This window comes from Cetorhinus maximus, chromosome 18 (assembly GCF_964194155.1).
Source record: "Cetorhinus maximus chromosome 18, sCetMax3.hap1.1, whole genome shotgun sequence".
NCBI lineage: Eukaryota > Metazoa > Chordata > Chondrichthyes > Lamniformes > Cetorhinidae > Cetorhinus > Cetorhinus maximus.
The window spans coordinates 101,417,452-101,705,809 of record NC_135896.1 but is presented as its reverse complement, the minus strand read 5'-3'; the positions used below and the strand labels follow the sequence as shown (position 1 = coordinate 101,705,809).

At 43.9% G+C, this 288,358-nt stretch overlaps 1 protein-coding gene and 1 pseudogene across 1 annotated transcript; both read left to right on the top strand.

Annotated features, from left to right (window-relative positions):
- Window positions 1-55,982: 55,982 nt before the first annotated feature.
- On the top strand, window positions 55,983-249,272 carry LOC144693400 (serine/threonine-protein kinase D1). The gene is made up of 17 exons (XM_078563280.1): window positions 55,983-56,117; window positions 114,092-114,223; window positions 157,743-157,903; window positions 183,792-184,002; window positions 190,848-190,925; window positions 197,514-197,703; window positions 206,858-206,981; window positions 213,283-213,360; window positions 214,979-215,258; window positions 224,028-224,080; window positions 229,600-229,672; window positions 232,607-232,713; window positions 233,269-233,430; window positions 234,950-235,048; window positions 235,193-235,460; window positions 246,501-246,586; window positions 248,121-249,272. The coding sequence occupies exons 1-17, from the start codon at window positions 56,003-56,005 to the stop codon at window positions 248,337-248,339; spliced, it is 2,436 nt and encodes an 811-aa protein (XP_078419406.1). The 5' UTR covers window positions 55,983-56,002; the 3' UTR covers window positions 248,340-249,272.
- A 27,290-nt stretch (window positions 249,273-276,562) lies between these two features.
- On the top strand, window positions 276,563-276,780 carry LOC144693428 (large ribosomal subunit protein eL38 pseudogene; annotated as a pseudogene).
- Window positions 276,781-288,358: the final 11,578 nt, after the last annotated feature.

The following is a 288,358-nucleotide window of genomic DNA, read 5'->3' as shown; positions in this document are numbered from 1 at the left end:
CCAACCGGGAAATCCTGCCCAGTAACACAAAGACACACACACACAATCATACACACACACACACACACACACACACACACACACTCACACAATCATACACACACACACACACACACACAATCATACACACACACACACACACAATCATACACACACACACAATCATACACACACACACACACACAATCATACACACACACACAATCATACACACACACACACACACAATCATACACACACACACACAATCATACACACACACACAATCATACACACACACACACACACAATCATACATACACACACACACAATCATACACACACACACAATCATACACACACACACACTCACACACACACAATCATACACACACACACAATCATACACACACACACACAATCATACACACACACACAATCATACACACACACACAATCATACACACACAATCACACACACATACACACACACACAATCATACACACACACACAATCATACACTCACACACACAATCATACACACACACACACAATCATACACACACAATCATACACACACACACAATCATACACACACACACAATCATACACACACACACACACACAATCATACACACACACACAATCATACACACACAATCATACACACACACACACACACACACATACACACACACACAATCATACACACAATCATACACACACACACAATCATACACACACACACACACACACACACAATCATACACACACACAATCATACACTCACACACACAATCATACACACACACACACACAATCATACACACACACAATCATACACACACACACACACACACACAATCATACACACAAACACAATCATACACACACACACACACAATCATACACACACACACACACACACACACATACACACACACAATCATACACACACACACATACACACACACACAATCATACACACACACACACAATCATACACACACACAACCATACACACACACACACACATACAAACACGCACACAATCATACACACACACACAATCATACACACACACAATCATACACACACACAATCATACACACACACACACATACAAACACACACACAATCATACACACACACAATCATACACACACACAATCATACACACACATACACACACAATCATACACATACACACACACAATCATACACACACACAATCATACACACACACGCACAATCATACACACACACAATCATACACACACACGCACAATCATACACACACACAATCATACACACACACAATCACACACACACACACACACATACACATACAAACACACACACATACAAACACACACACAATCATACACACACACACACAATCATACACACACACAATCATACACACATACACACGCACAATCATACACACACAATCATACATACACACACACATACACACACACACACACACATATACACACATACAATCATACACACACACATACACACACACAATCATACACACACACAATCATACACACACATACACACACACAATCATACACACACATACACACACACACAATCATACACACACACACACACACACAATCATACACACACACACACACAATCATACACACACACACACACACACAATCATACACACACACACACACACAATCATACACACACAATCATACTGTCTGGATACACACCTCAAGTACCCTAACCTGCAGAGCTACGGACCCAATGCTGGTAAGTGGGATTAGTCTGGGGTGGGGGCTCAGTATTTTGGCCAGCACTGACACGATGGGCCAAGTGGCCTCTTTCTGTGCCATAAACTCTCCATGATTCTATGATTTTTAAATAAATAATTACCGATTGATTGAGCTTCTTACCATGCCAACTGACTAGAACATCACGCTGCCCACGCTACAATACGGCTGGGGTGGACAGGATGTTTTATAAACACAAGTGGTTAAAAAGGTGGGAAGGAAGGTGGGGGATGTTCTTTGGGGAGTGCCCAGTGCACATCAGGGGCACCCATCCCCAAGATATTACCCCCCATCCCCTAAATATTACCTCCTCCTTTTGTTCCTTCCTACCCGCCCTCCAAAACCCATGCCCCACCCCCCTCGTCTTCCCCTCTCTTGGCTGCCCAATCCCTCTTCACCCTAAAAGCTTGGGACTTATCAGGCTTTGGGATCCGTCGACATTCTCTGTGGGTCTCCTTGCAATTGTAAACGTGCCCACTACTCAGTTCTGGTGCTGCTGGTCTTCTAGAACTGCCGGCCAATCAGATTGAGCGCAGGACATTCTCCCACTGAGGGGTGGATGTCGGACCCTCTGCCTGTCTAGTTATCCTGCACAGCTTTATAGCTGTGGGACAGCTTTCTTTTAGGTGCGTTGGCTGCTGGTGGACCCTTGCAATGGGGGAGGGTGGTGAGCAATAACTCCCACCCCATGTGAAATCCAGCTCCAAGAGTAAAAGTGTTAAATTGGGGAAAGGCCAGTTTTACTAAGCTGATATGTGATTTGGTAAGAGTGGGATTGGAAATAGCTGCTTGAAGGTAAATCAGTGTCAGAGCAGTGGGAGGTACTCAACAAGAAGACTGAAATGATCCTGAAGAAGTATGTTCCCACAAAGAAAAAGGGTGGGAATCCCAAATCTAGATCTCCCTGGATGTCAAAGAACATCCAGAGCAGAATAAGGTAACTTTAGGGAGCTTCTAACAGATATTGAGCACTCAGTACTGTATAAAGCCTTGAGGAGAATAGAGAATACGGGATAAAATTAAAAAGGAAATTAGGAAAGCAAGGAAAGGGCGTGAATGATGTTGGCAAATAAAATCGAGGAAAACCCAAAGATATTTTATAAACATATAAAGAGCAGGATGACAACAAAGCAAAGAATAGTACCTATTAAAGACCAAAAAAAGAACCTGTGTGTGCAGCTGGAAGATGTTGGCTTAGTTCTGAATGAAAACTTTACATCTGTCTTCATTGAAGAGGAGGACATTGAAGACATTGTCACCTTGGAGGAGTGTGAAGTATTGGATGGTATAAATATTGTGAGAGAGGAAATACCAAGGGTCCTAACATCTCTGAGAGTGGATAAATCCCCAGGCCCAGATGAGATGTATCCCAGGCTGCTAAGAGCAGCCAGGGAGGGAATAGCAGAGGCCCTGAGCATCATTTTCCAATCCTCTCTGATTCCAGGTGTGGTACTTCTGGACTAAAGGACTGATAACACTGTACCATTGTTTAAAAACAGAGAAAGGGAAAGACTGAGTGATTATATGCCAGCCAGCCTAACCTTGGTGGTGGGCATATCATTGAAAAAAGTTCTGAGGGACAGTATATATTGTCATTTAGAATGGCATGGATGAATCAAAGACAGTCAACATGGATTTGTCATGGGATGTGGGGGCCGCTGACAAGGGCAACATTTCTTGCCCATCCCTAATTGGCATCAAGAAGGAGGTGGTAATCATCCATGCCATCAAGGTATTCGAATGCTATTCGATAGGGAGTTCCAGGACTTTGATCAAACAACAATGAAGGAATGACTATATATTTCCAAGTCCAGACAATAAAATTGTTGGTAGGTGAGTGGTAGGGTTGTGGTTCATTGAGGTATGTTCGAAACCAGTGGCAGAATGTGGCATTTGACCTTGGCCACGTGAGTGAGATCATTGAACTTGTCGTGTGATGGTATTAAGGCCCTTGTGGCCTGACGCCTGGAATTGATCACCATGGCTCTCAGGCTCCATTGCCTTCTGAGAGTTTGTCTGGGCCTCCTGACCTCCTACAGACAGAAGATATCTCTCCCCCTCTCTGCCCCCTCAACCAAGGGTTCCATTGCAAAGTCAGAAAATCTTGGTGCCTGTTCTGTTCCACATTGTGCCATCTTTATGTCTTTTTCCATGTTTCCTCCCAGGCTGAGTTCCACAATACCTTCCAGCAGCTGCTGCAGCCTCAATTCACCTCTTTCAGAGAAGTAGGCTGACTGTAACTGTCGTTAGCCTGTTTCAATTTTGGTCCCCTCGCTGTTGCTTGTAGTCTCTTCACAGCGCAGTTAGCACCAGGTGCACACTGAACTCATGTCACTTAACAAGCAGCAAGAAGTTGGTAAGTTACCTCCATCAGAAGCAACGCTGTGAATTAATCCCACCTTGCAATCCCCAAACTCATTTTCGGGTCTATAAAATTAGCCCTCTTCTTTTCTATTCTTCTTTCTATTTATGAGAGTAGAGTGTATGTCTAATTTCAGATCCAAATTGTGAACCATGGAAATGTCACAGAACAATATGTTCAAAGTCCAGTTGTCAGGGTCACCTGGTACTTTGGGTGTAACTCCATTTGATGTACCTGTGGTTATCCATGAGTTAGAAGTACTTTCAGGTTGGTTACTGTCACATTTCTGAATATTTTTGTCCATTTTTCCACGTCTAGATGGAAAATAGTTTTAAAAATTCCTTTAAACTAAGGCTTGATTTAAAGGGGTTAAATTAACAGGAGAGAAGCTGTGCAGATGCCTTTTAATACATAAGACCATAAGATGTAGGAGAAGTAGGCCATTCGGCCCACTGAGTCTGCTCTGCCATTCAATAAAATCACGACTGATCTGATAATCCTCAACTCCACTTTCCTGCCTTTTCCCCATAACCCTTGATCCCATACTGATTAAAAATCTGTCTATCTCAGCCTTGAATATACTTAATGACCCAGCCTCTCCAGCCCTCTGCGGTAAAGAATTCCACAGATTAACTACCCTCAGAGAAGAAACTCCTCTTCATCTCTGTTTTAAATTGGTGACCCCTTACTCTAAGCTTATGCCCTCTGGTCCTAGACTCTCCCACAAGGGAAAACAGCCTCTCAACAGCTACCCTGTCAAGTCCCCTGAGAATCTAATATGTTTCAATAAGGTCGCCTCTCATTCTTCTAAACTCCAAAATGTACTTGCCCAACCTACTCAACCTCTCCTCATAACAAAACCCCTCCATCCCCTGGATCAAACTAGTGAATCTTCTCTGGACTGCCTCCAAGGCCAGTATATCTTTAAGTTTCGGACAGATTGTTTGAACTGTATGTCCTGCACACAATGAAAGATCATTTTTAAAGATCGCTACACTCAGTGTTCCTGCAACAACCCTGTCCATTTGAACTCAGCGGGGTAATTTTAAGCTGGTGGGCTCTGCTGTGAGTGGGGACAGTGGGGATGGGGTGGGGTCAGGGCTTGAGAGTTAGTCAGTTATGATTAAAAGCTGAGACTGCACAGAAAGATTATCCTGTTTACAATAGGTTTGATGACCTGTCAAAGTGGCATAATGTTGTGAATTCATTATATTTTTCATATCATTATGTGAAGTCAAGCTGCATTTATTGAACAAAATAACTCCAATTATAGCTATTGGTTTGTACATTTCACCTCACTATGGAGTAACATGGCTAATGATTCAGAGCAAATTTCTCCTCCTGTGAACTTTCTCTCTCTTTTGAGAGGTTGAAGAATAACAACTGCAAAATATCCAGTCGGGTTTACAGACATCCCTGGGTCATTAGTCATATCAGTAAACATGTCAGTTAATTCCCATCAAAGTAAAACATTTCGACTGCTTGAGGGAGAAACTGATACCACTGTATCTGTGAAAGTATCTCCAACAGACACTAAATCATAACAGTTATGTATAATTATCATGCTCAACTATTTTATATCTGGTTTGAACATGCACCAGAAAGCAAACACTTAAATATGGGCCATTTATTCCCTCATACTTAAGTCATCAAATAACACTATGAAATTGAACAGCATGTCACTGTCAAACAATCTGGTACAATGCATATCAGCTCTGAATCTAAAGTTTCAATGAACTATTGGTGTTCACTCCCATTACAGAGAGCCCTCACCCAAACTGGGCTTTCTTATGTGGCTATATGAGGCATCAAGGGAAAGATATGTTGCATAAATTTCTTGTAACTATTTCTAGACTTTGATATTCTAGTTTTGCAAAATGTTGAATTATAACACGGGACACATTTCATAGTGATGCTTTTTGTTCTGTTTTTTTTAATATAACGTGTTTATATTGCTTCTGTGGATTGGACATGCCAAAAGTCAAAAGAATCTGAATGATTCAAATGGAGATTTTTTTCTGACAGTTTAGTGCTCTGATTCAGGATATACTGACACCAAATCCTATATTAATGTACTCAGCTAAATGAAATACACCTTAGATATCATTAACCAAAGTTCCTCTTTGTGCAGCAAATCAACAGAAATGCCTTATTATACATGACATTCACTGGAATGTTTTGGAAAGTTGGATCATCTGAGTTCTCTTATATTAATAAACGAGTAAAGCCTAGCGTCATGGATCACAACATAATCAGAATTACTCAGATGGTATAAATGCCTTTTAGCTAGCTGACTCACCATCAGTTAGCAATTATTATTGACCAGAACCAGTGGAAGTGGTCAGTGACTGCTACAAAACATTTTTAAAACTCAGTGTGTCCTACTGATAAAACTTGTAAGATGTTATCACCCAGTTCACTGAGCAGTGTGTAAACAGAGTTTGCTTGCCAGACTCCAGTGGTGGAAATTGAAAGATGCTAATGTTAAGGCACATTGAGTTCAAATGTATAAACCATGTCCCAGTGGTGATGGTGAGATACATGAGTGATAATGTGTGGTCAGTGGTGAATCAGTGAGTTTCCAAATAACTCAACTGAGTGGTTCTGTCTCCGCACAAGTGATTAATGTCACAGAATATGTTTCTTTAGGATATATCCCATGGACATATGTTGGCCAAAGTTTCCTGAGGTATCGTGAATTCCATCCTGTTGGGCAGTAATCTTGCCATCGATAACTTATTCCTTCACACCGATTTTGCTGCCAAAATTACAGCAAGTTTAATCGCTCATGCTGATTCTAATGTATAAATTATCCAGTAACATTCCGGAGGAATGGACAGTCATCTCAAAATGATCAATGTACTAAAAATCATCGTAAGTTGCGGACAAGTTAAGCTGTTCTGTCACTTCCTCGTGAAAGGGGCAGCTCACCTTCAACCTCCCTGTGAAGTTTAAGGTATTGTTATATTGGACAATTATTGCCAATTCAGTTCACTGTAAAAAGTTAGGGCTGGAAATTTACTATGTAAACACTTTGCTAATGACAAGATTCATGTTCCCACAATGCTACCCAACCCCGAGAAAGGAAACTATTTAAACAAGAGAGTTTCATTGCTACGCTATGTCGTAAATAAATAGTTGTTGGAGATTTTAAAAAAACAAATTACGTTTTTTTTCTTACTTTTCCTTTCTGTCCCTTTGTGCAAAGTTTCCCCATCCACCTGCCCGTGAGTTTTGTGGTGGGCGGGAGCGGAAAATCTGGCGGGAGCCACAAAATCAGAAACCCGCTGGTGTAAAAACAGTTTGCAGTTCTGATAGAGTGGGTTAATGGTGGTTTGGGTATCCTGCTGTGCAGTGGGTATCCTGCTGTGCAGTGGGTATCCTGCTGAGCTGTGGGTATCCTGCTGTGCAGTGGGTATCCTGCTGAGCAGTGGGTATCCTGCTGTGCAGTGGGTATCCTGCTGAGCAGTGGGTATCCTGCTGTGCAGTGGGTATCCTGCTGAGCAGTGGGTATCTTGCTGTGCAGTGGGTATCCTGCTGAGCAGTGGGTATCCTGCTGTGCAGTGGGTATCCTGCTGAGCAGTGTGTATCTTGCTGTGCAGTGGGTATCCTGCTGAGCAGTGGGTATCCTGCTGAGCAGTGGGTATCCTGCTGTGCAGTGGTGTGAGCGCCATTGGCATTCACGACCATCTCATGAAAGCTCATTAAACTAGCTTCTTGCTGGAATCACGTGCAGCTTTCTAACCTTGTGTCACACCAGCCGAAAATCGTGCTTGTCTGAGTCTCTTTTGGAAAAGAGTGACGTGCACAGGCTGGACCACACTTCACTCAAGAGTTCAAGGTGAATGCAACATTCACAGCCGATCTGCCCAAGCGCTGCGCCAGCCTGGGTGCATTGCCAGCGCAATGCCATACTGCTGGGGTGTAGGGCTGGTCTGCTCTGGATGGGTGCATCTGTAGGGCGTTCAGACAGAGACCAGTATTGCGCCGAGTTGGGGGACTATAGGGGTGGTCTGCTCCAGGTAGGTGCCACCATTGTCCAGAAGGACACCACTGTATAGCGGTGCACGGGCAAGGCTGAGCATTCAGACACTAGCATTTCAACCAGGGTGAGGGTGGGGGTGGTGGGGATGGTGAGGGGGGAGGGGGGTGGGTGGTGGAGTGGGGAGGGGGCTAAGGATAACAAGCAAATGGGTGGGCAAAAGGACAGGAAGGCTATGCAAGTGGTTTGGGGAAGGGGGAACGATGGAAGGCAGAGGGGAGACTGAGGGGTCAGAAGCTGCAGTCCAACAAGGAAAACTGAAACACTGACAAACAAGGGGGTGAATGGGATACCACATGTATGAATGGGAGGGAATACACACAGACTCTGAAATAGGAAATAGGGGGTGTGTTTGTGTGGCTCAAAAGTGATGGGTTGCACGGAGACTCATAAAGGGGGGTGATTGAGAAGGAAGACAGTGTAGTCTTCAGTCATGAGGGCAATGGGGAACTCTGTGCAAGGCAAAGTCCTTGGTCTGGGGCTTGCAGTCAGGAGTCAGAGAGTAGGGACGTTCCTGGGGCTTAGTGGACAGGAGTCAGAGAGACAGTCCTGGGGCCCTGTGGACAGGAGTCAGAGAGACAGTCCTGGGACCCTGTGGACAGGAGTCAGAGAGACAGTCCTGGGGCCCTGTGGACAGGAGTCAGAGAGACAGTCCTGAGGCCCTGTGGACAGGAGTCAGAGAGACAGTCCTGGGACCCTGTGGACAGGAGTCAGAGAGACAGTCCTGAGGCCCTGTGGACAGGAGTCAGAGAGACAGTCCTGGGGCTTTGTGGACAGGAGTCAGAGAGACAGTCCTGGGGCTTTGTGGACAGGAGTCAGAGAGACAGTCCTGGGGCTCTGTGGACAGGAGTCAGAGAGACAGTCCTGGGGCCCTGTGGACAGGAGTCAGAGAGACAGTCCTGGGGCTCTGTGGACAGGAGTCAGAGAGACAGTCCTGGGGCCCTGTGGACAGGAGTCAGAGAGACAGTCCTGAGGCCCTGTGGACAGGAGTCAGAGAGACAGTCCTGGGGCTTTGTGGACAGGAGTCAGAGAGACAGTCCTGGGGCTTTGTGGACAGGAGTCAGAGAGACAGTCCTGGGGCTCTGTGGACTGGAGTCAGAGAGACAGTCCTGGGGCTCTGTGGACAGGAGTCAGAGAGACAGTCTTGGGGCTCTGTGGACAGGAGTCAGAGAGACAGTCCTGGGGCCCTGTGGACTGGAGTCAGAGAGACAGTCCTGAGGCTCTGTGGACAGGAGTCAGAGAGTAAGGACAGTCCTGGGGGCCCTGTGGACTGGAGTCAGAGAGACAGTCCTGGGGCCCTGTGGACAGGAGTCAGAGAGACAGTCCTGGGGCCCTGTGGACTGGAGTCAGAGAGACAGTCCTGGGGCTTTGTGGACAGGAGTCAGAGAGACAGTCCTGGGGCTCTGTGGACTGGAGTCAGAGAGACAGTCCTGGGGCTCTGTGGACAGGAGTCAGAGAGACAGTCCTGGGGCTCTGTGGACAGGAGTCAGAGAGACAGTCCTGGGGCCCTGTGGACTGGAGTCAGAGAGACAGTCCTGAGGCTCTGTGGACAGGAGTCAGAGAGTAAGGACAGTCCTGGGGGCCCTGTGGACTGGAGTCAGAGAGACAGTCCTGGGGCCCTGTGGACAGGAGTCAGAGAGACAGTCCTGGGGCCCTGTGGACTGGAGTCAGAGAGACAGTCCTGGGGCTTTGTGGACAGGAGTCAGAGAGACAGTCCTGGGGCTTTGTGGACAGGAGTCAGAGAGACAGTCCTGGGGCTCTGTGGACAGGAGTCAGAGAGACAGTCCTGGGGCCCTGTGGACAGGAGTCAGAGAGACAGTCCTGGGGCTCTGTGGACAGGAGTCAGAGAGACAGTCCTGAGGCCCTGTGGACAGGAGTCAGAGAGACAGTCCTGGGGCTTTGTGGACAGGAGTCAGAGAGACAGTCCTGGGGCTTTGTGGACAGGAGTCAGAGAGACAGTCCTGGGGCTCTGTGGACTGGAGTCAGAGAGACAGTCCTGGGGCTCTGTGGACAGGAGTCAGAGAGACAGTCCTGGGGCCCTGTGGACTGGAGTCAGAGAGACAGTCCTGAGGCTCTGTGGACAGGAGTCAGAGAGTAAGGACAGTCCTGGGGGCCCTGTGGACTGGAGTCAGAGAGACAGTCCTGGGGCCCTGTGGACAGGAGTCAGAGAGACAGTCCTGGGGCCCTGTGGACTGGAGTCAGAGAGACAGTCCTGGGGCCCTGTGGACAGGAGTCAGAGAGACAGTCCTGGGGCCCTGTGGACAGGATTCAGAGAGACAGTCCTGGGGCCCTGTGGACTGGAGTCAGAGAGACAGTCCTGGGGCTTTGTGGACAGGAGTCAGAGAGACAGTCCTGGGGCCCTGTGGACAGGAGTCAGAGAGTAAGGACAGTCCTGGGGCTCTGTGGGCCTCACAGTCAATAGGCAATAGAGTGGAGACAGTGATGGGGTGTAGTGGGCTATGCTGGAGTATTCATGGCGAGGATGGTGTACTCCAGCTCCAGGGAGGGGCAATGGCTGTGTGCTCAATAGGAATAATGCACAGCTTGGTGTGCAGGGTGTTCTAACAGTCACTGTCCATGGGCTTGTCTGTGTCTGTACTGGGCTGCAGATGGGATGGCCATGTTTAAGGGAGGCATGGGAGCCTGTATTTGGGGAACAGATAATAAAGTTGGATAGGGTGGTATGTGTGGCTTCCTTTGGGCGTTGGGGGGTTTGTACTTTATAGGTGACCATGCACACCGCCTCTAGATAGGGAGGGTAGAGGTTCACATGTCCAATGGGCATGTCAGTAGTGATGGGTTCAGTGGGGAGGGTGGGAATGTCGACCACAACAACAATGAGATCCAGTATTACTGGGGGAGGCTGGAGAACAACAGGAGGGAGCTCTACCTGCACAGCGTGAGGTTCCAGGTAGGTTTCTGGGATGTGGACGGTGAGAGAGGGAGCATTGAAGTTGGTCTTGAAGTAATAGCGGGAACCACCATCTTGCTGTATTGGAGTTATTACAAATTGAAAGTAGAAACAATTCTGCATGGGAGGATTCTGGGGCAATGTGGGAGGGGTGCATTGCTGGACCAAGGGGCCCTTTCTGGGTGCGTCCTCTAACTTGTTGGTACCACAAGGGTAAACTGGAGTTTGATTGAAGAGATAGGAGGAAGACATCCTTGTGAAGACAGCCATTGGAAGCCGATGTCTTTAACAAGGCAGTAGCAGGTATATTCAGGAGTCCCTGGCTTAACATCACAGTCACTGCATCTCAACACACAGGAATGTGAAATTTGGGAATGCAGGCAATGTTAAGGAGGCACAGGTGCTGCGTATACCGAATCCCATCAATGGAGGCCTGTCATGTGCTTTCCAGAATTGGTCTTCATAATGGGCCAAAGGGGATCCAGTCATTAATGGTGAGCTACTTACAGTTAATTAGAATGTCAGATCAGAGATTGGAGCTCTCAGCTAGGTTAGGCCATGCATGTCATTTAAATCTTCTCCAACCTCTGTGCAATTCAGATGTTAAGTCTCAGGAGTGGCAGCTTGGTCACCTTGATGTGTGCACTAGTGCTTCAGATACAAGGCTGCATCAGCAAGGAAGCCAGAAATCACTAGAGATCATTCCAGTTGCAATTGGCAGTAGATTGCATGCTTCAGTGTGTTGACCTGTTAATCACTTATCTGTTCAATCTCTCATTTCCGAGAGAAGAATAAAACAATTATGGATCCAGGGCTCAATGCAGTCTTTTTGTGGTTCTAATACAATGGAGGAGGAGATGCCAAGTGCAGCTTCAGGAGGAGGCCCCGCCTGAGGTCCAGGGTCGAGGGGAGCCACAGCAAGAACAAGAGGGTCAGGAGGATAGACCCAAACCGTGGAGGCAAATTGCCAGACCTAGGGTACATCGAAGAAGACTCTCCTATCTGTAGGTGAGTGAGAAACAATGCCATACATGTCTGCGTTTGTCCCAAGCTCTGGTACATCACAGCTGCCACATTCTTTGTGAGGACTTAATGACCCCTGGAATGAGAGGCTATCCCCTGCCAGTGGCTTTAAAGGGAACCATTGCGCTCAATTTCTTTGCCTGTGAGTCGTTCCAGGGACTCACAGGGGATCTGTGCAGCATCTCACAGTCCACCACACATAGATGCACCTAGGAAGTTACAGACATCTTCTACAGTAAGGCTCATCACTATGTGAGGTTTTCTGTTCATGAAGATAGCCAGGCTGCGAGATTCAATGGGTCTGCAACTATCTCAGGCTTCTGAAGAGTGCAGGGTGCAATCGACTGTGCCCATGTGGCTTTAAGGGCTACATTGCAGCAGTCCCGAATATTTATCAACTGTAAAGGATTTCATTCCATCAACGTTCACCTGGTCTGTGATCATCAGAAGGACATCATGCCCTTTTCTTACAGGTACCCTGGGAGTTTTTTTCATTTGTTCATGGGATGTGGGCGTCACTGGCTGGGGGCCCCATCCGGACCCCTTGAGGAGAAGGGGCACCTGGAGAGAGGTCAAGTTGCCCCTCAGGCCCTCTTGCCTCGCCACTGATGGATCCCAGCAATGTGTGTGGTCATGGAGTCCAGGGCTGAGCACAAATCTGGCAAAACCTGCTGGACCAAGGTGTCCATAGCAGTCACCAGCTTTCTCATGGTGACCCTGAGGCGCTCGCATGTCGGAGCCGCAACATCAGACAGAACGTGGACAGACTCCTCCACCGTTCGCTCGAGTCCTCGGAGTGACTGTCAAATCGCTGCCTGATGTTCCGCGCCTGTTGTTGCATCTCCAGCATTGTGTCGGCGGCTGCTCACGGAGGCTCAGCACCTGACTCAGACCGAGTGGTTGGCTGGTCTCCAGCAGCCCTCTGAGTGCCGGAGAGCTGGGCTCTCCCTGCCTCCGACTGCTGCTGCAATGGGTCAGTGAGGTGTTCTCTACTGGGTGAGCCCGAGCCTAATCGAGAGCTATGTCCCACCGAGGTGTGTGTCTTTGCGCTGGTGGAGGGTGTGGGTGAGGACTGTGATGGTTCGTCCTCAGCCGATGTGGTCTGGGGGCTAGGACTCTGATCTGCTGGTGCCTATAAGAGAGAGAAGAGTTTTAGTTGATGTGCAGACTGATTACGAGATTGCACTCACTGTGAGTGTCAGGATTTGATGAATGGAGGAGTGATCGGCACTGGGTCACTGAGACAATCTGATCTCCCCTTGCCCACAGGACCCATCCCTGTCCCTTCCAGCCAGCTCAGCAGCATCCTCCTCCTTGAATTCCATGAAGGCAATGATGTTGGCTGTTCCTCCCCCAAACTGCAATCTTTCCTGTCTGTTGTGGGAAAACTTGCCCTGGATGAAGACAAAGGAATGTGATGAGAAGGGGTGGAGCAGAGGTTGGGGAAAGATGCATGTCCCCTGTGTGTGTTCCCCTCCCTGAAAGGGGCTGAGGGTGGAGTGTGAACAACATGATAGGTGAGATGGTGGTGATGTGAAAGTGTCCGTGATTCAATCAGTGGTGATATGTGTCCCCTTTTAATGGTTGTGTGGGATCCCTGAAGAGAGTACACCTGGAATATTGCGTGCAGTTCTGGTCTCCTTATCTGAGGAAGGATGTACTTGCTATAGAGGGAGTGCAGCGAAGGTTTACCTGACTGATTCCTGGGATGATGGTACTGACATATGAGGAGAGATTGGGTCGGTTAGGATTATATTCGCTGGAGTTAAGAAGAATGAGGGGGGATCTCATAGAAACCTATAAAATTCTAACCGGACTAGACAGGGTAGATGCAGGAAGGATGTTCCCGATCATAAACAAAAACAAAAACACCTGGAAAAACTCAGCAACTCTGACCGCATCTGCGGAGACGGACATAGTTAACGTTCGAGTCCGTATGACTCTTCAACAGAATTGAGGAAAAATGGAAAAGAGGTGAAATATAAGCTGGTTTAAGGGTGGGGTGGGACAAGTAGATGTTCCCGATGGTGGGGGAGTCCAGAACCAGGGGTCACAGTCTGAGGATATGGGTTAGACCATTTAGGACTGAGATGAGGAGAAATTTCTTCACCCAGAGAGTGGTGAACCTGTGGAATTCGTTACCACAGAAAGTAGTTGAGACCAAAACATTGTACGTTTTCAAGAAGGAGTTAGATATAGCTCTTGGGGCAAAAGGGATCAAAGGGTATTGGGAGAAAGCGGGAGCAGGCTATTGAGTTGGATGATCAGCCATGATCATAATGAATGGCGGAGCAGGCTCGAAGGGCCGAATGGCCTACTCCTCCTAGTTTCTATGTTTCTAGAGTAGCCGTTTGAGTGCGTGATGCCATGATGAGGGCTTGATATTGGGGGGAGTTGAAGGATGACTTACCCTGGCGGAGTGGATGAGATCAGTCATCCTCTTCCTGCACTAGATGGCATTTTGGCAGTGGTTACGAACTGCTCTGACATCCTCTGCGATAGCCTTGCAAGCCAGAGAGGTGAGGCTGGTTTGTTTTCTGGAGCTGTCTCTGGGATACAGGACCTCCCTGTGCGTTCACACTGCCCATAGCAAGGCTGGAGGACGGCGTGGCTGAAGCAGGTGCAGCCGGCTTCTTTTGGGTCACAGATATCCTGTGTCCTGAGACAGGTGGGCTACAGAGAGTGTGCATGTTAAATTTGGCGCCTGGTCCGTTGACCCTGTTATAGGTAACGGTGGGGCAGACGAATCAGCTCTCGAGCACCAGGTGATTCAGAGGGATACTCGCCTGTGTGTAACTAATGAGTTTCCAAGTGTGGAATCAGGGCAATTTCCCGCCACTCTGACAGTGGGAAACGCGCTGCAGAACCTCCCTGTCACCACACTTCTTCCGCCCTTTATTTCTCTCTTTCTCTTAACCCAATCTTTCTTTTCCTCTTTTCACTTCTTTCTGTACCTGATTTAACTCTAAATTACTCTATTCCATTCTCTGCCATTCCTGCTTCTTGCTCGAATCTTAAACCCCATCAGTTAAGGTGATAACTTGTTGGTCCCATTGTTCACCAAGGTTCAGGGTGCTCTGTTGTGTTCATCGTGCTGTTTACCAGCTTGCACCTGCATCAAATGCCAGGGAAACCAATTTTGGGTTGAAGGTTGTGGGTAAAAGTATGATGGATGGAGCACATTGTGAGATGCTGCTGAAACAAAACCTGTGCCTTTATTTCGCAGGTACTTAATTATAATTCACCACTGTGAGCATCGCAGTGAATGAAAAGGGAATCAGAAGGGATACAGCCAATTGCCATTTAACCGTAGTCGTGTTTACTGGCTAGCAAGGCTGCTTTGCTCACTTTCCTGTCAATTTCAAATATAATTCTAAAGTAACTAAAAAAGAAAAAGAGCATGTGAACAAAGCGCTGGCTCAAAAGGACTGCAGTAAACAAGCAAACCTCCTCCTGGCTGAAAGAAGTAAACATTTTTACTCATTTAGTTTTACTGGTTTCCGTCATTTTAAGAAAATACACGGTGGAATTTAGTTAATAGGCTATCCTTCAAATCCAACTGATAATGGGAAGCCAGAGGTAGAGCAGAGTGAGCAGAGCTGTCTGTTTTGACACGGAAATATTTTAGTTTTGGGACATTAACCTTCTTTCCAAGAATAACAGAAATAAAATCAGTTTCAGACTCGGCAGTGACTTTTGGCTAAGAAACTACATGAAATGGAACAGGTGCCATTTCAGGTTCAAACTCTGCAATTTTCAGGTTTGTTTCTTTCCACAATTGTTTGACCTTGTTTCCAAAAAAATAATACAGGAAATGAATTTTGGACAGCAGTTTGCACATTTTACTGCTACTTGACAATGATGTTTGCTGATTACGATGTATTTTAAGCTGTCCCTTCCTGAGTTCAGATTTTTTCAGTTTCGCTGCTGATACTTCACCTCAAAAAAATTGCTCAGTCTAAGTGACAATGCAAAAAGCTGCATAAATGCGGGAAAATTGCGATCAACAGGGATTCTAATGCAGGTGGAGTGACCATAGTTACCTTCTAACTGTTTTCAGTGGAGGTAACAGCAGAGTGGCACAGAAGTGTCAGGAAAATAGGAATTAGCATAATTAATAGCATAAATCACTGATCCCATAATTTCCGCTTGCTGAAGGGTCCCTGTGTTATAATGGCACAAATCCCCAAATAATCTGGGCCAATAGGTTCAAAGAATGATTTGCTCTTGCATTTTTAACATGATATGAAAAGTGGTTGTCATACAGCAGATATTGCACAAATGCAAACGAACGTTTAGTTAAGGAGAAAAATATCCCAATACTTCAGAACCAGAGCAAGAAATTATAAAGAACGTTGCAGAATTTCCAAAGTTCCTCAACTAAGCAACAGTTAAACTCTGAGTTTGTGTTTTTTTTAAAAATTCATTCACGGGATGTGGGCTTCGCTGGCTGGGCCAGCATTTATGGCCCATCTCTAGTTGCCCTTGAGAAGGTGGCGGTGAGCTGCCTTCTTGAGCCGCTGCAGTCCTTGTGATGTAGGTACACCCACAGTGCTGTTAGGGAGAGAGTTCCAGGATTTTGACCCAGTGACAGTGAAGGAACGGCGATATATTTCCAAGTCAGGATGGTGAGTGACTTGGAGGGGAACTTCCAGGTGGCAGTGTTCCCATGTGTCTGCTGTCCTTGTCCTTTTAGATGGTAGTGGTCGTGGGTTTGGATAATGTTGATAATGGGGGATTCAGTGATGGTAATGCCATTGAACATCAAGGGGTGATGGTTGGATTCTCTCTTGTTGGAGGTGGTCATTGCCTGACACTTGTGTGGCGCGAATGTTACTTGCCACTTGTCAGCCCAAGCCTGGATATTGTCCAGGTCTTGCTGCTTTTGGACATGGACTGCTTCAGTATCTGAGGAGTCGCGAATGGTGCTGAACATTGTGCAATCATCAGCAAACATCCCCACTTCTGACCTTATGATGGAAGGAAGGTCATTGATGAAGCAGCTGAAGATGGTTGGGCTGAGGACACTAACCTGAGTGATGTCCTGGAGCTGAGACGATTGACTTCTAAGAATGACAACCATCTTCCTTTGTGCTAGGTATGACTCCAACCATCAGAGAGTTTTCTCCCTGAGTCCCATTGACTCCAGTCTTGTTAGGGTTCCTTGATGCCACACTCTGTCAAATGCTGCCTTGATGTCAAGGGCAGTGACTCTCACCTCACCTCAGGAGTTCAGCTCTTTTGTCCATGTTTGAACCAAGGCTGTAATGAGGTCAGGAGCTGAGTTTACTTTGCATAATTTAAATTTTTGTTGCCTTAAATGGATATAGCAGCATCTTAGCGGAATAATATATTATGCATTACATGTTATAGAATTGCTGTTCTCAAAAGTGCATATTCTACTTACTATGATTAATGCCATGGCAGATACATTGAAATATGAAAATGGTACCTTGGCATTAGAGATATCACACACTTTTACAGGAATGAAATCATCTTAAAATGGTAGGTGTCTTTGACTTAAAACAAACTCTAACCTCCAGCCTGAAGCTGGCAATGAAATTTACAAAGTTCACTGACCAAAAACTCTGCATGACTTGATCCTCTATTGACTGAGCAGCAATTAAACTTTATGGTGGTGAATCTCAACTTGTGTTGATATAGTGCCTATAACATGGTAAAATGTCCCGGTCTGCTTCACAGGAGTGTTATCAAAATAAATTTGACATTTGGCCAAATAAAGAGATACCAAGGCAGATGCTTGGTCAAAGAGGTAGGCTTAGAGAAGGATAGAAAGCAGAGGATTAGAAAAGGAGCTCCTGAGGTCTTTGCAGTTAAAGGCATGGATGCCAGTGGTGAAGTGATTAAAATCTGGGATGTAGAATTGGTGATGTGCAGGTATCTCGAAAGCTTGCAGGTTCTTTGTGCTGTTTTTCCAGGTTACCCACCATATTGCTTCAAATTTATGGTGGTGCTATTAATACGAGGTTTTATAAGATGGTTATGCTTTGGGATTGTATCTTTATTTTAGGGTAAAAAGGAAGTATGAAGGGGGTCATGTGACCTGTTCTGAATTCTGCTGACAGCAAGCTTGGGTAATATGGTCATTAAAAAATTAAACTGGGGCCCAGGCTGTTTTACTGGGAAGAAGGTGCAAGGTGTTCATGCTCTGTAGAAAATGGCAAAAGCATCTGTACTGACAGCAGATAGACTGTTAACCCCCAATGTCTGAGGAAGGCATTTGGAATGTCATATTTCCACCTGGATACATGGCCTATGTGACTCATGTTGTCATGGAGATGGGCTTTGAGAAGGGAAGAGTGCATAGGAAGCCATTATAGGATCGAATTACAAGGTTCTCCTAAAAATATCAATGAACATCACAGACAGGTAATAGGCTGTAAGAATGTGAGAGGGGGAAATAGAGAGCAGAGGAATAGAGGCAGCAAGTTTCTATGCTTCACCATGCAAGAATGTGGTGGGAGCTCATGATCAGGTGGAAGATACCAAGAGCATGAGGTTTCAAATGAAACTGGAAGATTTGCCTAGCTTTGGTGAGAGGAAGGGATCTCCAGGGTAGACCACACCATGAAATGCAGTTCGGGGAGCAGAAGTTATCCAGCTGGAAAAAGGAAAATGGGCTGAGAATCACTTTGGACTGGTTCCTGGAGAATAAAGTGTCTACCTAAGGAATCCTCTACCACGGAAGACTGTGGAGGCTGGGTCACTGAGCATATTCAAGAAAGAAATTGATAAATTTTTGGATATTAGGGGCATCAATGGGTATGGAGAGAAAGCAGGAATATGGCGTTGAGATAGAGGATCAGCCATGATCGTATTGATGGCGGAGCAGGCTCGAAGGGCCGAATGGCCTACTCCTGCTCCTAATTTCTTTGTTTCTATGTTACTTTCAGGGACAGAGTAAGGAATAACCATTTCAATAATTTTACATGTTACATGGGGGATCTTTTCTGTAGTTTAGAGTATTTTTTGCCAACTGAAGTATATGTTTATAGTTCTGTTGAAGAGTCATATGGACTCGAAATCTTAACTGTGCTCCTCTCCGCAGATGCTGCCAGACCTGCTGAGTTTTTCTAGGTGCTTTTGTTTTTGTTTTATATGTTTACTCAACGTTTTTTAGTTTGTTTGTTACAGAAGAAGTCTTAAAACTTGAAATTTTGTTGTGCAATTCCTTTAAGTTGGCTGCTGGGAATATGAATTTGTTTCTAAAAGTTATCAGTCTCTACAGGGACTGTAACAGTGGACAACAGGGAGGTAATGCTGGAACATGATTGAGGTGTATAAAATGATGAGGGGCATAGATAGGGTAGACAGGAAGGAACTTTTCCCCTTGGTGGAGGGATCAATAACCAGGGGGCATAGATTTAAGGTAAGGGGCAGGAGGTTTAGAGGGGATGTGAGGAAGAATTTTTTCACCCAGAAGGTGGTGAGAATCTGGAACTCACTGCCTGAAAGGGTGGTAGAGGCAGAAACCCTCATAACATTTAAGAAGTATTTGGGTGTGCACTTGTGATGCCATGGCACACAAGGCTATGGGCCAAATGGAATTAGAATTGTTAGGTACTTGTTTGACTGGCACAGACTTGATGGGCCGAAGGGCCTTTTTCTGTGTTGTAGGCCTCTATGACTCTAAATTGGTGGAGCCCTGTAGAAGTTAATCCTCAGTGGCCTTAAAAAGGTAGAATTTCACCTCATTAGAGTAATGTATTGTATACCTTGTTTTACCACATTCTCAACCTTGTCATTTATATAGGGCTGAATGTTATATTCACGAGGCAGGAGTGCCATAGCCTCGCCGATGTGACCTCATAACGTCAGGTCACGAACCCAAAGTCATCCCACCGGTCTGCCGAAATACAGTAGGCGGGCGGGTGCCATAATGGACTGCCCACCCACCCTGTATAACTAGTGATTAAGCTTGTTTGGAAGTCAGTTGACTGCAGTAAAACATTTCCCAGGCCGGAAGGCATGAGAAGCACAGCTGGTGCGAGTTGCGTTTTTTTTCCGGGAATGGAGAAAGGGGATATAAAGGGGGGCGATTGCTGACTATAGCAGCAGAATCTTAGGCTGAGACTTAGGCACTGTGACAAATTTTGCCTTTCACACCATTTACATCTGCCTCAGGGAATTTCCTCAGTGAAGGGGTTAGAAAGGAAGCTCTCTCATCAACATTGACCACAACACCATTTGTGCTGTATATCTGATATGGGTACAATTTCCCATGGGTACAAGGGGCAATTGATTGCACCCATGTAGCCATAAAAACACAAACTGGACGGGCAGGGGTATTAATAAACAGAAATAAATAAATAAATGTTCAGATGCCCATTAGAAAGATGGCTGATGATCCCTGTAAGGAATCCATGGATGGTACACGAGTGGCTGTGCAATGATGTCCACGCTATGACCAGGGCCATCACTGAGCAGACCATTGGGACACTCAAGATGTGATTTCAGATGCCTGGATCAATCAGATGGTGCTCTCCTATATACACCAGCCAGAGCGTCCCTTATGGTAGTCATTTCCTGTGCATTGCACAAACTGGCCCTCCAGAGAGGGAAAGCCCTGTTAGAGGAGGAACTGATGGAGGCAGGTTGATCCTCTGGTGATGAGGCTGGTGAGGAGGGTGAGCAGCAGCAGGAGGGTCTGGAGACAAGGCGATAGAATGCGGGTCAGGACACATACCTACTATCACATCTGTGATCTGCTGCATATTCGTAACCAGCCTGTCAATGGAGGAAGCCAGATGTGCTGTAGAGTGGGTGATCGCAGTGCTCATGGCCTGGATAGACTCTTCCACTGTCTGTTCCAGAACGTGCAACCCCTCTGCCACATCCCCATGCACCTCACGCTGGATGTTCAGCATCTGCTGCCTGATGGTTGACTCCAGGGGCTTGTTATCAGACTGGGACTCAGCATCTCGGTCACCTCCAGCACTATCCTGACTGTCAGAGGCCTTCTCCATCTCAGTCTCTGACAGATGTTTGTGCGGTTGTGATGTGTCTCACCAGTGTTTCTATCCATTACAGCTGAGTTACACATACACTCACCTCATGGGGTATCAGTGCTGGTGCTGGGTATGGAGCAAGGAGGTGATGCTGCACCTTTTGATGCTTCCTCTACCTCCTCACAGGTTAAAGTCAGCCCCTTGGGGCTTTTCACACCAGCTGCTGATGTTATACCTGTAGGGAAAACAAAAAGGAGAGTTAGTGGCATTTCATCCTTTGAAGTTTGTTTGCTGAGACAATCTTCTTTATAGCAAAAACTGGAGCTACTGGGAGATGTGAATCAGTGCCTGAGCCTTAGTTCCTTCAACATAAAGGCATCTTCCTGCCTGAATTTGATAAGCCTCCAAAGACACAACCCGTGAATGGGTTCCTGCCAGTGTCTATAGCTTCAAGCACCCTCCCTTCCCCAGCCCCTTCTGAAGTGTTTGCTGGAATGTTAGATATACCCCCTTGAAATCTCACCACCCTGGGGCCTTCCTCCTGTCTTGGCTTGATCTATGGCCTGGCTCCATTGGTTGCTAGCCAACTCCAGGACCACCCCCTCAGGACTGCCAAGTTCAGTAGATTAGTCCTCTCCCTGGCATTGTGCACCCTCTTCTTCTGCAATGAAAGAGGGGAGTTGTTATGATGACGCTGTGCTACAATCAGGCCTCAAATGTGTGGCCATTTGTGCATTCTGTCGATAGCATACTTTTCCCAATACTCTTTGCCAGTAAACAGGTGTAGGAGTCCCCCTCCCACAATAATTCCCATTGCCATGCTGAGTGACATGTCTGCATCACGTTGCCTTCCAAACTTGGGCAACACACAAGATAATCCCATAATTGACCCACATCAAACCCTTCCATGTACGTCCACCACCAGAATGGTGAAACATTCACCCTTGCAGATCTCAGACATCATTGAGTCTTTCTCAGCACTGCAGCCAGGTTCACTGGACAAGCCCAAGGCTGCTTACCTCCAATGCAACTCTGTCCAGGCTGCTATTGCCTGGTTGGGAGGCCTCCCATCCCATCAACAGCGTGACGACCTCTTGCCTATCACTTACAGCCTGGAGGAGGACTCGCAGGGGGTCATCCTCAGTCTTGGGTCCTTCCCAGTTCCTGGCTCTATTCTCTTGGCCGTCTGAGAGACAAAGAGAGTTAAAGGCCTGGTTTCAAATATCTCCCTAAACACTTGCTATTCATCAGTGGAGTGCATCAGCTGCATTCAAATGTTCGTTCTTCCCTGGCAAAGGTCCTGAATGCTTCCAAACCAGCAGAATAGCCCTTCACATTTAGAAACAAGCTCTTAGCTGCTGCAATAGTTTACAGGAATTTAAATTCTGCTCCCCCTGACCCCGGACATAGCACCTTTCATGGCCAATTGGATGTACTGCCCACCATTTCTCAATGTTCTTAGCCGGCTCCCCACCAGGTGGCTGTTAATTAGCTGCTACACCTATTAACCAACATATTTCAGAGAGGGGGATGGGAGCATCCATGTGCTCCAGGTCAGACTCCGTTCCACCACTGAGGTACATAAAATTCAGCCCATGGTATTCTTATCATCTTCATAGAGACCAAAAACATTTAAAAAAAGAATGGAACTTCCAGTTGATAGCTGAAAGAATGGCACAATGAGATTTCACATTTTAAAACTTTTACTGCAATGAATGACCAAATACACTCTGGGCTAAATACTATTTTCTTTTTATAGACAACTTGTGCTTATACAGAGAGGAGCATTCCCCTTTTATACTTATCACACTCCCCATAGAATTACAGTCCTTTTAGTGAACAATCACAGCTGCTCCCAGCTTCCAATGGGTTTCCCTAACCCGTTGCACCAAATAGTAACTTTAAGTGACTGTATTCAGGTATTTTCCTCAGTTTTCAGAAAGTTTCTTAAGTAATGACCGTTCTGATGATTCTTCTCCTGGCCATGCCTGGATGAATCTTCCGGAACCCTTAGATGGCTGCGGAATGCATCTCTTCGACTAGACACTGTCTCCCTCTGGCATCTGGCAGTGGTAGTCTGCAAAGCCAAAACAGCCGCTTCTCTTTACTGACCACACAGAACCTCCTGTTTGTTGCCCTCTCTCTTTGCTCTTCTGCCCAAAAGCCTGAAGCTGACTTTGTTAGCATAGCCCCATTGCTAACATGTGTGAGAATTTCATATCTTCAGCAAGTTCGGCCTCTTATTCACACAGCAACTAAACCAGGCTGGTTATCAAGCAGCATTTTGGAACAGGTGACATGACCTGCTTCTTTACTTTATTTTACCTAAAAATTAAACATACAGATTAAAAGTGGACAATCCTATAACCTCAATATTATAACTGTATTTGGTTGACAGTTTGTATACAGATTGCATTCTGTCCATGTGACTGAGTCCTTGGCTACTCTAAAAGCTAAATTTCCTGCCTGCAATCAAGTGAGAGGTGTTATTTAGTTTTGCGCTTTTGAAAAAACACCAAGAAAATAAAAGAAAACAGAATTCAACAACGACTCAGTGAATAACAAGTAATTAGTCAACTTACAAGCTCCCATACAGCTTGTGTCAAAAATACAAATTTATAAATGTGTTACATAGCATCCATTAACTTCCTGTGAACTATAGTAAAATCTATTTGCTAAATAAAGGTTGTAGAAATACATTTGTGTGTCTCTGAAGGTATGTTCTGAGAATAACTGTGAATATTTTGTTCTACATATTGGCCGGAATTTTCTGTCCCCATTGGCGTTGGGCACCATGGCGGGTACGAGTGGACAATATGGTGGGAAGGCTAAAAATCAGTTTCGCGACATTGTAAACCAGTTTGTAATTGTCTGATCCACCTGTCAATGGTGGGTCAGATGGCCCACCGCTGGACATTGGGAACTTCATTTTAATATATCCGCATATCATTATAATCCTTACCTGCCAGAAACATGCCCCCACACTGGATCATCCGGGCATGATTCTACATCGACCTGTTTCACAACTGTACATACGCAACATGCACCTGGCCAGCTGCACTTCACTCGGGACTTCGAGGTTTGTTTGCCTCCCTTGCTTCGGGCAGCACTCGCAGTCACCAGCGCCAGGCTCCACAGGCAGCACCACATCACTTTTAGGGGGGGTAAAGGGCAGGTCTCTACCTACCAGACCAGCCGTAAGGCAGGGGGGGGCTTTTCAATGGCTGCAGGGCTAGAGCTTGGGGAAGGGGGAGAAGTGGCCTCAGGCAAGGGAAGAGGCTGTAGGGTGAGGGCTGTACTGGGGAAGGGGGGTAACCCAGAGTGTGTGTAGGGTCCCATATGGCCTCAAGGTGGTGAGGGCTGAGAAATCAATCTCCCAGAGGAGATGAGGCCAGATGGAGATGTGAGAGCGTGTGTGAGGGAGTGAATGGTGATGTCCCTTGAGCTGGCAGTGAGTGAGATGCCAGTGAATGTGTGATGGGCTTGTGAGTGTGAGTTCAGAGTGATGAGATGGTTGCCTTACCCTGGCTGCACGGATGAAATTATTCATCCTCTTTCTGCAGTGGATGGCCAACCTCTCCTGTGTAGCGTTGGCACTGACCACCACTGCCATCGCCTCCCAAGCCGGAGTGCTTTGATTATTGGACCTCCTGTGGCCAGAGCAGGGGTGGAGGACATCACAGCGAGCCCCCAATTGGCATTCCAGGGATGGGCCACTGAACTCTTCCTGGCTTTCAGGGCCATGGTCTTCACTGGTGCAGTCCTGGGCTGCCAGCATTGAGAACTGTGTGCGTGGCTGCAGATTAGACATGGTACCTGGAGTGTGGTAACGGTGTGGTAATGGTGTGGTAACGGTGTGGCGGGCGATTCAGAGTCCGCCCACCAGCGAGATGGCGTGTTTCCTGTGGCTGCATAATTAATGAGGCAAAAAGCCAGCATTGCAGCCAATGGGTAAAACGTCCTTTTTCCCGCCCGCTACTGCAGTCAGTGCAATTCTGGGACGTTTCCGCCCAGTGTATTTTAATGAATTCGGAGCTGGAAATGTACATTTCTGTAAGTGTTTCAAGGGAAACTGTTAACATTACTCTATTATCGAAAAGCTTTATGCGAAACTTCGAAAATTGAATTGATCTGTAAAATAACCACCCTTAGATAATAAAGGTGAAGATGGAACAATTATTTTCCTAGCACATTTATACAGCGAATACAACTTGAACAATGTGAGTTTTGACACTATTTGCAGGAATTATCTGATGGTGAATGAGTTGCATCCGGCACGATGCTGAATTATTACATCAGCTGCGACCCTAAGCTGTGGTGGGACACAGGATCACAACTGCAATTCCTCACTTGGTGACTTCCTCATTTCATTTGACCAATCAAAAGGGTCTGCTAGGCACAAGGGTGACATCATCAGAAAGGGGTTAGGGAAGAAGCAAAGGTGATCACTAACAGTGACCTCGGAGGTGCTCTCTCCTCCGACAATGGCATGTGGCATGGTGCAAACATACACGGGGCAGGTATTATTTTAAAAGAGAGGATTCGAGAAACAAAACATAGGAGAAGTTTTCCCAGGCTGCTGGAGGTGGGCTAGGAAGTAGGGAGGCTGGGAAAATGGGCTGGTATTCTGATGTTTTTCCACCTCGTTCTGTCTTCCCCAGGGGTGAGTTGGGAGCCTTGTTGGCAGGATGCACATAGTGGCGGGAAGACAATTAAAATATTTAAGGAGGCAGCGGAGAGACATTTTGCTCCTGCAATGGCTATTTGCCAACAGTGGACAGGTCACACACAGCCTCTGGAAGACATTCTCAAGAGCTTCGGGCCCAGGCCTAGCAGCTCAGCAGCTTCAGCAGCATCACGGCGAAAGGCGACGTTTTCTGGGGCTGCACCCAGAGAATGAGGGTGCATCGATGGCTGGGTGCCCTCAAAGTCTGGTATGTGGCAAATGGGGGGGTGCCAAGGCCGGTCAGGCAGACCCTGGCCTAAAGGGATGGGGGTTCGTGGGGTGGTGAGGACAGACAGCGCCATTGTTGTTGGGGTAGCCATTGCCAGCATGGGGGGCGGCATCTGTTGGCCAAAGATTGCCTGAAAAGGAGATTCCCCCCCCCTCAACTTCTTGACCTGCTGGGAGGCCACCAGGTTTTATCTCGTGGTCTCACCACATGATGGAGGGCTCCAAAGTGCCAGTAAAATGGTAGTGGAGGTGAGAAGAGGCCATTAATTACCCACATAAGTGGCTCAGCTGGGCTATGGGCAGGCCACCTCCCACCTTTCCCGCCACTGGCAAAATGACATGGCAGCAGGAAGACAACTGGCACATCACCCACTGCCTTCCCTGCCATTTTCCCAGTCTTCCCACCTTACTGCCTCCCAGTGCATCCCAAAAGACTGGTAAAATTCAGCCCATAGCATCATTTTGGATGGAGCTGAGAAACATGATGTGGCAGAAAACATTGGTGGGAGTTGTTTATTACCCAACACCCTTACCAGTAATTGTACTGTTGTACAGAGTATAAATCAGGAAATTAAAGGTGAATGGAGCAAGGGTAATTCAGTATCCCTCAGAGACTGGGCAAACTACTGTGGAGGACAAGTTCATGGATGCATTCAATATAGTTTTTAGATCAGAATGTCAAGGAACCATCAAGGAGAAAGACAATGTCAAATCTAGTATTGTGCAGGAATACAAGGTTACTTAACAGCCTTATAGTAAAGGAACTTCTGTGGAAGAGTGATCACAATATGATGGGATTTTACACTGAGTTTGAAAATTACTTTCTTAAGTCAGAAACTTGGGTCTTAAATCTGAACAAAGCAAACTGGGTAGATGTGAGGGCGGGTTGGCTAACGTAGATTGGGAAACTAAATTAAAATATATGGCATTAGATAAGCAACAGTAAACTTTTAAAGCATTTAAAACATAAGAAATAGGAGCAGGAGTAGGCCATTCGGCCCCTCAAGTCTGCTCTGCCATTGCTAACCTGATTATGGCCTCAATTCAGCTTTTCTGTCTGCCCCCCTTAACCCTTGACTCCCTTGTAGATCAAAAACCTGTCTAACTCAGCCTTAAATATATTCAATGACCCAGCCCCCACTGCTCTCCGGAGGAGAGAATTCCAGAGATTAATAACTTTCTGAGATAACAAATTCCTCCTCATTTCCATCTTAAATGAAAAACCTCTTATTCTGAAACTGTACGCCCTAGATCTAGATTCCTGACGAGAGGAAACATCCTCCCAACATCCAGCCTGTCAAGATCCCTCGGAATCCTATATACCTCAATAAAATCGCCTCTCATTCTTTAAAACTCCAATGAGTATAGGCCCATCCTGCTAAACCTTTTCTCACAAGACAACCCTTCAACACATGATTCAACCAAGTGAATCTTCTCTGAACTGCCTCCAATGCCAGTATATCACCCCTTAAATAAGGAGATCTAAACTGTACACAGTACTCTAGGTGTGGTCTCACCAATGCCCCCTATAGTTGTAACAAAACTTCCATACTTTAATACTCCGCTCCCCTTGCAATAAAAAACAGAATTCCAGTTGCCTTCCTAATTAATTGCTGTATCTGCATATTTTTTTCTGATTCATACGAAGGTATCCAGATCCCTCTGTACACAGCATTCTGCAGTTTCTCTCTAGTTAAATACTATGTCACTTTTCTACTTGTCCTGCCAAAGTGGACAAGATCACATTTCCCCACTTTACACTGGTTAAAGAGTTGACCTTCAGACAACTTTTCTTAGTGGAAACATTTAATTTTATTTACAAGGCAGCAACAGCAGCTACACGTGTGCATCAAACTCCATGGCCAGAATTTTCCCGTTGGCGATTTGGGGGCGGGGCCCGCTCGCTGATGGGAAAATGACCCGGGATGACATTGGGAGGAACCCCGGACATCATCCCGCCCCATTTAAATATTCAGGAAGGCGGGGGCTCAGCGAAATCAGCTGTCCGCCCGCCGCCCTGTCAATGGCCAACTGAGGCCATTGACAGGATCATTAAGGTAATTAAAGACCTGCCTGTCCAACCTTAAGGCTGGCGGACAGGCCAGGAGCCCCAGCGGGCTCCTGATAATACATCAAACCTCATCCACTGGCGGGATGAGGTTTCATGTCTGTTTTTAAAAGCTTTAATAAACTTTATGTAATATTTATTAACATGGCCCATCTCGTGTGACATTGTCACATGAGGGGGACATGTTAATACATTTTTTATTTTGCTATTTTTTTAGGTTTATTAAACTTTCAGCGATCTCCCTGAGGCAGCACTTAGTCTCAGGGAGATGTGTGCTCTGTCGTGTGCATGTGTGAAAGAGCGCACTCTGACAGCTGGGGAATCCCTCCCCCCGCCCCACCCCCCGGCACAGGGAGCGCATAGCACATAGCGCTTCCCGTCGTGCAGGCCGCTGGGCGGGGCCTTAATTGGCCCGCCCACTCAAAATAGCGACGGGCCCGTTTCGGTGGTGGAGTTAGGCTGCCCACCCGTGTGATCTTACAACACAGGATTATTCTTAAAGCTACAGTCCTACATTTCCCAAAACCACAATTACTCCAATACCCAATCTTCCAACTTTTTGCCCACGTACTTAATCTTTCTATATCCCTTCCTAACAGCACTGTGGGTGTACCCACCCCACATGGACTGCAGCGGTTCAAGAAGGCAGCTCACCACCACCTTCTCAAGGGCAGTTAGGGATGGGCAATAAATGCTGCTTTAGCCAACGATGCCCACATCTCTTGAATGAATAAAATTAACTCTTTGGGCTGAGTTTAATTGATTGACAGGGGCTGTGCCCACTGGCCGGGCAACCAGCAGGGAACCCCCTTCAGTTCTATGGGGGCGGTCTGACTGTATTGGGTCCTCTCAAGTAGCCACTGTCAGGCCCTCCCCAGTGTTCAGGATCCTGGTAACGGGGGTCTCGCCTGTTGAGATTTGCCAGCCAATCAGAAGCTGGCACTTTCTCACTGCCTTCAGTGCCACCAGGAGGGCACAATAAGCATGTGCATTCACAGACCAACCTCAGATTGTCTGGCGATCTCCATGGTGAAACGTAACCCCTGTTCTGGTGTGCACTTCATTTGGACATTGGGCCTCTCACACTTAATACCAGAGGAATGGACCATGGTTTCAAACTGTATCTGTTACCTGTCAATTGGTGGCATTACATAAATTTAACACAGATAACAAATAATAGGATCTCCACCTGCAGATTAGTCAGTTATACAGCAGTCTAATCAGTCCAGTTTCTCCTTTCTTCAGAATAATACTAAATGTCAGTTTGTGGAATTAGCATATCCATGTTACATTCCAGTTGTGCAGTTAAATCACTCTGAATTAACGGACAATATAAACTGAGATAGTGTAGCTCACTTTGGGGTATACAAACATAATTATTTAGATTAAGTGGTTTGTCTGAATCCAAACTCCGTTAGGCCAATAATGAATTCTTGGGCATGACTCAGATGTCATCTTGTGCTAAGATGTGGAACAGGAGCCTTGTTATCAAGGCAAATAGTTCCTCAGAGCCTGTGAGTCTGCACGTACATACACTGTCCATGCACAAACAATTTGATTTGGAGAAAGATGCTGTTGAAGACTGGGTCAAGTGGCTAATAAGTCATAAGAAATACATTTGTCAGTATGGGAAGATTATGGATCTGCGTGTTAGACTGATATGCATCCAAATTAGTGCCAGTGTGAGATTGTACTGATATGGAATTGGAAAACAAAAGTTGAGTGATAGAGATCAGGGATTTGACCAGTTTTGGACTGATTCCAACCCCACATGTGACACAATAGAGGACTATCTGTAAACCTCAACAGGGAAAATAATTCTGATCATATGTAAACAGTAATACAAATAATTTTGCCTGAGTAAAGCAGAATTTTTTTTAACATCTTAAAAGCGATGTAAAAAAAATCATGTACAGCAGCACTAAGCATGAATCAATTTCTTATTGAGTGAATTAGTAATACAGTAAATTAATCTAAAAGTTAGGGAGGCAGTTCTAAGCTATTTTCATCTCAGCTGCCCTAAGAATTATACATAAGAGCCGGAAATTTCTGTGGCTGGACTTTTTTTTAGTTAAATTCCCCTGATATTGATTGTAACTGGTGTAAAAAGTCACGGAATTTTAAGCACAAATTGAGAACAGCGCTAGAGTTTCAGTGATTTTTTTCATTTTAAAATAAGGAGTTAAAACCAGGCCCCACCAACAAAACTGGTCACACCCCCAGGATGAATTAGTCACCATAGGGAGCCTCTCTCAGTAGCACTTGTTCACTGGCCATCGAGGAAACTTTAATAATCAAGCTGGATCTTTAGGGTACTGGGTATGTTTTGAAAGGTCTCCAATGAAACCTCTCAAAATGTACGGAGAAATTTACTGATGTCCCCTAATCTAACGAGAAAATAGTTATGTATATTTTGAAAAGTCACTTTCAGTCATTTAAAATTGAGTGATGCACAGGAGATGGATTGACAGGTTGCAAATGCCGTTTCTGTAATATTTTTGTATTAATCAAATCACACCAAGCTGCCACTCTTAAACATGTTAAGGGATATTTTAAAGCAGTTTCTTTTAAAATTACTTTTTAAAATGCTGCGCAATTCTGCTGGTTTTGCTGCCGTTCATACATTGGTCAATATGCAAATGAGTTCGAGTGGAAACTCAGAAAAGAAAACACTTGTCAAAATGGGTGCAATTTAAGAAGAGAAGAAATTGCAGCATAAATGGCTATACCCCCTTGAGCCTACTCTACCATCCAGTAGGATCGTGGCTGAATAACATCAGCCTCGCTTTCCTACTCTATCCTCGCATCCCATGATTCCCTTCATGCCCAAAAATCTCTTGGTCTCTGTCTTGAATAAACTCATTAACTGATCATCCACAGCTCCCCTCCCCGGGGTAGACAGTTCCAAAGATGATCCTCTGAGCCAAGCAGTTTCTTCTTTACAGTCCAAAATGGCCAAACTCTTATCCTGCAGCTATGAACCCTAGTTCCAGAATTCGCAGCCAAGGTAATCAGCCTCTCAGCATCGAGCTTCTCAAACCCTCTGAGAATTGCATATGTTTCAATGTGGTCACTTCTCATTCTGCTAAACTCCAGTTGGAATTGGAACATTCTACTCAACCTCTCCTCATCGGCCAGCCCTCTCATCCCAGCCCTCTCATCCCAGCCCTCTCATCCCGCTCTCTCATCCCGCTCTCTCATCCCAGCCTCTCATCCCAGCCTCTCTCATCCCAGCCTCTCTCATCCCAGCCTCTCTCATCCCAGCCTCTCATCTCAGCCTCTCATCCCAGCCTCTCATCCCAGCCTGTCATCCCAGCCTCTCATCCCAGCCTCTCATCCCAGCCTCCCATCCCAGCCTCTCATCCCACCCTCTCTCATCCCACCCTCTCTCATCCCACCCTCTCTCATCCCACCCTCTCTCATCCCACCCTCTCATCCCACCCTCTCATCCCACCCTCTCATCCCACCCTCTCATCCCACCCTCTCATCCCACCCTCTCATCCCAGCCTCTCATCCCAGCCTCTCATCCCAGCCTCTCATCCCAGCCTCTCATCCCAGCCTCTCATCCCAGCCTCTCATCCCAGCCTCTCATCCCAGCCCTCTCATCCCAGCCTCTCATCCCAGCCTCTCATCCCAGCCCTCTCATCCCAGCCTCTCATCCCAGCCTCTCATCCCAGCCTCTCATCCCAGCCTCTCATCCCGCCCTCTCATCCCGCCCTCTCATCCCAGCCTCTCATCCCAGCCTCTCATCCCAGCCTCTCATCCCGCCCTCTCATCCCGGCCTCTCTCATCCCAGCCTCTCATCCCAGCCTCTCATCCCAGCCTCTCATCCCAGCCTCTCATCCCGCCCTCTCATCCCGGCCTCTCTCATCCAGCCTCTCATCCCGGCCTCTCTCATCCAGCCTCTCATCCCGCCCTCTCATCCCAGCCTCTCATCCCAGCCTCTCATCCCAGCCTCTCATCCCAGCCTCTCATCCCAGCCTCTCATCCCAGCCTCTCATCCCAGCCCTCTCATCCCAGCCTCTCATCCCAGCCTCTCATCCCAGCCTCTCATCCCAGCCTCTCATCACAGCCTCTCATCCCAGCCTCTCATCCCAGCCTCTCATCCCAGCCTCTCATCCCAGCCTCTCATCCCAGCCTCTCATCCCAGCCTCTCATCCCAGCCTCTCATCCCAGCCTCTCATCCCAGCCTCTCATCCCACCCTCTCTCATCCCAGCCTCTCTCATCCCGCCCTCTCATCCCGCCCTCTCATCCCGCCCTCTCATCCCGCCCTCTCATTCCAGCCCTCTCATCCCACCCTCTCTCATCCCACCCTCTCTCATCCCAGCCTCTCTCATCCCACCCTCTCTCATCCCACCCTCTCATCCCACCCTCCTCATCCCACCCTCCTCATCCCAGCCTCTCTCATCCCAGCCTCTCTCATCCCAGCCTCTCTCATCCCAGCCTCTCTCATCCCAGCCTCTCTCATCCCAGCCTCTCTCATCCCAGCCTCTCTCATCCCAGCCTCTCTCATCCCAGCCTCTCTCATCCCAGCCTCTCTCATCCCAGCCTCTCTCATCCCAGCCTCTCTCATCCCAGCCTCTCTCATCCCAGCCTCTCTCATCCCAGCCTCTCTCATCCCAGCCTCTCTCATCCCAGCCTCTCTCATCCCAGCCTCTCTCATCCCAGCCTCTCTCATCCCAGCCTCTCTCATCCCAGCCTCTCTCATCCCAGCCTCTCTCATCCCAGCCTCTCTCATCCCAGCCTCTCTCATCCCAGCCTCTCTCATCCCAGCCTCTCTCATCCCAGCCTCTCTCATCCCAGCCTCTCTCATCCCAGCCTCTCTCATCCCAGCCTCTCTCATCCCAGCCTCTCTCATCCCAGCCTCTCTCATCCCAGCCTCTCTCATCCCAGCCTCTCTCATCCCAGCCTCTCTCATCCCAGCCTCTCTCATCCCAGCCTCTCTCATCCCAGCCTCTCTCATCCCAGCCTCTCTCATCCCAGCCTCTCTCATCCCAGCCTCTCTCATCCCAGCCTCTCTCATCCCAGCCTCTCTCATCCCAGCCTCTCTCATCCCAGCCTCTCTCATCCCAGCCTCTCTCATCCCAGCCTCTCTCATCCCAGCCTCTCTCATCCCAGCCTCTCTCATCCCAGCCTCTCTCATCCCAGCCTCTCTCATCCCAGCCTCTCTCATCCCAGCCTCTCTCATCCCAGCCTCTCTCATCCCAGCCTCTCTCATCCCAGCCTCTCTCATCCCAGCCTCTCTCATCCCAGCCTCTCTCATCCCGGAAATCAATCTGGTGAACATTTAATGTACCCTCTCTAAGACAAATATACCCTTCCTTAGATAAGAAGATGAAACTGTGCACAGCACTCCAAACGCAGTCTCACGAAAGCTCTATATAAAAACTGGCTTCAGAATTACCTCCAAAGTGAAACTTTAATCCAAGGTAATTTGATGAGTATTTAAATGTGTAACAATGATTGATTAATCATTATACAAAGGGATTTAGGAACATTGAATATTCAACCAGATTAAAATAACTGGATGCATATTGAAATTGAGAACTATATTACAAATCTTTTAGAAGATAACTCAATTTTTAATTGACTCTTTGTACTTTTTCATACATTAATAGTTTCCTATTTACTGAACTGCCAACAGATCTCTTTTGTAGCAATAGCAATTATTACTATTTTTTTCCCATTCCCCCCACCCTTTCCCCCACACCTTCCTTTCCTGGAGATCTGCTTGTGCAACTCTCAGTGTTGCCTTTATAGAAAGCCCCTAGACGATGCACAGGGTTGTCTGATGGGACTCAATCTCCTGATGTTTCCTTTCCTCCTTGGTTTAAAACTGGCATCTCCATAAAGGTATAACTGACATTTCGGGGAATGATGATGCTGTTAGTGGGCTGATGAAGTAAGTCTCCCCTTCTCCAGCAAGATCTGGAATGGTGGGGCACGGAAGGACTAGAATCTGCCTGATGGGACTTATATTACCCTTATTCTGTTGTGGAGCTGGCTTCTAGAAGGACACTAGCTATCTGTCGATGGGCCTCTCATTAAATCCGGAGGATGTGGTGGAGGCATTGCTGATGGAATTTCTCCAGCGCTCTGATGTGTCGCTGATACATAATCCAGGTCTCACTGCGGCACAGGAGTGTGGTGATGACAACTGATCTGTACATGTGGACTTTGTTGACTTTCAGTGGTCTTTGATGTCAGATACTCGCTGCACTAAGTTGTAGAAGATCGAGCTGGTGCAGCTGATATGGGAGGTGGAATATTTGGCTGACCAGGTGTGGGTTGATATGAGATTTGCTTTGGCAACACTCAAGGACAGGCTGAATTTCACGTATGCAAAATTGAAGAGATCGAGAGTCGCTTGAAAGTCTGGTGCAGAGTTGGCAATGACACTGCTGTCATCCACAAAGTGTACATTGTATATCTACGGTGGTCAGTTTAATTTTAGCATGGAGGCACCTGAGGTTAAAGTTTTCCATCAAGATGGTATTTAATACTGACACCAGAGGGCAGTTGATCTTTGATGAGGTGAATAGCCAGTGTCAGGTAGATTGTAAATAGGATGGGGGCTATCCAAGGCTATCCAAGCCTTGCTTGGCTCCACTCGGGATTTTGAAGGTTCTGTTTCAGATTCCCCTACTCAATTTCTCAGGACTGTCCTGGGTGGGTCAGGTACCTTGTTCCTTCTTGTTGGAGTGAGAGATTTAAATGATGCCAATTCATTTCTGTTTGAGTTGGTTAATTTACAGGTGGCAGCAAATTAAGCTGCTGCTGATGAAAATTTTCAACATTCCTACATAAGAATATGAGAAGTAGGAGTAGGAGCAGGCCATTTGGCCCATCCAGACTGTTCCGTCTTTGAGTAAGATCGTGGCTGATCTGAGTGTGGCCAGGGGAGACGGTGAGGTAGTGGTATTGTCACTGGACTAGTAATCCAACGACCCAGTCAATGCTCTGGGAACCCAGGTTCAAATCCTGCCACAGCAGATGGTGAATTGTAGTTGTAAGTGTAATGATGGCAATAAAACCAGTGATGTAAAAACCCTCCTGGTTCCTTCAATGCCCTTTAGGGAAGGAAATCTCACCTGGTCTGGCCTGTGTGTGACTCCAGACCCACGGCAACATGGTTGACTCTTAAATGCCCTCTGCAATGGCCTAGCAAGCCATTCAGTTGTATGAAACTGCTAAAAATACTAAAAGGAATTAAACTGGATGGATCACCTGGCATTGAGCTAGGCACCAGAGCCAGTGGATGTGGTTTATTTGGACTTTCAGAAGGCTTTTGACAAAGTCCCACATAAGAGATTGGTGTGTAAAATTAAACTGCATAGGATTGTGGGTAGTGTATTGAGATGGATAGAAAACTGGTTGGCAGACAGGAAACAAAGAGTAGGAATAAATGGGTCTTTTTCCGAACGGCAGGCAGTGATTAGTGGGGTACCGCAGGGAACAGTGCTGGGACCCCAGCTATTCACAATATATATTAACAATATATATATTAATGGCCTGCTCCTACTCCTACTTCTCATATTCTTATGTAGGAATGTTGCAAATTTTCATCAGCAGCAGCTTAATTTGCCACCACCTGTAAATTAACCAACTCAAACAGAAATGAATTGGCATCATTTAAATCTCTCACTCCAACAAGAAGGAACAAGGTACCTGACCCACCCAGGACAGTCCTGAGAAATTGAGCAGGGGATCTGAAACAGACACCTTCAAAATCCAGAGTGGAGCCAAAATATATACATATATATATTAATAATATAGAATTAGATGAGGGAACTGAATGTAATATCTCCAGAGTTGCAGATGACACAAAGCTGGGTGGGAGGGTGAGCTGTGAGGAGGATGCAGAGATGCTTCAGTGTGATTTGGACAAGCTGAGTGAGTGGGCAAATGCATGGCAGATGCAGTATAATGTGGATAAATGTGAGGTTATCCATTTTGGTAGGTAGCAAAAACAGGAAGGCAGATTATTATCTGAATGGCTATAAATTGAGAGAGGAGAATGTGCAACGAGACCTGGGTGTCCTCGTACACCAGTCGCTGAAGGTAAGCATGCAGGTGCAGCAGGCGGTAAAGAAGGCAAATGGTATGTTGGCCTTCATAGCCAGAGGATTCGAGTACAGGAGCAGGGATGTCTTGCTGCAATTATACAGGGCCTTGGTGAGACCACACCTGGAATATTGTGTGCAGTTTTGGTCTCCTTATCTGAGAAAGGATGTATTTGCTACAGAGAGAGTGCAGCGAAGGTTTACCAGACTGATTCCTGAGATGGCGGGACTGACATATGAGGAGAAATTGAGTCGATTAGGATTATATTCGCTGGAGTTCAGAAGAATGAGGGGGGAATCTCATAGAAACCTATAAAATTCTAACAGGACTAGACAGGGAAGATGCATGAAGGATGTTCCCGATGGTGGGGGAGTCCAGAACCAGGGGTCACAGTCTGAGGATATGGGGTAGGCCATTTAGGGCTGAGATGAGAAATTTCTTCACCCAGAGAGTGGTGAGTCTGTGGAATTCACTACCACAGAAAGTAGTTGAGACCAAAACATTGTATGTTTTCAAGAAGGAGTTAGATATAGCTTTTGGGGCGAAAGGGATCAAAGGATATGGGGAGAAAGTGGGAGCAGGATATTGAGTTGGATGATCAGCCATGATCATAATGAATGGTGGAGCAGGCTCGAAGGGCCGAATGGCCTACTCCTGCTCCTATTTTCAATGTTTCTATGGTTTTCATATCAACAGCAAACTCAGCCCTGTCAACCCTGCAACGTCCTCCTTACTAACATCTGGGGGCTGGTGTCAAAATTGGGAGACCTGTCTCACAGACTAGTCAAGCAACAGCCTGACATAGTCATCCTCACAGAATCATACCTTACGGATAATGTCCCAGACACCCCCATCACCATCCCTGGTTATGTCCTGTCCCACCAGCAGGACAGACCCAGCAGAGGTGGTGGTACAGTGGTATACAGTCGGGAGGGAGTTGCCCTGGGAGTCCTCAACATCGACTCCAGACCCCATGAAGTCTCACAGCATCAGGTCAAACACGGGCAAGCAAACCTCCTGCTGATTATCATGTACCACCCCCCACATCTGCCAATGAATCAGTGCTGCTCCATGTTGAACCATGTTGGAGAAAGCAGTGAGGGTGGTAAGGGCACAGAATGTACTCTGGATGGGGGACTTCAATGTCCATCACCAAGACTGGCTTGGTAGCACCACTACAGACCAAGCTGGCTGGGTCCTGAAGGACATAGCTGCCCAAGTACAGAAAAAGCAGGACAAATCCAACCTGGCCAATTACCACCCATCAGCCTACTCCCAATCATCAGTAAAGTGATGGAAGAGGTCATCAAGAGTGCTATCAAGCAGCACTATGTGGTGGCATAGTGGTATTATCACAGACTAGTATTGCAGAGTAATACTCTAGGGACCTGGGTTCGAATCCCAACATGGCACATGTTGAAATTTGAGTTTAAAAAAAAATCTCAAGTTGAAAGTCTGATAATGACCACATAATGATTGTTGTAAAATCCTACCTGGTTCACTAATTTCCTACCTGGTCTGGCTGACAGCAATGTGGTTGACTCCCATGAAGGAAAGAATAAAACAAAAATAACCTGCTCACTGATGCCCAGTTTCGGCCAGGGCCACTCAGCTCCTTGATTCAAACATGGCTAAAGAGCTGAACTCCCGAGGTGAGGTGAGAGTGACTGCCCTTGACAGCAATGCAGCGTTTAACTAAGTGTGACATCAAGGAGCCCTAGCAAAACAGGAATCAGGGGAAAACTCTCTGCTGGTTGGAGTCATACCCAGCATAAAGGAAGATGGTTGTGGTTGCTGGAGGTCAGTCACCTCAGTCCCGGGACATCACTGAAGAGTTCCTCAGGGTAGTGTCCTTGGCACAACCATCTTCAGCTGCTTCATCAATGACCTTCCTTCCATCATAAGGTCAGAAGTGGGGATGTTCGCTGATGATTGCACAATGTTCAGCATCATTCGTGACTCCTCAGATACTGAAGCAGTCCATGTCCAAATGCAGTAAGACCTGGACAATATCCAGGCTTGGGCTGACAAGTGGCAAGTAACATTCGCACCACACAAGTGTCAGGCAATGACCACCTCCAACAAGAGAGAATCCAACCATCACTCCTTGATGTTCAATGGCATTACCATCAATGAATCCCCCACTATCAACATCCTGGGGGTTACCATTGACCAGAAACTGAACTGGACTAGCCATATAAATACTGTGGCTACAAGAGTAGGTCTGAGGCTAAGAATCCTGTGGTGAGTAACTCACCACTTTACTCCCCAAAGCCTGTCCACCATCTACCAAGCACAAGTCAGGAGTGTGAAGGAATACTCCCCACTTGCCTGGATGAGTGCAGCTCCCACAACACTCAAGAAGCTGGACACTGTCCAGGACAAAGCAGCCCCCTTGATTGGCACCACATCCACAAACATTCACTCCCTGCACCACCAACGCACAGTAACAGCAGTGTGTACCATCTACGAGATGCACTGCAGGAATTCACCAAGGGTCCTGAGACAGCACCTTCCAAACCCACAACCACTACCATCTAGAAGGACAAAGGCAGCAGACACATGGGAACACCACCACCTGGAAGTTCCCCTCCAAGGCACTCACCATCCTGATTTAGAAATGTATCGCCGTTCCTCCAAGAGGGCAGCTCATCACCACCTTTCAAGGGGAATTAGGGATGGGCAATAAATGCTGGCCCAGCCAGTGATGCCCACATCCCATAAAATGAATAAAAAGCATATTTTCCTGCCTGCCCCTCACATAACCCCTGACTCCCGTGTAGATCAAAAATCTGTCCAACTCAGCCTGGAATGACACAAAGATTGGCCGGGTGGTTAACAGTGAGTTTGAGTGTCTCGGGCTACAGGAAGATATAGACGGGATGGTCAAATAGGCAGATAAGTGGCAGATGGAATTTAACCCTGAAAAGTGTGAGGTGATACACTTTGGAAGGAGTAATTTGACAAGGAAGTATTCAATGAATGGACTGATGCTAGGAAGTTCTGAGGAACAAAGGGACCTTGGCGTGTGTGTCCATAGATCTCTGAAGGCGGAGGGGCATGTTAGTGGGGTGGTGAAAAGGCATATGGGACACTCGCCTTTATCAATCGAGGCATAGATTACAAAAGTAGGGAGGTCATGTTGGAGTTGTATAGAACCTTGGTGAGGCCACAGCTGGAGTACTGTGTGCAGTTCTGGTCACCACATTATAGGAAGGATGTGATTTCACTGGAGAAGGTGCAGAGGAGATTCACCAGGATGTTGCCTGGGATGAAACATTTAAGTTATGAAGAGAGGTTGGATAGACATGGGTTGTTTTCATTGGAGCAGAGAAGACTGAGGGGCGACCTGATCGAGGTGTACAAGATTATGAGGGGCATGGACAGGGTGGATAGGGAGCAGCTGTTCCCCTTAGTTGAAGGGTCAGTCATGAGGGGACATAAGTTCAAGGTGAGGGGCAGGTGGGATGTGAGGAAAAACCTTTTTACCCAGAGGGTGGTGACGGTCTGGAATGCACTGCCTGGGAGGGTGGTGGAGGCGGGTTGCCTCACATCCTTTAAAAAGTGCCTGGATGAGCACTTGGCACATCATAACATTCAAGGCTATGGGCCAAGTGCTAGTAAATGGGATTAGGTAGGTAGGCCAGGTGTTTCTCACGTGTCAGTGCAGACTCGATGGGCCGAAGGGCCTCTTCTGCACTGTGTGATTCTGTGATTCTATATTCAATGACCCAGCCTTCACTGCCCTTTGGAGAAGGGAATCCCAAGTCTAATGACCCTCAGAGAGAAGAAATTTCTCCTCACCTCCAACTTAAATGGAAGATTCCTTAGTTGAAACCTGTTTCCCTGAATTCTAGATTCCCCTATGATGGGAAACATCCTCCCAGCATCTACCCTGCCAAGCCCCCTCAGGGGGCTGTATCAGCAGGAAGTTTGCACACTTACCACTGCATAACTGTCTACTAATTAATATGTTCAGTTTAGGATATTACTCTTGTGGGTTTGTTTTCAAACTTCGAAGTGTTAATGACTTAAACTAATAAGCTTTAGAAAGCTTTCAGTACAACATCAATTTTCCACAGCAGTGAAGTTTGCTGTTGTCACAAATGTGCCGTTTCTGTGTGAATAGTTAATAAGTTGGTTTTTTCCTGGCTCTCTGAGTTTCATCTGGGAATGTTGACAAGATCCCCATGCCCTGGTCACTGTGTGAGCCTTTCAAATATGATTTAAGTGTAGAACAGGAAACAACTGTGAGCATCAGAAATTACTAGCAGTCAGCTTCAAAAATAGTTGAGTTTATTTTAACTGCCACAAACATTTGCAATCAAGTAATGTTTTAGGTTCTTTTTTTGCTGAACTTGAATAAACGGGCAAATCTTTTTGAACCGCTGGTTGAATTGCTGCCCCCAACCCCATATTCCAAAAAAACAACTTTCTTTTCAAATATTGGCTTAAAGTGAATGTCTATTTGAGGGTATGGTGAACATTTTCATATTTTACATTGTTTCCAACAAAGGCTGGCTTGTACGCATTTATTCTGCCAAGTCGGAAAACAGTGTTCAATCAGGAAAGAGCCATAGGTACAGCTGCCATGGCAACTGCACCATAACACTTGAAGCTGTCATGGTGACCTTGATGCTCTGTTCATTATTCCTACATACAGTGACTAGTCCTTATTACAAGTGCAAAGCAAAATCTATGTCATGTACAGGAAGGGATTCTTTGTTCTGAAACCACATGAAGACCCAACTGTTATATCTCTGAAACATTCATTCAATAAATTAGCCACCAATAGTGTGTTGAATCTGCCACTTTTCTCTTATTTGCTACTTCGTCATAATACAAAAAAGTGACTAAAAAAATTTTACGTTATTAAAATTTCCACCAATTAAAGTCTGAAAGATTGAAACTGCACACTTGAAATAGTTAATTTTTAGTGCCAGAGTGATTCATTGATAGTATTTAACACTTATCATGCTGTTATAAGAGTACTTAGACTGGAATAGACAAGACGTAACTTTCTGTAACAAGTTTAATTTGCGTCTACAGCACAAACACAGCAACTTTACACAATTCAGTCCATTACAGTGATGAGCCAGACAGCAAGATGCTGTTGTTGCAAAGACAGTAACTTGGATATTTGAATCTGCATTAGGGGACTAAGACCTCACACTGTATATTTTTATAAAATATATATAGATATACTCATGGCTATTTCTAAAATTTTAAAAACTGGACAAAAACCTTTTAAAATGGCTGAAGCTATGTCTGTCTGTGACCCTCGAACAAAAGGAGACACCTGGCAGTATCAAATAAACTTGCCCCTCGTTATCTCTGAAGGAACACTTAACAACCTCCTGTGGGCTGCACAGTCCGAATTCAAAGAGAGCCATAGAAAGGCCATCTGCATTTCGTAACCCAGTCTGGCCAAGTGGAGTCTACTCGCCTGCTAGGACAAAGGGCCCCATAACCTTCCGTTCAATTCTTAATGGCTGGGACATTTAACAATCTCAGGGACCCAGACAAGGGATACACATCCCTCGTCAAAGACAACGTGGAGAACTGGGAGTCATGTGTTGTGAACCTTTGGCTGGTGGAATCAGTTATATTGCCTTTCTGTACTGCAAACTCAGTCTTCCATTTTACCATCTAACTAGCAGCATCACAGGAAATGAGCTCTGCTCAGGTTGAACGCCTGGCCCCATCAACACTTTCTGCTGGGATTTCTGTACCATCACCTACAAGACTGATTCATCCCTGTGAGTCTATCTCATCTTGTGAAATCAGCACTACCAGAAAAGTGAATTATACAGCATTGGTTTTCAACCTGCTGACCTCTGTGAAGCAATACCTTATTGGACTTTGATTCAGGACTCTGGACCTACGTGAAACAATATTCCTTTTCTCTGTGGTCCCCACACTGTAAATCTTTATTTTCTATATCCCCCTTTTACTGTATGAATGCAAAGGGGGCAACATTGCTACCTTCCTCCCATGGTTTGAGTGTGTGCAAATAAACTAACCCTTTGAGTTGACCCTATCTCGAATTTGCTGTGAGGTCATTAATAGAAAATTGGATCATACCAAAACTGAGGGGTTGGAAAACACACCACCACTTATAAAGGGGGAAGCAAATCAAAACACCTTTCTGTTTATGGGCGGGTGGTGAGAGGAGAAATTAGTATTATTTAAATTAACCCCTCTCCTGTCCCTAACACTGTCCTTGCCTGAAATTGCTGTAGCATTTGCATGTAAATAACATAAAACACTATTAGCCTCTCCATTATTTTGACAGTAAATTCTGGCACATTAATTAGCATTTATATTGGTAAATATGAAAAATCATTATCAGATAACTAATGATAATGCTATTAGTTTGCCTTAAGCCAATGATTCAGAATTTCTTGGAAAGTGTAACTATGATGTAACAACATAAGTTTTTTCCCCCCAAAAATTGTAACCAATTCATGACATTTTCGGGCTATGATGCCACGACATGGGAATTTCCTTGTTTGTTTGTGCAACTTGTGTGCAGTGTGTGGCGAAACCCCACTTAGCTCATTGACATGGCCCCGCCCCCATATAATTACACCAGTGAATGGTACTTTCCAACAATTACACAGCATCTGCACTCATTCTGAATAACCAGATATTTAAATTCAGAACCTTATGCTCAGCAGGACTGAGGTCACTATTTCTGGTTTATACAATTTTTTTAAAAAAAATTCTTTCTGAGATCAACATTGTATTTTCTGTATTTTGAATGTTTTTACATAACATCAGATACTGTTAAATTAAAAAAAAAGCTTTCACATTTGCATTTTCTTAATTATGCTGGATTTATTGTGCATAAATGAGCTTTAGATGGGTTAAAACCTTAAATTTTATAAGTTTATCAATAAGTTAAAGAAGAATAAGAAGGAAGTAGTTTATTTTCCTCAGCCCTGTTTGTTTATATTGACTTGCACTTTTTTTATGCTGATATTTACATTCTGATAGAAGCAAAAAACTGCGGATGTTGGAAATCCAAAACAAAAACAAAAATACCTGGAAAAGCTCAGCAGGTCTGACAGCATCTGCGGAGCAGAACACAGTTAATGTTTCCAGTCTGTATGACTCTCTGTTGATGTGCAGATGCTGTCAGACCTGCTGAGGTTTTCCAGGTATTTTTGTTTCTGTTTTACATTCTGATGTAGCTAATGGGAATTGACAGGAAAATACAGTGTAAGTTGCTGTCAGTAAGATCAGTGTGATTTCGGTACAACATCCTCAAGTTGGATTGAGGAAATTCCAGGTCAATAATTCCGTCACTTTCAAAATAGTTCAAACCCTGAGACCAAGTTGCAAGTAGCCACGGAAGCAGTTTTTCTCACTGTCACCTAATTTGAAGTCTAAATATGCATCAGGTTATTTGAAATAAAGCTGCTAAGATGAGATGTGACTGTCTGACAAAAGGCTTGACTTGTGCAAATACCACAATTATATCAAATTCTCAAAAGAAAATATTGGAGCAAACTGTTTTGCTATTAGTTTGAAATGTTTTAATGCTGCACAGCTTTACATTTTAAATATTTTTACATTCCCAGTACTCTGCAAAGTACTTAACAAATAGTGCTTGAAATATGTTTAAATGTAAGTAAAGTGAATTATAATAGAGCAAGACCTGCCAATCATTCTTTGCCCTTCAGACATAGACATTCTCCATTATCAATGTGGAATTTATAATGAAAATCTAAAAGCAAGAAGACAAATTTCAAATGGGACTGAATTCTATCTGTGTGTCCTGGTCCAATTATTCTTTGCTCACTAATCCCACTTCATCTGAGGACTGCACTTGGTCATCACTACCTCTTTGCAACGTCTTGGGAGATCAACAAGTAAGAACATAACTGTCATATATACTTAATGAAGACTTTGTGTGGCACACTATATGTTCGCACTTTTCTTGCTGAATAAACCTGCTCCATATCTTGACGCCATTATTTCTTCTCTTCAATCCCCATCCTTCAACACTTTTCCATTATTGGTAATTTCTCTGGAGGCTGGTAAGCAGACCTCCACACATGTGTTTAAATTATTATACACAGAGCTCAATTTCACCCCAGTCAACAGCAGTCTGAGTGGTGTGCAGAATTACAACTGCCTCTACCCATTGCTGTTGAATATGCTCGAACATTACATTACTTGGCTACGGTATAATTGAGGCAGAAGGGAAGCAGATCATCAGTAATAGGCCAGTGTTAGTTTTTTCTTCCCCCTGCGTGAGACTAAAATGTTTCAGCAGGTCATGGCTGTTGGCAAGTAAGTGTCAGATGCTTAGTAAAAATAAACCCATGTTTCAAGCAGTACAATTTATTTTTGTACCATGCTGCACATTGATTATAAATGGATGAATGAATACTTAATATTATCTGTTTATATCAAGCCTCAGAGCTGCAATTTCACACCAGCTCTGTGACTTGCTAGTGGAGCAGATTTTGTACAATGGCTGTAATCTCAAAAACAGTGTGATACCAAGTTTTTAAGGAACCACTTTTGACAGTAACAAATGGCACCAAGTGGCCTGGTTTTACACTGCTGCTGTCATAGTTCTTGGGTGGCCAATTTCAACCATGAGGACAAAAAAAAACAAACACTAACAAAGAATTTTAACAATGTTCTGCACATGGAATTGTCATGAAAGTAAAGTAATTCTCATAATATTATTGTGATTTATTGTAAAAGTCGGTTAATAGTGGGGTTTCGATAGTTTCTCTCTATGTGCGTGTGTGAGATTTAATTGAATTGCAGGCAGATGGTCTGGAGGCTTTGACTCACCAAAGATAAGCTCGGTTTGAAATGCTAAATATGTAAACATCACTGAAGTTTTAGAAGGTGAAGTGAGGAGAATTTGCATTTTTAGAGAAATCAGGATAATTTGAACTTCAAAGAGATGGTAGGATGTTACACCTCGCCAGAGAAACTAGGCCAAGCATTGTGTTAATTTTTCGCAAAGGTTACTGGTAATATAAGCACCATGAATAGGTTCATATTATGAGAAAGGTAAAGTTCCAATGACATATTGGAACAATGGAATTTGCATTAAAAGAGAGAAACATGTGTAGTGGGAAATGAGGTTTTGTGTCAGAGAAGGCTTTATGAGATCTACCAGAAGTGTGAAAAGCCTCCTGTATTTGTGCATTAAGCTGCTCCCTGCAGACACAGAAGCTGTGAAAAGCCACTTTGAATTCTACTGTCCAGGGTATTGTGGTGATTTGCCTGGATCTGTTTAAAACCTATTTTTTTATCATTGCCTTAATGGGGGTGTAACTGGAAGCCAGATTAATTAGGGGTTTTATGAGTTATTCAAGTAATAATTTGTAGATCGATGCATGTGCTTGAAATCTTTTCTTCTGTTATTAAATGTTTAATTCAGGTTTGTGAAAATCCTCTAGAGTCTTGGTGGACTTGTTACTACTGAATTCAGGGCACGCATCTCGAATAAAATACAAATTGCAAAATCATTGATCACGTGATCAAGTTTCCCTTGTGGATTTGATCAGCCTGGCTCACAACATCTACCGCATCAAAACAAATTGGGGGCTCTTTGTGGGATATTTGAAATCCTTGATTGGTTTGGAGTTGGTGAATCTTAAGGTTATGAGTATGAGAAGCACTTTGAATTCAGGAGTGGGTGTGAAGGATTTTTAAAATGTTAAGACTGCAGAAATGGCTGCATCCATGACTAAAACTTTTTTAGATGTAGAAGATATTACTCCAACTGGGTTACAAAAAGTATCCAAGAGTAAGCTAACAGAGTTGGAGGATAAGTTGCAGTTGAGGTTACCTGTAGGGGCAAAGAAAGCAGATGTAACTCTTTCGAGTACATTCACAGTTCTTGGTTTTCCGGGAGTGGGACATGAACCCACAACCTTATGGTTCAAAGGAGAGGGTGCTATGAACTGAGCAAGAAAGCAGACGTAGTTGAAGTGATAGCACAACATTTAAAACTGGAATTGATACCTGAGTCTAATGAGTCACAGCTGGAGGCAGTGAGACTTCAGTTAACAATGAAGAGGCTTGAATTTGAACAAGCGAAGGAAATGAAAAAAAATTGAATTGAAGGCAAAAGAAAAAGAAAAAGAATTGGAAATGAAAAAAAAATCTGGAACTAGAGGCAGCCGAAAAAGAAAGGAAAGGGAGATTATTTCAAAAAAGATTGGCAATACGAAAATTTGATCTCCAGAGGGAGAAGTTAGCGATGGAAGAGAGAGAGAAGAAAAGAGACAGAGAGTATCAGCTTAAAAAGCTGCGCTTTAAAAAACAGACATTAGATGTTGAGGAAAGTTCTGATGATGAAAACACTGTTCACCTAAAAGCCAGTGGGGAGATGTTTAAATTTGTGCCAACTCTTCCATAGTTTGAGGAAAGAGATGTGGAGGCATTCCTAATTTAATTTGAGAAGAAGAGCTAAACAGATGAAATGGCCACAAGAAAACTGGACATTGTTGTTACAATCTATGTTAGTGGGTAGAGCACATAATGTTTATGCTTCACTGTCAGAAGAAATGTCAGTGGATTATGATGTGGTAAAAAAACACTATTTTGAGTGCACATGAGTTGGTTCCTGAGGTATACGGACAGAAATTTAAGAATATAAGAAAATAGCCTGGGCAAACTTATATTGAGTTTGAGAGAATAAAACAAAGTAATTTGGACCAGTGGATATGGGCATTAAAGATAGAGACAACATAGACAGTTCTTAGAGAAGTAATTTTAAAGATTCAATTCCTTCGGTAGTAAGAACCCATGTGGAGGAACAGAGAGTTCAAACGATAAGACAAGCAGCAGAGATAGTTGATGATTATGAATTAGTTCATAGAGCTAAACCCTTTTTTGTCACTGTTTTAAACCTGAGGGAAGGTGAAAGGAAGGTGGGTAGTCAGGAAAGAGAAAGAGTGGGTGGAAATTCCTAGGAAGTTTTTTCTCAGATTAAAAAGGAAGGTGCCGAAGGTCGAAGTGACTCTCGAAAATTGAGGTGTTTTCATTGTAATAAAGTTGGGCACACAAAGTCAGAGTGTTGAAAATTACAGGGAAAATCTGTTGGAATTATTGGGGTGCAGAAAAGTTCTGGAAGTAAAAGCACTGTGTATTCTGAAGTTCAGGCACAGGAAAAACCAGTGGTTTGTGTACAGGCAAAACAGGAAGAAGCAGCGATAGGAAAGGAATTGGGAATGTGTTCACAATTTACTCAAGAGAGTTCTGAGGAGCAGGTTGAGGAAATGTTTTTGTATGTGAAAGATTTAGTATGTGAAGGGAAATCTTTCAATGTGTACAGGATGGAGTAGGTAAAGATATTAGAATTTTAAGAGACACAAGGGCTAGTCAATCCTTAATGTTGTGGGATAGTGATATTTGTTGTTCAGAGGGAGTATTGCAGGAACAGCTGATAATAAGTGGGTTTCATGGAGATGCTGGACCTACTCCATTGTGGAAGGTAAAATTAAAGAGTAAGTATAAAACAGGTGAGGTGATTGTTGGAGTAGTGGAAAAATTGCCCATTGCAGGGGTTCAATTTATTTTAGGTAATGATATAGCTGGGTCACAGATGTGGGTGATGCCTATTGTAGTTGAGCAGCCTGTAGAGGTGTTTTCAACAGAAGTTTTGAAGAAAGAGTATCCTGGATTGTTTCCAGATAGTGTGGTCACAAGATCACCAGCTCACCGGTTGAAACAGGAAGAAGAGGAAGTTAAAAGGCAGGGAGAAGGTGTTGAAATTCAATTGGCTGACACTGTCTCTAATAAGGTTGTTCAGAAGAAAGAATGAAGGAGAATGCAGCTGAGGTATTTAACTCAAGGCAGTTGGTAGAATTACAGAAAAAAGGATCCACAAATAAAACAGTTAAGTCAACAGCTTACCATCCTGAATCACAAGGTGCTTTGGAAAGATGGCATCAAACTAAAAACTATGATGAGGGTGTATGGTCGGGATTATCCACAGGATTGGGGATAGGGGAATTACATTCTTGTCATTTGCTATTACGGATGCTCATAATGCATTGACTGGATTCAGTCCTTTTGAATTAGTCTATATGGGGACCACTGAAATTGATTCATGAGAAATTGGTGGGTCAAAATTCAGGAAATACTCTCCTGGATTATGTATCAAACTTCAGAGAAAGATTGTGATTTAGCTAGGGAACATTTAAAGATATCGCAGCAAGTGATGAAAGTGAAAGCAGATAGGAAAGCTACAGCTCTTAGTTTTGTTGCTGGAGAAAAAGTGTTATGTCTGTTACCAATACTGGGTGACTTGTTAAAGGCAAGGTTTAGTGGGCCTTACAGGATTGAAAAGAAACTGAGTGAAGTAAATTATTTAATAAATACTCCAGATAGAAGAAGGAAGCAGAGGTTGTGTCATGTAAATATGCTTAAATGTACTTTAACAGGGAAAAGGAACAAATGGAGGTATTAATGGTGGTAGATAAGGAGAAAGAGGTAGAAATGAAGGATTCTGAAATTGATCTTCCTCTAATCAAATTGCATAATGAGGGGGTACTTGAAAATTTAAATGTAATATTGAGTTACCTTCCAGACAAGTGTCAAAGTGATTTGGAGAAGTTATTGCAGTCATGCAAATCTATTGGTGGGAATAAGCTGGGAATTTAGCTACACATGGGCCAGGATTTTCCCATCGGTGATTTGGGAGCGGAGCCCACTCACCGACAGGAAAATGATGCGGGATGATGTCAGGAGGAACCCCCGACGTCACCCCGGTCTCTTTAAATTTTTAGGAAGGCGGGTGGACAGTGAAATCAGCTGTCCACCCACCGACCTGTCAATGGCCAATTGAGGCCATTGACAGGCTAATTAAGATTGTTAAAGACCTGCCCGTCCAACCTTAAGGCTGGTGGGCAGGCCAGGAGCCCCAGCGGGTTCCTGATAATACATGAAATCTCATCCACTGGCGGGATGAGGTTTCATGACCGTTTTTAAAAAGTTTAATAAAGTTTATGTTGTTTTTATTAACATGTCCCATCTCGTGTGACATTGTCACATGAGGGGGACATGTTAATAATATTTTTATTTTTCTATTTTTAAAATTTTTTACACTGTCACTAATCTCCCTGAGACAGCACTTAGTCTCAGGAAGCAGTGTGCTCTTAATTGGCCCACCCACTCAAAATGGCGGCGGGCCCTGTTTTGGTGGCAGGGGTCGGCTGTCCGCCCGCTGCCAAGCTGGTGGGGCCCGCCCATCCACCAAGGGCAAAATTCTGCCCTGTGTGTGGACTATTGAAAGGTGAATGCGGTGACAAAAGTGGATTCATATCCTATACCACGGTTGGAAGATTGCATTGAGAAAGTGGAACAATCAAAGTTTATCACAATCATTGACTTACTGAGATGATATTGGCAAGTATGGTTATCAGAGACAGCAAAGGAAATATTGGCTTTAGTGATGCCAGATGCACTGTGTCAGTTTAAAGATATGCTACTTGGCATGAAAAATGCATCTGCAACATTTAAAAAACTGACAAAGTAATTGCAGGGCTGATCAATTGTGCTGTTTATATTGATAACTTGATAGTTTTCAGTTGAACGTGGAAGGAGCATTTACAACATCTGGAAGAATTATTTAGTCGACTACAAGGAACTTTATTTGGTAATGAACTTGGCAAAAAGTGAATTTGCAAAAGCACAAGTTACATATATAGGCCATTCCATTGGACACGGCAAGGTGGCTTTGAGAGATGTGAAATCAAATTCAACTTTGCTGGATTTAACCTATAAGGATGCTGCCTTATCGAAGATGGAACTTCTACACTAACAACATGTCAATGCTATTGTGGATTTCCCCGTGTCTACAACAAAACGAGAAGTTTTGAGATTTCTGGGCCTGAGTTGGTTTTACCGGAAATTTGTACCAAATTTTAGCAGAGTGGTTCCTCCATTGACTGAACTATTGAAAAAGAACAAGAAGTTTCAATGGACACAGGGGTGTCAGAAGTCATTTGACAGTTTAAAAATTGTACTGAATACGACAGCAGTTTAGGCTGTACCTAATTATGCCAAACATTGGGCATTGGGGCTGTTCTGTTGCAAGAAGATGAAACTGGAATTGAGAAACTGATTGGGTATTTCTCATAGAAGTTAAATGTACAACAGAGAAGATATTCAATGATCGAAAAAGAAACTGAGTGCTGTGTTAGCATTGCAACATTTTGAGATTTACTTTGCACACAATTCGTTAGAAGCAATTGTTTATCCAGACCACAATCCTTTAAAGTTTCTGGACAAATTTCGAGACCGAAGTGCAAGGTTGTTCAAATGGAGTTTTTATTACTGTAACCATTTAATCTACAGATTATACATGTGGCTGGATGGGAAAATCTGATTGCAGATACATTGTCAAGAGTTAGAAGCTCAAAGGAAAATTGGACATTTAAAACCTAGACACTGAACTGGAATGATTTCTGTTGATACCAAGGATTTGTATATCTATTATGTTAATGCATGTATCTGGTATTGTAATAGTGTGAGTATATAGATAAGTATAGGAGTTAATGTAAGATGGGTTAAGAAAATGAAGCTGTCTTTTAAAATTATGATGGTTCATTTTCTCGTTAAGGAGTTGGGTGTCACGAAAGTATAATAATTCTCATAACATTATTGTGATTTATTGTAAAGGTGAGGTTTGGATAGTTTGTCTATGGGTAAATATTTTAGCTCAGCAGGCCCATGCCTGACCTGACCAAATGTAAAATGATGCGCGATGACATCGGGCGAGCATCCCAATGTCATTGTGCACTCGCGCGATATTTCAGTTGGTGGGCGTGTGACAATTAAAAGGCCTATTAAGGCAATTAAATGGTTAATTAAAATAAATTTTTCACTGCCCGTCCAATGGTTGGCGGGCAGGCGCAAAGGCCTTTGTTTGGAAACCTCATCCATGGGCGGGATGAGGTTTCCAGAAGCAAACTAAAATAAAACCTTTAATTTTTCATTAATAACATGTCCCTGCTCATGTGACAGTCACATGAGTGGGGACATGTTTTATAACATTTATAAAATCTTTTTTTTAAAATCAGTCCGTCCCCCTGAGGCAGCTCTGTGCCTCAGGGAGATTTGCCAGTGGGCACTCGCGTACATGCATGAAGTTCGGGCTTGCCCTGCTCGCAGTCCCCCCTCCCTCTCCTGCACAGGCAGGGCTGAAGCTTGTGTTTCATGCTGGGTGGGCCTTAATTGACCTGCCAGTGTGAAATTGCCTTTCGGCCCCAATCGCGCGCGGCGGCCGGCTTCCCAACCGCCCCTGTCGAGCCCGCCCGACATGGGTGAAATTCTGCCCTATGTGTGTGTGTCTGTGGGACTTTGTTGAATTGGAGACAGCTGGTCTGGAGGCTTTGACTCATCAAAAAGAAGTGAGGTTTGAAATGCTAATTACGTAAACATGGCTGAAGTTTTAGAAGGTGAAGGGAGGAGAATTTGTATTTTTCGATAAATCAGAGTAGTTTGAATTTGAAAGGGATGGTAGGATGTTACGCCTAGCCAGAGAAGCTAGGCCAAGCAGTGTGTTTATTTTTCCCAAAGGTTACTAACAATATTAGTACCGTGAATAGATTTATATTATGAGGAAGATAGAGTTCCAAAGACACATGGGAACAATGGAGTTTGGAGATGAGCCTATCTGTCAGAGAAAGGGCATTGCAAGACTAGCTGAAGTGTGAAAAGCCTCCAGTATGTGTGCATTAAGCTGCTGTCTGCAGGAAGCGGAGTTGGGAAAAGCCACTTTGAATTCTACTGTCCAGGGAATTGTAGTGATTTGCCTGGGACTGTTTAAAATCTATTTGTTTTTTACCGTTGCCTTAATGGGGTGTAACTGGGAGGCAGATTAATTAGGGGTTTAAGGAGTTATTATAGTAGTAATTCGTAAACCTATGTATGTGCTTGAAATCTTTTCTTCTGTTAGTAAATGTTTAATTTAGTTTTGTAAAATACCTCTAGAATCTTGGTGGACTTGTTACAACTGAATTCAGGGCATGCATCTCGAAATAAAATACAAGTTGCAAAACCATTGTGACCACGTGATCAAGTTTCCCTCGTGGATTTGATCCACCTGGCTCACATCATCTGCCACGTCATAACAGAATTGTTATCTACAAATTACTCTGAAAATGGTCTAAATCTTCCGATCAGGTTCAGAACACCAGTTTCCGACTGATCAGACAGAAAACTACCCAATAACCTTCCTCCAATTTTTCTGGCCAATCTTCCGATGGAGGATCCTGCAGAACTCATCCAATGCAGGATACCTCGGATGGAGCAGTGGTCAGAATCTGCGCAGACGCCATGCTCCCTTTTTATGGCACTAGCTGCCATGAAACTAAAAGTTTAAATGTCCCAAAGCTTCTTAGTGTGTCAGTGAATGTGCGTATTAGTGAATAGATTAATGCGTAGGTATGCAAGTGGGTAGGGTGGGTGAGTTAAGTTGGTAAGGGGGTAGGGTGGCAAATGGATAGGGTGGTGAGGATGGGTCAGGTTGGGTTAGGAGAGTCAACAGGGAGGTCGGGGGATGGTTGTGAGGTCATTTCAGTGGAGAGTCTAGTGTTGGAGGCTAGTCAGGTTGGGTTGGTGGGGGAAATCAGCTGGTGCAGTTAGTCAGGTCAGGCCGGGAGTTTGAGGAGGGATTCAAGGGCAGTGGGATTGTTGTTGGTGGTGGGGAGTGGCATCAGTTGCGTAGTTACCCAGGAGTTAGACTAGGATTTTTGTGTTTAGCAGTTCCTCAGTAACTATGCAGGTAAGTAAATCGGAACTGTCCGAAGTCCCCGATTCTAACACAGAGAGTTGGAGACTTTCCTGGAGGGCCCCAAGGAGCAGGGGAATTGACCACGAGAAGTGTAAACTTCCCAGGCAATTACCACGGAGTCAGTGCATTAAGACTTTTGCCGAGTCCTATCGTGCATCTTGGGGGGTATGTCCAGTTTCCGATGATCCAGAGGCCGGAAGATCTGGCCCATTATTGCAGCCTTTAACATGATCATACACTCTCTCTTCAGGTGCCATGCCTTAAGTTGGTGCTGGTGACCATGGGTTTCCATGTATTGGTCCATGGTTATGCTTGGCAAGATACTGCAATGGTTTATCATTGTCTTCTGCAGGTTCTGGCTGACTAGGAGACTCTCCTGCGCTGATCACCTACCATAGGTGGTGTATTGGAAGGATGTGCAGGTTGTTTTGGTTGAGTGATGAACACACATTCCTAGGACATCAAGCCCTTGGCCAGAACATTCGGGTCAGCAAGCTGGGGCGGGGCCCACTTGCCAACACGTAAAATGATGTGCGGTGATGTCGGGCGTGCGTCCCGATGTCACAGCGCGTCATTCAGATCTTCAGTTCAGTGGACACGCACCAGACTCAACTGCGCGCCTGCTGAACTGTCAAAGGCCTATTAAGGCCATTTAAGTATCAATTAAAGGAATTAACTGAGTTGCCCGTCCAATCTTAAGCTTGGCGGGCAGGCGAAGAGGCCATTTGCATTTTTCATGAAACCTCATCCACGGGCAGGATGAGGTTTCATGAAGTGTTTATAAGTTGAATGAAAGTTTTTATTAAAGTCCCATGATGCTGTCACATGAGGGGACATGTCTTAAAAATTCTTTTTTTTTTCTTTATTAAAATTTTTGAAAATCAAACTAATCTCCCCGAGGCAGCTCTGTGCCTCAGGGAGATTTCTGCGCTCTTTTGTGCGCATTTGCGAAAGAGCACAGGCCCCAACTCTCCCTCCTCCCCCCCCCACCCCCCCCGCCCGCACAGGGAGTGCTCAGTGCTTCCGGGTGTGCGTCATGCTGTGCGGGGCCTTAATTGTCCTGCGCGTGTAAAATGGCAACACAAAGCCAATCGTGGGTGGCAATCGGCTGCGCGCCCGCCCACGCCCGCTCCCAGTCCAACCTCCCCTGACAGGGAGAAAATTCTCCCCTTGGAATTGGACTCCGACCCAGAGCTTCTGGCTCAGAAGCAGGAGCACTACCCACTGCCCCACAAACTTCCTCCTGTTCATATACTGCCAGATCCAAATTGTATTGACCACTAAACCGTCTGAACCATTATCATCTACAATGGCCATTTCCTCTATTATGCCACATGCAGATATAAGTTTGGCCATCCATTTATTTTGTTTGTCTTTGTTTAAGCCAATGCTTTCTGCTTCTGCTTTTGACAATTGTTTGACATAAATAGAATGTTGCTCTAGTCCTAAACACTTAAGCAATATCTGCATCCAGCTGATTCAGTTTCATTTATTACGGAATATTTAAGAACATCAGAAACTTTTGGCATCCTCTCTACATCTGTGGTCAAAGTTGCCTCCTCCAGTGAACTTTCACCATCTTCACCAATTCCAAAAGTTAAAGTGGTTTTCTAAGACGGAAAGAGGTGATGCATGTGATAAAAATGGATCTTTGCTTCACTTTCAAACAAATACTTTAAAGTGTATAATAAGTTTGTTCTGTATAGCGTATGTCACACTTTAAATGTACTTATAGAACAAAAAAAAACTACAGACAAATCTGATTAGTTGAAATTTCTGTGAACCAATCATCAGTCAGTTGAAAACTCACCTTGTGCTGATCTGTCACAAATTATTTTCAAACCTCAGGGTGGAATGTTCCGGCCCCTCCCACAGTCGGGATCCTCCGGGACCACCGGAGTCAATGGAGATTTGAATGACTTGCCGTGTCATTCCCACTGCGATGGAGTGGTAGAATTCCGGCCGGAGATTTGTTCACTGTCCCAGGTCTCCCCTCCCCAACATTCTTATACACTCAGTGTGTGCTGTACCCTGTAGTTTACTTGGTGAAATTCTACATGTGATCTATTAAACATGGTCTGAAAAGAATGGGATCAATTTTGCTGTGATTTGTATCCAGTCAACATATTTCCTGAGTGACAAGTACAACAAATAGTCCAGGGAATTAATCAGTTCTCTAGCCTTGTTGCTTTGGGATTTCTGAGGCTTTGTCTAAGTTGGCCAGCTGACTGTAATATCAGTCAAATGGGACATGAGAGGGCATTCCGGACATTCCCACCAAATTAGGAGGGACATTTCAAACAAACAGCCCTTATGGCCTTTTGGCCTGGCAAATAAGTCAATTTTCTGCTTTCTCAGGTAAGTTGGACCAGGGGTTGGCTGGAGGTCTTTCAGCTCCTGTTTTGGGAAAGCAACCAGAAGCCCCTGGGAGCAGGTGGGGTGTGGGAGGGGGTGGAGGGTTGGGGTATGAGGGGATGAGGGGGTGGGGGGGAGAGGGGGTGGCGGGAGGGTGGGTAGTGAGGGGGGCTGACGGGGGCGTGGGGGCTAGGGTGTGGGAGCTGGTGGGGGGGGGGTGGGGGGTTAGGGGAGAGTAGGGTGGTGGGGGGGTGGGGGGTGGGTGGGGGGGGTGGAGGGTGGGTGGGGGGAGAGGGGGGTATCGGGGGGTTAGAGGGGTGGAGGGTGGGTGGGGGGGAGAGCGGGTGGCGGCGGGGTGGGGGTGGGGCTGCTGTGGGCAGGGTTTGTTCCAGGAAAATTGCCCCCAATATGTCAGAGTGCATTATCATGGCTTTCCAGGTAGCTCTATTTCCTGTATTACATCTTGGAAACTTACCGGGTAACTGACCAATGAAGAGTTCAGTAAAGCTGTAATTAGACTGTTCCTAAATTACTGTTTAAAAAAATACTGATATAGTAAGTAGCTCTTTGAAATTTTTAGCCTTACTGGGTTTTTAATGCCAATTTAATGTTCTTTCACACAATTCCATATCACTCATTATTCATATTTTAATCTCGTTATTTTCAGTTTCCTGAATGTGGATTCTATGGGATGTACGATAAAATCCTCTTGTTTCGTCATGAATCCAACTCCGAAAACATCCTACAGTTGGTGAAGGCTGCAACTGATATTCAAGAGGGGGATCTGATTGAAGTTGTCCTGTCAGGTAATATTTCACATCAATGTACCTGTCCTCGCCCAATAATGCAATGATATAACTCAGCTTGATTTCAATTTAATAACTCTGGCACTGATTGAGGAAAGAATTCCACTGGTAACTTTTATTCTGAGTTAACTGCCAAGAGAGTTACTAATCACCCTCCCTCTTCAAATGTGTCAAGCATCATGGAAAGATTCTGCAGGAACTATTAAATAGATTCATGTTCTTTGAGAAGCTACAATGAAAAGCTGCCTAACAGTTCACAAGATAATTATGAGAAGGACATTTGACCATCTGAATTCATCCATCTAAGAAGTTCCCAACATCCCTCAACTGTAGCATCCATTGTTTCTTAAATGGTTCTGAGTTTTTTGCCTCCAATGTTAAACCTGATCTTTTATTAGTTTAAATCTGTGCCCCTTAGTTTGCAGTAAGATAGATGAATTAATGGCACATAGAGATAAATGTTTTAGCTCTAATCACCATCATGTAGACATGGGGCAGAAATTTCCCTCTGTGGGGTGGGGTTAGTGAGGGGGCAGGCTGGAACCCGATCAGGTCCGCGCTGCCATTTTACGAGGGCGGGCCAGTTAAGGCCCACCCAGCGTGACGCTCGCTTGGAAGCGCTGAGCATTCCCTGTGCAACTGGTGGGGGGAGATTCCCTCAGTCAGGGCATGTGGGTGAAAGAGTGCAGGAGTCTCCCTGGGGCACAGAGGTGCCACAGGGAGATTTGTTTAAGTTTTAACCATCTAAATAAGAAATAAAAAAACTTCTAAAACATGTCCCTTCATGTCACATGAGCTGGGACATGTCAATGAATGTTTTGAACATTTTAATTGAATTTTAAAACACGTAATGAAACCTCACCCCGCCCGTGGATGAGGTTTCCTGATAAATGCGAAGGCCGCCTGGGCTCTTCACCTGCCACCAGCCTTAACGTTGGACGGGCAGCTCATTGAATTATTTCAATTAGTTTTTAACAGGCCTTAATGGTCGGCTATCCGCCCACCAAACTGAAAATCTAAACAACGCGCGGTGATGTCAGGACGCTCGCCCGACATCACCACCTGTCATTTTACACGTCAGCGAGTAGGCCCCGCCCCCACTCGCTGACCCAAAAATTCAACCCATGGTTACAAAAGCAACCAAAGTTATCAACATCCTGGGGGGTGACCATTGAGCATAAACTGGTCTCAGTTTCTCCCCTATTCCCTGCTGTACCACTCCCAGTTTATTTCCTCTTCATTAACACCCATTAGCTCTCTTCTCAATAAAATCTATTTCTGCCTCCCTCACTTCTTCACTGCAACACTCTTTTATTGTCACCTATTCCTCTGCCCACCATCTATCTGCATCTACCTGAGTCAGGATATTAATGCAGTAAAATAGCCACCTGTCCCATGTCCGGTCAATCACCTGGAATTGCAGCTCCATTGGCATCATGACATTTGCCTGTCCCTGGGGGCTAACTGACCCATCCTTAACTGGTGTCCACATAGCGTTCTTCACAAAGGAGGTTACCAGCAGTGGCAGGATGAGGCCAATAACTGTATTCTTAAAGGATAAACAGATGGAGGGTACTGATTGATTAAGTATATTGAGCACATATAAAAAAGAAAAAAGACTGCCCGGACACTGGGTTGGTAGGAGGCAGAGATTTGTAATGTTGTGTTTTGTAAAAATCCCCACTATCAAGAAAAGGTCTATATTCATGCTTCACCTTCTGGCTTGGGATCCATTTAGCACCCTCCTCCCCTTTACCCAAAATCCTACCATGGTTCCAATGTCTGTCAATAAGGGATTGGAGCCTTGTTCTAATGGAGTGCATCTTGAAATGCGATTCGGATTTTATCTCATTGCTGGGTAACAGAGCCTGTGATTACAATTCTTACAGCATGATGTGCTGTATTGCAGACTGGCAACATATGGTTTACATATGCAGAAGATTTCTGCATGGCAGGGATTATTGCTGTTGCATTAAATTGGAGATTTAAAGGTGATAACTTCTTCCAAACAGTGAGATGGAATTACAGCAGAATCCACAGATCTGAAGGGATCATGAAGCACATAAAAAGAAACGGAATCTGAGTGTGTATGACTTTTTTCAACATTGTTGTCATGACACTTGAGTAGCTGTTAACCTCAGCTGTGCAAAAGACATAGTCATTTAGACATGAGACAGGAACTGTTCTGACTTACACCTGCATCTTTTAATTTGTTAAGCCAATGAACTGTGAATATAATGGAAATTTATTTGTTACTTTTTAGATGGTGAATAAATTTGAGAACCATGCCCACTTGACCTTTTACACGTACAGTAGAAATGTTTTAATTAATTAGGTTGTTTTTTCTGCTGTTGAGTTTAGATAAAATGTTTATTGGAATTGTTGTGGTAAGAATGCTGTACCTTCCAAATTTCAGTATATCCAAATCACTGGTGCTTTACACCATGTGATCTAAACAAAACGTACACCGCTATTCATTTTTTGCAACAAGGTAATTAAATGTTGAACATTCTGTTGTTAATGATAATTAAATATTTTTAGCACATAAATCACATTCAAAATAATTCTACGGCCTGAATTTTGCGTTCATCGGGCGCACGCGATCATTGGGCCCAGGAGCGGACGGGAACCTGTCCCCCCCGCCATCGCGATCGGCACTTAGCCTATGTTCCACGCTGGCTGACTGTTGAGGAAGGCTCAGCGCTGCCGGGGTGGGGGTGGGAAGAGGGTGAGTGCCGACGCCACTGCGAACGCTGGTAAGCGCTTCCACTGAGCTCCCTGAAGACAGACAGAGGGAGCTCTGGGAGCTGCAGAACCTCCAAATAATAAAAGAAAGCACAAAAATGCTGCAAAAAAATGTCCTTGCAGCTCAATCAAGCACCTGAAGGCATAGCTCCAAAAAACCCACAGATATTTCTTTTTATTTTAAATCCTAATGGAGATTTCATCCCGCCCTTGGATGAGGTTTCATCAAAAATGTGAAGCCCGATTGGCTCATCTCCCAACCATAAGGTTGGACGGGCCACAAAAAAGTCGCTTACCAATGGGCCGTTAATGAGCTTAATTGTCGGCGGGCACTCCTCCGACTTTTACATGCGCCCACAAAGTGAAATATCGCACAAGTGCGCAATGATGTCGGGCCGCTCACCCGACGACATCTTCCATGATTTTACACCCATTCGGGTCGGACACGCGCCTGCCCACGGGAGGTAAAATTCTGGCCAACCTCTTGTTTGGGTGTTTAATAACTTGAATGAATATCATTTATACCATGATTGGATCACTGGTCATTTAAATTACATTTTACAGCAAATATATATGTCAGTTGTTCTGATAATAAACTGAAGAATGGAATTTCATCAGGATTCACTAAAGGGAAAAATATAAAAGGGGCAGCTTTTCCTCTTATGCACAGGGTGGAGTGTGCATAGAGGAAAGTACATAGAGGAAAGTCAGGCAGAGATCACTACACTCAAACCATAACCTCCCAATTTTCCATCCATTTTAATCAGTGAATTCAGCATACACCAGGAATTGAATTTGGGATCCTCCTGGTTGATGCTGTTCAGTTACATAGTGGTGAGAGCATGTCGGCTCAGCGATTGAGTCGGGCGTTAAAGACATGTAGGCAAATACACTCCATGTAGTCTTTTCACCTGCTTCTCTTTTGTTCTATGTTTGCCTCTGTTTTCTCATTATCAGTAGATCTTACAATATTAAGGAAACGAATGTTTAACATGATGTATGAGCTATGCATGGATTTTATTTACTTTCACAGTAACATTATTAAAAGAAAACATTCAGTGGAATGTCAACCTCTCACCTACATACATTTTTTCATCTGTATGAGAAAGCTCCTATTTTCTGTTACTCATCAAAATATAATGTATTATATAATGTATTATAGTGTCTATCAGATACATTCAGTACTTCAAACAATTGTGTTTTTGTTAACCATAAGGTTAATACTGCTTGCTAATTGCACACGAGAGTTTTTACCAAGTACGCACTTTGTTCTGCCTGCAATTCTTAGTCTAATGAACAGCTTCTGTACTATTATTACAATACTTTTCATTTATCAGGGCTAGTGCCAAATGCTTATATTTGTTGACAGTTTGATTTTGCCTGATTTTTCTGATAAATCCTGGATCATGAATTATTTCCCATTCAATTTTTACTGAACTGCAGCTGGAATCGGATTTGTGAACTTGCCCATTTCCCAATGTCTTGCCATTTTTGCGTGTCATATAATTCAGTTTTCAGTCTAACTGAGAGATATGTTAAAACGATGAATACCAGTCTATTCCTCCCTGACTATGCTTGACTGTGCCAACTTGTTTGAAATGTTGAATGCATCTGAAAGGCATTATAATAGTAATCTTATACTTCCAGTTTGACCCTTGTCAGTCCTCTTTCACTGCAATGCTGTCCTGCATGGGGGGGAGGTCAGGCAAGTACCTGATTTTCTTGACCAGTCAATAGGATGAGATTCTCTTTCCAACTTCCCCTCAGTCTTTAGAGGAAAGATGCCCGAGTTCCATTTGTCCCCATCTTGTATCAGCCAGGCTGAGGCTGGGAATTCAGTGGCATTGAACCTCCAGCATTTTGTACCGTGGCTTTAAATGTTTATGCTTCAACCTGCTGATTCACTGAGACACCTGAGATATTCAGGGAGAATTCTGAATGGTCAAATTCAAACATAAGCATCTTTCAGGCTTTGAAACTTGTTCAATGTTTCCCAGCTGGCCGTTTAGTTTATGTCAATTTTTGTTTAAAACAACACTGGAGCGGCAGCAGTGAGCAAACCTGACCTTCCTTATTCATTATAATGGATTCCACTCTCGGGAATAGCCGCTGGCAGGTCAGCCTGGTAATCTGCAACTGCTCGCGAGGAAACATAGGAAATAGCAAAACTGACAACCTCCATGTCAAATTAATCTACATAGCGAGCAGAATACAATTAGATATCGACGCCTCCCCCACAACAGTTACAAGTTCTCAATGCAACTTAAGGATAGAAAGGGAGTTTTATGAAAGCAATCAAAGCACTGGCTTAGCAATTTGCCCATTATATATGGGCGCTGGAGATGCTGGGGGCAGAGCTCATCCAACAGTTGTGAATTTTGGGGCAGGAGATCATTAACATAATTTTTCCTTTGTAAAATGGCTGGCGCTGGCCTGGTACCACCTGCCCAGCCCCACGCCGATTGTCCCATTTCCTGTTTACTGTGGCGTGGTGACAAGGTGAAGCAAGCAGTCACTCCAGAACTTTTCCAAATTCCTAACCCGTGCTCGTACACAGCAAAACGCATTATTCTCTGTGGAGATTGACAAATTCAGGGCTTCAGCCCAGGGTACTGTAAAGGGATTTGGTTGGTCTGTTAGCAACCTTGGCCAGCATCTTCCGGTTGGTGACCAGGGGCGGGACCCACTCCCCGACGTGTAAAATGATGCGTAGTGATGTCAGGCATGCGTTCCGACGTCACCCCGCGTTCAGGTTGGCGGGTGCGCATCTGAGTCGACTGCGCGCCCGTCGACCTGTCAACGGCCTATTAAGGCCATTAAAAATACCAATTAAAGCCATTAATGGACCTGCCCGTCCAACCTTAAGGTCGGCGGGCAGGCCGGGAGCCCTGGCGGGCTTCAGAAAAAACATGAAACCTCATCCACCAGTGGGATGAGGTTTCATGAGTGATTTTAAAAACGCAGAATATTTTACAATAAAAGTTTGGACATGTCTCAGCTAATGTGACAATGAGGGGACATGGCAGGGAATTTTTTTTCTAATCTTTATTCAAGGTTTTAAATCGGAGCCGATCTCCGAGGCAGCATTTTGCCTCAGGGAGACCTGTGCGCTCTTTTGTGTGCAAGCGCGAAAGAGCACGCTCCCAGCTGAGGGAATCCCCCCCCTGCCCGCACAGGGAGCGCTTAGCGCTTCCTGGTGGACGTCAAGCTGGGCGGGCCTTAATTGGCCTGCCCACTTAAAATGGCGACACGCCCCCGTTTTGGGGGGCATTGATTGGAAGCGCACCTGCCTGCGCCCGCTCCCGCACTTCCCCTCCGACAGGGGGAGAATGTTGTCCCTAGCATTTTAAAATGGTCTATTGTTAGTAGAATTTTTCAGTGCAACTTCTCCTTAGGTTTCCTTAACTTCTCCGAGGTTGGGACGCCTTCCTCTCCCTCCCAGAAACATGATAGGGTTCCCCATTGTCCTCACTTATCACCCCACCAGCCTCCGCATTCAAACGATCATCCTCCGCCATTTTCGCCAACTCCAGCATGATGCCACCACCAAACACATCTTCCCTTCACCCCTCCCGGCAGCATTCTGCAGGGATCGTTCCCTTCGGGACACCCTGGTCCACTCCTCCATCACCCCCTACTCCTCAACCCCCTCCCAAGGCACCTTCCCATGCAACCGCAGAAGGTGTAACACCTGCCCCTTTACTTCCCCTCTCCTCACCGTCCAAGGGCCCAAACACTCCTTTTAAGTGAAGCAGCATTTCACTTGCACTTTCCTCAATTTAATCTACTGCATTCGCTGCTCCCAATGCGGTTTCCTCTACATTGGAGATACCAAACGCAGACTGGGTGACCGCTTTGCAGAACACCTTCAGTCTGTCTGCAAGCATTACCCAGACCTCCCTGTCGCTTGCCATTTCAACACTCCACCCTGCTGTCATGCCCACATGTCCGTCCTTGGCCTGCTGCATTGTTCCAGTGAAGCTCAACGCAAACTGGAGGAACAGCACCTCATCTTCCGACTAGGCACTTTACAGCCTTCTGGACTTAATATTGAGTTCAGCAATTTTAGATCACGAACTCTCTCCTCCATCCTCACCCCCTTTCCGATCCCCCTTTTTTCCAATAATTTATATAGATTTTTTTTTTCCCACCTATATCCATTATTTTTAAATGTATTTCCATCCATTGTTTTATCTTTTAGCCTATTTCGATCCCTTCACCCCACCCCCACTAGGGCTATCTGTACCTTGCTTGTCCTGCTTTCTACCCTTAATTAGCACATTCCTTAGATAATATCATCACCTTTAACACCTCTATGTCCTTTTGTCTATGACATATTTTGGTTATCTCCACCTATCACTGGCCCTCTATCCAGCTCTACCTGTCCACCCCCGCCCCCCCCTTAAACCAGCTTATATTTCACCTCGTTTCTATTTTTCCTTAGTTCTGTTGAAGGGTCATACGGACTCGAAACGTTAACTGTGTTCCTCTCCGCAGATGCTGCCTGACCTGCTGGGTTTTTCCAGGTATTTTTATTTTTGTTCTCCTTAAAATTATCTGTTAGTTGCATTTTTTGCCATTGCTGCTTTGTTAGCAGTTAAAATCGAAGCCTATTCTTTGAAAAATCTAATAAAGCATTTCATGTCTTCAAACAAAAGATGTAATAACAGCTAGAGCTCGTGCTTAAAGTAAATGACATGCAGATAATGACAGGAACTGCACTTCAGTTCACATATTAGGGAGCAGCTGTTCTAAATCAGATTTTCAGAGTTTCTAGCCATAATGCAAATAAAGATCATGAATATGGATCCCAGTCTACATATTTTGCCATGGAGCATCTGCTCTTACACACTAGAGACAGCAACCGCCAGAACAATGTCATTTCCTAAAGCTTAAACAAGCATTCTCCCTACTCCTTCCATCATTCTGGGACAATTATCTGCTGGGACTTTACTTGAATGTGTGATGTTCAATTGTTCAGTGTTTGATTATGTCCATCTGTTGGCTGTTGACTATATATGTTTATTTAAGCTTGGGTGTAATGACTGAGAGAGAGGAACTAAACTGGAGGCAAGTAGTTGGAAGCAAGAGAGCAGACATTATAAAGCATTGAATAAAACTCCTGTTCAGACATATAACTCTGGAGTAAAATAAAAGCAAAAAACTGCGGACGCTGGAAATACAGAACAAAAATAAAAATACCTGGCAAAACTCAACAGGTCTGACAGCATCTGCGGAGAGGAACTCAGTTAACGTTTCGAGTCCGTATGATTCTTCAACAGAACTAAGAAGAAATAGAAAAGGGGACGAACTCTGGAGTACATCGTCTCTGCATATCTCTGAGGCATAAAACATAACAGAATAGTTATCAATTGACCTGATTAATGTCATGACTCACTGGGGATAGTGCGCTGCAATATCAGCCCCACTGCTCCCCGAGTTACGATGAATGTGAAAAAGTTTGATCAACTCACCTAATTGTTTAATTTAGGTTAACAGAATACGAGCACCAGGTTTGTAAACTTAATAGGTAAATATCTGTTTATTGAACAAATAGTCTTTAACCAGTGGCAAAGGAAAGAAATATGAACTGCTAATTTCTAACTCATAACCTAAACTCGACCCCTTCTTAAATCCCTATACACAAATACAAGACACATAAGACACACAAAAAATATGGATTTTAAGGGTGGGATAAAACAGTTCAATAGCACCACTTCTGGAGCACAGGATTCGATGGATTGATTTTGATCAATGTCTTCCAAATTCCTTTCAGTTCTTTGTTGATGACACAAGGTGGCCTTCCAGCACTTTCAGTCTTTACATCACTGGTTGTGCACTTGCCTTTTAATGTCTCTAACAGTGATTTTCCCCTTTGCCTCTTGACAGAAGTTTTCAGAGTGAGAGAGCAGGTTATAGGGATTAAGGAGAAAAATCCAGCTAGCTATTATTGTGGAGTTATTTGAATCTTACACAAACAGGAGCAAGAGGTTTTAGGTCTTCTCCCTTTCAGGCTAGGAGTTATTCTGCTGCACTGCTCTCATACAAACCCTGGTCACCTGGTCAGGAGCCAATTAAAACCTTGTTGCCAGGCTGTTCCCCATTAGACCAGACTCCTCCTCAGCACCATCCTGTCTTTCATGGCACACTCTGTTCCAGGACAGCAACAGTGTATATATCCCTCACACTGTTCCAGTAAACATGTCCTTCAAACTGCAGCCATTGTAATTTTAATCTACAGTCCAACAGAAATAAAAAGATTTGTTCCTTACACTATTTTGCATAGTTTATCGAAAATGCAGACCTTGTTATGATAAACTATGATGAACAAAAGTAGTACACAAGTTTTTAGAAGTTTCATAGTTGGTATTATTCAAGCACAAGTGCCTGTAAGACTATTTTTTATTTTCAAGATACATCATTTATGTATTATGATTAATATGAGAAAATATTTGACTTTTACTGTAACAGTGGGAATACATAAAATTATGAAGAACCTACTTCTGGCCAGGTTTGAATGGCCTGATAATGACTGAAAGATAAACATTGATCAATACCAAGCTCCTTTAGATGCTGAGTAAACTGCTGCATATTTCTAACATTTTCTGTTTCTCTTCTAGATTTCTAGTATATAGAGCTTTTCTTTTCATCTTAATACTGCGAATTAACATTCTTTGAGCCTAGATTTTGTGGAGATTTTTGAATTCAGTTATAACCAGACTGGCTGTAGTAATTTCTGCTAATAGAAAACTAAAACCCAAATACAGAGGTTTCTTTATCTTTATTTAACATAAAACTCAGAATTTAAAACTGTTTTCGCAGTTTAATTTTTATAATTCATCAGATCTATTCACTTTTAAATAATTCTATAGTTTATACTGACCTTATTTTTTTGGCAGAATTATATATGGAACATTTTTAAATATGATATTGTAACATCTTTTTAAAAATTCAAATAGATTAAAGCATCATTGAAATAAAGGGGACAATGAGTGTTTTTTTAAGATGTCAAATCAACAAAAAATACTCACATAAAAGTGGTTTGGGCTGTTTTTGTGAACCACCTTATCTAATAGCAATGCCACAGTTTAAATAAACCAAAAAAAAAGATGAGGGCTGTAAAAATAGGACATTGCAAATGGAACATATTAACTTTCTTCATGAATGTAATTTTGTTCCCTCTCTTTCGTGTCTTATGACTTTATGTATCCTGGGAATTGAAGATGCAGTCCCATTTATCAATTATAAACTCTTTCAGAGAATGAAATATTACAGTTGCTTCAAACATTAATAAGGAATACGCTATAGCAGGTAGGAGTAACTAAACATTTGACTGATTAACATTTGAATAAGGCTGTAAGAAGAAAGTGGGCAGGGGAATTAGTTCTGGATTTCTCCAGCAAATACACAATGGGCCCCCTGTGTTGTAAACTTTTCTGGTCCTTTAGGTGTACTATCCAGTACTTACCCAACAGGTAAAGGAGATTTTAGTAATGTCCGTATTGGACTTTAAAGCTACTTGTATTGTCACAAGCTAACTCCAAGGTGGAAATGTTGTCTATTGTCAGGCAGGGAAGCTGGGTAGTATTACATAACATCTGAAGGGAGAGAAACAAGAAGCTGTTCTTACTCATTTATTACAAAAAGCTATGTGATATCCTGAGGCCATTTTATGTCATTATTAAGATGCAAGTTGTTCCTTTGTTTCATAGTGTAGTGCAGATTGCTTTCCATCAGCATCAACCCTCTCATAATACCTGTGATGTAATATCACAGACTACATCCTTCCGTGGTGAAAAATATTGGGCTTGGCAAAATCTTCCAACCAATTCTTTCGATGAAGGGAAGTGGTAAGTGTCTCAAAATGTATTTAGAATCAGGAAGGGCATTTTTTACTTTTGGTCAAAAGCAAATTATCTAAAAGAAGAAAAGACCTGTATATGGGGGTAAATGTTCTACTTCACTATCTGGGCAGTAAGCCAGCAGAGTGGATTGCTCATCCATTGTAGAACTACCCAATCTTTATTCCATTGAAATCAATGGGGTTAAAATTGAGGGGGTTCTACAAAGTGAGGGAATATTGGGCCAGCTGCCTCACCTGGGCCAGGATTTTCCGGTGTTTGGGCGGGCAGGCCCCAAGAGTGGTCAGGAAGTCGACCCCACCCGCGATTGGGCTCCGACCACAATGTCACGCTGGCTGGCCAATTAGCGGCCAGTGTGAAATGCGCGCTGCAGTGCTGCTGGGGTGGGGCAGGAGAAGAGCAAGTGCTGAAGTTGGCGCATGCGCAGGAGTGAGGCATGGCGCTGCCTCAGGGAGCTGAAGATTTTTGAAATAAAAAACTTTAAAAACATGTCCTCCTCATGTGACTCTATAGAATTTTAAGAATTTTTATTTAATTTTTATTTGTTGTTGGAAACCTCGTCCCACCCGTGGATTTTTGCTTAAACATCACTGAATTAAAACATCCACAGGGAAATGTTATCCTTCTTGCCTTGAATTGAAGATGTGTGGGTCAGCACAGTGAGGCAGAGGAAGGAGAAAGGATATAGTAGACAATATATTTGGAGCTTAAAAGGAACATGAGGAAAGTTTGGCACATCATTTACCATCTCTTATACTTTGTCCACTAATGGAGTGGATCACCCAACTGTTGTAGAACCTGCCTGATCCTCAATTCATTAAAAACAATCTGCTCTGTCAAATTACCATCCTGGCAGTGAAGATGAAAATTTCATCTAATTGTTGCTTGACAGCTCATTGTTGCTGGACTCAAAAGGCATGATGGTCTACCTTCTTAGTGCACAATCAGACCCTACAAATGGACTCCGCAGAGATGAATATGTCTGTCCTGATGGGAAGTACTCACTTAGTCCATTTGTGTTCTATGATTTGGCACCTCAGTGTTTGAGCAGTTAAAGGTCTCCTGGCTGCCAAGGAGTATTTCTTGCAGCCTGTTCATCAGAATCATGGAGGGCAGCATTTTCAATTCATCTTTGTAGTTCCGTGCAGGCAAAGGAAACCCTTATTTCCTGTTGGCTGCTGTGGAAGATCATCCTTTCTATGTGCCAGAGGCTATCCCATAAATGAGTGGAATTGTGGTTAACAATCTGAGATGAATGATGCTGATGACATGGTCATTAAGCACATTAAACTTATTTGATTCTGATTTCCTTCAATTTATGTAACGTTTGTAGTTATATAAGCAAAAGAAACTTGATGTCAAGAACACAGTGAACAGCTAATTTGAAAGAGTGTAAATGTTTTCCTGTTTGCAGCACTTTCTCAATGAGAAGCTAGATCCTAACTTAGAGTTCAACTGATAAGCATCACCGATTTACAAATACTGAAGATGGGAACTGCTTAGGAGGAGAACTATTATTCTGAGCAAGCAGTTTAGCAAATCTAAGTACCAATCAAATCTATTGCATTGTTGTGGGATACCTGGCGATGTTTTGAATTGAGAAGCCAACTTGAAGGGCTAAAACCCACAATGCAAGACCGAAAGAGAAGATGAAGTAAGTGAGTCAGGTATGATCCACGATTCTAAATGTTGGCTTTAAAGCCTTCAAAATTTAATATGCAGAAAAGATTGAGGGAGATGAGGAGTTCTTCATTTTTGATATTCTGGGAAAGAATAGATTAGAATTGAAGATGTGTGGGTCAGCACAGTGGGGCAGAGGAAGGAGAAAGGGTATAGTAGACAAAATATATTTGGAGCTTAAAAGGAACATGAGGAAAGTTTGGCACATCATTTACCATCTCTTATACTTTGTCCACGAATGCTGGGGAGACGTTAGAAGATATCACAGAGGGTAATGCATTCAATGTAATCTATATGGATTTTAGCAAGACTTTTGGTAAGGTTGCACATAGCAGACTGTTCACAAAAGTAAAGCAATGGGATCTAAGAGAATGTGGAAAGATCCAAAATTGGCTTAGTGGCAGGAAGCAAGGATAATGGTCAATAGGTGTTTTTGAGGCTGGAAGACTGTTTGCAGTGGTGTTTATTAGGGCTCAGTACTGGGGCAGGATCCTTCCCCCATCGGGGGCGTTGTGCGGTAGCAGGCGGGTTCCCGAGGCAGGGGTGTGGCACCATTTTACGTGGGCAGGCCAATTAAGGCCCGGTCAGCGTGACACCCGCCAGGAAGCGCTAGGCACTCCCTGTGCAGGCTGAGGGTGAAAGATTCCCTGAGCAGGGAGTGCGCTCTTTCACACATGCGTATGAAAGAGAGCACAGATCTTCCTGAGGCAAAGTGCTGCAAATAACAGGTAGATAAGATGGTCAAGAATATATAAGGGATACTTGAGGCATAATCTAAGAGCTGGGAGATTATGATACTGTTGGAATCTTGTGTGCAGTTTTGCTCACTGTGCAACAGGAAAAATATGATTGTACTAGAGAGGGTACAGAGTAAGTTTACAAGGATGTTGCCTGGACTGGGAATTTTAGTTATGAACAAAGATTGAATATACTGTGGTTGTTTCTCTTGGGAACAGAGGAGGCTGAGGAGAGACCTAACTGAAGTGTATACATTATGGAGGGCCGAGATAGAGTGAAGAGGAAGGCCTTATTCCTCTTGCTTGAGGGTACTGTAAACAGGGTCATCGATTAAGGGGTAGCAGGTTTAGAAGTGATTCAAGGGAAAAAGTTTTCACCCAGACAGTGATGAGGATCTGGAACTCACTGCCTGAAAGGGTGGTAGAGGCAGAAACCTTCATTACGTTTTACAAATACTTGGATATGAACCTGAAGTACAGTAACCTACAGAGCCACAGGCCAAGAAAGTGGAATTAGGCTCGATGGCTACTTCTCAACAGGTGTGGACATGATGGGCTGAATGGCTCCTCCCATGCTGTAAATTTCTATGAGGAATACAGAGCAACACTAAAAGTTTCTGTTGGAAGATGCAGTGCACTTCCCCAAGCTAGCATCTCAAAAAAGCTGAGTAGAAATAGAGATCCTTCTGTGCTCTGTAGAGTCAATGGGCAAGGTCTTTGTCCCCTCAGTCACACCGCTCTGTATGCAGCCTTTATTTTTCAGACCTCAATCAGAAAAACACTGTTGAAAATGTTTCAATCCAAGGATATAACAAAATAAAAACCTCACCTGTGCTGGCTCTTTGAAAGACCTTGCCAATTAATTCAATTTCTTTGTCTTTTCTCCATAGCCCTGCTAAGATTTTCCCTTAAAGTATTTATTCAATTCCCTTTGGAAAGTTATTATTTAATCTACTTCCATCACCCTTCCAGGCAATTCATGCCATAAATGCTCACTGCATAAAAAAATATTCTCCTCATACTGCCCATGGTTCATTAACTAATTACCTTAAACCTGTGCCCTCTGGTTACCAGTATTTCAGCCATTGGAAACAGTTTCTCCTCTTATTCTTCTCTGTGTTACGACTGCAGCTGATGTTAATGCTGAGCAAGCCAGATCACAGATTGAAATCGGTCTCAGCTGATCGTAATTTTTTTCTGTACTGTAGAAATGAGGAGGGAAAGCTACTGAATACAAAAGTACAGGGCTCCAGTGATAACATTTAAAGTTTGAAGAATTACAATGTTTTTTTAAAAGAATAGGAAAATAAAACTTAGACAGACAAGATAAAAGATATACTTACAAAATAACCCCCAAAGTGCTTTACCAAAGATACACAATAAAACTATCTTTTTGGCAACAGCCCTTATAGATTCTTAACCATAAAATCCAAGAAATATCACCCAAACCAAGAAATGGCTTTCACTTTAAACAGAAGTACAATCCACGACTTCCCAGAACAAACCCACGCTGATGTGGGTTTTCCAAAGGAAGTTTTAAAACAAACTGTTTCTCAGGACAAATATTCTCCTGGCCCAAAACTGAGCTGCTTTCTTCAATTGAAAGGTTTTCTCAGCTTTACAACACACTCCAAAACACCGGAGCTGGCCTACACCAGGAGTACTCCCACAGCAACTTCTACAGCTGAAAACCCGTTCTCATAAGTACCTTCTCACCCCTTTTATCTAAGTTCTCCATTGTCTTTAAATGTCTCTTTGAAAACCAAGGTTTCCAAATATTAAAATCTTTCATGTTCCTATTTTACCTCTATTTCGGGTCAATAAAATGTAAAACGTCTGCCCCCTGTTGACTCACAAATCTCCTTTGAAATGTAACAGCAACAAATCAATTTCAAAACTTATCCCCAAATGCTAATTTCAGATCTACTCTGTTTCCTTGTAAGTCAACACCCACCATAAGGCCTCATTACAGAATACAAGATGATAACACCTTTAGTCTTTCATCCCTTAGAATCTACAATCTGACTCCAACAACCTCACCTTTCATTAACCCTGGATACACACAGACACAGCTTACCCTTATCTACACAGAATATATATAAATAAACACAGAAATATAAAAATATACACATAAGAACATACGAAATAGGAACAGATGTAGACCATTCGGCCCCTCGAGCCTGCTCCGCCATTCAATAAGATCATGGCTGCTCTGTTTGTGTTTCGATTTCCACATTCCCATCTACTCCGATAACCTTTGATTCCCTTGTCTAACAAAAATCTATCTACCTCTGCCTTAAAAATATTCAATGACTGCACCCCCACCGCCTTCTGAGGCAGAGAGTTCCAGAGTTGCACAACCCTCTGAGAGAAAAAAATTCTCCTCATCTCTGTCCTAAAAAGGCGACCCCTAATTTTAAAACAGTGCCCCCTAGTTCTGGACTTACCCACGAGTGGAAACATCCTTTCCACGTCCACCTTGTCAAGGTCGTTCAGGGTCTTGTATACTTCAATCAAATCACCCCTCACTCTTCTAAACTCCAGTGGAAACAAGACCAGTTTGTCCAACCTTTCCTCAACCCACTCATTCCAGGTATCAATCTAGTAAACCTCCTCCAATGTATTTACATCCTTTCGTAAATAAGGGGACCAAAGCTGCACACAGTATTCGAGATGTGGTCTCACCGATACCCTGTATAACTGAAGCATAACATCCTTACTTTTATATTCAATCCCTCTTGCAATAAAGGATAGCATTCCATTAGCCTTCTTAATTACTTGCTGCACCTGCACACTAACTTTTTGTGACTCATGTACTAGAACACCTATGTCCCTCTGCACCTCAGAATTATGCAGCCTTTCTCCATTTAAGTAATACTCTGCTTTTTTGTTCTTCTTGCTAAAGTGAACAACTTCACATTTCCCCACATTAAACTCCATTTGCCAGATCTTTGCCCACTCACTCAACCTACCTATATCTGTCTGAAACCTCCTCATGTCCTCTTCACAACATACTTCCCTACCTATCTTTGTGTCATCTGCAAACTTAGCTCCCATGTCTTCACTCCCTTTATCTAAGTCATTGATGTAAATTGTAAAAAGTTGAGGCCCCAGTGCAGACCCCTGTGGGATTTTACTCATCACATCCTGCCAATCAGAAAAAGACCCATTTATGCATACTCTCTGCTTTCTGCCAGCCAGCCAATCTTCTATCCATGCTCATACATTACCCCCTACGCCATGAGCTTCTATTTTCAGCAATAATCTTTGCTGTGGCACATTATCAAATGCCTTCGGGAAATCCAAGTACAGCAATCTACAGGCTCCCCTTTATCCACAGTGCATGTTACTCCTTCAAAAAACTCCAGTAAATTGGTTAAACATGATTTTCCTTTCACAAAACCATGCTGACTCTTCCTGATTGCCTTTAGCTCTTCTAAGTGCCCAGCTATAACCTGCTTAATGATCAATTCTAACAACTTCCCCACGACAGCCATCAAGCTAACTGGCCGATAGTTTCCTGTTTTCTGCCTCCCTCCCTTCTTGAATAAATTCTAGTGAATTTTGGAAAATTAACACCAAAACATCAACCACCTCATTAGCCACCTCTTTTAAGACCCTAGGATGAAGTCCATCAGGACCCAGAGACTTGCCAGCCTGCAGCTCCATCAATTTGCTTAGTGCCTTTTCCCTAGTGATTTCAATTTCACCAAGTTCCCCTCTCCCTTCCACCTCCTGATTTGCAGGTATTACTAGAATGTTTATATCCTCTATAGTGAGCACAGAAGCAAAATATTTGTTCATTTCTTCTGCCATTCCCTTGTTATCTACTATTAACTCCCCACTGTCACTCTCTCGAGGACTAACACTCACTTTACCTACTCTTTTCATTTTTAAATAGCTGTAGGAACTCTTCTTATCCATTTTTACATTTCTAGCTATCTTCCTCTCATACTCTTTCTTTCTCCTGGTTAACCATTTAGTCATTCTCTGCTGTTCTCTATACTCTGACCAAGCATTGGTCCTGCCACTCATCTTTGCGGAGTTGTATGCTTTTTCCTTTAGTTTGATGCTTTCCTTAACTTCTTTCAGTGAATATGGATTGTGCCATTAAAATTTTTCTTTATAATAGGAATGTACTTATTTGAATACTCTGAAATATCCCATTAAATGTCTGCCACTGCTTCTCTATTGATCTGTCCTCTAGCCTAGTTTCCAAGTTCACTTCAGCTAGCACAGCTTACATGCCCACATAGTTGCCCTTGTTTAAGTTTAAGATATTAGTCTTAGGCCCACTCTTCTCCCCTTCAAACTGGATGTAAAATTCAATCACATTGTGGTCAGTGCTGCTTCGGGTGCCTTCACTCTGAGGTCATTGTTTAATCCTGTCACATTACACAATACCAAGTCTAATATAACCTGCTCTCTGATTGGTTCCAGAACGTGCTACTCTAAGAAACTATCTCAAAAGCATTCTATGAACTCCTCATCCAGGGGCTACTACTGCCAATCTGATTCTTCCAGTTTACATGTAGATTAAAATCACCCATGATTATTGTCGTCCCTTTATCACAACCATACAGTATTTTCTCTTGAATTATTTGTCCTACACTCTTGCTACTGTGTTAGGAAATAGAGACAGTTTAAGTAAATTATATTGGTATTTATGGGTGTTAGGAATGAGTTTTAGCTTTAATGTTTAAGTTTGATTTGTATTTCTGTATCTGAGTGTTAAGAAAGGTCAAACTGTGTTTTAGTTTCACTTTAAAAGGTGTTTGCATTTCTAATGAGAGTTTTATGACTGTAAGCTAAGGTTAAACAAACAAGCATAGAAAAATTGGGCTGTTGCCTATCAACAGGGGGCCAGAGAAACAGGTCCCTCCCACAGACACACATAGAAGAAGAGAAACAACAGTTTTTATTTGGAAGCTGTTTGAGTTCAGTTGGTTTGAAGACAGCTGTGAAGCAGAACCAAGTACCAAGCTAAAGAAAGACCCCAAAATCCAGGCGAGTGGAAGAAGAGGGAGTCCTAAGGAGATCTTCTAGTCAAAGGAAGGACAGGAACCTGGAAAAGGTCCTATTAAGTGTAGTTAAGAGTGAGGGGCAGAGAGAAAGGCCCCCAGCTTCAGGTTTAAAGAAACAAAAGCTGCAGAAAGCAGATTTAAAGAGAGAACAGATTGCAAGAGGCAAGAAGGTCCAAAGAGATGGCTAAAGGTCTGTAATTCTTTGCTATGGGCATGGGAAGCAGTGGAACTGTTAAGGCTGAGTTGGTGAGAGAGAGTGCATGGAAGACAGCTTGAATGCATGTGGTAACCTGGGGAGAGGAACATCAGAAGGAGAGTTCAAAATGCTTGCAGGTGAACCTTGTGGAAGGCATCTGAGTGAAAACATTGGTTTGGGAGAAGTTTCCAAAGCGAGTTCTTGGAGAGTGGAGATTGGAAATCCTCCTGTGAAAGACAGAGTTCAGTGAGACTGGTTGGCTCCCGGTGTGACAAGTATCTAGGGGGAGTTGAGGAGAGATCCATAGCATCTGGTTGAGGTGGCATCTGTCACTTGGTTTCAGAGTGTGGTGTGTCTGACCACAGGTCGCCTATTGGTACATGGACCCCGTGAGCATTCGAGTATAAGATAGCTTTTGTAACTTATGTTATCCTTACAAGTCTGCATATATGGGCAGAATATTGCTGTTGGTGTGCAGGGTGGACCCGACATGCCGACACGTAAAATGACACGCGATCATGTCAGGCATGTGCCCCGATGTCATCGAGCGTCATTTCGATATTTCATTCGGTGGGCGTGTGCCAAACTGTCAATGGCCTATTAAGGCCATTAAAGAAGTAATTAAACTGGTTTAGAACACTGCCCGTTCAACCTTAAGGTTGGCAGTAGACGAAGAGCCCAGGCGGGTTTCCTGTTTTTCAGAAAACCTCATCCACGGGCGGGATGACGTTTCCTGAAGGTTTCATAAAATAAATAAATACATTTTCCATACTTCACAAACATGTCCCAGCTCATGTGACACTGTCACATGAGGGGACAGGTTTAAATATATTCTTACTTTATTTATTGAAAAGTTTTATATCCATTCAATCCCCCTGAGGCAGCTCTTTGCATCAGGGAGATTGTTGCGCTTTTTCACACTCATATGAGAAAGAGCGCAGGCCCCAACTCTCCCTCCTCCCCCCGCCCACTCAGGTAGCGCTGAGCGCTTCCAGCTTCGAGTTACACTGGGCGGGCCTTAGCTGGGCACCCAATTGCGGGTGGCGGTTGGTTCCGCACCCGCTCCTGCCCAGCCCACTCGAGGAAAATTTCTTCCCTATCTGTAAAGGTATAGTTGTGGGTGAAGGAGTATTTTAATATAATTCATCTTCCCTTGTTCAATAAATGTTTTATTCTTTTGTTAAAAGTTCATCAGCTGACTCCTGTGATTCTGTCCAGTAACCACTCTCCACATGTCTAAACAAACAAAATGAAAGTTAGGATCTATCAAGCTGGGATCAAGCTTGTCCTGGGGTAATCTCATGGGATCATAACAACTGTTAGGGAACCTGTAGACCATTCCCGCTAGTGAATCTTTTCCCTACTATTCATCATCTCCACCCAAACAGATTCTACATCCTGATCTCCTGAACCAAGGTCATCTCTAACTATTGCACCAATGCCCTCTTTGATTAACAGCACTACCCCTCCGCCTTTACCTCGCTTCCTATTCTCCTTGAATGTCATGTAACCCTCAATACTCAGCCTTTGTTGTCCTGCAGCCATGTCTCTGTAATTCCTATCAGATCATATTTATTTCAATATGTGCTATCAATTCATTTATTTTGTTATGAATGCTTTGTGCATTCAGATATAGAGCTTTCAGTTTTGTCACCTTTGGAACATCTAGTCTTGACTGTTGATGTATTCTTAGGTTTTTTCTCTCTGTCCCTTCCTGCTATTCTCTGACCCTCATTTCTCATATTACTGTGTTGCTCTCCTGTCTTGACTCTACACCTTGAATTGCTACCTCTACCCAAACTTGATCCCTCACCCCTCTTGTTTAGTTTAAAGCCCTGATATCATATCTGTTCAAAGGAGAAATGTAATTTTGTTTGAATGTCATGTTCTGTATGTATCTCTGTGTAGCGTAGTGTGAATAAGCAGAAAAAGAAAAAAAAACATGTGAACCATAGAATACAATGGAAAACCATGATTAGTAGGTAACATAAAAGGGAATGTAAAAATCTTGTATAAACATATAAAAAGCAAAAGGATATGGGTTGATGCAGAAGATGTGGGCAGGGTTCTCAATGAGTACTTTGCCTCTGTCTTCACTAAGCAGAGGGATGATGCAGACATTCTAGTTAAAGAGGAGGAGCGTGAGATATTAGATATATTAAGCATAGTGAGAGAGGATGTACTGGGGGGACTGGCATCCTTGAAGGTGGGTAAATCACCAGGGCTGGATGGATTGTATCCCAGGCTGTTGAAGGAAGCCAGGGAGGAAGTGGCAGACGCTCTGAGGATCATTTTCCAATCCTCGCTAGATACAGGCGAGGTCCCAGAGGATTGGAGGCCTGTGAATGTTGTGCCATTATTTCAAGAGGCAAAAAAATTATAGGCCGGTCAGCCTGACTTCGGCGGTGGGCAGATTATTGGAAACAATTCTGAGACACAAGATAAACTGTCACTAAGAAAGGCACGGATTGATCAGAGATAGGCAGCATGGGTTTGTTAGGGGAAAATCAAGGAGGATTGATGAGGGTAGTGTAGTGGATGTTGTCTACATGGATTTCAGTAAGGCACTTGACAAGGTTCCATGTGGCAGACTGGTCAGAAAAGTGAGATCCCATGGGATACAGGGGAAGGTGACGAGTTGGATCCAAAATTGGGTCAGTGACAGGAAACAAAGGGTCATGACCAATGGATATTTTTGCGAATGGAAAATGATTTCCAGTGGTGTTGTTCCACAGGGCTTAAAGTTGCCCCCCCCATCCCCCCTTCCAAGTTCACACCTTGAACCACCCTCCCCTTCCCCACCTTTCCCTCCTGAACCCTGACTACCCCCTGACCCCTCGACACCGCCCCCAGCCCAACTGCACCCCATGACCTGACTACGCCTGACTGCTCGATTTCCCCCAACCCAACTACCCCTCCTGACCCCATCCAAATCTGTCCCCAACCCCAACTCCACCCTTACCCAACCCAACCCTCTCTCCCCGATCCAACCTACCTAGCCCTCACCTGAAACCCCCAACCCCCCACCTGATCTGACTTGACTGGTTCCTGACCTGACAACCCCTCGTGGTCAAACCTGACTACCCGCCTGACCCACCTGCCACCCCAGCAAACTGCTACCCAACCCACCTGCCACCCTACCCACTTTACACACCAAACTAGTACCCAGCCCGTTCACTCATCCTCCATCCACTAACACAGGGTTGGTGTCTTGTCTTCCCCATGATGCTGGGATGAAGTTCTTTGTGGACTGTACGCTCCGCATTTCTGAAGAATCCAGGATGGGAAGACCAGCCCAGAATTGCGGAGAAGTACCAGTGGGGGGGCACAAAGAAGTAGGAACGGAACAGTAATCCGATGGTTCTTTGTGGAAAATCTGGGCCATGGTATTAAAGTAACGGTGGTAACTTGGTGGCATAATTGGCTAAGGGTTAGGAAGCAGAGTAGTGATGAATGGATGTTTTTCACACTCACATCTCCATCTGGCCTCATCTCCTCTGGAGACTGCCTCCTCAGCCCTCACCATCTTGAGGCCACTTGCACAGATCAACATGTGGCCCCTACACACCCTGGGATACCCCCCTTCCCCAGTACAGCCCTCGCCCTGCAGCCTCTTCCCTTGCCTGAGGCCACTTCTCCCCCTTCCCCAAACAAGCCCTAGCCCTGCAGCTGTTGAAATGCTTTCCATGGCCTGATGGCTGGGCTGGTGGGTAGAGACCTGCCTGTGACCCCCCCCATAAAAGTGATGTGGTGCTGCCTGTGAAGCCTGGAGCTGGTGACTGCGAGTGCTGCCCGAAACAAGGGAGGCAAACAAACCTCAGAGTCCCGAGTGAAGTGCAGCTGGCCTCGCTTATGTACAATTGTGGAACAGGTCAGCGTGATTTGCTGAGATGATCCTGTGTGGGGAGTGGGAGGGTTTATCCTGGTGAGCAGGGATTATAATTAGATGAAAATGTATTAAAATGCCATTCCCAATGTGTGGTGGTGGGAAACGCAGCCCCCTATTGACGGGTGGAGTGGACGATTACAAACTGGTTTCATGACATTGTGAAACTGATTTTTGGCCTTCCCTCCATGTCATCCCCTCACGTCGCCATGACTCCCAACGCTATCGTGGATGGAAAATTCCGGCCTTTCAATCAAGTTCTCTGAGGGCCAAGTTCGCCACCTCATTTGTCGCTGTGTTTAGTGAATACTGCAGCCAACTGGTTCCTTCCAGTTCTCCCCTCGGTGACATTCATCTCCAAGTGGGGTGCCCATTTCCCAGTGTAAACAGCCTGCGTAACACGAGAGCCAATTCACCAACCAGTCCCAACATCTCAGGAGAAAATCTTCCGCCATTTGGGCAAGAATGTATCAATAAACACTAATTGTCTGGATAAACGCTAACTGAGCAAAGCAGAAGACAGTCAGTGACATCCTAATGAGGACCCGCGGCAAAAAGATCTTCCAATGCTGATTCCCTGATGTTCTGAGGGGTCTGTAAGTACAGGAACAGCGAAAAGAATTCTCCCAGGATCACAATACAGTCATTGTCTCAATGACTGAGAACTTCATGCATTAACATGCACCCCCACGTACCCCACCCCTGCCCCCAATACCATATGCACATGTGCACACTGTTACTTCCATTGTGAACACCTGAAGGTTGTCTTTTGTTGATGCCATCGATGAGGAAAGATGAATGCTTGGCCCGGCATGTTACAAAGTCAGGAATTCGTGAGACATTTTAAAAATAAGGATGTCACACTAAACTTTTAAACATCTCTGGTTAGGCCTCAGCTGGAATATTGAGAATATTTCTGGGCAGCACACCCACAACAGAACGGCAAGGTTTCAGGGAAGGTACAGGAGAGATCTAGCAGGATGTTACCAGGCAGTGGGCGTTCAGTTATGTGGTGACATTGGAGAAGGTGAGTTTGTTCTCCTGAAGACAGAGGGGAATACTAACAGAGATATTCAAAATGATGAAGGGTTTTGACAGAGCAAGTTTTCCTCTGGCATGTGGGTCGTTCACAGAGATTGTCCATTTAAAATAATTGGCAAAGGACCTAGAAGGAAAATCGAGAGAAATGTCTTCACACAGAGGGTCATTCAGACCCGCACCACTGCAACACATTAGCGAAAAGCCAGTGGATTCAGATTCCATAGGAACTTTTAAAAGGAAGTGTGATGCACCTGAATTGGACATATTTGCAGGATTATGGGGAGAAGGGGGAGTGTGGGATGTAACTAGGCAGCTCTTCCAAAGGAATGATGGGCCAAATGGTCTCCTTCTGTGCTATAAAATTCCAAGGCCAAGAGACCTTGTCCATTTAAATACTGGGGCCTACATCACTGACACTCTGATTGTGGCTCATTGCTGCGGTCACACAGGCTGCCTGACTATTGCAGCATCATATGCTGGTGGGGGGGCTCCTGGGAGTGGCCATCCTGAAGGAGACCTTGGTTTTCAACATCCAAATTTTTTCATGGGGCCAGGATGTATCCAGGAGGACCTGGAGTCCTCATCGAAAAAAACATTTCCTGGGCCGTTTTGTGAGCAAGTACCAGCAATTCATGGCACTGGCTCCACCCATTAGTACTTGAATCGGGTTCTCTGTACACCATGGGCTGCGTCTTACCTATGTCGGACGGGCTGGGCGGGAGCGAGCGCAGAGCCGATTGCTGCCCGTGATCGGCTGCATGCCGCCATTTTACATGGGCGAGCCAATTGAGGCCTGCCCAGCGTGACCCAGAAGCGCTGAGCGCTACCTGTGTGGGTGGGGGGGGGAGGAGGGAGAGTCAGGGCCTGGGCACTTTCACTGTGCATCCCCCTGAGGCACGGAGCTGCCTTGGGGAGATTAAGGTGAGAGTAAAACTTTTTAAGAAAGGAGGAAAAATATTACTGAAACATGTCCCACCATGTGAGTGTCACAGGAGCTGGGACATGTTTGTGAATTGTGCAAAATTTAATTAATAATTTTATAAAACCTTCGGGAAACCTGATCCTGCCCGTGGATGAGGTTTCCTGGAAAATGCGAAGGCCGCTTGGGCTCTTCACCTGCCATCAAGCTTAAGGTTGGACGCGCAGCGTTGCTGACAACTTTAATTGGTTTTTTAATGGCCTTAATAAGCCACTGACAGGTCGGCGGGTGCACAGCCACCTCCGCCACACGCCCGCCAAACGAAATATCTAAATGACAGGAGATAAATTTGGGACGCGCGCCCGATGTCATCGCGTGTTGGCGTGTGGGGCCCGCCCACACTCACCAACCGCAATATTCTGGTCCATGAGATGCAAGTTAATGAGAGGATCCCACCTGATTCTGGTGGGAGTTTGGGACCCCTTTGTAGAGGCCCTGAGCCAAATGGTGGTGGGAGGAATAGAGTGTTAAATGCAGCATTACGGTTTTAGGCCAATAGCGACGTATTCCCTCTTGACGCACCAAGTTAAAATTATAGCTAGAGTGTTAGCACAAACAAGCTGCCAGCAGTAATTGATAAATTACTGGGGAGAAGGGGGAGTTTAAAAGCATAAAGAGCATATTCGGAAGAACTGAAGATTTTGAACTTCTGACATTACTCAAGTCTGCGTTTAGTTTAGACCCTGAAATCACTTTCTTTTTAATTGTTGAAAGAATAAGTATTTATCTTGGCCAGTAATTATGTTTTCCAAAATAAACCCACAGAACCCAGACTAAAATATTGCTGTAATTGTTTGCTTTAAATTGATTGGTTATTCTAAACTTTTTCAATATTAGATTGGGTTTACCGTCATTTTCAAGTTAATGTTTAGACAAACGTAAAATACATTAACAGTGAAAACTCCCACAGGAGCTGAGAAATTCAGCAAATAGATGCTTTACAAAGCATTTAAATCCTGAAAAATAGGTCTTTAGCTGTTAGTGATTTTTCTAAATGCAGAGGTGACTCTTAAATAAGCAATTAAGCTACAGCCTTCACAGAAGAAGAATTTTGCTTGTCAGTATTGTTAAAGTAATTGCTAACACTCGCACTGTAGCTCCTGGGGATGAGAAATGTCCTGATTAATCAACATATTGTAGTCTGTCATTTTGTGTAATTGAGGCATTCAAGGTTTGGGAATGCAACAGATTATTCTGTTGAATAATAAGTCTGTGTTTACATCAGAAATGCAGTAAGTAAAGTGGAATACAACCACAACAACATCTCAGAATGGGCTAGTTCACCTTGGGCGTAACAACAAACATTTTACCCATTAAAATTTTTGAAAACGGAAAGGAGTAAAATAAGGAAAAAAGAGAAGTTCACCAACTATTAGGCACTGAGAAGTCTCTACCTGATGCATAGGAACAGGAGGAGGCCCTTCAGCTCCTCGAGCCTGTGCAACCATCATATTAGATCATTACTCACCTGCACCTCAATTCTACTTGCCTATTTTTGTTTCACGTGCCTTGTTACTGTTACCTAATATCTCAGTCGAGAATTTCAATGAACCCAACACACACAGCTTTTTGAGGGAGCAAGTCCTGGTTTTCCATTGTGTGAAAAATGCTCCCTGGTCACACTCTGAGACGGCCTAGATCTGATTTTAAGGTCATGCCCTCTTGTTCTGAATTCCCCTACCCTATCAAATCTTAATTTTAAACACCTTTAGTTAAATCTCTCTTCAATTTTCTAAACTTAACGGAATATGAGCCAAGTTTATGCAACCTGCCCTCATAATATCTGCTGAATCTGTGCCCCTTCTCAGGCCAAGATACCTTTCCTGAGGTGCAGTGCTGAAAACAGAGGGCCACCCTCCGGATGGAATCTGACCAAGAGTCTTTTCGAGTGAAGTAGTCTGTTTTCACTACCTAATTTTACTAATGAAATTCCATAAAATTCTGAGAAACAAACTTGGGATCTTCTTAGAATTGCAATGCAGCCATACTCTACTACAGTAACCTTAATATAATAATACTACCAGGAGTGCTTAACTGCTGTGTAATAGGATCAAGTGAGTATGGCCCACCGTCTCAATCACTTCCACCTCTGTCTCGGACTAACCCCAAATAATTAACTTGACAATAGAAGTGGGAGCTGCAGTGAGCATCCCTGAGGCAGATACAGCCTGGGAGCCGTGTTGTGTAAGTATTATGAAGGTTCTTATTGCTGTGCCTATCTAAGGATCTCTTGGGAGGTTAAGTCAGGATTTTTGCTGCTAACTCTGCTGATGTCTGCCCAAAGAAAGATGACAAGAACATACAAGGGTAGTGGTTAATGGCTGATTGTAACTCAGAGAATTGGAGGGGCTGGATGGGTAGGTGCGGGTGGATTGGTGGTGCAGGAGCAGAAGCAGATAATGAACCATCTGAATCATGAGCACTCCTGGTAGTCTATTTTAATGATATTGATTACATCAAGATTACTGCATGGAGCATGTCTCCATTGCTATTGAAGGCCTGGGAGCAATCAACTTTAGGGCGTTATTTTCACTCCCCATCACTGACTCCAATCAGACAAGTGCAGATTTGCAGAGGACTGGAGAGGTGGGTCGGGGGGGAATGTGTGGGAGGAGTGGGTCAGGGGTCAGCCTATCCACAATCAAGGGAGGGGGAGCAAGTCCGGCGTTGGAAAGATGGCACAGTCTCTCTTTTTCCTTTCCAATAGAAGCAAAGAGAGGAAGAGCTGTCCAGTTTTATAGCTGGCTTCACACAGGTGCAGAGAGGAACTTATGGAACCTGTGTGCTATGCCTAGTCCCCAATGGTTAGTATTTTATGAACAGCAATGACTTGTATTCCATCACTGTGCAGCTAATGTGGGACACTGATCATCTGATCTAACCAATGGCAGATATCCAGGGAGCTGCTCTGACTCTTTCATCATGTGATCATCAACATTGCAGCTTTCATGACTCAAAGCTATGTATCAGACTGGCTAACTGGTGGCCAGGACTATCACCTACACTCAGCTGAAGACTTCAGTGAGACTTTCACAGACAGATGGAAGAACAGATCTAACGAGACCCGTGCAACCTGAGGAGTTTTATAGAGCATGCACAAGTTTCAGTATAAATGCCTAGATAAAGCAGCCTCCAGGATTATTGCTGGTGTTGTGCAGTTAGGAATGGCTTGCTGCATGCTGTTACTGGAACCTGAAGCCGATGACGACAAGGGAAGGAAGCACCTGCAGCCCCACACAAGGGGAGCGTGTGCAGGAAGGAGAGGAAATCAAACAGGAGATTGAATGGCCAGCTGTGAAAGCAAGGGCAGAAGAACTGATAGCCTAAAGTTTTCAAAAACGAAAACTTGAGTCAACAAATTAAAATTACTTCCCACTTGCCTGTTCTCCTCCCACTGCCCAAGACTTCTGCCAAACTCCTTTGTAAGGATGAACTCTCCATTTCCCTGCCATCAAACTCCCAGTAAGAGAAAGAATGTACAGAAGCGAACTGACAATCCTGTATGATCAAGTCCTGTAACTTTAAACAACATTCACCAGGAAGTGCTCAAAAATCCATTCTCTTAATTTACAAATTGTTCCAGGTGCAGTCATTGTTTCCTTGTTAACTCGAGCATTGACTGGTTCAACGTTTCTCACTTTGTCCTGAATTTCTCTTCTGAATGAGGTATAGTTCTAAACTTTTCATGGAACTGGATCTGATGGAAAAAGAGAACAAGAAACTGATTATGGAAATCTTGTATTTAAATTGTCTTTTAAAACATTTTGGGAAAATTTCTGTATCCTTTTTCCAATCTCCGGCACTGGCTTTAGTGCGATATTGGCAGAAAACTTGGAAAAATAGCAAGGACAACCACTTCTGGCCATCTACTTGAGTGTTCAGCTTGTTTTCTGCAGCAGATCAGGAGAACTATCTACCACCCACCACCTCCCCCCACCCCAAATATCCCCCCTGCCCCCCGCCCCAAATATCCCCCTCGCCCCCCCCGCCCCAAATATCCCCCCCGCCCCAAATATCCCCCCCACTATGGAAATTCTAGGTGGCTGTTTTGCTGATATTCTGACATGTGATGATTTTTTAATTAGAAAAACGAAATGCAGAGAGTAAGTAAGGCTCAAAAATCAAGTGATAGTGCTCAGAAGAAGAATGGATTGATGTGAAAAGTGAAATGATAGAAGCAACACTGAATCTGAAATTAATTATCGTAAATACCAACATTAAGGTATGACTTAGACAACTATTTGTCAATAAGTTGTGAAAGGTGTCATTGAAATGATTTCCAAATCAGACTGTACGGAACAGCAGAATAATTCTCTATTCACATGCATGAAATAGTTTGTACTCAGGAGCTGGAGTAAAGCCAAAACTTGGAACAAAGAGTAGAACTAAGGAAATAAGACACTATATACAAACGTGCCATATATGGGAAGGACTGTAGCAAAAACCTACCATGTATAAACATGATTTGTGGCTGATTTTGTAAGTGTACATTTTTCAGTCGTATTTGGTTATATGTCCAGAAAGCGGCAAATGTAACACTGGGCAGCTTTTAATGCTGCATTAAAAATAACACTTATTGTCAGAAGCAGGAGACACATTAGATATTTGGAATGATCTTTGCCCTCAAACCTCAAGTTTCCTTTCAGTATGGTTTCCTCATTTCAAATCTCACTTACTGTAGTAAATGAACACTGAGCTCGATCTATCCCCTTAGAAAATTGGCCAATTTATCATCTACTGGCTGGTATGACATTTACAAGAGGGCACAGAATTAAGATAACCTTCGAGAGAGCTGTGATTACGGAGCATTGGTTTCATGGGGAGGCAGTGGTGACTGTTTCCATGCCAAAATTTTGATAATCACAAGAAAAATTAAAGGGGAATTAGAAAGAAAAATCTCCGACACGGAGCATGGAATTCCCTAAGACAAACTGTTAATGAAGGCCATCCATTCTTTTAGAAGAGAATTAGAAAGAATTGAAAAATAAGTCTATTAAAGGTTATTAGAGGTAAATAGGAGAATGGGATTGGACTTTGTCCTGACCCAGGGCTTTCCTATAAAATATTCTTCCTTTAAACTTAGTAATAACTTGAATTTATGTATCTAAAGAACTCATTAATTTTGACACTAGTGGCAACCACAAGGCAAGTGAGTTGGACGCCTTGGTCACTAAACTAGCTTGGGACATGAGGACAAAGCAGTTTCTGTTCACAGCCAAAATTTCTGGTCAAGGTTATACATAGTTTCATTTAACTCAAGTGATCCCAGCGTGACTTTTGCAATTTACTTCACATAAGTTTGGGGAGGTATATTAACTTCATCAGCTGTGTGGACACTCCTTGCACATTTGCTAAAGGCAGATTCAGCATCTAAAGTTTTCTATGGAAGGCTCTTAATAGGCTGTCTCTTACGGAGCAATAATAACCAGTTGGCCAACATTTAAAACTTATACTCACATGACAATAGAACGAAGTCTCCTCCCTTGCAATCCCTTTGCAACTTCCTTCTTGTCACTGAGTGACTTCCAGGTTGTCCCTTTGTACTGGGCCTGAGTTGTGCAAAGCCCACCTCTTGAATCATTCCCGCCTCTGCCTCCAAAGTGTTTCTGGGCTCAGCTGGCTTGACTTCAGCCTGCAGCTGTCCCCCACCAGTGAAGATCATGCCTCCGGAGCCACTTTCCCCTTGGGTGGGCGAAACTGGGAATTTTCCCGACTCCTGCCACCTGCCTTGAGGATCAAAATTCAGCCCAATGAGATTTAATGTGAGTGCTGTGTCCTTAGGCTAGATCCAGTGTGTTAAGGCTTTGTGCAGGGAGTTCCTACACTGCCCAGTTAGCTCAACTACAAGATAATGGGACTCTTATTGCCAGGGTCATCATTTTGAGTCCCTCATTGGGAATTTAATTTTTTCTGAAATATTTTAGTCAACATTTTTTTTATTACCAAAAATTGCCCTTAAACTAAATATTACAATCAATTCTCTATATTGGAACATGAGAATCTCATTTACTGAAATGTCCTGATTATATAGCTTTATCATTTATTGAATTACCAGAAGCATGTTTTACAGCGGGAATATTTGCTAAATGATAAGTGGATTAAAAACAAAAACCTACAATTGGTTAAGGACTGCACAGACGTAAAAATGGATAACTTGAATTTTACTTTTAGTCTGTGTCAAGTCAGCTTGTTTAATGCTGCCAGCTGACACTCTGAAACTGACAGTCAGACTGCAACTGAGCATGTGCAGGACATGCTCCCCCCAGGGTTGTGACGCAAACAACCACAAACTAAAATAAATTCTCTTTATCAGCCCCTGCCTTATTTTGCCAATTATCTTAATCTGTCCTCTGGTTACTGATCCCCCTGCCAGTTGGAATAGTTTTTTCCCAATCTACTGCATCAAAACTCTTCATAATTTTGAGCTCCATTCTTAAATCTCCCTGTAGCCTTCTATAAGGAGAACATTCCCAGCTTCTCAAACCTTTCCACATAACTCTCATCCTCTCTCATCCAGGGTACCATTCTACTAAATCTCCTTTGCACCTTTTCCAAAGCCTTGACATTCTTCCCAGTGTATGGTGCCCAGAATTGACCATAGTACATCCCCCTGAAGGTTAACCTTTGATTTAGAAAGCTTTAGCAATAACTTCCTTTTGTACTCTATACCTCTATTTTAAAGCCAAGGTTTTTGTACGTTTTTTTAAATAGTTTTATCAGCTTGTCCTGCCACCTTCAATGAAATGTCTATGTGAAGCCAAATGTTCTTCTGGTCATTTAACATTGTTACCGTTTAGTTTATGTTGCCATTCCTCATTTTTCCTTTCCAAAATGCGTCATTTTGCACTTCTCTGTGTTAAATTTATCTTCCCATTTCACCAGCCAGTGTCCTTCTCAAGCCTGAAGCTATCCTCCTCATCGTTTACTATATTTCCAAACTTTGTGATATCTGCAGACTTTGAACTTATGCCCTCTGTTCTCGCGTCCAGGTTATTAATATATCTGCAGTTTTCCTCACCCACCATTACATGCTCTCTGGTCTCAATCAATTTCACATCCAATGCTGAGAATAATTATTCCAATGAGTTTACTCCACAAAATTCAGTGACATTAAAACTTGGACCTTTCTGGCAGCATTTAACCATTCTATTAAAACAGCACTCTGGCAGACCTGTGCTCTGTCTGCCTTGGTTCTTGGACAGCTAACACAGTTAGAAAGCTGCCATGGTGACTTGTGTTTGACCAATGAAAAAATATGAAACAGTTTAAAAATTGTTTTGTTTTAATTAAGAGTTTTCAATATATTCCTCTCTTCCCCTAGAAGTGTTTGATTGGGTACTGTTTTAATCCTCTGTTACTAATTTTATAATGGTGTGCTTCAGAACATAGTCTGTAAAAACAAATCACCTTTTATCATTGTTACTTGATTTAACAAATAATTTTGAATGAAAATGAATAATATGAGTTTTAACACCCCACTTCATGATAGCCCTGTGCTGGTAAAGACATTATGTGAATTCCAGGCAATGTCCTTTTGTTTGTGCAGTGCACCATAAACTGTGTGAGAAATCAGGAATGTATTTTTTATCTGCCCGGCTTTTGTCTGGAGGATGCATTAGAAACTTGCCATAGTGACATCTAGTGTCAGAAGTAGATGCTACAAGAACATTCTTCATAATAAAAGATAGGTGTGAATTAAATGTACTGTCACATTTTAACATAAAATACAGCACTTCCATGGTAGCTACAACTTGTTAATAGCAGCTCTGATAACAGTTTTAATTTGTTTAATGCGTGTTCATCGACGAACAGTCCTACATTTTGATTACATTTCTCAGCCTACAGCCTTAGAAATTAAAACAAATCCTTAATAACATTCTAGAATGAAAAATTCAGTACTGCAAATTCAAGGGCCTTCTATCCAATTTACCTGTTTCAGGGTTTTCTGCAGTCACAAAAATTTTCAACTAAATGTCAAAACTCAGAGAATGATGTTGGGACCATTATCCAATTCAATTGCTTAATAGAATTGAATTATTGTGTGAAAAAAAATAATGGCTGCGGTTATATTCAGTACACTTCTACAATTTAATCTGATGTTTCAGAGCGCCTTGTGGAAGTCTTGGTTCACTGTTCCAGTTAACGTGATGATGTCTGTTGGATCTGAACGTACATAAGTAACCATGAAACAATTGTATTTACTCAGTCATTCAGATACAACACGAAGACCCTTTTGTGCTTTTCCAGTATATCTGATTCCCTTGTACATCAACACATCTGTTTTCACTGGTACTGACTGTCTGCGTCAACAAACAGCTTACTCCATTTACACTAAACATACAAGATAAAAGTCTTTGTAAGTGCTGAGCATTTTACTTGAGGTGTTACATTTTAACTGGCATACACACAAACAGTTGCTGTCTCCCCACATCATTAAGCAGACTCAATATCAATCCAAAGAAGTGAATACTGTGGAAAACATTTTGAGTATGTTTTCTGTCTTTTATTTTCCATCACACAGATGATGGTGACATTTTTTTGTCACAAAAAACTAAAACTGTACATGATAATCGGAGTGTATAACAGTCAGCCCTATCCAAGTATCCATTCAAAGTATCATTAAAGAGCATAACTTGCTAGATTTAACATTTGAGTAAAAGAAAATGCCTCAAAGCATTCAAGGTGGGAAAAGTGGAGGTAGAGCAGAAATAACGGGAAACAATTGGTGGGAGAGGCTGCAGCAAGGTTATAGAGAAAAGGTTTTAACTTAACAAGTAGAGGTGGAAGGCCAAATAGTTTTCCAAGGGCAGCGATATGGTGACTGAAAAAAATACCCCCAAAAGATGGAATACGATGAGCTAGTACAATCAGTATTCTAGTGTAAAAATCGATGTTCTGGAGGTGAAAGAATCCACTTTGTCAGTGGATTGGATTTGAGGTGGGACAGACAGCTCAAGTTCACACAAGTTAAGGTGATGCTCCTTTGAATTTAGCCTGAAGGGACAATGGAAGAGATGGATGACGTTGAGGCCAGAGGAAGATTTGTGTGAAGGGGAATCCAGAAGATGATGTCTTTGGTCTGTTTCTGACACTAAGCTGGATGAATTTGTCCAGTGCCTTGTCAGTCAGGCAATCAGAAAATCAAAAATGGAGAAGGAGAAGCATAACTGGGTCTCATCTTTCTATGCAGTGAGCTGGGAGGTGAGGGATGCCATATACTGGGGGGGGGAAGGCTTGGGGTGGAGAGCCCATCGCCTTCCTGATACCCACACCCCCAATTAAGCCCGAGAAATGGTCAAGGAAGGCCTTCCTATTCAGAGGCCAATTGGAGCCCTTAAGTGCCCAGCTTCATCCCTCCACCTTTGGTATTGAACCAGGTGGGGTGGGGTCCATGCCAAAACAGAATTACCTGGAAAAACTCAGCAGGTCTGGCAGCATCAGTGGAGAAGAAAAGAGTCGACGTTTTGGGTCCACACGACCCTTCAACAGAACTCAGGGTAACTCACCAGGCAAACACCAGCGAGTATGCCTGCGGCCTGTTGAGGGCTTCCTCTTTCTCGGTGTTACATTCTTCTGTGTGTAAACATACCAATCATATGAAAAGGATTGGTAAAACAATGATGTTAGTTCTTTATTTGAACATAAGATTATTTACAAATGATGTTGACTAGGAGGCTAAGTATACATGCCTGACTTTTACCATTTGCTACTGTAAACTGGATACAGGTCATGGGAACAATACATCACATCCTGTCGAGGTAATATGATATAACTCTTTAAAGGTACATGCTCTTTTTAAGAAGAATAAACAAGAACACATGATTGGGAAAACAAAATAATCAACGAATGGGTGACAGCCCCTGGTGGGCACTGTAACTAAAACAAAAAGATGAAAGGAAACTTACAAAATCAAATCAAAATGTCATTCCGGGGTGATGATGCCCCCCAGCCCCCGCGGTGCCCACCAATCGCGGAAAGCCTAGAGTGTACCCGGACACCTCATGCCCCCTCTCCAGGGCCACCCGGCCACGAACATAGCCATGGAAGAGCCTTAAAAATATTTGTACATCATATGAATTGTATCACAACACTCCCCCTTTTTTCTAGCTAAAGGTTTACCCTTAAAGAATCAAACTATTTATGTGACAGCAAAAGAAAATGACATTGTGTCCGAATAAACCATTATGAAAAGGCAATAAATGTACAAGTCTCTGAAACGTATTGGTGGTTTGCTTAGCTGTCCAGATGTAGCTATGGTGATTTTTACTGGAGGCTGCTATGCATTTTCAGAATGCTGGTTAAGGTGCAGTTATTGTTTTGTGTCTTAGACTGTGTTCTGTTCACTATAGGACTGCTCGGTGTTATGGTATTGTTCTGTTTTGGCATCTGTTTCATCACACTGACATGCCATTTGGTGTTCATACTTGATACACTGTTGGTTCTGGGCCTATGCTGATGATTTCTACTGGATCCCAGGTGCCATCAGTTAGGTTTTTGTACTGGAACTTTCTGTCTGATGTTCAGGTTTCAGGCTGGTCCTGGGTATCTTTCACCTTCCCCTGTTTTTAAGTAGTGGATCATGTACTCCTGGAACTATCAACGAGTGATAACTGAGGAGGTTTATCCACGTTTCTCTGTCAAATAGTAATTCTGCGTTGGTTCCGCAGTATGATGAACTTTGCAAGCTCAGGATGGGTTTACATATTCGGTACAAATTGTGCCACACAGCCTGTTGGTTGCTGAACTGCATTGTAGAGTTAGGTGGTCATCTCCCCGTGTAAGTACAGGCTTTCCAAAGGCACCCCTTGTAGCCTGTGCTCTTCATCATTGTCTTGACGATACCATGGATGGTGACCAAGGACAGGCCTCTGATCAATGAACCCGTGGTACCCACAACATTAATTATCTGGGGTGACCAGGGTGAGATTTTTTAGTAACATTTGAATGTAATGGATCCCAGGATGGAATCTCTGAGCCATTGTACGTGGTGAATTTGGCAGTGGTTGTTCGAACCATCACTTGCCACTTTCAGTGGGTACGCACATTTCCATGTATGAAGTGGAGGATATTTGCACCTGCACTGGTATCCAGTTTTGCATACAGGTTATGCTGACTCTTCATCTGTGGGCATATAATCTGGATGGTGGTAAAGGCTTCTGTTGGTACCACTGTGCCAGTACATTCTTTGATGTCCACCATGTTGAATGTCTGCTCAGTTTCTGTGTCAATGGTCCGGTCATCCTCATCATCTGACCATGTAGCTTGGCTAGATATTTTGTGGGTCTTGTCTTGACGATGCCTGGTACACACTCTTGGTTGTTTATAATGTTGTACCTGGCTGGCTTTGGATTGTGGCTTCTCATGATGTTGAACCACTTGTTCAGGCCTTTGCTTTCTGCACTGGCACCTCCAGTACCCTCTGGTACCACATGCCTTGCAAACACTGTTAAAAGGTGATCAATTTCTGGGTGCATGAGACTGCAAAGCCCACTTTGCTCACCAGGCTTGTCTGCATTGGCTATCGTGCCAGTGGTGGATGAATTACGTAGAGCCTGTAGACTCTGACTACCCATCATTACTGGGCTTTGTACTTGTGTCCACTTTGCAGTAGTAATTCCAGGCTGTAACCTTTGGGTTGGTCCAAGAGGTCCTTTTGGAACGCTTCCTTTGGGGTAGATACCATCAATTATTCTGTTGGCCAGCTCTGCTGCCATGAAGTCACAATCATGCCCCTTATTTATGAGTTGGTCAATGGTCTCTGTTGCTTGTTGCCTAAAAGACATAGACTTCAGACAGTGTATTCAGAAGTAGAGCTTCACTTGTAATTGATCTTAATGTGTTGGCCATATTTTATCTGGATTTTTAAGATGGTCATTGGACAGACCTGATGTGTTCAGTCTGTGGAGGCCTTTATTGTCTATTACAATTTCAATTTTAATGGCTTGCTAATCTGGTTTCAAAATATTAGGGTCCAGAAAACAGAACTCGACGTGTTGTCAGAACAATGTTAACCCAGATAGGAGGCCTGCTGCCCTCAAACTGAGTGTTGGAAACTTTGTGGTCATCTTTTATCATGGTTTTTAATGTTACCTGAAACTTTTGACAGCTATTCAGATGTTTTGGCTCTGAGATGCAGTGCCTTTAGTGGCCACTGCCTTAGCAGGTCATAGGTTATTGCTTGGCTTGCAGTGGTGGTGCTGTTGAGCCATTTCAGCTCTTCTGTCTATCAAATAATAATTAAGTGTTGCTGAAGGAAGAGACATGTCAAAGCTTTTCATCTTGCACTCATCAGGACACTTCACAAAAGAATACCAATATAAGGGGAAAACACAAGTTATACTCTGTAGGAAGAGAGTCCTGATTGGTTGGCAAGTGGACTCTGATTTGTAGAGGCATTGCCATGGAGAATGCACCAGTGATGGTAACTGACAGTTAACTGCCAAGCATTGTTGGAAATTTAAACCAGGTAGCTTGACCCTGATTGGTCAATGTATTGCCTTGAGGAATGAGTCACCAAATGGGTGTCACTTGTTTTGTTTAGCTGAAACAGGCACAATGTGTGTACATGTTCTGTCTGTAAAGAACTGGGCCCCGTGTGTTAATATATGTAGTTTCCAGTACACACAAATACGTCACAATGCGAGCCCAAGTGACAATCTTCAATTGGTTGTCAGTGTAACTGTTAGCACACTGAGGATTATTTAGCAAGTGTTGTCCAATCGCAGAATCACATCTAATGTTGGACAGGGTGTTTTGAGTTTTGCAAGCACGGGCTGGTTGGATACGGTCTGTATCCTGCCCATTGTGAACAGCGGCTGGGACAGGCTGTTTGATACAATCCGCCAGTCTTTGGGATGCATGGTCTACATACCCAGCATCACACTGGCACTGAAATTCATCTACCACATTACTCATTTGCGTGATAGGCAGAATGTATTTTGGCTTGACAGCAGCTTCCTGTTAGTGGTGAATACCACTCACCTTGTTACTGCATAGTAGCAGCGTGAAACAGCTAGCTTCACCTGTTGCTGAAATATTTGAGATACTTTACCCTTCCAGGGTAATCTGAGGTAGACTGGGCACTTTCAGGGCTGAATGTGATGGCCTTTGGCCTGTTCATGAGTTTGTGTGATATACAGTGTGAAATGATCTGATCAGGGCAGCCATTATCCTGCAGGATGTCTTTGACGTGCCCCTAATTCAGCATCAAGCTTACATGGTGAGAAAATGGCTTGGGCCCTATTTACAAGGTTGTCAATAAGACCAATATTATAGCATGTAGAACTGGCAGGATCCCAACGCGTGTACTGACCATTGAAGGGGGGCTTGTGGTAGATTGTGATAGGGCAGATTTCTTCAGGGGTTACTTTACCCCTTGTAATGCTGAAATAGTAATTACTAAAATAGTAATTTTAGGCAAGAATTTGTACTGCAGGCTTCAGAAGTAAAATTAAGCAGTGAAAAAAGCTTTTTGTACAAGCTTCTTCAGGCTGTTAGGAGCTGTTATTGGATGGATTCTTCTTCCCAGCCTAGTCTGCAGTATTTTAGCTTCCCCTGACCTCCTGAAGAGACAGTAAGCAGCAATAGAACCATAGAAAAGGTGCAGCACAGAAGGAGGCCATTCGGTCCATCTTGTCCATGCCAGCCTGAGGACACCCAGGTGCCCTTTCTAATAATGGAGGCTCTCCTGTCTGTGAAATTCTGTTTAAAGGAAGACCCTCCAGAGTCTGCTGTTTAATCTGCGTTCCTACACAAACTTTGCAGCAGGTAGACTTATAATATTTAATATTTCCCAAATTACCAGAGCCTGGTGCCTGCTGACTAGGGCGAGGTATGATCCCAGAACAAAGGTACGGTATTTTTAAAAAAAAATATTCATTCAGTCCCCTGCCCTTCACACTGACCCTCTCCCCCCACAACTCACTTGCTGCAGCCAGTCAAGGAGGCCCCACTGAGCCCGCCCAACTTACCTACATTCTGGGGCTCCAGCAATGATCCTCAGCCTCGGGCCTCCTGCAGTACCAGCAGTGGCCACCATCCCCGGTGGCACTGCCATTACTGGAGAGCTGCCAGATCTCTGACTGTCTGACAGCTCTCGTAGGCAGCACATCCAGACTTCAGAACCCGGGAACCCTGGCAACAGGCTGCAGGCTGCCTGATTGGGATTTAATGGGATTGGGGACCCCGTAAATGGCTGTGGTTGGGGTTCACCACCACAACCATTAAAATCTACCCATTGTTCTGATTTTACCCAAACGCTTTCCTCAGGGTCGGCACCTCAAACCATTCCCATACATGAGCTGTTGTTTGCTATGAAGCCATTGCGTTTTCACTGACCTTAACCTAGCTAGTTACCAAAAGACCAAAAAGGTAAACTCCTGTCACTGTATCTCCATCGACTGATCATCTGGTGGCCTGGCCTGATTTTCCTTGACTTTGTAAGCATTTCATAGACCTTGGCTAAAACTTATAAAAATCCTGTTAAACAAATTATTAAACAGTAAATGGTCAATAAAGAATAACAATACATAAAAGGATTAACATGCTTCACAGCCTCTCCTGCAAAGGCATAATGTAGTAAGCAGTTGTACCTGTTGCATTAAATTTCAGTGTGAACTTGACCTGGCATCAGGTGATTACAAAACAACCTTACGCAGCTTCATTCTGCTTATAAAGTGCCAGGAAGGGGGATTCGTTTTGAATTAATCCTAGCAAAGAGCCAGCATAAACACAATGGGCCAGATGGTCACCTTCAGTATCCTAATCTTCGACAGTGTCACCTTTCTGGATGTAGATGGCTTTGACATCCATCTGCACTGTCTCTCCGTGAAACTGCTGCTGCATTTTTCCATTCCATCGTATCCGTCTGCAGGCAGGACCTCGTGAGCGATGACCTCTCAGTCACCTCCAGGGTGCCAAAAGGTCTTTCTTTCTTTTTTGATTTCTCAGGAAATGGATGACACCAGCGAGACTGCACTTATTGTCCATTACCACTTTCTGTGAAAAGGCAATAATAGGTCAATCAATTCGAACGGTGTACTTCTTGTGATAATAATATTTCCACAATGGTAACATGGACATCCCACAAAATAATTTACATTATCAAAAATATTTTTGTAGCGGTTCTGTCTGCTCAGCAACTCCTTGCCAGCTGATTGCAATCGTTATACTAAATTAGGATTTACTGGAAAATTTACTTACAATGCAAAATTTTTTAATGCTAATGAATAGATACAGAAAAATTACATGGTCTCTAATGAAAGATTTAGGTAGCAGTTAACCACGATAATTATCAAAACAAACTACACTCAAAGCATAAACCTTTATAAGGATCTAATTCTATTTGAGGGATAGAATTTCCCTCTCATTCTGTATTCTGCTGGTTTTCTGCTGTATTCTGTACCTGACATTTGATATAAACCACCCTTTTCTGTTTATTTTAACCTTTATTTCTTTTGTCATCCAGGGAACTTGAGCTTTTGATGTTATTTACCCAAAACATTCCCATCTTGAAGGCCAGTCATTATTGACAAACTGCTTTCCCGTTCACGCCCGTGAGAATACAAACAGAAAGTGCTGGAAAAACTCGGCAGGTCTGGCAGCGTCTGTAGAGAGAGAAACAGAGTTAACGTTTCAAGTCCAATATGACTCTTCTTTGGAACTGAAGGGAGGTAGAAATGTGATGGGTTTTATGCTGTTGAAAAAGCGGGAAGAGGCAGGTGGAGCAAAGAGAAGGTCAGGCATAGGTTAGAGGGCAGGGGAGATTGAATACCAAAGATGTCAAGGAACAAAAGGCAAAGGGAGGGTTAGTGGTTGTAATAAAGAAACAAAGCATTGGTTGAGAGCAGGTGGTAATAGCAGAATAAAGGTCAGCTCTGTCTGAAAGCAAAAAACATGACAGCAAGATACAGCCTGGCATTTGGGGAGAAAAATTCAAAATGAAGGAGAGAGCTCATGGCCTAAAGTTGTTGAACTCAATCTTGAAATCAGTAAAGTGCCTAGTCAGAACATGAGGTGCTGTTCCTCCAGCTTGCGTTGGACTTCACTGGAACATTGCAGCAGGCCAAGGACAGACATGTGACCATGAGACCAAGGTGGTGAATTAAAATGGCAAGCGACTGGAAGGTCAGGATCATGCTTGTGGACTGATTGGAGATGTTCCACAAAGTGGTCACACAGTCTGCATTTGATCTGCCCAGTGTAGAGGACTGGCATTGAGAGCAGGGAATACAGTAGACTAAATTGATAAAAAGTACAAGTAAATTAATACTTCACCTGGAAGGAGGTGTGTTTGGAACTTTGGATGGTGAGGAGAGAGGAGGTAAAGGGGCAGATGGTACTCTTCCTGCGATTGTATGGAAAAGTGCCATGGGAAGAGGATGAGGTGTTGGGGTAATAGAGGAGAGAACCAGGGTGTCGGGGAGGGAACAGTCCCTTCGGAATGTTGATAGGGGAGGGAAAGTTGTGTTTGGTTGTGGCATCATGCTGGAGTTGGTGGAATAGGTGGAGGATGATCCTTTGAATGCGGAGGCTGGTGGGGTGGAAAATGAGGACAAGGGGGACTCTATCATGGTTCTGTGAGGGAGGGGAAGTGGTGAGGGCAAAAATGTGGGAAATGGGTCAGACACAGTTGAGGGCCCTGTCAACCACAGTGGAGGGAGGTGGGGTTGTAGTCCTTGGCTGAAGAAAAAGGAAGGCATGTCAGAAGTGTCATTGTGGAAGGTAGCATCATCGGAGCAGATGTGATGGAGACAGAGAAGCTGGGAGAATGGGATGGAGCCCTTACAGGAAGCGGGGTGTGAGGAGCTGTATTGAGGTAGCTGTGGGAGTCGGTGGGCTTGTAATGAATATTGGTAGACAGTCTATCGCCAGAAATGGAGACAGAGAAGTTAAGGGCAGAGAAGGGAAGTTTCAGAGATGGACCATATGAAGGTGAGAGAAGAGTGGAAATTGGAAGCAAAATTGATGAATTTTTCCAGGTCCAGATGGGAGCATGAAGTGGCACTGATACAGTCATCGGGTAGTGAAAAAAGACTTGTGGGAGGGGCCCTGAGCAGAACTGGAACAAGGAATGCTCCACATACCCCACAAAAAGACAGGCATAAATACGTGGGTACCCACCTTTTATTTGGAGGAAATGAGACAAGTTAAAGGAGAAATTGGTCAATGAGAGAACATGTTCAGCCTGGTGGAGAAAGGTGGTGATGGGTAGGGATTACTCAGGCTTTGGAAGAAGCGGAGAGTCTTTAGACTGTCCTGGTGGATGATGGAGGTGTAGAGGGATTGGACGTCCATGGTGAAGAGGAGGCGGTTAGGGCCAAGGAACTGGAAATCGTTGAAATAACATAGGGCATCAGAAGAATCATGAATGTAGATGGGAAGAGCCTGGACAAAGGGAGAAAAAAATAGAGTGAAGATAGGAAGAAATAATTTCAATGGGGCAGGAACAGACTGAAATGATGCGTCTACCAGGACAGTCCTGTTTGTGGATTTTGGGGAAAGAGTTAGAAGTAGGCTGTCCTGGGTTGGGTGACCCTGAGTTGGGAAGCAATGGAGGGAAAATCTCCAGAGGAGATGAGGTCAGTGACAATCATGGAAACAATGTCTTGATGTTCGGTGGTGGGGGGTCATGGTCCAGGGGGAGTTAGGAAGAAGTGTCTGAGAGTTGGCGCTCAGCCACTGTGAGGTAGAGGTCAGTACACCAGACAACAAAAGCATTGCTCTTGTCAGCAGGTTTGATAAGAAAGTCAGAGTTAGACCTGAGAGAACGGAGTGCAGCAAGTTCAGAGGGAGACAGATTAGAGTGAGTGAGGTGAGCAGAGAAATTAAGGCAGCTGATGTCACACCAACAGCTGTCAATGAAAAGATCAAGAGGAGGTAAGAGGCCAGAGGGAGGGGTCCAAGTGGAGAAAGAGTATTGGGGATGGCTGAAAGGGCCTGTGGAGCAGGGGTTGGACTCCTGCCCAAAGAAATGAGCATGGAGGTGAAGGTGATGGAGGAAAAGTTCAAAGTCATGCTGAACACAAAATTCATTAAGGTGGGGGAAGTAAGGGCTAGAGTCGCTGCTAAATCCTTTCTCCCAAAAATCACTGAAATAGGCTCTCTTCTAGTTGGAAGTTTTCACCATTTATTTTGCCCTGCCTCTTTCCATAACTACTTTAAACCCAGTTATATTGTGATCACTATTACCCAGATGCCTCTCACATTCTACCCCCTGTAAATCTAAAGTTTTCCAAAACTCTGCTACCTGTGTCCTAACCTATACCAATCCTGTTCATTGGACCTTGGCTAAGTGACACCTCGGTGTTAAAATTCTCACCCTTGTTTTCAGATCCCTCCATGGCCCCACCCCTCCCTATCTCTAATCTCCTCCAGCTCTGAACCCTCTGATATATTTGCACTCCTCCAAGCCTCAAGCATCCTAACTTTAATTACTCCACCAGGCCCTAAGCTCTGGAACTCCCTCCCCAAACCTCTCCCTTTCCTCCTTTCAGATTTTTCTTAAAACTTACCTCTTTTTCCAAGTTTTTGATCATCTGCCTTAAGATCTCCTCATGTGGCTCGATGTCAAACTTTGTTTTGATGATGCTCATGTGAAGCACTTTGAGATTTTTTACTGCATTGAAAACGACGTGTAAGTGTAAGTTGTTGTTGAGACACACTCAACTTTTCCTACTTTGCTCGCATCCAGCACTCCTTCCTTCATTATTGGGCTGGGAACATTCTGATTAAGGAGGTTTCCCTGTACGTATTTTAGGGATTCTTCATCCTTTGTCTTGAACCCTGTTTTCTTTCCCCCGAGTCGACATTAGGATAATTGAAGGCTCTCACTGTTACTACTCTGTTACTTTTACATTCCTCTGAAATTTGTCCACAGATTAGCTCCTTAATCTCCTTCTCTCTATTTGGGGCTGAGAGTAAACACCCAGCAATGTTACAGCTCCTTTTCTACTCCTTAGCTCTAACCAAATCAATTCAGATTTTGAACCATCTAGTATTTTGTCCCTGTGTAGAAATGTAATATTATCTTTGACCAGTGCCCACCACCCTTCCATGCAACCACCCCCTCATCCTTTTTCTATTCCTATCCGCCGTATACATTGTAGCCAGGCATGTTTATCACTCATTACTACTCTTGTTTAAGACAGACCTTTGTTATAGCTACAAGAAGGAGGCATATGGGATACTTGCTTTTATTAGCCAAGGTGTAGAATACAAGAACAGGGAGGTTATGCTGGAACTGTATAAAATGCTGGTTAGGCCACAGCTGGAGTATTGTGTGCAGTTCTAGTCACCACATTATAGGAAGGATGTGATTGCACTGGAGAGGGTGCAGAGGAGATTTACCAGGATGCTGCCTGGGCTGGAGGGTCTGAGCTATGAGGAAGATTAGATAGGCTGGGGTTGTTTTCCTTGGAGGAACGAAGGTTGAGCGGGGACCTGATAGAGGTGTATAAGATTATGAGAGGCATAGATAGGGTGGATAGGAAGACACTTTTTTCCATTAGTAGATGGGTCAATAACCACGGGGCATAGATTTAAGGTAAGAGGTAGAAGGATAAGAGGGGAGTTGAGGAGAATTTTTTTCAGCCAGAGGGTGATGGGAGTCTGGAACTCACTGCCCGAAAGGGTGGTTGAGTCAGAAACTCTCGTAACATTTAAGAAGTATTCAAATATTCACTTGCGTTGCCATAGCCTCCAGGGCTATGGGCCAAGCGCTGGAAAATGGGATTAGTGTAGTCAGATCTTTGTTGACTGGTGTGGACACAATGGGCCGAATGGCCTCCTTCTGTGCTGTATATGAGTCTATATCATAACCCTAGATGGCAACTTAAGCCTGTAATTCATTAACCATATTTGTAACACTCCTTGCTTTAGCACACACGTATTCAAACACCATGCTAGTCAATTTTGATTTTTGTCTTTATCCAGTTCCTGCTCTTTCTATACTATTCTTTGTTCTGTTGCTGTTTGTCCCTCCTAGTCTTTTATGCACCTAGTCTCTCCACTCTGCTGCTATGTTTAAACCCTCCCCCACAGCATTAGTTAACCTCCCCATGAGAACAGTGGCCCCAGTCAAGTTCGTATGCAAGCTGTCTGCTAGTACAGATCCCCCTGGCTCCTCATCCATGCGTTCAAACAATCTGATGTCCTCGATTCTGTCTCATCTTCCTGTGTTACCTTCCTGTTTCTATACTCACTAACACATGGCACTGGAACTAGTCCAGAGATTATCACCTTTAAGATCCTGTTCTTTACCTTTTTCCTAGACAGGAACCGAGTTTCTGGAGCTATATCTAACATGGATTAACTACAACTCCTGGCTGTTCCCATTTACCTTGCAGGGTGTCCTGTATCATTTAATATCTTTACATCAATAATTTCTAAAACAGGCATGGAGGAAAGGTAAATAAAACTTATAGACTGTGAAATATGAATTGATGAACAGTTCTCTTAGGGAAGAATCATGACCTGCAGAAAATTAGCAATGTCGATACAATGGCCGTGATTTTCTGGTCCTGCCTGGTGTGGGTATAAAGCCAATGGGAGGGGAAAATATTGCGGGAGGGAAAAAGTCATTTTCCTGTTGGCAAAAAACAGGTTACGACTGCCCACTCCTGCCCTCGATGGAGGGGCACTTTTCCTGCCCCACCATATTGGGAAGGTCATTTGAATACATTAGAATGTCATGAATGCTCATTATCCAGGCAGCTCCCAGAATCCCTCCCCCACCCCCACGCTGGATCAGAAGGCCACACCAGTGTCCAGTTAGACCAGTGTGATTCACAACCGCATTGACGCCCACCTGGCGATCTGCACGTCACTGGTGACTTCAAGGCTGTTTGCTCACCTTGCCGTGTGCAGCGCCCACCTTGCCGTGTGCAGCGCCCACCTTGCCGTGTGCAGCGCCCATGGCTCCTTGGACTTCGGTCAACACACTTCGCTTTCAAGGGGGGTTAGAGACGCAAGGCTCTATGTATCAGAGCAGTGGTAAGGCAGGGGTGGGTTGTAATGTGTTGCAGGGCAAGGGCTCGACTGAGAGGGGTGAAGGTAAGAATAGGCAAGGGAAGGGGCTGGAGGGCCAGGGCAAAAACTGGGAATGGTTGCATTCAGACACATGACTGGCATTTGGCTGAATGGGGAGGTTGGGTTGGGGGGGCCTGGGCAGGGAGGTGTGACGCGTCCTCTGGGTGAGAATTGGGAGAAAGTCTCTTACAGAAGGACAGGAGCGAGTTGGGGCCAGAGAGGGAGGATTGTGGAGTGAAGAAGTGCTGCAGGTTACACTGCTAAGCTTCCAAAGACAGTCCTTGTCCCAGTCCAGGGGTGGGGGAGGGCATGTCAGTCCATGTCAGCATAGTGTGTGCCGGGCATGGTCAGCACCTCACACATTCCGGGGGTTTCCGGCATAGTACTTGGCCGCTGATGTCAGGGGAGGCGTCTGCAGCCTGTGGATAGGGAACAGGTAGTGTAGGAGTGGACACTCGACAGTCTCATGAGGGGGGTCCCTATATGTGACTGTACAGTAGGCCTCAAGATGGGGAGGGGCAAAGTCTACATGGGGCATGGGCACAGCCACCTCAAACGTCTCAGGGGGTAATACAGGGATATCAACCACAATTACAATAGGATCAAGGATTACAGGGCGAGGACTGAGAGTAATAGGAGGGAGGGAAACCTGAATATGATGCTCCTCCAGGGCGATGGAGGAGATTTCCATGGTAACACAGGGAGGTTCGAACCAGGTCTGGTAATAAAACCTGAGGACCACCATCTTAGAACCTCAAGCAATGGCGTAGCAGGAAGTGAAAGTAGGAAAAACACTGTTGGGGAGGGCTGCCAGGGCCTCTGGGAGGGGTGGATCACTGAGGGGCCGATTAAAGGTGCACCCACCTATTACCACATGAGGAAGGCGGCACAGCTGAGACATGTTAGGAGCATCTCAATTACTATAAAGGAAATCTGGAGCCTTCAATGTAATAGCGCATTCATGGGAGATTAATCCCGCTGTGTTCCATCATCAATCTCTCTGCAATAACCCTTTGGAACAATCGTGGTATTTCCCCAGTGTGATAATGGCTCCAAAAACAAGTGGGAACCTGGAAAAATAGGATAAGCCTCTTGGAAAGCTATAACCTTGCAGCTGCCAGCTTCAGAGATGGGAACTTCCAGACCTCTCTAAAATCATGGCAGTATACCTCCAGTCTGACAAAGCGCATCAAGGAGATCCATTTCCAGCAACGGAAAGATGCCTAATGTGTCACTTCAATGGTGATATTGCGAGACTAGACTTGGGCCAGGCGAGGACATTCAACAGGTGATAATGCCTAGTCAAAGCACTCAGTTCTCAGCATCACCTTAATCCCCATTACACTGAGACCCTTCACTCTCAGTTAGGGATGCGGGGCTCCATTTAGCCTGACCTTTCAATGGGCATAGATCATCACACAATGGCCATTGAGATATGAAAACACCTCCTTTTTGACACCATCATTTCCCATAATGGTCAGCCCTGGCCCTTGGGACCCCGAAAATGTAGACACACCCTGAAGCCCCCAAGATTCCACTTTGTTGATAATAATGAGCACATACCAGCTACATTACATCCTCGCTCCCAGCCCATTTCTGCCCTGAGAATTGTCTTCCCATCAAGCTAACATATCAGCATCGAGACCATGCTCAACAGTTCCATTGACCACAACACATCTCCATATGGATGTAGCATTGCTGAGCTTGGCAAGTGTTTAGGGGAGGGGAGGCTAAGCAGAATGCATGAGCTGGTGGTGCATCCCTTTTTGACGATAGCCCTGTGGGTGCTCTGCCTACAATTCCAAGGTGCAAAATGATTAAATCTATAGCTTTGAATGCCAGGACAAAATTGTGCCCGTGAGAATCAGAGCACTGGCACGTTGAGGTAGGAAGGTGCACACACTCATTGGTCAGCTTGGCAGATGGACCCTCGTAGAGTTGACAACGCCCAAGGCTGGCAGGAGCGTGCACAACCTCCGAGTGTGGGTTTATAGATTGCAAACCCTCACGGATGACAGAGAGTGTGGAGTTCAAGGACAGATTACCCTTCTCCATGCGCATCTACATCTCTCTTCTACACTACACCTTCACCGTTCCATAATGCAGATGAGATGGGGAAATACATGAGCCTCAAACGTAGACAGCCAGGAATGAACATCACTTGAATCTGCAAAGCATGTCGATGAGATGCTTTGCACCAGCGCACGTTACATTGAGAGTGAGGCATCACTGATGTCGGGAATGACCTGAGAAGGGACACACACTGTTGTGTGCAGCCAACTCATCACATCGACCAAAGGCACATGATGTGAAATCAGAGATAAGTGGGAGGAGGGAACATGGTGTGACACCTGATCGAGCACAACACAACCCAGCATACAGAGAAGCCCTGTTACCTGCAATGACCTTGGCGAGCATCCTCTGGTGGTCTGAGGCCTGGAGGGCACCAGCTCTGCTGTGAGGCAGATGCACTTTCCTCGGCCTGTGGAGCTGTAGGTGATGGAGTCACAGGAAGTGGGGATTGGGATCGTTCTGGACACTCCCAGAGTCACCTGGTGGAGGACCCAGGGGTGTCCAGCTACTCCCCCTCCCTGTGGGGAGGGCTCCTGGCTGACCCCTTGAGGAGAAGGGGCAACTGGACTAAGATCGACCCTAACCCTAACCCTCTCATGTAGACACTGACGGATGCCACCAATGCTTACAGCAATGGAGTGCAACTCCCACAGCAGCACAGGTGCTATGTCCTGGACCAAGGTCTCCATGGTGGCCGCCATCCTACCAGTGTTGATCTTGGTACACTGGGTATGCCAGCTCTATCATCTCAGACTGAAATTGGACAGACTTCTCCATCCTATGTTGGAATGCAGCTGACAGCCCTGCCTGATATTCCAGTTGCTGCTGCTCCAACATCTGTGTTAAGACCGAGTCCATAGACTCATCATCTGACCAGAACTCAGCAGAGTTCCGACCTCTAGCAGCCCCTCAAGTGTTGGTGACCTCGGGTGTGACTACCTCCCCCTGCTATGAACCAGAATCTGTACTGTGCTCACCAGACTGTGACACTCAGCCTGCTCTAGATCTAGGTCCCACTGTAGTGTGTGTCTCTGCGCTGGAGGAGACTGTGGGTAAGCACTGTGACAGGTTTTCCACAAGATCCTCATCCGAGGGGTCTTCGGGGCTGGAGATGAGGGGCTGGCTCCCAGTGTCTCTGGGGCACTTGGCTGAGCTGCCTATGAAAGAGGACAGAGATAATTAGTGCATGGCAACAGATTCCAAGACATAACATTGCACTCACAGTCTCGCTGTCTGAAGGATCAGCTGGTGCAGGGTCCTCACTTGGGTGTGCACTGCTGACCTCTCCGTCACCACAGTGACGGTCCTGGTCCTCTCCAGCCAGCTGCACGCTCCTCATGCTGGGTGAGCGCCCTGATCTCTGACATCCCACCACCGGTCTGGGACCTCTCCCTCTTATTATGGGTGAGCTTGGCCTGCATGAAGACAGATGGAGAGAGTGTGAGCAGGAAGCATGTCAAGGCAGGTGATAAGGTCGCCTGCCGTGTGTGGGTGCTGAACGGAGTTGTGTACGGGATGAGGATATGGGCTGCACTGGATGTGAGCCCAGGTAGAGATGTCAGGGTGTGTGTGTGTGTGGGAGAGTGAGTGGTGATGTTCCGTGTGCTGGTCGTGTGTGAGATCCTTGTGCACTGTCATCCTGTGAATGTGTGAGAGGCTTGTGAGAGTATGAGCTGAGAGGGATGAGAAGCTTGACTTACCCTGGAGTTGTGGATGGGATAATTCATCAGTTTGCCCCACTGTATTGCTGTTCTCATGCAGGCTGAGTCAGCGCTCACAGCCACAGACACCTCCTCCCAAGCCAGCTGGTGACCTTGGACTGCCGCCGGCCATCCTCAGGGGAGAGAAGGTCACGGTGACCTCGACTGTGTCCAGAAGGTGACCCAGTGAGGTGTCACTAAACTTGGGGGCTGCACTCTTCCTGCTTTTGGGAGCCATCTCTTGCCTAGTGTGTGCCCTGGTCTGCAGACATTGAAAGATGTGTGTGCGGGTGTGGTTTAAATATGGTGCAGTGCAGCCATCAGGCAAGGGAAGCAGCCAATCACACTGCAGGATTTTCACAGACTGCAAACCAGGAAGTAAAATGCATTTATTATACTTCACTTTCAATTAAATGTTAGACAGAGGGAGATAAATGATTGGGACATACATATAGGATTAGGACAGAAGTTTAAATATCACAAACATATATTTTTAAAATATGGAATTTATTTTATTTTAATGGAGAACTTTGGCATTTCCCAGATATCTTTGTTTTCTAGGGCAAAAAAAAATCTCAGCAGTAATTATGAACTTGGTATGCCATCAAAACCCAGTTGTACATCATTCAACAAGGTTAAGGGTTTTTATAATCAGACTAATAGCCTAAAATAACAAGTTTTCATCAGTTCAGTGATTTCTAGTTGGATTGATGATGGGTGGGTTCTCAACAGCACACCCTGTGGAGAAAGCTCAAACCACTGACAACAACCCCTGCACTTCCACATTTAATTATGCATTTGCGAACTCCAGATGTTGTTGTCAGTTTTAGAGGAGGAATGATAGGTGAAGTCTGGGCCTGGATACTTCATTATTTATTTAAATAATCCTTGATACTTAGATCAAAAACAGCTTGAATGATTATAATTGGCAGCATTAGCTGAACAGTTTCAAGCCTATTAAGAAAAAATGCTAGATTTATGTAGTGCGAGAAACTGGTGCTTGCAAAAAAGATTTTCTTTTCCCCGCAGTTCACTTGACCAGCCTGTGTGCTGCTTCACCAGATCCATCCCACTTTCGGACCACTTCCCTGGAGCTGGGATGAAGGGTGTGTGGGTGGTGCAGGGCTACTCACCTGCATGTGGTGGATAGCCAATTAGCCTATTGCAGGCTTATTAAGGCCTTTTGACGGAGGCCAACTGGGATCTTCCAGTTGGCCTCCAGGTTCCCAGAGGTGGTGGGGACCTGAAGGTGGCAGACTAGGGGGGCTGGCAGACTGGGGGGGGTGGCTGACAGGGTGGGGTGGCTGATAGGGTGGGGCCCTGCTTTCCTGGGTGCAGCAGCAGCTACAGGCTGCTCTGTGGAGGTGTTTCACCACCACTGTGCTAGCCCGAATGCAAAGGCCATTTTTTAAATTCATTCAGGGGATGTGGTTGTCACTGGCTGGGCCAGCATTTATTGCCCATCCCTAGTTGCCCTTGAGAAGGTGGTGGTGAGCTGCCTTCTTGAGCCGCTGCAGTCCATGTGGTGTAGGTACACCCACAGTGCTGTTAGGGAGGGAGTTCCAGGATTTTGACCCAGTGACAGTGAAGGAACGGTGATATATTTCCAAGTCAGGATGGTGAGTGACTTGGAGGGGAACTTCTAGGTGGTGATGTTCCCATCTATCTGCTGCCCTTGTCCTTCTAGATGGTAGTGGTTGTGGGTTTGGAAGGTGCTGTCTAAGGAGCCTTGGTGAATTCCTGCAGTGCATCTTGTAGATGGTACACACTGCTGCTACTGTGCGTCGGTAATGGAGGGAGTGAATGTTTGTGGATGTGGTGTCAATCAAGCGGGGCTGCTTTGTCCTGGACAGTGTCAAAGTTCTTGAGTGTTGTGGGAGCTGCATTCATCCAGGCAAGTGGGGAGTATTCCATCACACTCCTGACTTGTGCCTTGTAGATGGTGGACAGGTTTTGGGGAGTCAGGAGATGAGTTACCCGTCACACAATTCCTAGCCTTTGACCTGTTCTTATAGCCACAGTGTTTATATGGCTGGTCCAGTTCAGTTTCTGGTCAATGATAACCCTCAGGATGTTGATAGTGGGGGATTTTGTGATGGTAATGCCACTGAACATCAAGGATGGTTGGATTCTCTCTTATTGGAGGTGGTTATTGCCTGAGATTTGTGTGGCGTGAATGTTACGTGTCACTTGTCAGCCCAAGCCTGGATGTTATCCAGGTCTTGCTGCATTTGGACATGGACTGCTTCAGTATCTGAGGAGTCGCGAATGGTGCTGAACATTGTGCAATCATCAGCGAACATCCCCACTTCTGACCTTATGATGGAAGGAAGGTCATTGATGAAGCAGCTGAAGATGGTTGGGCCTGGGACACTACCCTGAGGAACTCCTGCAGTGATGTCCTGGAGCTGAGATGACTGACCTCCAACAACCACAACCATCTCCCTCTGTACTAGGTATGACTCCAACCAGCAGAGAGTTTTCCCCCTGATTCCCAATGACTTCAGTTTTGCTAGGGCTCCTTGATACCACACTCTGTGAAATGCTGCCTTGATGTCAAGGGCTGTCACTCTCACCTCACCTCAGGAGTTCAGTTCTTTCGTCCATGTTTGAACCAAGGTTGTAACGAGGTCAGGAGCTGAGTGGCCCTGGCAGAACCCAAACTGGGCATCAGTGAGCAGGTTATTGCTAAGCAAGTGCCGCTTGACAGCACTGTTGATGACCCCTTCCATTACTTTACTGATGATGGAGAATAGACTGATGGGACGGTAATTGGCCGGGTTGGATTTGTCCTGCTTTTTGTGTACAGGACATACCTGGGCAATTTTCCACATAGCCGGGTAGATGCCAGTGTTGTAGCTGTACTAGAACAGCTTGGCTAGGGGCATGGCAAGTTCTGGAGCACAGGTCTTCAGTACTATTGCCGGAATATTGTCAGGGCCCAAAGCCTTTGCAGTATCCAGTGCCTTCAGCCATTTCTTGATATCACGTGGAGTGAATTGAATTCGCTGAAGACTGGCATCTGTGATGCTGGGGACCTCTGGAGGTGGCCGAGATGGATCATCCACTCGGCACTTCTGGCTGAAGATTGTAGCAAATGCTTCATCCTTATCTTTTGCACTGATGTGCTGGGCTCCTCCATCATTGAGGATGGGGATATTTGTGGAGACTCCTCCTCCAGTGAGTTGTTTAATTATCCACACTATTCACGACTGGATGTGGCAGGACTGCAGAGCTTAGATCTGATCTGTTGGTTGTAGGATCGCTTAACTCTGTCTATCACTTGCTGCTTATGCTGTTTGGCACGCAAGTAGTCCTGTGTTATAGCTTCACCAGGTTGACACCTCATTTTTAGGTATGCCTGGTGCTGCTCCTGGCATGCCCTCCTGCACTCTTCATTGAACCAGGGTTGATCCCCTGGCTTGATGGTAATGGTAGAGTGGGGGATATGCCGGGCCATGAGGTTACAGATTGTGTTCGAGTACAATTCTGCTGCTGCTGATGGCCCACAGCACCTCATGGATGCCCAGTCTTGAGTTGCTAGGTCCGTTTGAAATCTACCCCATTTAGCACTGTGGCAGTGCCACACAACACGATGGAGGGTATCCCACCATTGCCTTTTGGTTGAGATGTTAAACCAAGGTGTGAGCTGCCTGTTCAGGTGGATGTAAAGGAACCCATGGCATTGTTCAAAGAGGAGCAGGAAACGCTCCCAAAATACTGCCCAATAATTATCCTTCAACCGACAAGACCAAAACAGGTTATTTATTTTATTTTTCTCAATGCTCTTGGTTGGCACGTTTATCTACATTACAACAGTCACTACAATTTTAAAGTAACTGATTGTAAAGTGCTTTGGGACATCCTGCCCATTGGAAACGTCTAATTTCAATACAAGTTATTTTTTTCCCTCCTTTAAAATAGTTTTTTGCTTCATAGACAATTACATTTGGAAGGGAATACTGGTGTCCTAAGCTTGTGTTGTCAAAAATTATTTTTCTAGGTAGCCCATTCCTGTTGGAGAACCTTGCTGTGCACACATTGGCGCTGGGCTTCCGTCCTTTTACTTAACTAACTATATTTCAAAAGCACTTCATTGGCTGCAAAGCAGCTTGTGACACTCTGAGGTTACAAAAGGCCCTATACGGAGAGAAGTCCTTTTATACCAAAAGGAAAAGTTCGTATTTATCACCCTTTAGGCTGGAACAGCAGCTTGATCCTAATATTGTGATAAATGTGTAGAGATCACCCTCATTTTCCCTCGCCTCATTATTTCAAAATAGACAAGAACATGGAGTATGTGTGGAAATATATTGTTTGCTTTGCCTAAATCATATCCACTTATTTCAATTATTCAGCTGTTTATTAAATCACAAGTTTCAATCAAAACCATTGACTTAACTGTATCTTTAAAAGGGAATACTCGATGGATGCACTGGAAGGCCCAAGGAAGGAAACCAGTCCTTTCTTTCCCAGTCAGGCCTCTATGTCCCAAAGTGGTTGACTTTCAACTGCCCTCTGAAGGGACCTAGAAAATCACTTAGTTTAATCAAACCACTGAAAACTGGAATTGTTCCAGAGGGCCCATCATCACCTTCTCAGAGCAACTAGGACAGGGCAGCAAATAGACTCATTGACATTTACAGCACAGAAGGAGGCCATTCAGCCCATCATGTCCACACCGGTCAACAAAGATCTGACTACACTAATCCCATTTTCCAGTGCTTGGCCCATAGCCCTGGAGGCTATGGCAATGCAAGTGAATATCTAAATACTTCTTAAACGTTACGAGAGTTTCTAACTCAACCACCCTTTCAGGCAGTGAGTTCCAGACTCCCACCACCCCCGGGTGAAAAAATTTCTTCTCAACTCCCCTCTTAGCCTTCTACCTCTTACCTTAAATCTATGTCCCCTGGTTATTGACCCCTCTACTAATGGAAAAAGTGCCTTCCTATCTGCCCTATCTATACCCCTCATAATTTTATACACATCTATCAGGTCCCCTCTCAACCTTCGTTGTTCCAAGGAAAACAACCCCAGCCTATCCAATCTTTCCTCATAGCTCAGACCCTCCAGCCCAGGCAGCATCCTGGTAAATCTCCTCTGCACCCTCTCCAGTGCAATCACATCCTTCCTATAATGTAGTGACCAGAACTGCACACAGTACTCCAGTTGTGGCCTAACCAGTGTTTTATACAGTTCCAGCATAACCTCCCTGCTGTTATATTTAATGCCTCGCCTAATAAAGGCAAGTATCCTATATACCTTAACCACCTTATCTACCTGCCCTGCTACCTTCAGGGATCTGTGCATATGCACACCAAGGTCCTTCTGATCTTCAGTACTTTCCAGGGTCCTACCATTCATAGTGTAATCCCTTGCCTTGTTAACCCTCCCCAAGTGCATTACCTCACACTTTTCTGGATTGAATTCCATTTGTCACTGCTCTGCCCACCTGACCAGTCCATTGATATCCTCCTGCAAATGCCAGATTCTCTAGTGCCTCAACAATTTGGGATTGAATTATGGAAAAATAAAAGCAAAAATTCCACTGTGTCACTGTGTAGCTTATGGGAGTCCATGACACAACAACCTACACAATCCTAACATTAAGTATTCACTGAAAGGATGTTATTTTTCAATATGTACTTCTAATATTTGCCATGGAAAGATACAAAGGAATTTTTAGACCTTAATTTCTTGATGTTACCAATCTCAATAAGCACACTATAATTTTCCAAATATTCTTATTATTACTGGGTTTGTCTTTTTAACAGATGTAGCAGAATGCATGCTAAATGCTATTGGGCATTATCATATCATAGTGCTAAAATGTAGAGGTTCTGCTAGTGACATTGGGGCCACTTGAGATTGTTTAGGAGGAAACCCAACTATGATTATATCACAAATTCCGGTGGTGAGGTCAGTTCAATGTTGTGGGGGAGCGGCGGTTGGAGTTCGGGAGTGCGGGGGGGCGGGCGTATGGGTTTGTGGGGGTCTGGTAGGTACCCGCTCCATTCTGGGGCATGCACTGGGCAGACTGAGTGGGTTGTGGGATCAGCTCCTTGTTGCTCCTCAAGATCTATTACCATTACATTACTGGGTCTTGGGGCTGATAGATGGCGCATACTCTCCTCTTCCTGCAGGCATCCATTAGGCCTTTGGGTGATAAAACTGGTGGAACTTTCAGTGGAGCCAGGGTCTCTCCAGCCACACCCCCTTTGACAGGGCAATGGGGAAAGGGTGAGACTGAAGCAGCACCTACTCCCTCCATTCGACAATCCCAGAGCAGTGAAAGGAGATGGTTCCATTGCAGCATCCAACTCCTCTGGAGGCTGAATTCCCAACCCAAAAAGGAGGGAATTTCTCACCTGGTTTTGTTTTTTTAGCACGGTACTGAATTAGACATATTTACATGAATATTTAAATACTTTCCCAGCCCATTTATTTTTGCAATAATAGAACTGTCATTATGCTAAAGAGCAAGAGAGGAAGATTTGGATACTGGGCATTAAAAATGGCTATATTGCTGACTAAGATTGAATCTCTGGAAGGGGAGGAATACTGCTCCTGATGTTATTGTTTGTTCCTGTTAGGTTCTTCGGCTGCTGTTTGAACATCTTTGGCAGCAGAATGTGGGAGCGACAGCAGGAGAGGGGGATGGGGAATGCCACCTAAAGTGCGACATAATGTTAATCTGCAGCAGTACAGACCCTTTGTCCATTACTCCCTCCTCTGCCGCCACAAATTTAGGGGAGGTTGAGAAAATTAACATTTCTCACTGCTGTTATCGAACTTCTAAACAACATCATTGTGCACTGTACTCGCAACACAACAGGATTAAAACCTTGCCCTAGAATTTTGTGCTATTATTATTGGCTAACCAATATAGAACAAAGCAATGTTTCGAAATTGCTGTAGCCTTTTACTGTTATAAAGTAGAGCCCTGTGCCAGAAGTATTTGTTCTCTTATTCATGTGTCTTTCAGCTCCTTCCTAGCTTCTTTGTTCAAATGTCTACAAGCCATAATTCGAATAAATTGGCCCACATTAAACGCCCCCTTTCCTTTGCAAAATAAAGCATTTTATAATTCATTGTGTCAGGAAAAACTATTACCTAAGGGAATGTGTCCTAAAGAACTAAATAGCGTTCATCCTGCAAAAGGTGAGTAAAATTCAACCCACCAGCACACATCCCCCAGTCATTTCACACTTCTCCAGTGTTGACAAAAACAGTTAAATCAATCGATTTTCAACACCCACTAAATGATATTGAATTAAACCCACCTTTCTGCCTGAAAGGTCAGTATTTTGGTTATTTTTTTATATCATATGTCATCAAAAGACCTTTGGCAGCATTTTGCAGTGTGTATATTTTTACCTTTCATTTTTGGAAGCTGTAATAATTTACTGGGAGGTGGAGCCCTTTTTAAGTGTCAATAAGAGGAAAGTATGTATGTCTTTGGTAGGAGGCACAGTACTTTGTTTGAGAATGTGGTTGTTTCTCTTTGGCCTGTGCTGCAGAAGAACCTTTCAGAATCACCGTATTGCTCGAGTCCTGCCAAGGTGAACTATAAATAACCATATGCCAGGCCTTAATATCTGTTCTTGTATATGTCCTAATTACTAGTGGATATTCTGTGCCATTACACAGGGTCAGGGATTTTTGCTTCTCCTCTCACCAGCGCCCAGTTGGAGGAAAGTCCTGCACAGACTGCATTGCAGAAGCAGAAAACACTGAACCAGGAGTCAGCTTTACGTGAAACAGGTTTAGAAGCAGGGTCTGGGGATAGGCACATCAGAAAGTCCAGGCATATTCTGTCCCCATTTCAAAATTGGACATTCTGTTCTTATTTCATCTTTTTTTTATTTTATGCTATTATTTATAGTTACATACCAAAATGTAAGGGTCCCCTTAACATTCAATGCCAGGACCACCAGCTAGTCCCCCACCGTTAACAAATGGGGGTCACTAATGACCAGAAACCCAATTGATTCAGCCATATATACTCCATGGCTACTGGAGCAGGTTAGAGGCCAGATATTCTGTGGTAAGTGGCTCATCTCCTGACTCCCAAAGCCTTTCCATCACTTATCCTATAAGGTACTGAACACTTGCCTGGATGAAAGCAATTGTGACAACATTCCAGAAGCTCAACACCACACAGAACAAAGCGATCTGCATTCTCAGTGCTCCACCTATCACCTTAAACATTCACTCCCTCCATCCCTGGCTGGTGTGTGGCTGCAGCGAGTAGTATCTACAATATGCACCACAGTCAGTCACCAAGCTTCTTTACAGCACCTCCCCATCCAGAAGGACCAGGGCAGCAGGCACAAGGGAACACCATCATGTTCCTCCAAGTCATTCACCATCCTGACTATGACATACATCACTCTCCTTTTCTCATGGCACCACATAAAATCCCTTTTAATTCAACGTTTTGACTAATTTTGTGTCCATTAAAGAAAAATGTGCCAATCAAACATGCCTAAAAGTTAAAAGGAAAAAAAATCACTCATTTTCGTTTTGATGCATCTCCTAACATTTCCCTGATATTGGCAGCACTGAATGCCAAATGTTGGCATCAGGCAATCCTAAATGGAGAATAACAGAGGAGCAGCATAAATATTATTCTAAAATATAATTTCTTCTTTTTAACTGCGCTCACAAGAACATTTCTGTATATTTTTCCATTTCTCAATTTCTTCTTTTACAATTTGGAGCCTTTGAACAATAGCATCCAGAATTTGTACTAAATTCCATCAACTCCTATTATGACAGGGATAGTAATTCAAATGAATAATTTTATAAATACTCCCATTTATTAAAACTGCGTTGGTTAATTTAGAAAAATGCTTTCACTTTTTATACATTTCTTGACATCACACCCCACTATGGTGGATAGAGGAAACAGTTATGAAGCCTTTGTAAAGCAAACTCTGTTGACAAGTTAATATATTGTATAAAACAGCAATTCACTTTGCATGGCTCCTAAATTCTTCCTCTGTTTGTCATGTGCAGCTGCTGCCACATTTGAAGATTTCCAGATTCGACCACACGCCTTGTTTGTCCATTCCTACAGAGCCCCGGCTTTCTGTGATCACTGTGGGGAGATGCTGTGGGGATTAGTGAGACAGGGTCTGAAATGCGAAGGTAAGCTCTACTTTGTTAAGATATCCAATGCCAAACAAAACAGAAATGATATATAGCCAGTACCAAGTACTTTTCCAATTACCTGCTGCCGCAGAAGTCTCCAGGCACATAATAAAAACTTTCCCCATTTAAGACAGAGATGGGGAGGAATTTCTTCTCTCAAAGCGTTGGTTGTTGGTTGTTTTCCGGACTGGAGGAAGGTTTGTAGTGGAGTTCCCCGAGGATCAGTGCTGAGGGCCCTTGCTTTTCTTGATATATATTCATGACCTAGACCTAGATGAACAGGGCACAGTTTCAAAATGTGAAGATGATACAAAACTTGAAAGTATTGTGAACCTGATAGTGTAGAACTTCAAAAGGACATAGACAGGTTGGTGGAATGGGCAGAAAAGTGACAGATGAAATTCAATGCAGAGAAGTGTGAAATGATTCATTTTAGCAGGAAGGGTGCGGGAGACAATATAAAATAAAGGGTACGATTCTAAAGAGGGTGCAGGAGCAGAGGGGCCTGGGGGTATATGTACATAAATCATTGATGGTGGCAGGACAGGTTGAGAGAGAAGTTAATAAAGCATATAGCATCCAGGGTTTTGTTAACAGGGGCACAGAGTACAAGGGCAAGGAAGTGATGTTAAACCTGTATATAATATTGGTTTAGAGTATTGTATTGAGTTCTGACATGACACTTTAGAAAGGGTGTAGCATTAGAGAGAGTGCACAAAAGATTCATGAGAATAGTTCCAGGGATGAGGAACCTCATTTACATAGATTGGAGAAGCTGAGGTTATTCTGCAAGAAGAAGAGGAGATTCAGAGGAGATTCGATAGAGGTGTTCAAAATCATGAGGGGTCTGGACAGAATAGATAGAGAGAAACTGTTCCCTATTGGTGGAAGGATTGAGAACCAGAGGGCACAGATTTAAAGTAATTGACAAAAGAAGCAATGGCGACATGAGGAAAAACCTTTTCAGGCAGCGAGTGTTTATGATCTCAAATGCACTGCCTGAGTGTGCTGCACAGACACGATCAATTGAGGTTTTCAAAAGGAATTAGATCATTATCTGAAGAGGAAACATTTGCAGGGCCACAAGGGAAAGGCAGAGGAGTGGCATCCGGTGAATTGCTCTGTCAGAGAACCAGCATAGACACAATGGGCCAAATGGCCTCTTTCTGTACTGTAACCATTCTATGATTGAAATGGCTCTGGCTGATGAAAATAAAGTCTGGTTTTGACACTTGAAACAATCTAACCATCCACTTCCATACATTCATTAACAGGCGCTCTGCTCTGAAATTGAAATGAGCCAGGGGGTAGTCTATTGTTTGGGCAGCAGTGGCCATTATCAATGTTTGACTGAATTTCAAGTGCCAGTGGGTTTCATCACAGTAGGTGTTCCATTATTTAAGAATGAATGACAGTTTCAAGGAGTTGTAATAATAGATTGTGCCTTTGATGCGGTTTCTGGTTTGTTCACACAAGCTAATAGGGTTACAAATATTACAAGGCTGTTTTTTTCCACAAGACGGAGTGCATTTTTTCTCATAGTATCAATGATCTGGAGGCTTTTATCAGATGGTACAAGGTTCATTATTTTTCCCCAAGGAATGTAAAATATTTTCCATTGATAATGTATGGAACCTGAGGGCAGTACATAGTGCATACCAGCTCCAGGTGATGCATGTGGAGCCTACAAGGGGCCTGGGTGATGAGGAAGCACAGGGAGGAACATCAGGAAGCTTGGGGTGGGGAGAGAGGTGAGGCATGAGTTCCGAGGGCCTTTAAACACTGTTAGGAGTTTGGATACTGTGGTGGGGAATCCAGGTGGGTCTTGTAGCTGGCCCTCCTGCGTACCCACACTCCTCATGCACTGCTTCATAGCTCACAAAACTGCACTGCAAACCTGATCCCAACGTGAATTAACAAAAATAACATGTGAAGTCACTCATGGGCCTAGTGAGCAGTTTGCAAGGCACAAACATGCACAGGTCGGGTTTTTCCGAGCCCAGAGGAAAGTTAATCTCCAAATCTGTACGCAGTACTCAAGATGCAGTCTCACCAATATCTCGTACAGTTCTAGCAAGGCTTCCCTCTTTTTATACTCCATCTCCCTTTCAATGAAGGCCAAATCTCATTTGTCTTCCCAGTTACTTACTGTACCTGCATGCTGACTTTTTGGGATTCTTATCTATGTTATCCTTACTTGTCATGTTGTTGAGTTTGTTTCCATTGAATTTATTTTTGTGACCTGTTGATACATTGGTCTTCCATTACAACAAGAACCTAGATCAACAATTTATCATCACACATCATTACTGAATCCAGGTCTGATAGCAGATGCGGAGAGGAACACAGTTGCTGTGTTCCTCTCTACTGATGCTGTCAGACCTACTGAGTTTTTCCAGCTATTTTTGTTTTTATTTTTGTTTTTGTTTCAGATTTCCAGCATCCGCAGTATTTTGCTTTTATCATTACTGAATCCATTGTTTGTTTTATTTGTTCTTTCTTGGGATATGGGATGTGGGTGTCACTGGCATGACCAGCATTTGTTGTCCATCCCACAATGTTCAGCACCATTCGCGACTCCTCAGATACTGAAGCAGTCCATGTCCATATGCAGCAAGACCTGGACAATATTCAGGCTTGGGCTGACATGTGCAAAGTAACATTCGCACCACACAAGTGTCAGGCAATGACCATCTCCAACAAGAGTGAATCTAACCATCACCACTTGATGTTCAGTGGCATTACCATCACTGAAGCCCCCAATAACAACATCCTGGGGACTTACCATTGACCAGAAACTGAACTGGACTAGCCATATAAATACTGTGGCTACAAGAGCAGGTCAGAGGCTAGGAATCCTGCGACAAGTAACTCACCCCCTGACTCCCCAAATCCTGTCCACCATCTATAAGACACAAGTCAGGAGTGTGATGGAATACTCTCCACTTGCCTGGATGGGTGCAGCTCCAAAAGCATTCAAGGAGTTTGACACCATCCAGGACAAATAACCCCAAAAATATTCATTCCCTCCACCACTGACGCACAGTAGCAGCAGTGTGTACCATCTGCAAGATGCACTGCAGAAACTCACCAAGGCTGCTTAGACAGCACCTTCCAAACCCATGACTGCTACTATTTAGAAGGACAAGGGCAGCAGATAAATGGGAACACCACCACCTGGAAGTTCCCCTCCAAGCCACTCACCATCCTGACTTGGAAATATATCGCCGTTCCTTCACTGTCACTGGGTCAAAATCCTGGAACTCCCTTCCTAACAGCACTGTGGGTGTACCTACACCACATGGACTGCAGCAGTTCTGGAAGGTAGCTCACCACCACCTTCTCAAGGGCAACTAGGGATGGGCAATAAATGCTGGCCCAGCCAGTGAAGCCCACATCCGATAAAATTAATTTTTAAAAATATTGCCCTTGAGTTGAGTGGCTTGCAAGGCCACTTCAGAGGGCAGTTAAAAGTCAGGAGTGTGGAGTCACATGTGGGCCAGACCAGGTATGGACGGCAGATTTCCTTCCCTCAAGGACCATTCGTGAACAAGATGGGTTTTTACAACAATCGATGATATTTGTCATGGTCACCATTACTGAGACCAGCCTTATATTCCAGATTTTATTCACTGAATTTAAATTCCACCAGCTGCTGTGTTGGGATTTGAACCCGTGTCCCAGGACATTGGCCAGGGCCTCTGGATTACTAGTCCAGGGACATTACCACAACACCACCATTCCCCTAACTGATTGATCGATTCACTATGATTTTTTGGAAAATTTTTGTCTACCATTTTTCATCAAAAACTGTAAACTGTAAAGTTAAAAAATAAAACTTTCAACAGAATAACGCTATCGATTACATATTTACCCATTGACAATGTAATTTGTGCCTTTTAAAACTTCTGTTAAAGTTTTGTACAAAAGTCTCAGCCTCTCCCAAAAACATGGGCATAGACTTCATTTTTTTGCCAGGCCGTGACTATTGATGGAGATTATATTCTGCCCTTTAAGCATGAACATTGTGTACAATTTACCAGGGTAACATCTAATTTGCTCCAAAAGGGTACAATGCTTCATTTCACTATTGTATGTGATTGTTAATCATTTTTTTTCCCCCGAAGTAGAGGACAGGTTTAAAAAGCTTTATTTGGGTGGTTTATAAAGTGTTTCTTTAAACGAGGCTGTGGTGGTGTTTGAGGGAGGACAATGCTCCACTTCAAACATAACAGCAACGATTATGCAGTCGATTCACCTTTTAACTAAAATAAATCTCTATCATGTGGAATAAACATACCAAATAGGGCAGGAATAGACAAGTTTGTCTATTTAGCTTCCCATTTGGCATAGTAACACTTGTACATTGCAACCTTTCTCCCTGTGGACAGAAGGACACTTTCAGAAGGACCCTGGGAATATGGGGCTTCAGGTGGGAGAGGAACACTGGGAACAGGGATGAGGCAGATGGTGGTCAGGGGCTTGGGCAGGAGGAGTGGGGCGGGGGGAGGGGGTAACTGGAGAATGGGGTGAATGTGGGCCCAGCCTGCAGAGCCCAGAGCAGCAGCTCCCCTGATGAGTAGGAGCTGTGCTGAGGAAGGAACAGCCAGAAAATGAGTGAGCATTCTTCACATGAGATAATCCCAGTGAGATAATGGTAATATATATTTGTCACACTGCTTTCAGACGTAATGTTAGTCCATATGCTCAGCTGCACTAGATATACATCAAGTGGATGAATAATCTAAAAATTGTGGCCTATCTAAAGTAATCCCACCCCTTCTTCACTGGGCTGGATCAGGCAGCAGTACTGAGGAGTGATGATTTAAGGCAGTGATATTGGGCTGAGGGTATGTTACTCATATGCTAGACCACAGAAAGAATACAGACACACTGGGTAGCAAGACATATTTACATGTCTTATTCACATAGGGACACAGTTTAAGCACTAAAGTGCCATACTAGACTATGCCGGTCATAGATAAGTCTATAATAAGCTGGGGAGAATGTCCTACAGCAGCAGAGCGGTGAAGCAGTCCGGGAAGAGTGTGCCACAGTCGGCATCACGGTGAAGCAGTCTTGGAAGAGTGTGCCGCAGTCAGCATTGCGGTGAAGCAGTCTGAAAAGAGTGTCCTGCAGTCAGCATCGCGGTGAAGCAGTCTGGGAAGAGTGTCCTGCAGTCAGCATCGCGGTGAAGCAGTCTGGGAAGAGTGTCCTGCAGTCAGCATCGTGGTGAAGCAGTCTGGGAAGAGTGTCCTGCAGTCAGCATCGCGGTGAAGCAGTCTGGGAAGAGTGTCCTGCAGTCAGCATCGTGGTGAAGCAATCTTAGAAGAGTGTGCCACAGTCAGAATTGCGGTGAAGCAGTCTGGGAAGAGTGTCCTGCAGTTAGCATCGCGGTGAAGCAGTCTGGGAAGAGTGTCCTGCAGTCAGCATCGCAGTGAAGCAGTCTGGGAAGAGTGTCCAGCAGTCAGCATCATGGTGAAGCAGTCCGGGAAGAGTGTCCCGCAGTCAGCATCATGGTGAAGCAGTCTGGGAAGAGTGTCCCGCAGTCAGCATCATGGTGAAGCAGTCTGGGAAGAGTGTCCCGCAGTCAGCATCATGGTGAAGCAGTCTGGGGAAGAGTGTCCCACAGTCAGCATCATGGCGAAGCAGTCCGGGAAGAATGTCCCGCAGTCAGCATCATGGTGAAGCATTTCGGGAAGAGTGTCCTGCAGTCAGAATTGCTGTGAAGCAATCTGGGAAGAGTGTCCTGCAGTCAGCATCATGGAGAAGCAGGAGTGTCCCGCAGTCAGCATTGCAGTGGTGAAGCAATCTGGGAAGAGTGTGCCGCAGTCAGCATTGCGGTGAATCAGTCTGGGAAGAGCGTCCCGCAGTCAGCATTGCAGTGAAGCAGTCCGGGAAGAGTGTCCCGCAGTCAGCATCGCAGTGAAGCAGTCCGGGAAGAGTGTCCCGCAATCAGCATCACGGTGAAGCGGTCCAGGAAGAGTGTCCTGCAGTCAGCATCGCAGTGAAGCAGTCTGGGAAGTCTGTGCCGTAGTCAGCATTGCGGTGAAGCAGTCTGGGAAGAGCGTGCCGCTGTCAGCATCATGGTGAAGCAGTCTGGGAAGAGTGTCCTGCAGTTAGCATCGTGGTGAAGCAGTCTGGGAAGAGTACCCCACAGTCAGCATCGTGGTGAAGCAGTCTGGGAAGAGTGTCCCGCAGTGAGCATCGCGGTGAAGCAGTCTGGGAAGAGCGTCCCACAGTCATCATTGCGGTGAAGCAGTCTGGGAAGAGTGTCCCATAGACAGCATCGCGGTGAAGCAGTCTGGGAAGAGTGTCTTGCAGTCAGCATCATGGTGAAGCAATCTGGGAAGAATGTCCTGCAGTCAGCATCACGGTGAAGCAGTCTGGGAAGAGTGTCCTGCAGTCAGCATTGCGGTGAAGCAGTCTGGGAAGAGTGTCCTGCAGTCAGTATCGTGGTGTGGCAGGAGAGTCCTGCAGTCAGCATCGCAGTGAAGCAGTCTGGGAAGAGTGTCCTGCAGTCAGTATCGTGGTGAAGCAGTCTGGGAAGAGTGTCCCGCAGTCAGAATCGCAGTGAAGCAGTCCGGGAAGAGTGTCCTGCAGTCAGCATCGTGGTGAAGCAGTCTGGGAAGAGTGTCCCGCTGCCAGCATTGCGGTGAGGCCGTCTGGGAAGAGTGTCCCGCAGTCAGCAGATAAATCTCCAGGCCTGGCTGAAATGTATCTCAAGCTGTTGCGTGAGGCAAGGGAGGAGATAGCAGGGGCGCTGGCAATAATGTTCAATACCTCTCTGGCCACAGGAGAGGTGCCAGAGGACTGGAGGACAGCCAATGCGGTACCGTTATTCAAGAAGGGAGGAAGGGATAAACCAGGGAACTACAGGCCAGTCAGTCTAACCTCAGTGATGGGGAAACTATTGGAAACAATTTGAGGGACAGAATTAATCTACACTTGGAGAAGCAGGGATTAATCAAGGACAGTCGGCATGGTTTTATTAAGGGGAGGTCATGTCTCACCAATTTGACTGAATTTTTCGAAGAGGTGACCAGGTGTTTAGATGAGGGCAATCTATTTGACGTAGTCTACTTGGACTTCAGCAAGGCTTTTGATAATGTTCCACATGGGAGACTGATAACGAAGGTAAGAGCCCATGGGATCCAAGGCAATTTGGCAAATTGGATCTAGAATTGGCTGAGTGGCAAGAAGCAGAGGGTGATGGTCGAGGGGTGTTTTTGTGACTGGATGCCTGTGTCCAGTGGGGTTCCACAGGGATCGGCGTTGGGTCCCTTGCTGTTTGTGGTATATATAAACGATTTAGACTTGAATGCAGGAGGTTTGATCAGTAAGTTCGCGAATGACACAAAAATTGGTGGGGTGGTAAATAGTGAGGAGGATAGCCTTAGATTACAGGAGGATATAGACGGGCTGGTCAGATGGGCTGATCAGTGGCAAATGGAATTTAATCCGGATAAGTGTGAGGTGATGCACTTGGGCAGGACAAACAAGGCACGGGAATACACAATGAATGGTAGGACCCTGGGAAGTACCGAGGATCAGAGGGACCTTGGTGTGCATGTCCACTGGTCCCTTAAGGTAGTGGGACAGGTAGATAAGGTGATTAAGAAGGCACATGGGATACTTGCCTTTATTAGCCGAGGCATAGAATATAAGAACAGGGAGGTTATGCTGGAACTGTATAAAACACTGGCTAGGCCACAGCTAGAGTATTGCGTGCAGTTCTGGAATCCACATTATAGGAAGGATATGATTGCACTAGAGAGAGTGCAGAGGAGATTTACCAGGATGTTGCCTGTGCTGGAGAGTTTTAGTTATGAGGAGAGATTGGATAGACTGTGGTTATTTTCCCTGGAGCAGAGGAGATTAAGGGGGAACATGTTTGAGCTGTATAAAATTATGAGGGGCATAGATAGGGTAGACAGGAAGGAACTTTTCACCTTGGTGGAGGGCATAGATTTAACGTAATGGGCGGGAGGTTTAGAGAGAATGTGAGGAAGAATTTTTTCACCGAGAGGGTGGTGGGAATCTGGAACTCACTGCCTGAAAGGGTGGGAGAGGCAGAAACCCTCATAATATTTAAGAAGTATTTAGATGTGCACTTGCGATGCCATGGCACACAAGGCTATGGGCCCAGTGCTGGAAAAAGGGGTTAGAATAGTTCGGTATTTGTTTGACCAGTGCAGACTCGATGGGCCGAACGGCCTTTTTCTGTGCTGTAGACTCTATGACTCTATAATGAGCACCTTTAAAATTCCTCTGGATTACTTGCTTTTGACTACAATTTAACCAGTGCTTCTAACTAGGTACAATAATACTCCATAAAATATCCTCTGATTTAAATTGCAATCAGCTATCACAGTCCAGTTCTTTAACTTTCAGTTATGAAGGTGTATTTTTCCAGATAGGTTACTTGCTCATTTCAAGGTAACTTTTATGCAATGAAGTACTGAAAATAGCTGCAGGACAGTCTGTCTCAGAGTGCACAGAGGGGACAGTCTTATGTTTTCAACTAACAAATTTCACAAAGGTCTGAGCATTTTGTGCCTTTCATTTTGGTTGTGTATCTGATCTATCCATATGGACATTCCTTATTTCCAGAATCAGTTCTATTCGCAAAAGGAGCTAATTACCTTTCACAATAATACCCTCATTCCTCAGTTGGCATGTTCTCCAGGAAGTTCAACACTAAGTTAGGGGTATGACAAGTTTATTTTAGAACAAATTCTCAACCTTCCTTTTGATTAAGAGTAAGTTATGTTAAGTTTGCAACATGATTCACCTGTAAATTATTAAGGCAATACATATTTGTACAAGGCATGAAGAATTACTTTCCTTTAACAATTAGGTAGTTTGGATTTAATTGCAACTTGTGTCTATCACGCTCGCTAAATACTGATTCAGTTTAGTTGAAGAAAACAAAGATCATTGCTTTGTTTTATCAGTATTTGGTGAAACACTTAGGGCCTTACATTGGTGAAAGAGTGAAAACAAAGTGCTAAGTGAGTGTGTGTTGGGCTAATGAGACACACCTGTTTGGAAATTGAGTTTTTGCCTGCCATTTTGGTACAAAACAGTGATTGTCAGGATTTATAATTTACCTGGAGGCACTAAAATTTTAAATTAGAAGCAATTTTTGTGGAGTAGTAAATGTGACATTCACATACCGCTTTTCATTTTACTTATTTTTTTTTCATTCATTCACGGGATGTGGGCTTCGCTGGCTGGGCCAGCATTTATTGCCCTTCCCTAGTTGCCCTTGAGAAGGTGGTGGTGAGCTGCCTTCTTGAACCGCTGCAGTCCATGTGGTGTAGGTACACCCACAGTGCTGTTAGGGAGACAGTTCCAGGATTTTGACCCAGTGGCAGTGAAGGTGCGATGATATATTTCCAAGTCAGGATGGTGTGTAATTTGGAGGGGAACTTCCAGGTGGCAGTGTTCCCATCTATCTGCTGCCCTTGTTCTTCTAGGTGGCAGTGGTTGTGGGTTTGGAAGGTATTGTCTGAGGAGAATTGGTGAATTCCTGCAGTGTATCTTGTAGATGGTACACACTGCTGCTACTGTGCATCGGTGGTGGAGGGAGTGAATGTTTGTGGATGTGGTGCCAATCAAGCGGCTGCTTTGTCCTGGACGGGGTCAAGCTTCTTGAGTGTTGTTCGAGCTGCACTCATCCAGGCAAGTGGGGAGTATTCCATCATACTCCTGACCTGTGCCTTGTAGATGATGGACAGGCTTTGGGGAGTCAGGAGGTGAGTTACTCATCACATGATTCCTAGCCTCTGACCTGGTCTTGTAGCCACAGTATTTGTATGGCTAGTCAAGTTCAGTTTCTGGTCAATGGTAACCCCAAGGATGTTGATGGTGGAGGATTCAGTGATCATAATGCCATTGAACGTCAAGGGGTGATGGTTAGAGTTTCTCTTGTTGGAGATGGTCATTGCCTGGCACTTGTGTGGTGCGAATGTTACTTGCCACTTGTCAGCCCAAGCCCAAATGTTGTCCAGGTCTTGGTACATTTGGACATGGACGGCTTTGGTATCTGAGGAGTCACGAACGGTGCTGAGCATTGTGCAATCATCAGTGAACATCCCCACTCCTGACCTTATGATGGAAGGAAGATTGCTGATGAAGCAGCTCAAGATGGTTGGGCCGAGGACACTACCTTGAGGAACTCCTGCAGTGATGTCCTGGAACTGAGATGACTGACCTCCAACAACCACAATGATCATCGTTGTGCTAGGTATGACTCCAACCAGTGGAGAGTTTTCCCCCTGATTCCCATTGACTCCAGTTTTGCTAGTGCTCCTTGATGCCACACTCAGTCAAGTGTGGCCTTGATGTCAAGGGCAGTAACTCTCACCTCACCTCGGGAGTTCAGCTCATTTGTCCATGTTTGAACCAAGGCTGTAATGAGATCAGGAGCTGAGTGGCCCTGGCGGAACCCAAGCAGAGTGTCAGTGAGCAGGTTATTGCTAAGCAAGTGCTGCTCGATAGCACTGTTGATGACCTCGCCCATCATTTTACTGATGATGGAGAGTAGACTGATGGGGCGGTAATTGGCCGGGTTGGATTTGTCCTGCTTTTTGTGTACAGGACGTACCTGGGCAATTTTCCACGTAGCTGGATAGATGCCAGTGTTGTAGCTGTACTGGAACAGCTTGGCTAGGGGCGCGGCAAGTTCTGGAGCACAAGTCTTCAGTACTATTGCCGGAATGTTGTCAGGGCCCATAGCCTTTGCACCATCTGGTACCTTCAACAGTTTCTTGATATCACGTGGAGTGACTTGAATTGGCTGAAGACTGGCATCTGTGATGCTGGGGACCTCCGGAGGAGGCCGAGATGGATCATCCACTCGGCAATTCTGGCTGAAGATTGTGACAAATGCTTCAGCCTTATCTTTTGCACTGATGTGCTGGGTTCCCCCATGATTGAGGATGGGGATATTTGTGGAGCCTCCTCCTCCAGTGAGTTGTTTAATTGTCCACCACCATTCACGACTGGAGTGTGCAGAGCTTAGGTCTGATCCGTTGGTTCATGGGATGCGGGTGTCATTGGCTGGGCCAGCATTTATTGACCATCCCTAGTTGCCCTTGAGAAGCTGGTGGTGAGCTGCCTTCTTGAGCCGCTGCAGTCCCTGTGGTGTAGGTACACCCACAGTGCTGTTAGGGAGGGAGTTCCAGGATTTTCACCCAGCGACAGTGAAGGAATGGCGATATATTTCCAAGTCAGGATGGTGAGTGATTGGAGGGGAATTTCCAGGTGGTGGTGTTCCCATGTATCTGCTGCCCTTGTCCTTCTAGGTGGTAGTGGTTGTGGGTTTGGAAGGATGGAAAAACCAGTTCAAAATGTTCAAATTCCAGAAAATATCAGTAAAACTGGCACCAGTAATACTGGAGTTCCATTTTAAGGTATACAAGACCAGTTCGGACAAGTTCTACTGGTACCCTTCATTTCTGAGTTTTATTAGTTTTGGATGCTGATGAAGGAGCCTTCGTGAGCTGCTGCAGTGCAACTTGTAGATGATGCAGCAGGTCTGACAGCGTCTGTGGAGAGAAAGACAGAGTTAACGTTTCCTGTCTGTATGACTCTTCCTCAGAACTAAAGAGAAGTAAAAATGTGGTGACATTGTTACTGTTTAATGGGGGTGGGGCAGGTAGAGCTGGATAGAAGGCCAGTGATAGGTGGAGGCAAAGGAGAGATTACAAAAGATGTCATAAACAAAAGGTCGAAGGGGTGTTGACGGTGGTAATACTGGCTAAAGGAGGTGCTAATGGTGACATTGAGTAGAAAGCAGAATGAGCAAGTGACAGATGGCCCTAGTGGGGGTGGGGGGAGGGGATGGTATGGGAGATAAGATCGAAATAGGCTTAAAAGTGGGGATAAAACAATGTATGGAAATAAATTTAAAAATTAATAATAGAAATAAGTGGGAAAAAATGTATAAAAAGCAAAAAAATAAATATTGAAAAAAGGGGACCAAAGTTGGGTGGGGATGGAGGAGAGAGTTCATGATCTGTTGAACTCAATATTCAGTCCGGAAGGCTGTAAAGTGCCTAGTTGGAAGATGAGGTGCTGTTCCTCCAGTTTGCGTTGAGCTTCACTGGAACATTGCAGCAAGCCAAGGACGGACATGTGGGCATGAGAGCAGGGTGGTGTGTTGAAATGGCAAGCGAAACCAAAACTCTAGTGTCCAGTTTAAAACATGTTTTACATCCGTCCACTAAAATTTCAGCACTCCAACAACTTCCCTTGACCCTTTAATCTCAACCAGAGATGGTGCCTCTACCATCATTAACATTTTCAATTTGCTGGGTTTTGCTGATCTTCGAGGGTTTTTTCTTTTTGCTCCTGAAGTGTAAACTCCTTGCTACGACACTGCTTTAAAATGACCCATCTGCTTCCAAAAATGGCACTGCAGTTTTGGCGGGACAGTCCCCACATTCATGCTGCCTTTTCCCATCACACCGATAACAGTTGGTTATGACAGTTGCTGCACCCTCTTTCTGCTTCCTCTGCTTCTGTGCAGTCACGTTTTTACTCTGAAACTTGACAAGCTCCAACTCAGTCAGTGGTCCTTTGCAAATGAGTCTCCCTGTCAAAGTACTGAATGATTCTGTTTTCTAAACTCAGCTTGCCTGGTCAACTGAGTGGCATTAGTTTGTATTGAAGTAATCCCTCAACTGCAAAAGGTCCAACAAGTTTTCATCTAAGACTCCAACAATAGTTCTATCTCAAATGAATTCTTCCTTTAACTTGCCATACTAGCCAGTTGGTATAGATAGTTAATAAACGAATTGACACTTTCCCCGGTCGCTAGGTGCGCCTAGTAAAAGTCACCCACTCAACATTGGTATTTTTCCTGAAACTGAAATAGGCATCGAATGCTTTCATTACCTTTTCATACGCAGCAGCTTTCTCATCAATCCCTTGTCAGACGATGATGTCATCTGCACAACTACCCATTGTGTACGGAAGTGTAGTGACCTGCTCCTTTCTTCCCCAAGGTGATGTGAACTGTCTCATTTACATATTCACATTAACACTTTACACTACAGATGTTAGTAAGGTGGATTTTTCAAGGTTGACAGAGCTGGGTTTGCAGTTGTTGTTTCTAGTGCCTAGGTCCATGCCGGGTGGTCCATCTGGTTTCTTTCCTATTTTTAGAGTTTGTAGCAGTTTGATACAACTGAGTGGTTTGTGAGGCCATTTCAGAATCAGCCATGTTGTTGTGGGTCTGGAATCATATGTAGACCAGACCAGGTAAGGACGGCAGATTTCCTGCCTTTAGTGAACCAGATGGGCTTTTACAACAAGTTTTCATTGTCACCATTACTGAGGCTAACTTTTAATTCCAGATTTATTAATTTAATTTAAATTCCACCAGCAGCCATGGTGGGATTTGAACCCATGCCCCCCCCAGGGCATTAACCTGGGCCTCTAGATTGCTAGTCCAGTGATATTACCACTCTGCCGCTGCCTTGCACTTGCTGATATGCAACAGAATGTTTCTGGATGGTTCAGGGACAAGGTAGAGAGTGCACATGTTCTCTGATGGAGTACTGGAGGTCCTGGTAGAGGAGCTCCAGAGGAGGAGGATGCCCTTTACTTGCAGTGGGGAAGAAGTTCACCTTGCCTTCCTCTCCCTGTGTCCAGCGGTTGGTGCTGCTCTGCCTGCCCTCCTTTCCTCCCAGTCCTCCGGAAGGCCAAGGGGATCCCTAACAAGATGTCAATGACCAAGCACTTATTTTCTCTTGGTGACCCCTGTGAGGCGTGCAGTAGGGTTGAGTAGCACAGCACTCCTTTTTTCCTGAGAGAATGTTAACTGGTGAAGTCGTAGCAAAGTGCCCCAGAATGTCTCTTGGTGTGTTTCAAATGTTCTCCTCAAACCTTAAGCAGAAAATGAATGGTGAACGAAGAATCCCCCACAACAGGGATATTAATTGAAGCACTACTCACCGAAATGCTATGAAACCTTGTAATGAGTGCTAGCAGGAAACGTAATTGGCAATCAAACCCTTCATGTTCCTCCAGCTAGCTGTTCCCAGGGCACATTTCCAACTCCTATAAACAAGATGGCGTTTAGCGCTAAAAGCTGGGCTAAGTTGACAGGCAGATCAAGACCCCATATTGAACACCTCCAGACACTCATTAGCATCTCAAATATCCAGGCCAATTTTCCCTCTGAACTTCTAAACTTGATTGTTTGACTAAAATTGTAGATGACTTGAGCAAATGTTGACAGGAACCTGCCATCCTGATGAGAATGTGAAGATTGAATCACTGATACATTCGAAAGTATTGGTCAGGAACCTCTGACAAAGAAACCTCTCACATTTACCCAATAATTACAACCAAGAATTGAGTTCAGGCAGTGGTATTCGTGGCCCATCCTTCTACCAAGTGTCCATAGCTACCTATGACATACATACAGAGAACCTTTATTGTTTAAAGAGAAGTTCAAAAATTGAATCATAATGCTACCCGCAGTGTCACGGGTAGTGTGTGTTGTAGGGTTGGGGTGGGGGGGCTGTTGCGGGGATAATGGGCATGACTTTTAGTGACCTGGAAACCAAGAAATAGGAGGAATGTGGAGGTCCCACTGAATTTAACAGCAGGGTCAAATTGGAGAGGCTGTTGGGTGGGAAGGCCTGTGGCAGAAGGCCAGAGAGGAGTGAGGGAGGGAGAGATTGGCAGATCGTGGAGAGGTTGCCAGAGGCAAAGTGATCACTGTCAGGGAAGAGAAGACGGGTCGACATTGGGGGAAGGGGCTGATGTTTGGATTGAGGCACACTGACAATTGGATAGCAGGTGTATAGAGATCAGACACCCAGTTTTGCCAGGACATTCCCAGTTTTTCATCAAATATCTCTGTGTCCTGACAACTTGCTCAAAATAGGTCAAATAACCCAGTTTGCAGCTTTTCCCTCTTTACGTGAACCATATCAGACATCTCCATCAGCACACAGCATCAGCATCTCTTCATTTTCTCTCCCCTCCGCGTTACCTCACACTCCTTACTGTTGGAAAACCCAAAAATACCCCTTTTTGCTGCACCCTACCAATCGGAATGCCGGCCGCTCACCAACAGTTAAGCAGCAGCACCAGGAACGCTCCCGCATGGACAGAAATCCTCCTCACTGGCATTCAGAGCCTGGGCCGAGGGGAAAAAAAACTCCCCCAAAATGGACAGGTTCTCAATGGGATAGCTTTTCGCTGCTAGTTCCAGGGAGCAGAGTCAGAGGGCGGAGTTCCAGAGAGGTGAGTATAAAAACCTTACCTCGGGGATTCGCGGCCTAGTTCCAGGGAGCAGAGTCGGAGGGCGGAGTTCCAGAGAGGTGAGTATAAAAACCTGACCTCGGGGATTCACGGACCTCAGGGATTTAAAAACAAAATTAAAAGTGGCGTGACGGTAAATCTGTGACCTGATTGGCTGGTAGAGATTCTACACTGAATTTGAAACTAAAACATTGTTAAACTAATTAAACCAAATAAATTAACCACTTACTTAATAAGTAGAGGGTATCTAGACCAGAAGCAGGGGATTACTGTTCTTAGAATTTAGCATTTATAGTAGAAATCTAGCCCTAGGGAACGTATAGTTAATAAGGAGTCAATAAGCAGTTATTAGATTTAAATTAATTTATTAAATAGTTCTAGAAATGGCAGCTGCTGGGGTGAAGTGCTTCACCTGTGGGATGTGGGAAATCTGTGATGCTTCAAGTGTCCCGGACAACTACATCTGCAGGAAGTGTCCCCAATTGCAGCTCCTCACAGACCCGCATGGATCGGTTGGAGCAGCAGTTGGATGCACTTAGGAGCATTCAGGTGGCGGAAAGCGTCGTTGACAGGAGTTTTACAGACGTGGTCACACCCAAGGTACAGACAGATAGATGGGTGACCGCTAGAAGGGGCAGGCAGTCAGTGCAGAAACCCCCTGTGGCTGTCCCCCTCTCTAACAGGTAAACCATTCTGGATACTGTTGGGGGGGATGGCCTATCAGGGGAAAACTACAGCAGTAGCCAGAGCAGTGGCACCACGGCTGTCTCTGTTGTTCAGCAGGGGGGTCAAAGCACAGAAGAGCAATTGTCATAGCGGACTCTATAGTCAGGGGCTCAGATAGGCGCTTCTGTGGTCGTGAAAGAGACACCAGGATGGTATGTTGCCTCCCTGGTGCCAGGGTCCAGGATGTCTCTGGTCGGGTACGGGACATTCTGAAGGGGGAGGGAGAACAGCCAGAGGTCGTGGTTCACATTGGTACTAACGACATAGGCAGGAAGAGTGACAAGGTCCTGCAGCGGGAGTTCAGGGAGTTAGGCAGAAAGTTAAAAAACAGGACCTCTAGGGTTGTAATCTCAGGATTACTCCCTGTGCCACGTGCCAGTGAGGCTAGAAATAGGAAGATAGTGCAAATGAACACATGGCTGAACAGATGGTGTAGGAGGGAGGGTTTCCGATATCTGGATCATTGGGATCTCTTCCGGGGCAGGTGGGACCTGGACAAGAAGGACGGGTTGCATCTAAACTGGAGGGGCACCAATATCCTGGCTGCGAGGTTTGCTAGTGTCACTCGGGAGGGTTTAACCTAGTATGGCAGGGGGGTGGGAACCAGAGCAATGGGTCAGCCGGTGAAATAAATGACTGGAAACCAGTGAATATGGTCAGTAGGACTAAGAGGAAGAACAGGCAGGGAGAAATTACTGAACACAGTGGGACTGGGGGTCGGAAATGCATTTGTTTCAATGCGAGAAGTATAACAGGCAAGGCAGATGAGTTTAGAGCTTGGATTAGTATTTGGGACTATGATGTTATTGCTATTGGTTTAAGGATGGACAGGATTGGCACATAAACGTTCCAGGATTTAGATGTTTCAGGCAGGATAGAGAGGGATGTAGAAGAGGTGGGGGAGTTGCTCTGCCGGTTAAGGAGAATATCACAGCTGTACGGCAGGAGGACACCTCAGTGGGCTCATGCAGCGAGGCAATGTGGGTAGAGCTCCGGAATAGGAAGGGTGCAGTCACAATGTTGGGGGTTTACTATAGGCCTCCCAATTGCCAGCGGGAGATTGAGGAACAGTTATGTAGGCAGATTTTGGAAAGATGTAAAAGCAATAGTGTTGTTGTGGTGGGTGATTTTAACTTTCCCTATATTGACTGGGAATCACTTAGTGCTAGGGGTTTGGATGGTGCAGAATTTGTAAGGTGCATCCAGGAGGGCTTCCTGAGACAATACGTAGATAGTCCAACTAGGGAAGGGGCAATACTGGACCTGGTATTAGGGAATGAACCCGGCCAGGTGGTCGAAGTTTCAGTAGGGGAGCATTTCTGGAAAAGTGACCATAATTCAGTAAGTTTCAAGGTACTGGTGGATAAGGATAACAGGAGTCCTCGGGTTAAGGTGCTTAATTTGGGGAAGGCTAATTATAACAATATTAGGCAGGAACTGAGGAATCTAGACTGGAGGCGGATGTTTGAGGGCAAATCAACAACTGACATGTGGGGGGCTTTCAAACGTCAGTTGATAAGAATTCAGGACCGGCATGTTCCTGCTAGGATGAAGGATAAGCATGACAAGTTTCGGGAACCTTGGATAATGAAGGATATTGTGAGATTAGTCAAAAAGAAAAGGGAAGCATTCGTAAGGGCTAGAAGGCTGGGAACAGATGAAGCCCGTGGAGAATATAAAGAAAGTAGGAAGAAACTTAAGCAAGGAGTCAGGAGGGCTAAAAGGGGTCATGAAAAGTCACTGGCAACCAGGATTAAGGAAAATCCCAAGGCTTTTTATACATATGTAAAAAGCAAGAGGGTAGCCAGGGAAAGGGTAGGCCCACTCAGGGACAGAGGTGGGAATCTGTGTGTGGAGCCAGAAGAAATGGGAGAGATACTAAATGAGCACTTCTCATCAGTATTCACCAAAGAGAAGGACTTAGTGGTCGATTTGTCTAGGGAAGAGTTTGTAGATAGCCTGGATCATGTTGAGATCAAAAAAGAGGAGGTGTTAGGCGTCTTGAAGAATATTAAGGTGGATGAGTCCCCAGGGCCAGATGGGATCTACCCTAGAGTACTGAGGGAGGCAAGGGAGGAGATTGCTGGGGCCTTGACAGAAATCTTTGTATCCTCACTGGCTATGGGTGAGGTCCCAGAGGACTGGAGAATGGCCAATGTTGTTCCATTGTTTAAGAAGGGTAACAGGGATAATCCAGGAAATTACAGGCCGGTGAGCCTAACGTCAGTGGTAGGGAAGTTATTGGAGAAGATTCTTCGTGACAGGATTTACTACCATTTGGAAGCAAATGGGCCTATCAGTGAGAGGCAGCATGGTTTTGTGAAGGGGAGGTCATATCTCACTAACTTGATCGAGTTTTTCGAGGAAGTGACAAAGATGTGATCGACGATGGAAGGGCAGTGGATGTTATACACATGGATTTCAGTAAGGCCTTTGACAAGGTTCCTCATGGCAGACTGGTACAGAAGGTAAAGTCGCACGGGATCAGAAGTGAGCTGGCAAGATGGATACAGAATTGGCTTTGTCATAGAAGACAGAGGGTAGCAGTGGAAGGGTGCTTTTCTGAATGGAGAGCTGTGACTAGTGGAGTTCCGCAGGGATCAGTGCTGGGACCTTTGCTGTTTGTAGTATACATAAATGATTTGGAGGAAAATGTAACTGGGCTAATTAGTAAGTTTGCAGACGACACTAAGGTTAGAGGAGTTGCAGACAGTGAAGAGGATTGTCAAAGGATACAACGGGATATAGATTGGTTGGAGACTTGGGCGGAGAAATGGCAGATGGAGTTTAATCCGGACAAATGCGAGGTAATGCATTTTGGAAGGTCTAATACAGGCAGGAATTATACAGTAAATGGCAGAACCCTTAAGTGCATCCACAGGCAGAGGGATCTGGGTGTACAGGTCCACAGGTCACTGAAAGTGGCAACGCAGGTGGATAAGGTAGTCAGGAAGGCATATGGCATGCTTGCCTTCATTGGCAGGGGTATTGAGTATAAAAGCTGGGAAGTCATGCTGCAGCTGTATAGAACCTTGGTTAGGCCACACTTGGAATATTGCGTGCAATTCTGGTCGCCACATTACCAGAAGGATATGGAGGCATTGGAGAGGGTGCAGAGGAGGTTTACCAGGATGCTGCCTGGTCTGGAGGTTATTAGCTATGAGGAGAGGTTGGAGAAACTCGGAAACGAAAACAGAAACAGAAATACCTGGAAAAACTCAGCAGGTCTGGCAGCATCGGAGGAGGAGAGCACAGTTGACGTTTCGAGTCCTCATGACCCTTCAACAGAACTAAGTAAAAATAGGAAAGGGGTGAAATTTTACTTAGTTCTGTTGAAAGGTCATGAGGACTCGAATCGTCAACTGTGCTCTTCTCCGCCGATGCTGCCAGACCTGCTGAGTTTTTCCAGGTATTTCTGTTTCTGTTTTTGTTTTGGATTTCCAGCATCCGCAGTGTTTTGTTTTTATCTTGCAAAAACTCGGATTGTTCTCACTAGAGCGACAGAGATTGAGGGGCGACTTGATAGAAGTTTACAAAATTATGAGTGGCGTGTACAGAGTAGATAGTCAGAAGCTTTTTCCCAGGGTGGAAGAGTCAATTACTAGGGGACATAGATTTAAGGTGAGAGGAGAAAACTATAGAGGAGATGTGTGGGGCAAGTTTTTTACGCAGAGGGTAGTGAGTGTCTGGAATTCGCTGCCAGAGGAGGTGGTGGAAGCAGGTACGATAGTGGGGTTTAAGAGGCAGCTTGACAAATACATGAATAGGATGGGAATAGAGGGATACGGACCCCGGAAGTGCAAAATGTTTTACTTGACGGGCAATATGATCGGCGCAGGCTTGGAGGGCCAAGGGCCTGTTCCTGGGCTGTACTTTTCTTTGTTCTTTGTTCTTTGCTGTGATTGGTTCACCTCCCAGTGCCCAGGTTGACCATTCTGTCAGAATTTTCTGATTGGCCGATCAGGGACAACATGGAGGAGGCCAGCAGGGGAGAGCTGGGGCCAGTGGGGAAGGCACTGGGGTTTATCTACAGGAGGCACTGGGGCTAATCTATAGGAGGCACTGGGGTTAATCTACAGGAGGCACTGGGGTTAATCTACAGGAGACACTGGGGTTAATCTACAGGAGGCACTGGGGTTAATCTACAGGAGGCGCTGGGGTTAATCTACAGGAGGCAATGGGGCTAATTTACAGGAGACACTGGGGTTAATCTACAGGAGACGCTGGGGTTAATCTACAGGAGACGCTGGGGTTAATCTACAGGAGACGCTGGGGTTAATCTACAGGAGACACTGGGGTTAATCTACAGGAGGCACTGGGGTTAATCTACAGGAGACACTGGGGTTAATCTACAGGAGGCCCTGGGGTTAATCTACAGGAGGCCCTGGGGTTAATCTACAGGAGGTGCTGGGGTAAATCTACAGGAGACGCTGGGGTTAATCTACAGGAGACACTGGGGTTAATCTACAGGAGGCACTGGGTTAATCTACAGGAGGCACTGGGGTTAATCTACAGGAGACACTGGGGTTACTCTACAGGAGACACTGGGGTTAATCTACAGGAGGCGCTGGGGTTAATCTACAGGAGGCACTGGGGTTGATCTACAGGAGGCACTGGGGTTAATCTACAGGAGACACTGGGGCTAATTTACAGGAGACACTGGGGTTAATCTACAGGACACGCTGGGGTTAATCTACAGGAGGCACTGGGGTTAATCTACAGGAGACACTGGGGTTAATCTACAGGAGGCCCTGGGGTTAATCTACAGGAGGCCCTGGGGTTAATCTACAGGAGGCCCTGGGGTTAATCTACAGGAGGTGCTGGGGTAAATCTACAGGAGACGCTGGGGTTAATCTACAGGAGACACTGGGGTTAATCTACAGGAGGCACTGGGTTAATCTACAGGAGGCACTGGGGTTAATCTACAGGAGACACTGGGGTTACTCTACAGGAGACACTGGGGTTAATCTACAGGAGGCGCTGGGGTTAATCTACAGGAGGCACTGGGGTTGATCTACAGGAGGCACTGGGGTTAATCTACAGGAGACACTGGGGTTACTCTACAGGAGACACTGGGGTTAATCTACAGGACACGCTGGGGTTAATCTACAGGAGACACTGGGGTTAATCTACAGGAGACGCTGGGGTTAATCTACAGGAGACGCTGGGGTTAATCTACAGGACACGCTGGGGTTAATCTACAGGAGACGCTGGGGTTAATCTACAGGAGGCACTGGGGTTAATCTACAGGAGACACTGGGGTTAATCTACAGGAGGCACTGGGGTTAATCTACAGGAGGCACTGGGGTTAATCTACAGGAGGCACTGGGGTTAATCTACAGGAGACACTGGGGTTAATCTACAGGAGACACTGGGGTTAATCTACAGGAGACAATGGGGTTAATCTACAGGAGACACTGGGGTTAATCTACAGGAGACACGGGTTAATCTACAGGAGACACTGGGGTTAATCTACAGGAGACAATGGGGTTAATCTACAGGAGACACTGGGGTTAATCTACAGGAGGCACTGGGTTAATCTACAGGAGGCACTGGGGTTAATCTACAGGAGACACTGGGGTTAATCTACAGGAGGCACTGGGGTTAATCTACAGGAGGCACTGGGGTTAATCTACAGGAGACGCGGGTTAATCTACAGGAGACACGGGTTAATCTACAGGAGACACTGGGGTTAATCTACAGGAGACACTGGGGTTAATCTACAGGAGACACTGGGGTTAATCTACAGGAGACAAAGGTTAATCTACAGGAGACAATGGGGTTAATCTACAGGAGACACTGGGGTTAATCTACAGGAGGCACTGGGGTTAATCTACAGGAGACGCGGGTTAATCTACAGGAGACACGGGTTAATCTACAGGAGACACTGGGGTTAATCTACAGGAGACACGGGTTAATCTACAGGAGACACTGGGGTTAATCTACAGGAGACACTGGGGTTAATCTACAGGAGACACTGGGGTTAATCTACAGGAGACAATGGGGTTAATCTACAGGAGACACTGGGGTTAATCTACAGGAGACACGGGTTAATCTACAGGAGACACTGGGGTTAATCTACAGGAGACAATGGGGTTAATCTACAGGAGACACTGGGGTTAATCTACAGGAGACACGGGTTAATCTACAGGAGACACTGGGGTTAATCTACAGGAGACACGGGTTAATCTACAGGAGACACTGGGGTTAATCTACAGGAGACAATGGGGTTAATCTACAGGAGACACTGGGGTTAATCTACAGGAGGCACTGGGGTTAATTTACAGGAGACGCTGGGGTTAATCTACAGGAGACGCTGGGGTTAATTTACAGGAGGCACTGGGTTAATCTACAGGAGGCACTGGGGTTAATCTACAGGAGACGCTGGGGTTAATCTACAGGAGATGCTGGGGTTAATCTACAGGAGATGCTGGGGTTAATCTACAGGAGGCGCTGGGGTTAATCTACAGGAGGCACTGGGGTTGATCTACAGGAGGCACTGGGGTTAATCTACAGGAGACACTGGGGTTAATCTACAGGAGACGCTGGGGTTAATCTACAGGAGACGCTGGGGTTAATCTACAGGAGACACTGGGGTTAATCTACAGGAGGCCCTGGGGTTAATCTACAGGAGGCCCTGGGGTTAATCTACAGGAGGCCCTGGGGTTAATCTACAGGAGGCCCTGGGGTTAATCTACAGGAGGCACTGGGGTTAATCTACAGGAGGCACTGGGGTTAATCTACAGGAGACACGGGCTAATCTACAGGAGGCACTGGGTTTAATCTACAGGAGACACTGGGGTTAATCTACAGGAGACACTGGGGTTAATTTATTCCCATGACCTGCTATAAATTAACCGCATGACCACCTGGTAGCCAGGTGGGAATCAGCCACTGGGTGACAATAGAAGATTGACAGCGGTGTACACCAATCACAAACCACGCTTGAAGAAGTAGTCAGACTGTGCCCATCAGTAAACCAATCAGTGCTGAGGCAGGCAAGTTCGGTTGCGCCATGGCATGGATCAACCAAATTCCTCATTTAACCACAAACTGGACTTTTCAAACATCGATGGTTAGAACCCAGTGTGCAAATGAAAATAAACGAGGCTTTTACATGGAGCAAAAGCAAAAATCGCTGGAAAAACTCAGCAGGTCTGACAGTATCTGTGGAGAGAAAGACAGAGTTAACATTTCAAGTCCATATGACTCTTCTTCAGAATGGAGATAGCTCTTACCCTTGGATAACCCAGTGAAGTTAGAGTGGAATAGAGGATTCTGGGATCTTGTGACAAACAAAGCCTTTCAGTTTTTTTTAAGAAAATGGGGCAAAAATGTTATTGAAATGCAGTCTGTGGCTTGTAACTGCTCGATCTTCAGGAATTGAGTGTTTTCAGTGCTGGTCATATCCTGGGGAATGTCATCCCATGACCTCCTATCTTCAACTGCCTCTCCCCCAGATTCCTGCCATTGGTCGTCAATCATCACAGAACCCTTCCTTCCCAAGGCTTTTCAACGTATGCTGGTATTGACTTTTGTAAATCGGAGCAGCCTGAGCGATGGTATATTTAAATATTATGGGGGAAATTGGATAAGGTCTGAAAATGTGCGCCAAGTTTGTGATGGGCAATTCACCTGTGTCCATTCTGATGTAGGCCACCCGCAGACTTTATGCTGCTTGCTAATTTAAATGGTAACGTGTAGCCCAATGCTTTATAGTTTGCTGAGTGGCTGCATCCATCAGTAGGTGACCAAGTCCGTGCGAGGCTAGCCACAGCCTGCACCTCTTATTGGGGAGGCTCTTTCTGGCTTCAGAAGACATTCTAAGCAGGGAGAAGAGGAAAAATAACACAACAGGCAGAGACCATGCTCCAAAGTTCTCAGATGCAGCCCTGGAGATGGACAAGATGTCCCCCAGACAGATGCTGAGAAGGCAGTGGGGGCAAACAGCCATTTCTGTCAATGTAGGCAGTGTAGCCGTGAGAGCCTGGATATGGTGCAGGAATAATTTTAATGACTTCACATGAGTGGTCAATCTCCATGCGTTCATCTTCATATGCCATGTCCTTATAAATGAACCACTAGTCTCACATGGAGCTTCATTCACAGCTCCATCACATACCAACCAACAATCTCTGTCCAGCACAAATCATTTACCAACATTCATTGCTTCATCTCACTCTCACACACCTAGAAGCGGTACAAACCGCGGGATCACATCTCACAGTCAGCCCACACTGCCAGCCCTGAGTCTAGTGCTGAGCACATAGCCCTTGTTGACCTACATCCACCCTCTGGCTTGACACGATGGTGCAGAATAAAAGGATCATGACGGCTGCCAGGAGACAGAGCATTCACCCGCCTGGTGCACTGAGCATCATCACACACCAACTATACTTTCAGACAGTGAAAACCTCTGGGGTTGCAATATGCCTCGGCATTTTGCAGTGCTCACTGAGACATGCATGTTTCTGGCAGTTGGTGACACTTTGTTCTGTGGGGAAGTTTGCTATCCTTGCAAAGCCACATCCTGCCACCTTCTCTCTGCTCAGACAGAACACAATGAACTCCCCTCTCCTGGTACAAAGGGAATGTCTGATGCAGCAAACAGGAGGATGTCAGCAATGTCCCCTACTCCAACAAAAACAGAAAATTCTGGAAAAACTCAGCAGGTCTAACAGCATCTGTGGAGAGAAAAACAGGGTTAACGTTTCGAGTCCGTGTGACTCTTCTTCAGAGCTATACATGAGGTGTATTTTGCTTTTATGTGGCCTGCTCCAGCCTGGGAGCATCTTGAGGGGGAAAAAATCAGGACTGAATCACCTTCACAACCACTGGCAGTGCCATCCTTACCCTGCTCTGAGGCTGCAGGTCTGCCTACAAGAGGTAGAATACTTTCCTGAATACCTCCTTTGTAAAACAGAGAGCTGTACACACTTACACTGAGGTAAGGGAAATGCTCCCGGAGGAGGATAAGAGTTTCTCCCCCCACGGACGCCTCACCTGGCCCCCGCAGTCTGTGAGCAGCTTGTCCTCCTCTGTGCTGCCTGTAATCAATCCCCCTCTCATGGTGCAGCCTGGGTGAATGGTAGCTGTAGCACCCATGACTGAGAGCAAGTGGCCTGAGCAAAGCCCTTGGAGTCTAAACTAAGGCTTTCCCTGCATGCAGTCTACATGATTTAACCAACTTTAAACAGCAGCAAGAAACACATGGCAGGTGTATAAACCCAGGTATAAACAGTCAAAATCAGTAAGTAACTAAGCAGAAAGTAGTTGATGACCTGTTTAAATAGTGCTGCTTGGGAATTCGTCCTGTGGAGTGTAGGTGTGTGTGTTTAAGAGAGAGCATTAGCTGAAGCATTGAGGTTAAAACTGGCAGCCCTGGCGTCCAATCACCTTGACACTCTGTGGACCATCACGATCCTCCAACTCTGCATATCTCCCAAACCCATCTGAACGCCATAAGATAAAATAGCAGCCAGTGTGAGTCACACCACAAATGTGTGTGGGCTCAACACCGACCCCAATTTAGTATCAAAATGACACCCATTGCGCCGAAACTTTGGACATCATGGAGCCTAATTTTACAGCCATTAATTCCTGAGCTGCCTCTCGAGGGCAAGTTAGACACCTGAGTACACCACCCACCCTCAGCCCAACCTGAGATAGCCATCTTCACAGCTTAGGGATTTCCTATTTGCAAAAGGTTAAAACCCTGGTTACTGCCCCATATATCCTGGGGAGCTGGGGATTAAAATTTCCCCCATACACCACTGTAACCAGCCCCAATCCCCTCGCACCGACCTCTGCCCCCCAACACACACACACACACATTTAGTTCTGTGTCAATGCAAACACTGGCAAAAAGGGTGAGTGTTTTGCTGTTTAGTACAACAGACAGAAAGCACACCATCAACACCTAGTGGCAAATAATCAATGCGACATGAATTTAACCCCATCTACATCAATGTTACATGAACTCACCCCCCCACCACATCAATGTTACATGAACACGCTCCCCCCTACATCAATGTTACATGAACACGCTCCCCCTCTACATCAATGTTACATGAACTCACCCCCCCCCTCTACATCAATGTTACATGAACACGCTCCCCCTCTACATCAATGTTACATGAACACGCTCCCCCCTACATCAATGTTACATGAACACGCTCCCCCCCCACATCAATGTTACATGAACACGCTCCCCCCTACATCAATGTTACATGAACACGCCCCCCCCCCACATCAATGTTACATGAACTTGCCCCCCCCCCACATCAATGTTACATGATCTTGCCCCCCCCACATCAATGTTACATGAACTTGCCCCCCCCACATCAATGTTACATGAACTTGCCCCCCCCACATCAATGTTACATGAACTTGCCCCCCCCACATCAATGTTACATGAACTTGCCCCCCTACATCAATGTTACATGAACTTGCCCCCCCCACATCAATGTTACATGAACTTGCCCCCCCCTACATCAATGTTACATGAACTTGCCCCCCTACATCAATGTTACATGAACTTGCCCCCCCACATCAATGTTACATGATCTTGCCCCCCCCACATCAATGTTACATGAACTCACCCCCCCCTCCCCCCCATCTACATCAATGCTATGATATTAATAACTGCAGGATAACATAAGATCAAATGTGAGCAAAAGTCACTAAGTAGGATTCATCGTCGAAGGTTTCAATTTTTAATTTCTTTAATCCTAATACATTTTCACTGACCACCTCCTTTAGACAGATGGGGGCTCCTGATTTCTGACTTTTACAGCTGGTCATGCTACCATTCTCTAAAAAATCTCCATTTTAATTGTAACAAGGTCCAGTCTAAACTTTTCATAATGTAGGTTACTCTACAGAATCAATTCCTATCTGCAGAAAACACTGACTGGTCAAACGATGAATACTTTTGATCATGAATAATTTTGGCAGGAATTCCAAACAGATCAATGCATTTTGCAGTGAAGAATGCTTTGTAATGTCTTAACAGGTTCCCTGATCACTGGCTGTGTTCAGTCAATAAGGTTATGCTGTAACATTTGTTGGATAGCAGTGTTGGTGGTTGTTTTGTTAAGGCTTTCCATAACTGTTTAACAGAAAACATTTGTCCCTGTCTAAAACTGTTAAGACTGCTGAAGTTAACAGGATGAGTAGCGCATGTCTAAATCTTTATGCAACTGAACTTTTGTTTTAAATGACAACATGCTCAGACAAGTGAACCATTTCCTTTTGTAACCACCTATGTGGACTGAATATCAGTGATTTATTTGCAGAATTTTGCAAATCCCCAAATCATTTCACACATTTGGTGATGAACACATACATAGAATGCAGACCATCTATTGGAATATCATTCCTCACACTCAATATTGCTGGCAGCAATAATTATTTAATCTTTGTTGCAACATTCATTTCTTTGAGATTATTATATTACATTAAATGAATGAATTTTATGAAAAGGCTTGAGAAAATGGAATGTAATCTTATGATTCCTATCTGTATGTTGCTGGAAATGACATTGTAAGGTGCTGTTGCTAACATGAACTAACCACATGTGCCAAGAGATGGAGTACTCCCACTTTGTCTTGAAGCGGATACGAGGAGCTGAGAACATTTGATCAACTTCAGTCACCTCCAGAATTGCATTCTCTGCAATGTGTGCTGTTGCATGAGTGTTGAAAAATTAGTATCTGGGCACACTTTCCTGTAACAGGCATCCCATTTTAGCTGGGAGAAGTTGAAATTATACTTTTTTAAAAATCTGCTATTATATTCAGCATAAATTTATCAGAAACAAATGTGTTTAATAATGATAATATTAGGAAAAAGTTACACGGCCATTTGATACGAGAACCTGTTGAGTGCTGCAGATAATGAATTATATATTTTGTTTTGAATGTTGATGCCAGACAAATTGGATCAACTTGGTCTTTGCCATTCTTGTACATTCCTGTGTTCTTTCTTTGTATTTTATTTGTCCTCAATTAATTTGCAACTGAACATTAAATCAGAATAAATAAGAAATCAAATCTGCTAACTGGACAAAATTAGGGAAACTTGGTTGTAAGTAGAAAATATCTCATTGCCTCTCAGCAGTATAAACGCCCTGATATTGCAATATTTTTGTCATATGATAAATTGATTTGACTTCACAACATTAATAATTGTGAACAAATTCTGAAATTAGGAAAAAAATCTTGATGTAAAACACACCTTGGAGATTTGAATCTGATATGTGATGAATCAGTTCCAGATGTGACAAAAAGCTACAGGTTATTTTTCACTAAAACCCCTTGAAATTCCCAAGCATCACTGAAATAAATATAGATTACAAAAATTGGAATGCAAAATTGTACTCCCTCTATGGCAAGTATATCTTACCTTGGGTATCTTTCCTTGATTTGGCATTTGATTTCTGTTTTCAGTTCAACACATTATTGCTGTGCTGTGTATAAATATTTTCATCATTTGTTTCTATTGTATGCAACTTGAGTTTTGACACAAGACAGGGAATATTTTCAGATTACCTATCTCTTTAAACCTGCACCTGGATCCTCACCTCCACTATATATCACCCTGCCATTGTTGTATTATCACTGCTGATCAGCATGTGTTATGGTGCCATCACTGTGGTGTCTCAATGATGAGATCTGGGACTTGTATGTTTAAACATGAACCCTTTGCCATGAACCTTTCACAATGTACAGATCCCAGGTTACTGTCATGCATGGTGCTGCTGTCATGCAGGTAACCTGCTTCTAAACTGTTCTCTCAGTCTATTACCATGTGACTCTATACATCATACCGTAGGTGGTGCTATTCTCTAGTCCCACATTAACCCTTGCTCTGCCGAGCACCTTTACATTCCAATGCCATGCAGACACATACAACATCATACAATGGATATCACTCCTGAAATCAGTATTAGGTATCATATGGGCACTGGACCATTTGTGCCAGATTCAAGATAAAGGCACCAATACTAAACTGGAATTTATTTCGGATGCACAATATCAGTGGAACTGGCAACTATCAGTGGTAGAAGCACTGATAGTGGTGCTGTGCTCTTACACATTAGTTCTTTGGGATAAGGGTGAGAATGAGGGATGGTAACAATGATCAGAGTGTTTATAAACATTGCTAGTCCAGTCTAGTCACAGCTAACTATCTTGATCAACAGCTTGCCAAACTGTTTGGTAAGAATCCTTGAAAATTACAGTGAAAAGAAAATGGAGACTCCAAATGTTCAGAATCACATGGTACTTTTGATAATACACACATCATGAGGACTCCCCATAGCTTTCCAAGAACTGCCGGCTCAGAATCTCAGCCCTGGGTATAAGCACAAACAGCTGTTTTGGTCATCCAGGCATCTTTTGGGCAGGTTTTCTATGTTACAATCGATGCCAGGGGCAGCATAGGCTGGAGAAACATCACAAAGATGGTGTTGAGCAAATAGGGTTACCAACCATCAAACTGCACCGTATTGAAGGGTCTTGTATGTAAACATTTATTGAAGTGTTCAGTTTGTGAATGGCTTAACAATTTCTATATTTATGTAGAAAATAACAAAGACAAACCTTATGCTAATCAGATAACTGGAATGTCTCAGTTTGTTTTGCAAGTTCTTTCTTTCTAGCTATTAAGAATCTGTCAAAGAAATAATTTAACAGTTCTGGCTTGTGAGGTCTTACTTATGTTACCATAGTTACTGCAGTACGGAGACTGAAAATTAAAGATGGCGGGGGTGGGGTGGGGAGGGTGGTGGGAAAGAGATTCTTAAACATTATAATCTCAACAATTGCTAATTGTGGGCCTTTAACTCCTTATTTACTGAATTATAAATGTTATCTCTAAACATTATCTGTCTCAAATACTGTAATTGTAAAATAAGCAATTGTTTTGTTGTTTCTGTTAGGTAATTGTGGATTTAGGTAACTATATGTAATAATGAAGAAGCTGTAAACAGTAAGTAAAGGGAGAGATATATCAGGATGAGATGGATGAGAGTATGAGTGGTTACACAGCCTCAACTGGAGCATTGGGCCCAGTTCTGGGCACCACACTTTAGAGACGATATGAAGACATTAGAGAGAGGGCAGAAAAGGTTTAAAAGAATGGATCCAGGCTGAGGAGCCTCAGTCACCTGGATGGATTAGAGAAACTGGTGTTGCCCTTGGAGAAGAGAAGGTTGAGGGGAGATTGGTTAGAGGGGTTCAAAATCATGAGAGGCCTAAACAAAGCAGGTAGGGAGGAACTATTCCCGAAGGTGGAAGGATCGAGAACCAGAGGATAGAGATTTGAGGTGAATGTTAAAAGAACCAAAGGTGACGTGAAGAAAAATGTGTTTTACACGGTGATTGATGAGGATTTGGAAGGTGCTGTCTGAGTGTGGTGGAGGGAGATTCAAATCTGTCTTTCAAAAAAAAGATGGACAATTTTCTGAGTAGAAAAAGATATGTAGGGCCATGGGCTAAGCAGGAGTGGGGACTAAATGAGTTCCTCTTGTAGAGAGTCAGGATAAACACAATGGGCAGAATGGCCAACTTCTGGGCTGTAGCAATACTAAGAAACTAGAGTTTCAAAGAGTGCGCATCACTCACAGTACTGATTCCAGACAGTGTACAGCCCTCACACTACTGAATGTACAGCCCTCACACTACTGAATGTACAGCCCTCACACTACTGAATGTACAGCCCTCACACTACTGAATGTACAGTCCTCCCACTACTGAATGTACAGCCCTCACACTACTGAATGTACAGCCCTCACACTACTGAATGTACAGCCCTCACACTACTGAATGTACAGCGCTCACACTACTGAATGTACAGCCCACACACTACTGAATGTACAGTCCTCCCACTACTGAATGTACAGTCCTCCCACTACTGAAAGTACAGCCCTCCCACTACTGAATGTACAGCGCTCACACTACTGAATGTACAGCCCTCACACTACTGAATGTACAGCCCTCTCACTACTGAATGTACAGCCCTCACACTACTGAATGTACAGCCCTCACACTACTGAACGTACAGCCCTCTCACTACAGAATGTACAGCCCTCACACTACTGAATGTACAGTCCTCCCACTACTGAATGTACAGCCCTCACACTACTGAATGTACAGCGCTCACACTACTGAATGTACAGCCCTCACACTACTGAATGTACAGCCCTCACACTACTGAATGTACAGCCCTCACACTACTGAATGTACAGCCCTCACACTACTGAATGTACAGCGCTCACACTACTGAATGTACAGCGCTCACACTACTGAACGTACAGTCCTCACACTACTGAATGTACAGCCTCAGTCACCTGGATGGATTAGAGAAACTGGTGTTGCCCTTGGAGAAGAGAAGGTTGAGGGGAGATTGGTTAGAGGGGTTCAAAATCATGAGAGGCCTAAACAAAGCAGGTAGGGAGGAACTATTCCCGAAGGTGGAAGGATCGAGAACCAGAGGATAGAGATTTGAGGTGAATGTTAAAAGAACCAAAGGTGACGTGAAGAAAAATGTGTTTTACACGGTGATTGATGAGGATTTGGAAGGTGCTGTCTGAGTGTGGTGGAGGGAGATTCAAATCTGTCTTTCAAAAAAAAGATGGACAATTTTCTGAGTAGAAAAAGATATGTAGGGCCATGGGCTAAGCAGGAGTGGGGACTAAATGAGTTCCTCTTGTAGAGAGTCAGGATAAACACAATGGGCAGAATGGCCAACTTCTGGGCTGTAGCAATACTAAGAAACTAGAGTTTCAAAGAGTGCGCATCACTCACAGTACTGATTCCAGACAGTGTACAGCCCTCACACTACTGAATGTACAGCCCTCACACTACTGAATGTACAGCCCTCACACTACTGAATGTACAGCCCTCACACTACTGAATGTACAGCCCTCACACTACTGAATGTACAGCCCTCACACTACTGAATGTACAGCCCTCACACTACGGAATGTACAGCGCTCACACTACTGAATGTACAGCCCTCACACTACTGAATGTACATCCCACACACTACTGAATGTACAGCCCTCACACTACTGAATGTACATCCCACACACTACTGAATGTACAGTCCTCACACTACTGAATGTACAGCCCTCACACTACTGAATGTACAGCCCTAACACTACTGAATGTACAGTCCTCACACTACTGAATGTACAGCGCTCACACTACTGAATGTACATCCCTCACACTACTGAATGTACAGCCCTCACACTACTGAATGTACAGCCCTCACACTACTGAATGTACAGCCCTCACACTACTGAATGTACAGCCCTCACACTACTGAATGTACAGCCCTCACACTACTGAATGTACAGCGCTCACTCTACTGAATGTACAGCGCTCACACTACTGAATGTACAGCCCTCACACTACTGAATGTACAGCCCTCACACTACTGAATGTACAGCCCTCACACTACTGAACGTACAGCCCTCACACTACTGAATGTACAGCGCTCACTCTACTGAATGTACAGCGCTCACACTACTGAATGTACAGCCCTCACACTACTGAATGTACAGCCCTCACACTACTGAATGTACAGCCCTCACACTACTGAATGTACAGCCCTCACACTACTGAATGTACAGCCCTCACACTACTGAATGTACAGCCCTCACACTACTGAATGTACAGCCCTCACACTACTGAATGTACAGCGCTCACACTACTCAGTGTACAGCGCTCACACTACTGAATGTACAGCCCTCACACTACTGAATGTACAGCCCTCACACTACTGAATGTACAGCCCTCACACTACTGAATGTACAGCCCTCACACTACTGAATGTACAGCCCTCACACTACTGAATGTACAGCCCTCACACTACTGAATGTACAGCCCTCACACTACTGAACGTACAGCCCTCACACTACTGAATGTACAGCCCTCACACTACTGAACGTACAGCCCTCACACTACTGAACGTACAGCCCTCACACTACTGAACGTACAGCGCTCACACTACTGAACGTACAGCCCTCACACTACTGAACGTACAGCCCTCACACTACTGAACGTACAGCCCTCACACTACTGAATGTACAGCCCTCACACTACTGAATGTACAGCCCTCACACTACTGAATGTACAGCCCTCACAGTACTGAGTGTACAGCGCTCACACTACTGAATGTACAGTCCTCACACTACTGAATGTACAGCCCTCACACTACTGAATGTACAGCCCTCACACTACTGAATGTACAGCCCTCACACTACTGAATGTACAACGCTCACACTACTGAATGTACAGCGCTCACACTACTGAATGTACAGCCCTCACACTACTGAATGTACAGCCCTCACACTACTGAATGTACAGCCCTCACACTACTGAATGTACAGCCCTCACACTACTGAATGTACAGCCCTCACACTACTGAATGTACAACGCTCACACTACTGAATGTACAGCGCTCACACTACTGAATGTACAGCGCTCACACTACTGAATGTACAGCCCTCACACTACTGAATGTACAGCCCTCTCACTACTGAATGTACAGCCCTCACACTACTGAATGTACAGCCCACACACTACGGATTTCCCACAGGAAGGGTGAATGCTATGGACAAATTTTAACATGAGGATAAGAATTGTAAAATCAAACGTGTTGGTAGACAATGAGCCAAAGTGGGTGTACAAGCACAGGATTGATGGGTGAATAGGATTTGTTGCGAGTTTGGATATTGGTCGAGTCCCCAGGCAGCAGCTGCTTGCTCTGATCTGTTTATCATCACTAATATTGATGTGTGGATCCTTTGAAAAATGTCTCCCTATGAATGGATGTTGCAAGATTCTCTCGGGTGCTGAAGCCATTTCCCTGATGCTAAGTTTGACAAATCAACTCCATTGAAGCGACCGGTTTATTCTATATAATTTGTGCTGCCGTGTTGGTTCTGTAAGGCAATGAGAGTGAGTGACAGTGAAGTCACTTCACGTGACATAATCAGCAGAGCTATTGATTTTTGACCATGCACTGAGAGCGACATCATCGAATGACCCAGCTCAAAAGTGAACTGAGAATGTGTTCCCGTTTAACAGTGACAGGTGGAGAGGGTTAGACCTGGATCATGTTTACTCCCATCAATCTCCCAACTACTATTCTCTCCACTCTCCCCTTCCAGTTTCTGACCTTCCCCCTAAATCTTCCGTCATTCTTCCCTCTCTAATCTCACCCCCTCATCTGATCCCCTCTTCCACCTCCCACAATCTTTTCTCCCTCCCTCCTCTCTTCCCTCTGATCTCCTCTCTATTTGATCAGCTATTTCTTTGATCTTCTGTTCCCTGCCCCCCACAGTTTGATCTCTGTTCCCTTTCCAAATCGCCCCTCTACCCCAATATCCTTGACCCGCCAGCCCCAAGCTCCTGATTTTCTCCAGCGAGCTAATAGGAAACTCCTGGCCACAGGGAGGAGAGATGTTCCTCCCTCAACATTGGATGCACTTGTGTGACTTGGGTGGGCTGGTGATCAGGATGATTCCCAGGCCCTGTGTCAGCAATCACATTGGAGATTGATTGTTCTGATTTAACAACTCCATTATCATTCTATGATGCAATTCCCAAGGCAGGAGAAGGTAACCTCAGTGAACCTTGGGATGGGATTTACCACTCCTGCCAGCGGTGGGCAGGGGAACTAAACTTGGTGCGATGGAAAAAGTCAGTTTCCCATCGGCGGGAAATTAGTTGGTAATTTTGTTCCGCTGACTTTGATGGCAGGTTAAAGAGGGGTCAACTTCCCCGCTGACCTGGATCAGAAACCATATTTACATCTCATGAATGCTCATTAAAAGGCCAACTCACTGGAATTAACTGCCCCGCTAGTGGATAATTACAACAGACTGTTTCTCATCTGTATATATGTGACATGCACCCGGTGAGCTTCCGTTCATCAATAACTTTGAGGTCAGCAATTCTTGGCCGATTGAAGAGACACCCTATACCTGTCCTGCTCAAACCATGGAGAGCATGGCCTAGCTGACTGCTGGACTCGAGGGGCTCTTGCACAGCGAATGAGCTTGGCTCCTTCACTAATGGTGTGCATTCAGGCAAGAATCCAATTCAGCGTAGGTGCTGAGGTACATATGGTCTTCACTGGCATCTGAGCCTTACAGGGGCATGTCAGAATGGATGCAGGCTCCAAGGATCAATGGCCACATCTGCTACACAGAGGCAGCAGGGGCCCCACAGGCCTCCATGTTCCCACTGCACTGGTCTTCTTGGCATCCTGCTTGCAGTCAGGACATACGTGCAAGGATTGAGCATCGATCGTTATTGTAAAGGCCACTGGAGGACAACCAACACAAGGCTGACTGCGGCTCCTAGGACTTGGGTCTTTTGACCCTAATGAAGACCCTCATTGTGAATGTTTAGCCATGTCCGAGGGGAAAGCACAGCCACGTGTCATCCTCCGGGATGATTTCATCCTGCAAGGGTGGCCTTGTTATGGGATGTGCAGACTGAGGGAAAGTCAAGGGCTGGAGACTGCATTCCTGCCTTGTATACAGAGGGAGACTATACAAAAGGAACTACCATTGATTGTTCAATTGTATCCGTCCACAGATACAAGGAGGAGTGGAGAATGCAGGCTGCAGGCAATGCTGCCTTGATGATACTATGATTACAATGAGCAGAAGAAGAGCCCGTCACTGATTGGCACAGCTCAGGGAAGACTGTCACCCTGAGGAACAAAAGTCAGCAGGGCCCCAGGAAGTCCCAGATTCTGACGAGGAAGGGCAAATCCACAAAGATGTTTGGCACAATCAAGGGTCCACAGGAGATGCAGCACATACATGGAGATGAGTAAAAGACAATGCTGCAGACACCTTCACTTGTCCAAGGATGTGGTAGCTCATATTTGCCACATTCTCCGTGAGGGACTCACATTGCACAGACTTGGAGGGCATCCAATGCCGGTTGCTCGGAAGGTTACCACCGCTTTTTTGTTGATGTATCTTTCCATGGCTCCACTGGGGACCTTTGCCAAGTCTCACAATCGGCGACACACAAATGCAGAAGGGAGGTGATAGATGCCCTTTTGACATGGATGAAGCAAGCCAGGCTGTCAGAGCTGTGGGATTTGCTGTGATCTCAGGCTTCTTGCAAGTGCAGGGCTCCATCAACTGCACACACGTGGCCTTGAGAGCTCCCTGACAGCAGTCTGAGAGATTCATTAATGAAAAGGATTTCACTGTCTAAACATCCAGTTAATTTGTGATCACAGAAATCAGATCCAGCATGTTTGTGCTAGGTACCCAGGAAGCTCACACAACTCGTACATCTTGAGTTACTCCCTGTTGCCAGGGTATTTGAGGGAGCTTGGCACTTAGACGGTTGGCTTTTCAGTGTTAAGGGGCATTCCGTTCATCAGCCACAGAGTACATCTGAGGAGAGATACGATGCTGCACATTCAGCCAAAGGGCCTTTAATAGTTGGCCTCTTAAAGATGCATTTCAGATACTGGGCTCTCCAGTCCTCACCACAGAGAGTGTCCCGGTCACCATTGCTTGCTGCGCCCTGCATAACCTAATGCTGCCAGTCCTCACCACAGAGAGTGTCCCGGTCACCATTGCTTGCTGCGCCCTGCATAATCTAATGCTGCCAAGGGAAGATGTGTTACCACAGGGATACACAGATGTCTCCTCAGATGAGGAGGATATTGAAGGGGATGAATCTGTAAAGGGTGAGAATTCAGAAAGGCCACAAGATGATGTCATTGCATGGGCACAATGTGGCAGATGTGCCCATGACAACCTCATAACTACAAGATTCCAGGAGGAGTAAGGTGAAGGCAAGTTGTTATAAGTGAAGTTCTCTTCATGCTTTGATGCAGGGGAGATAATAATACATTCATTGTCATCTTCAACGCATCACAAAAGGTCATCAATCTCACAATGATCATGGAGGAGGCATAAGTCACCTTCAACCCTAACAATGGGGTCATCCTTGGAAGCTGTGGTAGCCTATGCAAAATGCAGCCGCTATGTAATGTGCTTAGCACTCCACAAGCGCACATCCTCAAGCAACTACACATAGTGCAGTCCTTTCAACCATGACAGCAGTGAGTCAATGGCCAGGGCATCCTTCAAGAGGCTGAATGGCGATTGCACATCTGGAAGCACTCATGCCAGTAACACGCTGCTTAGCAAGGGGGCTCTAAGACAAAAAACATTTGTCAATGGTGATCATGTACCATCTGAAGATGGAGCTACATCCGGACAGCACTATCTCTCCAAACATCAGCTCTCACGCATGATTAATGCAGAGGCCACATCTTGATACTGAGCCCCAAGATGCCATTGGACATCAGGATGCAGTGACCTATTACACAACAGCATGGATGCAAAGCTGGAAATTATGTTCAAGTTGTTCTCACAGAGAGTGGTTCAGCAGGACCACTGTGTGATTATTGACAAACACTCCTTACCCTGCATTCATCAGAAGCCTGCCAAGTTTATGCCCTGCATTGCCTTGGCACCTGGGAAAGACGTGGCCCAGTCAGTTTTGACACAGCCGTTAATGATAACTTAGTCCCTTCATAGATCCTGCTGAGCACTCAGGTGTGTTGGAGCATCGCTCTCATACCATCACAGTCTCCGACATTATCCATCTCACAAAGGCCAATCCTTTCTATGAACCGGAAGTCAGTGAGTGCACAGTCATGCAATGAATTCCATATCAATTGGCGTTCTGTGACTTCACAGGGATTCCATCAAGCAACACTAGGCAGCCATTCAGAAGCAAAGTAAGATCCTCACAGGTAAGTGGATGGTTTCATCAGGATGTGCACACACCTCCGACATCACACACACATTCCTGTCTAGTAGACATTTCAAATGTCACAGAGTTTAACCAACTTCCATCATTCAATGTCACACATGGAGAGAGTGGAAACTAATAACTGTGGAGATGAAATCACGTTGCAGGGAGGCATGAAAGGCTATGGTGCTTGATGATGAATACGACTTTAACCAGAACATCGCAGTCATAAAATAAGCTGCATTGCAAAGTTCACTTGTGTGAAAAGTCTCCAACGTCGGGTGCAACAAATACTTATAACATCCGCAAACTACAGACTTCAGTGCAACAGCATCAGAATAATCACTAACCTTAATAAGAAATTCTCATGAGGTCACATAATGTCTGCCTGAGGTGTAAAGGTTGCATGTGTCTTGTCCAGCATCATTTTCATACAGGAAGTGTCTTTATTCATGTCGCTGATGTGGAACTAAAGGTGATTCACTGCGATGAGATTGAGTTAGACTTCATTGAACCAAGGGGCAAGACAGGAGATAATTGGGGGAGTGGAGATTCATTCTAGACCTTTGAATGACTACAGGACCTTGCATCAAGTCGATTAGCCATTCAATACCTGAGACTTGGAGAGGGATAAATGTGAAATATATTTACAATAGTACAGATTATACACAGTGAATGAACACCCATGGCACCATTGTACATTCACAACTTCTTAATTTTCCTAACCCTACTGCTATGTGTACGTGCAGCCCCGACATCCACAGCAGAGATGGGGGCAGCCAGCTGACTGCCATGCCCTCTTGTCTGAGATGACTCTGGTGGATGTCCTCTGGAGGCCTGAGGCCTGGAGGACCCCAGCCTGCTAAGGGTCTCCTGCTCTGGGTCAGGTGCACCCTCTCAGCCTGACCTGCCAGAGTTGATGGGGGTCACAGGAAGAGGGCATTTGGAACAGCAGGACACCCTTAGAGTGTCTTGGGTGGATGCCCCCAGGGTATCTGGCTGGCAGTCCTCCTCCCCTTGGGTGCCAAGGGCCCCTCCCTGACTCCTTGAGGAGAAGGGGCACCTGAAGGGAGATCAAGGTTCCCCGCCCCTATGGCTAGAGTGATGGTGTGCAGGTCCAAGATTAAATCTGGCAGAAACCGCTGGGCCCGGGTCTCCAAGGCAACCGCCACCCTTTCCATGGAGAAGCTTACATGCCAGAGCCATGACATCAGACAGAACGCGGGCGGACTCCTCCATCCTTCGTTCCAGTCTGCTATGGGCTCTGACAAACCTTGCCTGATGTTCCCCTACCTGTCTTTGCATCTCCAACATTTGTCTCAGGGCCAATTGCAGAGGCTCGACAACAGACTTGGACTCAGCAGCAGCCTGATCTCCAGCGGCCCTCCGAATGACAGAGACCTCGGCTGTCCCTGCCTCTGCCTGCTGTGGACATGTGTCTGTGAGGCGATCACCAGATTGCAACCCTGAGCCTGCTCTAGAAGGAGGACACACTGAGGTGCGTGTATCTGCGCTGGAGGGTGCAGGTAAATGCAGTTACACGTCTTCCTCAGATGCTTCCTCTGTCTCCTCATCTGAGATGCTCTGGGGGTCGGGCTGAGGCTGGTGGCTGGAATAGAGAGAAGAGATAATTAGCAACTGACTAGGCAGGCTCCTACATTATAGCTCACTCACAGTCATTGTCCCCATCTTGTTGATGTACACTGGATGGACCCTCACTGGCTTGTTGGGGGGGCCAATCTCACCTTCCATGCAAGAGCGACCTCTGACCTTGCTGCTTGCTCCTTGTGGGAGGCGAGTGTCCTCAGCTCAGGGGGTTCCCCCCTCCGGCCTTTGCTGTCTCCTGTTGATTGTGGGAGATCTTGTCCTGCGTAAAGACAGATGGATTGTCTGTGAGCACTATGGATGAAGCAGCAGTTCAGAAGCATGCGTGCCTGCTGTGTGTGGTGGGCCCTCCCCAGTAAGGGATTAAATGCTGTTTGTGCAGGATCTCACATGAGGTGGGGATCTTAAAGTGGCTGGTAGGCATTCAGTGCTGATATCCCATCTGCTGGTAGTGCCAAAGTAGATACAGAAAATGAAATGAAAGGAGAGAGTGCATTGGGAGAGAGTGCATTGAGAGAGAGGGAGAAAAGAGACAGAAAGGGTAAAATTCATTAAGAATTAAAACAAGCTGAAGGACTGGACACTGTAATCTATGAAAGTGGTTCTAATGTTCTGATTATGATGTGCTGCTTCTATACTTCATGGGTCAAAGAAGTTTATTTATTTCATACTCCTGCTCTGCCATTATCTCATTTAACTGCTCAAGGACGACAATCCCCAAACACAACTAGGTTTCGAGACTTTCAAAATGTTAATTGAATCTACTCACTCAAATTGATGAGATTAATGAATGTTTGTGAAGACAAGCGAGAGCAGAAATGATGTTATTATCATGAACTTCACCTTGCTTCAGAGTTTATGAAAATGATAACGAGTTGTGAATGAGTGGAGTGGTTGTGGGCTCAGACTGACCGTACTCTATTATAACGAGTTGTGAATTATAACGAGTTATAAATGATAACGAGTTGTGAATTATAACGAGTTATAAATGATAACGAGTTGTGAATTATAACGAGTTATAAATGATAACAATGTGAATGAGTGGAGTGGTTGTGGGCTCAGACTGACCGTACTCTATTGACTTTCCTCATTAACTATAATTTGATCATCAGTTTCTCTTAAAAGTTAAAGATGAGTTTGAAAGAAATCCAGCAGTTTTATTAAATTTGACGCTGGTTTAGCAACTCACTTCCTTCATTCGTTCTTGAGATGTGGGCATCGCTGGCAAGGCCAGCATTTACTGCCCATCCCTAATTGCCCCTGTGGAATATGAACCACCAACAACTGAGGGGCTTGCTCAGCCACTTCAGAGAGCAATTAAGAGTCAACCATAATGTTCAGTCATGGGGGATGGTGGCACATTGAGCGAGTAATCCAGACGCCCTCGCTAAGAGCCTGGGGGGTGCAAGTTCAAATCCCACTTTGGCAGCTGGTGGAATTTCAATTTAGTTGATAAATTTTAATTAATAAATCTGGAATAAAATGGTAGTCTCATTAATAATGATCATAAAGCTGATAAAACCACCTGGTTTACTAATGTCCTTCAGAGAAGGAAACCTGCTGTCTTTACCCAGCCTGGTTTATATGTGACTCCAGATCCACAGCAAATGGCCTAGCGAATCATTCAGTTGTACCAAACCGCTAAGGAAAAGTCAAAAAGAAATAAAACCAAACAGACCATCCAGCTTCAACCCAGGTATCGGAAATGACAATAGCACAAGCCCTCCTTACTAATATCCGGGGGGCTTGTACCAAAATTGGGAGAGCTGTCACACAGACTAGTCAAGCAACAGCCTGTCTGCCATACTCAAGGAATCATACCTTACAGCCAGTGTCCCAGGCTCTTCCATTACCACACCTGGGCATGTCCTGACCCAGGGCAGGACAGACACACCAGAGATGGCGGCACTGTGGTATACAGTTGGGAAGGAGATTCCATGGGAGCCCTTAGCATTGATTTTGGAGTCCATGAAGTCTCATAGCATCAGGTCAAACATTGACAAGGAAATCTCCTGCTGATGACTACATACCGTGCCCCCTCAGGTCATGAATGTGCACTTTTCCATGTTGAACACCATTCGAAAGAAGCAGTGAGGGTGCAATGGGCACAGAATGTACTCTGGGTGGGGGGCATCAACATCCATCACTAAGAGTGGCTCGGTAGCACCACCATTGGCAAAAATACCTGCCAGACTGGGCCTGCAACAGGTGGTGAGAAAACCAACAAGAGGGAAAGACATACTTGACTTTGCTCTCACTAATCTACCCATTGTAGATGCATCTGTCCATGAAAGTACTGATTGGAGTGACCGCTGCACAGTCCTTGTGGAGACAAAGTCCTATCTTCATACTAAGATACCCTCCATCTTATTGTGTGGCATGACCACTGTATTAAATGGGGTTGATTCTGAACAGATCTAGCAGCTCAAAACTGGACATCCATAAGGTGTTCTGGTCCATCAGCGATACCAGAATTGTATTCAACCGCAATCTGCAATCTCGGTCTGGTGTGTCTCTCACTCCACTATCGCCATCAAGCCAGGGGATCAATGCTGATCCAATGATGAGTGCGGGCGAGCATGCCAGGTGAGGTGTAGTACCAGGCATACCTAAAAATGAGGTGCGATCCTGGTGAGGCTACAACAGTCTTTACCATCTACGAGACATACTGTAGCAACTTGATGCGTTTCCTTCGACAGTACCTTGCAAACCCGTGACCTCTACCACCTAGAGGGACAAGGGCAGTAGATAGATGGGAACACCACCACCTGCAAGTTCCCCTCCAAGTCACTCACCATCCTGACTTGGAAATATATCGCCGTTCCTTCACTGTCGCTGGGTCAAAATCCTGGAACTCCCTCCCTAACAGCACAGTGGGTGTACCTACACTACATGGACTGCAGTGGTTCAAGAAGGCAGCTCATCACCACCTTCTCAAGGGCAATTAGGGATGGGCAACAAATGTTGGTCTTGCCAGCAATGCTCCTATACCATGAACGAATTAAATAAACATAGATCAGGCTGGGTAAGAATGGCAGATGTCCCCCCTGAAGGATATTAGTGCACCAGATAGGTTTTTATGACAATCCAGTAGTTTCATGATCATTCGGAATGAAATTAGCTTTTTATTCCTGATTTATTAATTAAATTTAAATTCTGTCAGCTGCTCTGGTGGGATGATCTTGTGATTAAGCAATCCAATGTTTGTTATCAACATTAGTTTTCTGAGACATGAACATTTATCCTTCTTTGATAGATGGATGTGGTGAGTAAAAGTTTTTAATTCTTATGCCATTTTAATGCATTTTCTTAAATTTGATTTTCATATGCCTAAATGAATGGCAAATTACAGAACAACACATTTCAGCAGCAAATTTTCTAATCAATATAAAAATTTGACACTGTGGTTTTCATGTGTTGAGCCTTAATGTGGCTTCTTAACATAATTAACATGTAACTTCCGTCAGGGTTCCAGTTCAGACTTATTTCTTAAAGACGTGCATTTATGTAGCACTTTCCTTGACCTCAGACCATGCCAAAGCTCGCTGCAGCCAATGAAATACTTTTGAAGCATAGTCACTCTTTTAATGTAGGAAACGCGACAGCCAAATTGCACACAGCAAGATCCCACAAGCAGACCAGGTAACCTGTTTTAGCGAGGTTGGTTGAGGGATAAATATTGGCCGAGGTTCCAGAGAGATCTCCCCTGCTCTTCTTTGTATTAAATTCATGGGATTTTTCACATTAACCTCAGAAAGCAGACATTTGGTTTAACACTGAAGGCAACATCTGAGACACTGCAGCACTCTCTCTGAGTTGCACTGGAGTGTCAATCTAGATTTTGTGCTCATGTTTCTGGACTTGGAGTAGAACCCTCAACGTTCTAACTCCGAGATGAGGCCATGATGAACACAGTGTCAGACCTTGTGTATGTTACTTCCATGAAGAGCTGATCATCAGGCATTTCCATGACTGCTGACCATTTTCCCACAGGAGGGAAAGAACCACAGTTTTTCTTTATTAATTTAATAATGAGTCTGTTTCCATTTCTTACTGAATGCATCTTTTAATTTAAATATTTGCAGGATGTGGTCTCAACTACCACAAGAGGTGTGCGTTCAAAATTCCTAACAACTGCAGTGGTGTGCGCAAGAGACGCCTCTCCAATGTCTCACTGACAGGATTAAGTACTTCACGGTCTGTCTCGAATGATCTATCACCGAGTGCTCCAGATGAGATGCTGCTGGTAGGTAATCTTATAGAAATCCACACATCATTAGACTAAGAGGTTAAACACAGTACCAATATCTCCTGAAAACACTTGTGGGCGCCCTTGTACAATGCGCAGTAAGTTTTCTTAAGGCTGGAATCCCAGTTTTTAATGGGACTTCAAATAGAGAATAATCAACATCTGTTAATTTACACTGCAGTACAATTTTTAGCATTTATTAAATTCCACACTATGATACAATATGACATCTGGCAGTCAATGGTTCATAACAATTTCTTCAGGCATTATTCACAGCAGCTGATTGCTGTAGAAATAACTATCGCCCTCTCGTTATACTGGGGGACTTCTAATGACTACCTCCATTCCCCAAGAGAAAAGCAGCTTTACTGGAAAAGCTTTGATTTGAGCATTTTAACAAGGTAAGGTAGAAAAATTAATTGAAGTAACTTAACACAGTTTAAAATGGTGGGAGTGCATTGATAGATGGCTTACTGGTATGTGAATCATTGGCATCTATCGCTTTAACATTTTTATTTAAATAGATGCAAAATTCCACCGATATAAATATTGTGAAAATATTCTGCCTTTGATTCTTCATCAGTAAGTTTAAGAATTGTGAATGAAGTTCCGTGGATGAAAAAAACCTTTTACACTTCTTCAGGAAGAGTAACCTGCATGTGTCACTAACACTTTTCTCCCAGTTCAGTCAGGTGTTGCTCTGTGCGCGAGCACTAGGCTCCACCCTATAACCTGCTTTCAAATCAAAATCGCTTCTCACTCCCTGGCCTTGAATTTCCTGCATGGGCATATTCTCAAATTAGAGCCAAAATCTGCCCATCGACCCTATGGCAATGGTACACCAGAACTCCCTGTCAGCCTCATAAAAACACACCCAAATGTAAAAACATGTATAAGCAACCTGCGTGCTTGAAAAGCACCCAAAACATGCTGCTATATATTCCTCCTTTAAGTATGAAAATTAAAGCTTCAACTCATTCAACCATCATTCATGCACATTAGGCACAGCATGTTTAAAAACCTGTAATCTGGAAAGCTTTTCAATTTTTAATGTGACTTATATTTATGCCATGAAAACGCATTCAAAGAAACAGAAAATACAGTGCAGGACTCAGTGAGAATTCTATAAACACTTTAAAACTGGCAATAAAACACGAGAAAATATGATTGTTTCCTACTGCGCTTGATAATGTCATAATTTGAAGAAAGCCTCTGAGGATACACCATTGCAGAGAACTCATCGATGGGGGGATTGGGGAAGGAGGGGGCGTTGGGGGGAGGTGTGGTGGAGCTGGTTTTATGATCAGGGATGTATTGGGGTGGAGGGATTGAAAAGTGCCCATAAATGATGGAGGAGATTTGGGTGTATTGTACTCTGTGGCTGAACAGATCAGCATGTGTCACTGGGGACAAATAGAGAGGGAATTCTAAGCCCCTGTATTTACTTCTCAGGGACTGGCAGCCTTAGCTCAACAGTAAATTGTAGATCTACATTTTCACGGTTCTATGAAGTTGCTGGTTACAGAAAGGTCAGGCACTTTACATTGCAAAGTGCTGTTACCAGAGCTGGTTGGGAAACTGCAATTGGCTGCTCCTTTGAAATGTAAAAGTATTTGAATTTGTTATATATTACCTGGGACTTATGACATAGGATTGGTACGGTACTTTTAATTTTGCAAGGCCACTTACCAAATGCAACATATTTGCCAATCTACTTTGTGCAGTTTTCACTCATTATGGGATTTGGAGACTGTAAAGTGCCTCAAATTATTTTCAACTTTCTTTTAGCAGTTTGTTCCACTCTGAGAAATATTACATACTGTGAACTCTCTAGTACCAGATACGCTAGGAATCAATGATGAATAAGTGCTGATATTTAAATAAGTTATAATCCATTGATATCCCAAGGTAAGAAGATGTATCCTGTAACATCCTGGGAGCTGTTTGAATGGTAGACATGTTATGCATGTGTATCTTTTATAACTTATTAAATTTTTAAAAAGTGATGGAAAGAGGGAAAAACAACACTCGAGCACCAAATATACCAATTGAAAATGATTTAGGATTTTCACAATTGGAATAATATACTCTAAAAATATTGGAAAAGCAAATCAAAATTAACCTTAAATTTCTCTATGTTCATTAATGAACTGAATTTCGTGTGCTTACAATTAAATTGGATATTGTTTGTGATTTAATTATTCCTTGAGTTTGTTAATTATATATTCTGATTACCTGAAAATATTTCGTAAGGTCCACGATTCAAGTCTCACTTTCAGAATCTCTCCCTGTTTCCTCCAACATAATTGACCTCTTTCCCTTCCATAGCGCCCTGTAGTTTGTGCTCCTCTCTTTGTTCAATCCACATTGTGTGTCTACGGGCAGCTCCTGTTATTAAACAAAATAGTTTTTAAAAATTGCCCGGTTATCCCCTTAGCCACTCATTTTTATCAGTTATCACAGGAAAGAAAAGAAACTCTAGAACTGTTTGCATCTTTGATTAACACAAGGCTCATTTACATTTTTTGTTTAAAGTTTCCATCTATTCTGGCATTTAATATAAAGTGAAGCAGTTCCCATCCAAGACAGTAATGGCTGAAAAACATTGGAAGGTTTCTCCAATCAGCAGAAATGATTAATACCAAAATATTAACATTAAGCCAATGAATGTCACTGAAATATTAACAATGCAGGTCACCAAATACTAATTTTCACCCAATGAATGTCACCACAATATCTGACATCCCATGTGCGCAGGCCTGAAGGCAGGTCCATGGTTCGTCGCCTGATGATGCTTCACCCTGAGCTAGCTCCTTGGCAGTTTTAGTGCATGCTGCTTTGCTATTGCCTTTCACTCTCAGGGGTAGGGCAAGGAGGCAGATCCCAACTTTACCTCAGCCAGAATGAGAATTGAACCCACATTGTTGCCATTCTTCTGAACCACACACTAGCCATCTGGCCAACTGAGCTAATCGGGCCCTATAATCATTCCATTACCCTGATGTATATCATTGAAGTAGTATTAGCTCAATGAGTATCACAGCAATGCTGGTGTTTGCTGAATGAATGCCATGCATACACATAGGCTGCAGCGGTTCAAGGCGTCAGCTCACCACCACCACCACCACAAAAGCAATTAGGGAAGGGCAGTAAATGCTGGTCTAGCCAGCAACGCCCACATCCTAGGAATGAATTTCTTAAAAATCCATATTCTACATTTGTTTTGAAAACCCAAAGAACTACCTGTCCATCACCCCTAATTCCTCACCCCATTGGCAATCTCGTACTGCCAGACTGTCTGACATCAATTGACTTAAGAGCGATACCTTTCTCCAATTTGACATCAGGAAGGCCAGAGTCATCATTTTCAGCCACCTCTGTGAACTTTTCTTTTGTGACACTGAATCCGCCCTCTTTCTAACTTTTACTCAAAATGAAACAGACTTGTAATTGGCTTTGACCCAAATTTTGGACTGTAAACCCCACCATCTACCCATCGCCCAAACTGCCTGTTTCATCCTGCGCATTGTTTGCCCCTGTCCTGATCTCAATCCCTCTGGTGTTCAAACGTTAGCCCATGTTTCTTTGACCTATGGAAACAATCATTGAAATGTCCTCCTTTCTGGTTCATCATCCCTCAAGCTTCACAAATTCCAGCATGCCCACATTGCAGCCACCCATAACGTAGTGATCATAGAGACCTGCTTGCGTATAACCAAAAGCCTCTCTAGACTGTGTTAGGCTCTCGCCCCCAAGTTTTTAAAATTTTAACTTCCCACCTTTGTGTTCAAATCACTCCTTGGTCTTATCTCAGCCCATTTCCACAAACTCTTCCGGCTTTGCGTCCCATCCCACACTCTTTGGTCCTGTGACTCTGGCCTTTTATGTGCTGCCATCCTTCATATCCCACCAATGAAAAGAGATGTTCAGCTGCTCTTCCTAACCCCCTCCTGAAACCTCTCCACACCTCTCTCCTCCTTTAAAATCTCTTCATCTTTTCAATCAGGCCTTTGTTCAGGAGTCCTAATCAATCTTTTCTTCCTCCTGTGCTTCCTCCTCTAATTCTACTTTTAAATGGCTTGGAAACTTTTTTTTATAAAGGTAGCACACAATATAAATAGAAGTTTTGGAATATTTATGAAAGCTGGTTAAAAGCAACCACAATAATACCGTTAGCCCAATGAACGTCATTAAAATGCGAACATCAATTGAATGAAGTTCACTGAAATAAGTATACCTCCATAAATGTCAATGTGGTATTAGTATTAACTTGGTAGAAAATCAGTCACTGAACCACAAACAGTACCTCAAAAATTACAGCAATACTAGCATCACTCCCATGTCATTGAAATGTGAACACTATTCTAATGAGTTGAAAATACAAAGGCTGACCCAGTAAATGGTAATAGTATTTCAGTGACAATTAAGTGAATTTCACTGAGAATTATTAAGGTTACCTCAATGGATTTCAATGAAATATTATCTTAATAAGTAACACTGGAATGCTATTATTAGCCATATAAATTTCACTGAAATACTAACAATAGCTCAATGTCACTGAGTTGACATTAACCGTACTATAATGAGTATCACAGAAATGCTAATATTAGCCCAAGGAATGTCACAGGGATACAACTGTTAGCCCAGTGAATGTCAATGAAATGCAAACATTAACTAAATGAATCTCATTGAAATACTACGTGTTGCCCAAATGGATGTTATTAAAATACTGTTACCTCAATGAGCATGACTGAAATACTAACATTAGCTCAATAAATATTGCTAAAAACTAGCATTAGCCCCAATAACTGTCATTAAAATATTAATGTTATTCCAATGAGCATCACTATAATGCTGGCATTTACCCCAATAAACCACGAATGTTACCCAGTGCCACTGAAATGCTAACATTTGCAGAATGAATGTCACTGAAATACTAATGTTAATTTGATGAAAATCGCTGAAATATGAATATTAATTAGCCTAATAAATGTCACTGATTCTAATCCATGGGAAAGCATTTATCCTGTGTGCTCAGCAGTATGTCTTGAAACGAAGTTCAGCTATCCTTTACTGAAGGTTTGTTAAACAATTTACCAACCAATGTGTTGAAACCACATTCCCTTGATTTTAAAAATTATGAAGTGTATTGCATAATTAGGTGTCATACGCATGCTGTCACTCTTCAACAATATGGGCAGAATCGTCCTTGATTTGCACTAAGTGCAGTAGCGGGCAGGAAAAAGGATGTTTTACCCGTTGGCCACAATGGCAGCTTCTCACGCCGTATCGTCCCGGTCTCGCCTCGTTAATCTTGCGTTCCTGGGAAACAAGCTCCGATTAGCCCGCCTCGCCGCTTCATCACACCAGGTACCACATTTAAAGTGTAGCCACATGCACACCTCTCAGTGCTTCCAGCCCAGGACTGCTGCAAACAAGACATGGCTCTGAAAGGCAAGAAGACTGCAGCCCCCTGGTTTAATGACGCGCCCCTTGAATGCCTTTTTGATGCTGTGGAGGCCCACCACAATGTCCTCTACCCCCACTCTGGCAAACAAGAGGGGCAGCTACATTACCACTCCAGCTTGGTAGGTGATGGCAGTGGTGGTCAGTGCCAATACTGCACAGGAGAGGTTGGCCATCCAGTGCAGATAGAGGATGAATGATCTCAACCGTGCTGCCAGGATAAGGCAACCATCTCACCAATCTCAACTCACCCACTCACAAGCCCATCATACATTCACTGGCATCTCACTCACTGTCAGCTCAAGAGACATCACCACTCACTCTCTCACACACACACCCTCACATCTCCATCTGGCCTCATCTCCTCTGGAGACTGCCTCCTCAGCCCTCACCATCTTGAGGCCACTTGCAAAGATCAACATGTGGCCCCTACACACACCCTGGGATACCCTCCTTCCCCAGTACAGCCCCCATCCTGCAGCCTCTTCCCTTGCCTGAGGCCACTTCTCCCCCTTCCCCAAGCCCTAGCCCTGCAGCCATTGAAAAGCCACCCCTGCCTTACAGCTGGTCTGGTAGGTAGAGACCTGCCCTTTACCCCCCCTAAAAGTGATGTGGTGCTGCCTGTGAAGCCTGGCGCTGGTGACTGCGAGTGCTGCCCGAAGCAAGGGAGGCAAACAAACCTCGAAGTCCCGAGTGAAGTGCAGCTGGCCAGTGACTTGGATGATCCAGCAGGGGGTGGGGGGGATGATTCCAGCGAGCAGGGCTTATAATGATATATGATATGCAGATGTATTATAGTGAGGTTCCTAATGTCCATTGGTGGGACGTGCAGTCCGCCATTGACAGATAGAGCAGACGATTGCAAACTGGTTTCACAACATCGTGAAACCGACTTTTAGCCCTCTTATCAAATTGTCTGCTCACACCACCAAACACGATGGTGGACACAGAAAATCCCACCTTCTAAAGCTAATGGCTAAAGTGAAATGCGTAAATAAATTTAAAACATGAAAAGATGACAACACCTTTAACATTATACAGTCAAATTAAATGATTCCTTTGTGAAATGCACTTTAAATGCAATTGCTTAATTTACATCTTCTGAAGTAACATTTATCATATCTTCTCTTCCTTTGATTTTCTTTTGCTTTAAAAATGTTTTAAAACTAAAATAACTTTGTCTTCCGTGTTAAATATGGTCAGTTCCATTTTTTAAGAAATGTTGTATGCCGGGGTTTTGGGATTCCGCTATATCGATGTTTTAGGTAGACTGTATGCCAAGCAGAGGAGAAGGATAAAGGCTGTGTATTGTATGCGACCCATTAATACAAAGAAGAAGCTGTCATAAATTATAGAGAGCTAAAACTCAAAACATAAATTAGCATCTTTTTAATTAAGTTTTATCTTAAATTATGGTTGATGCTTTCAGTCATTTCTCATTCTTCCCATCATTGCTCTTAATTATATTAAAGTAACCGACACATCAGTTTGAACCCATAAAACTTTATCCTTCTTCTAGAAGAGTCTCACTTTGACTTATTTCCTCCAATCCCATTTGGGACAATGGGCAGCAAGAATCCACCACTGGCCCCCGTCCTTCACAATCTCGTTCACTTCAGCCCAGGTGGTGTCCCGATCTTGAAGGTCCTCCTGAAATGTACTTTGCCAGGTCTGTCTGGCCAGCCCCGTCTCCTACTTCCATCTGGTGGTGTCCATTCTACTGCCGCTCGGAGGGGCGTACATCCAGGAGGCGAAATACATGACCTGCCAGTCTCAGTCATCTCTCTGTAACAATGCCCCACTGGTGCCTCTGAAGAGTGCTGAGGGAACAATTTGAGTGGTAACATGCATGGCCGCCTCCCACCATTTCTATGAAGTGACTGCCCCGTGTTAAAAGTTGTGTTGCTTAATTGAGAACGGTATCATGCAGTGAGGTACACATAGCAATGCAACAAATATGGTAGTGAATATGGAGTGATGTATTTCCCTCTAAGAAAGTATGGGTAAATAACAAACAAGGTGGTCAGAGGAAGTAAGGCAGAGCAGTAGGCCAGTGAAATACTTAACAGGTGAAAAACATGAACAGCTCAATGGAGAGTAACAAGTAATCTGATACAAGCAATTACTTCAACTCTTCACCTTTAAAACTGTTTAATTTTAGCCCCCAAAACAACCACATTATATAGCAAACCATATTCTCCCCAACAGCTACTAATTTGCCCAATTTGTGATCTGACCTTAAAACAGCCTTTCATGAATTTCCTGTCTTTCAGGCTGCCTCTCACCATTTATCAAAGATGCTGGAAACTGTTGAGAATTTTATTAGTTCTTAACTGTACCCAAAACCTAACAAGTTTATGCAAACATCGCTAAAAGTCTATTCTCCTTGACAAGTAAAGTGAGATTTTTCCTAAATATTTTTACAACAATCTGTTAATGCATTGAATCATTCATTGGGAGAATTAAAATAAAAAAAACATGTGCAAATAAAGCCTATTTCATAAAAAGGTGGTTCATTTCTCTGTAGGTCACTGCCTGCCTGTAGCATGGCGATGGACTGATTGTGTTTGTCTTCTGCTTGTAAAAAATACAAAAGGCATTTTCAACTTGAATTAAGATTGTGGCCCCAAAATTCAGAGCCCCAATCACCGATGCAGGGATCACAAAACACTCATGAACGATGGCGCAACACTGCAAGAGGCTATCGAATGTTAAAGCTAGCCTGCACTACTTCAAGCTTAGAGGTGGGATCTGCATGTGGCGAGACACCGGGTAGGTGTATTCTGCAGCCAGGGCATCCGACAATAGTAACACAGGGACCAGCTCGCCAGGGGACGAGGACTCACACAAGCTCTGCTGCAGGGGGCTCAGATGAGGCTTCAATGTGTCTGATAAAAGAGGGCTGAGGAGTATGTACAATTAAATGCTTGCTGCATTGGCAGGCATGCCAGAAAGCCTGCAGTTAATGTCAAGGAGCATGGAGGAGTTCAATATCAACTGGAACCCATCCTTTCCAGTGTGGAAGTGATGACGAACTCTATAAACATACTAGCAGACCCAACTATTTTGCAGCATCTGATGGCTAATATCTCGGCTTCTATTGCAGGGCAAGCAGAAGCCACTCAACGTCTGAGTGTATAATGGAAGCTCAGGCTGAAATTATGCAATCTCAGACTGCTGCCATCATAGCTGCAGATACCAGTGTTTAAAGGGGCTCATAGTGTGTCACAACAATCCAACAATCTGTCCTCCCAACGCTCTCCCAATGGTCAAGGAACACAAACCTGCTGTACACTCTCAGACTGAAAGCATATGAATCCCTCCACTGTCACTTTATCAGAGCTCTTGTTGTTGTCTGTTGGTATGGTGCAGTCCACAGACGTGCTTTCTTGAGCAGAGCTGCTGAGACCATCCTGAAAGACCATCAGCAGTCTCCCTCACTGAAGGCTGGTGGCCTTTCACCAGCTATTCTGCAGCCACTGGGGTAGCACTGTGAAGGGGCACTAGGATAGCCAAAGGTACACAGAAGACAGGCACTCAAAGAATGCACAAGAGTGATTTGTTGATATTTGTATTCAGTACAACATGGTTTCATTTTTAAATTTGGTTTGGAATGTTTATTTTATGGTGGGTTTCATTTTCACATTGTGGCCAAGTGAACATTTGTTGTGGCACAGTGGATGGTAAATGCTGAACTGCTCAAATCCCAGAGGGAAGCTTGAAACAGCTGCCACAACTGTTTTGCAATTTGTATTTTATTTCGAGATGCGTGCCTTGAATTCAGTAGTAATAAGTCCACCGAGTCTGATGTTTTTTACAAAACTAAATTAAACTTTTATTAATAAAAGAAAATATTTAAGCACATACATAAGTCTACAAATTACTACCACAACAACTTCTAAATCCCCTAATTAATCTGGCTCCCAGTTACATCTCAGTTAAGGCAACAGTGAAAACGAATGAATTTCAAAAGCACACAATACCCTGGACAGTGATATTCAAAGTGCGTTTTCGTAGCTTTGGTTCCTATAGACAGCAACTTGATGCACAGAGGCTGGAGGCTTTTCACACTTGTGTTAGATCTTAGAATGCCTTCTCCTCTTACTCATAACTTCATCCCTTTATACATGTTTCTCCCTTTTTAATGTAAATTCCATTCTTCCAATATGTGTTTGCAACTTTACTTTTCTCATAATATAAATCTTTCAGAGTACCCATATTGTCAGTAACCTTTGGGAAAAATAAACACACTGTTTGGCTTAGCTTCTTTTAGCTAAGTGTAACATCTTACCATCGCTTTGAAATTCAAACAACTCTAATTTATCTAAAAATGCAAAGTTTCCTCACACTTCACATTCTAAAACTTCAGCCATGTTTACATATTTAGCATTTCAAACCTAGCTTCCTTTTGATAACTCAAAAGCTCTAGACCAGCTGCCTGCAATTCAATTAAATCACCCACACACACATCCACACAGAGAAACTAATCCAAAACCCACTAGTAAACTACTTTTAAAATAAATCACAATAATATTATGAAAATAATTATATTTTCATGACACCACCCTCCTTACTGGAAAATGAACCGTCATAATTTAAAAAGACGGCTTCATTTTCTTAATCCATTTATATTATCTCCTTTACTTATCTATATACTCACTATTACATTACCAGACGCATGCGTTAACATAAAAATATATACAAATCCTTCGCATCAGCAGAAATCATTCCAGTCCAGTCTTCAGGTTTTTAAATGTCCAATTTTCCCTTTCAGCTTCAAACTCTTGACAATACATCTGCAATTAGATTTTCTTGTCCAGCCACATGCATAATCTGTTGCTTAAGTGGTTACAGTAATAAACTCCATCTGAATAGCCTAGCACTTCTGTCTCAAAATTTGTCCAGAAACTTTAAAGGATTGTGGTCTGTATAAACAATTGCTTCTGACAAATTGTTTGCAACGTAAATCTCAAAATGCTGCAGTGCTATCACCAGACTCAGGTATGGGTAAATCCATGATGGTGAGAGACTTTCACATCTCTCGGAGCCACCTTACCATGTCTAACGGTATGGCCTATTTACGCTTTTGCAAATTCACTTTTATCCAAGTTCATCATCAAATTGGCTTCTTGTTGTTGACTAAATAATTCTTTCAGATGTTGTAAATGCTCCTCCCACATTTGACTGACAATTATCAAATCGTCAATTTAAACAGCACAATTGCTCAGTCCTGCAATTACTTTGTTTCTCAGTCTTTGAAATGTTGCAGGTGCATTTTTCATACCAAACACTTGGCACAAGTCAGGAGTGTGATGTAATACTCTCCACTTGCCTGGATAAGTGCAGCTCCTATAACACTCAAGAAGCTTGACACCATCCAGGACAAAGCAGCCCCCTTGATTGGCACCACATACACAAACATTCACTCCCTCCACCACTGACACACAGTAACAGCAGTGTGTACCATATACAAGATTCACTGCAGGAATTCACCAAGGCTCCTTAGACAGCACCTTCCAAACCCATAACCACTACCATCTAGAAGGACAAGGGCAGCAGACACATGAGAACACCACCACCTGGAAGTTCCCCTCCAAGTCACTCACCATCCTGATTTGGAAATATATCGCTGTTCCTTCACTGTCACTGGGTCAAAATCCTGGAACTCCCTCCCTAACAGCACTGTGGGTGTACCTACACCACATGGACTGCAGCAGTTCAAGAAGGCAGCTCACCATCTAGGAATGGGCAATAAATGCTGGCCGAGCCAGTGACGCCCACATCCCATGAATGAATAAGAGAAAAAAGCTTGCTGCGCTGTTGATCTACTGATTTTCCAGTACGGAATGAGAGCAGCAGGTACAGTGTGACATTTTTTTTTGCATCCAAACCTTTTTATCTTAAAATTAAAAGAACAGTGCTCTTTAGTCCCGATCTTTAACTCAATTGGATTTTGGATGCCTTCATCTCCACGTGTACTGCAGGGATGTTACTAGACTTCGATTTCTTCTGTGATGTGATGCAGCAATTGATATTTTAGCATAGTGGAACAGAAATTGCAATAAACGTCTAGGATATTACATCAAACTAGTTGGGACACGGGAAACCTGCTATTGGGATTGACTGAATGTATTGATCAGTATTGCAACTACAGTCATCATATTTGTCATTAGATATTTGAACTATTCTGGAAAATATATACTTTGCACACAACAAACCTATTAGATTTGATAGTGGAGAAAATAATGTGTGCTGTCTACGCAGTTTAATTAAATCTTCAAATGTATTTGTAATTTGCACTGAATGTTTAATGTTTCCTATTGGGAGACTCATGGGATTAGACATAAGAGGTTTGTGTTTACAACAAAATAAAAGCAGCTGTTGAAAAGAACACCTTTAAAAACCTGTAAAAATGTCTGTGGGATAAATAAATGCAAAATAAAATCACACAACTATCAGCAGCTGGGCATGGACCTTTAACCCTTTACTCTCACCATTTTGAATTACTATTATAGTAAGCAGTGGAGAGGCGTTTTCTTTCTAAACTCAAGTCTGTGTTTGGCAAAGGCTCTTAAAAGGGCTCCCTCTGAGAAGAAGTTGTGTTTTGTGTTTGGTGATCATTGACGTGATTGGCATCTTTCTGTTGAGAGATGATGGGGATGCAGCCTCAGGACTCTGGTGAGGCCAGAGTAAGATCATCTGCTGCTCTCCTTTTGATGGCTGAACACGTCGATTCTGGAAAGGCAAAGTCTGCCACAAGTGCCGCACCTGAAGCTCTCCCTTGCTGGTGTTGCAGGATGATCTCTACTGAATAATACAGGGGGCGGGGGGTGGGGGCGGGCGGGGGTGGGGGGTGAGTGCAGTGGGCAGACGGCACTTCTCCCTGGAAACCACGTTGGCCTGGAGCCAACGCGCCGCAGCAATAAAGCACTGAGGGGCTCACTCGTCAAAGCTGAGTGGGACGTCTCGCCCTCTGGAGCGGGCAGCTCCCTCAGTCCCAGAGCGCCAGAAAGGCGTCAGTGGCAGCGGCCGAAAGTGCAGGTGAGGGGTGGAGCCCTAGGCCGAGGGTCCTCGGAGCGGGTAAGTCCGGGGTCTTGGCCCGGGAGGGTTAGGGAGAGGGGCAGTGGGTGTGAAGGGGTGTGTTTAAGGGAAGGAGTGGGCAGGAAGGGAGAGGTTGTTCAGTTGGTCAACAGAGGACAGCCCCCAAAGAGCAACCGCCCCCAACCGCTTCCCGTCTTTCACCAATTCAGGTTAGAAATCGGGCTTCCCATTCCAACCCTGCTGCCCATGGCAAACATATTGTAACATGGGCGGCGTATTATCAGGGTTCACAGGCTTGATAACAAACCTAATTGACCCTTAAGTTGTTGATTTAAATATGGCGGCCGGCACCTGCCCACCCCCTGTACTCTGAGGGTGAGCTCGGGGGTGGTGGTGGGATGCATGCCCACCCCATCTTTGGAAGGTGCTGTGTAAGAGGCATTGGTGAATTCCTGCAGTGCATCTTGTAGATGGTACACACTGCTGCTACTGTGCGTCAGTGGTGGAGGGAGTGAATGTATGTGGATGTGGTGTCAATTAAGCGGGCTGCTTTGTCCTGGATAATGTCAAGCTTTTTGAGTGTTGTTGGAGCTGCACTCATCCAAGCAAGTGGGGAGGACTTGTGCCTTGTAGATGGTGGACAGGCTTTGGGGAGTCAGGAGGTGAGTTACTCGCTGCAGAATTTCCAAACTCTGACCTGCTCTTTAGCCAAGTATTTATATCGATGGTCTAGTTCAGTTTCTGGTCAATGGTAACCCCCAGGATGTTGATAGTGGGGGATTCAGTGATGGTAATGCTATTGAATGTCAAGGGGCGATGGTTAGATTCTCTCTTGTAGGAGATGGTCATTGCTTGGCATTTGTGTGGCGCAAATGTTACTTGTCAGCCCAAGCCTGGATATTGTCCAGGTCTTGCTGCATTTGGACACAGACTGTTTCAGTAACTGAGGAATCGCGAATGGTGCTGAACCTTGTGCAATCATCAGCGAACATCCCCACTTCTGACCTTATGATGGAAGGAAGCTCATTGATGAAGCAGCTGAAGATGGTTGTGCCTAGGACACTACACTGAGGAACTCCTGCAGTGATGTCCTGGAGCTGAGATGACTGACCTCCAACAACCACAACCATCTTCCTTTGTGCTAGGTATGACTCCAACCAGCGGAGATTTTTCCCCCTGATTCCCATTGACTCCAGTTTGGCTAGGGCTCCTTGATGCCACACTCGGTCAAATGTGGCCTCGATGTCAAGGGCAGTCACTTTCACCTCACCTCGGGAGTTCAGCCCTTTTGTCCATGTTTGAACCAAGGCTGTAATGAAGACAGGAGCTGAGTGGCCCTGGCAGAACCCAAACTGAGTGCCAGTGAGCAGGTTATTGCTAAGCAAGAGCCACTTGATAGCACTATTGATAATCCGTTCCATTACTTTACTGATGATGGAGAGTAGACTGATGGGGCAGTAATTGGCCGGGTTGGATTTTTCCTGCTTTTTGTGTACAGGACATACCTGGGCAATTTTCCACACTGCAGGGCAGATGCCTGTGTTGTAGCTGCACTGGAACAGCTTGGCTAGGGGCGCGGCAAGTTCTGGAGCACATGTATTGCCGGAATATTGTCAGCGCCCGTAGCTTTTGCAGTATCCAATGCCTTCAGCCATTTCTTGATACCACGTGGAGTGAATTGAATTTGCTGAAGACTGGCATCTGTGATGCTGGAGACCTCCAGAGGAGGCCGAGATGGATCATCCACTCGGCAATTCTGGCTGAAGATTGTTGCAAATGCTTCAGCCTTATCTTTTGCACAGATTTGCTGAGCTCCCCCATCATTGAGGATGGGGATATTTGTGGAGCCTCCACCGCCAGTGAGTTGTTTAATTGTCCACCACCATTCACGACTGGATGTGGCAGGACTGTAGAGGTTAGATCTGATCCATTCATTGTGGACTTGCTTAGCCCTGTCTGTCACTTGCTGATTAAGCTGTTTGGCATGCAAGTAGTCCTGTGTTGTAGCTTCACCAGGTTGACACCTAATTTTTAAGTATGCCTGGTGCTGCTCCTGGCATGCCCTCCTGCACCCTTCATTGAACCAGTGTTGATCCCCTGGCTTGATGGTAATGGTAGAGTGGGGGATATGCCGGGCCATGAGCTACAGATAAAAGCAAAAAACTGCGGATGCTGGAAATCCAAAACAAAAACAAAAATACCTGGAAAAACTCAGCAGGTCTGACAGCATCTGTGGAGAGGAGCACAGTTAACGTTTCGAGTGCGTATGACTTCACCAGAACTAAGGAAAGATAGAAAAGAGGTGAAATATAAGCTGGTTTAAGGGGGGGTGGGACAGGTAGAGCTGGATAGAGGGCCAGTGATAGGTGGAGATAACCAAAAGATGTCAGAGACAAAAGGACAAAGAGGTGTTGACGGTGGTGATATTATCTAATAAATGTGCAAATGGGGACATTAAGGGTAGAAAGCAGGACGAGCAAGGTACAGATAGCCCTAGTGGGGGTGGGGTGGGGGGGATTGAAACAGGCTAAAAGGTAGAGATAAAACAATGAATGGAAATACATTTAAAAATAATGGAAATAGGTGGGAAAAGAAAAATATATATAAATTTTAATGCAGCAATGAATGTGGGTTCCACTTCTGTTGAGTTATTTATTTTTCATGAAGCGTTTTATAAGCATAGATAACACTTCAACACTTACCTCATAATTTTACATTTTTAACCTGTTATTAAAACACTTCTGTAAAATTCTACTGGGGACTCGAAACATTAACTGTATTCCTCTCCGCAGATGCTGTCAGACCTGCTGAGTTTTTTCGTGAGTTACAGATTGTGCCTGAGTCCAATTCTGCTGCTGCTGATGGCCCACAGTGTTTCATGGTTGCCCAGTTTTGAGTTGCTATATCTGTTCAAATTCTATCCCATTTAGCACGGTGGTCATGCCAACAACACAATGGAGGGTATCCTCAATATGAAGATGGGTTTTTGGCTCCACAAAGACTGTGCAGTGATCACTCCTATCAACACTCTCTTGGATCTGGGGCAGGCAGGTTGGTGAGGATGAGGTCAAGTATGTTTTTCCCTCATGTTGGTTCCCTCACCACCTGCCGCAGACCCAGTCTAGCAGCTATGTCCTTTAGGACCCGGCCAGCTCGGTCAGTAGTGGTCTACAGAGCCACTGTTGGTGATGGATATTGAAGAGTCCCACCCAGGGTACATTCTTCCCCCGAGCCAACCTCAGTGCTCCCCCCAAGTGGTGTTCAACATGGAGGAGCATTGATCTGTGAGCTGGGGGTGGGGGGCGGGGGTGAGGGTGGGTGGGGGGTGGGTGGTGCATGATTGGTGGTAATCAGCAGGAGGTTTCCTTGCCCATGTTTGACCTGATGCCATGAGACTTCATGGGGTCTGCAGTCAATGTTAAGAGCTTCCAGCGCAACTCCCTCCCGATTGTATACCACTCTATCGCCACCTCTGCTGGGTGTGTCCTGCTGGTGGGACAGGACATACCCAGGGATGGTGATGTGCAGAAGAAATCTTTGAACATGTAACTAGATGAAAACAGAGATAATAATAATGATGCGGTCTATTTGTATGAGCTGGGCCAAGCTTGTACCTCTTCTGAAACATCAATGGAAATATTAGATATTTATTCTTTGAATTATTTTTATGACCTTCTGTGCAGGCAGGACTAACATGAAATGGCCTGTGACAAAGTAATCCTTCTTATAGGGATATTTGGGGATTTATTTGTCTCATTTGTCAAACCATCTCTAAACAAACCTTTCAACACTGATAAAAATATTGGGGGATTATTTTGGTGAAAGGGTGAAAACAGGTGCTGAATGGGTGATGTGCTTATGAAGGAGTAACAAGCCCAGAGAACCATGGATGACCAGAGATATTCAGGTTACGATGAGAAGGAAAAGAGAGGCTTTTAGCAGGTACAAGGGAAGCAAATCAGCAGAGGGATTAGTGGAGTACAGAAAGTGCAGGGTGGAGCTTAAGAAAGCAATTAGGAGAGCAAAGAGGGGATATGAGAAAGCTCTGGCTGGTAAAAGTAGGGAAAATCCCAAGATATTCTATAAGTATATCAATGGGAAGAGGATAATCAGGGAAAGAGTAGGGCCCATAAGGGAGCAAGGGGGCAATCTCTGGGTGGAGCCAGAGGACATCGTTAGAGTGTTCAATGAATACTTCATGTCCGTCTTCACCCAAGAGAATGAGGATGAAGGTGGATTCAAAATTGACTTAGTTGTAGGAGGCAGAGGGTAATGACAGAAGGATGCTTTAGTGACTGGAAGCCAGTGTCCCCTGGCGTACCACAGTGATCTGTGCTGGGTCCCCTATTATTTGTCATTTATATAAATGACATAGATGACTATGTGGGGGGTAGGATTAGTAAGTTTGTGGATGACACAAAGATTGGCCAGGTGGTTAACAGTGAGGTTGAGTGTCTTGGGCTACAGGAAGATATAGACGGGATGGTCAAATGGGCAGATAAGTAGCAGATGGAATTTAACCCTGAAAAGTGTGAGGTGATACACTTTGGAAGGAGTAATTTGACAAGGAAGTATTCAATGAACGGCATGGCACTAGGAAGTTCTGAGGAACAAAGGGACCTTGGCGTGTGTGTCCATAGATCTCTGAAGGCAGAGGGGCATGTTAGTGGGGTAGTGAAAAAGGCATATGGGACAATTGCCTTTATCAATCGAGGCATAGATTACAAAAGTAGGGAGGTCATGTTGGAGTTGTATAGAACCTTGGTGAGGCCACAGCTGGAGTACTGTGTGCAGTTCTGGTCGCCACATTATAGGAAGGATGTGATTGCGCTGGATGGAGTGCAGAGGAGATTCACCAGGGTGTTGCCTGGGATGAAACATTTAAGTTATGAAGAGAGGTTGGATAGACTTGGGTTGTTTTCGTTGGAGCAGAGAAGACTGAGGGGTGACCTGATTGAGGTGTACAAGATTATGAGGGGCATGGATAGGGTGGATAGGGAGCAGCTGTTTCCCTTAGTTGAAGGGTCAGTCACAAGGGGGCATAAGTTCAAGGTGAGGGGCAGGAGGTTTAGGGGGGAATGTGAGGAAAAACTTTTTTACCCAGAGGGTGGTGACGGTCTGGAATGCGCTGCCTGGGAGGGTGGTGGAGGTGGGTTGCCTCACATCCTTTAAAAAGTACCTGGATGAGTACTTGGCACGTCATAACATTCAAGGCTATGAGCCAAGTGCTGGTAAATGGGATTAGGTAGTTAGGTTAGGTGTTTCTCACGTGTCGGTACAGACTCGATGGGCCGAAGGGCCTCTTCTGCACTGTGAGATTCTGTGAAGACACCAGTTTAAAAGTCTAGATTTCACAAACCATTTTGGTCCAATTGCTGATGACCATAATTTAAACTTGCCTGGAAGAGCAACAGAGACCTGCAGGGGTAGTATTTAATGGTTGGTTAGACCTCATTTTAATGCAGCAATGTATGTGGGCTCCACTTCTGTCGAAGGTGTGGAGTGCACTGGGGTTATTTATTTTTCATGAAGCATTTTATAAACACAGATAATACTTCAACACTTATCTCATAATTTTACATTTTTAACCTGTTATTAAAACACTTCTGTAAAGTTCTACTGGGGACTTGACTCCCATATAATGCACAACTTTTCTATATCATGGGGCATGCTTAGGCGCAACCAGTAAATAGCCTGCCACAGGGAGAAACACAAGTGAAAAGGCTTTAGGTGACAGTTCACCTTGAGAAGACTTGAATGTCAGCTGAGTTCCCTCAACTAGTATTTTGTGTTCACTAAACCATGAGGAGTGTACACAGAGTAGATAGTGAGAAACTGTTCCCATTGGCTGTACACAGAGTAGATAGTGAGAAACTGTTCCCATTGGCTGTAGACAGAGTAGATAGTGAGAAACAGTCCCCATTGGCTGTACACAGAGTAGATAGTGAGAAACTGTTCCCATTGGCTGTAGACAGAGTAGATAGTGAGAAACTGTTCCCATTGGCTTTACACAGAGTAGATAGTGAGAAACTGTTCCCATTGGCTGTACACAGAGTAGATAGTGAGAAACTGTTCCCATTGGCTGTACACAGAGTAGATAGTGAGAAACTGTTCCCATTGGCTGTACACAGAGTAGATAGTGAGAAACTGTTCCCATTGGCTGTAGACAGAGTAGATAGTGAGAAACAGTCCCCATTGGCTGTACACAGAGTAGATAGTGAGAAACTGTTCCCATTGGCTGTAGACAGAGTAGATAGTGAGAAACTGTTCCCATTGGCTGTACACAGAGTAGATAGTGAGAAACTATTCCCATTGGCTGTACACAGAGTAGATAGTGAGAAACTGTTCCCATTGGCTGTACACAGAGTAGATAGTGAGAAACAGTCCCCATTGGCTGCACACAGAGTGGAGAGTGAGAAACTGTTCCCATTGGCTGCACACAGAGTAGATAGTAAGAAACTGTTCCCATTGGCTGTACACAGAGTAGATAGTGAGAAACAGTCCTCATTGGCTGTACACAGAGTAGATAGCGAGAAACTGTTCCCATTGGCTGTAGACAGAGTAGATAGCGAGAAACTGTTCCCATTGGTAGTAGGTACAAGAACCAGAGGACATCGATATAAGTTGAATAGCAAAAGAACCATTGATTCCAAACCACATGGAGAGTCACAACATTAGGCCAAACATGGGCAAAGAAGCTTCCTGCTGATCCTCACCCACTGCACCCCTCAGCTGATATTCCTTCATGTTGAACAGCACTTGAAAGAAACAAGGCTGGCAAGGGCACAGATTGTAACTCAAGGCTGAATCATTTGCAGCCTACCTCAGCCAGATATGCTGCGTGCATTATCCATCCCAGCCTCCAACTGAGCTCCCAGCACCACAGTTGCCAGTGTTCAATCAATTCAGTTCGTTCCATGTCATTTCAACAAACTGCTCAGCACACTAGATACAGCAAAGGCTATGGACCCCACCAACATCACCTGTCATACTGAAAACTTGTGCTCCTGTCTACTTTCAATAATCAGCAACATGATTGCAGTGTTGTCGACAGAGCCATCAAGTGATATTTAGACAATGATAGCCTGCTCAATGATGCTCAGTTTTGGTTCCGCCAGGGCCAGTCAACTCCTGACCTCATTACAGCCTTGGTCCAAACATGGACAAAGGAGCTGAACTCCCGAGGTGAGGTGAGAGTGACTGCCCTTGACATCAAGGCGACATTTGACCGAGTGTGGCATCAAGGAGCCCTAGCAAAACTGGAGTCAATGGGAATCGGGGAAAACCCCTCCACTGGTTGGAGTCATACCCAGCACAAAGGAAGATGGTTGTGGTTGTTGGAGGTCAATCATCTCAGCTCCAGGACATCACTGCTGGAGTTCCTCAGGTTAGTGTCCTCAGCCCAACCATCTTCAGCTGCTTCATCAATGACCTTCCTTCCATCATAAGGTCAGAAGTGGGGATGTTTGCTGATGATTGCACAATGTTCAGCACAATTCTCAACTTCTCAGATACTGAAGCAGCCCATGTCCAAATTCAGCAAGACCTGGACAATATTCAGGCTTTGGTTGACAAGTGGCAAGTAACGTTTGCGCCACACAAGTGCCAGGCAATGACCATCTCCAAAAAGAGAGAATCTAACCATCGCCCCTTGATGTTCAATGGCATTACCATCACTGAATCCCCCATTATCAACATCCTGGGGATTACCATGAACCAGAAACTGAACTGGACCAGCCATATAAATACTGTGGCTACAAGAGCAGGTCAGAGGCTAGGAATCCTGTGGCGAGTAACTCACCTCCTGTCTCCCCAAAGCCTGTCCACCATCAGCACAAGACAAGAATGTGATGGAATATTTATCATTTGCCTGGATGAGTGCAGCTCCCACAACACTCAAGAAGCTCAACACCATCCAGGACAAAGTACCCTGCTTGATTGGCACCCCATCCACCACTTCCAACATCCAGTCCCTCCAACCCCAAATGCACAGTGTGCACCACCTACAAGATGCACTGCAGCAACCTACCTAGGTTCCAAACTCATGACCTCTGTTGCCTAAAAGAATGTGGGTGGTAGACATGTGAGTCCTCCCTAGGTCTTACGTTATCCTAAATTGCAATATACACCCATTCCTTCATCGTCACTGGGTCAAAACCCTTCCTATCAGCACTGTCATTGTACCCAAATCACATGGACTGGAGCTATTCAGGAAAGTGACTAACCACCAACTTGCAATTAGGGATGGGCAATAATTGCTGACCGAGCCAGCGACACTCACCTGCCATCAACAAATAATAAGGAAAAGCCTGAAGCTCCTTTTTCCCTCGCTAACTTGAAAATTGCATTTACTTTGAAATAATAGTTTAAGCCATTTTTGTGGCTTTGTCCCTGTTTCGTACATAAACATGTGGGCCGCATATATAAGCTTTGTAATAAATCCTGTCCTATCAGGTAAGTACAGTTTGACTATCTCCAGTTTCCATTTCACAGCCAGTCATTTCCAGTTCACACAAGTCTTAATTTTCTTCCACTTTCATTCAATTAAATCACTGCATCACTGAAAGTCTACATAATTAACGTGGATAGAATTGAATGGTGAATTTTACCACATCAGATCCTCCAAAGGACAATTTTGATGTGAATCCCACTGGTAACATTAAGGTATTTTAAAATAATCTTGGTACACAGTTCATTTTGCAACGGCTTCTCTGTTCTCAACTCACTGGTGAAATCGCTGAATATTTACCTCCCAAGGAAAGAAATTCAGTAAGTCTGGTGACCTCTGACCTTCTGCTGAAAGATTGGTGTAATCTCACAGTTTGCTGCTTCTGCAGTTGGTACCACATTAGACAACACATCTGGGTATTGCAGTCACACATGTGGACGTGAACATGTTCCACTCTGCAAAATCTGCTTTGACCCTCCACTTTTATTGACCAACTGAGAAAGTGTCTGTTCAGTGATAGCCTATTTGCTAATAAAGTGGGCCTTCCAACAGCTCTGCTACATCACTAAAAATTGGGATGGATTGTCTTTGGCTAATCACACAGAATCTTAACAGCACAGAAGGAGGCCATTCAGCCCGTCATATCTGCACCAGCTCTCCAAATGAACATTATGACCTAGTGCCATTGCCCTGCCTTTTCCCCATACCCTTACTAATTGTTTCTATTCAAATAATCATCTAATGCCCTCTTGAATGCCTCGATTGAGCCTGCCTCCACCACACTTCCAGGCAGTGCATTCCAGACCCCAACCACTAGTATTTTCCTCGTGTCACACTTGCTTCTTTTGCAAATCACTTTAAACCTGTGCCCCCTCATTCTTGATCCTTTTATGAGCGGGAACAGCTTCCCCGATCTACTCTGTCCAGCACCCTCATGATTTTGAACATCTCTATCAAATCTCCTCTTAGCCTCCTTCTCTCCAAGGGGAACAGTCCCAACCTTTTCAATCTATCCTCATAGCTGAGGTTTCTCATCCCTGGAACCATTCTTGTAAACCTCTTCTGCGCTCTCTCCAATGTGTTCACATCCTTCCTATAATATGGTGCCCGGAACTGTACACAATATCCCAGCTAATGGTTGTGATTTGCTTCTCAATTCACACATTAGTACAACGCCTCAGTGCCATCTAGTATAATTTTACAATGAAATCTCAGAATGTGTAGTATTGATTTTAAACTGAATAACGTGGTGAAGGCTCATGGGTAAGCCAAGTTCGTCCTCAAATAAAAACGGAAAACTCAGCAAGTCTGGCAGCTTCTGTGGATAGGGAAACAAAGTTAATGTTTCGAGTCCAATATGACTCTTCTTCAGAGTAAGTAGAGTCCTCACCACCTACATTATCTGTGCTTATCCGGGTATCGGATGTTTTTCAGTCCATTGTGGAGTTAAGCTTCCTATATTGGGCAAATGGGGGATAATTATTTATCATAACCATTGAATTCAATACAAATGCACCACTTATAATGGATTAAGCGCCCTGGCTATTGTGGGCAATTCATTCAGCTGTTCACACTTTGTTAAATTGGGATTAAGTTCTGTTAACTGTTCACCTGAGGAACTGATTGCCTCAGCACCATGAAGCACAATGTTTCAGTTAAAAGGAATCCATCTGGTACAAGTAATGACCAGTGAAAGCCCTGCCCACCCTTTTTCATCCACTTTCATCATTCCAGGAGCAGCTGCTTGAAGTCTCCACTTTCTGACTGTGTCCCCTGGTTGCTATCAATTGAGGCAGATTACAGGCAACTGCTCAGTAAATACACTGGAGATTGTTTCCAATTAACCAAGTCATTATCCAATACAGAGGGCCAGGAGAATCAATACATTTTGCCAAGAAGCCACTTCTTTTGCTGATGGGATTTGAACCCCACTGGCAAGGTCAACATTTGTTGTCCATCCCTAATGATCCTTGAGAAGGTAGTTGTGAGTCGCCTTCTTGAAATGTGACAGTCCAGTGCAGTTCCAGGATTTTAACACATTTTGACACTTGATCAAAATGCAGTACTGTACTGTAGAAGATTGTGTGGGTCCAAGTCTGACTTCAGAAACTTGAGCACATATTCCAGGCTGACACTGCTGTATTGAGGGAGTGCTGCACTGTTGGAGGTGCTGTCTTTTTGATAAGGTGTTAGAGGTCCCATCTGCTCTATCAGATGGATGTAAAAAATATCATGGTACTATTTTAAAATGTCGTAAATATTCTCTCTAGTGTCCTGGCCAATATTAACCCTCAACCAACATCACTAAATCAGATTATCTGCTCATTTATCTAATTTCTATTTGTGTACCAATTGATTGCTACGTTTCTTACATTACAGCAGTAATTCCACTTCATAAAGTACTTCCTTGGCTGTAAGACATTTTTGGACATTTTGTGAAAGGCATTATGAAAATGCAAGCTCTTACTTTTTTTTATATTACATCTGGTTCACCTGTCTATAACCAGAAGGATTCATTTTCACAAACTCCAATATGATTTTTTTGCTATTCCAGTTGATCGATGCTACAAGTTATTACAGCCGCTTGTTAACTGGATTATGTATCACTGATAACATTACAGCCAAACTATGTAAATCAGACAAATCACGTTAACACAAACACACCTGCTTTATAACTTGTGCACTGACTACATTGGTCATAGATTTCCCTGTAATCTAAATTGTTTATGGTTCGATAAACTTTAAGTATTGACATCACAAACCGACACAATCCATGCCGTAACTGACTGTATGTGTACTTCACTAAACCTGGTACAACTCTTAAAAAAAAGTCTAGACAAATTGCATATGAAATATTGTCGACTGAAAAAGAGAGGAATTTCAAAGTTATAATTTAATGTGAAGGTTCAGAGGATGTGCACAAAGCTTTTCTCTTCATTGGCGTTAGAGACACTATCAATCCTACCTTTGTAGCTCATCCTCCTGTGAAATATTCCATTATATACAATGGCTATAAACCAAATAATTAACATCTTAACTACTCTGAAGGAAATGGTTGAAAGTGAATTTTAATGGTAATGTGACGAGAAATTTCTACCTCTAGTTTGTGAACCTAAATATTGAAAGTCTGCACTAAAATAACCCCTCATTTCTGTCTCTTCTTTCTGTGTATTTCCAATATGGACTTTACTGCCTCCCTTTTGCTTCAGTCTCCTATAGGTTCTAACACCGAGATGTACAAGTTAATGCCTGCTACCCATACTAATAGTTACAGAGGCCAAACAATTCAGTTACCTCCACCTACATAGCTTAAAACCTAATGATACATTAACTTCACTAACAGATTTCATAGATATTCAACATCCAATAATAATTGATCACAATTTATTCTTCAGTTAATGATACCAAATCATTCATGAGTGACAAATCTTCAGTGGTATGCAACAGTTCCCCCTTCTGACAAAAATTCATTGTTCAGTGGTTCGTTATTGAGAATTGATAGAAAAGGTTTCATATATAGTTTTTCTTCATCTTAATTGGGGGGGGGGGGATATTTAATTTTAATTGTTATGAAATTATTCATTAATTCAACATCTCCCATGATTTTTAAGTCATTTTGGAAGACAGTTTTGCAACCTCACAAAACAGGATTGAAATTACAAACTCGGAACATTGTCTACAAACATCATTTCAGTTTGTCACAAATATAGAGCCACTTTTTAAGCTGCCTGGTGTCTTGTGAGGGTGACAATGTTGAAACCGTTTCCCAGGTTTTGGTATTTGCCGAAGGCTGCTGAGTGCAAAACTGAAGGGGAAACATAGTCCCTTTACTCAGCCTAACCAGGAGTGCTGCAGGGTGTGTGAGTGTATACCCCTCATTAATGAAGTCCCAGTGAGGCATAGAGGTAGAGATTTAAAGTACAGTCAACTATCTTTAATTCAAAGGCATTTTTGAGTGGAAAAAAAATGAATTAACCATTAGCTCCAGTTTTGTTGATTTAATCAATTTGTCTAGTTACTGTATAATTCAAATTAAACAACTTTAAATTAGGAGTAGGCTACACCTCCATCATGTTATTGAAATACAGCTTATGAAAACATGCCTATGGAATTAGTTGTGGGGAGGTTACTAAAAGAATGAGTGGCAGGATAAGCAATTCCACTCCCGACAGTAGAATAAATTATGCAAATGACTGTATTTGTTATTCAGCAATCTACCCTCACACTTGTGGTATAAATACCAACATACTGTGAGTTCAATACATTAGTATTTAAGTTGCATAATAGGTGTACCCGTAGCATCTGCCGGAAACTGAGAAAACATAGAGTGCAAATGTTTTAGAATTCAAAGAAAATGTCAGATCAAACAGTATTTTAAAATTCAGGCATACATTAACTGCTGTGATATTACTAATCGAAAATGACAATCACATCTCTGATTCAGTAAGATCATATATTCATTTTGTGTTTTAACCTAAATATATTGCTAAAGTACAATCTTATTTCCATAACTGCACATTGCAAATACTTACTTAACCCTCTCACCTTCCAAAGCAGTTTCAAACTGACTCAACAGTATGTCTTTCCAGCCTGTATAATGCCGTCTGATAGCTAAGTGTGAATCAATTGGTGTAGAAATTTAAGCCAATCAATGTGCAAATTGCTGTTTAATAGTATAAGAAAAAATAGATAGCAAAGAATAAAAATGTGTCTCTAACATTCCTAAGTAATTAGGTAAACCCTAATTGCTGTATACATAGTGCCATGTTTGCAATCTATTAATGGGTTACCTCACCTTATTCAATGTCATATAAATAACCATTTAGCTGTTGCTCAATATGTGCTTAATATTTTTCAAACATCTTTCTAATCTGTTACAGAACAATGACTGTGCAAATAAAATGACATTTTGTTCTTATGTACTTATAGCAGAAGACACCATCTGAGTCTTTCATTGGAAGAGAGAAACGCTCAAATTCACAGTCATACATTGGCCGTCCCATTCAGCTGGATAAGATTTTCCTTTCCAAAGTTAAAGTGCCTCACACATTTGTAATTCATTCTTACACCCGGCCCACTGTTTGCCAGCACTGTAAGAAGCTTTTGAAAGGGCTTTTTAGACAGGGTGTGCAGTGTAAAGGTGAGTATTGGAATCAATCTGCATGTACTGTTGCTCCAGGCAGTGAAAATTGTTGAAATTTATCAGAAAACCAATGTTTAAAAAGTTGTTAATGTCTATTGTGTTTGCTTCTCTCAGATCAAAGCACTGCAGTTTCTTTGTACAATGTTGGCAAATTAAATTATTTCAGGCCCTATTCATTTCGTTCAGTGAAAGTCATCAAAATGCCAATACTAATTATATATTTATTCATATTCCATTCTGAGCCTACATTTTAAAACTAGCCGAAGTCTCTCCTGCTCATACAGGTCCCCAGCATACTCAACACTGTTCACACTTATATCTTGCAACTCCGTTTTCAATGCTCGTTTACAACATAACCGCTGTAACTCCTCACCACTCTTGGCCAGTCTAATTTGTGATACAATTTCAAATATGCTGAAGAATCCTCCAGAGGCACATATTTTATTTTTAATTTAGAAGTCAAGTTTTATAGGGAATTCACAGAACCAGCATTTCATTGGACAGGTTTTAGAAAACTCGGAGACCCTGCAGCTTTGTAACATGTACCATGTTCCATCTGTGCTACAGTTTCGATTAGAAAAGTGGCAAATACCCCACATTATCTACAACTCTATTAGAATCACAGAAGCAGAGAATGGTTACAGCACAGACGGAGGCCACTCAGCCTGCCGTGTCTGTGCCGGCTCTCTCCACTTCGAGCCACTCTCCCACCTTCTCTCGGTAGACCTGCACATTCTTCCTTTTCAAATAATAACCTAATTCTCTCTTGAAAGCCACAATTGAACCTGGGTCACCAGACTTTCAGGCAGTACATTCCACATCCTAACCACGTGGCTGCATAAAAATGTTTCTGCTCGTGCCTCCATTGCCTCTTTTGCCAATTACCTTAAACTTATACCCTCTGGTTCACAATTATTCCACTAATGGGAACAGGTTCTCCCTATCCACTCTGTCCAGACCCCTCATGATTTTGAATACCTCTGTCAAACCTCCTCTTAGCCTTCTCTTCTCCAAGAACAGCCCCAACTTCTCCAATCTACCTTCAAAACTAAAGTTCCTCGTCCTTGGAACCAATCTCATGAATCTTTTCTGTGCCCTCTCTAATACCACATTTTTCCTAAAGTGTGGTACCCAGAACTGGACACAAAACTCCAGATGAGGCCCAAGAGTATTTTTTACACACAAAAAAGGACAAAGCTGCCCAGAAGGATGGTAGCCCACCAGACTTCCTCCGCCATCTTGACCCATTGACAAAGCAATGGGTGCTTGCACTCTTCTCAACTGTGGTACGGAATGGCCACATTCCCCAAATCGGGTGTGAGGCAATGGTAATAGCCCTGCCAAAACCAGGAAAGACAGCAGAGGACTCTGGGAGCTGCAGGCCCAATTCACTGCTCTGTACAGCCGAAAATCTCCTGGAGTGACTCATTCTTTTAAGAAGTAGCCCGATTACCAACCCATCCCTCCCCCAAGAGCAGACTGGCTTTAGGCCCCAACACATTTGCTGTGAACAAGCCCTTACTATCACCACAAACATTGAGGCTGGTTTTCATCTCTAACTCAAGGCTGGGGGCCAGTTTCAAGATCTTGTGTCAGCCCAGATACTGTGTGGAAACATGGACTGAGGCTGAAACTGTCCCTGCTGCTGCCGTGTGCCAAACTACCCAGGCTGCTGTGCACATTTCAGAGCAATAGAAGGATGAACGTCTACCCAGGAGACAAGGTCAGCTCTCCGAGAACACTCAACAACAGCCTCCCACAGGGCAGTGTCCTGGCACCGACATTTTTAACATAAACGACATGCCCATCACATCATCACAAATATTTATTGCTTTGACAAAATTGACAACTCAGGCAAAGGAAGCCACACTAAACTCTGACCTGTCAAAAATGGCTGAATATTTCTACAAGTGGAGACTGCAGCCAAACCCAGCCAAGTCCATTATCTCTGCATTTCCACCTTGAAAATCGTAAGGCACACAACACCCTAAATGTCATCTTCTGTAGAGAAAAGGTGCGGCATGACTCAACTCCCACCTATCTCGGAGTGACCCTTGACAACCCCCTAACTTATCATTAGCACCTCCGAAAGTCTGCCAAAAAGACCAAGATGAGCAACATCATTCACAAGCTCAGTGGCCCAAGCTGGGGTGTAAAAACCACCATCCTTTGTACTGCTCCCATAGCTCTGGTCTTCTCAACAGCTGAGTCCTGTGCGCCCGAATGGGCTTCGAGTGTCACACCAAACACACCGACACACAACTTCACTCAGTAATGAGGATCGTCTCTGGAACTCTGAGATCAACTTCAGTTCAATGGTTACCAGTCCTGTCAAATATCGGCCCTCCCTCCATTCGACAGGATGCAGCAACACACCAGAGAAATAACTCATATCAGCAGCGACCTGGGCCTCCCCATCCGTAGAGACCTTCAAGACCCCACGGTTCACCACATGGCTCTACGAAACCCCCTCTGGACGTGAATCCAACATCTCCAACTCTGTAACACTGAAACCTGGAGGAGAGCTTGGGCAGAAAACACCCTCCAAATAAACACACGGTTTCTGACCCAACACCTCAACACCCAGGCTTCAATCTACCCTGGGGGATGTGGACAATCCTCAATTGAATACGGACTGGACAAGGCCAATGTGTCCACCTGATGCACGAGTGGTACCTCAAAACCTGGCCTGGCTGCGACCACAACAGTGTAAACCCTGACCACACCACAGAGCACAGAATAACATCGGCCCCGACTCAAGTTTGAGGGTAGCACTCTGGAGTTACACTTGTTCTCCAGCAGGGTATTGGACTGGCTCAGGAACTGGACATTAAAACTGCGACAACAGCTTCTGTTCCCAAGGCTGTACGAGTTTAACATAACCTCCATGTTTTTGTACTTCATGCCCCTAGTTATAAAGCCCTGGATACTGTCTGCTTTATTAACTGTGCCCTCAGCCTGTCCTGCCACCTTCAATAATTTATGCACATATACACCCTGGTGCCTCTGCTCCTGCAATCCCACCCCCACCTCTCCCCGCTATAGAATTGTACCCTTTATTTTATGTTGTCTCTCTGCGTTCTTCCTGCCAAAATGTACTGTTTCACATTTGCTGCATTAAATTCAATCTCTGCATTCTCTGCATTAAATTTAATCTGCCATTTGTCCACCCATTCTACCAACTTGCCTATGTCCTTTTGAAGTTCTACACTAACCTCCTCACAGTTCACAATGCTTACGAGTTTTATATCATCCACAAATTTTGAAATTGTGTCATGTACACCAAGGGCTATCTCATTAATGTATATCAGAAAGAGCAGGGGTCCTGGGGAACTTCGCTAAACCTTCCTCCAGTCCAAAAAACATCCATTAACCACTACTCCCGGTTTCCTGTCACTCAGCCAACTTCATATCCACATTGCTACTGTCCCTTTTATTCCATAAGCTCTACCTTTGCTCACAGGTCTGTTGTGTGGCACTGTACTAAATGCCTTTTGGAAGCCCATGTACACCACATCAACAGCATTACCCTCATCAACCCTCTCTGTTGCCTCATCAAAAAACTCCAGCAAGTTAGTTAAACACGACTTGCCCTTGACAAATGCACATTGGCTTTCCTTAATTAATCTGCATTTGCCTAAGTGACTATTAATTTTTGTCCTGACTTAACGTTTCTAGAAACTTTTGATTTTGCTTTTCTTAAAATCATATTTGAATGCCTGAAAGCGTACCTTGCAAATTTTTACCCAGTTGGGATTGTAAATCCTATTATAGCCCAAAGTTAAGGCTGCAGTAAATAGGTAGGTGAAAACTGTAGTTAAGTTACAAACATGGGCAGAATTTGATCCGTTAGACAGTATATTTTAATATTTTGAGACCATTACATAGACACTGAAGTAAATTCTGAGCATTTTTGGAACTAGTCTTCACACTGAATTGATATTACTCTCCACAGTCTGCTAGGCCCAAGTGTTATAAAATGGCTGCCCAAAGGGGTCTCACACTTCTAGCATATAATGCATGGCAGAGCTAAATCGCAAACTGTTGCCCCCTTTGCATAAATACATACTTGAAACTCCTTTATGTGAATTGAAAGTGCAAGTATCACTGTACTCGCATTTTATACCCTTGGCTGCAGGGAGTAAAAATTCAAGCATGTTAATTTTGCCAAGCACCTGCTGTGATGGATTTTTTTTTGTGAAGCTGTGAGGGATAAAGAAAAAAGTGAAAACATATATTGTTATGTGGTTGAGGTCTTGAGCTACTAATCAGAGTTTTCCAGTTCATAATTCATTTATGTGAATTAAAGCTTTGGGAGGCTGTGTTGATGAACCAGTGCCTTTGAATGGTTATCTCTATTGACAATTCACCTGTAATTATGATGCCCCTTATTAGGAACTGGCTTGCATGTTCCCCTGAGTCTTAGCAGAAATTCATACCAGTGAACATCCAGAAATCTATCACTACCTGCCTCAACTTGAAGTAATGGAATGGGTAGTTCCTGTCACAACCATCACCCTGGAAGACTCAATAGAAATAGTCAAAAGTTTTAGAGTGTCTAAAAGGTAGTCATAATAACCTTGATAATTTGAGGAAATCAAGACTGGAGTTATTGAGCATAATCAGGACAGTGTCTTGTGCCCATCTAACTTCAATATTGCTGAAAAAGAGATGTGTCAAAGCTTTTTCCCTTACACTCATCAGGACACTTTGCAAGAATACCAATATAAAGACGAAACAACAATTTATACTGTATGAGAAGAGCATACTGATTGGTTGGCAAGTGGACTCTGATTGTTAGAGGTGTTGCCATGGATAATTCACTGAGGGTTAACTGCCAAGCATTGTTTGAAATGTAAACCAGGCAGCTTGATCCTGATTGGTCCAGGCATTGCCCTGAGGAATGAGTCAGCGAATGGCTGTCATTTATTATGTTTAGCTGATATAGGCGCAATGTGCATACATGTTCTTACTGTCTGCAAAGAACAGGGCCCTGTGTGTTAATATATGTGGCTTCCAATACAGGCAAATGCGCCACATTGTGAACCTGATGCATTCACTGCTGCATTCTCCATGACAATGCCTCTAACAATCAGAGTCCACTTGCCAACCAATCAGCACTCTCTTCTCATATAGTATAAGTTGTTGTTTTCCCCTTATATTGATATTCTTGTGAAGTGTCCTAATGAATCCAAGACGAAAAGCTTTGGCATGTCTCATTTTTCAACAATACTCAAGTTCTGTATTTGCAAATTACTACTCATCGACCTTCAGCTGCTTCATCACATTTCTTCATCATCGGGTCGGAAGTTGGGCTCTTCACCGATCATTGCAGCACTTAGCTTCATTCAAAATTCCTCAGATAATGCAGCAGTCCATGCCACATTCACCAAGACCTGGAAAACATCCAGACTCAGGATGCTAAACAACAAATAACATTTGTGCCACAAAACTTCAGAGACATGGCCACCTGCAAAGACAGAGCCTAACCAACCTCTCTTAACATTTAATGGCATTACCATCATCGAATCCCCCACCATCAACATCCTGAAGGGTTATCATTGACCGGAAACTCAGCTGAATCAGCCACATAAAGAGTGTGGTTGTGAGATTAGGTCAGTGACCATGTGCTCTGTGACAAGTGGCCCACTTTCCGACTCCTCAAAAGCCTCCTCACCACCTGCAAGGCTCACCCAAATTGCTTTGAAATGCCCTGCACTGGCCTAGACAGGTGGGTGCCTGCAAAAAAACTGGAGAGGCTCCCCACCATTCAGGACAGAGCGATCCACAGGATCAATGCCTCATCCATCAGCTTAAACAACCACCCCATCCACCCATGTTGTAATGAGTACTATTTACAGAATGATGTGTAGCAAGACACCAAGTCTTCTTTGCCAATTCCCAGACCTATGAGTTCTGCCATCTAGAAGGACACAGAGAGCAGGTACATGGGAACATCAGCACCTCCAACTTCCCCTCCAATCAGGATCATCTCAGATAGGCAAATATTGCCATTCCTTACTGGTCATTGGCTCAAAATCCTGTAACTACCTACCTAACAGCATACGTGACACAGTTCAAGCTGACTGTCCAACTCCACTTCCTTCAGTCTGACAAGGCATGGGCAATAAACTGCTGACCTTGCTAGTCATCCCAATAATCTGAGGACACTACAATAATTTTGCAGAGTGGCCATGATGCACTAAAAGGCTTTTCTTGTCAGGACTTCATGTTTTTTAATTAAATTGCTTATCAATGTTCTTTCTTTTATGCTCCTTTTATTTGCTTCATTACTGAAAAGTAAAAGAGTGTTTTGCCAAGATGCATTTTTTAGGTGCTATTTCATGCTGTTATTCCTGATGGGATTAAACAGACACTAACCTTCTCCCTGAGGTTTGGGTCGCTGCTCTTGAGCCAACTGTCAGAAAATTTTTGACAGAAATATTGATCAATTCTGTTCAAGTGTAACTATTTTAACTCACCTCTCCTTCTGGAGAAGTAGCTCCCTTCAATTCATTCTCTCGAATCTCTGATGGATACTGACTGGAGATCAGGGGTTAATTCCATGTTTCTCCATTGTTTCCATTGTGCAGCAGACTAACTCACAGTGTGCTGTATCACTGAACTGACTCAGGACACAGACTGCTTGATTTTTCACACAATATGGTCATGTTCAATTGTAATAAGTCTTTTCAAATTAACTGTTATCAACATGATTTCCATATTTGCCTTTTCTTAGCCAACCAAATCATTGCACTTTTGCAGTTTCAAGAACTTCATAAATAATATCCTGTGAGCTGTTCGTCTATTATTAACAAAATCTTTGGTTTCTTTTCTGTTAGATTGCAAATTCAACTGTCATAAACGTTGTGCCCCAAAAGTGCCAAATAATTGCCTTGGTGAAGTGGCTATTAATGGAGGTAAGAACTTACACCCATCTCTGCACCTCAAATGAAAGAAAGAAAGAACAAAACAAAAATAAAAATACCTGGGAAAAACTCAGCAGGTCTGGCAGCATCTGCAGAGAGGAACACAGTTAACGTTTCGAGTCCGAATGACTCTTCAACAGAACTAAGAAAAAATAGAAAAGAGGTGAACTATAAGCTGGTTTAAGGGGGGTGGGACAGGTAGAGCTGGATAGAGGGCCAGTGATAGGTGGAGATAGCAAAAAGATGTCATTGACAAAAGGATAAAGAGGTGTTGACGGTGGTGATATTATCTAAGGAATGTGCTAATAGGTGACATTAAGGGTAGAAAGCAGGACGAGCAAGGTACAGATAGCCCTAGTGGGGGTGGGGTGTGGGGAAGGGTTTGAAATAGGCTAAAAGGTAGAGATAAAATAATGGATGGAAATACATTTAAAAATAATGGAAATAGGTGGGAAAAGAAAAATCTATATAAATTATTGGAAAAAAAGGGGATCGGAAAGGGGGTGGGGATGAAGGAGAGAGTTCATGATCTAAAATTGTTGAACTCAATATTCAGTCCGGAAGGCTGTAAAGTGCCAAGTCGGAAGATGAGGTGCTGTTCCTCCAGTTTGCGTTGAGCTTCACTGGAACATTGCAGCAGGCCAAGGACGGATATGTGGGCATGAAAGCAGGGTGGTGTGTTGAAATGGCAAGCGACAGGGAGGTCTGGGTAATGCTTGCGGACAGACCGAAGGTGTTCCGCAAAGCGGTCACCCAGTCTGCGTTTGGTCTCTCCGATGTAGAGGAAACCGCATTGGGAGCAGCGAATGCAGTAGACTAAATTGAGGGAAGTGTAAGTGAAATGCTGCTTCACTTGAAAGGAGTGTTTGGGCCCTTGGACGGTGAGGAGAGGGGAAGTAAAGGGGCATGTGTTGCACCTTCTGCGGTTGCGTGGGAAGGTGCTGTTGGAGGGGGTTGAGGTGTAGGGGGTGATGGAGGAGTGGACCAGGGTGTCCCGGAGGGAACGATCCCTGCAGAATGCCGCCAGGGGGGGTGAAGGTAAGATGTGTTTGGTGGTGGCATCATGCTGGAATTGGCGGAAATGACGGAGGATGATCCTTTGAATGTGGAGGCTGGAGGGGTAATAAGTGAGAACAAGGGGGACCCTATCATGGTTCTGGGAGGGAGAGGAAGGTGTGAGGGCGGGTGCGCGGGAGTTGGGCTGGACACGGTTGAGGGCCCTGTCAACCACCGTGGGTGGGAAACCTCAGTTAAGGAAGAAGGAGGACATGTCAGAGGAACTGTTTTTGAAAGTGACATCATCAGAACAGATGCGACGGAGGCGAAGGAACTGAGAGAATGGGATGGAGTCCTTACAGGAAGCGGGGTGTGAGGAGCTGTAGTCGAGGTAGCTGTGGGAGTCGGTAGGCTTGTAATAAATATTGGTGGACAGTCTATCACCAGAAATTGAGACGGAGAGATCAAGAAAGGGAAGGGAAGTGTCAGAGATGGACCATGTGAAAATGATGGAGGGGTGGAAATTGGAAGCAAAATTAATAAAATTTTTCCAGGTCCAGACGAGAGCATGAAGCAGCACCGAAGTAATCATCGATGTACCGGAGAAAGAGTTGTGGGAGAGGGCCGGAGTAGGACTAGAACAAGGAATGTTCCACATACCCCATAAAGAGACAGGCATAACTGGGGCCCATGCGGTTACCCATAGCCACACCTTTTATTTGGAGGAAGTGAGAGGAGTTTAAGGAGAAATTGTTGTGTGAGAACAAGTTCAGACAGACGGAGGAGAATACTGGTGGATGGGGATTGTTTGGGCCTCTGTTCGAGGAAGAAACAGAGAGCGATCAGACCATCCCGGTGAGAGATGGAGGTGTAGAGGGATTGGACGTCCACGGTGAAGAGGAGGCGGTTGGGGCCAGGGAACTGGAAATTGTTGATATGATGTAGGGTGTCGTAGGAATCATGGATGTAGGTGAAGGGACTGGACAAGGGGAGAGAGAAGGGAGTCAAGATAGCAAGAAATGAGTTCCATGGGGCAGGAACAGGCTGACATGATCGGTCTGCCAGGACAGTCCTGTTTGTGGATTTTGGGTAGGAGGTAGAAATGGGCCATCCGAGGTTGGGCGACTATCAGGTTGGAAGCTGTGGAAGGAAGATCTCCAGAGGAGATGAGGTCAGTGACAGTCCTGGAAACAATGGCTTGATGTTCAGTGGTGGGGCCATGGTCCAGGGGGAGGTGGGAGGAAGTGTCTGCGAGTTGACGCTCAGCCTCTGCGAGGTAGAGGTCAGTGCGCCAGACAACAACAGCACCACCCTTGTCAGCAGGTTTGATGATAATGTTGGGGTTGGACCTGAGGGAACGGAGTGCTGCAAGTTCAGAGAGAGACAGGTTAGAGTGGGTGAGAGGAGCAGAGAAATTGAGACGACTAATGTCACGCCGACAGTTCTCAATGAAAAGATCAAGAGAAGGTAAGAATCCAGAGGGAGGGGTCCAGGTGGAGGGAGAATATTGGAGGTGGGTAAAAGGATCCGTTGAATGGGGAGAGGACTCCTGCCCAAAGAAGTGAGCACAGAGACGAAGGCGGCGGAAGAAGAGTTCAGTATCGTGCCAAGCCCGAAATTCATTGAGAAAGAAATTCATTCAAAGAAAGAAAGACTTGCTTTTAAAATGTGCCTTTCATGATCACTGTGTTTTGTTTGAGTTCAGGATCTAGATGGGGTTTCTTTAGGGTTTGCCTGTTACCCTGAGAATGCCAACACAGATTGTCATTCATAGAAACCATTCTTGTTTATTTACAGATCTGTATACAACTCAGTAACTCTACATGAGGTTCTGCTTCCCACCAGGTCCCAATCTCTCAGTCATGTGACATTGCATCACAGGCACATCAGTAATTACAGCAGTGGACTGCAGCGATTCATGGAGGCAGCTCACCACCACCTTCTTAAGGGCAACTAGGGATCGGCAATGAATGCTGGCCCAGCCAGTGACAACCACATCCCATGAATGAATAAATTAATGTGTCAGGTCCTCCTGATGTTAACCCTTTACTCTACATCTCCCCCCAAGTCTTTACACCAACTATATACGTACCCCTACATCTCCCTCCAAAGTCTCAGACTTCACAGGGTTTGTCTCTGTGGTGCCTTGACCAATCTCCCTGATCTGGTCCTGATTTCATTTTGAGGTTGAGGATGAACTGCATTCTGTTGATCGATAGGAGTGTCTTCCATTTGGGTGGTTTTCATGTTTCTACTTATTTCTGTTTCCTTGTCTCTATCTGGATCTAAATAGTATGTCCAAGGTTCCATTGGTTTCCTTCCCAATGATGTCAAGGCTCTTCGGTTCCTTTTGATGTTTCCCTGCTCAGTCTCAATTCCATAAGATCTCGGTTGTGGAGCTCTTTCTATAACAATGTCTTCGTTCTGTTGATCTCGTACCCACACTCTCTCCCTGGACCTTGCCACTGGATGGAGGTTGGCTGCAAAATGATATGTTTAAGACATTTAACTTCATCGGGTAACACTGAAACACCTGCACCAGTATCCAGCATGAATTCTGTGGGGTGACCATCAACTTCTAATTTAATGCTCCAATAATTATTTTCTGTTTCAGTAATTTCTCCTAAGGAGGTTATTTGTTTTTTTCTGTGGCTTTTCCACTTTTTGGATTTTATTTGGTTTTGTTATCTCTTTCTTCCTATGAGCTGCAGGAACTTTGGATCTGCAGACTATTTTAAAATGTCCAAACATCCCCCCCATTGTGGCACTCAGCACCCCCTGCTGGACATTCTTCCCTTTTTGTATCAGGTTTTCCCGCCACACCAACAGCATCTCAAAATGGCGGTTGGTGCACTTTTTCCCGATTTCACAGGCCTTTGCCTCACTATGCTTTCTCTTTACTGTCCGACGTATTGAATGGTGTCACTCATTTTTTCACAAGGACATCACTTTCCCCACAAACACCGACTCTGTTTTGCTTCCTAAGCTCAGTCTATTGCATTATTTGTACTACTTTTGCAAGAGTTAAATCTTCCCTCATTTGCAAAAGATCTGATCGGGCTTCATCCAAGACCCCAACCATTATACGATTGCGTATTAATTCATCTCTGAGGATCCCCATAGTCACAATTTTCTGAAAGTCTGTACAGGTCATTTATAAATGAGAGTGTGGATTCGGCCAGTTTTTGCCTCCTCTTATTAAATACCGCTCGCTCACTAATCAATATTTTTCAAACACTGAAGTACAAATCGAATACCTGGAGGACTTCCTCATATAAGCTCAAAGCCTCATCAAAGGCTTCCTAGGCAAACTGGAAGCTATACCGATTGAGAATATCTTCTTCCAATTCTCCCAGTGTTGAGCCTGTTGTGAGCCTTCAGCACTTCAGAATGGTTCTGGGAGTGGCACTGTGGACTCCATGCTTACCCTCAGTTCTGGATCTGTTACTGCTTCAGTAGTTTGGCTTGTAGATTGTGATCTGTACTCACTGCTGTCTGGACTCTGGGCCTGTGTGTCTGCTTGCATCTGCAATACCCACAATGCTCTGTTCTCAGGCAGGTCTTAATCGGTTTCCTTCTTATTCTTTTTCCAAGGATTTGTAGGTCTTTCAGGTCTGCAGGAGTTTTTCTGGGTCTTTACGTTCTGTCTGCTGCCACCACCACTGTCACCATGTATCGTCTTGAATTTGGGGTCTAAGTGGGGTTTCTTTAGGGTTTGCTCATTACCCTAAGAACTGCTGTCTGTAAAAACATTCTCATTTATCTACAGATCTATATACATCTCAGTCACTCGACACGAGTCTGTACTTCTGCTTCCCACCAGGTCTCAGCCTCTTAGTCATGTGACATTGCATCATAGTTTATCAGTATCAGGTGCTCCAGATGTTACCATGTTGACCCTTTACTCTACACACTGGACATTCCAAAGCACTTTAGAGTCAATGAAGCGTGGGAGATGTGGCAGCCAACAAACTGCCACAAACAGCAATGTGATAGTGACTAGTGTTACGATCGGAATGGGAGGAATGCGCAGTTTATCTAGCCACTACTCCACAGGTCACACCATTAGTTTCAGGTTTAATTCACTCACCAAAATGGCCAATTATTTACCTTCACAACTGTTAGACCCAGAATAAAAGAGTCCTTAACCAGGCTTCTTTCAATTAACTCAGAATGATTGATTTATTACAAAACATTTTTTCCCTTAAAATAAGTTGTTAGAACTGGTTAACACACAAATGTAACCTGGATGTATAAATATCTTTCGCTTTTAAAAATACCCCAGCACACACGCGTGCGTGCGCACACACAAAAACAAACAAAGGACAAACAAATAGGGTCTCTCTGCAGAGATGAGCTTTAGAGGATAGGCATTATAAAATAAATGATAAATTTTGCAAGATCTTGATGCTGTTGATCTGGAGTTCACTCATGTGAAGGCGGGCTGCTGGTCCTGGTAGACATCTGGAGGCTCTCACCAATGGAGCTTCGGCGTGGAGGAGAACATAGAGTTGGACAAATTCTTCCTGTCTCAGCTTTGCAGATCCAAAATACAGACAAGTTACATTCAGATGAAGATTCTCTGGCCACAGGTTTATAACCACACACAGAATTTCAACCAAGACAGAGAGAGAGAGAGTTAGGGTTCCTTCCTGCTCAGCTTATTCCCCAACAAGACTGAATTCACAAAACAACAGGTTCAAAACTTAAAGCTTGTCTCTGCCATGTGGTGTCCAGTAAGTCACTTGCCTGTGCTTTTGCCAAATTTTTCCCCCCATCAATTAAAGTGATTGCAGTTCAAAACAAACAAACAGCGCTTCCTGAAGTACCTTGCTGGCCAGGTGATTGCTTGGTTAAACCATGCTTGTTGATGGTTCCAAGGTGAACTTATGACCCTTTAAAAAAATCCCAGGTCAGCATCTAAGTGTCCACATAATGCAACGTCCTTCCAAATTTTAGAAGAAAAATCCAGTTTGTGAAGATATGGTTTTCCCAACACCAGATAATCTGTTTTTGTGATATTGATTGAGGGATAAATATTGGCCAGGACATTGGGGGTAACTCCCCTGCTCTTCTTCAAGGTAGGAGCCATGGGATTATTTTATGTTCACCTGAGAAAGCAGATGGGAGCTTTGGTTTAACATCTCATCTGAAAGATAGCACCTCCAACAGTGCAGCACTCCCTCAAGGTTACACTGGAGTGCCAGCCTTGATTTGTATGCTCAAGTCTTGGAGTGACAATTAAGAAGTGTTTACATCAAGTATTTTTCTGATTAAAAGTCTTAACTCTTTTTGGCACAATAGTTTACTTGAATATTTCATGCAAATACATGATTTGGTGAGCCATCACCTGTGGAACCTGTTCAGACATCACTTAAACTGTAAATAAATTGTACACCTGATGTCAAATGTCAAGAGGAAATGCTCCCTCAGCATCTTACTATTACATATGTTACTTTTATAAAGTCTCTGGAACCCTAGACATGTATCACTTTAACTATTGCCTAGGTATTAGATGAATGTTGAATTAGCATCACCAGCAAAATTTGTGATTGGTTTGTGTGGTTTGCATAATTTTGATAGATTTGCTTAGCCCTGGTGCAGAATCAGATGTGGTAATGGAAGAGGGAAGTGATGACAATGACAGTGAAAAAAACAGTGCACTTAACGATGACATGGAAGAGTCCATATCCCACGACTCTGAAATATTAATCCCAGGGAGTCATGATGACTTACAGGACCATGAACAAGATGATGCAAACCGCACTATAAGGTTAGTCTGTGATTATAATGTGAAGAGATTGTTGGAATATAGGCAGGTACATTTGTCTTGGCTGTACACTGTAAGTATTACATATTTGCAGAATTATGCATGTCAACTAATGCATTGGGTTAGAGCTGCTGGTTTCATTCCATAATATGCTGTGTCTTAGACAATACTCCTAGTTCATAATGTCACAACAAGAAAGGTTCATGGAAGGAAGAGGACATTTTAGGCAAAATATCAGCTTCTGGATTGCCTCTGGCAACAACTATTTGCATATATTAGCATCTTGAAATGTTCTAGGCCGCTTCACAGAGAAAAAAAAACAGATGTCAAGCAGTAATAGGAGAGTTAGGGGAAAATAACCAAAAGCAAGAAAAAGGATTTAAGGAGGTGGCTGAAAATAGGGAGAGAATTCACATGGTGGAGGGGTTTAGAAAGTCAGTTCTAGAGATTAGAGTGTAAATTACTGAAGGTTTTGCGACCAGGAAGTGACATGGAATGAGAGACCACGCACAAGCCACAGAGTCAGAAGAAGATCGGACATTAACTGGGTTATGGGAATGGTAAATAATGCATAGATAGGCCAGATATCCTGATTCATGTTCATAGAATCACAAAATAAACCAACAGATTAGTAAACAAAGATGAGCATTTTGAATTAAATGAATCAGAGTTGGAAGCTGGTGAGGCTGATAAAGCCAGGAGTCAAGGATAAGGGAGACAGACAGGATGCAAATGACAGAATTTTGGATAAGTTGAAGTCTATGCACAGTAGATTTCAGGAGAACACGGAGAAGGGAGTTGGAGGGCGTTGAAAATAATGGAAATGTTGATAGGACTTCAGTGGCTGTAATAGATAGGAATAGGGGAGACAGTTCATGTTGCAGAGATGGCAGCCAGCAGCCTTGGTGATGGTTAAAATAGGAAGCCCATCTCAGGGTTGAGGTTGCACATGGTCAGGTTACAAAACATAAAATATGAGAACAAAAGAAAAGTGGACACACTATCATAGTATTGTGGAGAGATACAGATGAACAACCTTCTCCTTTAACTAGATGCATTGTAGACAAAATGACACATTTTATCATGTTCACAGCTAAAGATTGCACACCATCAGCATATGTTGTGATTCGTGTTATTCCTGCATCTACTAAATGAAAGCAGTTCATCGTTTAATAAGCACTGGCTGTGCCATGTTGCTGAACATTTTATATGGTAATTGTATATGAGGGAGGGTAGAAAAAGCTCAATTATTTCTCTATTCTAAGAAACTTCAATGCGTCAAAGATGATAGCCAATTATCCTTCAGTTTGTGTTATAAGAATATCGAAACATGGTGGCATGAGAACCCGATGGACATTTGCAATATTATTGAGCTGGAGAGGGTGAAGAAATTATGTCATATAGGGTGTCAGATATACCTTGTGGGCTTTGGACTGAAGTCAGTATACTTCTGAAAATAAAGATGAATTGGGCAAGTTATTGCTGTAACAACAGCATGTACTGGAATTAAGCTTTACTTCTTTCTATGAAATGGAGTAATATGTGCAGCCTGTATGTTGATGAGACACTGGTTCCTAAAGACTGATCGGCACCTGCCTGTACAGAACATTAAGAACTGAAAATGCCATGTATTATTTTGCTTCATGTGGATGACACAGAGGTTTCTGTTCACAAGTCTTTGTTTTGTTCTGTTGTCATGTGGTTCATCATGTTAAAGGAGGTTGGCGTTTGTTCTGCCTTCACACAGGCTTTTTTTTTCAACATTTGATGCCGCAAAGCAAAAATATAGATTGTTTTTAAGGGGGAAAAAACAAATCACTTGAGGTAAATGGTGTTCATAAAGTATATTTTAAATTCTGAGACTTACATCAAACAGATGACTACCACATCAAGACCACTAGCAAACATCATTAGATCAAAGTGGGTACATCAGAGACAAAATCTCAGTCTTTATAACGATTCTCTTTATCCGTTTTTACTGAGCAGAGCACTTCTGTTTCCCAGACTGGTAAACAGGGCACAGCTTGACTCTACACTTGTCAGGCACAAGTGTAAGACTGCTCCTTCCTTTGCAATCTGTTCTTTTCTAGTATAGAAGTTTGAGAGGATGTATTGACATGCTTAACCTGGACAAGACCCTGTAATTACTTCACAAAATTTGTCATTGTTTTATGTAGTGAGCCCAAAGTTTGCCTCACTGAATCCTTTCCTCCCTTTCAGAGCGTAATTGGAACCATATTTATTTACTTATGGTATGCATGGAATGCCGTCACCTGGTTATTGTGAAAGGAAATAAGCAAACAATTTAATACGCCACAATTATAGGCTTATTTAGCATAACTAAAGTCTCATACCACTAATTTCTTGAGAGCTCTTTTCCTGTTTGCAACAATCCATTAATAAATTAGTTTGGCTTTTGGCTGGTGGACGGTCTCAATAACACCTCAGCTCTGTCCATTATAACAGCCCATTTTAGTGTTCATTTTCTGCTTCCTAAATCTTCTCAGGTTACAGGAAGCACCAATCATTTTTCTTATTTGAATTATCTAGTCTATAACGTTTATTTTTTGCTGTCCACATTATTAAGAGGCAAAGCAGCATTAGGCTGATTTATTTTTAGAAATACACAAGGATATATGTTGCACAAAATGAATAGCAGCAGGACAGCTGTTGTGAGCCTCTCTGTAGAATGCTATCACCTGACACAAATGCAGTAGTCCTCTGAGGTATTCCAATGAGAGGTGGGCTTGGGTTCCTCTCCTATCCTCATATCTCCTTTGGCAGGACCACTTTTTTCAGGGCACTGAATACATTTATGTACTTATGTCTTTCCATGGCTGTATTGAGTCAACCATACCTCACCCTACTGAACAAAGTTTGCAGTGTACAAGTAGACATTAAAATGTAGCAGTAGACAATTTCTCTGAATTTTAAAGTGCGCTGGAAATTGTGTCCAATATATATTTAAACTAATGGTTTAAAATACACTTTTAACCGTAAGATAATTGTGCAATTTAAAGGCGATAACATAAAAGTTTACCTATAACTTGATTTAACATAATTCAACTGGAAATGACTTGGGATTTGAACTCTGACTTCCTCAAATATTCAATCTACACAGCCCAAACATATTTCATGCAAAGTGATGTACTGTAGCCACGTATTTCTCAATTTGATTCAATTAGCTGCTCCAAATAGGGACGAATGCTTGAAGGTCATAGCACGGCAGAGAATGGAGCACCAGGGAAGCCAATAATCTGAACTACGTATTACCGGACAGATGTGCACAACTTGGGAATTATCTCAAGATTCTTACTTGATTAAATTTTGCTAAGACACTTTTGAAGATTGAAACTTTCAAATAGATAATGGCCAGGATTTTCCCCTCGGTGATTTGGGGGTGGGGCCCGCTCGCCGACAGGAAAATGATGCGGGATGATGTCAGGAGGAACCCCCAATGTCATCCCAGTCCCTTTAAATTTTCAGGAAGGTGGATGGACAGCTGGGGGGGACATGTTAATAATTTTAATATTTTTCTATTTTTAGAGTTTTTTTACCTGTCAGTAATCTCCCTGAGACAGCACTTGGGGCAGAATTTAGCCCATAGTGGGCGAGCGGGCCCCACCGGCTCGGCGGTGGGCGGACAGCCGAACTCTGCCACCGAAACGGGGCCCGCCGCCATTTTGAGTGGATGGGCCAATTAAGGCCCACCCAGCGGCCTGCCCGACGGGAAGTGCTATGCACCTGTTCTGGGGGGGAGGGAATCCCCATCTGTCAGAGTGCGCTCTTTCACACATGCGCACGACAGAGCGCACTGCTCCCTGAGACTAAGTCCTGTCTCAGAGAGATTAGTGACAGGTAAAAAAACTCTAAAAATAGAAAAATATTAAAATTATTAACATGTACCCCTCATGTGACAATGTCACACGAGATGGGACATGTTAATAAGAAACACATAAACTTTATGAAACTTTTTTAAAACGGACATGAAACCTCATCCCACCAGTGGATGAGTTTTCATGTATTATCAGAAGCTGCTGGGGCTCCGTTGGACAGACAGGTCTTTAATTATCTTAATTAGCCTGTCAATGATCTCAATTGGCCACTGACAGGTCGGCGGGCGGACAGCTGATTTCGCTGTCCACCTGCCTTCCTGAATATCTAAATGGGGCGGGATGATGTCGGGGGTTCATCCCGCATCATTTTCCTGTCGGCGAGCGGGCCCCGCCCCCAAATCACCGACGGCAAAATCCTGGCCTTGGTCTCAGGGAGCAGTGCGCTCTGTCGTGTGCATGCGTGAAAGAGCACACGTTGACAGATGGGGATTCCCTCCCCCCCCTGCACAGGGAGCGCATAGCGCATAGCGTTTCCTGTCGGGCAGGCCGCTGGGCCGGCCTTAATTGGCCCGTCCACTCAAAATGGGGGTGGGCCCCGTTTCGGTGGCGGGGGTCGGTTGCCCGCCCACCGCCGAGCCGGTGGGGCCCACCTGCCAACCGTGGGCTAAATTCTGCCCAATGTGATCGCCAAGTTGACAGAGAACGCAAATTTATTATATCAGTAATGCTCCCTACCAAAGTTTACAAGTGAAAATGTGACATTGAGGGTTATTTACAGAATGAGTTTATAAGCCATACATTTTGGAAAGCAAAGTGTCTTCCTGCTATCATCACATTAGTAAAATAACGACTCTAATTGCTGTTTATTTTGTTGAGATAAATCTATTTTATTTACAAAAAAATGTAATTTCTTTCAACCATTCATTCCTTGGTAAATAACCTCAGGATTGAACTCTGTAGGGCAATGTCTTTTGCAAAAAGTCCTCAAGGGCTCTGGTTCCATTGTAAATTCCCTACAAGGTGGTAAAGTGGTTGTTTCATGGCTAAATAATGTGACTAAATCTTTACATATTCACAAGCCAATAAATCTAGTCCACCAGCCATCACTGCAATTCCTCGTTTGAGTGGAAGAGATGGACAGAGTATCTAGATGGGTTTTCTCTCCATACTTTTTCTATATGTTCTAATCCTTGTTGTCTGTTGAAACAGGGAAGATTGTGAATATTTCTATCACAAGAAATGCCAGTATCCGTTTTTGTAAGAATGTGTTCTAATTCTAAAGACAATGCAAACTTTTTATCAGGCACAACCTTTCTGTAGACTGTGCCTCTGTGCGGTAAACCTGATATAAAAGTGAGAATATTGATCAATATAGTAATTCTGATCGCTCTGTAGCATTGTTGTTCAAACTACCCATTTTCTTCTGCTCTTCAAAATGCTTGACAGAGTGTCGCTGATATTGTCCAGTGAAGATGCAGCTCCTGAGCGTTGTGTAAGGTCTTTATTCTTCCAGTCAGCTAAATCGTGAACCCGTAAGTGGGTATAGCAGCAAATTACCCTACAGAGAAAAAAAAAGATCCAATGGTGAGACATCAGGAAGACCAGGAATGCGGAGATCGCACGCAGGCTAATTAATTGGGGGGAATGGAAGGATGATCAAAAAAGTGTAACCATTCAAACTATTAAATGGAAGGAACTAATTAGAAGCACGAATTAAAAAGAGCCAGAAAATAAAGTATAAACGAGAAAGGAATGAATGGAAAAGAAATGAATATCTGCTGCTATCTTTTTTTATTTGGGGGAGTTTAGTCCGGGGGATGGGAGTCTGCCAGCATCCGGAAGTCGATGAGATTCCTCTTTGGGTGGGAAGGGGGTGGCCAATTAGACAAAGTGACATGTGAGGCCCTTCTGATTACATGACAGGGGCTGGCGTTTTTGCTGCTATCCCTGAAAATGCTGCCTCTGGTCACACACCCAACATTGTGATCGCCATTAAAAAATGATAAAGGCAGAGTTATACTGCTCCTAGAGAGAACAGCATTAACCTCGTTCCATACCAGGAATCCGTAAGTTTACTCATAATAAAATAAAACTAGGCCAAAATCTCCGATAACTCAAAGCTCTGCCATCTATATACTTCACACGCCAAAGCCCCACTGTCCAAGAGGTTGTTTTTCACTGAAGTTGGCAAAAAAATGCCACAGTTTGCTGGCCCATGTTCTGACTGTAACTTTGCGAACTCCTCCTGTCCCTCCTGCGGAAGGCGGCTGTGAAATGGCTGATCTCCCACCACCCCACTTCAACACTCCCAACTTTCACTTGTCAGGGAACTGACAGCCCATGGGCCCCGCTCGCCATGCGCTTAATTGCCAAAGGTAAATTTAACCCTGTTCACCAGAATGCTAATGATCCTTAACAGCCCCCTTACCTATCTCAGTTGGTTCAGCACTGTACTGGTGCAGGCTGATGGACACGTTGCCTTCCCGCTGTCCGTTTTATCCGGGTGTCAGTTCCCACCATCGGGAATCCTTCCCACCTACTCCCGTTCGATTCTTAGCCCCTTCGGGGGGCTGCACTAAAATCCGCCCATTATGCGAGAACTGAGAAATTAATGTATGAGGAACTGTAAATGAATATGAGTTTCAGCATTTTATCTGATGTGGCACAGATTTGGAGCACTGACTCCATCAGCATAAAAGACATTGATCATATTTTCCTGATTCCAGCAATTATTGTGGATAAAGTAAAGGGCAGTGAGATGTTAACAGGAAACAGTAAAACAGTTGCTTTGTATCTACCTTGTTAAATACCTTCATCATTTTAAAGACTTTGTTTGGATCATTCCTCAACTTTCTAAACTAAAAGTAATAAAAACCAAGTTTATGCAAACTGTTCTCATAGTTTAAGAGGACGAGGCAGCAGAAAAGGGAAAATAAAAGGGATAAAAGAACTAAAGTAGGCAGAAAGTAACAAAAGAAGAAAATGCAGTAGAAGGAGCAGAAAGAGAAAGCTGGGCGATTTTTTAAGAAAAGAAAAGCCTTGAGCAGAGGAGAACTAGAAGTTGCAGCAAAAAAGAGAACAGTAATCACACTGAGTAACAGTAATCACACTGAGTAACAGTGAGCACACTGAGTAACTGTAATTACACTGAGTAACAGGGAGCATGCTGGGTAACAGTGGGCACGCTGAGTTACAGTAATCACACTGAGTAACAGGGTGTACACTGAGTAACAGTGACCACACTCAGTAACAGTGAGCACACTGAGTAACCATAATCACACTGAATAACTGTAATCATATTGAGTAACAGTGAGCACACCCTGAGTTACAGTAATGACACTGAGTAACAGTGAGCACACTGAGTAACAGTATTCACACTGAGTTACAGTGACTACACTGAGCAACAGTGACCACACTAGTAACAGTAAGCATATTGAGTAACAATAATCACACTGAGTGACAATGACCACACTGAGTAACAATTACCACACTGAGTAAAAGTGACCAGACTAAGTAATAGTGACCACACTGAGTTATATTAATCACCCTGAGTAACAGTAATCACAATGAGTTACAGTGACCAGATTGAGCAACAGCAAGCATATTGAGTAACAATAATCAAACTGAGTAACAATGACTACACTGAGTAACAGTAATCACACTGAGTAACAGTAATCACAGAGTAACAATGACCACACGGAGTAACAGTGATCACATGGAGTAACAGTGACCACACGGAGTAACAGTTACCATGCTGAGTAACAATGACCACACTGAGTAATAGTGCCCACACTGAGTAACAGTGACTACACTAAGTAACAGTACTACCATGAGAGAAACTGAAGGAAGGGAGAAATGTTAAAAATCAAGCGAGAAAGGTGGAGGTACCACAGTGAAGCAGTCCTAAAGAACATCAAACCTTAAAATATCTTAAGGCTCCCTTATATCGTGGGGCACTCCACTTCCTCTGGCAATGAAGACTAGATACAGCCAACTGTTTCATCAAGGAAACAACTCTATGACCATCTATGTCACACAAATGTCCTCTTCCACTTTTGCTTAGCTGTGTTTCCCAGTCAGCCCCCCTGAATGCCAAGAATGCTGGGTCACTTCCATCACTCAACTGAGGAGACCTGACCCAGCTCGAAATTCAAAATTCCCCAGCTGAAATAAGACTCCATTAGAGTTACCTCCTGTCATGCCCCAGGTTATCATGCTACAGGATTTCACAGCCTATAGTAATAAAATAACAACACAGCTATCCACACTGCAAGTGACCTCTGAACATTTTTAAAAATTTGCTCTTTGGTTGTGGGTGATTCTAGGAAAGATGAATTTATTGCTCATCTATCGTTTCCCTAAGAGGGGTTGGTGGGCCACCTTCCTGAACTGCTGCAGTACTTATGGTGATGAGTCAATGTCGGTCTTAGGGAATTCCAAGATAATGACCCAGTAAGATTGAAGGAATGGTGATATGTATCCATGTCAGGACGGTGTGAGACTTGGAGGGGATTTTGGAAGTGATGGTGTTCCCACAATATTGCTGCTCTTGTCTTTCTTGTTAAGGCCACATTAATGTCAAATTAAGATTAGCGAGTTGCTGTACATTGTACAGACTGCAACCACAATGCACCACTGATGGAGGGGTTGAACATTGAGTCCAGCAGCACTATCAGCTACTACTAAACATTAGATATTTGTCTGCATATGGAATGAACTTATTGCATTTTTGTCAACAAGCTCACACACAATACAACCGTATGGGGAAAGGCACTTGCTGTACACTAAATGCAAGAGTCTGTGACACAACAGTGTTGTTGCCTGAGGTTCTGTAAGACCAGCAGATGAGCTTAATAAACCTGACCTAGTGCAAGCTGCACCCAGACAGCTGGACACTAAAGAGAGGCTGAGAATTAGCAGTCCTCTATGGACTGGAACATACAAATCAAACAAGCTGCTTACAGGACCATCTCACAATGCATCACCCCAGGCAATGGTGCAGCTGATGGACCAACATACCTGTCTTGTACTTAGGTTAAAAAATGTGCATCATAAATTTACAATCAGTGGGATCGTAAAGGAAAATTATAAAATGACAAGTACCAACTGAGTCATCAGACGAGCTCTTAAATAGCATCTTAATTAAATGTTCATCCATACTTTTAAATAGTTAATTGAGGAGTGTTATTTTAAAATTAAATACATCATAAAGTTCAGAGAAATCCAGTGGATCTTGTTTTGCTTCAGAAGTAAATAGCATCACCTCACCCTGTGTTTTAAAGTTCTAAACAATTGATGTTTTGCTGTTTTTCTCTTTTAAGCCCTTCCACAAGTAATAACATTCCTTTGATGAGAGTGGTACAGTCTGTTAAACACACAAAGAGGAGAAGTAGCACTGTACAGAAGGAGGGGTGGATGGTGCACTTCACCAGCAAGGACACTCTGGTAAGAAGATGAGTATGCAGACCTGTCAGATATTGGGTATTGCGTGTTCACATCAATGTTAAAGACACATGCAACAGGAGTTTAAATTCTGGGAAAGGTGTGTTTACATTATAATTCTTGTATTGCGGCAAAGTAATTTCAATTTCTTACTGACACTAATGGTCCAGATTTTGACTCCCTTACACCCTTCTCCTCAATCATATCTCCCCAATCCTTAAATCTAATTGGTTGAAGAGATAAACTTGTTGATTCTATTGTTTACTGAGGCATCCATGTCACACCATTGTCAGCTTACACTTCCACAAGTTACAGTGCAAAAATATCTTGAACTGAAGGGCACGGAAACAATTGTAAGAGGACTGCTTGAAGCTATATCAGCCCATAGCTCTATTCCAAAATTGGAATGAGATTTACTCCAACTTATGTATTGAAATTCTTCCACCATTATTATGATACAACAAGACTGAGTAATTTAGTTTACAATATTAAAATAACAAAGTAGCTGAACAGTACAGAGAGTGAGACTGATGCAAGTAACCAAAGCAAATAGCTCTCCATATAAGACATATGACGTTAAATGCTTCTTTCACTGGTATCAAGCCTGTTTTACCAGTACCAATAAATTATATTAACACTGACAGTGCGCGCTGTATTTTCACCCCAAATACAAGTTGCCATTTTTTAACCAGAAATTGACACCTGCAAATAGTGAAAAACTATGTAGATTTCAGAGGAAAAAAAATCCCAGAGCCTAATCCTGGAGAATGAAATTGTACTCGCTGCACAGTACCATTATCACCTATTACCCTGTATTTGGGTACAAACCTATAATCAATAGAAAAGCCCAGTTACAGAGGGTAATAGGGTTGGTAAATGTGAATTTGTCCACTTTGGCAGGAAGAATAGAAAAGCAGTATAATGTTTCAAAGGGGAGAGATTGCAGTCCTCTGCGGTACAGAGGGATCTGGGTGTCCTGGTATATGAATCACAAAAAAGTTAGTACGCAGGTACAGCAAGTGATAAGGAAGGCAAATGGAATGTTGGTGTTTATTACAAGAGGAATGGAATATAAAAGTAGGGAAGTTTACTGTAGCTGTACAGGGCCTTGGCGAGACCACATCTGGAATACTGTGTACAGTTTTAATCTACTTATTTGAAAAAAAGATACAATTGCTTTAGAAGCATTTCAGTGAAGGTTCACTTGACTCATTCCTGGGTTGAAGGGGTTATCTTATGAAGAAAGGTTGAATGGGTAGGCCGATACCCATTGGAGTTTAGAAGAATGAAAGGTGATCTTATTGAAACATATAAGATCTTGAGGGGATTTGATAGGGTGGATACCCAGAGGGTGCTTCCTCTTGTGGGGGAGACTAAAACTAGAGGACACAGTTTATGAATAAGAGGTCTCCCTTTTAAGACAGGGATGAGGAGATTTTTTTTTCTCTTCCAAAGGGTCATTAGTGTGTGGAATTCTCTTCCCCAGAGAGCAGTGGTGGCTGGGTCACTGAATATATTCAAGGCTGAGTTAGACAGATTTATGATTGACAAGGGAGTCAAGGGTTACAGGGGCAGACAGGAAAGTGGAGTTGAGACCACAACCAGATCAGCCATGACCTTATTGAATGGCGGAGCAGACTTGAAGGGCTGAATGGCCTACTCCGGCTCCTATATTCCCATGTCCCTATATGCAAAGTTGAGAGTGTCTCTTTTAGTTATACTCTATACCAAAGTCCTTTCAGTTCACTCACAAGCAAGTATTCGGCAACCAGGGCCTCTGCCCTTTATGACTTGTCCTCAGATTGGAAAGAATTTCTCTGCAGCTTCTGTAGAAACATCCACACCAACAAGTAACACTATTCTCCATCAGCCATATTACTTCCTTTGATGCGGCAGAAATATTGCCATAGTCTAAGCAGTTTTCTTAGTGTCACTGGGTGTTATAAGATTCGTCTGTATTTAAGCTCTGTTATATTGACATGGTAATGTCAGAAATGATGAACATATTTGTAGAAATATATCCCCATACCTTCCAACCTCTGGGTAGTCAGAGACAGGAGGTATCCAGAAAGATATGTGTGGGATCCATCGGAAGTCCCGACGTAAGCACATCCGATATTTATGCAGGAAATTTACACTTCTGATTGCTGGTTTTACCCTGTCTGGATTGTTCCATGATTGGTCAGAACTATGGAAACTTGGGCTGTTTGCCCTATGCTCACCCTGGTTCTTACACAAACTTACTTAGAGCTTTTCATAGCAGGTGTAAAACCAGTAAAACTCTACCTGAGTCAGCTGGAGTGTCAAAGCACTCCAGAACCCATAGCAATGTTCACCCATCCTATGGGACAATGCTCATCCCCACTCCCCAATTGACTACCCAATCCCCACCACGGATGCCAATGCTCATCACACTCCACCTCCCGCCAGACAGTGCTCAACCCCTCCCCCCCTCACCCTCCTGGCCACCTGACATGCCCAACCCCGACACATCCTACCCACTTACCTTCTCTCCTGCCAAAATGGCTGGGACCTTTTGGTTTACCAGTGGTTTACGGTAGCTAATGCTGGATAAAAGGTGCATGGCTTCACATCCCTGCTTATGATGCCCTGCACAGAGGGGAGTCCAGGAGCAGCTATGCTGCATATTTCTCAGCAGGCCCAGGCTGGAAGGCCGGGTGAGAAATGTAACTCCAATCTAAGTTAAGTAAAAAGGAGCAGAGTGGAAACCCGACAGTGATTGTCACTCCACGGAAGATTCAGCCCAATATTTATTGCTGACCTATTGCTACTTTGGTAAGGATGGGAGCTTGTAAGTCAATAAATTGTATTCAGTGTTGATGACATCCATTGACTTATTATTGCCCTCATACCAATGCTCCATTGCTTCAAAAATGTACTCAATGAGTTTCAGTAAAACTGATCAGAAGTTGCGTGTGATCTAGACACTCAGTATAATGCTCAGGACATGTGTATTCAAAGCCCACTGCAGTAGCTGGTGGAATTTCAATTCAATTAATAAACCTGGAATTGAAAGCTTCTCTCAGTAATAGGTGACCGTAAAACTATCAGCGGTTGTTGTAAAAACCGTGTGGTTCATTAATGCCCTTTAGGGAATCTGCAATGTTACCTGGTCTGGCCTACAAACAACTACAGACCCACAGCAATGTGGTTGACTCTCGAAATGGCACTCAGTTAAGGGCAATTAGGGATGGGCAAGAAATCCTGGCCTTGCCAGTGATGCCCACATCCCATGAAAGAATAAAAAAACCTATTACCCGGATAGTTACACTTGTTGTATAGCCCTTTGTCAATAAGATTTCTGCGAATGTTGTGCCATTATTTAAAAAGGGTGCAAGAGATAGGCCAGAAAATTATAGGCCGGTCGGTCTGACTTCGGTGCTGGGCAAATTATTGAAAACAATCCTGAGAGACAGGATAAAACTCTCACTTAGAAAGGCACGGATAGATCAGGGATAGTCAGCACGGTTTTGTTAGTGGAAAATCGTATCTTACCAACTTAATAGAACTTATTGAGGAAGCAACACTGAGGATTGATGAGGGTAGTGCAGTGGATGTTGTTTACATGGATTTCAGTGATTCATTTGACAATGTCCTACATGGCAGACTGGTCAGGAAAGTGAGATTTCATGGGATACAGGAGAAGGTGGCAGATTGGATCCAAAATTGGCTCAGTGACAGGAAACAAAGGGTAATGATTGATGGATATTTTTGAGAATGCAAAATGGTTTCCAGTGGTGTTCCACAGGGCTCGGTGTTGGGGCCCTTGCTGTTTGTTGGAAATATTAATGATTTAGACTTAAATATGGGAGGCATGATTGGGAAATTTGCGGATGACACAAAAATTGGCTGTGTAGTTGATAGTGAAGAGGATAGCTGTGATGTCAATGGTTTGGTTGAGTGGGTGGTGAAGTCAGCGTGGTTTTATTACAGCAGCACCAGGTGTACTTAAAAATGAGGTGTCAACCTGCTGAAGCTGTAAAACAGGAGTACTTGTGTGCCAAATGGCACGGGCAACCAGTGATAGACAGAGCTTAGCAATCCCACAACCAACGGATCAGATCTAAGTTCTATAGTCCTGCCACATCCAGTCATGATTGGTGGTGGACAATTAAACAACTCACTGGAGGAGGAGGATCCCCAAATATCCCCATCCTCAGTGATGATGGAGCCCAGCACATCAGTGCAAAAGATAAGTCCAAAGAATTTGCTACAATCTTCAGCCAGAAGTGCCGAGTGGATGATCCATCTCGGCCTCCTCCAGAGGTCCCCAGCATCACAGATGCCAGTCTTCAGCCAATTCGATTCACTCCACGTGATACCAAGAAATGGCTGAAGGCACTGGATACTGCAAAGGCTATGGAGCCTGACAATATTCCGGCAATTGTACTGAAGGCTTGTGCTCCAGAACTTGCCGCACCCCTACCCAAACTGTCCCAGTACAGCTACAACACTGGCCTCTACCCGGCTGTGTGAAAATTTGCCCAGGTATGTCCCTTTCCCCAAAAGCAGGACAAATCCAACCCGGCCAATTACCACTCCATCAGTCTACGCTCGATCATCAGTAATGTAATGGAAGGGGTCATCAACAGTGCTATCAAGTGGCACTTGCTTAGCAATAACCTTCTCACTGATGCCCAGTTTGGGTTTCAGCAGGTTCACTCAGCTCCTGACCTCATTACAGCCTTGGTTCAAACATGGAAAAAAGAGCTGAACTCCCGAGGTGAGGTGAGAGTGACTGCCCTTGACAACAAGGCAGGAATTGACCAAGTGTGGAATCAAGGAGCCCTAGAAACACTGGAGTCAATGTGAATCAGGGGAAAACTCTCTGCTGATTGGACTCATACCTAGCACAAAGGAAGATGGTTGTGGTTGTTGGAGGTCAGTCATCTCAGCTCCAGGACATCACTGCAGGAGTTCCTCCGGGTAGTGTCCTCGGCCCAACCATCTTCAGCTGCTTCATCAATGACCTTCCTTCCATCATAAGGTCAGAAGTGGGGTTGTTCGCTGATGATTGCACAATGTTCAGCACCATTTCACAACTCCTCAGATACTGAAACAGTCCATGTCAAAATGCATGACCAAAATGACCATCTCCAACAAGAGAGAATCTAACCATCACCCCTTGACACTCAATGACATTTCCATCACTGAATTCCCCACTATCAACCTGCTGGGGTTACCATTGACCAGAAACTGAACTGGACTAGCCATATAAATACTGTGGCTACAAGAGCAGGTCAGAAGCTAGGAATCATGCAACGAGTAACTCAGCTCCTGACTCCCCAAAGCCTGCCCGCCATCTACAAGGCACAAGTCAGGAGTGTGATGGAATACTCCCCACTCGCCTGGATGAGTGTAGCTCCCACAACATTCACGAAGCTTGACACCGTCCAGGACAAAACAGCCCGCTTGATTGGCACCCCGTCCACAAATATTCACTCCCTCCAGAAGCAGCAGTGTGTACCATCTACAAGATTCACTGCAGGAATTAGTAAGGCTCCTTAGACAGCACCTTCCAAACCCACTACCATCTAGAAGGACAAGGGCAGCAGATAGATGGGAACACCACCACCTGGAAGTTCCCCTCCAAGTCACTCACCATCCTGACTTGGAAATATATCGCCGTTCCTTCACTGTCGCTGGGTGAAAATCCTGGAACTCCCTTCCTAACAGCACTGTGGGTGTACCTACACCACATGGACTGCAGCGGTTCAAGAAGGCAGCTCACCACCACCTTCTCAAGGGCAATTAGGGATGGGCAATAAATGCTGGCCCAGCCAGCGAAGCCCGCATCCCGTGAATGAATAAAAAACAATAACCTTTGTGCTAAAGAAAGCTGAGAAATAGAATTAAAAATGACAGGGGTGGGTTAGAAAGGGAAGGAGAGAAATCTTTAAGTACACTAAGAATGAAACCAACACTGGAGATTGGAGAGTGTAAGACAGGAAACTGGGGAGGGGAGAGGAAAGAAAGGCACAATATGTTTTACTCTTTTATTATTATATGACTCTTCAGTATGGTGTTGTCCAATTTCCATCAGTTTCCCAGCATTATCCTGTCTCCCGAGATATACTATAATACGAATAAAACCTTTTAGGGCACTTAACATAAAAACCTCCGCACTACTGTATAAACAGCTCTGCCTGTGACACTGACATTTATTCAGCACAGAAGGCTTTTATTGCCTAATACTAGTACATAAATGATGCTACCATTTAAATGTGCTATTCACTGTTCTTTTTAGAATTTTCTAACATTGGAATGTGTTTTTATCATGTAGCGAAAAAGACACTATTGGAGACTAGATAGTAAATGCATCACCCTCTTTCAGAATGATACAGGAAGCAAATATTACAAGGTAAAGCATTCCTTACTTGATTTTCTCAGTCAGACATTAACACTGAATAAATAATCCAAATGATGCAAACTAAATGTCAGTGAAAAGTTCCGGGTGAACTCTTACTTTAACCCTTCTATTTCAGGCTGCTATCGAAAGGATTTTGGGTAGCTTTAAATGGATTTCACTTCAAAATAATTACAGATTACGTTAAATGGGATCAACTTTTCTACGTTGAATATTTCAATTAGTCAAGCAAAATGAATAGTTTTAAATTGTACTTTTACAATTCAAAGAATAAAATAAGATTTTGGTCATGAGCAATATGGGATGTTTGTGATTTTTTAAAAAACTGTATTTAGATAAATGCTAAAGATTGATATAGACAAGTACTACAATTTTAACTGTCTAGCGTTTTAAACATCTTAAGCCATACTTCCATCACGGTTTATATGGAAAAAGTAACAGTACTCAGAAAATGATGGTGCCCCTGAAAAATTATTTTAAAAACCTAATCCACGGTGAAGCTATAACAAGTTTGAAATGCCAATCTTTGTAAACAAAGATGCTCATCACAATTTACAATGATCTTGTAAAAGTGACTATCAATCTCTCAGGACACCATGCTGTGACTCATAATCTATGTCACTCTGACATGTGGAGGAATTATGTCATCATGGCACATTGCAGTCGATGATTGACAGCTGGCAGTGTAGACCTGGTGTTAACAGATGGTAAAGCTTTAATTTGCCAGAGTTAAAGATGAACAACTTACAACTTTTAGACAAACTTCTAACTTTGTTTCTGAAAATTGCAATTTTGAGTACCGCATTATTGTAATAAAAACTGTTGATGCACACAGCTTTAAATTTCGCCAAATTCAATGATCAAACATAACACAAAGGCTAATCTATCTTCCCACCGAATACATTCCAGATACATGTTTGTTAATCCATAAAATGAGTGATGTTATGCGTATTATATCCTCTCGATGTATGCCCACAAGTGAAACAACAGGGAGGGGCGAGCAATGCATTTCAGCCTGGGAGGTGGAAATTTGAGACAGGCTTTCACACGGAGGTGAGCCGTGTTACAACCCTGTAACAAGCTGTGTCATGGGCGACCCCTGATGCCTGAGAGTGCGTTGCACTAAATGTTGTGGTGCTGAGCCACACAGATAAAGAAGGCCTCTGGTTCAATTCCCTTCTGGACTGGGTTACCTGACTTGGCAAGTGGGCTGCAGCAATTGGCCTGCGTGTTCCTGGGCTCCGGAAAGGAACATGGGTCAGGATTCAGGCTGCAGCAATCGGGACAGTGCCAAAACAACTGGGGTAGAGAATCCAGGCCTGAACTGCAATAGCCCCCAGTTAAACAGCCTGTTCAGATATGAGAGGGTTTCCTATGCCCTATAGAACTGGATCCAAATATTAGTCCCTGCCTTCAGAGGAGGAATAGAGAAATGGAGAGAGGGAGGCTGGAAAAATATATTTGTTATAAAAATATAACTCATTGAAATGTACTTGATCTTTATACGCGTAACCGCTGATCTCAGTATAACACCTTGTTTAATTTATCATATTGCTGACTATGAGGTGATATTTTTAAGCGCAAAATAAAAACAAAATGCTTTTAATTGCAGGAAATTCCGCTTTCTGAAATTTTATCTCTGGAACCTGGGAAAAACTTTAACTTATTACCTGCTGGAGCCAATCCTCACTGCTTTGAAATTACCACCGCGAGTGTGGTGTATTTTGTTGGTGAAAACCCAACTAATCATTTGAGTTCACCCAAAAACAACAGTGTGTTGACAGGTGGCACTGGGTTGGATGTTGCCCAGGTGTGGGAGTTGGCCATTCAGCATGCCTTGATGCCAGTCATTCCAAAGGGTTCATCTTCAGGATCGGTGCGTGGTCTGCACAGTAAGTGAGATTTATAGTATGAAATAATCCATTTCAATATCTTTAAAGCCTTAAATTAAAAAAACCCCTCACTGCAAGCAGTCCAATAATTTTCCCTTCTATATACCTACACGTGAAGTAAAAAGAGGAGTTTAATGATGAGTCTGGGAAAGGTGGCAGACAGAGTGAGTTAATACGCAGGAGCTGATATTTCGAAATAACGATGGTGGGTTCAGACTGAAGGATTAAGTCGTCAATGTGGTGGTGGCAGGCGGGAGTCATGCCATGATCCAGGGGTGGAGGGAACCGGGGATCAGAGTGGGAAGAGGGGCAATATCAATGGAGGGTGGTAGGCTCGGGGGGAGCGGGGGTGGGGATGGCATGTCCACTTCCACAGTGACAGGGTCAGGGGTGATGGGGGGGCGGTGGTAGTTCAAGGGTTCCAGGTGCACAGTGATAGTGGGAGGGTCAAGGGTGATGGGAACAAAGTTGAAGGTGACGGGGGAGGGTGGAGAGTCACGGGTTGCAATTCGAGGGTCACTTGCACAGTGTAACTGGCCTTGTCCAGAGCTTACTTGCAGCTGCCAGGAGTGCAGATCCAAATGGGAGGAGGCCAGTGGGGGGTGGGTGGAGTTTTGGGTGTGGACAATGAGAGGAGTAGAAAATCTCACTGCTCAGCAGCTGTACAGATGAAACCCATGGATGTACAGGTTCTCATCTCCCTGACTGTGGTCTTCACACAGTTCACTTGCTGGAATACTCATACACCCAATATTCCTACAGCCTCAGGAGCAGAAGGAGAGGATCTAATAAAGGAGACCGCTCATTGGTCAACAATAGAAGCTGCAAGGCCAGCAGCAGGCACAGGGGGAGGGTGGTCAGATACCTGAGAGAATGGTCACTGGCGCAGCAGGCACAGGGGGAGGGTGGTCAGATACCTGAGAAAATGGTCACTGGCTCAGCAGGCACAGGGGGAGGGTGGTCAGATACCTGAGAGAATGGTCACTGGCGCAGCAGGCACAGGGGGAGGGTGGTCAGATACCTGAGAGAATGGTCACTGGCGCAGCAGGCACAGGGGGAGGGTGGTCAGATACCTGAGAGAATGGTCACTGGTGCAGCAGGCACAGGGGGAGGGTGGTCAGATACCTGAGAGAATGGTCACTGGCGCAGCAGGCACAGGGGGAGGGTGGTCAGATACCTGAGAGAATGGTCACTGGCGCAGCAGGCACAGGGGGAGGGTGGTCAGATATCTGAGAGAATGGTCACTGGCGCAGCAGGCACAGGGGGAGGGTGGTCAGATACCTGAGAGAATGGTCACTGGTGCAGCAGGCACAGGGGGAGGGTGGTCAGATACCTGAGAGAATGGTCACTGGCGCAGCAGGCACAGGGGGAGGGTGGTCAGATATCTGAGAGAATGGTCACTGGCGCAGCAGGCACAGGGGGAGGGTGGTCAGATACCTGAGAGAATGGTCACTGGTGCAGCAGGCACAGGGGGAGGGTGGTCAGATATCTGAGAGAATGGTCACTGGCGCAGCAGGCACAGGGGGAGGGTGGTCAGATACCTGAGAGAATGGTCACTGGTGCAGCAGGCACAGGGGGAGGGTGGTCAGATACCTGAGAGAATGGTCACTGGCGCAGCAGGCACAGGGGGAGGGTGGTCAGATATCTGAGAGAATGGTCACTGGCGCAGCAGGCACAGGGGGAGGGTGGTCAGATACCTGAGAGAATGGTCACTGGCGCAGCAGGCACAGGGGGAGGGTGGTCAGATATCTGAGAGAATGGTCACTGGCACAGCAGCGCGTCTTCAGGACATGGACAAGCTACCCCCAGACGTCCAAAAGGCAATGCCAGAGACACTTTAGATTGTCCCAGGAAGCAGCCACTGAAGTTTGCCAGGTTGTGCAGCAAGACCTGCAACCACATGGATTTCATGGCAACCCCATGCCTGTGGCCCTCAAATCGGCTGTGACACTCAGGGCTTTCACCACCAGCTGCTTCCAGGGCTCCACTGGTGACATGTGGCATTTCACAGGCTACCACACACAAGTGCATCAAAGTGACCAATGCCCTCTTGCATCAGGCCAATGCGTTCATCTGGTTCACCACAGATGATGACAGCCTGGCATCCAGGCCTATGGGCTTCTCCGCCATCGCACGTGACCCTAGAGTACAAGAGGTAAATTACTGTACTCATGTCGCCATTGGAGCTGCCTGGGAACAGCCAGTGGAATATGTGAACTGTGTGGGACTCCACATTCCAACTGCTCTGTGACCACAGGCGTTTCCCAGGGGAGCTCTCATAACTCATATATCTTGTGGAACTCACAGATTCCTGAGATTTTTGAGGCCCAGCCCAGGTTGACAACTGGATCCTGGGTGACGAGGGCACTCCCCCCAGGCCTGGTTGATGGCACCAATGGGGCATCCAGACAGTGCAGTGAAAGAGTGTTCCAATGCAGCCCACACCTCCACCAGACCCATCATTAAACACACCATTAGCATGTCACTTCCACTGCCTTGACAGGTGTGGAGGGACCCTGCAGTGCGTACCACACAGGATTTGATGGATAGTTGTAGTATGTTGTGCACTGCACAATGTGGCAATGCAACGCGGTGAACCCTCGCATCAGGTCTTAAGGGAGGAGCAACACTCCTCCTCAGATGAGGTTCAATGGACCAAGCCTCAGGAAGAGGGCATAAATGTGTATGAACCTCTACTGGATGCCAGGGCCATGGAGAGAGATGCCAGGGACAATCTCATACACACATGATTCACCCAAAATTGAGGGGCCTAAATGACCATTGTCCCATAACCAGGGCAGATTTGCCTGTTTGGAATGTTTACCAGTCACTGCTGGGGAGTGGGCAAGGCGGGTGTCACACACACTCACTGCTGAAGAATCCTGCCCAGGAAAACTGATGCGCTAGTGGGAATATGTCAACCAGCTTATCACAACCAAGATCTCAGAACCTGCTCCATTGTTAAGGCCCTTGACTTTACATAAAGCAGTTCAATTGTTCCTGTTGAACGTAATCTCAGACAATCTCCTTGACACTGCAAATAACGGAGTGTCTGCAGAGCCCACATCTTCCTCAATGTCCCACAGGCTGGTGACCATCAACATGGACACATTCATAAACATTAAATAAAGATTGATCACAAATACCATAGCCTCCTACACAAGAAAGGAAATGTCTAACATTCCCATGTCAACTTCAATGAGTGCCAGCCACGAGGCATGACAGTGTAGTTAGGTCTCTGACTAATCGAGTCTCTATAAAGGATAACGATACACACATGAATAAAGTGATAACAATATATTGTGCGATATTTACATGACAAAGCGAATTTTATAAAAACACCTGGGCCACCTTTGTGCTCTCATAAATTCTTCAGTTTTCTTTTCCTACCAGTATGTTTTGGTGTGAATCCAATCTTGACAGCTGGGGTGCAGGCAGGCTGCTGAGTGTGCTGCCCTGTGATGACTTTGGCCTGCATTCTCTGGAGGTCCAGGCCTTGGGTGTTCTGGCCTACTGGGGGCATCGTCCTCAGTCACCCCTACTGGATGCAATGTAGTCAGTGACTGAGGGGATGAGGAGAGGCCACTCACCCTGGGAAGGCCCTGAGAGGAAGTCCTAGGGGGCAGCAGGCACATGCTCCTCCTCCAATGGCGCAATGGTACCTTCCTGTCTCCCTCAGGGGTAGGGGCTCCTGGAGGGAGTTTCTGGTGCCTCCTCCCCTCTAGCCTAGTCCCGCTTTGGCTTGGGTGCTGGAATGCTGGTCTGAGCACGTATGGGTTAGCTGCCAGACCTGGCTCTCCATGGCAGTTACCAACCTCTCCATGGATGAAACCATGGGCCCATATGCCTGAGACATGGCAGAACTCACGGTGTGCATGGGTTCATCCGGAGTCCACACAAAGCTGCACATAATCCCTGGAATCTCTAACCTACTTTCCCCTAAACTTTGCTGCATTTCCAGCAGCCTTGTTGTGACCACTGTCAGAGGCTTGTCATCCGCATGGGCCTCAACGGGTCCTCTGAGTGTCGGGGGTCTCAACTGTCACAGCCCCCCCTCAGCTGCTGGGGCCTGACTGTGCTGTGCTGACCAGGCTGTGGCCCTGATACTAAATGCAACCCCCTCTATGACAGTGTGAGTGCAGGTGAGATAGGCGATGGTGCATCCCCTGGCTCACTGGTATCATCTTGTGGAAAGGTCGAATCTTCGAGTGGCTGAGGCTTGCGGCCTGGAGTATGGAGACCTGTGGGCAACAATAAGAAACAAGTTAAGGTTCCTCAGAATCTATGAGCACATCCCAATTCCTTACGTGGTCCTGAGGGAGCACCCATTGTGGCAGCAGCAGGTTGAGTGCATTCTCACTCTCACTCTGCCCCTTTGTCACTCCGTAGTTCGGTTACCCCGTTCTCCCTGAAATCCGGACGGCTTCTTCCTCAGTGGGTCTGAAGACTTGAAATCGGGCACCCGCCCCCCTCCAACACACTCCCCCACCCCCACCTGTCTTTGCAGATTTTCCTTCAGGTTATGGATCTGCTTGTCCTGCGGGAGAAGGTGGAGATTTAGTGATTTGACAAACGCCAACCGAGTCCCTTGTCTGCACACATCCCCACACACATACTGGCCTGTCGATGTGTTTCGTTCCATCCAGTCACTCGCTCAATCCAAACTGTAACATGCTTTGGCCTCAAGTAACAAGCAGTCCTGAGGCTGATCATACCTTTGCCCACCTCACCCAGCTGCACTCTCACACAGAGCCTGAATCCCACATGACAGACAATCCCAGGCCAATGTGACACTTACCCAGGTGGATTGAAGGAGTTCATTGATCCTTTCCCTGCACTGGACCCAGGATCACGGGTGGACCCCATGGCTGCTAGCCTCCTCTGCCCTCTCCATCCAAGGCCACCTTAGTCAGGTGGGAGGGCTTCCTGTTGCCATTGGTCGGGAAGGGCACCTCCCACCATTCCCTGATTGCCAAGAGGAGAATCTGAAATGAGACATTGCTGAACCGAGTATAAGGAAATGAACTTTAATATGGCTCTGACATCACCCAAGTGATGTGGAAGGGGTTTGGATGTGATGCTGGGTGTGGGGGAGGGCGGGGGTGGGTGTGCGGCAGGACAATAAAGATTCATAACAGTGGGGGAGGGTAGGGGAGTGACGGGGGGTGGGGGAGAAGTTTGAGGAGGATGAAGGGGTGCACAGGACAAATGGCCCAGACTGCTGATGAAAAGGAGGTGGAGATGAGACTTGGGGCTTTGATGCAGAGCTTCCATGTTTGTCCAATGGTTTTGCTATAACCCGCATGGACCTGTTGAGCTGTCGCCTGATGGCGGGATCCTCCATCATGTGATTCTGTGTGTTTCACATGCCTGCTGTTGGCGTTTTAAATTTTCATATGAATCACATGGGCACTGGCTCCCAATACCAAAGCAGAAGTGGCACCCAGGTCTGGTTCCGCCATTGGGAGTGGATTAAATTCCACCAAGCAATTTTAAAATGTAGCTCTGTTTTTATTGGAGATCATTCTAAGATTTGTCATGCTTCACCACTCCCAAAGCTGTGCCAAACAACTTTCACCTGCCTTGACAAATATTTCAGCATAATACTGGGACAAAAAGTACTGAGTGGAAATCTTCTTTCAGTGATGTGGGACCTTCACAGATTTTGATTAGAAATCAGGTGAAATCTTTTATGTGAGGCTGCATTGAGGCCATAACTTCAGCATCTGCGCGAAGATTTCACTTCAATACACTGAAGTTAACTGTGAAAATCTAACCTGTGTCAGGGTCAGGCCTGACAGCACCTCCCCATGAGTTTATATCTTATGATGGACTTTCCTCTACCTCAGAGTCAGTTTGGGCTTTGACATCTGTTCTGCACGTCACTACATCTGAATCGGTATCTGAAACTGCTTCACACCAATGCTAAGGTTCTAGTGCAAATACACTCTGAAAGGCTGTGATTTTCAACCCATCATTTGCCCCGTTTTTTGAAATAAGAAAAGGAAGTCTTTCATTTATATATAACCACTCTCATATCCTGAGAATGGCACTTCACAGCCATTTAAGTATTTTTGAAGTATGGTCACTGCCATAATGTAGCAGCCAATTTGTATTGAATAGCAATGAGATAAATAGGTTTTAGTGTTGGAAGTTGAGGGATAAATTTTAAGCAGAATACAGAAAAACTCCGGACTCTTCTTTGAATAGTGCCATGTGACCCTATAAGCCCAACGGAGAAGGCAGATGGCATCTTGGTTTAGTGTCTCATCCAACAGAATTGCCTCCAAGAGTGCAGCACTGTACTCCCTCAGTATTCCCTCAGCACTGTACTCCCTCAGTATTCCCTCAGCACTGTACTCCCTCAGTATTCCCTCAGCACTGTACTCCCTCAGTATTCCCTCAGCACTGTACTCCCTCAGTATTCCCTCAGCACTGTACTCCCTCAGTATTCCCTCAGCACTGTACTCCCTCAGTATTCCCTCAGCACTGTACTCAGTGCCAAATAAATAATGGGCTCAAACCTGTGAAGTGGGGCTTGACTTTCTAACTCAGAACCACTCAGTCATGTCGAGTTGCACTCACACACTGAGTTTAAAAAAAATCAATTCTCTGATCAACAGAAAAATATCTCATTTTCTTTTAGGCCAACTCTGCACTGACATAACTTAATCTGAATGCACTCTCATTGTGATTGTGACAATGGTAGAAATCAAATTAGATGGACCTCTGTTTTCATCTAGCAGTTCCTATGTTACCATTCTCCCTTGCATATTATACTTAAACATCTTCACTGAACATTCTAGTGAAACTGTGCAGATTGGTTCTAGAATAGGCACAGAATGCAAATATCATTTCAGTTAAGCACAAAACATTTACTGAATAAATATTTGATTTGAACCCATTACTGCATATCCTGCTGTTTTTTTTTTTACATTCCAATGTTCCAATGTCAAAATATGTTTGAGATACGGAAAAGTAGCTACCTGAGGAGATTATATATTATTACGTTATGTATTTGAATCTATTGGTCAGAGCTGCAGTGGATCACCTCAACTATTCTTTGAAGGAGTAACATGCAATGTGGATAAATGGGAGCCTGTAGACATACTGTACTTGGATTTCCAGAAGGCATTTGATAAGATGTCACCATCAAAGGTTATTGCAGAAAATAAAAGCTCATTGTGTAGGGGATAATGTATGAGCATGGATAGAAGATTGACTGGCTAACAGGAAGCAGAGAGTTTGCATAAATGGGTCTTTGTCTGATTGGCAGGATGTGATGAGTGGAGTCCTACAGGGGTCTGTACTGGGGCCTCAACTTTTTACAGTTTATATCAATGACTTAGATGAGGGTAGTGAAGGTACGGGAGCTAAATGTGCAGATGACGCAAAGATAGGTAGGAAAGTATGTTGTGAAGAGAACCTAAGGAGGTTGCAGACAGATATAGATAGGCTGAGTGAGTGGGAAAAAATCTGGCAGATGGAGTATAATGTGGGAAAATGTAAAGTTGTTCACTTTGTCAGGAAGAATAAAAAAGCAGAGTATTACTTAAATGGGGAACAACTGCAGAATTCTGAGGTGCAGAGGGATCTAGGTGTTCTAGTGCATGAGTCACAAAAAGTTAGTATGCAGGTACAGTGAGTAATTGAGAAGGCTAATGGAATGCTTCCTTTATTATGAGAAAAACTGAACATAAAAGTAAGGATGTTATACTTCAGTTAAACAGAGCATTCATGAGGCCACATCTCAAATACCTTGTGCAGTTTTGGTCTCCTTATTTAAAGAAGGATGTAAATGCATTGGAGGCAGTTCAGAGGAGGTTTACTAGATTGATACGTGGAATGAATGGGTTGTCTTATAAGGAAAGGTTAGACAGACTGGGCTTGTTTCCACTGGAGTTTGGAAGAGTGAGGGGTGACTTGATTAAAGTATGTAAGATCCTGAATGGTCTTGACAAGGTGGACATGGAGGGAGTGTTTCCACTTATGGGTGAGTCCAGAACTAGGGGGCACAGTTTTAAAATTAGGGGTCGCCCTTTTAAGACAGAGATGAGGAGATTTTTTTCTCTCAGAGGGTTGTGCAACTTTGGAACTCTCTGCCTCAGAAGGCGGTGGAGGTGGGGTCAGTGAATATTTTTAAGGCAGAGGTAGATAGAATCTTGTTAGGCAAGGGAATCAAAGATTATCGGGGGTAGATGGGAATGTGGAAATAGAAACACAAACAGATCAGCTGTGATCTTATTGAATGGCGGAGCAGGCTCGAGGGGCCGAATGGCCCACTCCTGTGCATATTTCATATGTCCGAATGTTCATAACTGTGAGCAAGAGGTCTTGGTTTTGAGGAGGTGAGAATTTTTATCGTGATCTTCTTCACAAATGGGAGATCTTCACAACTGCAGCACAGAACAGTTCCAGCCCTGGTCACACAAGCACAGCGTGAATGACTAGATACCCGAGAAGGTCCTATAGTACCAAGCACCACATGCTCACCCAGCACACACACTGATTGTATGAAAGCCTTAACAAAAACCATGTTGTCTAACATGTTGGATGCAGATGACAGAAATGCGCAATAAAAATACTCAGCTAGTCAGGCAACATCTATGGAGAGAGACACAGAGCCAACGTGAAACATTAGGTGTTTTCCTCTCTCCAGATGCCCCCTGACCTGCTGGGTATTTCCTGCTTTTCTTTTTTTATGAACTTAACATAATTGGCACATAAACATTTCAAACCATTTCACAGCGGTAAATTCTCTTTTACCAGGAGACGCGTCCATCAGCATTTCAGTGTCAAACTGCCAGATCCAGGAGAATGTGGTGAGTAGTGTTTGCAGAAGGGAAGGAATGTTATTGGTCACAAACTGGAATGAAAATCCATCACTGAAGATCAAAGATGCCATTACATTGCCGCGCTTCAAACAGTGTTATTTTTCCTCTGTGCTGTCCATTCTGTTTGACCAGTCTACTGAAACAGCAGTCAGTCTGGGAGGGCCAGTCAATGGCCACTTGCAGGACACAAAAATACATATGATTATCAATTAGGTTCATTTTAGGAGTAGCTGAATATTAATCCTTCATAATCCACAACCCCTGCCCCATCATGTCCACACTGATACACTGTAGTTCAGGTGTACATTGTTATGGCACAGCGATGGGAAATGCTGAGCTGCTCAAATCCCAAAGGGAAACTTGGAACAACTGCCACAACTGTTTTACAATTTGTATATTTATTTTGAGATGCGTGCCCTGAGTTCAGTAGTAATAAGTCCACCTAGTCTTAGAGGTTTTTACAAAACTAAACTAAACATTTATTAATAAAAGAAATAATTTTAAGCACAACGTAGATCTACAAATTAGTTCTATGATAACTCCTAGCTCCCCTAATTAATCCAACTCCCAGTTACACCTCCATTAAGGCAACAGTAAAACACATAGAATTTAAAAGACCCAGGCAAAGTAACACAATACACGATAGTCGAATTCAAAGTGAGTTTTCTTAACTTCAGTTCTTGCAGACAGCAGTTTGAGCACAGAGGCTAAAGACTTTTCACACTTGTTAGATCTTAGAAATCCTTCCCTTGCACACAGCCTTCTCTCCTTTATACATATTTTCCCCTTTGAATGCAAATTCCTATTGTTTCAGTTTGTCTTTGGACTTTATCTTTCCAATAATAAAAATCTATCATAGTACCAATTTTACTAGTAATCTTTGGGAGAAATAAACACATTGTTTCTTAACTTCTCCTGGCTAGGTGTAACATTTCACCCCCTCCTTTGAATTCAGGCTAGCCTGGTTTATTTAAAAATGCAGATGTCCCTTTACACCTCACATTCTAAAACTGTATCCATGTTTACCTATTTAGCATTTCAAACCTAGCTTCTCTTCTTACACCAAAGCCTTCAGACCAGCTGTCTCTAATTCAACTAAGTCACATACACAGACACAGACACGCACACACACAGACACCCCACTTTCACAATACTTTACAATAGATTCCAAATAATAGTATAAAAATTATTATATCTTCCTGACAAAACGTTGATTTAACCTAGGAGCACACTTAAATACTAGTCACAGTTTCAACTTAAAACGCTTCAGTCCAGATGGGTTACTTCATGGGTCTGTTGTGACTGGGGATAAAGAGGAGCTAAAAGTAAAAGCAAATATATTCAACAAATTTCAAGCTGTTAACTATTATTTTTACGCAGACACACCAAAGAGCAAGGCCAGAATTTTACGCTGTACCAGGGGTGGGATACCAAGTGGGGAAGTGTGTAAAATTGGGCGCCATAGCAGCAGCACTGTACCTGTCAGTTACCCATCACTGGGGGTATCTTTCCCTTGGAGGGGGAGGCTGGTGCCAAGTGCCCTGCCCACCAGGTGACACCTTGTGGCCGAGCTGGAGGGTGCCTCCTGTTCAGGTCCTCTTTGCCAATCGGAAGCCCCTGCAAAATATTCCCCTACGTTTTTTCACCTCACCTCAGCTCTGTCGATCCTGGCCCCCCCTACCCACCTTGCCAGGGCCCTACCGGTGTGGCCCTGGAGTGATCCTGTCTGGGCTCCAAGCTGCTCGTCTTCAGGAACCGAATACAGTTCCAGCAGGGGCCCCTGCCCCCGGTGGTACTGCTGGGGCAAGGGAGCTGCGGCAAGGGAGCTGCGGCAATGGAGCTGCGGCAAGGGAGCTGCGGCAAGGGACCTGGGGCAAGGGAGCTGGGGGGAGGGAGCTGGGGAAAGGGAGCTGGGGCGAGGGAGCTGGGGGGAGGGAGCTGGGGCGAGGGAGCTGGGGCGAGGGAGCTGGGGCGAGGGAGCTGGGGCGAGGGAGCTGGGGCGAGGGAGCTGGGGCGAGGGAGCTGGGGCGAGGGAGCTGGGGCGAGGGAGCTGTGGCGAGGGAGCTGTGGCGAGGGAGCTGGGGCGAGGGAGCTGGGGCGAGGGAGCTGGGGCGAGGGAGCTGGGGCAAGGGAGCTGCGGCAAGGGAGCTGGGCAAGGGAGCTGCGGCAAGGGAGCTGGGGCAAGGGAGCTGGGCAAGGGAGCTGCGGCAAGGGAGCTGCAGCAAGGGAGCTGGGGCAAGGGAGCTGGGGCAAGGGGCAAGGGAGCTGGGGCAAGGGAGCTGGGGCAAGGGGCAAGGGAGCTGGGGCAAGGGAGCTGGGGCAAGGGAGCCTCCAGCCTTTTGCTTCAAACTAATGGAAAAAAAAAATAGCAAATTTTAAATGGTTGTGGAGTAAATGTATCCTCAGCATTACCATCTCTGTTGAAGACATAATCACCCTAAGGAATGAATCACACTAAAGATGATTTTCTCTAACCATTTTATCAAAAATAATTTTAACTTGAAAAATGTTTTTTACATTATAGAATGTGATTAAGGTACTATGAGCATATCTAGCAGCCAAATGTCAAATACCTATTTATATTTGACGGGTGAGAATGATTTTAACAGTCATGAGTGACGCTGCCTTCAATGATTGATGTAGGTGATTTTAACAGAGTAAACATCAATCACTGCTTCACATGCAATTGTTACATTTTCAGTTGATACCACGAGGATAGAAGAACGCAGCTAAACAACAACTCTTCAAAATATATTAACTTTGTTTGCTATCTTAGAACTAAGGAGGGAAGAGTGGTTTTATTTTTTTTATTCTTTCATGGGATGTGGGTGTCGCTGGCAAGGCCAGCATTTGTTGCCCATTCCTAGTTGCCCTTGAACTGAGTGGCTTGCTAGGTCATTCCAGAGGGCAGTTAAGATTCAACCATATTACTGTGGGTCTGGAGTCACATGTAGGCCAGACCAGGTAAGGACGGCAAATTTCCTTCCCTAAAGGACATCATGAAAAATAAAACGGAGCTCCAGCAATGATATCCATTCATAATTTACTGATGAAACATTAAAACTTGTGATATAAAAATGAAAGTTTTCTTATAAGGTCACCTAGACCTTTAAAAAAAATATTTCTTTATATATTTGATCATTTCAACTTTTAACTTAACCTTTATAAAAGGTTTGTATATGTTTCCATTGAAGCAATGCCTGCTCAAGTTAAAAGAAACCCTGGAATATCAGAATAGTATTGGCACAGAGCATTCTGTCTGCACCAACCCTTCCAAAGAGCAATCTAATTAGTCCCACTCCCCCACTCTTTCCCCATATCCATGTTTTTTTTAAATCTTTCAAGCATTTATCCAATTCCTTTTTCCACCATCCTAGCAGACACTATACTCCAAATGCTAACTCCTCGCACAAAATGTTTTTCCTCATTTTGCTTCTGATTCCTTTGCGCATCACCTTGGATTTGTTATCCCTGCTATTGACTCTCCATCCACTGGAAGCTGTTTCTCTTAACATTCTCTCTGCTGTAAGGAAAATAACCCTGACTTCAGGCTATCCCTGTAACTGTAATCCCACATCCCTGGAACCACGATAATAAATCTCTTCTGTATCCTCTTCAGAGTCTTCATGTCCTTCCTAAAGTGTGGTGCATAGTATTGGGCACAACATGCCAGCTGGGGCAGACCTAGGGCGGAATTTTAACCTTGGCGTGCAGTTCCTGGCGGTATTGCAGGGAATGGATGCCACTTCCGCTCCTTCACCTTTTGCTGCCTCCCACGCAATTACCATTAAAATTCATGGTCTGGCAGAGAGTGCGATGGAGACACATGCGATTCCGCAGCAGGGAAAGCTTCTTATTGGTGAAACCCACTGTCAGCTGACAATTTTAGTAGCTGTGGGCAACTATAAAAGAACCTCGTGGACAAACAGGGAGGCTCTGTATCAGGGCCACCACTTTCCTGCCCAACTCCATTGCCATTAATATAAGACTTATTGAGAGCACAAAGGTGGTATGAGTGTTTTTCAAATTTAACTTTTACTTGTAAATATTTAATCTTACACCGGTTTCACTTTATCCATGTGTGCATCATCGTTTTTGGTTGAGACGAGCTCAATCAAAGAGCTAAATGTACAGGCACACCTCACACATTGATTTTTACAGCAGAGTTAGGGATATTTCTTTATTTATCCTAACTATTTATTGTAAAGGGCATTGTCTGAGATCACTCCCAGTGGGGATGATTGAAAGGTGATCTCAAAGTCCTGTAAGGACTCTACCAGCCAACACCCTGAGATGGACACACATTTGGAAAGTACTGACCCTGCCCTAAAGGCCCCTCATTTACCTTGACTGACAGACCCCAGCCCCACCCACCAAACCACCCCCACCCCCCCCGCCCCACCCCCAACCACAACCAGGACACCAGGCCCTTCCCACTTCACTCCTCCATGCCCCTGATCCTACTCCACACCACGCCACCACACAGTCCACCCACCACCATTGACTCGTCCTTGCCGGTCCCGAGCCTCCATACAGGCTACCATTCTCCTCCTCCCTTCCTTGTGCTGCAGAGTTCAACAAGGAAAACTGCTGACGTCAGACACAACCTTTAAAGCACCGTGAACAGGGGGTGTCACAAGGTTCTCCTGCGCTGCTGATTTTATCATAAAGGTAGGACACAATTACAAAAGATGTCAATGTAATAAGTATACACGGTACCCGCCATGTGCCCAGGACAGGGCAGCATGAGACCCGCGACCTGCCACAAGTAGGTCACTGAGTTAATCGCTAAGTGTGAACCCCCATCAGGAAAGTGAAATTTCGGCTCCACCTAATTAAGTCACCCGCCCACCACATTTCCTGCTCTTACACATCCCATAAAATCCCCCCTAGGTTTTTATATAGGTTTAGCAAAACATGTTGGCTTTTGTACCCTGTGCCTCTGTTTCTAAGCCCAGAATCCCGATTTGTTAACCTGCCCTGCACCTTCACAGCTTTGTGTAGGAACATTGCCAGGTCTCTCCGTTCTTTAAATTTGTGCTGTTTAGCTTTCATTTTGACAGAAAGAAAATACGCCACGCCACATATTCCTGCATCTGTCTGCCCGTTCCACCAGCCTGTCTATGTCCTCTTGAAGTCTATCACTATCCTCCTCGCCCTTTACTATACTTCAAGTTTCATTTCATCTACAAATTTTGAAATTGTGCCCTGTACCCACAAGTCCAAATCACTAACGGGTATCAAAAACATGAATTGTGCTCGTGATAAACCCTGGGGGACATCTCTGATGATGAAAGCTGGTGAAACATTTTTCCCTGAGTGCTGTAAAAATATTATTCAGTTTTGGAAATGAGCGATTGTTGGCTTCGATATCCATGAGCTTGCGTTTTGGAATTTCGGAATTAATGCAGAGTTTATAATTTAGATGTGATTCTCATTTTGTCGAGGAAGTCTTTTTTTCAGTAATGAGGCTTATGTAACCTATTCTAATAACTGTCATCCAACAGGACATCAGCATGGTATATCAAATATTTCCAGATGAAGTACTGGGATCCGGGCAGTTTGGAATCGTCTATGGGGGTAAGGAAACTTACCATAACATCCAGAAATCAACTTATTTTAGCAGCATCATCATGATTGTATATACGTGTAACTGAATTGTAGAATAACCACACCCTAAAGACACTCATTCAGCTGAAAGTAGCTATTTTCTGTTGAGAAATTTCCCTGTTTATTAATAATTCTGTAAACTTTAATTCCTCCATTCATGGAACAAAATCCATTGTGAAGTAAACCAATCATATCGGCTACATTTAGTGATCTGCAGGCAGTGATCTGTAAGCTGATTTGATTTTTCTTTAAAGGTATTTCTCTCCAGCAAGCAGTATAAGAAAACCGATACCATTTTATAAATGATATTATATGGCCTGTGAGCGACAGAATAAGGATTGCAAAGTGAATCCTTAACCTGGGCAATCACTTTGCTGTGCCGATTCTTCTGTTAGTGTGAAGAAGAACTTGTGATTTTTGATTTATCCTTTCATGGGACGTGGGCGTCGCTGGCAAGGCCAGCATTTATTGCCCATCCCTAATTGCCCATGAACTGAGTGGCTTGCTGGGCCTTTCAGAGGGCATTTAAGAATCAACCACATTGCTGTGGGTCTGGAGTCACATGTGGGCCAGACCAGGTAAGGACGGCAGATTTCCTTCCCTAAAGAGCATCAGTGAACCTGATGGGTTTTTACAACAATCGATGATAGCTTTATGGTCACCATTAAACACAAGCTTTCAATTCTGTATTTTTATTAATTTAATTTAAATTCCACCAGCTGCCATGGTGGGATTTGATTCCTTGCCTCCCGAGCATTTGCCAGGGCCTCTGGATCACTGGACTAGTGACATTACCACCATGGCACCATCTCCCCTTAGAAAGTCTGTTGCTAATGGCAAAGATCGATAGTAAAAGAGATTGAGGTAGACAAAGAATGATCTTTTTCAAGAGCCTCACAAACTAGATGAATGTACCATCAACAAAGATGATCCACACCTCTAGAGCAAGATTAGCACAGAGGTCTGTGGTCACCAATGCCCACTTAGGACATGGTACCTGAAAATGGAGAGAGTGTGAGGAGCTTGACAACCGGATCAAGCGATGTAAGAGATATAGGAGAAAGATTTTGCAGCTGGCCTATACCATGCAAGTTAATAATTCCTCCATCATATGATGGGCAGTTGGTAGCGCAGTGCTTTGCACAGATTGCAGATATTGGCTGAAAATTTATAGCAAGTGTTATCTATATTTAAGCTTAATTTCTTATTTAAATACTATAAGCACTTAAACAAAGCATCAAACAAAACAAATTAACTCATGTGAGTTCCTTTTGCTGTACTAAATCTGTCATTATCATTGCCAAATAATTGATCATTCTTGTGGATTTTACTTTTTCCTACATTGATATCCAGAGTGTTTGGATAATAACCCTGCTATCAAAACCTAGAACCTAAATAGGTGAAATCACAAAAGCAGGAAAATCGAGCGTATTTATATTCTATTTCAAATCATGAATTGCACTTTATTGAGAAGGTGCAAGTATATGTTACACTGACTAAATCAGCTATTATCCTGAATATTAAAGTCACAGTGAATGGCTACACAAACAAAACATGCTACAATGGGCAAGTAGTTACTTACTGAAGAGTAGCAACAAACCAGGAAATCACCAAGAAATCTACCCTTCCTCTCACGATTCATTTTTACAATCTATTTTATGTTATACCAAAGGACAATTACCATCAGTGAAGTTTTTTCACTGCAGTCAATGAGCTGTCTTTATAAACTCCAGGAGTTTTACTTTTAACAATGTCTAGTCAGAGAAATTGTCCCTTAGGCCCTTCATTAGTTGAGTCAGTGACACAAAGTCTGGTGTAAACTTATATTGATATCCAACCAGCTGAGGAATCCTTTTTCACCACATGCACTCAGTTTTATTTTGTGCCAGCGTAGTTGTTCTCTTCAGCTATTTATTATGGCTGATTCTTTATAAAGGCTCTACTGAGAGAGAGGCAACAACAATCATTGTATTTTAGCTAGGCTGTGAAAAAAAAATAGCAAATTTCAACAGTAAAAAGAAGTAATAATCAGCCCACTGAGGTAGTAAGTACCCTTGCTGAAACAGTGCATATGGAAACTGGTTGAGGATAAGAATAAAAGTAAAACATTGCAGCCACTGGAAAGGTTCACTGTGTAGTCGAGATCCACCCTCAGGAAGTCATGAGGATTATTTCTGGGATGTTGAGAACAAAACAGCTCACGGGGCTTCCTGTGCTAGCACACGTTGAACTCCTTGATGACCATCTTGCCTCATGAAAGCACATCACCAGCTGACAGCAGGTCCCATTGACGGGACCTCAAAAAAAACCCCACACACTCGTCTGAAATCCCATAGTCCCCACTCTCCACATCCTACAATCTGATGACAGCCCCATGTCTCGATGGCACACCTCCCGGTTGTCTGCTAACATCACCAACCTCAATCTGCTAACTGACCCCAGGGTGAAGTCCCAGCCGGTTTCAACCTCCCACAGAAACTCTGTGGAAACCCTCAACCACTTGGGGACGGCCCCGGGGGAGATGTGGCTTCACAAGTGGAACATGAGGATGAGCTTAAATAGTGACTGTGGACATCCAAGTCAGAGCGTCGCCCACATCCTGAACTTCTGCCCTGGTGGCATCTCAACCATTCACACGGCATCAGCTGGTGCCAGTGAACGGATTGTTAACCTTGACTTCAAACTCTAACTGCTTCTCCAGCCATCCGCGTAAAACACAAATCTCACTGCCAGCAATTCCGACATTGACATTGACATTGACTGCCTGGCCATTGATAACCAAACAATGACTAAGAGAGCTGGAGAAGGCAGGAAATGCAATCGAATAATCTAAAATATCACAAGAGAAAATGTTCCAGTGTTACAGTCCACATTTAAAGTTGAATCTTTTTTGCTTGTTTGTAGGTAAACATCGCAAGACAGGGAGAGATGTCGCAATCAAAGTAATTGATAAGCTAAGATTCCCAACAAAGCAGGAAAGTCAGCTTCGGAATGAAGTTGCCATTTTACAGGTAAATGGGGGAGAAATCCTGAACATTGACAGCAAACATTCAGAGGCCTCAGAATTAGCATTGTGTGTGGGTGGGGGTGGGAATGGGGAGGAGTGTTGCCATAGTGGGTTAACACAGCATCCTTTGAGCTTTGAGAGCCAGGATAAAATCCAGTCCTGGGGCGTTGAGAACGGTCTGACAATTGGTTGTCAGAATCCTATGTAAAGCAATTTTGGATATTCCTGGCCCATTTTCCATGGGAATAGAACGGTTAAGGGTTGTTGGGAGAGGGAAGAAGCATTTGTTGTTTGTCACCACTGAAGCTGATGGTTTCATTCTCTAGGGCTGAAATCATCATGAATATAAAAGAATATCAAAAATATATACCTTGTAAATGTAAACTTTTAATGATTTACTTTTTAATTTCAGTGTCCACAATCTAATCTATATCTTACCATAAGATTTTGCTTGTCCACAAAATACTCAAATAATTTATTTTAAAGATACTGTTCCATTTTAAACTTGTATTGTCAATGGGAAAGGACACCTTTTTATAGATACAATTTCTTCACCTAGAATCTGCATCATCCTGGTGTGGTGAATTTGGAATGCATGTTTGAGACTCCAGAAAGAGTGTTTGTTGTCATGGAGAAGCTCCATGGAGACATGCTGGAAGTAATCCTGTCAAGTGAGAAAGGACGGCTGCCAGAACGCATAACAAAGTTTCTTATTACGCAGGTACGTGACAGTTACAAGGGCAAGCAGATTAATAATACGATCTTCAAAACTGACATGTAAATAGCATCATTAATAATACTACTGGTGCACTTTTGCTGAATTCTTTTTAAACAGTTGATAAAACTAGTAACCAGCCTGCAGCTCAAGTGAAGCATCTTTGCTATAAAAATATCTCTAAATGACTTGAACTTGAAAGGATATCTAATATTAAAAAAGCCAATATATGGGACTCAATTTGCAATGTGTTTTGAACCCTTAGCTAGTCTTGTTTAAATTAGAATTAGGGAGAAGCTCAGTCACTTCTGAATTCATATTATAGGTCTGGTCCTCACCCATGATTACTCTGCTGAAATCAATTTGGACCTTGGACAGCACCTGCGCTCACCATCGATACTATTTTTCAGCATACTCTACACATATTCATCAAGTCATTTCTGGTTGTCTCATTTGAGTTTCCTTCCAGCTAGTCATGACATATCCTTTCCATTGCTGCCTTTCACCCTTATGCCTGAGCCATATCACAGATGTGAAGGTCTATCTTTTCTTTCCATCAGTCAAAACTCACGCCTATTATCAAAGGATGTAGATTCTTCTTTGCTAGCATCTTGACTCTGGTTGTCATCCATCTCATGTTGTAACAGTGGAATTAACCCTTAAACTGCTGCCAGATCCAAAAATACTCTTGGCTCCTTGATGAAAATAATTTCCTATTTTTTAAACTTATTGACTATGAAGTAACGATTAGAGCAATCAAGACATGGTAGGTGGGTAAATAGTGGAAATGTAGGTGCACTGATTCCAGACGGGATTTAGGAATGCCTTTCTCACATTCCAGATGGAAAATCACCCAAGAAGATTAAGGATACAGAGTTAGAGGGAGGATAACAAACTGGATTAAAAATTGTTCTTAAATTCAAAATTTACATAAAGACAGCTTAGGAGTTGGGCCAGTTTTTTCAAAGTGGTTGGTGTTCCTCAGGGTACATTTTTGGGGCCACTTCTGTTCCCTGTGTATATCAATGGTTTGGATATGGGTCTAGAGAGAGTGGTGTTAATATTTGCACATGATACTAAAATAGCGGCAGGGGATTATTCTTAATCAGTTGATTGAAAACCAGATTTAAACGTCGATTAACTGAAACCTCAAAATATGAAGACTAACCTTATTGCATCACATATCTATCAGATATGCAATTGAGTGAATTTTGACAATTTCTTGCAAATGGAAAATGGAAACTGCTTGCTGATACCAGTGCAGCCAGGTACCTGTACCTTACTTCGAGATGTAACATTCAAAACGCTCGACACTTCATAGAATTGTGTTGCACATTTTTTTCATCACATTAGCTCAGCTTTCTAAGTTCTACATAGTCTATTCTTCCTTTATTTAATGTCCATAGAGAAATTCTGAGATTAAAGTGAAGTCTGATTCTGCCTATTCCAAAACTATACATTGATAAACAGGAGATATTATTTCCTGGAGAGTGTTTTTTATTAATGTGATCATTTTTTGAAACAGATACTTGTTGCTTTGCGACATCTTCATTTTAAGAACATAGTTCACTGTGACTTGAAACCCGAGAACGTGCTGCTGGCATCAGCGGACCCCTTGCCACAGGTTAGAGTGAATATATTATCTTAGTCTCTGAACACAGATCCTGTAGGTTTTCTAGCTTTACATTTCTGTACAATGCTTTTTTTTGCAGATTGTTGCGCCTAATCATTTTAATTCTCATCACACCTGGTGCTTTTCTAAATATAGGTCAAGCTTTGTGACTTTGGATTTGCACGTATAATTGGGGAGAAGTCTTTCAGGCGTTCTGTGGTGGGAACGCCAGCATATTTGGCTCCAGAAGTGCTTCGGAACAAAGGTTATAACCGATCGTTAGATATGTGGTCTGTAGGCGTTATCGTCTATGTCAGTCTTAGTGGCACCTTTCCATTTAATGAGGATGAAGACATTCATGATCAAATCCAGAATGCTGCTTTCATGTATCCACCTAATCCCTGGAAGGAGATCTCCCTTGAAGGTAAATATATTAAACGGACTCATTAAAACACAGAACTGGGGTGTAAGAAGCAAGATAAAAATATTTCAATATTTCTCATTTCATTTCAAAGTTCAAAGGGAGATTCAGCCTCTTTCTCTGAAGGACAACATTGCTGTTATGATATTGCTCACCTTTAATCCATTTGCAGAGTAAAAATTAGACCAAAGAGTAATCACCTCCTTAATATCTTTGGTAGGTATGAACGCAATATTCAACCAGGCACACATCCTGAATATTTACTCATCTGTAACATGGTTTGATGTAACATTGTGATATCTTCACATCTTCACGGAAGTGAACATTGGAATTCTGTTGCTCATTGATCTCCATTCAGTAATACTTTGGCTCATCTACTTTGTGTTCAAGGATTTTCCTAAAGCAAGCATAAATAGTGGCCCGGAATTTCACTCCCGAGTCAGGTGGCAGGAACTCGCAGCAATCGCCTTGGGAGAAACTCACTCGAATGGCGGGATCTTCACTCTGGGGTGTGGGATGGGGTCGGGCCTGCTGTGCATGGATGCAGATTGGAGGCGGCAATAGGGGCTGCTGTGTACCATGGGTGGCTCTTCCAAAGCCCCGGCTCGATTGTCTCAGACTTTGTCCTAGTTGTTTTGTGAAATATGAGGCCCTATGGCCCTCACTGCTTATACCGCCTCACCTTTCACTTAGTCCACATAACCCATCCATGCCACCTCATGTCCCCCCACCATCCCTAATGGCTCCTCATGCCCTCCATGCCAAATTACGCCAATTCGCCCACCACCACTGAGGGTGGCAAGGGTGCAGAAAGTACTCTGGTGGACAACCTCAATATCCATCACCAAGAGTGGCTCGGTAGCATCACTACTGACAGAGCTGGCCGTGTTCCTAAATGACATAGCTGCTAGACTGGGTCTGCGTCAGGTGGTGAGGGAACCAACAAGAGGGAAAAACATACTTAACCTCATCCTAACCAACCTGCCTGCCGCAGATGCATCTGTTCATGACAGTATCAGTAGGAGTGACCATTGCACAAACCTTGTGGAGACGAAGTACCATCTTCACATTGCGGATACCCTCCATTGTGTTGTGTGGCACTACCAGCGTGCTAAATGGGATAGATTTCGAATAAATCTAGCAACTCAAGACTGGGCATCCATTAGGTGTTGTGGACCAACAGCAGCAGCAGAATTGTATTCGAACACAATCTGTAACCTCATGGCCCAGCACATCCCCCACTCTACCATTACCATCAAACCAGGGGATAAAGCCAGAAGCAGCACCACGTAAACCTAAAAATGAGGTGTGAAGCTACAGCACAGGACTACTTGCATGTCTGGGTACTTGTGCTCCAGAACTTGCTGTGCTCCTAGCCAAGCTGTTCCAGTACAGCTAGAACTCAGGCAACTATCCGACAATGTGGAAAATTGCCCAGGTATATCCTGCACACAAAAAACAGGATAAGCCCAGTCCGACCAATTACCGTCCCATCAGTCTATTCTCCATCATCAGTAAAGTAATGGGAGGGGTCATCAACAGTGCTACCAAGCAGCACTTGCTTAGCAATAACCTGCTCACTGACGCCCAGTTTGGGTTCTGCCATGTTTACTCAGCTTCTGACCTCATTACAGCCTTGGCTCAAACTTGGACAAAAGAGCTGAACTCCCGAGGTTAGGTGCAAGTGTCTGCCCTTGACATCAAGGCAGCATTTGACCGAGTGTGGCCTCAAGGAGCCCGAGCAAAACTGGAGTCAATGGGAATCAGGGGGAAAACTCTCTGCTGGTTGGAGTCATACTTAGCACAAAGGAAGATGGTTGTGGTTGTTGGAGGTCAATCATCTCAGCTCCAGGAAATCACTGCAGGAGTTCCTCAGATTAGTGCCCTAGGCCCAACCATCTTCAGCTACTTCATCAATGACCTTCCTTTCATCATAAATTCAGGAGTGGGGATGTTCGCTGATGAATGCACAATGTTTAGCACCATTTGTGACTCCTCAGATATTGAAGCAGTCCATATCCAAATGCAGCAAGACCTGGACAATATCCAGGCTTGGGCTGACAAGTGGCAAGTAACATTCGCGCCACACAAGTGTCAGGCAATGACTATCTCCAACAAGAGAGAATCTAGGCATTGCCCCTTGATGTTCAATGACATTACCATCAGTGAATCTCCCACTATCAACATCCTGGGGGTTACCATTGACCAGAAACTGAACTGGACTAGCCATATAAATACTGTGGCTACCCGAGCCGGTTAAAGACTAGAAATCCTGCAGCGAGTAACTCACCTCCTGACTCCCCAGAGCCTGTGCACCATCTACAAGGCACAAGTCAGGAGTGTAATTAAATAATCTCCACTTGCCTGGATGAGTGCAGCTCCAACAACACCCAAGAAGACACCATCCAGGAAAATGAAGCCCCCTTCATTGGCACCACATCCACAAGCATTCACTCTCTCCACCACCAAAGCACAGTAGCAGCAGTGTGTACCATCTACAAGATGCACTGCAGAAACTCACCAAGGCTCATTCGGCAGTACCTTCCAAACCCATGACCACTACCATCTAGAAGGACAAGGGCAGCAGATAGATGGGAACACCACCACCTGGAAGTTCCCCTCCAAGCCACTCACCACCCTGACTTGGAAATATATCACTGTTCCTTCACTGTTTCTGGGTCTAAATCCTGGAACTCCCTCTCTAACAGCACTGTGGGTGTACCTGCTTCATAGGACTACAGCAGTTCAAGAAGTCAGCTCACCACCACCTTCTCAAGGGCAATTAGGGATGGGCAATAAATGCTGGCCTAGCCAATGACCCTCATATCCCGTAAATGAATAATAAAAAACCCTTTGCCCTTACACCCTCCATGCTAACTCACCCAGTATCCACCATGGGCAGACATCAAGGGCCATGTTGAGATGAAGTAAAATAAAATTCTAAACATCTATTACAGTCTTTTCTATAGTAAAAAAAGCAATCCTGTTCATGGAAGCCTATTCAAAACATTTAAATTGCCTCAAGTACTTAGTCTCTTACAAAACAAAAATGCCTGTATTCATAACCTCACAACAAAGCCAGCTAATCCTTCAATGACCTCTTTGAGCTGTCAATCAAACTATGAACTTAGGATCCCCTACTGAAATAATGATTGAGTATTAATAATGGCATAATAGTAGCCTTGGGGTAATGTCAACAAACAGCTATTGTAACTGCTAGAAGAGATTGTTTTCAACTCTCATTGACACAAGCAGGCTGCTTTTTTAATTTTTAAAGGCCTTGGGATTTAAATGACTTCGCAGTTCAACAGTTGCCCAGACATTGGGCTGGATTTTACACTCCCCCCTCCCCCCACCACAAGGCGTGTTTTCAGTGCAAGTGTGTAAAATACGAGGGGTGCCTAGCCCACCACCTTCCTGTCCACCCTCAAGCGGACCCCTGTAATGCCTTAGGTGGCAGGTGCTGACATCGGCTGCCTGCCCGCACACTTAAATAAATTATTAAAGGTCAAATGAGCGTATTACCCAGCCAACTGACCAGGATAAAACATTGCTCACGGCATAATATGGCTGGTATGGGCAGGCGGGGAGCAGTGGGCAGGCCAAGTTGAAAAAAGGCAGAAGGAAACGGGGGCTCATCATTCGGGGGGTGCCCTGCGTGCATCAGAAGCACCCCCCCCAAAGTTGTCACCACCCCTTTCGTTCCTCACTGCTGCCCTCCCAATCCCAGCCCCCCACAACACCCCCCCACCCCCACCCCCTTTGCTGGACTCTCGGATCACTCCCCTCACTAAATGCCCAGAATTTACCTGGCTTCAACATCCATCTTCTCTTTTCCCTGCTCCTCCTCTAAGTCCCAGCAGTGCCCCCTACTGAGCTCTCGGACCTGCCAGGGCTGCTCGAGCTGCCAGCCAATCAGATTGACCAGCAGCTCCTGGGGGTGGGACTTCTTCTCACTGTGGGGAGGAAGTTCCTCTCCCATTTAGTTTATCCCAATGGCAGCGCTCTCTGGCTGCAGAGTGGGCTTCTTGTGGGTGGGTGGCTGTCGGCCAACTCTCCTTCCACGAGTTGTGTTTTTGGGTGGGGGGGAGCGGTGGGGTGGAGGGGGGGGGAGCGGGGTGAGCAGTCCAACACCCTGTAAAATCCAGCGCCTTATCCTCCATCATGAGCACTAAAAATTCCTGACTCCCACATTGAATCCTAATGCCCCTGCTGAGTTTAGGTTTCCCTCCATGTGTCAATCATGCCTCACCCCCTTTCCGCTAACAGAGAAAATGGGGTCTGTCAAAGACGGGGTGGGCAGGACTTCCAGATCCGGAGACCCTCCCAGCATTTTTAAAGGTCCACAGAGTCTCCATGACTCCTCAAAGATCTGGGCCATTGTGCCCCTTATTTGCTTCCAGTTTGAATTTTATATTTTCCCCTATTTAGACATTGTGGTTTCTGAGTCCAAAAGAATTGTCAAAAATGCAACGATTTGCTGATAATTTCAGAGAAATTGTCAGATTGGCAATAGTTGTGATAATGAGGAGTGCTGTGCAATAGCTGCAATATAAACAGTCGTTGTGAAGTACAGAGTGATGATGAAAAAATAGATTTTTGTTGAAGCTTTTCATCTTGCACTCATCAGGACAATTTGCAAGAAAATAAATCCAAGGGAGACAACATATTTATACTGTATGAAAAGAGAGTGCGTATTGGTTAGCAAGTGGACTCTGATTGGCAGAAGCGTTGCCATGGAGAATCCACGGGTTGATGGTGGCTGACAGTTAACTGCCAAGCATTGTTTGAAATTTAAGCCAGGCAGCTTGACGCTGATTGGTCAAGGCGTTGCCTTGAGGAATGAACCAGAAAATGGCTGCCACTTATATTTGTTGTCTCCCTTGAATTTGTATTCTTGAGAAATGTCCTGATGAGTGCAAGACGAAAAGCTGCAGTATAACTACAGCTCACTGTCTAAAATAATTCGGGTCATTCCTGCATCATATTTAAATTTATAACGCAAGGAACAGAAAAGAGCTGAGTGGCCTGGTTTCACACATGCTCATAAGGAGATTTAAATAATGTAACAGTAACAGGATAACAATATTAGTTTATCAGTTAGTTGCTGATGTGACAGCAAACATATCAAAGCACATAGCTTCTTGTGGAAACAGGGTTATATAAATCACAAATAGAACTGAACGCCAGTCTATCTTTGCCATCTCTATTCATGTTATGTGACAGCCTTTTGGTAAAGCTGAGTTATTTAAACATCCCAGAGGGAAACTTTAAACAACTGTCATAACCTATAATTTTAAGTGGTATGTTTGAGGTGCAACTCTAAATTCAGGAATCAGACCACCAGTTCTCAAGAGGTTTTATATTAAACTAAATGAAACATTTTATTAATTTACATGGGTTAAAATATATACACATGGCTACAAATTACTACTATCATAACTTTTAACAAATTCCCAAACTAATCTCCATTAAGTCAACAGCAACCCATAGACTTAACCAGACACCAGGCAAAGTATTTTCACCTTATGAATTAAAAATGAGGTTCCTCTACCTTTGGTTCCTGCGGAGACAGTTTAAGGCTTACAGCTACTTTGATCTTACATTGCCTCTGCTCTGCACACGTGAAAACTGTTATTGGTTATATCCAGCACAGCTCATTGAATGTAAAATTCTCATTGTATCACCAGCCTCATTGAACCCCACCTCTTCTCACAATAAAACTACTTTCATAGTACCAATTTTATTAGTAATATAAATATATTGCTTGGTCTCTGCTAGCTAGGTGCCAAACTTCACCCCACTTCTTGAATGCTCTGTTCAAAAAATGCAAATACGCCTCTACTTCTTTGTTTACATCTCAAAACTAGTACACATAGAAGCACCCAGAGTAGCTTGCTTTAATCCAATTAAGACATACCCACAGACCAAATCTCTATTTTAAAAGAAAAATATTTTCCAATAATATTATATATATTAATAGCTTCATGACAATTGAATTATACTTTTAATTTCAGAAACTATAATGCACTTATATTTGGAGAAAATATTTAAAGTGTATTCCTTGTTCCTTTTTCTCCACTGCCCTCCTGAGGGCACCTTCTCATGGTGTCACAAGCCATTGTTCTTCATGTGTATCATGTGAATCCGGACTGAGAGTGTTGGCGGGCTGTTGAAGAATTTAGGATATCACAGCCAGGCTAGATCAAGGTCTAGAAACTTTGGTTCCTTAGAGCCTGGGTTTTCATAATGTAGCAGAGCTTCCGTCAGCAGGTGGGGATGGTGGGTAGAGTACCAGGCAGGGGGCTGGTCAGCCCCTGTGGGCTGTCTGTGCAGAGAACAGTGTCTTTGGCAGGCTGGGTGGAGCAGAACCAGGTGCTATGAGGTGAGCTGAGAGCAGCAGCAAGGAGCCCAAGGTTTGTGAGTTGCAACGTGGTAAGTGCCAAGGCCAAAAACGGTGCAGCTCGAAGCCTCTGACGGTGGCTGGAGAGACGGCAAGGGGAATTGGGGCAGGCAGACAGCTGCTGGAGAACTGGGCAGACTGCCCAAATAGCACCCTGAGATCTGAGACACCTGGAGGAGAGGAAGATTCCCTTCGTGTCTGGGAGATGAGGTAACCTGGTTCACATGGATCACAGGAAGTTAGCAGTAGGAGGTCCACCAACTGAACTCTGCTACCTGGCTGGTTAGAGATCAGGAGTTAAACTTTAAACAGTATCCAGGTGGATCTGGAGTGTTGGTCATGAATGTCCATTGTAAATAAATTGTTTCTCAGAGTAAAGCTTTTCCATTAATGTTTATAAAGATTTGATACCAATGGAATAATGGATCCCTGGTTTATAATCTTCATGTAGTCGGTATGCTTGAATCCCATATGACAATAAGAATGTAAGAATTAGGAGCCAGAGTAGGTCATTCAGACCCTCAGGCCTGCTCTGCCATTCAATAAGACTCTGGCTGATCTGATTGTGGCTTGAACTCCACATTGCAGCCAGTCCCCATCTCCTTTGACATTCCTATAGATCAAAAATCTGTCTAACTCAGCCTTAAAGATATTCAGTGACCCAACCTCTACTGCTCTCTGGGGAAAAGAATTCCAAAGACTCACAACCCCCCCTGAGAGAAGAAATTCCTCCTTATCTCCATCTTAGTGGGAAACCCCTTATTCCCAAACTATAGTCCCTAGCTTCAGATTCTCTCACAAAGGGAAATATCCTTTCAGGATTTACCCTGTCAAGCCCCCTCAGAATCCTATATGTTTCAATAAAATCACCTCTCATTCTTCTAAACTCCAATAAGTATAGGCTCAACATGCTCAATCTTCCCTCATAAAACAATCCCTTCGTCCCAGGAATCAATCTAGCGAACATTCACTGAACTGCCTCCACTAGAAATATATCCCTCTTAAAATAAGACCAAAACTGCACACAGACCTCTAGGTGTGGCCTGAACATTGCCCTGTACAGTTGTAGCAAGACTTTCTTACTTCTATACTCCAGCACCCTTGCAATAAAGTCCAACATTCTATTTGCCTTCCTCAATTCTTGCTGTATCAGCATGCTAACTTCTTGTGATTCATGTACAAGGGCACCCAGATCCCTCTGTACTGCAGCATTCTGTAGTCTCTCTCCTATTAAATAATATTCTGCTTTCCTATTATTCCTACCAAAGTGGACTACCTCATATTTTCCCACAATATACGCCATCTGCCAAATTTTGGCCCAGTCTTATCCCTTTGCTGAACCTTTTTGTCCTCCTCACAACTTACTTTCCCACCCATCTTTCTATTGCCAGCAAATTTGGCAACAATACAGTCTGTCCCTTCATCCAATTCATTGATATAGATCATAAATAGTTGAGGTCCCAGCACTGACCCCTGTCGTGCTTCCCTAGTTCCAGTTTGCCAATCTGAAAATGACCCATTTATCGTGACTCTCTGTTTTCTGTAAGTTAGCCAATCTTCTATCTAAGCTGATATATTGCCCCAACAGTATGTCTTGTGCAATAACCATTTAGGTGGCACTTTATCAAATGCCTTTAGGGAGTCGAAATATACTGGTTCCTCTTTATTCATCCTGTTCATTATATCCTCAAAGAACAGGAATAAGTTTGTCAAACATGATTTCCCTTTCACTAAACCATGTTGACCCTGCTTGATTGTATTATGATTGTTTTTAATGTTCTGATACTACTTCTTTAACAATGGATTCCAACATCTTCCAATGTCAGATATTAGCCTAACTGATCTCTAGTTTCCTGTTTTCTGTCTCCACCCTTTCCTGAATAGAGGTGTTACATTTGTGTTTTTTGGATCTGTTGGGGCCTTTCCAGAATCTAGGGAATTTTGGAAGATTACAACCAATGCATCCCTGCAGTCATCTCTTTTAAGACATTAGGATGCAGACCATCAGGTCTAGGGAACTTGTCTCATAAATTTGCCTTGTACATTTTCTCTATTGATAATGTTTGCTTTAAGTTCATCCATCTCTTTTGCCCCCTGATTTTTTTTGCTATTTTTGGGACTCTTTTAGTGCCTTCTCCCTTGAAGACAGCTACAACATACATGTTCAAAGTCTCTGCCATTTCCTTGTTTTCCGTTAATTCCCCAGTCTCACTCTCTAAAGGGCCAATGTTCACTTTAGCCACTCTTTTCCTTTTTATATTCAAGTAGAAGTTCTTACTGTCAGTTTTTATATTTCTTGTTAGTTTCCTCTGATAATCTATTCTCACTCTATTTTTTCAGTCATCCTTTGCTGCCTTTCAGAGCTGTAGTTGCCGTTTTGTGTCCAAAATTCTGGTCTGTGCCATGCTCGACTCCATTTTGGTAAAGACCAAACAGGAGATGTATTTTATGCACATCAGAAACAGGTCTTAGGCCAATAATTTGTGTGAAGCAGGGGCCCCTCACCTGCCTCTGCTCCCTCTGGAAACTTTGCCTTGTGCCTGGGGCAGCCAGCACCAGGGCTGAAGGCTGCGGGAAATCTAGTTCTCAGCCGTACGCAATGAAGGAAGGGTTTATACCTCACTTTAATCACTGTCACTCCTAGTCCTGCGATCTCCGATCTGACTCCCCGCTCTGACCTCCAGGCTCCGTGGATCTCCTACCACCACCCCCCTCACCCCCTCCTCCCCCCCTCCCCCTCCCACCCCCACACCACCCTCCCCCACCCCCCCCCCCCCCCCCCCCCCCCACCGACCCCTGGCCACCCGATTTCAAACTAAGGCCCTCGTCCCCAGCAATACTGCAAATTACAGCAACCTTCTTTCCAAAATTCCCACAGCATCCCCCAATTGTGGTCTAAGGCCAGCTGTTCCTTCTCCAGACCTCTTGTGATCTTATCCAATCACTTACCTGAATATTCACACAGGAACCTGTGCTGGCCCCAACTACTGCAACTTCTACATAATAATGAGGTCTGAGAATCAAAATTCCAGGCTCCTTGGCCCAAACAATGGGCTCTGCTGAACTTCTCAGCCTTGGTCTTTACTCAACATCCATGTCTTCACTTTCCAGTGGGAGTCACTAGACATAATCTGGGTAATTTCCCCCATCATTGGTGAACTATAGTGCAAACTTGCTGAGAACAACTAACACAGTATGGATCATACCTGGTGACACATTTGAAAACAATGCTGCAAATACTCAAACAGAATGTGATTCCATTTAGTGTGCAATAGTTTAGCCTCTAACATAGCAGATGCCATTCACAAGAAGTGATTGTAAAATGTATAACTGCATTCACTTTCAGAATAATGGGCCAGATCTTCCGGTCTCTGGACAGTCCGAGACGAGATGGACTCTGGAAGATTTGCTTAGGAACCCCTTGGAAGTCCCAACACAAGGACTCCACAGGAATTGTCTGGGGAGTTTCAACTTCCGATGGATAATCCCCCTGCTCCTCCAAAAAAGTCTCTGACTCTGAGTGAGAGTTTGGATGGTTCGGACTCACCTGGATAGTTACCCAGGAAATGTTAGAATAGCCACTGACCTTGCCAAACCCCTGACTCCCCCCGACTCTCTGACCCTCCCCGAGCCACCTCCTCTGCCCTGACCATCTGACTCACTCCTCCGACTCTATGACTCTCCCCTGACCCACCGACTCCCCACTGGCCCACCAGCTCTGCCCTTGCCCTCCGACTCCCCGCTGACCCTCCGATTCCTCCCGGCACTTTGACTCCACCCTCACTCTCCAACTACCTCCAACCCACCAGCTCTGCCCTAATCCTCCGACCCAACCTCACCACCCTGACACCTACAACCCTGCCACCCTATCCAACTGGCACCCTACCCAGCTGGTACCCTACCCAGCTGGTACCCTACCCAGCTGGTACCCTATCCACTTATCTCATGCACCAACACAGTGAAAAGCTATTTAAATGTCCCAAAGCATTTTGATGGGCTACTGAATGATGACTTACCAAAATACAGCAGTTAGTGCCATAGAAAGGGATGTGGTTTGGCCATCCTGACAATCCTGCACTGACGGGAAGGACTCCCAACTGGTATGCCCTGCATTTCTGAAGAGGCCCAATATGGAAGTCTGAGCCAGAAATGCAGAGCTCCGGCATTGGGTATGAAAATAGGAGTAGAGTGACAATCCGATGGTGAATGCCACTTCTCGGACGATTCAGCCCAACCTTGTGTACCTCAGCGTTTTTCATTTATCTCCGAGTGACTGTTTAACTTGGTGATTTTTGTTTCATAAAACCTCAATGTAACATGAGAACAAACTACTGCAATAAGCAGCAATCACACCAGTAAATGGAATTGCTTGTGTCTGCCAAAGCATTTGTAAATGGCCTTTATAATTCATGTCAAATGTGCGTTTTTTTTGTGATTGTTCATTCAGCTGAATGATGATGATGGATAGCTTTTGAAGTCTGTAGCCCCAGGGTCAAGTTCACAGAGCCAGCACTTGACCCTTCAGATAAGCTTTATTTTGTTTGCATGCATTTACTGTTTTCATTGACATACTTTATAATCTAAATTCCATTTCTGTATTTCAGAAGTGCACACCAATTGATTGCTTTTTTATATTCCAGCTATTGACGTCATCAATAATCTATTGCAAGTAAAAATGAGAAAACGTTTTAGCGTGGACAAGTCTCTCAGTCATCCTTGGTTGCAGGTCAGATTACTTCCTTTTCTACAATTGTCTTCTGCACAGTCTGTCATTTCTTAAGCCAATCTTGGAAGATGCTTTTGAATTATCAACTGAAGAACTGTCTATCCCAGATTAGTATAAAAATTCAGGAATGGAATTGTTTGTCAATGTTTCCTTTTACAAATAAGTTGCTCTCAATTCATTTTTGTTAACCCCCTTCAAAACATCCCTGGGAACTAGACCTTGCAGACTGAACTGCATTTTGTTTGGTCCTAGTCACTTCTCATTTTTTATCTTGAAATTGGCTAGGATGTTATTAACACTCCCTATAATGGAAAAAGAGTGAGTACATAGATTTTCAGATCTATGTGTATATTGCGGGTCAGTCCAATCTTGTATCCTATCAAGATCACTACTGCCCTGGATGTCATCTTTGCTATGCGAGTATTTGTACTTTAGCTAGGTTTTTAAAGCCCTTTGCATTAGTTGATTTTAATGTGATTGTTACAAGTTTGTATTTGCTGTCAATAACCTTTTAGGTTCAGTGACATCAGTCACTCACATAACTTTCTTTGACATTGTGGAGTGGACTCACGGGGTGAGAATCATCACCTGTTTCCCACTCCACCTGTTTCTACTTCCCATTGATTTCAACAGGGGAGACGATCGGGTGAAGGGCAAAACAGGCTGCAGATTCACGATTGCTCATTGGCTTACTACCCAAGTCAAATTTCATAGCTCCACTGCCCAACATCAACTTATTTGACAGTATTACATAGGAGGGGCAACAATCCCCTTGACATACGTACAGGATATCAAACCATTCACATCTGGGTTCCTGCAATCATTCAGTCAGCAGATTGTTAACCTTCAAGTGAGATGAGGCTGGGATGATTCATTAAGCTATTTTATTTTTCCTATGGCAAGTGAACATCCAGGCCATGGTTATGATTGGATTCAATTAAATCAGCACAACTGCCTATCTATAGTAATACAAAATAAGGAACATGCTGTGCTTCTCACATTGATGGTCATCATGTTTGACTTAACAAAATTATTTTTCTGTGCGCTTCTACATCCTAACCATCTGAGTCTAGGCAAAAGCCTGCCCTAACAGCCGTCTGCTTAAAAACTGGCCAATGTGCACTTTTGTCCCTATTTTAAACTCATCTGTTCACAAGTAGAGAGGTTGGCCTATGTCAGAGAGCCTCTGCTGAGTGCAGGAGCAGAGACTTCCCAACAAAATGGGTGTGAGATGTTTATCAATTACTGAGACAGGCTCACAATTTGCTTATTGTTTTGGGTGTTTGGAAAAGGTCTTCAATTGTCCAGCTCATTAGCGTTTTAACCACCTTTCAGTTTGGTGTTTTTTTTAATTGTTTGACAGTACTTCAAAAATATTTTTTCCCAAAAGCCCTTCTGTGGAATAAAAGTCCAAAAATCCCAGAAGGTGATTATGTTAGCAAGAAAAATTCTCCCTAATGGTTTGTAAAATTTGTAAACAGCCTCGTGTTGGCTTTGAAGCTTGATTATTTCTTTTCTTCGTTTTGTCCTGAAGGACTACCAAACATGGCTGGATCTACGAGAGCTTGAGTGCAAATTTGGAGAACGCTATATCACTCATGAGAGCGATGATTCCCGCTGGGAACAGTTTGCTGGACAGCATGGCTTGGAGTATCCAACACACCTAGTCAATCATAAAACGGTTTACAGTGAGAACACTGAGATAGAAGAGACAGAAATGAAGGCTTTGAGTGAACGTGTCAGCATTCTTTGAAAGGAAATAGAACTCAAAGTATTGTAACAAGAATACCAGCAAGTGGAATGAACCTTCATCAAATAACTGCAATGTCTGCCCTAACCATAGAAAGGAGGAATGCTTGCTAATTTCTACTGATGACTGTAAACTTGCAAAGCAACTGCCATTCTAAAACACAGTTTCAACCCCAGTTCTCCTACTCCAATAATGAAACTTTAATGTACTATTAAGACTCTTTCAACTTTGGCAAGTTCACTTATTTCTTTTCAAGCAGCATTGTGCATATATGTTTATGTGGAGGCGACTATGTTCTGTGCACCCTGTGCTAATGGCAAGCACTAAATCTATAACTTGCAAGTTAATAGATTGTATTTTTTTTTCATTCCATAAACAGTTTCCAGTGTGCCTTTGCTGGTGACTATTTCCATCTATCTACAATGCACCCCAGTCAGGGGGGAGAACTAATTTGTAAATTTTGCTTTATAAAGTATTTTTAACCTCTTTCAGTATTTAGCTCTATGCCAACTCTTGGAAGAGTATAACATTATAGCTGTTCTGTGAACAATTTTCAGCTTGTTAAGAACAAAGGATTTAAAAAAAAAATTCATGTAACCTTTGGGATATCCACGTCCAAAATGTATAGCTTATCAACAACAAACTGCAACGAGGAATAATACTCAAGATGTACAGTGACTTGTTTTATATACAAATGTCAGCTGCTCTTGTAAACCTTAATGCCTTAGTTATGGTAACTCATACAGGATTGGTCAGGTTGAATTCTGCTACTTCCTTTATGTTGTAGCATTTTAACTAAAAATTGCTTGATACCATGTGACCTCTGTTTAAATGGTTTGAATTAATTAAAATTATGTTAAAATGGGTCTATTCAGGAAATTTCATGTCCAAGTGACTTAGAATATTTTTGGCTTCAGAATTAAAGACAGGATCAAGCTTTTGAACTCTGTGGCATATGGTTATAAGATTCTTGTTATGGCACAGCAGATGGTAAATGCCAAGCTGTCCAACTCCCAGAGGGAAACTTGAAACAGCTGCCACAACTGTTTTGCAATTTGTATTGTATTTCAAGATGTGTGCCTTGAATTCAGCACTGATAAGTCCACAGAGGCTTAGAGGTTTTTTGACAAAACTAAATTAAAGATTTATTAATAGAAGAAAAGATTTTAAGCACATTCATAGGTCTGCAAATTACTACTATAGTAACTCCTAAATCCACTAATTAATCTGACTCCCAGTTACACCTCCATTAGGGCAACAGTAAAACAAAATAGATTTCAACAGACCCAAGCAAAGCGCACAATACCCTGGACAGGGAGATTCAAAATGAGTTTTCTTAACTTCGGTTTGTGTAGACTTGAGGAGGCTGGAGGCTTTTCACAACTTGTTTTAGATCTTAGAATGTATTCCCCCTTACACATAACCTCATCTCCTTTATACATGTTTCTCCCTTTTTAATGTAAATTCCGTTGTTCCAATATGTATTTGCAACTTTAATTTTCTCATAATATAATTCTTTCATAGCACTCATATTATCAGTAATCTTTGGGGAAAATAAACACACTGTTTGGCTTAACTTCTTTTGGCTAGGTGTAACATTTTACCATTTCTTTGAAATTCAAACTAACCTAATTTATCTAAAAATGCACATTCCCTCACACCTCACATTCTAAAACTTCAGCCATGTTTAAGTATTTAGCATTTCAAACCTAGCTTCCCTGTTGATAACTCAAAAGCTCCAGACCAATTGCCTCCAATTCAACCAAATCCTCCCCACATACACATCCAAACAGAGAAACTAATCCAAATCCCATTATTAATCTACCATTACAATAAATCACAATAATAGTATGAAAATTATTATATTTTCATGACACACCCCTCATTACTGGAAAAGGAACAGCTTCATTTTCTTAACCCATCTTACATTACCTCCTATACTTACCTATATATTCACACTATACATTACCAGATGCATGCATTAACATTAAAAAAAATTTTTTTATATATATATATAAATATTACACAAATCCTTCATATCAATAGAAATCATTCCAGTTCAGTGTCAAGGGGCAGGATTTTTCATATAGCGGGTGAGCTGGGTGGGAGCGGGCACTGGTGCCGATACCTGTGTGGGCGGGGGGAGGAAGGAGAGTTGGGTCCAACGCTCTTTCGTGCACGTGCGCAAAAGAGCGCAGCAATCTCCCTGAGTCACGGATCTGCCTCAGGGAGATTGAATGGGTGTTAAAATAATTAAAGAAATGATTTAAAAACTTATTTAAACATGTCCCTACATGTGACTGTGTCACATGAATGCGGGGACGCATTTTTATATTTATCAAAATTTATTTATTTAACAAAAGCTTCAGGAAAGCCAACCTTAAGTTTGGACGGGCAGCATTAACAAGTGCTTCAATTAATTTCTTAATGGCCTTAATAGGCCGCTTACATTTCAGCGGGCACACAGCCAACTCCAGTGCCCGCCCGCAGAATGCTATATCACAATGATGTTGGGACGCACGCCCCAACATCATTGCGCGTCATTTTACACATCGGTCTGTCGGGTCCGCACCCACATGGCAACCAGAAAATTCTGCCCAAGGTTTTTTAAATGTTCAATTTTCCCTTTCAGCTTTAAACTCTTGACAATGTATCTGCAATTAGATTTTCTCGTCCAGCCACATGTATAATCCGTAGATTAAATAGTTGCTGTAATAAACTGCAGAAGCCTTGCACTTCTGTCTCAAATTTGTCCACAAACCTTAAAGGATTGTGGTCTGTCTAAACAATTGTTTCTGACAAATTGTTTGCAACGTAAATCTCTAAATTCTGCAATGCCAACACCAGAGCCAGAATCTCCGTTTCGATCATTGAATATCTCCTCTGTTGTACATTCAACTTCCTTGAAAAATACCCTATTGGTTTCTCAATTGCAGTGTCATCTGTTTGTAACAATACAACCACAATGCCTATATCGCTTGAGTCAATGGCCAACTTAAATTGTTTGGCATGATTGAGTACTGCCAAAACTGGTGTCATAGTCAATACAGTTTTCAAATTGGCAAATGCCTTCTGGCACTCATATGTCCATTGAAACTTTTTGTTCATTTTTAATAGTTCCGTCAATGGAGCAACCACTCTGCTAAAATTTGGTACAAATTTCCGATAAAACCCAATCATACCCAGAAATCTCAAAACTTCTCGTTTTGTTGTAGGAATGGGAAATCCATGACAGTGAGAGACTTTCACATCTCTCAAAGCCACCTTACCATGTCCAATGGTATGGCCTAGTTATTTAACTTATGCTTTTGCAAATTTACTTTTAGCCAAGTTCATCACCAAATGTGTTTTTGTAATCAATTAAATAATTCTTACAGATGTTCTTAATGCTCCTTCCACATTTGACTGAAAACTATCAAGTCACCAAATAAACAGCACAATTGCTTAGTCTTGAAATTACTTTGTTTCTCAGTCTTTGAAATGTTGCAGGTGCATTTTTCATACCAAATGGCATGACATTAAACTGATATAGTCCATCAGGCACCTCAAAAGCTTATATCTCCTTTGCTCTCTCCGATAACGGTACTTGCCAATATCCTATTAGCAAGTCAACCTTTGTGATAAATTTTGATTGTCCCACTTTCTCAATGCAATCTTCCAACCTTGGTATAGGGGATGAATCTAATTTTGTGACGGCATCCACCTTTCGATAGTCCACACACAGTCTTTGTGTTCCATCCGGTTTCAGTATCATCACAGCAGGTGAATTCAAGTTACTGCAACTAGACTCAATGATATCATTTTGAAGCATGAATTCAATTTTTTTCTGTACTTTTGATAACTTTGCCGGATTTAATCTATAAGGATGTTACCTTACTGAAGATGAAACTTCTACACACATGTCATGTATAGTTAAATTTGTCCTCCCCAGCTTATTCCCACAAATATGTTTATGTGACTGCAATAGCTTCTCCAGATCACTTTGACACTTGTCTGGAAGGTAACTCAATGTTACGTTTAAATTTTCATTACCCCCTCATTATCCAATTTGATTAGAGAAAAATCAATCTCAGAATCCTTCATGTCTACCTTTCTCTTTTTCTACCATCACTAATACCTCCTTTTGGTCCTCTTCCCTGTCAAATTTCCTTTTAAGCATATTCACATGACACACCGTCTGCTTCTTCCTTCTATGTGGAGCATTTATTAAACAATTTACTTCACTCATTTTCTTTTAAATCCTCTAAGGCCCACTAAACCTTGCCTTTAACAAGTCACCCAGTACTGGGAACAGAACTAACACTTTTTCCCCCAGCAACAAAGCTGTAGCTTTCCTGTCTGCCGTCACTTCCATCACTTGCTGCGATATCTGTAAATGTTCCTGAGCCAACTCACATGCTCTGTCCAATCTTTCTCTGGAGTTTGATACATAATTCAGGAGAGTAGTTTCTGAATTTTCACCCACCAATTTCTCATGAATCAATTTCAGTGGTCCCCGTACCTCATGACCATAGACTAGTTCAAAAGGACTAAAGACAGTTAATGCAGAGCATCCCTAATAGCAAAAAGTGGGAATGGAATTCCCCTATCCCAATCCTTTTAATAGCCCTTATTATACACCCTCATCATAGTTTTTAAAGTTTGATGCCATCTTTCCAAAGCCCCTTGTGATTCAGGGTGATAAGCTATTAACTTAAATTGTTTTACCCCTAATTGTTCATTTCTTCCTTAAACAGTTGTGACATGAAATTTGACCCCTGACCTCATTGCATTTCTTTTGGTAAACTATATTTTGTAAAACATTAAGTTAACTCTTCCACAATTCTCTTTGTTGTAATATTCCTCAAAGGTATTGCTTCAGGAAACCTGGTGGACACATCATTATTGTCAGTACCGATTTCCACTTTTAGTCTTAGGGCGGGGTTCTGCATAATCAATCATGGCTCTAATAAAAGCTTCTTCAAATGCTTGAATTGGAAGTAAAGGTGCCGGCTTAATCACTACTTGTGGTTTCCCTATCACCTGACATGTGTGACATGTTCTACAGCATTTGATTACATCTCAATGCAATCCAGGCCAATAAAAATGTTTGTGTATTTTTGCCTGTGTCTTTCTAATTCATAAATGTCCCCCCAATGGACTTTCATGAGATTTTCCTCAGAATATCATTTCTATATCCAAATGGTATAACAGTCTGATGCACTTCCCTCCAGCTTTCATTTGCTGAAACGTGATAAGGCCTCCATTTTATCATTAAAACATTACCCTTAAAGTAATAACATTCTGGAATATATTATGCTTGTGATTCCAAGTAAACTGTCTGAAAAAACTGTCTTTTTTGTGTATCCTTTTTCTGTAACTCTACCAACTGCTGTGAGCTAAATACCTCTGCTGCATTATCCTCCATTCTTTCTTCCTGAACAATCTTATCAAAAACTGTGTCAGCTCGTTGGCCTTCCACACCTTCTCCCTGCTTTTTAAATTCCTGTTATTCCTGTTTCAACTTGTGAGCTTGTGACCTTGTTACCACACAATCTTGAAACAATCCAGGATGCTCTCTCTGCAACACTTCTGTTGAAGACATCTCTACGGGCTGCTGAACTACCACAGGCATCACCCACATCTCTATCCCAGTTATATAATTACCTAAAATAAATTGAACCCCTGCAATGGGCATTTTTTTCATTACTTCAACAACCACCTCACCTGTTTCCACTACTCTTTAAATTTACCTTCCACATTGCGATAGGTCCAGCATCTCCATGAAACTCACTTATTATCACCTGTTCCTGTAATACTCCCTCTGCACAACAAATATCACTATCCCACAATATTAAGACTTGACTAGCCCATGTGTCTCTTAGAATTTTAACATCTTTACCTACTCCACCCTGTAGTCATGGGGCAGAATGTTTCGCTTGGCGTGTGGGTACGTGCCTGACTGGCTTGAGCATGAAATGGCACATCTGGCGAGTGTCCCAGCGCCATCGTTCACTTGCGCAATATTTTGGTGGGCAGGCCCACGTGAGAGATGGCAATCTGCCGACCAACAATTAAGAGGCCTATTAAGGCCATTAAAGTAGCAATTGATTGGCAATTTTTCACTGCTCATCCAACCTTATGGTTGGTGGGCGGGTGAATCAGCCAGGCTGCCTTTGGATGTTTGAGGAAACCTCATCCAAGGGCAGGATGAGGTTTCCGACATTAATTTTTAAAAACTAAAAACATTTAGGCAGAATTGTTATAATATTTATGTTTAGGTGACCGAGTCCAATGTATGGGCATTTTTTTTCTACATTTTAAAATCTTTATTTGATAGTTTTAAACCTGTCAGTTCCCTGAGGCAGCTCTCTGCCCTTAGGGAGCTTTCATTCCGCACTCCCCCGTGCCCGCACTGACTTCAGCACTCGCCCTCCTCCTGCCCCCAACCCAGCAGAGCTGAGTCATTCAGTGTGCCTTTCCCACTGGCTGGCTGTTAATTGACCAGCCAGCATGAAATCGCAGTCAGTGGGCGATTGTGGGTGGTGGGCTGTTTCCCAGCTGCTCCCAGACCCGTCCACCACGCTCACACAATCACACGAAAGTTCTGCCCATGGGGCAGAATAATGCCGTTGGCGTGTGGGGTCAGGCCTGACAAGCCGACACCTAAAATGACGCGCGATGACATTGGGCATGCATTCTGACATCGTCACGTGTCATTTCAATATTTCATTCGGCAGGCACATGCCGGAGGTGGCTGTGCGCCTGCTGAACTGTTAACACCCGATTAAGGCCATTAAAAAAGCAATTAAAGTTGTTAACCACGCTGCCCATCCAACCTTAATGTTGGCGGTAGGCGAAGAGCCCAAGTGACCTTTGTGTCTTTCAGGAAACCTCATCCACGGGCGGGATGGGGTTTACTGAAGCTTGTATAAAATAAATAAATAAATTTTCTTGACTTCACAAACATGCCCCAGCTCGTGTGACACTGTCACATGAGGGGACATGTTTAAATAATTTTTTTACTTTATTATTTCAAATTTTTTATTAAATACTTAATCGCCCTGAGGCACGGAGCTGCCTCAGGGAGATTGCTGCACTCTTTCACGCGTATACGCGGAAGAGCACAGGCCACGACTCTCCCTCCTCCCCCCGACCACACAGGTAGCGCTGAGTGCTATTGGCTATGTGTTACGCTGGGTGGGCCTTAATTGGCCCGCCCGCGTAAAATGGCGGTGCACAGCTGATCGCGGGCGGCGGTTGCCTGCGCACCAGCCCCCGCCCACTTCTACCAAACCCGCCCGACATAGGTAAGATTCTACCCATGGAAAGACTTTCCCTTCACACACAAAATCTTTAAACATTTCTGCAACCTGCTCCTCAGAACTCCCTTGGGTAAATTGTGAACACAATCCCACTTCTTTACCGATCAATGAGTCTTCCTGTTTTACCTGTACACAAAACATTGGTTTTTCCTCTGTCAGAACCTCAGAACCCTCAACACTTTTACTTCCAGAACTTTTCTGCACCCCAATAATTCCAACAGATTTTCCCTGTAGCTGACTCACATCTCCAACTTTATTACAATGAAAACACCTCAATTTTCAAATGTCACTTACACCCTCAGAACCTTCCTTTTATTCTAAGAGAAAACTTCCTGGGAATTTTCACCTACTCCCTCTCTTCCCTGACTACCCACCTTTCTCTCACCTTCCCTCTTTCTATCCTTCTCAGATTTAAAAGGGTGACGAGAAAAATGTTTAGCTCTATGAACTAACTCATAATCATCAGTTATCTCTGTTGCTTGTTTTACCATTTTAGCCACCTGTTCCTCCACATGAGTCATAGAGTCATAGAGGTCTACAGTGCAGAAAAAGGCCCTTCGGCCCATCGAGTCTGCGCCGGTCAAACAAGTACTTAACAATTCTAATCCCATTTTCCACGTGAATTCCCACTCCTGAAAGAATTGAATCTTCAAATTCTTCCAAAAGAATTATTTCTCCAAGAGCTGCATATGTCATCTCTGTCTTTAATGCCTGTATCCACCAATAAAAATTACTTTGTTTTATTCTCGCAAACATAATATAAGTCTGCCCAGGCTATTTTCTCATATTCCTAAATTTCTGCCTGTAATCCTCAGGAACCAACTCATGTGCGCTCAAAATAGCCTTGCTTTACCACGTCATAGTTCACCAACGTTTCTTCTGACAGTGAAACATAAACCTCATGTAGTCTACCCACCAACCTAGATTGTAACAAAAATGTCCACTTTTCCTGTGGCCATTTCATCTGTTTATCTTCTCAGCTGAAATAAAGAATGTGTCAACATCTCTTTCTTCAAACTTTGGAAGAGCTTGTACAAAGTTAAAATCTCCCCACTGGGTTCTGATCTGGAAAGAAGTCCTTCCGCACCTTTGAGTATCTCTTTTTTAACTGCCAGCATTTTAAGCTGGAATTGTCTCTGTCTCTCTTTCTCTTTCCTCTTATTCTAACCTAACCATTTCTAACTCTTTTTCCTGTTTCTTTCTCCCTCCTGCCTTTCTGCCTTTTCCCTTTAGAATGCCCTTTCTCTTTCCTTTTCTTTTCCTGCTGCCTCCAGTTCCAGTTTTTTTCATTTGCAACTGAATTTGACCCACCTCTTGGAGAACTCGGTCTCTCAAATGCTGTTCAATTATGTCTGATTTCCTTACCCCCTGCAGGTAATCCTAATTGTAACTTATCTGACAATTACATTAACTTAGCTTTATTTACCTTTTGTAAACTAACCAAAGTTAGAATTTCAACTCCCAGACAAGCCTTAGCAACTGCCAAAGCCATATTGCAGTCTCACCTCTTTAAAAAAAACTTCATACCAACTCCTGAATTCAAAGTGTTTCTCATACTCGTAACCTTAAGATTCACCAACTCCAACCCAGTCAAGGAATTTCAAATATATCCCGCAAAGAGACCCCAATTTTGTTATGGTACAGCAGATGGTAAATGTCGAGCTGCCCAAATCCCAGGGGGAAACCTGAATCAGCTGCCACAACTGTTTTGCAATTTATATTGTATTTTGTGATGTGTGCCTTGAATTCAGTTGTAATAAGTCCACCGAGGCTTAGAGGTTTTTTTTTTACAAACCTAAATTAAACATTTATAATGGAAGAAAAGATTTTAAGCACATACATAGGCCTACAAATTACTGCTATAATCATTCCTAAACCCCCTAATTAATCTGACTGCCAGTTACACCTCCAATAAAGCAACAGTAAAACAACAGAACTCAGCAGACCCAGGCAAAACACACAATACCCTGCACAGGGATGTTCAAAGTGAGTTTTCTTAACTTTGGTTCCTATAGCCAACAACTTGAAAAGGCAACGTGTTTTGGATCTTAGAATGCCTTCCCCCTTACACAGAACCTCATACAATGTTTCTCCATTTTAAATGTAAATTCCATTGTTCCAATATGTCCTTGCAACTTTATTTTTCACAAAGTATAAATCTTTCATAGTACTCATATTATCAGTAACCTTTGGGAAAAATAAACACACTGTTTGGCTTAACTTCTTCTGGCTAGGTGTAACATTTCACCATTTCTCTGAAATTCAAACTAACCTAATTTATCTAAAAATGCAACTTTCCCTCACACCTCACATTCTAAAACTTCAGCCATGTTTAAGTATTTAGCATTTCAAACCTAGCTTCCCTGTTGATAACTCAAAAGCTCCAGACCAGCTGTCTCTAATTTAATTAAATTCCACACACACACATCCACACAGAGAAACTAATCCAAACCCCACTATTAACCTACCATTACAATAAATCACAATAATAATATGAAAATGATTATATTTTCATGATGCCTCTCTAATTACAAGCTTTGCCTTTCACATGTCTAACTGCCCTGTCTGATCTGTCTGTTTTAATTTCCTTTCAAAAACTAAACTTCTAAATCATCCCAGTGAGGCTCTTGCTACAAAGCCACATATCCATTAGATACCCAGCAGAAATGTCTGTACAGCTGCATTCACAAACGGGTTGAGGCCTTACATGACATCAAAGAACCAAATTTCCCATCTGCAATTCAATGACTCCAAAAGCAGATGAAGAAGTTGTTGGGGTGAATTTTAACAGTCATAAACAGTTGGGCTAGGGTTGGGTCAGGTGTTAACATTATTAAAAGTTGAAACTCAACTCCAACACATTTATTTTCAGATTTTAAGGAGGATCGTCAAGGGGTGAACAGCCACGGGGCTGGGCTGGCTGGTTAAATCTGTTAATGAGCCCTGCAGCTTTGCAGGATTGACGGTGGACGGTGAGTTTTCCAGGCCTCAGGAAATGCAATAGCTGAAGCAAGGTGAGGACAACTTAGGGACGTCTCTTTATAGTATCGCTTGTGGGCCTGGTGCAATGAAGCCAAGAATCCCACATGCTTTTTTTAAAATAGCCTTTTCAACTTGTTCTGCCATCTTTAAAAGTGTGTGTACTTTCACCTCCAGGTCTTTTTCTTGACCTCTTTTAAAATAGCACCGCTGAGTTAATGCCCCTCCTCATTCTTCCTAGCAAAAAGGTATCTCCTCACACATCTCTGCATCCAATTTCATCTGCCCTGTGTCTGCCCATTTCATCTGTCTGCTCCTGTCCTCCTGAAGTGTGTTACAATGTTCCTCATTGTTTACAACATTTCCAAACTTCACTCCAGTCTGCAGACTTTGAAATGATGCCCTGTATACACGAGTCCAGCTCATTAATAAATATATCAGAGCAGTGATTCTATTACTGACTCCTGGGGAGCATAATTGTATATCTTCTTCCAGTCTCACAGTAGTCACCATCACTCCTCGCTGTCTCTATCACTTAAATCCCATGGTCTTTAACTTTGCTAACAAGTCTATTATATATTACTTTGTTAAATGCCTTTGAAAATCAATCTATACAACAATACCCTTATTAACCCTTACCACATCAAAGAATGCAATCAAGTTAGTCAAACACAATTTGCCTTTAGTGAATCCACGCTGACCTTCAGTCCAGATTTTTGTAAATGCCAATTTATATCGTTGCAAAGTATTTTCTCGAAACACTTCCCCACCATCGATGTCAGCCTGGCTGGCCAATAGTCATTCAATTTATTCTCCTCACTTTTCATAAGCAGCTGTGTAACATTTGCAATCCTTCCGCCCTCTCTCACTATCCCCATGTCTACTTGAATGCGTTGGCCTAGGTTTTGCAAGGGTTTCTGACACTGGATTATAATTGTTTGCCATCATTATCCTTCTGAAACTGTCCAAAGCTATGAGGTTTAATGCATGGGCAGGTGAAGGGGGAAACACTGAAGTTGTGGTCTGTCACTCACTCCACCACAGGCTGCATTGTGGGCACACATACCCCAGAGCTAGCAATCAGTGAAATCAGTTGATTGAGAATTTGCCCTTTCCACTCTCACATTACTGTTAGAAACCTCAAAAAGTCACACCTTGTTCAATCACTGTTTATTTTAAATGATGATCTGTTAATAACTATTATGGAACAACAGACCTGGCCTTGAAAAATCATTTTATATTTGCAGATTGTTGTTAAATATCTCCATTATGATTAAATTTAGATTGAAACTAAATCTAGATTTAAGTTAGTTATTTTAAAAATCAAGGCCTGGATTCTGTCGGACTGACAGGCTCTCGCCCGCAACCCCCCAAATCGGGAAGCTGGCAAGGAACTCCTGTCAGTTCCGTGGGGGAGGTCCGACAGAGTGAAGTGCCCTTCAGACACTTAGATGGCCACCATCGGGTCTTCCCTGTGGTTGAGGTCACTGGGGGGGGAAGAAATCCCGCCCTCAGAGCTGCTGGCCAATCAGAGACTGTATAGAAAAAAACTTTAAGGGGTATATGGTCAGGTGCTCTGTAACTTTTATTGTTCATTACAGTGTTCAAGAACAGTAGTTTGGAAATTTCTACTTGTGACTTAACATCGGAGAAAATACAAAGAATATAATTACATTTCTATAGTGCCTTGTCACATCCTCAGAATATACCAACATGTTTTACAACTGATGGATTATTTATGAAGCGATTTTGTAACCTAAGCCAGCAGTAGCCAAATTGGAACACAAACGACAGCCCCGCCCACTGCCAGGATCATCCGGTCCCGCCAAAAGTCAATGGAGTTTCAGCTGGGCTGCCGAATCTCCCACAACGGCTCCCACCGGAAAATCCCGGCCTAAGTCCCACAAACAAATAAAGGAATGAAAGTTAGAGTGTTGGCTGGAAAACTGAGAGAACTGCCTGATCTTTCAATTTTGCCAGGGGATCTGGACCTCAGTCTAATGTCTTATCTGAAAGCCAACGCCTCTGACAATGTAGCACTCCATCAGGATTAACCGTGAACTGCTGACCTCAATCCAAAAGGAAAATCTTAGGACAAAATCATCCCAGATTTGCACTACGTACGGTAGTGGGCAGGAAAAGGGACGTTTTACCACCCCTCCCCCCTCCCTCCCGGCCGCAATGGCGGCTTTTCACGCTGCATCGTCCCATTCCCACCTCATTAATGAGGCAGTCACAGGAAACTTGCCGTCTCACTGGAGGGCAGCCTCTGATTTGCCCGCCACACCGTTACCTCACGGCTTCCTCACTCCGGGCACCAGATTTAAGCTGCAGCTGTGTGCACACTTCTCAATGCTTGTGGCCCAGGACTGCTCCAGTGAAGACATGGCCCCAAAATCCAAGAAGAGTGCAGCCCCCCCAGTTCAGTGATGCATTCCTGGGACACTCTTTGGACACCGTGAAGGCCCTCCATGATGTCTTCTACCCCTGCTCTGGCCACAGGAGGTCCAAAAATCTCAGCACTCCGGCTTGGGAGGCGATGGCAGCGGTGGTCAGTGCCAATGCTGCACAGATGAGGTTGGCCATTCACTGCAGAAAGAGGATGAATAATCTCATCCATGCTGCCAGGGTAAGGCAACCATCTCATTGCTCTAAACTCACACACTCACAAGCCCATCACACATTCACTTGCATCTCACTCACTGCCAGCTCAAGGGACATCACCACTCACTCTCTCACACACACCCTCACATCTCCATCTGGCCTCATCTCCTCTGGAGACTGCCTCCTCAGCCCTCACCATCTTGAGGCCACTTGCGTAGATCAACATGTGGCCCCCACACACACCCTGGGATACCCTCCTTCCCCAGTACAGCCCTCACCCTGCAGCCTCTTCCCTTGCCTGAGGCCACTTCTCCCCCTTCCCCAAGCCCTAGCCCTACAGCCATTGAAAAGCCCCCCCCGCCTTACGGCTGGTCTGGTGGGTAGAGACCTGCCCTTGAACTCCCTAAAAGTGATGTGGTGCTGCCTGTGAAGCCTGGCGCTGGTGACTGCAAGTGCTGCCCGAAGCAAGGGAGGCAAACAAACCTCAAAGTCCCGAGTGAAGTGCAGCTGGCCAGGTGCATGTTGCCTATGTACAGTTGTGAAACACGTCGGTGTGTAATCTCACCAATGTGCCTGGATGATCCAGCGTAGAGGGGGGGATGATTCTGGCGAGCAGGGATTATCACTAAATGCAGATGTGTTAAAATGACCTTCCCCCTGTCCAGCAGCAGGAAATGTGGCCCGTCATTGCCGGGCAGAGTGACTGATCGTAAACTGGTTTCATGACGGCTTAAAACCGATTTTTGGCCTTCCCGCCACATTGTCCATTCACACCCACCATGAGTCCCGATGCCATTGGGGGCACAAAATCCCACCCTTAATAGCCAAAAAACAGATTTAATAAACAGAGTATTTCTTTACTGTTTAATGGAAGATTTTAGTTTTTCATTTCATCAATTCATTATGGCCAGATTATTGATTCAAAATGCATGTTTTTGAACTTACTAAGTGGTTACAATGAATTGCTTGGAGCCCTGCCTAATGTGTGTTGACCAATTCATTTTTCACTTTATATCATCAGTCTAATGAAAAATCTAAGTACTGAAATCTGCCTTTCGTCAGGAGTGTACAACTGAATATGTTCACGAGAAAAACAAGGGACGACAAATGGCCCATTGGCCCTTAAAATATCTCTCTCCGTCACAGCAGGAATTGTAAGCTAACTGATCCCATCATCTTTATTTATATTTCCACGCATTTTTACAAAAGATTTTCCCCTGACAGGTATTTGAAATTTACTTGCATTCATGTCCTCGGGTTCGAATTTCTCTGTCTTTTGGAGTAAAACACGGGTTTATCTCACCATTAAATAGATGTGCTCTTGACTGGTTTCCAGGTGACTGTTGGCCCCCATTTTCCTCCCCTTAATCCTTACACAGAAGAATAATCTTACTTTCATTACAAAGTATCCCTGCTGCCTCCCAACACAAAAGCAGAGAAATGAATCCCATCAAACACAGCTGGGCAGGATCAAGGCCAAAATATGCAATTGTCTTACAAAAGCATACTTTTTAATTCCTCTTTAGTCTGTAGCTGTGAGATTATTATTCCTGCCAAATCTGATTTTTTTCCTCAGTTGGTCCATGTTGGCAATTCCCTGCACACTCAGTTTTGTTCTGCTGCCCCAACACAAACTCCTACCCAGTATCAACCCTGCCTTAACGCTATTCATTTTGTCTTAGTTCCAACAACCTCTGAGCCCCAGGATTACTGCGCTCGCTATTGTTTAATTCTATGAAATTCAGCATGTCAATATGATGGCCTCTTTTGAACAAACGGGTGAACTGATGGGTAGTATTTTATAATCAAGTACAGATTTGGCAAACGCAAGCAATTCCATCTTTCACTGAATGCATCAGGTATAGACAGTCTGCTTTTGCCCTGACCATGAAGAGATTAACCATCATCAATTACTGAGCACCTGTGATTAAAAGGTAATGACTACCGAGAGTATTAACCAGGTAACATCACCTGAAATTCTCAATGAAATTACCACTCACGCATTTCTCCTATGTAGTGTCTTATTTTGCAACTATTTACTAACCCTATGCTAACTCTTGACTTGTTGCTTATGCCACATGCAGGTTCCAAGAATAAACTGAGATCACGTGGTTTCCTAGTGTTCATTCTATTTGTTTTGCTCTACATTGAATCAATAATCTATATATTTTGTATGATTTCAACCACTATTGGCTACCTACATCAGTCTACTTGAAGCAGTGTTCACTGCTTTATGTGTAAACAATAGGGTTTGGCTGCTGCCGCAGACAGCTGAGACATGCCATTAAGATTACTTCTTATAGCTAATCAGTGTGGCTTCTTGAGGCTGTCACACATGCTCTTCAATTATTAGAAATGTACCTTTTGAAATTCTAGATAAACTTACGTTTCTCCAGCTAACTTGACTGATCCACTTTTGTAATCAATCTTCATCAAGTGGCTTTTGTTACAGCCGCTCTTTATCTGTTTTGTTACAGCCGCTCTTTATCTGTTTCAATCTGTTTTGAGCTAAAGCTCTTCAATTTCTCTGCCATCTGCAGCATGAAGAATTACATGCAAAGGTTGGAAATCCTTCATCTGGTAGTTAGTATTGTTATTTTCAACCAAGAGGTAGTCAACTAGAGTTAGCAAATGTACCATTTAATAAAAAGAACTTAGAATTCAGGCAATAAAAGTTACTTTAACCTATGGTTTGTAGATGTCATTCGTAACTCAAAAACGGAAAAGTATCAGTTCTCTATTCATTAGTGGTCTCTGCATCTGGTGGAGAAGCAGCAGTAACAAATTTATCATTTATACAGATAGCTCATTAAGTTGAAATTCCCGCTGCCCGTCCAACCTAACGGGAGTCGGGCAGGCGAAAAGGCCAAGCGGCCTTTACATTTTTTAGGAAGCCTCATCCACGAGGGGGATAAGGTTTCTTAAAGCTAATACAAATTAAATAAAAACTTTATTTTGAAGTTAAAAGCATGTCCCATCTCATGCTGTCTTTATTAATTTTTTTAAAAGGTGCTTCAATCCCTCTGAAGCAGCTCCGTGCCTCAGGGAGTTTGAAGTGCTCTTTCTCACACATGCGTGAACTGTGCACCAGGCCCACTCTCCCTCCTCCTCCCCCCCCCCGCCCGCCCGCACAGGTAATGCTCAGCACTGCCGCTCGCGATCCACACAGGGCCGGCCTTAATTGGCCCACCCACATGAAATCGCGGCGCGAAGCCGATCACGGGCGGCGGTCAGCTTCCCGAACGCCCCCACCCACTCCCACCGAGCCCACCCAACGAGGAAAAAATTCTGGCCGTGGAGTTGCTTGTCATGTTCACTCAGGCCTGAAATGTCCTGTTCCCTGTGCAGTGACATTATCAGCTCACGCTTTCAGCAGCTGTGACATAAAACATTTAAAAAGCTAAATGTGGGGATGCTGTTAGATTTACTATCATAACAAATCTGGTCGATTTAATGTGTTGGAACAAAACCTTTGTGGCTGCCTGTCCCTGACTGTTTCTTTAATCTCTCATTTTCCAAAACCAGAAGAGGGATCAAAGACTTTTGAAAACAATGGGTGTGGGTGTGTTTCAAATACTGATACACTCTAACCATGTGTTTCTTATTTACAGTCGACCAGGAAACATTAACTTCAGTTCATTAGCATCTTGACCAACTATTTTCTCAGCGTTTATTGTTTTAAACTTATGGGCACAGAAACTTACCTGTGTCGGGCAGGCTGGGCAGGAGCGGGCACAGAGCCGATCGCTGCCCACAATCAGCTCCATTTTATGTGCGCAGGCAAATTAAGGCTCAGCGCTACCTGTGTGGGCGGGGGGAGGAGGGAGAGTTGAAAAAGCACAGCAATCTCCCTGAGCTTCAGAGAGATTAAGTACTTCATAAAAATGTGTAAATAATAAAGTTAAAAATTATTTAGATATGTCCCCTAATGTGACAGTGTCACATGAGCTGGGACATGTTTATGAATTGCGCAAAATTTAATTAATAATTATATAAAATCTTCACGAAACCTCAGCCCACCCGTGGATGGGGTTCCCTGAAAAACGTGAAGGCCGCCTGGGCTCTTTGCCTGCTGCCAACTTTAAGGTTTGACAGGCAGTGCTATTAATTATCTAAATTGCTTCCCTAATGGCCTTAATAGGCCTTTGACAGTTCAGTGCGTGCGCAGCTGCCTCTGGCATGCACCCGCCGAACGAAATGTCTAAATCACACGCGATGATGTCGGGACGCACACCCGATGTCATCCGGCATCACTCCGCGCATCAGCGTGTTGGCCCCACCCCCACACGCCAACAGCAATATTCAGGCCGTGATGTCTCTTACACAGTTTCTTAAAGTTTCTGATACAAATTGGAGGGCTTGCATTATACGTGTGAGTATATTAACAGTTGATTTTGTATTAAGTCACTTCCTTATCAAGCTTGTAATCCTCCTTTTTATCTGACTTTGTCTCAGTTAAGATCCTGAGGCAAAACTCATTTTGTAGTTTTTGAAACTCATAGATGGTCCATCAAGCACACTAATTTGACAGACCATAAACTTTCTTGATGACCTGCACAACATGTATGGGTTTTGTACAAGGCCCCCACCTAAATCTATCCAGAGAGCAGCTGATTCGTGGACAGACTCCATTAAGAAACGGCCAATGTAGTGCCATAGAATTCTTTCAAACAAGAATTGGATTTGGTTAAGAGTGAATGCTGAGATCAGAGTGGACAGAAATCATTAAATATCCCAATGGGTTGTGACTACTCTTGTTGTGTCCAAGAAATGTGTGGTAAAAGCTTCCATCTTAGTTGAGTAATGGAGTTACGGGGATGAATAAAAATTTTGGAGTTTTGCTTGATTATGTCTACAGATTGGAGGGAAGGAGGGAGAGAGTTTACCCAAGTTTCCATCAGGTGGAGATCAGGATAGGGTTTGTTGTACAAGATTCAAGGAAATATTGTCCTTGATAAACTGAAGGGCTTTTCTCTTCTTACGATCCCCTTTTCACTTACATCAACTAACGGAGAAACAAATTATCTCCTGGAACTAATCGTCTGACTAATTTTAAAACTTCTCAAATTATAAAAGATTGCAGCAAATTTCAAAACAATAGCATGTTTGTGGTGTGGAAACCATGGGAGTATTCTATTAGATCATAACTACACTCCAAAGGGAATCAAAATAGTCATGGATTTTTAACAATAGCACTTCAAATGTGCTGAAAAGGCTATGGTAGTAACTATAGGGTTTACTTCCATAGAGTACCCATCAATAAGTTTGAAAATAGTTTCAAATGTTTGGCTTTCATAGCAAGTCAGAGTGACACAAGCCTACAATACATCCAAATGTATGTTAGCTCCATAATCATCTCACTAACTGAATCAATTCATTCAGTTTTCCAGAATCTCTTTATCCAATTCAGGGTTGCAGGGAGAGCCTATCATGACAGGCAATGGGCGCTAGGTGAGGTACAAATCATACTTTTCATAATTCATGTCCCAGTATATTCTGAACTTCAAACTAATTTTCATATTTTAAAACAGACCACAAAAGGCTGTAAAAAGATGGTCACCAGGAATCAGCTGACTTCTCTTGCAGATTGAAACCACTCCCCTGCCTCAAAAGGGAACAAATGGAAGGAACCCTCCAGACTGATATTGACTCAGTGCCCTATTCCTAAAACTAATTGAAAAGGGTATCATCAATTGAATGGGCCTTTCAAATACAAAGACATTAGCTGTCTCAAACCTTAAAGGTGTGAAATCCAGAACACAGGATATATAATTGACCTCTCCACCCAACTCATTTAGAAAAAGAATTCAGGTATGAGAAAGGTCACATGACGAGACATCCATTCTTTCTGTTTGCTTTTAAAAACAGCAGAAGCTGTTCTACAGGACAGAGTTCCACCAGAAAGCCATCAAACTAGCTCAAAGACATCCAAGCAGCCGAAGTAATAAACAGAAAATACCCTGAAAATGGGAGATCCTGAGGGCTCTCCCAAACCTTTTCCAACTTTGGGTTCAGCGGAGAACCAACCTCCTGAAAGAAGCCTTGCAGTTTACTGATAACCCTCTGCTTTACAAGGCTCGCATTTAACCTAAAGCATCAACTCATATAAGAAACTACACGCGTGCCATGAAAGAGAAATTTTTGTGTGCGTGAGACATCATATTTTAAACATCTGGAGCAAGTGTTTGATAATAAATAACATTCTTTATTTTAAAACTCACAAAAAGCTTGCTGCTGGAATTAAATTTAGACAATCACTCTGAGGGCAAGAAAATGCACGCCCCTTACATACAAATATATTGATTTGTATGGGCAGTAAAAAGGAACACATAAATTTTGTCTGTGACACTTTGCATTGGAAAAATCCCATTAAATAATAATTATATACATTATAGGGAATTTCAAAATGGCAGCCATGGAAAAATGGCTTATAAAAACCATAATTGTGAGCATAAATGTGGCTTCTCTGCTAATACCTCTTTAAAATTAAAATTATAATGTATAACTAAAATCAGTATTAAAACATCTGATTGCAACTGAATCAATGTTGCTTCTAAATGATTCAATATGCTGATTTTGGGAAAAGCATGTTGTATCACAGTCGGTCACTCAGTATCCTCTGGATACCTGTATATTTGCAATTTGTTCAGTTGGACTGGGTTACTAAATGGTTGTGCCACATCACATTATGAGATGTGAGAATGTCTTCAAACACAGCCAATCCAGATAACACTCAAGCAAAAATATCACAGCCAAAATTCTAGTCAGATTTGACATTTTCTATATGTTCTCTACATGCTAGCCATGAGGTATTTTATCACTTGTATCTTTTAAAATGTCATTGTGGAAAGCACATTTGTGGAAATATTTTTTATTTTTTTCTGATATGTTGAGCACTATAATCTAAATAATTTGTAAATCTCAAGAAAATTTTTATTCTGATATATAAATTATCAGCAAATATTATTATTGTTGTAGGTGCATACAAAATGAAAACTTTAATAGAGACGCGGACATGACTTGTCACCAAGAGTTGACATTTAAACCCTGAGTATCAGAGCAGGAAGGAGCACTTTTTTTTTCATTTAATTGTGCACTATTTCTATTTATGATAGGTTTATTTATTATTATTTAAACATTAGCCATGTTTCTTTGGGTTAAAAATGGTGTTATGTTGATTAATCTAATCATTCTAATTGATGCATGATTCTGTGAAACAGGTAACTCACTCAAATACTTCATCTAGATAAATTAAAATAATGAAAGTCACTACCTCCACTTCTGAGATTTGTAAAAGATTGAAAAGATTTCCTTTCAAATGTTTTCAAAGTATCCGGTGTACACTTCTGTCAAAATCTGCAGCCATGTTTGATTGATTATTTCACAACCTTGCTCACTTTGATTTCGGCTAGAACCTTTGCAAGGTTTAAAATTGATTATAAAATAATTGCTTTTAGATGGATAGGGCAGTTAGTGACACTTGTCAGCTTAAAGAAATAACCATAACACTCAAGAAGACATTGCAAGCTATTAGTCAGGATCCATTACCTTATGAAATTCACAATAAGCAAAAATCGCATGATGTAAGCTTTAAAATAATAGTGTTGCTATAAAAATATGAAACCTGCATAACTTAATATTTACCTCATACAATAAACTGGAAAGCTCTGCATACAACAGCCTCAACAAACATGGTAGCACAATACTTAATCCTTTGATTTTTGCTAAATACAGTAAAAATATTTTAAACCATTTTACGTTTCTCATTAGAAGACTGATTTTTTTTTTGGAAATAGCACTAAAAGACATCCTTCCCCAAAACAGAACAGTCCTCCTTTAATATCAGTATTCAGGGTGAGGGCGGTATATAAATAGATGTTAGCTAAACTGCTGTTGAAGTTCACCACATTTCTCGGAGTCTACAGCTAAGCAATTGACTTCTTTTTTCATTCAACCTTCCCATTAATGGTCCTTTCAAGGCACAATCATTTGACGAAAAACAGCAGGAATCTCTAGGACAGTGACACCCATTATTTGTCAGACCCTCAAACAGTCACGGAGACTGAGTGTTTTCAAATAATATCCTGGTAATCTAACCGTAAGTTTATACGAAAATTAAACTTGGGGAAGATCTGCATTTGCACCTTTAAATATGAGGGCATCGTTTTTGTTCATTCCCTCTGCTCAGAGTACAAAGGAATTTATACGATTGCTTCTTGTTAAATTTGGAAGTTGAAAGCCTGTTTCCTGTTTTAAACTTTTGAGCATCAACACAAAATATGATCAATCTTGATTAAAAATAAACAGCCCAAAGCCAGAACAAATGTGGGTGTTTGAACATTGCAAGATCATTTTAATGTTTACTGTTAGCCTGAAGAAAAACAAACAGCAATTTTATTATATACACACACTTTTCTTTTATTTTGTACTGATTCCATTCAAATATTCCTGCTGGCAGAGCAGTTGGGTGTGATTTCAGTGTAACTGTGTGCGTGTGTGTGTTATGTGCGACAGCCAGGAAAGGAAACGGAAGAGCTCCTCTCCAACATTTACTGCACCTCACTGAGTTCTCAGGCAAAATTAATGAAAATAAACATATGCTTTTTTCTCCTCCCCTTATGCAACACCATCTGATTGCCAGAAATGTGTTTTAAACCCAAGCTAAAGTTTTTATTTATTTCGGGAGAGTTGAAATGAATGTTGAATGGCTTTAATCCCCTAAACTAAAATACCCTCTCCTCTCACCTCTACCTCAGAAATCTTCTGCTCTTTGCAGATTCAGTTGGCAGTAAGGAGCCAGTGGGGACAATCTGGTTCTCCACAAGAGATCTTGGATGCCATGACAGGACAATTTCACTTAGTGAGAAAAAGCAATATGTGTATAAATGTTACAATGCCAATTTACTTCTTACAGAGAAATCTCTTCGCTCAGATTGCTTAATTCAAAATGGGGAAAAATATTCTTGATTAATAGTCCCAAAAAGTTAATCATGCAATATATCCCATTGCTTCAAGGTTTTTAACAACACTTATAAAGATGGAAAATATATTTTTGTAACATCAGCATTAGCAGGATCAGGTTTTGTATAAATATGATATCCTGCCATTCTGGCCTACAATTATGATGCATCCAATTTTAGAGGAGCTGCTACTATTACTTCAGAAAAATGACAGTAATTTGTGTTTATATCGTGCTGTAAGTTATAGATCCCAAGGTGTCCTGCTGATATAAAATAAGATAAAAATGCAGCAGTCCTTGAAGCTGTGATTATGTCAATTAATACTAAATTATAAAATGTTTTTATACTACACATTCACATTCCCTAAGAATTCCCTTACACTCTCATAGTTTTCAGAAAGACGACACTGATGTCTGATTCCTTGACATTGTGTGCAGCCCTTGGGAATATAGTATCATCACAGCCGAGTCTATCCCATTCATACACAGGCGGCCATTCTGACAGAGGTTGTAGGGAAGTGATCAGGATTAGAAACTCTGGTCTAATTCTCTCCCTAATACAGGGGGACAGGGACCAATAATTGACATCACATCTGAGATCAACTCACTCAACTCAGATCAGGAATTGTTGTTGACACTTCACACCTATTCACTTCCCAAATCTGAACAATTGGGACCATCACTCCAAATGAGAAAAACACCAATTCTATTCCATTTAACATTAAGTCTGAACAATAATCACAGGAGTTTTATTCATCAAAGTGGGTGAATCGGCCAACATCAATGATAAGTAAAATTGTAGGGATCTGGCCTGTAGAAACTAGCAGGGACTAAAACTGCTCAATATTATAAATAACATATTTTATGCATACCTGAAGATTGAGCAGTAAACAGTATAGATTCATTTAGGAAGAAACTAGTGTAAAGCAGCTCCTGAGCTAAACAGTGGGATGAATTTTGTTCATTTTAGAAATATTGGCTTTGGTGCCATTTCACTGTGTCTTGAAGGTATTGCTTTGGTTATCATACACTGCCAACTGAATGTTAATGATAACATAATTTACATTTACATTAGTGTGTCATTGTGCAAGAATGGTGCAGCAGTTGTGGGGAGAAAATAGCTTTGTCTGGTGCAGGACAAAGGGCATTGAGTCAAAACTGAAGGATCTTTTTGTTGTTAGGGGTGAGGGAGGAAGCAACAGCGTAGTTTTTATTTTAACAAACCTCGAAAAATGACTATTGCTTAACACACACTGAGTGCATGTGCTAACTTTATAGGACCAAAGCAATTAAACCACAAGGAACCCGACCGAATCCCTCACTCTTCAAGCCCAGGAATGCTGAGGCCAACTGGCTGGGACTTGGTTTTAATCCTGATCAGGCTGATAGCAAAGGAAGCTGATTTTTGCCCCATCTTTAAAACCACTTCAGGTCTGAGTATGTATAAATGATCATAAAATAACCTTGTAATCTCACTTATTTTTGTTAGTATGGAAAGCGGGAATGTCACTTTGCAGTAAGGGTATTCTTCTGATATGAAGCGATGGCACACCATTGCATGGAGCACAAAGGTCTTCATTTTATATCTAACCATTGAAATCTCGCCCTTAAATTACTTCATCTTGGCAAAGGGGACTGAAATGGGGAGAGGGTTATATTTTCTAGCACAAATATTCCTTGCTTTAATGAGTCAAAAAAGATCAAAAAATAAAAGCAGTTACTGCTCATTGTACCATAGAGCGTTGGCAATTGTCCTTTTATAACAAGTGTCTTGATAGGTCTCAGTACAAATTTTGTGAAAGGTTTTTTGCTTCAAAACCAAATAAAACTGACTGCTTTAGCATTGCTGGTGAGTTATAATATTCATTGAAAGGTGACTTTAAGCACAGAACAGATGCATTACTGAAAAAAATCTAAAAGACAAGTTACCACTTAACACGGCTGAGTGCAACTTCAGCTTTCAATATATCATAAACACTAAGCTTTTTGCTTACTCCGCTAAGAACCAGTGTTATAAGCATCATTAGAACAACAAAAATGCTGGAATAATTTAGCTTATTTGAACAATTGAGCCAGTGTTATCACAGGTTTAATGGATAGCTTCATTTTAAAAGGTCACATGAACAATGAATTCTATTTTTGTGGGAAGATGATTTGGTGCACACATCCCTGCCTGTACTTCTTCAAGAACCTGAACAGCTTTCTCAGGGTGGATTTATCCCTGAGCAAACATTACTGCAACAACATGAAAAATTATAGACACCATATGTGACTCAACCAAGGGCTAAAATATCATAAACCATATGGGTGATGCTTTATGCAATTTATACATCATTGAACCCCAAACTGGGTTCCTTCATTCAGCTCAATCCTACCTATTTCCAAAACAGAAACAGGATTACCTGGAAAAACTCAGCAGGTCTGGCAGCATCGGCAGAGAAGAATAAAGTTGACGTTTCGAGTCCTCATGACCCTGCTGAGTTTTTCCAGGTAATTCTGTTTTTGTTTTGGATTTCCAGCATCCGCAGTTTTTTGTTTTTATCCTATCTATTTCAATGCCGTCTTGGCAATGAGATTACAGAAGCTTAATTGGCACAATTAAATACAGACCACTGATCAGAAGGATATTATAAATGTTTTATTTTGTTGACAAGAGCAGCTTCTGTACAAACTAAAATCTGTTCTTTCTACTTAATTTTCCATAATATAAATGGTGGTGAAGACCATACCTTATTAACCAGCTGCCCCCAAACATCTGGCAGTGCAAGTATCTTCTGCCATCTTGTGGTCATTTTACCAATCACATGTTTCAGCGCTTACATCCATCAACCAACCATTCAGTTTTAAATGTACAAAATTGCCTCTTTAATTGTGGAATGAAATCAGGTGAAACATTTTCTTTTTTATATCTCAGTTTGTTACCGTGTAAAGAGAAAATTCAGGTTTTATTCATTACGTTATGAAATCAAAGACAGAAAACTAGTGGCTAGTGACTAGTGGTTTGTTTCCACTGGAGTTTAGAAGAGTGAGGGGTGATTTGATTGAAGTATACAAGATCCTGAACGGTCTTGACAAGGTGGATGTGGAAAGGATGTTTCCTCTTGTGGGTAAGTCCAGAACTAGGAGACACTATTTTAAAATTAGGGGTCACCCTTATAGGACAGAGATGAGGAGAATTTATTTCTCTCAGAGGGTTGTGCGACTTTGGAACTCTCTGCCTCAGGAGGCGATGGAGGTGGGGTCACTGAATATTTTTAAGGCAGAGGTAGATAGATTCTTGTTAGGCAAGGGAATCAAAGGTTATCGGGGGGTAGATGGGAATGTAGAACTCGAAACACAAACAGGTCAGCCATGATCTTATTGAATGGTGGAGCAGGCTCGAGGGGCCGAATGGCCTATTCCTGCTCCTATTTCATATGTTCGTAAGTATGTTTGTATGTTCGATTGTCCTTTATCACATTCCACCCATCAAACCTCTGAAATTATATCCAATGATAACTTCATAGCAATCATCGCCACAAAACAGTTCTTTCAATTTAAAGTTTTTATATTATAATAGGTGTTAAGTAGAGGCTACCTGTGTTAAACACTCAAAGGAAAAAGAAAGATGTTATTTTAAATTACATTACTCACAGGTGACTCCAGTAGGAATAGACTGTTAAAGCTCAGACCAGAGTTTTTATAAAGAAACTTTTTAGAATATGCATCAGATAATAATAGCATATTTTTAGGTCATTTCTTAGCTAAATTGATTGCTACAAAGAATAGTTGTAATGGGAAACGAGTTAGACAATGTGATCATTGTGAGCCATTACAAATTCATATGTGTCAATTAAGGGATCAGAAATGTATGTATTATCCTGTACAGAACTATAAGGCACCTTGGATGGAAATTATGTACAAACAGCAAACACTCACCAATAACATAAGCAGAATCATATACGACAATTTACAACCAATGACAAATTAAGATAAATGTTTCAATAACCGACTGACCCTGTTGAGTACAGGGACTTTGCTTCTTATAAATTAATGTATGATGATACTAACATACAACAATTGTAGAAAGTGGCTGACTAAAAGATAAAGCTGAGGTTCACAAAAGAGATGGATCTCAATGTCATGCAAACTCCTGATGGAATGTTTGCCACTGGTGTTAATTACTTTAATCAGAGGACAAGTTGAGAGGCATGGGAACAGGTTACCAAACTGCTGAAAACAGATTCAGGATTCAAAGGAATGGAAAGTTTAGTGACACACGATACTAAAACCAGAGAGATGATTGTATTTAGGCTCCAGGCTTCCACAAAGATACAACCTGAAGAACTGCTGTCTACGGAGGAGAAATTACCTGTACTCTTTTCTACTGCAGTTTAAGAGGTAGATATATAGACTATGATATGATTAGAGCTCCTTCTCCTGATATATCTTTCTGAGTATCTATTTTAATATGATAAATGTATAAACTGGGGGTTCAATTCATGCAAATGATGTACAATAATCAACAGGAAATCTGGTTTCTTTTTCCAAAATGCATCAAATATAATTCTAAATGTGCAACCACCTTTGGAATATGTAAACTAGTGATTTTAATCTCAGAGTGTATTAGCTGTTTTCTCTTCACAGTTGATACTTGACCATAGGAATTTTGAGTCTGTAATTACCAATGTAAGTTGCTGCAACCAATAAAATTGATCGTTCTAACCTGAAAACCAGACTGAAATGCAATCAACATCGATGGGGTATACCAGTCGAATATTAAAGGAATGGGTAGGGTAAATAGAAATAAACTAATTCCTCTGGTGGGGGAGTCCAGAATAAGGGGGCATAATCTTAATTTTTGAGTTGGGTTGGTCAGGGCTGATGTCAGGGAGCACTCCTTCACATAAAGAGTGATGGAGATCTGGAAATCTCCCCTCCAAAAAGCTGTTGTGCCCAGGACAATTGAATATTTCAAAACTGAGATGTATAGGTTTTTATTAGACAACGCTTTTGGAACCAAGACAGGTAGATGGAGTTAAAATACAAATCAAGCATGATCTAACTGATTGGCAGAATTGGCTTGAGGGGCTGAATAGTCTACTCCCATGTTCCTATCTTGGAGGCAGTTTATCTTTGTTGCTGGGCTGGCCCGAGGGTTCCATTATGGTCTGGAGTGTGCCAATGTTTTGCCGGCTATTTGTCTGTAAGACTACTGTTTCTACAAGCAAATATTATGACATTTTGGGGTGCCCTGCAATCTTTAGTGCATGTAGGATTAAAAGCTAAGCTTGGCTTTACACACTTTCCCATCTGAGTCCTATAGATCTGAAAGGTCACAGGGTTGACTATAGCAAGTTAACTAATCTCAGCTGGGACACTGAAGAGTGCTGCATTGGCTTCAATATTCCTGGATTAGGAGAGAATTAGCCACAGCTCCTGCTCACTATCCAACAACCCCCAAGGATCTCCTATGTGTGGAAATCTGAGCACAGAATAGAGCTGAACAGTGATGATCAAATAACCAATGCTTATAGAGATGGGCTATTTCAATGAGGGAACAGAGGGAACTGATCTTCACTGACTGGTGCCTTTTTGACATCAAAGTGAAGAGGAAAAAATATTAGAATGATTAAAAAAACATGGATATCCAAACTGGTTTGGGCCTTTCAGATGATCACCTGGCTGCTTTGCAGAAACCTGTACTGTACAATTCAACTTGGAACAATTTACACAGAATGAGGCTTCTCTGGTCAGTCTGGAGCCTGTGGTGGTGTCAAATACAATCTATACATTCAGCCAATGTGCCTTCCTATGAGGCAAGATATACCCCTATTGCCCTTGAGGCTGCATGTCAACACCAACAATCTGCATTTATATTTTGCCTTTAGTATAATTAAATGTTCTAAGACCAGAACAACAACTAACACCACCTGTCTCATTGAATATTTCTTTGTCACAGTCTCAATGCTTAAATATACCTGTTAACACAAGACCAAGCATATTATAAATACACAACAAATCTGGTTTATCCCACAAACATTTTTGTGAAATTACATTAAACATTGTTTGTGTGGTGCCAATTTGTTGTAGATACCTGAATGAATCCATATTTAAATGGCCCCACTTACCTGCTTCATTGAGTTAAGCACAAACTAAAGAATTTCAAGATTCTTGGTTGGTTTGCATATTGTCTCCTGACTCAATGTTATTTTAACTTTATAATGAGTTTGCATCCTCTGACGCTTACACCACTTTGCACTGATCACCAGCACAGGGAAATGGGGCCATCATCATTCAGTTCCAAAGCAATACATCTCTCAGTTCTGCAAAAAGTGTGTTCACCTACCTTTGAGTCTCAGAGCGCGATTTATCTCACCGCCGCTGGGTTCATTGCCACCATGCCTTGGATGATAGTAGAAATCAAAGACTTTTTGTTAACAGCAAGAAGAAAGGGTGCAAAATCTGCGAAAATGAAGAAGAACAAAAACAATGTAAAATTCCAAGTGCGGTGCAGCAGGTATCTACACACCCCAGTCATCATGGACAAAGAGGAGGCTGACAATCCCAGTCACTGCCTCCAGGTCTGACTGTGAAGAGAGATGAAGTAAGGAGTTGAAATCTCTAGATGTTGTTCAGATTGTATTGAATAAAAAAAACTTTTGAATTCTGTAAATAGCTTCCAAAAGTGCCTCAATCTGTGACTGAGGAAACATATATAATTAACTGTCCTCACAATCTCTTCCACATAACATATAGATTGGAACATGCTAGAAATCACACCCTGGTACCTGGAAGGATCTGACTGCATAAACAAGAGTCTGCCCATTAATATCACTCTGCTTTGGTCATCCTGTCACATGGAGATTCAGATACATTTACTAATCCTTATTTCAAGCCAGTGCTTCATCTTTTAATCACTACAGAAAATCTCCTGGAAAGAATTCTTTCTCTCACCCTCCCCTCTTCTCTCTATCTTGTTCAGAGCACATCACACTAACATCCATAGGAAAGTCCCTACATCTCCGAATTTGAAAATTATTGCTATGTCAATTTTGATTGCACACTAATAATACAGCTCGAACCATTTCCTGAAGACAATGCCACTTTTATTTTTAATCAGCTCTGCCCCTTAACAATTAGCTTAATTCATGTTATGGATAATTTGCAGTTATACAAATTGTGTAAAGATAATATGAAAAATGCAGAATTGTAGTAATTAAACCAACCCCAGTGGTAATGTCGTCATTGTTGGTTTCCCATCATTTTCAAAGATGGCTGTTTCTTGCACATGTAGAGTCTGTTGTGTATCCAGAGTGAGTGTGGAGCCTGATTGCGGACAAGCATAGCTTTCCACAGTGAGGGCAAGGTGGAATTATCTGATTTTGCCCTGCCTTTTAGCTTCTCCTTTGCCCTTTACTGCCTGTGATATTGGATTTCAGTGTTAAATGTGTTGTAACCCATAGGGGATGAGACGCACCAAGAGATGTCCAGATGAAGGATTCCACCCTTAAACCATCTTTAAATAAGGGTTCAGATCTCTGGAAGGATAAGGTGAGGGCTATACTACAGACCAGCCTCCATTACCAGAACAACTTCACACCGCAACATTTTACACAACTTCACACTGCATCATGGAATCGCCCTGGAACAGTTTGGAGAGGACACGCACCAACAAACAAAATGTTTTAAGTCAAATTTTTGGACTCAGGTGGAGTTATGAATTTAGATTCCCTAGATTATTAAAATAACCACTCCACGGCCTCATCTCAAATAACTTCTCACGATATATTTGAGTCCCAGTTAACCCATATTTTATTCACCTTAACTACACGTGTGGTGCAGGTGTGTTCACCCTATTCCTCATTCGGCATATTTCTCCTGAGTGGTTCCTCAGTGCAAGGAAGAAGTAAGGTGGTCGACTGCTTGATGTCACCTTTTGTTTCTGGGGGTGGAAGTAAATGGTACCTACCTGAAATGAACTAGTTTATACTACAGGCATTATGGGCGTCACTATGGTGACTGCCTTGGTCTCCACATCATCTGAGAAATATGGAGTAATAGGGCTGGATGGAGTCCCCATATCAATCAATGCCATCATTCCCCTGTTACTATGTATTCCCTCATGTGTAGTTTTTGAACCAATGTAATCTCATTTTCTAACACAATGAATTGAGACAAGGAAGCTTGGTATAACCTAAAGTCCAGGGTCCTGAGGATCCCAGTGAAAACATTGGCTATTGATTGTGTCAGCCTTGGCTGAGCGAGTAGCTTGCTCACCTCTGAGTCAGGAGGTCGTGACTTCAAATCTCACTCTAGAGACTTGGTCACAAAACCTTGGCTGACAATCTGTCGCAGTACAGAGGGAATGCCAGGCTATCCGAGATCTTCCTTTTGGATGAGACATCAAACTGAGGCCTTGTCTTCCCTCTCAGATGGATATAAAAGATCCAGTGACACTGTTTTGAAGGAGAGCGTGGGAGTTCCCCCTGGTTCCTGGGCAATAATAATCCTTCAAACAACATCACTAGGTCAGATTATCTGGTCAGAATCACTTTCCTGTTTGTGGGAGTTTGTTGCTGTAAGTTGGCGGCCACATTCTCTACATTACAACAGAACTTTCAATTCTTCATTGGCTGTTAAACACTTTGGGATGTCCTGAGGTTGTGGAAGATGCAATATAAATGCAAGCCTTTATTTCTCTCATTGTTGTTATTTCATCCAAGCCTAAATTTAGGACCCTCTGTCAAGTGGGTGCTCAGCTACAAAGGGTCCTGAAGTGGTCATTTCCGTTCTGCTGGCCTTGCCCAGGCAGTCACACAAAACTCTACAAAGGTTTGGCATGGCTGCATAAAAGACTTGCAATGAGTTACCAAACTCTGCGAGGTCCAAATCTCGAGATTTAGCAGCTGAATTAGCTCCAAGTGGATATATCTGTTTTGGTGTTTGCCAATTTATGAATAGATGACTCCGAATCCTGGGAGATGCTTTGAAGTCATTACAAGGCACAACCTTCACCTGTTGGAAAATATTTGAGAATTATAGTGATAAAACATTCCTGAAACATAGCAAAAGAAGATAGTGTGTTATTGCTACGTCTATACATAAGGGATTGAACGAGTCAGTGCAGAAGTAGAAAAGGAATGGAAAGGAAAGGAGAATGCTAGCCAAGAGCATGAAGGAACTCACCCACTTTCCTCCATGTCACTGAGGCTCTTCTCACAACGCAAGTCAAGGATCAAAGCATCATTTGAGTTCCTAAAGGCTGAGAGTCCGGGTCTTCAGCAGCTCATTCAGGGATTTTACTGAGAGTCCAGGTCTTCAGCAGCTAATTCAGGGATTTTACTGCCATAGCCACATTCAGAAAGAAAAATCAAGTTGTGATATTACAGGGAGGCAGGTAGGTGATTGGCTGGTAAGTGTTTTCTCTCTTATCTAAACTAAGGAATTTCAGTTGGGGTAAGTAGGGCGTTAATTGGAATAATAAGAATATAAGCACAGGCAGGTCTAGAGACATAAACTAAAATTTAATTCTGCACTAACAGGATGCTGCTGTCAACACCCAAATGAGTAATGTGGTGTATGAATTTCAGTGCCGGTGTGATGCTGGTTATGTAGGCCGAGGGCTCCAAAAATTAGTGGATCATATCAAACAGTATGTTCCAGCCACTGTTCACAAGGGGCAAAGTACTGACCGTACTTAACCAGCTGGTGCTTGCAAAACTCAGAACGTAGGCCAGGATTTTCCGTGCCCGCTGGTGTCGGGTGTGAGTGGACAATATGGCGAGAAGGCCAAAAATTGGTTTCACGACGTTGTGAAACCAGTTTGCGATCGTCCGCTCCGCCCGCCAATGGCAGACCACATTCCCCACCATCGGACGTCGGAAGCCTCATTGCAATACATCAGCATTTCGATGTAAGGCCAGCCCACTGCACTCATCGGCACCCCCCAACCCCACCACCCCACCTCACTGAATCGTCTGCCCACGCCGACACATTTCACAACAACATATATAATGTGTGCACTTGGCAGGTTGCACTTCACTCAGGACTTCGAGGTTTGTTTGCCTCCCTTGCTTCGGGCATCACTCGCAGTCACCAGCACCAGGCTTCACAGGCAGCACCACATCACTTTTAGAGGGGCTCAAAGGGAGGTCTCTACCTACCAGAGCAGCCATCAGGCCGGGGGTGCTTTTCAACTGCTGCAGGGCCAGGGCTTACTTGGGGAAGGGGGTGAAGTGGCCTCAGGCAAGGGAAGAGGCTGCAGGGTGAGGGCTGTACTGGGGAAGGGGGGTATCCCAGGTTGTGTGTGGGGGCCACATGTTGATCTGTGCAAGTGGCCTCAAGATGGTGAGGGCTGAGGAGGTAGTCTCCAGAGGAGATGAGGCCAGGTGGAGATGTGAGGGTGTGTGTGAGAGAGTGAGTGGTGATGTCCCTTGATCTGGCAGTGAGTGAGATGCCAGTGAATGTGTGATGGGCTTGTGAGTGGGTGAGTTTAGAGTGATGAGATGGTTGCCTTACCCTGGCTGCACGGATGAGGTGATTCATCCTCTATCTGCATTGGATGGCCAACCTCTTCTGTGCAGCATTGGCACTGATCACCACTGCCATCGCCTCCGAAGCCGGAGCGGTAATGTAGCTGCCCCTCTTGTGGCCCGAGCAGGGGTAGAGGATATCACAGCGGCCTCCACAGTATCCAAAAGGCACTCGAGGGCTGCAGTCTTCTTGCCTTTCGGGGTCATGTCTTCTTTGCTGCAGCCCTGGGCTGGAAGTACTGAGCGTGGCTGTACTTTAAATATAGCGCGTGGGCATGATGAAGCGGTGAGGTGATGGCATGATGGGCGAATGAGAGCCCGCCCGCTATGGAAATGGCATGTTTCCCGTGAATGCATAAGTAATGTGGCAGATTTGGGATGATATGGCATGAAAACCCACCATTGCAGCTAGCAACATGGTGCAAATCTGGGATAATTCTGCCCACAGTGCCCAACATTAGATATGATCCTGCGATTGGACAACCCTTGCTAAACAATGCTGAATGTGCTAAGGATTACACTGACAACCAATTTAAGATTATCAGTTAGGCTCACCTGCCTGGTACCTTGGTTCAGGACATCTGCTCTGGGCTGGAATGGAACTTAACAGTGGAAGGCAGAAGATCCAGTGGCCATGGTCCACATAGATACCAATAACATAGATAGGACTAGGAAAGAGGTTTTGTTTAGGGAGTATGAACAGCTAGGGGTTAAATTAAAAAGCAGAACCTCAAAGGTAATAATCTCTGAATTATTATCTGAGCCACAAACAAATTGGCACCGGATAAATAAGATTAGGAATTTGAATGTGTGGCTCAAAGATTGGTGTGGGAGAAATGGGTTTTGATTGATGGGTCACTGGTACCAGTACTGGGGAAAGTTGGAGCTGTACTGTTGGGATGGTCTTCACCTGAACTGTGCTAGGACCAGCGTCCTGGTGAGTTGTATAACTAGGGCGGTAGATAGGATTTTAAACTAAATAGTGGGGGTGAGGGATCAAGTGAGGAAAGATATGATAAATTAAAGGGAGAGGAGAAGATGAGAGAAAGGTAGCAATAAGGGTAATGATAATCAGAGCATGACAGGAATTGATTGGATAATGACAGAGTGTACAAACCTAAGAGTGTGCCAGCAGACAAGACTAGAGATTGCAAAAATGGTAAGAAGGCATGACTAAAGGCTCTGTATTTGAATGTATATAACATTTGTAACAAAAAAAGATGAATTGTCAGCTCAAATAGAAATAAATATTTATAACCTGATAGCTATTACAGAGACATGGCTGCAGGATGACAAAGGCTGGCACCTGAATATTCAAGGGTACATGACATTTCGGAAGGACAGGAAGCTAGGAAAAAGTGGTGGGGTAGCACTGCTAACTAAGAATGGCATTAGTACAATAGAGAAAGATGAGCTTAGTTCTAAAGATCAAGGTGTAGAATCAAAACAGAAAATGCTAGAAAAACTCAGCAGGCCTGAGAGCGTCAGAGTGAAACAGTGTTAATGTTTCGAGTCCACATGGCCCTCCTTCAGAACTTTTTGCTTTAATTAGGGTAGAATCAGTTTGGGTAGAATAAGAAATAGCAAAGGTAAGGAGTCACTTGTGGGTGTAGTAGGGTATAGGACCCCTAACTGTAACCATAGTAAAGAAAGGGGCATTCAGGAAGAAATAATGGGGCTTGTGAGAAAGGTACAGTGAAAATCATGGGTGATTTTTTAATCTACATATAGATTGGATGAATCAGATTGACAAAGGTAGCCTGGAAGATGAGTTCATGGAACGTTTTTGGGACAGTTTCTTAGGGCAGCACGTTCTATTGCCAACCAGAGAGCAGGCTATACTTGACCTGGTAATGTGAAATGATGCAGGATCAATTAATAACCTGAAAATAAAGGCACCCCTAGACAACATAACGTGATTGAATTTTGCATTCAGTTTGAGGGAGAGAAGAGTGGGTCTAAGACAAGTGTTTTGAACTTAAATAAAAATAATTATAAAGGTATGAAGACAGAGTTGGCTAAAGAGAACTGAGAATTAAGTTAAGGGATAGGTCAGTAGAGATACAGTGGCTGGCATTTAAGGAAATATTTCATAGCACTCAGCAAAGATACATTCCAGCGAGAAAGAAAGACTCTGGGAGAAGGATGCAGCATTTGTGGCTAACTAAGAAAGTTAAAGATAATGTCAAATTGAAGAAAAAGCATACAATTCTGGAAATATTAATGGCGGGTCAGGAGGTTGGATAGAATATAAAAACAACAAAGAATGACTAAAAAAAGAGAGAGAAATTAGAGTATGAGAGAAAGCTATCTAGAAATATGACTAAAATATTAAGAGTTTCTACATGTAATTATAAAAGAGAGTATCTAAAGTGAGTGTTGGTCCTCTAGAGAGTGAGTCTGGGAAATTAATACTGGGAAATAAGGAAATGGTTGATGCAGTGAACAGATAATTTGGGCGGAATCTTCCGGGCCCACCTGCAGTGGGAAGCTTAGCAGGTGGGGGTACTTCATTTGGAGTGAGGCTAAAAATCAGTTTCCCGATGGTGGGATGAATTTTAGAAATTAAGTTCCTCGGGCTTTAAAAGCCGGTTTAAGGTGGTTGAGCTTTCGAATGAACAATGTCAGGAAGTCCTTTTGCATGTGTTGGCATGTCATGCACAATCATTAAAAGGACACCTCACCGGAATTAAGTTCCCCCTCCAAAGTAAGTTCCTCTCCAGGCAGGAATTAGAACATTCACAATTGTGACTGTCTAAAAGTGGCGTGCACTTGGTGAGCATGATTTCTTCCAAGAGTAGACCCTGCTTTGGTCTTCTTGGGAGCTGCTCACAAATCTCAGCCTTTGACTCAGATCAGGTGCTGGTAGGCCAAGCTGTGCTGAGGCTGGACAGGAGAGGGAGGCTAAGAATAGAAGGGTGGAGCAGAAGCTGAACATGGGAGGCAGCTTAAGGGTGGAAGGGAGGGAGGCTGTGCAGGGAAGGAAAACAGACTGTCCGCGGCAGGGAGAGAGGCAGCAAGCGAATGTAAGGGTGCACCGATGTGGGATGGAGGGAAGGGCCTTGCTTCTTCAGTCTGGGGGTCTTGTGCTTGGGGGAGGGAGGTTTCTGGGCATGGACGGTGGGAGAGAAATGGTCCTAGATGTTTGGGTTCATGCTGTCAACATTGGGTCCTAGGGATTGAACTGAGGATACTGGGCAGCGGAGGGAACAGTAACAGTGAGAGGGGGAAGTGGGATGCATAAGGGTGACAGGTCCAGGCTAATAGTCAGGTAGCTGAAGGTTTCATGAGGGTGTCAGGCAAACAGATGAAACAGGTTGCTTGGATAACTGGAGAGGTCAATGTCAGGGTGGGCATGGGGATGGGTATAGGCTCAGATAGGAGGGAAGGCATACGGAGGTCGATGGTAATAGGTGCAAGGGTAACGGGGGGAAGGTTCAAGGTTGACAGAAGGGATGAGAATGGTGATATTGGGTAGGTCAAGGGTGATGGGGGGAAGTTGGTGGGTGACAGGTGGAGGGTAGAAGGTTGTGGACCGAGTCTCGAATGTGATGTGCACCATTTTGGGATTCTGCAACGATGTCACTCTGAAACTGAGATCCCTCAAAATGGGAGGAGGGCCTTTTTGGATGGGTGGAGTTCAAGGTCAACACAATTGGCCAAAAGGCAAATTTTGCAGATGCCTTAGAATGTCCCGGAATGAGATTGCTCACATTGGCCACGATGACCTGTAGCTGCAAGGGCCTGGAGGCAATCATCGTCTGCGATATGCCCGTGTTCAGGCCAAGACTTGCCATTGCATTGGTCCCTGGTCATGAGCATCCTGACCTTCTGGAGGCCCCGCCACCCCTTACTGCTCAGGCCATTGCGCATCCTGGCCCTCAGCCAAGCTGGCATTAAGGATCACCATCGCCTTAAACTTCTTTGCCAGTGGCTCCTTCCAGGGCACCACTGGGGACCTGTGCAGTATCTTCCAGTCAGCAACACACAAGGTGCATCCAGGAGGTGACAGCTGCCTTGCTCAGGAGAGCGTACCAATTTCTCGAATTATGCCTGGATCCTGAAATCCAGGCTGCAAGAGAGTTGGGTTTTGCAGCAACCTCAGGTTTCTAGCAAGTGCAAGAGGCTATTGACCGTCCACATGTGGCCTTGAGAGCTCCCTGGCAACAGCCAGTCACATTCATCAATAGGAAAGGCTTCCACTCTTTGAACTTGCAGCTGATGTGTAAACACAGGAGAAAATCCTGGATGTTTGTGCTCGATTCCATGGGACCTCTCATGACGCCTACATTCTGAACCACTCCCAGGGGACTCATGGTTTTTGAAAGTCCTCCACGATTGCAGGGCTGGCTCCTTGGAGACAAGGGAGACCCCCAGAAGACCTGGCTGATGACACTAGCTCGCCACCTGCAGAGTGTTGCTGAGCAGAGCTATAACGCTGCACATGCCTCCACCAGGTTTGAGACTGAGCAGACGATAGGCCTACTGAAGATGAGGTTCAGATGTTTGGACCATTCAGGCAGGGCTCTCCAATACTCACCACTGAGAATGTCCCTGATCATCGGTGTCTGCTGCGCCCTGCACAACCTCACTTAACCAAGGGGGCTGAGGGAAACATGGGGGACTGAGATGTCTCCTCTGATGATGAAGACAGTGAAGGGGGTGGTGATGATGAGGGTCAAGATGTCGCGGAGGAACATACAGGGGCCATTGCAAAGGTACGATGAGGCAAGCAGGCCTGTGACAATCGGATGGCTAGAAGATTCCAGGCAGAGTAAGCTGCCAACACATTTCTTCAACATTCTAGTTTTCTATCCTTTGTTGGCTGGCAGGCCCCAGATCCATTTTGGTAACAGACATTATACTTTGCCCTAACGTACCTTGATTTATGATGGCTGAATTAAATTGCACTACTTAACACCTGCCCTGCTGGTTGTTTGATCCTTTGCATGCTCCAAACTGTGCTAATATACAGAGACCTGGCACTAAATGGGCATATTAGAACCGGCAAGGCACTCCATTCTCCCGTGATCTCGGGCACCTGTAAGTAGGATTGTGATTTTACTCATGTGCTCACAAAGTCTGTATGCATGGCACATTGAAAGTAATATCAAACCTAACCTCAGCAAGATGCACTTATGTCAGCCTCACACCTGTTGCCAATGGGCTCAGAGCTGGCAGACAGCTCTTTCTAGTGGAACCAGATAGAGAGGCCCACAGGGAGGAGCAGTGTGAGAACACCATTTGGCTCCTCGAAATCACTCTTTTACACAGATTGATGAGGGAAGATTGTGTTCCTGCCCCCTGGTTGTCACTCACCCAGAGTAAACCCATATCCCCTGACATCTTCATCACACTGAGAAGTTTCGAGGTTGCTTTGGAGTCCACCCATTGACAGTGCCTCACCTGTATTATGGGTTGTTGAGTAGGAACCATTCCAGACCCTCCAATCGCAGAGACTTCCACAAGTCTCAGCCCTAAATAGCTTTAGCATTAGTGTGAGACTGTGATCTGTCATTGTGGATACTCCAGCCAAGGTAAACATCTTTCCTGCATGGACCCTGCAGAGGCCTGTTTGAGCTGCTGATGCTTCACCCGGATAGTCTCACAGTCCTCGGCTCAGTCCAGTACACAGGCCCATTCTACTCTCTCTCTCCTCATGGACTAAGACCCCAGTCTTTCAATGCTGTCCCATGCACTTTTGTCTCAAACCATTTATATGAGGTCTACAGCACCCTTGACAAGGAAATGAACAGGCCAAACAAATCTCCATGTGAGGTCTGACAAAGGCTTCAGTTAATTGAACGCACACCTCTTTAATCCTACACTCAATCCCTCTTGTATTCAAGGCTAACTTGCCCGTCACCTCCATACTGCAGCCTTCACCCGCATGTTAACTCAAAATGACAAATCATTAAGGACGGCCATTAATGATTGGATGTGCCCACCACAGCTTCCTCCTACATGAAGGGCAGCCTCTGGTTTTCTACTGTTAAGCAGGCAGTGTAGAGCTTCACTCTCTCTTCCAGCCCTGAAACTGCACCTACACTGTCCCTTGTCACTCACGTCGCAGGTTTAACTCCCCTTGAGTACTCCTTGCATCCACCCACATCTCACATCAAAGCAACAGCACTAGGAACTGCAATGACCTCCTGAACACATTTCCTGAGCTCAGAACATGGTGAGCTGTAGGTGGTGACTTGCATGATGCGTGTCCAGGCCGTACACTCCCAAATGGTGGCCAGTGTTTAATCCTGCACATGTGGGGTAATTGAGTAATCACTATGTTGACGACGTGAGAGAAGTGAATCTAGAGGAGTTCATTATCGGACTCTGATGGGGGCCCTAATTCCAGACCCTTAAATGCCTGCGACCATTGAAGCAACTAGCAGCAAGATGGAATCCAGGACACTTGCAAATAGTGCGAGTTAACAGATATTTACAAATTCCAAAAGACTATACAATGATTGTAAACCTGTGCCATCTGTGTGCCTTCAAAAATTCTCAATATTTTGTTGCCTATCACTACATCTAGGTGCAGCCCTGACATCCGTGGCTGAGGTGGAGGCAGCCTGCTGACTGCTATGCCCTATTGGCTGTGATGACTTTGGTGGGTGTCCTCTGATGGCCTGAGGCCTAGAGGGTCCCTGCCTGCTAAGGGTCTCCTGCTCAGGTGCAGGTACACCCTCCTCGGTCTGACTGCTGGAGGCAATGAGGTCACTGGCAGAGTGGAGGTGGGGTGACAGCGCACCCTGCCCTGGGGGTGATGCCCCTGGAGTGCCTTGCTAGTGTTCCCTCTCCTTGTGAGTGCCCGATGGCACCTCCATGACTCCTTGAGGAGAAGGGGCACCTGGAGGGAGGTCGAAGTGTCCCATCCCCCTCTCACCCGGCCACTTCTGCACTGCACCCATGGCTAGAGTGACGGAGTGAGGGTCCAAGCACATATCCGGCAGCCACTGTGTGTTCTGCTGGACCTGGGTCTCCAAGGTGACTGCCACCCATTCCATGGAGGCAGCCAAATGCCCGCATGCTGGAGACAGGACAGCAGACAGACCATGGACGGACTCCCCCAGCCTTCAGTCCAGTCTGCACATGGCCTCTGTAATCTCTGCCTGATGTTCCCCTGCCCATCTCTACATTGCCAACAGGTCTCTTAGGACCTAGTCCAGAGGCTCATCATCTGCATGGGGCTGGGCAGGGGCCTAGTCTCCAGCAGTCCTCCGAATGTCAGAGGCCTCGGCTGTCTATCTATGGAATTCATTGCCACAGAAGGCTGTGGAGGCCAGGTCATTGAGTGTATTTAAGACCGAGATAGATAGGTTCTTGATTGGTAAGGGGATCAAAGGTTATGGGGAGAAGGCGGGAGAATGGGGTTGAGAAACTTATCAGCCATGATTGAATGGCAGAGCAGACTCGATGGGCCGAATGGCCTAATTTCTGCTCCTATATCTTATGGTCTTATGGTCATTGCCTCTGACAGGTGTGGACTCGTGTCAGTAACATACTCACCAGACTGTGACCCTGAGCTTGGTCTAGAACTTGCACCCACCAAGGTGACTGTACCTGCGCTGGTGGAGAGTGCAAGTCAACACCATGATGGAGAAACTCTGAGGTTTCTGAGGCATCATCCTGAGAGGTAGGGTCAGAGATGGAGCTGCTACT

Coding starts and splice junctions, on each gene's coding strand:
- LOC144693400 (XM_078563280.1), top strand. CDS start 56,003: ATGTACGATAAAATCCTCTTGTTTCGTCATGAATCCAACTCCGAAAAC. Junction 215,259..224,027: donor ATCGGTGCGTGGTCTGCACA/GTAAGTGAGATT, acceptor CTCTTTTACCAG/GAGACGCGTCCATCAGCATT. Junction 235,461..246,500: donor GAAGGAGATCTCCCTTGAAG/GTAAATATATTA, acceptor TTTATATTCCAG/CTATTGACGTCATCAATAAT.